Genomic DNA, 288358 nt, shown 5'->3' with positions numbered 1-288358 from the left:
AGTAGTTGAAGAGGCTATGTTTATTCCATTGTATGTCTTTAGCTCCTTTGTCAAATATCAGCTGACTGTAAGAGTGCGGTTTTATTTCTGGATCTTCAATTCTAATCCATTGGTCTTCTGGTCTGTTTTTAAACCAATACCTATAGTAGAGCTTGAAGTCTGGTATTGTGATACCTCCTGCACTGCTTTTTTTTGCCTAGAATTGCTTTGGATATTCTAGGTTTTTTGCTGTTCCATATGAATTTATGGATTGCTTTCTCTATTTCAGTGAAGAATGTGACTGGGATTTTGATAGGGATTGCATTGACTTTGTATAAAAATTTGGGCAATATGGCCATTTTCACTATATTGATTCTGCCTACCCATGAGCATGGGAGGTCTTTCCATCTCCTTGTGTCTTCTTTGATTTCCCTTATTAGATTTTTATAGTTCTCATTAAATAGGTCCATCATTTCCTTGGTTAAGTTGATCCCTAGGTACTTTTATTTATTTATTTATTTATTTATTTATTGGCTACTGTAAATGGAATTCTTTCCATAATTTTCTTTTCTGCTTGTACATTGTTGGTGTACAGAAAAGTTGCTGACTTTTGTGGATTTATTTTGTATCCTGCTACTTTGCCAAATGGTTTATTAGGTGTAGGAGTTTGGGGACTGAGTTTTTTTGGTCCTTCAGGTATAAGATCATGTCGTCTGCGAATAGGGATAGCTTGATTTCTTCCTTGCCTATGTGGATCCCTTTGATGTCCTCCTCTTGCCTATTGCTATGGCTAGGGATTTCAGCACTATGTTGAAAAGAAGTGGGGAGAGTGGGCATCCTTGTCGTGTTCCTGAGTTTAGGGGGAATGATTTAAGTTTCTCTCCATTTAATATGATGTTAGCAGTTGGTCTGTTGTATATGGCTTTTATTGTTTTGAGGAATGTTCCATCTATTCCTGTTCTCTCCAAAGCTTTTAATAAGTATGGATGTTGTATTTTGTCAAAGGCTTTTTGGGCATTGACTGAGATAACAATGTGATTCTTGATTTTAGTTCTGTTTATGTGGTGAATTACGTTGATTGATTTACGGATGTTGAACCATGACTGTGGGATGAAGCCTACTTGGTCATGATGTATAATTTTCTTGATCAGTTTCTGGATCCTGTTAGCTAATATTTTATTGAGGAGCTTTGCGTCTGTGTTCATTAGTGATATTGGTCTGTAGTTCTCTTTTTTTGTTGGGTCTTTGCCTGGTTTGGGAATGAGTATGATATTAGCTTCATAGAATGAGTTTGGGATTTCTCCCTCTGTTTCTATTTTGCGGAAGAGTTTGAGGAGTACTGGTATTAGCTCCTCACTAAAGGTTTTATAGAATTCGTTGGTGAATCCATCTGGGCCTGGGCTTTTCTTTGTTGGGAGGTTCTTGATTACCCCCTGTATCTCACTGTAAGTTATTGGTTTATTTAGTTGATTTATTTCTTCTTGGTTCAGTTTGGCAGTTTATACTTCTCTAAGAATTGATCCATTTCTGTAAAATTATTGTTTTTTAGTGAATATAGATTCTGGAAATAGTTCCTTATGATTGTTTGAATATCCTGTGTACTTGTTGTTATTTTTCTGGTGGAGTCCCTGATTTTATGTATATGAGTCTCTTCTCTTCTTTTTTTTGTAAGTCTTGCCGAGGGGTCTATCAATTTTATTTATTTTCTCAAAGAACCAGCTTTTAGTCTTATTTATTTGTTGAATGGTCTTTCTATTTTCAATCAGATTTATCTCTTCTTTAATCTTTGTGATCTCTCTCCTCCTAGTCATTTTAGATTCGATCATTTCTTGTTTCTCCAGTTGTTTTAGTTTCATCGTGAGATTATTCACCTGCTCTGTTTCCATTCTTTTAATGTAAGTTCTGAGGGCGATGATCTTGCCCCTCAGTACTGCCTTAGCTGTGTCCCATAGGTTTCTTTGTGATGTATTTTCATTGTCATTGTGGCCTATGAATTCGTTAATTTCATCTTTAATTTGGTCTGTGGCCCATGTGTTGGATAACAGTGTGGGGTTTAGCCTCCGAGAATGTGTATAGCCTCTGTGGTAACCGTTGTTATTGAGGGTTACCTTTAATCCACTGTGGTCAGATATAATACATGGGATGACGTCAATACTTTTGTATTTGCTGAGGTTCTTTGTGTGGGCTATGACATGGTCTATTTTGGAGTATGATCCATGGGCTGCTGAGAAGAAGGTGTATTGGGTCTCTGTAGGGTGGAAGATTCTGTATAGGTCTGTCAGATCCATTTGGGATATGGTGTTACTTAGGTCCTCAGCTCCCTTGCTAATCCTCTGGGTGTTGGATCTCTTCTCTTGGAGAGAGTGGGGTGTTAAAGTCACCCACTATGATTGTGTTTGGGTCTATCTTGTTCTGTAGTTCTGTGAGAATTTGCTTGACATATGTAGGGCCTCTTTTGTTCGGTGAGTATACATTTATCACCGTGATGTCTTGATTCTGGCTTTTTCCTTGTATTAAAATGTAGTGACCTTCTTTGTCTTTTTGAGTTGATTTTAATGAGAAGTCCAGCTTGTCTGAGATCAGAATGGCTATTCCTGCCATTTTGGTAGGTGCGTTTGCTTGGAAGATCTTGCTCCATCCTTTCATTCGGAGCCTGTTTTTATCCCTTGCTGTAAGGTGGGTCTCTTGTAGACAACAGATGGCAACTTTTTGTTTGCAGATCCATTCTGCCAATATGCTCAGCTTTATTGGAGAGTTTTTACCATTTATATTCAAAGAGATCAAGGATAAGAGTGTTTTTTCTCCTTCCATTTTCTTGTTGGGCTGTTTTTCCTCTTTTTTTTTTCTTGTCTTTAGTGAGCTACTCTTTCTGTTGGGCTCTGGCTATTGCAGTTTATTTCTGTTTCTGTCTATGTGTCCTGTACAATTTCTGTTGGGTGGGAGTCCCCTCTTAGAATTCACTGTAGGGCTGGTTTTTTATTCACATACTCCTTTAGATGCTCTTTGCTATGACAAGATCTGGTTTTCCCCTCGAATATGAACTCCAGCTTTGCTGGATATTTTATTTTAGGTTGGCAATTGTTGGCCTGTAGTACTTGGATGGTGTTCTTCCATTCTCTTCGCGCGTGGTAGGTTTGTGTGGAGAGGTCTGCTGTTATTCGGATCCTCTTCCCATTGTAATAAATTTCTTTCTTCACTTTGGCTGCATTCACAATTTGCTCTTTATTCTTGAGATCTGAAGTCTTGAATATTATGTGCCTTGGTGTGGCTTTTCTAGGATCTGGTATGCCAGGTGTCCTATAGGTTTCAGTTACCTGGATGGGGTCCCTTGTGAGATTGGGGAAGTTTTCTGCAATCACTTTATTGAGAATATTTTGAAGCCCTCTGCTCTGGTATTTGGCTCCTTCTTCTATTCCAATTATGCACAGATTATATCTCTTCTCTTTGTCCACTAGCTCCTGGATTAGTCTGCCCTGGAGCTTTACCGTTTCTTGGAGTGTGGTAATTTTCTGGTTCTTATCGGCTGCATCATCATCCAAGAGAGAAATTTTGGCTTCCATATGGTCAATTCTTTGTGCTGTGGATTCAAGTGCGGAGTTTATGGATGTCAGAGAGCTATTTATGGTTGCCAGATCAGCTCTGATTGTGGAAATTTCTTCCTTTAAATAGTTGTATTTTAAACCTATTTTTTCATGCATTTCACTTCTCAGGATGTTAAGGTCTTCTTTGACGGAGGTTTGCACTGTATCCATTTTTGCTTCCATTTCTTTCTTGGCTCCCTGGATGTCCTTCAAGACTTCCACTCTAAACTCCTGGAATTGTTTTCTGATTTCATTTCTGAGGCTTTCCATCATTTCTGCTAACATATCCTCAGTTGTTTTTTTATTCTCCATCTCCTCTTCAGTCATGCTGCTTTTTGGAGTTGGCGAGTTGGCTTGCCCTTTGATGAAATTTGTTATATTTCTTTGTGATTTGCGCATCTGGAGATCTGTGGGTGGCTTCCCTGGTTTGGCTTTGTGCTGGTTCCTGCTGGTCTGTCAGTGGGAGACTTGTTTGTGTCCTGGCTCTGGGTTTAAGTTTGGCTATTGAACCTTACTGCCCAATGGGTGAGCATGACCGTCTCAGTTGTTGCCGAGGTGGTCACCCTCACTGCACTTTGGGGTGAGTAGGTTCTGTGTCTTTCTCTGCAGGAATAGTGTCCTGCCGCTGTGTTGTGCTGACCTAGCCCCTGGTGGGGGTTTGCTGGTCGCTGATTCAGTGTGGCGTGGAGGCTTTTCTGTTCTTTGGTTCTTTTTTCCACTCAGTATCTTGGTCAGGGGAGCTCACCTCTCAGGCAGTTCACCCTCCTGTGTGGATTGCTCTGGGGCCAGTGTTGTTGATGGGCAGCCTACCCACTTGTGTGAAATTTGCCAATCTGAGTGGGCGCTGTCGCTGTGGGGCTCTGCCCTCCTGTGCAGGTGCACCTATCAGAGTGGGCAGTGCCGCTGGGGGGGCCCTGCCCACCTGTGTGGGGTATGCCTACCAGAGCAAACCTCGGGTTGTTGGGGTGTGCTTGTGCCCTCCTGCAAGTTTGCTGTGGGGGGGCGGTAAGTGTGGGCCCCAGTGGGATCAAGTGCCCAGGCACCTGTTGGCGCCCACAGACTGCACCTCCACTGCGAGGGGGACGTGTGATCGGGCCCAGGTGTCCCTGCTGGGCTGGTATTGCCCACCAGCACCTGTGATTGTTGATCAAAAAGCCCGAGAGGCCTAGGTGCCTCAGGTGGGGCTTCCAATGCCTGCTGTCCCCGGGCCCCTGTTGGGAAGGGGGAGGGGCCGGTGCAGCCGGTTCAGGCTCCTCTGCTGCCTTGGCACTGCTCCACCCCTGCAAGCTCCTGAGTCCTCCCAGAGTCTGAAGGGACCTTTTGCCGCCTCATTTGGGGGTTCTTTGTTCCCTCGGGGTGGGGAGAGAGGGAGCTCTAGCTTCTTTGTAGGGTTTGGGTCTCTGATAGCTGGTCTCCCATTGGGGGAGGGGATAATGGGGAACTTACTGGTCCTGGATTGTGTGTGTGTCCCGCGCTGCTGTTGGCCCTTCGGGGGTGGTGTGCTGGGGTGTGGCAATCGATCGTTTGGTGGTGTCAGCCTGGGCTCTCCCCTCCTGCACCGCCTGGTTCCCCCACCACTCATGTCCGATCCTGGCCATGTGGTCCCATGCCTCCCGTCACCGCCGTGTGTCTCGATCGGTCCGTGCTCCCCCTGGGGTCCGTGGAGTTCTTGTTGTCTGGACTCTGTGCTCCTGGCGTGACTTTTCGGTAGTCGGTTTGCCGGCGCCGGGTCCCCTTTCCCAGCCTGGTTCTGTTTGGGCCAGGGTCGGCGAGTGGGGGAGGGTACCCCAGAGATTTTTCGGCTCCGTGCCGGTTATAGGCTCTTCTTTTTTTGTTCTTTTTCATTTCCTGTGTTTCTCTATTGCTTCTGGCTGCTGGTTTTGCTGGTTTCTTGATGGGGTATTGGGTGCTGGAGTTCCCAGCTCGCTATTCATTTGGAGCGACTTGGGGTGCCTCCCTACTGTGGTGGCGCAATCTTCCTCTCCCAAGCGTGTCCTTTCTGAAACCACAATTAGTCTCTTGAGCTTCCTGGACAAAATGGGAGGGGGTGGGAAGCTCTGATGGGCTCTTGGGCCCCCTGAAACCACAAAACTGATGACCGAACAAAGCCTCAAAGCATCTGAGCACAAGCACGCGTGCCTTCTTCGGTGCTCATCCCAGGACGTGCACCCAGCTCTTGAGATAGGAGCTCAGGGGCCTCCATTCATGGGGCTCCAGGGACGGCTCACAGCCTTTGCAAGCACAGTCAGAGGGACACTTGCATTGGGAATCAAATCAAATGAAGAAAAACATAGAAACAAACACTAGCATGGCTTTGATGGTTATTTCATATAAATTTAGGTTTTGTTCGTTTTGATCATCCTCGCTTTGAAAACTACCAGTACATTTACACAAAACATGTTTTCACTCCAAAAAATGAAGTGTCGAGAATCTTGGGTTCCTTGACACCTTGCAGTACCTCAATAGTCCCCCAGAGGTCTCCCCAGAGGCCAGGATGGTGGGGTGGCCATCAGCATTGCTCTATGGGTGCAGAGTTTCTAGGACAAATGCCCCAAGCTGGCGTCTCTGAAGGTCTTACTTCCTCACTTCAGGTGATACAAACAGCATGTCTTGGTGTTTCCAGTGTTTCCCCTTAGCTACGAGGAAATTTAGAGCTAAATTCAATGCCAGAGTGACTAGTGTTTTGTTTTGCTAGACGTCAGTGCTGGAACTTGAACTCATGGCCTCTTACTCTCGTTTGGATTTTTTTTCGTTTTGTTTTTTGTTTTTTGTTTTTTCCAACTCGAGGCTGGTACTCTACCACTCAAGCCACCACTCCACTTCCAGCTCTTTTCCTGGTTCATTGAAGGCAAGAGTCTCATGGACTTTTCTGCCCAGCCTGACTTCAAATCACAATCTTCAGATGTCAGCCTCCTCAGCAGCTGGAATCACAGGTGAGAAAGAGGCGCTAGTGTGCGGGCACTGCGGCGTCCCGGCTCCTCTGCCGAGACTGCGTCTAGCCTTCCTTCTTTTTGCAAATGACTCTTTCAATGTGCTATTCACTGTAGACTCTCTTGCCTTATTGGAATTGGACGATCATATGTAACATATATGCAAAATGTAATATATAAATATGTGCACGTGCACTTGTGCACGCATGTGTAACAAGGTCCTTTTGCCTCAGAGTCTCCACAGGAGTTGCAAGGGGCAAAATTTCCAATAGGGTACTTTCCTCTGGGCCATTCCAGTGTCTGACAACATTGCTGCCAAGGGCATGCTGTGGACACGGTGCCATACAACTTCATACCATTTCTCAGAGACGCAGTAGTGGCTGATAATGTAACACAGGGGTGACACAGCGATCCTGGTGTCTACAGAGAGTCACCGAGGAAAGCAGAGCATAACTTCCTCCCAATGAAGAAATTCAAGTGAGCTGGCCAACACAGAGGAGCAGCAAAAGCCATTTTACCGGTTCCAGGGGCTCTCAGTATGCCCCCTGACTGCTGTTCCTGCTCCCTGACTGCTGTTCCTGCAACCAAAGAGTCCTTCTGCTCTATCTGGTCTTCATTTGCAGCGTGACCTCTGGCCTCCTTGGGCTTGTTTCTCCGAAAGGATGGGTGTAAAGCCATTTGGCCACCAGGGGGCGGTGCAGGCAAAGAAACTACTGCTACAGGCACAAACCACCCTTGTGCAATCAAACGTGTAGTTCTCCATTTTGTGCTCTTTCTTTAAACTCCTATCCCAATGATACGCTCACTGTATTCATGTAATCTACATTCATGTCCATCTTTCTATAAGCAGGCTGTCTTGTATTTTTCTAACATCTTCTCTGTAATAAGATTTCACTTAACACGTGGTTTGTGGTCCACAGAGCAAGACAGGTAGCCAGAGGTCACTACGGAGGCATTGGGGGCTCCGCTGAGTGCTTTTCAAGTTATAAAATAACTATGGTGGTGCTACAGTGTTTTGAGAGGAGGGCAGGATAAATACATCTTGGAATGTAAGAGGGAGCTATTCACTCAACAAACATCGAGTCTGTCTATTCTTTACCATGCATAAAGACCCGTGAGATCTGAGGAGGTTGTTGTGAGTTTGGGTGTTGTGAGCTGGGCCTCCTGAGCCTGAAAAGTGCTGAAACACGGAAAGTGCTGGAACGGGCCGCAGCTTCTATGGCATGTGCGGTGATTCCAGTAAACCCTATGCTTCTATCATCCCTACATGTATACACTGACAATATGGATAAAGAACTTATTGGCTTTTTGTTTTAATTTAAAGTTTGTTACTACACACAAAAGATCTGGCAGAAAATATATTCTATGACCACTACTACTCCATCATCAGTGCCAACTGACATCTGCATAGCCCTTAACAAGAAGTAGCATTTCCTTTAAAAAATATATTTAATTTAAAAAATAGACAAGAAAAGACTCCTCAACAATCTTGCCTCTGTGGCGTAGAAAGAAGCCTGACTCGACTGGGTGGCTCAGAGTCCACCAGTAAAACACAGAAAACAATTTGAAAACAGGAAACAAGGAGTCGGAGGCATGGCACAGGTGGTAGAGCGCTGGATACAGAGCAGAAAGCATCGAAAGGAGTTCCCGTCTTGGTCCAGAGAAAAAATAAAAAAAGAAGAAAGAAAGCAAGAAGGATCATCTTGGGGTGTCGAGCCTCTCCAGGAGCCTTACACTGACGCATGGTGATTCATTAAGACTGGAGAGGTGGGGCTGCCAGGAGGTAGAGCACAGCAAAGGAGGCGCGGAGTGTGGGGCAGGCTGCACTCAACAAGGAGCGTGCTCGGCTGTGGAAGGAAGGAAGGAAGGAAGGAAGGAAGGAAGGAAGGAAGGAAGGAAGGGAGGGAGGGAGGAAGGAAGGAAGGTTGGTTCCAAGGACGCCTTGATGCTAGACACCCCGAGTGGAAGAAGCAGGATTCCCGCCCAGCCCGGGCCTGGACTGTGGCAGAGCAGGGACCCCTCCCCCCACCCCAGGGTGGAAGCACAGCTTGTTTCAGATGCTCTGGTGACCCACCGTGCCCCGAATTCATCCAGCAGATCCGCCGAGTTTTACCTCCATATCTTGGGAGTAATGAATTGTACACAGTTTGGTGGCAAGTTCACCTCTGAGAACCTTTATTAGTTCAGTTATGTAAACAATGCTACAAACAATGTAAACAATGCCATATTGTGCCATATATATATATATATCATAATGTGTATACATACACACTATCGATATGTGATTTATATAGATATATTATGTGTAATTTGTACAACATGTAGTTTATTTATGTATATTTATATATAATAATGGGCATAGACTATAATTGTGTGTTATTATTTGTGTTATGTATTATACATGAAAATACATATCTTGTTTACATATATTAATATAGTCTATATACTTCTGTATGATATAAACACATGCTTATATAGTATATAAACATACAATATGTATATTATATACGTATACTAAGTACTTATACATAATATATTATAGAAGTCAACATACTCTTTGGCGAGAATGAAATGTGTGTGGAAAGAATTCATAATGAAAACAATTGTATTCTGGGGCTGGGGATATGGCCTAGTGGCAAGAGTGCCTGCCTCGGATACACGAGGCCCTAGGTTCGATTCCCCAGCACCACATATACAGAAAACGGCCAGAAGCGGCGCTGTGGCTCAAGTGGCAGAGTGCTAGCCTTGAGCGGGAAGAAGCCAGGGACAGTGCTCAGGCCCTGAGTCCAAGGCCCAGGACTGGCCAAAAAAAAAACAAGAAAAAAAAAACAATTGTATTCTGAAATGAGGAAAATTACTGGAGGTCCGCAAATGAGAGACTCCAGCCCTGAAGGCAGAATGGGGGGGGGGCGCAGGTGCCGTCAGGACAGCCATTGGGAGAGTCAAGGGGAGTCAAGGTCAACCGCACTGCCCAGAGCAGCCGGCTAGCCTGAGGGGAAGCCCTGGTGTGTGTGGGGGAGGGGCGGGGAGGCAATGGTCTGGTTCTTGCTAGACACTCACAGTTTCACGGGTCGCCCTGCGGGCTGGCTGCCTGTGGCAGTCTTAGTGTGTGTGTGTGTGTGTGTGCGCGCGCGCGCGCGCGCGCGCGCGCGCTGGGCCTGGGCGCTGTCCCTGAGCTTTGGGGCTCAAGGCTTAGGACTCTACCACTTGAGCTACAGCTCCACTTCCAGCCTCTTGATGTCTCACCACGTTTCCTGTCGGGCTGGCTTTGAACCGTGATCCTCCCATCTCAGCCTCCGGAGAAGCTGGGATTGCACCCATCCTTGTGTCCATTCTTATGAGGTAGCAAAAAGGCAAGCAAGAAAAAAACAACAAAATCCCCCGAGCAAAACCATAGCCAGTGGACACAAATGAGGAGACATTCACACGCTGGGTGCCACTGACAGATCCCTTAGATACCTGGCCACTCCATGGGAAGTGGGGTCAGGGGCTTGGCTACAGGCCAGCTGTGTGGGTTTTCACCAGGGACCAGAGTCAGTGGGGTTTCCCCAAGAGGTCATCAGGTGTGGGAATGGCCCAGGAACTGGCTCAAGTGGGAATTCACCAGTGTTTGTGTGAAACAACAGCCTGACTTCTTCCCTTCCCCCCCCCCTCCCAGTACTGGGACTTGAACTTGGGGCCTTATACTTGCTAGGCAGCTGCTTTACCACTTGATCTACAATCCGGCCCCTAGTCCCTCTGGTCTTGGGGCTGGCTTAGCGCCACAGATTCATGGCTTTCACTTGTAAGCTGACTGGCAGGATAAGGGATAAGATTTAAGACAAAATACTAAAATTTTGACATAGGCCATCAGGGGCGTACACTTACACTGGTGCCTACTTAGGAGGCTGAGCTCTGAGGATTGCAGTGTCAAGCCAGCTGGGCAGAAAAGTCTACGAGACTCCTAGCTCCAGCTAACTAGCAAAACACTGAAAGTGAGGTTATAGGTCAAGTGGGAGTTCCAGCCTCGAGAGAAAAAGCCAAGAGAGAGAGCGTACTGGCCCTGAGTTCTAGCTTCAAAGCCTGGTGCATGTGTGTGCACGCACATGCACACACGTGCAAACATGCACACAAAAAAGATTTAAATTTTGACAGTGGGTTATTACCTTTGATTTTGACCATACTGGGACTTAAAGTTGGAGCCTCAAACTTACTAGGGGTGCCTTTCCCCCACCTTGTTTTTGTATTTGTTAGATTCATCAAGAAGTAACCAACAATTTACACACGCAAGGCTCTATTCTCTTCAAAAAACAGTACCTGCCCCGGGGTGGGTGGTGCATTCCTGTGATCCTAGCTACTCAGAGGGCTGAGATTTAAGGATCCTTAGTTATATTTCAGCCCAGATAGGAAAATCAGTGAGATTATTATCTCCAAAAATCCCCAAACAGAGGTGTGGCTCAAGTGGTAGAACACCAGCCTTGAGTAAAAAGCTAAAGAGCAGCACCTAGGCCCTGAGTTCAAGCCTCAGGACTGGTACATACATGCACACAGTAAACTAAGTCTCCTTGTCAGAAAGGAGGCAAAGCCAGTGACTGGAGGCGCAGTTTGCAACAGCTTCCTATTTTGTACCACTCCGTATTTTCTACTCTCTGTTTTTAATGGGATCGTTGGAGTACGTCTCATGTTCTTGTGGGCAGAGCAAGAATCAATGGCAGTGCTTCATAAAAAGTCTATTAATGCACATTAGAAGCTGCCCTTTGACCCTGAAACGTTATGCTCTTCTAAGAACAAAGTGTTTTCTTCTTTTACAGGGGGTCTGGTGCTGAGGGTAGAACTCGGGGTCTCATGAACACTAAGAAAGTACCCAACCACTGAGTTACATCCTAGGTTCTCATTTCTTCTTTTCTCCCTTCCTTTTATTTCCTCTTTTGTTTTCTTTTTTCTCATTTCTTTTCCTTTCCCTTTTCTTTTCTGTTGTTCTTTCTTAAAAAACAAACAAACAAAAACACCCAGAACTCGATGTGCAAAGAAGCTAAGAAGGGAACAGCAATACTTTCTGAGTGAGGAAGGTGAATCTCAACGTGTTTGGGGAAGATAACACAGAATGGTGGGACAAAGGATGAGCTAATACTCACCGGATGCTGTGTTGGAAATGAACTGTACAACCTGGGGGGGGGGGGGAAGGGTTGGGAGGGCAAAACTGGGAGAAAATGAAGGAGGGGGGTAACAAAGAATGGTACTCCTTACCTGACTTATATAACTGAACCTCTCAGTTTACAATAACAGTTTTTAAATCTTGATATGTGTGGGGAAGAGAAAGGGCATAAAGACATCTTCTCCTTGTCAGAGAAGCTGCTCTGGTGGGCAGGTCCTGAGGCCGGCGGGGGCTTTGGTGACCATTCCGCGTGAGCCTGTCCTGAGCAGCTGGCAGCTCAGAGCCCAGGCTCTGGCGAGGCCCCAGTTCAGGCACTGCGGGTACCAATGAATCCCCCTGGCCTTGAACTTGGAACACTGGCTACATAATCGAGCTCTCTACATTGTCTCCATCACCACCACAAACCTACCTTCTTTTTTTTTTTTTGGCCAGTCCTGGGCCTTGGACTCAGGGCCTGAGCACTGTCCCTGGCTTCTTCCAGCTCAAGGCTAGCACTCTACCACATGAGCCACAGCGCCCCTCCTGGCCGTTTTCCATATATGTGGTGCTGGGGAATCGAACCGAGAGCTTCATGTGTAGGAGGCAAGCGCTCTTGCCACTAAGCCATATTCCCAGCCCCAAACCTACCTTCTTTAAAAAAATATATTTTTATTATGTTTAAGTAGTTATCCAAAGGAGTTGCCATTCAACAAAGCAGTTTATGAACTCAGTGTGTTTTGGTCAATGTTGCCCCTTTCAACCATCTCCCCCTCCCTCCCTTTCCTAAGTTAGCAGGATAGGCATTGCATCCCCTGCACCCCTTCTTCTCTGCCTTTGTCTACCCTCCCTAGCCCACCTCACCTTCTCCAGCACCGCAGCCCTGGTGTCTGTTTTGTTGAACTCTGATTTCTAAAATGACACTGAGTTTTCCCCTAAACCTACTGTCTTGCAGTCACTAAGTCATGGACACTTGCAAACCACCAATTCCAGCTTCCACACAGGAGACATGTGACTTCTGTCTCTATGGGCCTGATGTACTTCACTTAATAATTTTTTTCCAGGTCCTTCCATTTCTTTATAATGGATGAGAAAAATTCCATTGTGTATATATACATTTTCTTACGCTATTCGTCCCCAGAGGTCAAACCTACCTTCTTTCAAGTCTTTCACTGTGTGACCACTCCAAAGCTCTGGGCTTCTCTGGTCTTGTTAACCTGTTCTAACCTCCCGCCCCACCCCACCCCCAATCCGTGCCTTGGCAGAGACGATGCCACTAGGAAGGAAAAGGGCTGAAGAGCTGGAGAACAGGCTCCATTTCCTACACCTCAACCTACGACCAGAAGAAAGCTTTCCATGGGCTTCCCAAAGCCAGCACCAGGCTCATGACATCACGCATCAGCTGCCGCAGGCCAGGGAGAGCCTGGCATGAAGGTTCTTCCCATCTCACACCTGTAACCCTGGCTACTCAGGGGGCTGCAACCTGTGGGTCATGGTTCAAAGCCAACCCAGGCAGGAAAGTTCGTGAGATTCTCATCTCCAGTTAACTACCATAAAAAAATGCTGGAAGTGGAACTGCAGCTCCAGAACCTTAGCCTTGAGCAAAACAGCTCAGGCACAGTGCCTGGGCCCTGAGTTCAAGACCCAGGACTGGGAAAGAAGAAGTCCACTTAGGGTTTTTTTTCCCCTTAAATTTGCCCAACCTTTTTTATGTTCCACTTCTACAAATAAAATTAAGAATTAAATAATTAAATTCAAAGTTTTTGTTTTTTAAAGCAATACAATTCTAGTCTTCTAGGAGAAAAGAAACCCAAGAAGTCACAAGCCAAGAGGCAAGAACTTGCTTGTCTTTCATTCCTTGAGCTGCTTTTGATTAATTCCCCCTTCCCTAAAATGGACCTCTGTTCTGCGCATGCTAGGAAGCTCTCTGACAGTAGAATTCCCTTATTTTTATAACCCACTAGGAATGTCGTACAATACAGCTGTCCACACAGGAGCTCCTGAAAGCCGGAGCAGGCGGACGATAGTATTCCTTGGCTCTAATCTGAGTACCTTTCAAAGTGATTTATGCCACATACTCAGTAGCAACTTTTTTAAGGGGATGGAAAACTCCTGCTACTTTATGGTTTATGGGGCAACAAGAAATTAGATGGTAGGTGGTTTCTGTTTGGTTCCTGTAGGTAGACAACTTTTCCTTATGAGGTGCTTGCTTTTTACAGTAATTAGCACTCCTGTGTTTTTTATTTAGAGTCTGAATGAGTCATGGGAGCCTCAGGTCACGACTGAGACAGGTTCTAAAACCACATGGGAAAAACATTTTACCCAGGGAAATTGAAGCACACAATGCTCTATCCTGACACCATTAGCCATCAATTCTTGTGGTCATTAGACACTTCATTGAACACCAGATAGATGCTAAGTCCATTTGCTGGACACTGGGGTAGCGAGATGGGAAGACTTGCATTTCTAGCATAGTGTCTTACAGTGGACACAGATAAGTAAAAAGGATTTGTCTGTATTTGTCAAGTAGGAATTTCAATAAAGTACAATTGTAACAATAGGCAATTATATGTACAGTATGGTCAAATAAAATCCCAAGGATCTCTGTATTGAGAGAGAGAGAGAGAGAGAGAGAGAGAGAGAGAGAGAGAGAGAGAGAGAGAGAGAGAGAGAGAGAGAGAGAGAGAGAGAGAGAGAGGTGGGCGCTGGTGGCTCCTGCCTGTAATCCTAGCTACTCAGGGGGCTGAGATCTGAAGACTAGAGTGGGAAGCCAGCTTCGGCAGACAAGTCCAAGAGACTTTCATCTCCAGTTAACAGCACAAAGCTAGCTGTGGAGCTGTGGCTCAAGTGGCAGAGTGCCAGCTTTGAGCAAAAAAGCTAAGGGAGAGCTAAAAGCCCTGAGTTCAAATCTCAATACCAGCAAAAAAAAAAAAAAAGGGATGTCGAGCACCACACAATTATCAGAAGAGGCTGGTGAGGAGTTCTGCCTTTCATCCACCAACTCAGTGCAGCAACAACAACCACATTCCTCAGATTTACAAACTGCACGAGTTCTAAACCCTGGAAACAAATATTATCTCATTAAATCCACGTAACTGCCATTCTGGAAGACACAATACTGTCACCCTGTACAGAGAGGAAACCGTGGCGGAGGGAAACTAGCTTACTCCAAAGAACCACAAATCCCAATGACAGCCCCTCCATGCATTCCGAAGGAGCACCCTCAGGTGAATGTCACTGGATAACTATGACCTCTGTGCTAAGTCAACCCCTGTGTACTCACACATACTGTAAATAAATTTCTCCTTATGTCAACAGGAACACAACTGAGCAAAGGTAAAAGCATCTTATGAGAAAGGACTTGGGGAAGGTGACTAAGACTCCCAAAACTACCTACCAATTTCAGGTCTCACTTTCTGTTATCTGGGAATTCTTTTTAAGTATCTTAAATAAAATATGTTCCACCCTCTCCTACAGGGAAAGGAAGTAAAACTTGTCTTTCTATTTTAAGTCTGTAAAAACATGTAATGATCTTTTGCAATGTTCTCAGGCCCCAGGATTGGTAAACAGCAGCCATATTGGCATTTCACTATCTAGTAGACATTAAGAAAGTAGTTATGAGCTGAGCTCTGGTGGCTCGCTCCTGTAATCCTAATTATTCAAGAGGGTAAGGTCTGAGGATCACAGTTTGAAGCCAGCCCAGGCAGTAAAGTCTCTGAGACTCTTATCTCCAATGAACTACCAACAAGCCAAATGTGAAGCTGTGGCTCAACGTTGAGCACAGAAGCTCAGGGACAGTGCCCAGGCCCTGGACACAAGGCCTAGGAGCAGTATGAGAGCTAGTGCAAGTGTGCATGCTCATACACATACACACACACAGACAGAAAGTAGATATGTAGGACACTGTCCTCAGGACACAAGAACAATCAATGCATCTTCACAATTCACTTTTCCTTCAAAGCATGAAGACTAGTAAATTAGATTTCCAGTGTCACTCTTTTTTTCTCTTTCCTTCCTTTCTCTCTCCCTCCCCTCCTTTTCTTCTTCCTCCTTCTTCCTCTCTCTCTCTCTCTCTCTCTCTCTCTCTCTCTCTCTCTCTCTCTCTCTCTCTCTCTGCTTCCCTGGGTGGGGCTTGAACTCAGGGGCTGGGCACTGTCCATAAGCTTTTTTTGTTTTTGTTTTTGTTCAAGGCTAGTGCACTTCTATTTGAGCCACAGCCCCACTTTTGGCCTTTTGGTGGTTCTTTGGAAATCTGAGTCACAGACGCCTGCTAACTGGCTTTGAATGGCAATGATCTTCAGATCTCAGCCTCCTGAGGAGCTAGGATTGTATATGTGAGCCACTGGCGCCCAGCTCCAGCATTCTCCTCTTAAATTCAAGGAGAGGCAGAAGCAGTGAAATATCATTCCTACCCCGATACTTACATTAATGCTCAGTTTTCTGGGGAGCGGCTATTACACCATCACCCCATTTTCCTCCTTCTGTGATCCAGACCATGGAATAATCCTTCTCTGCTCAAAAGTCTCCTGCATTTCCAATGGCTACAAGAAGTACTACCGAAGGCTGGGAGGGAGATCTGTGCTCATTAATCACTCACCCTATTTGTAGTTCAAGTACCAAAGAACATTTACTTGATCCTCCATCAATAAACGGTGTCCCAGAACATCTTAAGACCGTGTTCTGAAACCCGGGATTACATACCACTTTCCCACAGTCCAAACTCAACTTCACTGAAATCCTTGTGTATGCTGGGGAATTCTGATAGACTGTTTCTAACTGGTTCTATTGCCATTTGTATTAAAAAAAAACAACAACAAAAGCTATGTTTTTCACAGGTCTATATAATTCCACCTTGGAGATTCGGTAGCCTATCTAGCTTCACAGATTTTTTTTCTTTCTTTTTTTTTTTTTTTTGGCCAGTCCTGGGCCTTGGACTCAGGGCCCGAGCACTGTCCCTGGCTTCTTCCCGCTCAAGGCTAGCACTCTGCCACTTGAGCCACAGCGCCGCTTCTGGCCGTTTTCTGTATATGTGGTGCTGGGGAATCGAACCTAGGGCCTCGTGTATCCGAGGCAGGCACTCTTGCCACTAGGCTATATCCCCAGCCCACAGATTTTTTTTCTTGACCCAGGTCTTCATCGTGTTGCCCAGGTTGGCTTGAAACTTGATCTTCTTGTCTCTTTGGGTTGCTGGAATTCCAAGTGTGTACCACACACCACCTCTTCCACTCAGCGCTTTACAGTCCAACCTGTCAGACCTCCTACTTAGGTCTGGTCAGCAACTTGTCCCATAATTAGGCCCCCCAAGGAAGGCTGAAAGAACAATGAGAAGATGACACCAGAAGTTTCTATGAGGACAGCTTCTGAGTAGTGAGAACAAGATCTCCCATGATCTCCTAAGTTGTTTAGAGATTTTGAATGTAGGAAACAACAAGGAACCCCTCTCTCTATCTGGTTGCTTTCTACCTGGCTTTTTAAGTCAACTGAGCATGTTTATTTCCTACTATGTCCATATATATGCCATTTGCGTTTCTCAAGGATGAGGGAGAAAACAAAAAGGGAATGTAGGTGAGAAGCACGTAAAGGAAATAAAGGGAAAAAAAGGTGCTGTGTTAAGTGTGATAAAGAAAGAGGAAGTGAGAAAACGAATAAGAAAAACTATCCTAATTTAATCAGAGAGAGGAAATTTACACTAGCTATGCTGACTCAGGCACTTGTGGACTATATTATGTGTGCTTGTGTGTGCATGCTAGTCCTGGGGCTTGAACTCCAGGCCTGGCCACTGTCCCACTACTTTTTTGCTCAAGGCTAGCACTCTACCACTTGAGCTACAGCTCCTCTTCCAGCTTCTTGGATGGTTACATAGAGATAAGAGTCTCAGGGAGGGCTGGGAATATGCCCTAGTGGCAAGAGGGCTTGCCTCGTATACATGAAGCCCTGGGTTCGATTCCCCAGCACCACATATATAGAAAATGGCCAGAAGTGGCACTGTGGCTCAAGTGTCAGAGTGCTAGCCTTAAGCAAAAAGAAACCAGGGACAGTGCTCAGGCCCTGAGTCCAAGTCCTAGCACTGGAAAAAAAAAAAAGAGTCTCAGACTTTCCTATCCAGGCTAGCTTTGAACTACGATCCTCAGTCTCTCCCTTCTGAGTAGCAAGGATTACAGAAGTGAGCCACCATCACTGGTCATGGAAACTAAAGCTGAGGGCCTTGTTCCAATGATAAGGCTTCTCTTTTTTGCCAGACATGATACTAAGAGAAAGCAAAAAACTCTACCCATTATCCCAAGCCATCCTACGACTAGATTTATAGTCTTTTATCCAGTGGTCTTCTTTACATACAATCTCAAATATAGAAATGGTCACTGAAAATATTCATTAGAAATGCATAATCCTTTTAGTAGTGGCTAGCACTTGGGAGGTGTTTCTCTTAGTTTGGTCCTTGTGTTCTTGGAATGCAATCATGTGAATGATGTATAATAGAACTATGAGACTTGAAATTGGCTATGGTCCAAGAAGTAGTTTACTGGGCACTTCTTTATGAAAGAAAGTTGGTAAGTTGTAGTAATCACCCACTCACAGATCTCTGGGGCTGAAAATGAATCACCAAGTTACAAATACTGTAGTTTATAAACTAATCATTTCCTTTTCTGTGTCATCTACTCAAGGGGTGAATAGGTGAGTGCATTTTAGAGTTAAAAACAGGAGAGAATGTTGAGATCTTGAGAATGGCTAGTGGGGAAGTCAAGCCTCAACAGTATGAACTCTGAAAAGGGTCATTCATGATGTGGATTAGAAAGTGACAACTGTCACTGTCTAACTATACAATTGATGGTATAAAACTAGAAAATCCTTACTGTGAGTTCTAGCCATGGTCAGACACAGGGCTACATGTGGTCTCGATTTCTCCAAACGATGCTAACATCCTTGTTGCCGAGTATCTAGCAGTGTGTCCATCGAGCCATCCCTTTCAGTGCTGGAGATGGAATTCAGGACCTGGCTCATACTAGGCAAGGGCTCTACCACTGAGGAACACAAACATCCCAGTATGCATCGCAGTAGAGATGAAAAACGTTATATCTGTAGTTGGAAGCATCTATGGTTCCACTGTCTTACTACAACTTGAGATCTCCTGGGTATCTGTTTTTTTCCAAGGTGCAGTGGGATCGCATGGCTCAGGAGCAAAGGAGCCAAGTCCTTGTCTGCATGTGCAGTGGGCCCATGCCTTAGTTCTGTCTGCAGCAATTCGCAAATGGAAAGTGTTGTTGCTTCTCTCTCCAAATGGAGACATCAGTGAGGACTCGCTTGCTGCACCCTGGCAGCCATGAGAAATACTGGTCTCCTGGCAGCCCCACCTGGTGCTGGAAAGAGTTTTCTCTTAGTGCAGAGAGCAATGCTTTCGGCGGGGGTGGGGAGGTGACGGGGGGGGGGTTGCAATCTGCTGTTGGTCTGTGACATGCTGTAAGGCTGGTGTGACGTGTTTGCCTTTGCTTGAACCAATGATGGTTGTGAGCTCTGATTTGGATACATTGCCCCACCCCGCCGCCCCCGCCGCCACCACCAGCAGTCAAGGACGCTACTTTCCTAATTTTGATTTTTTAATTTGCTTTCCAATTTTTTCATATTTTAAAAAAAAATTCTTTTCTTTCTTGCCCCTCTCCTCCCCCCTGCCTCCATTTTGTTTATTTGGTTTTTGGTCTGTTTTGGTGTTTTGTTTTGCTTTTGCTTTTCTTTATTTTTAAATTTTCTTCCATTCCAACCTTATCCCTAGAGACACAGACCAGTCTTTCCCCAGCCTCCTCCTCACTGCGCACACGAGAGATCCAGACTCATCAGCAAAACCTCAGCACCCTCACATTCTGCATCACTCTTTTATTCCCTTTTTTTCTCCTTAAAGTTTTATATTTCCTTTACTTTTTTCCATTCTTTGTATTTTTTCTTCTGTTTTCTTTCTTTGAACTCAATCACCATCCTTCTGTTCCTTTCACTCCCCTCACTCCCCCTACACTTACTTTCTCCTCCTACTTTTCCTTCTGTCTCTTCATTTCTGGTCCTTCTTCACTCCACCTTGGATCTGCATAGTCCATCGACCCTAGTTATTGGTTGTCTAGCTAGACTGCATCTACATTCCACTGATTGTGTCAAAGGGGTTCATGAGTAAGTGTTTCAGTACAGATTGATTTAATTGAAAGGACAGAGTTGTTCACTGGTTATCACTATATATAATACAACTCCTGAATCACAATATCCCTTCCCCAACATAGAAAAGCAGACATAGAAAGGGGAATAACTACCTAAAATTTTGAACCTCTAATATCAGTGCAATGATAGGATCTGGAGTTGGTTTTTGTCTTAAAACTGATCTGTGGAGGCATTTGGTCTGTTTTTAAATCCGGAAAAGGAGATAGTGAAATTACCTTTCTGTGACTGTGAACCTCTAAGGTCTGTGCAACTACAGGGCTTGGGGCAGGTTAGGTTTGGGTCTTAAAATTGTGTTCTGGTGTGCTTTTGGATTTGCTTTCTTGTCCAAATGTTTTGGGTCTTAAAATTGTGTTCTGGTGTGCTTTTGGATTTGCTTTCTTGTCCAAATAGGCAGAAGAAACAGAAGAAAAATGGCAAGTCAGGGAATCTCAACTCCCATGCAAAGTAAACAGGAAATAGAGCACTCAATCAAAGACCTTGAGGATAGTCCTCAAAATGCTCTACAAACTCTGCTGGTAAAAATGATGAGTGAAAAGTTTGAAACTCTTCAGACAGCTATTCTTGATGATGAGGAGGCTAACCAAAGATTAATACATGAACATGATGAAGCTAAACAAAGAGTAATAGAGGAATTTATGGCTTCCATAAACAGAAAGCTCAATGAACTCCAACGGAAGGAAAATGAGTTCAATGAGAGGATAGCCACTCAGCTAAACAAATTGAGAAAGAGCACTTGGAACCAAATTAATGAAGTAAAGAAGTACATACAGGACCTACAAGAAAATTATAGCAGACAGATGGAAGACATAAAGAATGACCAATCAGAAGGAAGGGAGATAAAAAACAAAGTAGACAGTCTAGAAAGCAGATTAGATGATGTAGAAGAGCAAATCTCTGGAATTGAAGATAGACTAGACTTTATTATGGAGAAAAAAACAAAAAATACTTCAAAATCAATCAAAAAAAAGCAAACAGATCACTTCAGGAGCTCCAAGATACAATCAGGAGGCCCAATTTAAGGTTAATGGGTATTGAGGAGACCCTAAAGAAGAAAGTTAATGGAATGGGAGATATATTTAACCGAATGCTAGCAGAGAACTACACAATTATCTGGAAGGATAACATCCAGACACAAGAAGCTTTTAGAACTCCAAACAGACCAGACCAGAATAAAACATCCCACTGACACATTGTAATCTGTACAAGATCAATAGAGATCAAGGAAAGAATCCTTAAAGCTGCCAGGGAGAAGAGAACAATAATATAAAAAGGAAAACCAATCAGAATTACTCCAGATTTCTCAGCAGAGACCATGAAAACAAGGAGAGCCTGGAAAGAGGTATGGCACACTAAAGAAACTACCAACTGAGAATATTGTACCCAACTAAGCTCTCATTCATAGTCAAAGGTCAAATAAAAACATTCCACAACAAGGAAAAACTGAAATAATATATCTCCACCAAACCAGTGTTGCAGAAAATTCTCAGAGATGTTCTACACATTGAAAATGAACAAGATCATGATACTGGCAGAGAAATAAACACTAAATAGAAAATCAGGTTATTAGAGCAAGAATTGGAAAAAACACAACCCTTAAAAAGATAGATATAATGAAAGGAACAAACACCTCTCAATCCTAACTCTCAATATTAATGGACTTAACTCTCCAGTTAAACAACCTAGACTGACAAATTGGATAAAAAAGCAAGATCCATCTTTCTGCTGTCTTCAAGAGACACATCTTACCCACAAAAGAAAACATATTCTGAAAGTGAAAGGCTGGAATAAAAATCTATCAAGCAAATGGCTGCCATAGACAGGCTGGAGTTGCAATCCTAGTATCAGATAAAATTGACTTCAAATTAAAATCAGTAAGAAGAGATAAAGACGGTTATTACATACTGATAAAAGGAGCTCTCCTACAGGAGGATATAACCATCCTAAATATCTATACACCAAATGCTGGAGCACCCAACTTCATCAAACAAACACTACTGACTCTACAAACACACACAGATCCCAAACGCATTGATTGTTTGAGACTTTAACATACCACTGTCGCCTCTGGATAGAACAACATGTCAAAAACTCAAGAAAGAAACCTCAGAACTAAACAATTGCATAGATCAACTAGACTTAACCACCATCTAAACATATTTCATTCAGCAACACCGGAATATATGTTCTTCTCGGTAGCACATGGAACATTCTCCAAAATAGATCACATTTTAGGGAAAAAAAGCAAAACTGTACAAATTCTGAAATATTGAAAGAATTCCCTGAATTCTCTCAGACCACAGTGGAATAAAATTAGAGCTCAACACTAAAAGCCACCACAGAAAATCCTGTAACTCATGGAAATGGAATAACACATTGTTTTTTTGTTTTTGTTTTTTTTTGGCCAGTCCTGGGCCTTGGACTCAGGGCCTGAGCACCATCCCTGGCTTCTTCCTGCTCAAGGCTAGCACTCTGCCACCTGAGCCACAGTGCCCCTTCTGGCCATTTTCCATATATGTGGTGCTGGGGAATCGAACCAAGAGCTTCATGTGTAGGAGGCAAGCACTCTTGCCACTAGGCCATATTCCCAGCCCCGAACAACACATTGTTGAACCTCCAGTGGGTCATTGAAGAAATCAGAATGGAATTTCAAATGTTTATGGTATTTAACCAAAATTAGCACACAAAATACCAGCTCCTTTGGGAAATAGCAAAGGCAGTACTCAGAGGAAAATTTATAGCTATGAGCGCCTACATCAACAATTAGAGAAATCTCAGTCCAACAATTTAATGATGCACCTGAAGTTCCTTGAAAAAGAACCACATGCCAAATCCCAACCCAATAGATAGAAGCAAATAATTAAAATTAAATCAGAATTAAATGAACTAAAGTCTAAAAAAATACAATCAACAAAACAAAGAGTTGGTTCTTTGAAAAAATTAACAAAATTGACACTCAGCAAATCTTACCAAAAAATGAAATTAACAAAATTGACAGACTCTTAGCAAATCTTACCAAAAAATGAAGAACACACCCAAATACACAAAATCAAAGACAAGAATGGAAACACCACAACAGAAACAACCAAGATTAAGAATATTATAAGGGATTATTTTGCAAACCTATATGCTGACAAATGTGAGAATCTGGAAGAAATGGATGAATTTCTAGCAAATAATGATATGCCCACACTTAACCAAGAAGATTTAAACCAACTAAAAGACCAATATCAATAACAAAATAGAAACAGCAATAAGAGATTTCCCATCCAAGAAAAGCCCAGGTCCAGATAGATTCACAGCAGAATTCTATAAGGCCTTCAAAGCAGAACTCACACCAGTAATCCTCAAATTCTTCAATGAAATTGAAAATGAAAGATCACTACCAAACACATTCTATGAAGCCAGTATATCCCTTATCCCCAAACCAGACAGGGACTCATCAAAGAAAGAGAACTATAGACCCATTTCTTTGATGAACATCAATGCAAAACTGCTCAACAAAATTCTGGTCAATTGACTTCAACAAGTCATCAAAAAAAAATTACCTACACTGATTCATTCCAGGGATGCAAATCTGGTTTAATATATGCAAGTCAATTAACTTGAGGTAAAAGCAGATACCCTGAAAACATTGCAGGAAGGAATAGGAGAAACACTCGGGTTCCTTGGCACAAGTCATAACTTTCTTAATAAAGGTCCAGAAACACAGCAAATCAAAGAAAGTTTGGACAAATGGGACTGCATAAAACTGCAGAGCTTCTGCACAGCAAAGGACATAGATTGAAAGATAAATAGAAAGCCTTCAGACTGGGAGAAGATCTTCACTGGCCATACATCAGACAAGGGCCTCATATCTAAAATGTACACAGACTTCAAAAAATTAAGTTCTCCCAAAACAAATCCTCAAAGAAAAACCTGCCTCTTTAATAGATGGGCTAAAGACATAAAGAGAGACTTCTCTGAAAAGGAAATGAGAATGGCCAAGAGACACATGAAGAAGTGCTCAACATCACTGGCAATAAAAGAAATGCAAATCAAAACAACATTGAGATTCCATGTCACCACAGTAAGAATATGCATTATCAAGAAAACTAATACCGGGCTGGGGATATAGCCTAGTGGCAAGAGTGCCTGCCTCGGATACACGAGGCCCTAGGTTCGATTCCCCAGCACCACATATACAGAAAACGGCCAGAAGCGGCACTGTGGCTCAAGTGGCAGAGTGCTAGCCTTGAGCGGGAAGAAGCCAGGGACAGTGCTCGGGCCCTGAGTCCAAGGCCCAGGACTGGCCAAAAAAAAAAAAAAAACAACTAATACCAACAGATACTGGCAGGGATGTGGCCAGAAGAGAACCCTACTACACTGTTGGTGGGAGTGTAAATTTGTTCAGCCACTCTGGAAAGCAGTGTGGAGGTTCCTCAAAAAGCTAAACATAAAGTTCCCCTATGACCCAGCAACACCACTTTTGGGCATTTACGCAAAGGACCACAAGCAAGACCACACTAAAGCTACCAGCACAAGCATATTCATTGCGGCACAATTTACCATAGCTAAAATATGGAACCCAGATGCCCCTCAGTAGATGAATGGATCAAGAAAATGTGGTACATATACTCAGTGGAATTCTATGCCTCTATCAGAAAGAATGACACTGCCCCCTTCATAAGGAAATGGAAAGACTTGGAAAAAAATATACTAACTGAAGTGAGTCAGACCCAAAGAAACATAGTCTCTGTGGTTTCCCTCATTAGTAATAATTAGTACAGGTCTAGGATAGTCCTAGCCAAAGATCACAATAGCTCAATAGCAATGTACATAGGAATGCATAAGAGGATGCTGAGTGAAATGAACTCCAAGTTACATAAATAAGGGGTTTATCTTTGTTGTTGTTATTTTCAACATACCATGTGAAATTCTTCCTTTTTCTTTTGTCTTTGTTCCCCATGGTTTTACCCCTGATGTTACTGTAACTGATTTTGATACCCTGAATATTGTATATATGTTTATCAGAACTAGAGAAGGCAAGGGGAACCTCAAAATGGAGAGATAAAGGGTAAAAGTGGAACCAGTGCAACAGCAATGCAAGTCAATATGCTGTAAACCAACTGTACAATTGGGGGTGGGGGGAAGGAACTGGGAAGGGGGAATATGGGAGAAAAATGAGGGAGGAGGTAACAAGTTTGATAAGAAATGTACTCACTGCCTCACATATATATGCAACTGCAACCTCTCTGTACATCACCTTGACAATAAATTAATTTAAAAAAACCCAGGTGCTGATGGCTCATGCACATAATCTGAGCTATTCAGAAGTCTGAGATCTGACGATCATGGTTCCAAGACAGCCGGGGCAGGAAAGTTCATCTCCAATTAACCAGCCAAACAGCCAGAAAGTAGAGCTGTGGCTCAAGTGGTAGCATACTAGTCTTGAGCACAAAAGCTCAGGAACAGCCCCCAGACCCTGAGCATAAGTCCTATAACCAGCACTCTCTCTCAAAGATAATAAAAATACTATTGTAAAAAAATGGAACAAGCCAGGTGCCAATGGCTTATGCCTATAACTCTAGCTACTTAAGAGGCTGAGATCTGAGGGTCACAGTTTGAATCAGTCCAGGAAGGAAAGTCCTTGAGACTGAATCTCCAATAAATCACTCAGAAAAAGCCAAAAGTGGTGCTGTGGCTTAAGTAGTAGAGCATTAACCTTGAGCAAAAGAAGCTCAAGGGAAGAGGCTAGGCCCTTGAATTTAAGCCACCCCCCAATATATTCTGCCATGTTCATTTATTAGTTGAATATTAAGGACTTGAAGCTTAAAGGGTTAAGCAGGCACTTTTTCACTTTCTTATGTTATGGCAAGTCTCCACTAACTTAGACAATGTCTATTTATGTAATTATTCCTTGTGCCATCGTCTAGAGGCAGGAAACCCCAAATTACCTCATTGTGCATGGTAGTTCTGGGCTGTGACTCACAGGTGTGATTAGAATCATAGAATTTCACTCGTGAAGGGAATAGAGGCCTCCTCTCTGATTTATCATGGGAATTACCGTGCTGTTTGCTTTGTTTGGTTTTCTAAGCACCGATTCCTTTCTCGTCCCCACTGTCACAGGGGCTGGTTTTCTAGGTCTGTCTAAAGTCTGTATTTTTAGGTTTCCTTAGTGGTTTTAGGGCATTAGCTCACTCGTAACAGTTCCCTTTCCATTCAGAAGGAGGAACACTTTCTTTTTTTTTTTTCAAATTTTTATTATCAAACTGATGTACAGAGAGGTTACAGTTTCATACGTTAGGCATTGGATACATTTATTGTACTGTTTGTTACCTTGTCCCTCATACCCCCTCTCCCCTCCCCCTTACTCTTTCCCCCCCTGAGGTGTTCAGTTCATTTACACCAAACAGTTTTGCAAGTATTGCTTTTGTAGTTGTTTGTCTTTTTTTACCCTGTGTCTCTCAATTTTGGTATTCCCTTTCAATTTCCTAGTTCCAATACCAGTATACACGGTTTCCAACATACTCAGATAAGATTACAGAGATACTGCTTTTGTAGTTGTTTGTCTTTTTTTACCCTGTGTCTCTCAAATTTGGTATTCCCTTTCAATTTCCTACTTCCAATACCAGTATACACGGTTTCCAATATACTCAGATAACATTACAGAGATAGTGTAGGTACAACCACAGGAAGGTGATACAAGAACATCATCAATAATAGAAGCTACAGATACCCATGGGATGTTGAAAGTAGTTACAACTGTGATATAACAATTGTTTCCATAACATGGAGTTCATTTCACTTAGCATCATCTTATGTGTTCATAAGGGTATAGCTATTGGGCCTTGTGATGCTCTGCTATGACTTGCCTAAACCTGTACTAATTATTCCCAATAAGGGAGACCATAGAGTCCATGTTTCTTTGGGTCTGGCTCACTGCACTTAGTATAATTTTTTCCAAGTCCTTCCATTTCCTTACAAATGGGACAATGTCATTCTTTCTGATAGAGGCATAAAATTCCATTGTGTATATGTACCACATTTTCCTGATCCATTCATCTACTGAGGGGCATCTGCGTTGGTTCCAGATTCTCGCTATGACAAATTGTGCTGCGATGAACATTGTTGTGCTGGTGGGCATCACTGTGATTTTGTTTGTGGTCTTTTGGATAGATACCCAAAAGTGGGGCTGCTGGGTCATAGGGGAGTTCTATATTTAGCTTTCTGAGGAATCTCCATACTGCTTGCCAGAGTGGCTGAACCAGTTTACATTCCCACCAACAATGAAGTAGGGTTCCCTTTTGGCCACATCCCCTCCAACAATTGTTATTATTAGTTTTCTTGATATATGACATTCTTACTGGGGTGAGATGGAATCTCAATGTTGTTTTGATTTGCATTTCTTTTATGGCCAGTGATGTAGAAGGAGGAACACTTTCACACTCTTAATACTCAATGTATATAGATATATATCCATACACATATGACAATGGAACTAGGAAAGTTGAAGATATGGGTGAGATTGGAAGAAATGGGGAAGAATGATGGAAGGCGTGGAGTTGAATCCTCTGTGTACATTTAAAGATAATGAAATTATAATAAAAATAAATTACAAACATCCAGCTTCTGTAAGAACAGTGAGAAATGAAGTCTTCCTTGTCTGTGGACCTGTGCGTGTCACAGATTGACCCTGTAGTTTTTCACATGTGGTCCTGCATTCCACTCACCTGTGCTAATGTATATGCTGAGTGTGAGCCCTGGTTTCAGGAACCACTTGTGGAAGGCCCGCAAGGGACGCACACTGTGCAAAGCTTTGCTTTGCAGTTTACACTGGGCACCTTGTGTTTGCTAGGCAAGGGCTCTTCCTCTGAGCCACGCCTTCCGCCCTTTTTTTGCAGATAAGATCACACTTCCTGACTTAGCTTGTGCTTCGGTGCTGCTTTTGTGTTCTGTCCTGAGGTAGCTACAATGACAAGTTCACACCTCTGTGTTCAGTACTTCTCCTTTGTGGACCCTCTCAGGCTTTTCTGCTCAGGCTGCAGATCTCTGCCTCCCATCAGCCAAGATGACAGGGAAAGAGCACCACACAAAGCCGTGGTTGAGATGAGAGACTCACAATGTTTTTGCCCAGGCTGTCCTTGAACCATGATCCTCCTGGTCTCAGCCTTTCAAGTTGATAGGATTATAGGTCCATGCCAGTAGCACCAACTTGTAGAAAATATTGTGAAAATGAGCTGTTTAATCTCTACAGTAGCCTTTCAAGATTGGTTTATGTAATTGTACTCATTATGTAATTGTACTCATTTTAAAAGTGCAATCTGAGAGACAGGATTTAATCCCGTATCTCCTAAGGTCTGTATTACTCACGTACTCTCCAGCGTAACAAGTGTCCTACCCAGTTACACAGCAGTTGTGCAGGTAAGTAGATAGTTTTTTAAAATTTTAATTAAAAGAAGCTACACACACACACACACACACACACACACACACACACTTTAAAGACTCCTTTCAGGACTGGAGGCATGGCTCAGTAGAGCACTAGCCAACTGGCAAAAACTCCAGGTACTAAGTTCAAGTTCCAGTCTTGGGGGAAAAAAAATAAAAAGACTCCCTTCTTTCTCTTAGCAAAGCATTCAGACGAAAAGAGAATGCTTGGGGTGGGGTAGTGAAAAAAATAGAATGCTTATTTTTTCCTGATCATCTTAGTTATGCAAATTATAAGTTTATTTAACTGATTAATCACTATAGAAATATATACTATGTAGCCCAGGCTGGCTTTAAACTTGCAATCTTCTCATCTCAGCTTCCAGAATGCTGAGTTGGAAGGTGTGTGCCAGTCTGTGCACCTGCAAGTTATAATTACTATGAATAATTATCGCCTATTCACACTGCTGTTTTGTAATGTTGGAGACTGAACCCAGCTTTTTGTTTATAGTAGGTACACCCTCTACCACCATGCTATATCCCTAGCCCGCAGGCACAATTCTATGCTATTTGCCTGTATACATTATTTTAATTCCTAAACAAATACAATGAAATACATATGATTCCATATTTCTGATGAAACAATTAAGGTTCATATGGACTACATAATCTGCCCAATACTTTTGCTGATAAGTGGCCGAGGTGCACCTTTGCTATCACCCGCTGTACTACACTGTCTCTCAACCACAGTGCTAATTTATACCAGTTGTTACGGATTGCAGCATGAGGCATTGTTATTTTTATGATGACTATTACTGCTTCCTGAGGCGTGTAAACATTCCCTTAGATCCTTGTTACTGGAAGGGAGATAGACCAAGTTTGTTTCCTTGAATTACTAACATTTATTTATGTCAAACTCTCAATTTCTTATAAAATTATAACATATAATCATGGGAATATATTCAATATTTAATATATTGCAGCTCACTGAAATATATCTCTGCAAGATTCTATTGTTGGCAATAACAATAATAATAATGGTACTGTGAATCAAGATTCCTGATTACATTTCTGGTGGCTCTTGGAGGTTTGAACTCAGTACCTTGTACTTGTTAGGCAAGAGCTCTACCAGCTGAGTCACACACCCCTCTAGGCCTTTTGCTTTAGCTGTTTTTCAGCAGGGTCTTGCAGCTATTGCCCATGCTGACCTCAGACCTTGATCTGGCTCCCTGCACTTCTTGTGTATGTAGGATTACAGGTGTGATTCACACAGAATGCCAATAGGAATTTTGGGAAATTGCTTATGAAAAACCCACAGGTAAGCTCTCCATCATATTCTATATAATGATAATGTACCAAGTTCTACCTCATCATGGCAAGCCAAAATCACCTCTAAAACAAGGGGTTGGCGGTTGGTGAAGAGGTGGCTTTATTTAGACACAACTCTTTAAGGTGATTTTTTTATCTTCACAGGTTTATGTTTAGATGAATTGTAGTACTAATTATCCCTATGGGAGATAGACTATATCTACATGATACTTTATGATTTAAATTTTCCCGTTTTCATAGGCCTCTTTAAAATGGGATAAAGTCTTACAGGCTGACAACTACTTTTATACTTCTAGAAGATTTGAAGAGCAGATAAATGGATAGCCCCAAACCCTTCTAGCTTTTCTGCTCTGCACATAGATTATAATTAGCTCTCAGAGATCCTCTACTGAAAGTTTCTATTTCCTGTCAAAATTCAAAAATGTTTCCAGTGTATTCATGGATTGAACACTGCCTCTGATCACCATGGCTCACTTTCCCCATGAGTTCAATAGGTTCTATTTTTAGCATTTGTCTGCAGCCCAGAGAGTCACCCAAAAATCCCAGCAACACCAAAGTGCTACTTTTCAAAAGGGAGTTTTAGGCCAATATCAGTGGACTACTTGTTACGTGATTATTTGGAGTTAAACTAAGTTCAAGTTAAATTTATTATCTTTTGTTCCCCTTTATTCAGGAAAAATCCAGACCTTTTAGAATGACTAGAAATGCTTTTCAAATTACAGTACTACTCATTTAAATGTGAACATTTGAGGGGCTGGGGATATAGCCTAGTGGCAAGAGTGCCTGCCTCGGATGCACGAGGCCCTAGGTTCGATTCCCCAGCACCACATATACAGAAAACGGCCAGAAGCGGCGCTGTGGCTCAAGTGGCAGAGTGCTAGCCTTGAGCGGGAAGAAGCCAGGGACAGTGCTCAGGCCCTGAGTCCAAGGCCCAGGACTGGCCAAAAAAAAAAAAAAAAAAAAAGTGAACATTTGAAAATAATTCTTAAAAATATGGTAAAGTCATGTGTAAGAACAAAATCTAAGATAAAAGAAATGCAGGAAATGCTCTATAAAGTTTTTACTTTGTATCTTTTTATTATACAAATGGTTCATTCATTAATTAAAATATACTAGCCACTGGGTAAACTGAAATGAATGAGACACAGATTGCTCTTGAGACATTTCAAGTATACTTATTCTTTTATATTATGGGCTAAAACTGAATCATCTTCTACCACTTAACCATTTTTTTGACTTACAAAAGGGCAACTTCATATGCTTCAACATGGTAGCTAGTGTAACGTGTCACATTCATTTATCTTCAGAGACAGAAGCAGCGTGCTTATGAAAGAAACTGCGGTGAAAGGTGACTTACTGGGGCCATGCTACTGAAATTTGACCATTCTGCAGGCTAAGAAAACACATGGAGGGTGCTTCCATAATCAGAAGAAGGGGTGCGATGGAAAAGCAGTATCCACCTGAAAACACTATCCATCTGAAAAGTAAGGTAAGCCAGGTGCCAGCGGCTTAGAACCTATCATCCTAGCTACTGTGGAGGCTGAGATCTGAGAAGAGCAGATCCAAGTTAGTCTGAGAATACAAATCCTTTAATATTCTTACCTCCAGTTAGGCAGCAAAAAGCTGGAACTGGAGGTGTGCCTCAAGTGGTACAGCAATAAAACCAAGTAGAAGTGTGAGGCCCTACATTCAACCCTCAGTACCCAGAACACACAACACACATGCACACAACACACACACACACACACACACACACACACACACACACAGAAAAGTAATGTAATTTTTGTAGTAGCTGGAAATGAAAACAAGGAAAGCAAGGTAGAGATCATAAGTTAATTTGTAATATTATTCCATTCATTTAGGCAAGAAATGATAAGGTCTGAATTGAATCCTTTATTTGTTTGGTGCTTGGGATTGAACTCAGAGCCTTGTGCATACCAGCTAAGTGCTATCTCATTGAGCTACATGCCTGGTCCAATTAAATCTATTGTATAAATATTAAAAAATATGGCAATAACAAGATAGCTGCAATAGTTAATTTTATGCATCAACTTGACAGGATACTTTGTCAAACATTATTTTCTGTGAGGGTGTTTTGGGGTGAGATTAGCATGTTAATCAGTAGATTGAGCTATCCAAATTGGTCTCCAAATATGAGTTGGTCCCACCAAGCCAACTGAAGACCTAGATGGAAGAAAAAGCCTCAGTAAGAAGCTCCTTCACCTCCTGCCGATCTGGGCTGGAACTTGGTCCTTTCTGGCCTGTGAACTCAGACGTGGAATTGGTACTTCTTGGGTCTCAAGCCTGATGACTTTTGGACAGGAGATTACTCTTCTGGCTCTCGTGAGTTTCCAGCTTGCTGACTTACACACCTTGTGTATATGTGTAAAATTAGAATATAAAACTACAGTAGTGCTTCAGAAGACCATCACCTTTATTTTCTTTAAGATCATCTTTTATTCAATCCAAATTTTATGTAAGAGTAAAAACAAGTTGAAGAACTGCTGTTTCATTTCCAGTGATAAAGTTGGCAGTCTTTCCACTACCAAAGAACAAAATATGATGGTAGAAATATATCATTTCTATTGTTTAACAGAACTCGGGCAAAAATAAAGAAAATTTCCTGGGAATAAATGATAAAGACAGTGTTTTGCTATCTCGGGTAAGCATGAGTTTAATCCTTTAACTGCTTGGTGACTTGTCTGCAGTTAACCTAATACATAATAAATGACTATAAACCAACTTAGTGGCTTACACAACACAGATAATTTCTCACTGTGCTCCACGTCAGAAGCCTAGACTCAACATGACTGTGATCTCTGCTGTCTTACAAGACTGTAATAATAATCCAATGGTTAGCCTGTCAGGGGTCTTATCAGCTCACCTTACAAGCTCACTGGAAAATCAACTGAGTAGAAACCTAATCATACTGGGCACAGGAGGCTCACACCTGTAATCCTAGCTACCCAGGTGACTGAGATCTGAGGATCGAGATTTGAAGTCATCCTAGGCAGGCAAGTCCATGAAACTCTGGTCTCCAATGAACTTGAAAAGAAGCTGGAAGGGGAGCTGTAGCTCAAGTGATAGAGCACTATCCTTGAGCACAAAAGCTTAGGGATAGTGCCCAGGCCCTGAGTTCAAGCTCATACATCAGCACGCACGCACACACACAGACACAGACAAGAAAGATACCTAATCATCTCTCAATAGGAGTGATACTTATTTATATTTATATGTCTGCCCACACTTCAAAGGAGATTATATAAGGTGTGAGGTAGAGGTGGGGAATCTTGGGAGTACCTAATGATTTTTTTCTATTGTATCAATTAAGAGTCTGGGTGGTAATTAATAAGTACTCAGGGATTAATCAGCATTTTTCTAGGAGAACTAGAATTAGCTTGAGATCACCAAAGTGAGTTTGGTATGAAGGAACAAACTATTTCAAGCCTGCTTTCACATTAATTTAGGATGTAGTAAGTACCTTTTTGTTCAAAAGCCCCCAAGTGAAAAATTAATATGGATAGAAACTGGTAATATAGCTGGCACACCTAGCAGAGGTAAATCCAAACTGTTCTACATACTTAAGGTACAGAGAATCTTACAGAATTCTGCTAAAAGGCAGTCCTTCTCATGGGTATGGTGGAATGCGTCTGTAATCTCCCAATACTCAGGATGCTAAGGCAGAAAGAGAGTGTGAGTTCGGGATACACAGCAAGAGCCTAGCTCAGAGAAGCAAAGGCAGCCAATACTAAACAACAAAACAATAAAACAGAAACCAAAGTTGGGTGCTGGCAGCTCATTCTCAGGAGGCACAATCTGAGGATTGTGGTTCAACAGAAGCCTGAGCAGACACATGGGAGAATCTCCTCTTTCTAATTAACCAGCCAAAACTCAGACCTGGAGTTGGAGCTCACATGATACAATGCCAGCTAAGCTGAGCAAGAGTGCAAGGCCCCGAGTTCAAGCCCCACTCCATGAATGTATGATTTATTTACCTTAATCTTTAAAAAATATACAAGGGACAAAACTGTTTGGTGTAGGTGAACTGAACACCTCATGGGGGGAAAGAGAAAGGGGGAGGAGTGGGGGGGTATGAGGGACGAGGTAACAAACAGTACAAGTAATGTATCCAATGCCTAACATATGAAACTGTAACCTCTCTGTACATCAGTTTGATAATAAAAATTTGAAAAAAAAATATACACGGTAACTCCCCTGTGAGGAAATTTCAGTAGACATAATAGCAATATTCCATTAGATATTTTTCTAGATTTTAATATAATAAAATTCAGGCCAATATTTATGAAATATGTTTAAAACAGACAAAGGAAGGAAGCATAGTAACAAGATGTTAATTTAAAAAGGAAAGAAGGGAAAAGAGAGTAGAGCTACAGAAAATGTAAATTTAAAAATAAATTAAATAGAACTTAAAAAAAATCTAGATTGTATCTAAAAATAGAGGTAGTGGACAGGAAAGTAAATCTGGGGAGAAATTACCAAAACTGCAGCCAAAACGAAAAAAATAATAGATGGAAAATAGGATTTCTTCTACTACTCCAGTAAAGCTGGAGCTGAAATGCTGTTTGTCCTAATTCTTTTTTTTCCCTCCTGCAGGTTCCTGGACTGAAACTCAGCCTGGCACCGTCTCCGAGCTTTTGTGCTTGAGTCTAGCAGTCTACCATTTGAACCTCCCCCCCCCCGCCCCCAACTCCACTTCTGGCTTTTTGTGTTTAATTGGAGACAAAGCCTCACAGACTTTCCTGCCTGGGCTGGCTTCAAACCACAACCCTCAGATCTCAGCTTCCTGAGTAGCTGGGATTCTAATCAGGGGCCACCGGTTCCCATCTAGCTGAATTCTTTCCTCTGCCTTCCCACCACATCCCCAGAAACCATCAAAGCTCAGTTAAAAATCAACTGGACCAGGGCTAGGAATATGGCCTAGTGGTAGAGTGCTCGCCTCATACACATGAAGCCCTGGGTTCGATTCCTCAGCACCACATACATAGAAAAAAGCCAGAAGTGGCGCTGTAGCTCAAGTGGTAGAGTGCTAGCCTTGAGCAAAAAGAAGCCAGGGACAGTGCTCAGGCCCAGAGTTCAAGCCCCAGGACTGGCAAAAAAAACAAAACAAAAATCACCTGGACCAGCCAAATACTGTACTCACAGTTACTTAGGAGGCTGAGATACGAGGATTTTGGTTCGAAGCCAGGAGGAGAAGATAAATCTGAGGGATTGTATTTCCAGTTAACCATCAAAAACTTGGAACTGGCTCAAGTGGCTCAAGTGGTAGAACACCAATATCAAGTAAGAAAGCCAAAAAAGAGGGAGCACAATACCCTGAGTTTGAGCCCCAATACTGGAATTCCTCCCCCCCAAGAATCCCCAACTGGATTAAGTGGTCTCTAAAGCATATTCTAGCTCCTGAACTTAGTGTCTTCAATATTTCCAGAGATAATAGTAAAAAATGACACATGAGGGTACTTCTTACTGCCTTATGGATAGCAAATATCAAGTGTGCTCTATTAATACAAATGAATGACCACCAGCTTTGTACATTTTGGTTAAATATAGATAACATCCTTTTCAAGATTTCACATGCTAATGCCTTTTTTAGTATAGTATGATAACATGTGTGTACACATATATATATTCATATATATAAATAGATAATAATCAATATCCTTTCCCCAAATTATTGATCTTGTAATGAAAAGAAGACATAAACTAAGCAAGCAAACCAAAACAAAGGGGCCAGTTTTTCATATAGTGCATTTGTCTATTCTTGACCAAAAGAATAAAGGATTCAAATCAAGTTGACTGTTACCAGCCAGGGGTCCAGGTAGGAAACAATGTCACACACCTGTGCACTAGAAGGATGTAGCAACAAGGATGTGGGCAGGGAGAGAGGCAAGTGCAAGGCTCTGGGATACGACAGAAGGCTCCATTTCCCCTGCATACCTAAGGGAAAGGCAGGGACCTGTAACCAAAATCTGGAACAAGAACTGTTACCTGAGTTCTTGGAGGGATTCACCCAGCTTTCTTGTGGAGAGAAACCTGAGAAATAACTACTCAGTAATTTGGTCCCCTCTATTCGATTTTCTCCCAGCCCCATTGATAGAACCGAAGTAGAGGTCAAACAGCAAAGAAGTATCAAGATGTGACCAATAGAAGTCATTTCCCAGAATAAGCTGAGAAGAAAGGGTCCAGTGGATCTGGAGGTAAATTGAGAACGTTTGGATAAGGACAAATCAATGACAAGTAAGAGCTTGATTAGTCAACATTTAAAAACAGGAATGTATGCCAAAGAGATCAAAGTTTCCTGAAATAGGTAAGTATCTAGAGCTGAACACAGGAATGTGTTTCTATCTTCTCAACTATTTGTCCTGCAGAGGGAAACGGAACACTAGGCCCAGCTTCAAGGCTTCGTGGTCTTCTGCTTCAGAATTGTTGCTATTGTTCTGCGTTCTGCATTTTTTTTTTTTGCTGGTCCTGGGACTTGAACTCATGGCCTGGGGGCTGTCTCTTGAGTTTCTTTGTGCTCAAGGCTAGTGCTCTACTATTTGAGTCACAGCTCCACTCTGGCTATTTACTGGGGCTAAGTTTATTGGAGATGAGTAGTTTATTGGAGATAAGCATTGCATGGACTTTCTGCCAGGTCTGGCTTCAAACCTGATTCTCGGCTCTCAGCCTCCTCCTGACTAGTTAGGATTACAGGTGTGAGCCACAGGCAGTAGGCTTCCGCTAATTTGTTTGTTTAACCTCACTCATTCCCAGTCACTCTGTGAAGCAGGAACTCACATTAGCCTCAAGATGGGTGTTATCATTTCCATTTTACACTTCTGGAAGATGAAACAATGAGGACTGTACTTTGTTCTAGATCCTTCAGCTGATTTGGAAGCCAAATAATCTAATACCCAGGTCTGTCTTCAACGATCATGCCACCGCACACCGGAATTCTACAGAACCAATGTTTGAAGTCTTTAGCTCTGAAGTCATTTTACGTAAATTGTCATTTCTGCTCCCTGAAAAGAGATGAGTATTCAAGGAAGGGTGGTACAATGAATTGACTTGTATATCTACAAGATATTTCAGTTACATGGGAGTTAATAAAGTTAAATTATTTTAAAAATTAATAATTCTAGAGACAGTGAGGGGAATCATTCCTCTTACAGATATGGAGCTTGTTAGAAAGAATTAGGCTCATATCAATCTTAAATCTGTCATCTTTTATTTTAAACAGGGTTCACTGCACATGCTCAAGTCTCCCTCTTTTGTACACTAATTTTTCTAATCTCTCAACTCCAAAATTTAAAATACTTAGTCATCTGAAAACAGCATTCATATAGCCTCAAGGTTATAAAACATCAGTTCCTCAAATAAAAAGAAAGTAAGCTTTTTCCACTTTATTTTCAAAGAACTGTGTTATCTGTTATCAGAAAAGTCCAAGTTATCAGAAGGCCAATTTGGTGGACTTTCCTCAGATACACCAATGAATGAATCTACTGGTTTTCATTTGGAAAACATCACTCACTAGTAAAAACAGAAGGGAAAAAAAGAGCAGAAATTAAATGAGTATAAAATGGATTAACTATAGATAAAATCAATGAATCCAAAAGATGATTCTAGCTATGATTCAGACAAAAGGAAAAGTAAAATCCAAATTATCAATATTGACAATGTAAAAGGAGGCATTGATACAGATCATATAGATACTAGAAGGGAAATGAAAAAATGTTATAAAAATTTATATAAAATATTGGCAATCATATGAAATGTGAAAATTCTTTAAAAGACAATCTGCTAAATAAACTCATAAACTATCAGAAATAAAATTCCATGCCTAATTGATTCACTGGATAATTTCACCACCTTTTTAAATAAAGCATCTCTCAGAACCTCTGAGGAAGAGGCAATGTTTCCAAACTGTAGAGCAAAATATGACAAGTATAAGACAATGTTGCTGTTTATTGAAAATACACACAAAGTTGCTTTCTGAGTTTCCTTATATACTACCTATGGTAGAATTTATCTGAATACCAACTGACTGAGACAGAAATTAGATTTTTTTTCTTTCTGAGAAAAATGATGTTCTGAGTCAAAATAAATACTTATCTAAAGTGGGTACTGAAACTCTCATTGTAACCTTCTCTTTCTGATCCTCTCTCCTACTGAAGGGAATGTCTATTAAGAATGTTATATAGGGGAAATATTAACACACACACACACACACACACACACATCAAGCAGTGATTACTAGTACTGTATGAGTAAAGCATGATATTTTAGCATTTAGGCTCTGGATTTCTAAACAATCCAGCTTCTGTCAGTTTTTAACCTTGGATAAATAAATACTTTCAACTCTATCCAGGCTGGATCCCCAGATTTCAGCTTCCTGAAGAGCTAGGATTATAGGCGTGAGTCACCGGTGCCTGGTTTATTTTCTCATAGATAAACCATAGGTAATGATGTCCACCAAATTTGGTTGTATGACAAAGGAAAGAATTCATCTCCCCTTTTCAAGTTTTTTTTTCTGAGAGAACTAACATTTATTTATTGTTTACTTGCCGATGAGAAACATAAGTTGTGAATCCAGTCATGTTTTAGACACCATGACTAAAGGTGACTAGGACATTGCTCCGGGCTTCCAGGAGCCTAGACTCCTACCATAATAGGAATTCGGGGTCAGAAGGGTAGAAATCAACTGACAAAGAGAACTCTGGGAATCCCAAAGGTTTGGTCGTAGAAAGAGGAAGAAATAAGTTGGAAGTAATACAGACACACAGGAAAGTGGGTAGAGTACCCATGAATTTCTGTACCTTAAATTCTCTGTTCTAAAGAGCATGTACAGAGGGGTGAAGTTACCTAAGTCAGGTAAAGAGTACATTTCTATTTGGACATGTTTTCTGTTAATGACCTACCATTGATCATGTAGGTGTTGTTTCATGCTATTATTAGCTTTAAATTCTTAGACTTCCATGTGAGTGCTCATAATTACCAATTACTGATCAGCTCTTATTACCAAACTTGGTCCTGTCATAGGCTCATGTACCTCTCCCTCCAAGGTCCAGCCCACAGTGGTGGCCACAATAGTAATTCTATATTGAATCTAGCATGTCTGCTGCAGCCTCTCTCCATAGTTTTTTTCTTTTTCTTTTTCTTTTTTTTGCCAGTCCTGGGGCTTAGACTCAGGGCCTGAGCACTGTCCCTGGCTTCCTTTTGCTCAAGGCTAGCACTCTGCCACTTGAGCCACAGCGCCACTTCTGGCCATTTTCTGTATATGTGGTGCTGGGGATTGAACCCGGGGCCTCATGTATACGAGGCAAGCGCTCTTGCCACTAGGCCATATAGCCAGCCCCTCTCTCCATAGTTCTTAGCCACATCGCTTCCTGTCTGTCTCAGACTTGTGTCCCCACCCCACCTGTAGTGGAGCAAAAATCATTCCTGGAATCTCTGTCTTTGTTTCTATTGTTTCCCAGCCTGAAATATCCTTTTCTTGGCACAAGCTGATCATATTCATTTTTTAAAAGACTTAACCAAGACTCGATCTTGTCTATATTAATGCTATACTTGCGAACATCATTGTTTATGTGTCTTTTGTTCTCTGAAAGAAGCTTTCCAACTAAGTTTGGAGGTTTCATCAAAGCAAACACTGTATCTCCCACTGAGTCCATCAGTAAATCACTTACAGACTGAGAACTCATGGACATAATACTTGACTTGGACAGGATCTCCAATGAGATTTCTGAAACAGCTTCTATTATTACATTTGTGCCCCAAAAGGGGCTGCGGAGTGGTAGGGATCACATACATAATTTCCCCAAGCTTCTCGTAGTAACCATCATTGAATCCCTTGCCTCACATACCACACCCCATGAAAGTCTACACACATTGTGTCCCCAAACCTACTCTTATTTCTGTTTTGCAAATGAGCAAACTGAGGGAGAAGGTAACTTTCCTCAGGAGAAAGAGCCTGAAAATCATTATTTTCAAGCAGGTAGTTGTACAGCTTTTCCAGAGCTTAATCACATACTGTCTGTGTTCCTTCTATTCACCAGCAATATAACAGGAGCAGTCTGGTCTTGTTTAATTTCTTATGTAGTAATTCTTAAAATCTTCTACAGTGGTAGAATTTGGCCAGTCAATCTATTTTATTTGGCTCATATTTTAAAAACACACCCACACACATCTTAAAACAGATAATTTCCTATGTAAGCCTAGAAATTTTGTTTCTTTTGAATTAATTCAAGTTGGTCAAACATTTGCATGTGAAAAAGGTCATTATACTACTAAAAGAGAGTATGAATTGATATTTGCATCTCTGGGGACCACGAAATGCCTTTCTAATCTATAAAATCTAAAAGCAATAAAATATTTTAAAATAAAACTTAAAATATCTGTAAAACAGGAGAAAAAAGATAAGTTAGAAAAAATGTTGATACGTACTTGACAAAGTCTCAATTATCTCTAATATATTAAAAATTCATCAAAACCAGTAGTAATTGATCAAAACATTTCTGAGGGAATTAAGAATTCACAGAAAAATACACAAGTTCCAGATAAGCCTATAAAACAAGGCTTTAACTCACTAACAAGGAACAAAATTAAAATCATAATAATAACCAAGTTTTTATCCATCATATTGACAAAGGCTGAAAAGATCAATCATATCTAACATCACAGAAAGAGGTTGAGTGGGCAGTACTGCTTCATATAATGCTTCATGTAATAATATCACAACTCTTTTGAAAGGGCTTGACAATAGCCATTACAATTTTTTAGTGCCTGGGGTTTGAACTCAGGGCCTGGGGGCTATCCCTGAGCTTTACTGCTCAATGCTAGCATTCTACCACTTGAGCCACAGCTCTACTTCTGGCTTTTTTGATGATTAACTGGAGAAAAGTTTCACAGACTTTCCTTCCTAGGCTGGCCTCAAACCATGGTCCTCAGATCTCAGCCTTCTGAGTAGCTAGGAAGCATGAGCCACCAGTGCCCAGCTTCATTACATTTTCACTATGCCTTTCCTTTATCCTGAGAATTCTTCCTCAAGGGATTTATATCACACATGTTGCAATATGCATGAAATATTATCGACTATTTGTAACAATGGGTCTAAAAATAAATTTAAATGTTTGAGTCAATAAAAATATTAAGTAAATTTTGGGATAGCTATATACTGAAATGGTAAGTTATGGCAAAAATGCAGTACTGATATATTATTAGATAAGATAATATGGATATTATTATATAATTATTAGATATTAGATATGATAAATGTACATATTATTAGATAAAATACATATTAGATAATCTATGTATCATGATCCTATATTAAGATAATTATACATTAATAAATGGGCAAAATCTAGAAAAATTATAAGCCATTAGCTGTCTTCTCTGTTGAGATTATTTTATATGTTTCTGTATTGTTTGAATTTTTAGTTAAGGATAAATTTCTATGCCTCTTCTAAGAAACTCAATTCAACTACACAGTTATTATACAGCCTTGTTATATCCACTTCTCCCTTCTCTCACTCCAGGTAATCATTCCAGAAGACAAACACTTGAAGCCGTCTGGAGAGCAGGTGCTGTCTTTGGTTTTATTTCCTCCTCATTCCAGGGAGCCTTGGATAGCTAAAATCCAGCAGAGAGATGGGAAGAGTGGCTGCAGTCCTGTACATTCAGTCTTGCCCTAATCTCTTGGGGAAAAGTGCTCAATGTTTCTTAAACTCAGTTCTTTTCTCTGAATTAAGACTTAATAAGAATTAAACCTGCTACCTGAGAGTAGTTGTGGTTATAACTATTGTCTATCAGTGGTGCCTCTGAGGGTCAGGACTGCGTCAGTGTTCCTCACTGTGATTTTTCTTAGAGCGGTTTCCTATGTCACTGGGTACCTAATAAACATTGATAATTATGACCATATCACTTCCAATGATTCCGGTTCCTGTCTGTTTGAATGAATGGGCAGTGCTGCCATCTTTTTTTAGCATGGAGGCTGCTTTTACATGTTGAACCTAAGAAACACGGACTACTTTCTTCAGTCTAAGCCAGTCTGCAGTGAAGTGCTTCACACTGCCCAGGGCTGGATTAGCAGTGTTCTGAGAATAAAGAAATGGCAGACAAAAATGGAAAGCGAAGTATCTTTGCCAAAAGGACATGATGGACGGGTAGAAAGGAAGAAACCACATTTGCATAATCCCCAACCCAATCTTTCTTTCAGTTTAGTTACTGAGAGATTTCACCAAAGATAAAAAGGAGATCTGTCTTCATTCACCGACTCACCAAAAATACGTACACAAGTAAATCTTTCGAAGTTTCAAGTCAGAATGCTTTTGTAATTCAGCAAGTCTTGACAAAAGAGTCTCTAAGCAAGAAGCCATGAGCGGCACGAACTTAAACTTCTTAAGATTTGTATTTAAAAAAATCTCTTCATGATTGTGTGCATGAATGACTTTTTGCCTACTCCAAAAGTTATGTTACAGGGAAATGAGATTCTTTTTCTTAAGTATGGCAGGGGATTCCTGATGTGATTGAATCACTGGGCTGTTTTCTTGGGTCTATGATTAAAGAAGGAATTTCTTTCCTCCACGGTAAATTTCCTTGCCTTTGTTGATTGCTTTCGATCTTAATGGCATTAAAAGTTGAGCTGCTTTTTTTTTTTTTTTTAGTGAGTTCTGAATGTGGAAAAACAAGTTGCTCGATCATTCTCATTTTCAGCGATGGAAGGTATGACTACAGCACAGATGTACATACCTCCTCTACTTTCAATCTTTCCCTTGCTAACACATGGAAAGTAATAGATGGTAATTTGAATAAAGGTGGGAAGACCAAGTCTCGGGCAAATTTCTCCATTGCTTGATTGCTTTTGCTTTATCAAGTTGATGTGAATAAAAACTCCAACCTTTTAAGGGAAAATTAATGCCAGGATTTCAGTGTTTCTTTCCATTATATCAACTCTCATTTAGCTTCATCTTTCCCTCTTTGGAAGGGGAAATACATATAAATATTTGACACAATAATGTGTAACTCATTAAAGTTTTCCAGTTTTTTTTTCAAGTGTCTAACCTTTTAAGAAGTTTACACCCTCATGGGCCTGTCAACAATGAAGACATTTGATATGCTATGAATACAAGATAAAAATTCACATTTGATTTGAAAGAAACTTCATTTTATTTATTTTTTAAAATCAGTTGTAGTGCCTGGGCGCTGTCTCTGAGCTCTTTTACTCAGGGGTAGCCCTCTACCACTTGAAGCCACAGCTCCACTTCTGGTTTTCTGGTGGTTAATTAGAGATAAGAGTTTCACAGACTTTTCTGCCCAGGCTGGTTTTGAGCCGCAATCCTTATATCTCAGCCTCCCGAGGAGCTAGGATTACAGGAGTGAGCCACCAGCACCAGGCTTTGAAAGAAACCTTTTTTAGGTGTATTTAAAAATTACAAATATTACCAGCACAAAAATTATCTTTCTTTCCTTCCTTCTTTCTCTTCCTTTCTTCCTCCCACCTTTTCTTCTTTCCCTCCCTCCCTTCCTTTTTTCCTTTCCTTTCTTTTCCTCATTCTCATCTTCCCTCCCTCCGCCTTTCTTTCCTCCCTCTCTCCTTCCAGTTTTTTCTTGAGCCAGGGCTCTTACTATGTAGTTAGGCTGGCCTTAAATTTGATCCCACTTCCTCTACCTCCCAAGAATTAGGATTACAGGAGGTCTTAACTTTTTAAAGCGCTGTCTATGTTAATTTTTTCTCTTTTTACTAAATAAACTTTTAGAACATTCTATAGTTTTATGCCTCTTTTATCTTTCACTTATAAGTGAATAGGGAAAAAATAGAAGAGTATCAGACATGAAGACAGCCCATGGGCCCTAAAGTGAAGGCCAAAACTTTTCACCCAGGAAGAACATAGTCCACATTATTTTGTTGTTGTTGTTTGTTTTGTTTTTTGCCAGTCCTGGGGCTTGGACTCAGGGCCTGAGCACTGTCCCTGGCTTCTTTTTTGCTCAAGGCTAGCACTCTACCTCTTGAGCCAGAGTGCCACTTCCAGCTCTTTCTGTATATGTGGTGCTGAGGAATCGAACCCAGGGCTTCATGTGTGGTAGGCAAGCACTCTACCACTAGGCCACATTCCCAGCCCCACATTATTGTTTTAAAAAAAATAAAATAATACGAATTATATTTAAAAACTAAGGTAAAGACAGAGGATAGAATAGAAAAGTAAAAAAAAAAGTGTTTCCTCTTGGTGTGAAAAAATATGTATGAATGTATGTATACATGATATGTATGTACACATGATGTACATATGTGTGCGCACATACTGTGCATAGACAATATGCACATGCATATATGCACATATCATGTAGATGTGTATGCATGTATACATGCCATGTGTACATACATATTGAAAAAGAGAAATAGTGATAGGAAGGTGAGATAAATAGATAATGATAGATAGATAGACAGATAGACTTACAGTCATAAAGACAGATAGAAGTAGGAAGATAAGCAGAACCTTTCTAGGTCCTCAAGCAAAGCCTGGAAGCACCCCTTGGTCCAGCACTTAAACACTGTCACCTAGGCAGTCAGATAAATATACCTCGTGTTTCAAAATTACCCATCCACAGCAGCTCTGCAGATAAGATTAACCACAGAGGACAGCCTTAAAGATTGCTCAGGAAAACTGTGAGAACCACATTTTTATCTTGTTTCCAGAGCAATTCATATCATCTATGAGGAAACTTGTAAGCTATAAAGCATTGTCTTTGACGTACACAGTCATCTGATAGGGCCACAGCTCCTGAGTGGCCCCAAATACCACAGAAGTGGGGGGGAGGATCTCTACCCAGGGAGTGTCTTTCAACTCACTTTCCTGCATCTGAGGCAGGAGAAAGCCTACACAGTTTCAGTTTACCTATATACCTCTGCAGGTTAGGCATCCTAGGACAAACTCCAGCAAAGCTTCTGGAATGATGGGCCACTAGCTCAAAGATCTACCAGGCACACTGCCCCTCAAGTTTTCAACTATGTGGGAATCCTTGGGAAATACTTGCTTGTAAGTCAGAATAAACTGACTTATTTGCTATTAAAGCAAGAATTTAGAAAAAAACAGCTACACAAAACAAAATGAAAAAGAAAAGTTTTGTTTTGGTATTATCCCCAAATGGACTTTCAGAAGAGATTTGGTGCTTTCTTCTAATAGTGAAGCAGAAAGTTCAGCTTTGAGGTTATTCTACTCCAAGGTCTGGGTTTTACAGATCAAAGACAGAGCCATGGTAACCAGTGGCAATGCCATTATATTGATAGACATTGGGACCGATGATCATAAACCACAATCTATGTCATTGTCATCACTGCCTCATTAGAACTAAACTAGGAGGCTACCCACCTGCAGAGGAAAAGACCATGGCTGCCATGCTCGGGAAGAAGAAGTCCCTTACACCCATGCTCTCTCACCTCAAATGTCTATAATTCAAAGGAGAGACAGTGCTCAGAACCACTTTGGAGCGCTTTCTGGACACATTTGTTAGCCTCAGGCCACACAGACCCAGGCCACAGTACCAGGATGAAACTTGGTGCTCTAGATATTCTGATACAGGACACCAAATAAAAGGAGAAAACCAATGATCATCGACTAGAAATAAATGAAATCAGACAAAAGTCAAGCTGCTTTGAGAAAAAAATGACTCCTTAATGTGACTTATAATGTTGGAAGAAAAGATTTATTATGCTATGACATAAAATAGGGGCTGTTGGGTAAAGAAGCCAAAATACAAAATGATGTATGGCTAGCGCCTCAGCTTTGTAAGGGACTTGAACACACCTAAGTGGAGAGGAGTGAGAACGAGAATGAGAAGCTGTGCCAACGGGACTGGCGATGACTTGTGGGTTTTTTTTTTTTGTCTTCTTTGCACTTGCTTTCCAATTTTCCAGGGTAAAACTCACATTCCATTAAGACGAGTCAAAGCCGTGGCCGCCTGTTTACCAAATTCAGCCAGAGGCACATGAATGTATAAGAATCTGGCCTGGGGCTTGGTGAAAAGAGTGAGATGGGCTGCTTTTCAGGGGTCCCTTCTCTTCCCCCCTCTGGAGTCTCCTAAGATTTACTGCTGAGCAGCTGGCACAGTCCAGGAGCCAAGGCTGTGTTTTAAAATCAACATTGCCATTCCCCAACTGTGCTGAGAGACTTAGGACTGCCGAAGGACCTAGAAAACACAGGATGGGTCTACATACAGCAAATATCAATACAAATAAAAAGTATTTGCATGAGATAGCATTTAGTTCTCCAAATAATCCATAGCTCTGTGTGTGTGTGTGTGTGTGTGTGTGTGTGTGTGTGTATACACATGCCAGTTCTAGGCCTTGAACTCAGGGCCTGGGCACTGTCCCTGAGCTTTTGTCTTTCTTTCTCAAGGCTAGCCCTCTATCACTTGAGCCATAGATTTACTTCTGGCTTTTTGGTGTTTAATTGGAGCTAAGAGTCTCGCAGACTGCTGCCTGGGGTGGCTGTGAACCTCAAGCCTCAGATCTCCTCCAGAGCCAGGATGACAGGCTGCCGCCCCAACTCGGGCCTCCTGCCTAACCTGAAATGCTCCGGCTTTGCCTGGGGGGGCCCAGGGCGTCCTGTCCCTTGGCCTAGAGAGTCCCCATGGGAGGATGTGGACACGAGTCCTCGAGGGCTTCATCTGTGCCTCCTGAAGGGCCCCTAGCATTGACTGTGCCACCTGCACATCACATCTCATTTCAGAATGGGAAGTGTCACTTTCCTCCAGGGTACTCAGAAACCCGGAGGGATTTTCTTTTTCATTTCTCTTTGCTGTGTCTAATGTGGGGTGAGTGGCTTTTCATGGCAACTTCTAGAAGAAAGCTCAGAAGGGTATTCCTACGGAGAAAAGCCATGTTGCTCCCCAGAGGAAAGAAAGCAGCGGAAGGTAACAGAAGGCAACCTCCTGCTTGCCGTGTGGTTCTCAGTGGCATTGCAGTCCCGAAGGTGAGACTATTTTTGTGCAGAAGTAGGAGGGCTTTTCTTTTTTCTGGTTAGAGCAGGGATAGCCTGAGACTTGTTGAAGTATGGGAAGCAGGTCCTTGCTCTTGGTTTGCCTTACTTGGCATCCTGATTCTAGAGGCTACTAGAACAAAGCAGGCCATAAACCAAACTGAAGTCCCCTTAGGAATCTTTCCTCTGCCTGCTGCCATGATCTCCTTCCTCACGCCCCACCCACTGAGCTGTCCAGATAACAAGAGGCAGGGAAACCCTGGAGGTCGAGGCAGGAAAAGTCCTTTTCACAGATGACCGAGCTCGCCTAGCCTAAGAGAACACAGGACCTGAGTCCTTACACTGGATGCTGAAAGCAAAAGCTGTTTGTGGGATAACAGGAAACCAAGTCATATGGCTTCCTTCAGCCTCTATGTGACTCACTCTTAATTGGACTTACTTAGAAAGTTCAGCTGAAAACTACAGCGTAGCCACCAATGTGGAGAGCACTGCTTATTAAGTCCATGGGAGCTACCATAGGAGACTGCCAGCCTGCAGTATTCATATCTGTATTAGGAGCCAGGTGCCAGTAGCTACCACCTGTAATCATAGCTACTCAGGAAGCTGTAATCTGAGGATCACAGTTTGAAGCTAGCCCAGGCATGTATATATTTGTGTGTGTGTGTGTGTGTGTGTGTGTGTGTGTGTGTGTGTGTGTGTGTGTAGGATTATTTTTCCTCCTTCTTTCTGTCTAAAATATAAAGGACAGTTGGAACACAGACACACACACAGACACAAAGACTGAGAATCACAAACATAAACTATGGTGTTATTATGCTTCTGAGTCAACATAACCAAACACATATGACCAGATGTTTTAGGTGACAAACAAAACCCTATTTGTTTAAGCCACTATATGGGACCTGTGTCACTTTAAGCTTGAAACATTTCCTAAATGATAAAGGGAGTCCAACCAGCTTTATTGCATTATTTGTTGGTTGTTTCACTTTCTGATGTTTGAGATAACCATAGCCAACTGTAGTATGAAAATATTTCATGGAAAATTCTAGAAATAAATAATCCAAAGCAGTGTTTCTGTTACTTATGGCCAGGGATTATCCAATCTGACACTGAATTTGGTACCTGAAACTAGAGTGCTCAGTTTAATTTCAGAGCTTAAATGTGAAGTGTTTTTTGTTGTTGTTGAGTGGAAAAGATGAGGCTGATGGCAGTGAGACTCCTGCTATTATTTCTGGCTGAAAGGCACTAGAAGCAGGGTTGGGAAACAGTAGTAAAACTCTGTGTATTAAAAGAGAGATTTCCACACGCCTACTGAAACTATAATATACGGGGGAATGATCTGAAGAATTTGTAATGTTAGAAGTGGTCTGCTGCTTCTTTTTGGTCTTGTAAACCCCTACAAGAAAGAGAGAAGTTGGGAGTAGGGGTAACCTATTGTTAGCAGAGAAAGAAGAAAATACAGCCTTTTCCCCTAAGGCACCTTCTATGATCTATAATATGTTTGCTGCAAGTCCAATGTTGAGGAAAATCATCACCATCATCATCACCGTCACCTTAAAGAAAAAGAAAATGAAAATAAGAAAAGAGCAGGAAAATGGGAAGTTGAGCAGGAGATAATTGTGAAATTAAAATCAAACGAGCAGGAAAGTCCATGGGATTCTTATCACCATTTACTTAGCAAAAAGCCAGCAGTGGAGCTGTGGCTAAACTGGTAGAGTGCTAGCCTTGAGCAAAACAGCATAAGGGACAGCACCCAGGTCCTGAGTTTCAGCCGCAAGACACATACTCATGCAGACACACAGACACAGACCAGACAGACAGACAGACAGACAGACAGACAGACACACACACACACACACACACACACACACACACACACACACAGAGCAGAGAAGCCCTGACCGTTTTGTCTCTTCCCAGTACCTACTACTAGTAACTTCCTTTCACTGCCAGGAAATGTGATTTGGCTCCAGGAAATAGATTTTGGGTGGCGCCTCCCTTCCAATGCTGTTGCTCCAAAATGCTACATGAATAAAGCTTGTGAAGTGAAGTACAAGAGGATTGTCTGTAACAGAAGAATTATGGCAAAACACAAGCTCAAGGATGGCCTAGGAAATATTCCAAAGTATGAAATGGGCCAGAAGCAAAGGTTTTTAAAAAGTGTTTTATACAGTAATATAGAAGCATCAATAGCTATGAGTTCTACATTCATGAATTAAAGCAAGCATGGTTAGAAAATAGTAAAAAAAAAGTTGCATATGTGTTGAACAGCACTTTTCTTGTCACTATTTTCTAAATAATATAGTATAATAACTATTTATATAGCACTTGCATTATATTTGGTATATTTGATTAATGGGAATACTGGGCATAATTGTGGCCCCTGTAGCTCCAGATACTGGGGGGTCTGAGGCAGGATGATTACAAATTTGAGGCCAACCTGAGCAACCGAGCTGGGCTCTGTCTTAAAAATACATAAACAAGCAAATAAATAAAGTATATGTGTAGCTATTCATAAGCTATGTGCGTGTATCACATCATCTGCAGATCTGGGTATCTGAGAAGGAGGCAGTTTAGGATACTGGGTCTTAGAAGCAATCCCACGCCAGTATTCAGAGAAGACTGTGTTGCCTAAGACAAATCTTCAACTCTGCCAGCAGAGATGACAAAGGAAGGATATTGCCCTTCTAGCAGCAAGGAGATATCTTAGCATAAAGACAGTTAAGTAGGCAGCAGAGTGGAAAGACAGAGTTACCAAATTAACCAGTGTGGACTTCCAGCTTTTCAGAGGCATATTTCCTTACTTTTTGAACCATTCTTATTTCTCTTACAATCAAAATTATCCAACGAGCAGATCTCTGGTGGCTCATGTCTATAATCCTAGCTACCAAAGAAGCTGAGATCTGAGGATCAAAGCTCAGCCTGTGCAGACAAATCTGTGAGACTCTAATCTCCAATTAAGCAGCAACAAGTGGGAATCAGAGGTCTAGCCCAAGTGGACCATCTGTGAGTTGAAAAGCTTATTGGGAAGCAAATGAATGTATGACGAGTGCTGCTAAGGAGTATTTTAGGAAGGTTTGTATAGAAATGCCTCTGGTGCTGTCTTGAGGAAGAAAAGGATCCAGAGTTGTCTTCAGTGGTTAACTTCATTCCTTCCTGGTAGACAGCAAGAAGAATACTTTTACAAATTTATGCCTTGATTTTAGGAGCATGGGGGAGAGCAGAGAATGTTCTGTTATCTGCTTCCGCTCAATTTGGGTTCAGTTCAAAATAAACAATATGCCATATTGATGTGTTTTAGGGTGGCAAACTGTTACTTTGCCACCTTGCAGCCTATGTCCATGGCATTGTCTTTTATCGGGAAGCTACTCATCCTGGAAACATTTGCATTCTTAGAAATGAGGTTCGAATATGCCAAACAGTGTTTCCAATTTTTAAAAATGAGCTGACATTTGCCCAAGACAAAAAAAAAATCACTCCAGTTATGTAAGAGGGCTTCTCCTGGGCCGGCCTGGCTCCTGCCTCCCTCTTCCCTTTGCCTCTGGCCGCCTCTGTCCTTCTAGCCTCGGCATGAGGGCCAGGCACACTGCAAGGCTCCCTCAGAGAAGGGACAGACAGACAGACGCACCACAGGACAAAGACCTCACCAGAGAGTGGCAAGCAAACAGCCTCGCGTATAAAGCACCCACACTTGGGCATTTCACCACAGCAACTCAAAATGGAGTATTCAGAGTACACGGGACATTCTCCAGAATAAATTTCAGATCATAAAACAACTCTTAGCAAACTTAGATGGAAACCATTCGAGCTCTAGAAGAAAAGGAAATTCGAGAATTCACAAATAAGGAAATGAAACAGCACACTCTTGAATCAATGTAATAAAAGTTAGGGTAGCTGAAGAAATATCTTATGGGATACAGCAAAAGTAAAAATAAAAGGAGAATGTACAGAGACAATGTCCATGTTAAAGAAGATCTCAGGTAAATACCCAACTTTCCAATCCAGAGAAGTAGAAAAAGAAGAACAAACAAGCCCCAAATTATCAGACAGGAGGAATTAAAGATAAGAATGTTAATAAATGATATGGAAAATCAATAGAAAAAATTATATGCTCCCAAATGGACAACCTAGAAGAAATAGATAAATTTATATGAATACACGAACTGTGATGGAGACAAGAAACAGAAATCCTGTCAGAGTGACAGATGGTATGTGTCTTTTCATATGTGGAAGTCAGATCCAAAATGTAAACATATATGAAAACATATAAACATATATCCATAATCAAACAGGGTATGGCATATGCAAGGGTAGAGTCACAAGGAACAACTAATCAGCAGATGGACAAAATGAATACCAGGGAGCTGAAACCTGTCGTTCCTGTTGTGAATGGGGCTTTAGAGAAGGTGTGGCTGATGAATGGAGAGGGGAAAGATGGGCAAACGCAGTCATAATACTCAATGTATGCATGGGAAAGCGGAACAGGTAATTTGGGGGATGGGTAGGGTAGGGGTCGAAAAGGGGGAGAATGATTAAAAAAAAAAGACACCGATCAAGACGTATTATACTCATACTTTGACATGCTGAATTAAAACTCCTTGGTACAGCTACTTAAAGATTAAAAAGGAGAAACAGAAAGCTGGAGCAGACCAATAAAAGCTATGGAGATTGAATCAGTAACCAAAAATGGAAAATCCGCTAGGGATATCGCCTAGTGGCAAGAGTGCTTGTCTCGTATACATGAAGCCCTGGGTTCGATTCCCCAGCACCACATATATAGAAAATGGCCAGGAGTGGTGCTGTGGCTCAAGTGGTTGAGTGCTAGCCTAGAGCAAAAAGAAGCCAGGGACAGTGCTCAGGCCCTGAGTCCAAGCCCCAGGACTGGCAAAAAAAGCAACTCAAAAATGGAAAATCCCAGTAACAGAAGGCTTTACATACAATACTACTAACCACTTAAAAAATAATACCAGTTATTCTCCTTTGGACAACTATTTAAAGATAATAAAAAACTAAATAAAGATAATACCAGTTCTTAAACTTCCAGAAATATAAAGAAGGCAGGATTCCAAACTCATGAGGTTAGTATTGTGCTACAAACGTCAAAGAAAACAACATAGAAAACTACAGGTTAATACCACTGATGAACACGGATGCAAAAGTTCTTTTAAAATATACTATTAAACTGAATTTAACAACACATTAAAAATGTTCCCATGCCAGAACTGAGGGGGATCTGTCCTTGAGCTGCAGGGGTGGCTCAATATATGCATATAAATCTATGAAATACAGTGCATTACCCAAAGGATGAAAACCACACAATCACCTGAACTGAGAAAAACATTTAAAGTACTCAATATCCTTTTATGATTAAAAAAACTCAATGAATTAGGTATAAAGGGAATTTATTTGAGAAGCTTGTAGGCTTTGATTAATGGGGCCGGGCATAAGAGGACATTCCGTGGCAAAGCATTTTCCTCGCATGTGCAAGCTCTGACTCTAATCCCCAGCTCTGGAAAATTAAAAACAAAAGCTTTATCAATGGAGAAAAGCAAAAAGCTTTTTCTTCCGGGATACAGAACAAGAGGAGTATGTCCATTTTCTCCTTTTCCATTCAAGTTAGGGAGGCTGAATGTGAGAGTAGGCCAGCCCTGTCCGCCTGGTGTCTGATAAGGGTGGCTTTGCAGATGACATAATAAATGAAGGCATAGAAAGATTACAGTGCAAGACAGGAGAAGCCAGAGTCAGCGGTCGAGCTTGTTCTTTTCATAATAACTCATTCTCATGAGAACTAGCCAGTCTCTCATGAACTACATGAATCCAATGATCTAATTGCCTTCCATTAGGCCCCACCTTTTTAGTAGCTCACCACTTCAACATGGACACATTGAGGTTCAAGGTTCCAGCATGTGCACCTTTGTGGCACACACTCAAATTATACAATCACAAAATGACACCCAGAACATGAACCAAGTGACCACATGGTAAGGACAGGTAAATACTTTGTAGCGCATGTAAGGGAAGCAGCAACATCATTATCCAATGATGATCATTACTACTACATCTTTAAAAAGTAGGTGCAGGGCTGGGAAGGTGGCCTAGCGGTAGAGTGCTTACCTAGCATGCACGAAACTCTGGGTTCAATTCCACAGTACCACATAAACAGAAAAGGCTGGAAGTGGTGCTGTGGCTCAAGTGGTAGAGAGCTAGCCTTGAACAAAAAGAAGCCGGGGGCAGTGCTCAGGCCCTGAGTCCAAGACCCAGGACTGGCAAAAAAAGAAAAGGAAAGAAAGACAAGGGAAAAAAAGTAGGTTCAGTACAGCTTTCTAGGTTACATGTCACAATTTGAAAATGTTGTCTTAATTAAAATATAAAACAAATACCGATAAGCTAGCCACATCTAGGTCATGATGTATATCCCAAGTGACTAACAATTTCCTACAGTATTCTTAGTAGTAGTACAGTATTCTTAGTATTCTTAAAATACATTTTCAATTATTTTATTCATTTATATGTGCATATATTTCCAGTACACTTATACATTAGAGAATGTAATTTTAATTTTCTATCATTTTAGCTCTTACATTTATTCTGAATGAATGTTTTTATGTGGCGTGAAGTTGGGGGTACAACTTCAACCTTTCACATGTAGATACCTATTTTAACCAGGACCACCTACTTTACCATTGAATGGTCTTGCACCCTTGTCGAAAATCAATTGATCCTAAAGGTAAAGGTTTATTCTTGAGTTCCACTCTGTTGATTGAATATGTCACCAGTTGTTCTTATGCCAGTAAAACTAGCTAGAAAACTTGACACTTGGGAATGAATTGCTTACCCGTTATGGTTCTAATATGCTATGTCTTTCTCTCTCACAGGCTCATGTGTTGAATTGAATGCTTGATCCCCGGGCGGTGGTTCTGTTTGGAAGGTCCTGGAAACATTAGGTGGCAGGGCTTAGTTGGACATAGGCCTTTGTGGGTGACACCTGATCCTCAGGCCCCTCTTTTCTCTCTTCCTGCTACCATAAAGTAATCAGCCTCCCCCACGTGCTCCCATCAAATTGATGCTCTGCTTCACAACGGGCCCAGTAGCATGGAGTCAAGTTATCACAGGCTGAACGCTCTGAAAGAAACCTTTCCCTCATTCTTTATGTAACATTTGGTTACAGAAATGCAAAATTAACAGATACATTATATACTCCACCGGTCACTGCCTAATATGGGAGTGATTTTGTATATACCTGTTTTCCCTATTAGAATGTAAACTATTGTAGGCCAAAAACAGGCTCCCCAAACCAAGGACAACATTTAATAATGTTGCTTAAATATTTTGCACTCACAGGATAAACAGGATTTCTAAAAAGAAAAAGACATAATGCCACTAAGTACACAAGGGCTACTGTCTGCATAAATGGCATCCAAAGGATCATACATGATAGCACTTTTGGGAAGTGGTAGAACCTTCTAGAGGTTGGATTTTATAGGAGGTGGTATCAGGCCATGAGGGGGCATGTCTTCAGAGGATACTGCAGAGCTTCCAGTTCACGAAATGAATGGTTTGCTCTGCCATTAGTCCTTCTATGATATGTTGCTCTGGGTTCGATTCCTCAACACCACATATATGGGGCCGGGGCGGGGGTGGGGGGAGCCAGAAGTGGTGCTGTGGCTCAAGTGTGCTAGCCTTGAGAAGAAAAAAAAAAAGCAGGGTCAGTGCTCAGGCGCTGAGTTCAAGCCCCAGGACTGGTTAAAAAAAAGTGCAGAAGTGGAGCTGTGGCTCAAATGGTAGAGTGGCTAGCCTTGTGCAAATGGAGCTCAGGACAGCATCCAAAAGCTGGAGTTCAAGCCCCAGGACCAGCACAAAAATAAAACAAAGCAAAAACATCCTGTAGTTACAATAATCCTCATTGAGGTTTTCTGTCATATAATCTAAGCAAACTCTATTCTATTAGCCCAAATTGTAGTAACTTGAAGACCTGCCCCTGTGAGGGAGAGAAAGTCTTGCAGGGTAATTTGTAAATAACCCTAGTTCAAGGTGTGAAATGGACTCTGCAGGAATCCTGGCGTCCTCTGGTGAGAAGTCCACTGCTCTTTCCCCACAATTGTGGGACTGGCCTGATCCCAGAGACGAACAATGAGGTATTCCTTCCCTGACTTTTTATGAGTGTATAAGAGGAAAACATGACTCTAAAATTAGCCACCTACATGACTACTGCTGAAGTGCTACTGGTATAAAAACAAAGAAACCATGCAAGGAATGGAAAACATTCCCAGCAGCAGCCTAAGGGGCCCAAACTGCACCTTATTTCACAGTCTGGCTCCTCTTACCTTACTTCAGGAGTGCATCCTGATGGAGTTGCTGGTCCACCAAACCTCCTCTCTGCCTACTGTCTTCTCTAATGAAATTTTGCCTTCACTTGCAGCAGTGTGGAAGGAGATATGTTAGCAACCTATGTTATCTCTAGCTGCCAAGATCATAGTTGCTTTTGACGTTTTAGAGTTTCTGTGCATTCCCCAAATTTCCTATACTTAATGTGTTATTTTATAATTAGATAATAAAGTTATAAATTTTTGAACAATCAGGCTAGAAATAATGGAACAATGGCTTCTGTCAGGATGGTATATTTAAAGCCACTGTAGGAAAAGAGGAAATTCTTTCTGTTGAGAACTTAGAAACAAGGTTAGATAGGAAAAGTAATTATGTATAACAATTACATAACTGCAAATAATAGCTTAATTTTCACACAATTTCAATGACAACTACAGACAAGAAACTCATGTTATCATGTTATAATATATACAGAGACATATACATCATATATATATATAACATGCATATATATCTGTAATTCTCAATGTATATAAAGTTCATCTGCCTATAAGAAACACAGCCAGAAAACTTGTTTTACCCATTTCTGAGTGAGGTGAGATTAAAAGACACAAAATGGGACAGGCAGTGTCAAAGATCTTTACGAACCACACTGCAAATTCCTGTTGAAAGATGATGCCATTCTGTCTCCTGGAACTGCTCTGTGGAACTGCTCTGTCTCCTGGAACTGCATCTTCTATTAACTGAGAAGTGACCGTTTCAAATCCGATTCTCATCACAGTCATGCAGGGAGGTGTCTCTCGGGTGCCAATGCGGACAGTCCTAGAGCACCATTTCCATGTTAGCCTTAGGACAACTGCGACCATGACAGATGTGCAGAGGAGTTCAGACATCACGGCAGACCATAGGGCTGAGAAAGGAAATGTCTGAGCACCAAGATAAATCAGTGTCATTCAGATTTTCCCAAGAACCTTTCAGGATTGCATTTGGAGATGGTCAAATTGTACGTCCTAACTTCAAAGAAAGTCAACTAAATCTGAGATGAAAAGCCAAAAGGCCTTTGGGAAAACTGACATAAGATGCACTAATATAAGCCTCTAGTTCCCAACTAAATTAAGGTTTCATAATAAAACTATGAAAGAGGGCTGGGAATATGGCCTAGTGGTAAAGTGCTCGTCTTGTATACGTGAAGCCCTGGGTTCGATTCCTCAGCACCACATATATAGAAAAGGCCAGAAGTGGCACTGTGGCTCAAGTGGCAGAGTGCTAGCCTTGAGCAAAAAGAAGCCAGTGACAGTGCTCAGGCCCTGAGTCCAAGCCCCAGGACTGGCAAAAAACAAACAAAACAAAAAAAACTATGAAAGAAGGTCAGAAAGAAGAAATTCTTGTGGGAAGTCGTGACATGATATTCTTTTGTGTTTATTTTTGTCAGTCCTGGGGCTTGGGATTCAGGGCCTGAAGCAGTCTACCACTAAGCCACATTCCCAGCACACATGTGCTATTTTTGAAAGTCAGATGTGTGTGTGTGTGTGTGTGTGTGTGTGTGTGTGTGTGTGTGCCTGTCCTGGAGCTTGAACTCAGGGCCCAGGCACTGTTCTTGAGGTTTTATGCTCAAAGGTAGTGCTCTCCTAAAGCCACATCTCCAGGAGAGGGAAGAAGGGAGGAAGAGGGAGGGAGGGAGAAAGAGAGAGAGGGAGAGAGACAGAGAGAGTGAAAGAGAGAGAGAGAGAGAGAGAGAGAGAGAGAGAGAGAGAGAGAGGAGTCTCATGGACTTTCCTGCCTGGGCTGGCTTCAAACTGAGACCTCAGCCTCCTGAGTAGCTAAGATTATAGCTGGAAGCCCCCAGCATGGGATAAGTCAGTTTTGAAACCCGGGCTGTATGGGCAGCTGGCTGCTTTCTTTGGTAAACAACTTCAGGGCTGACCTTTGTAAAGGACTTGCGCTACTCGACTGCAAGAATTAAGTCATCAACAATACTGGGCAAAACTGAAAACTCTCTTGTGGAGTAGTGAAACTTTGCATGGCAAAACCAGAAGTGAGTGTGTGCCACATGTGGTAGTGAGTCTACTACTGATCATATCACCGGGACATCCAGAAAAGCCAGCAATGTGTCACACATAGTAAAAATTGAAAGTCTAGTGCCATGCGCGGTAGCTTTCTTGATGAGCATTTCAAGAAAGGTGTTACAGGAGCAACTCTGTAACAGCACCGGTTATGTAATTACAAACTGGGGGCCCAGGAACTGAAGGTCTGAAGGGGTGGCCGTGTGTCACCCACTCTTGAGTGGAACTAGTTGGAGAAATGCAGATCTGAGGACTGTGAATGCATCAAAGGCCTGATTGGAAAAGTCCACACACAGGAAACAGTGTGGGCCGCGCCCTCCCACTGTAGAGGGAAGCGGGGAGCTGCTGCTGGTGGTGGCAGACACTGAAGGCTGAGGGAGGGAAGCACGTGGAACACGGCTCACTCTGTGGGTGCTGGTGGCTCACACCCGTGAGACCGGTCACCCAGGAGGCTGAGATGAAGAATTGGGGTTCAAAGCCAACTCAGGCAACTCCAATTCACCACCTGAAAACCAGAAGGGGCGCTGGGACTGCAAGCGGTAGAGCGCCAGCCTTGAGCTGAAGAGCTCAGGGGCGGCGCCCAGGCCCCATGTTCAAGCCCCTGGAGGACCCCGGGGACCACACGGGACATCAAATAAATAACCTCCCCCTCCACAATGCTGGTGCTTTGATGTGAACAGCATAGAAAGAAATTCTGAACTTCGCAGTCCTTTGCAGTCATTAAGAAAAGATCACGAGCTCTGTCCCTAGTTTTGATTTGCCTGGTTTTGTGTTTTTTTCTACTTGAGGAACTGTAATGCTTATTTTAAAATTTGCGAAAGCGCTTTTGATCCTCTAGAATATTGTCTAATGCACAGAGCAGCAGCACTGGATCATTTTGTCTTTGCTAAGAGACTGCAGTTAAGTGGTCTTCATGACGCTGATTATTTTCTACCTTCCCACCAGTTTCCGAAAGTCATTTTTATTTATTTGTAAAATATAATTTTATTGTTATTATGGTGTTTTATAGAGGGGTTTCCATTTCATAAGTCAAGTAATGAGCACATGGGGGGGGAGACAATGTCCTAAAAGTCATTTTTAAATAATTGTTTGCTCTCTACGGTTTCTCTTAGCCCGATCTCCAGGACTATTGACATGACACCCTCCCTCTTGCAACTACACTCGTTCTACTCTTTTCTTCTCATGTCAAATACTTACCTGTTAAAAGATTAGAACAGAAATGAGTAAATCAGTAGAAATGAAGATGTTACAGGCTATCCCACTGGGATAGATTGTGTGTGCACACGTGTGCACACGAGCATGCTAGTCCTGGGGCTTGAATTTAGGGTCTGGGCACTCCCCCTGAGCTTTTTTGCCTAAAGCTACATTCTACTACCAGAGCCACAGTTTCAGTTCCAGTTTTTTCTTTTCTGCTGGTTAATTGGAGATTAAGAGTCTCATGGACTTTTCTGCCTGGGCTGGCTTTGAACTGCGATCCTCAGATCTCAGCCTCCGTAGTAGCTGGTACTATAAGCATGAGCCACTTACTTGGGTGGAAAGACATTCTTATTTCATCCTAGATTAAATGAGAAGTATATACCTGTACCATCATAGCCAATTAGGACATTATAATGAATACATGTCCTAAGTGTAATACAACTCTGTACCAAATAAAAGATAATTACCTGGTCTTACTTGGCAACTATTATTATTGTACTCAGAGTTCCTCAGGTGCTTTGGAGAACAAGTCCAAATATCTTGAAGAAGTGAAAACAAGTAGATGGACTGGGTTTTTTGTAGCATACAAAGTCTACTATAAAGCTGGGCTTGGTATCTTTGGATGCTAACATTTTTTTCTCAATATTTGTTAAACATTATACTATGGACTTTAAGATATTTAAACAGATGCAGAAGCATGTTCACTTTAAAACCTAGTATCTCAAATATTAAGTTCTAATCTTAACATTTCTACATCTGACTGTTTAAGGAGCAATCTATCATATTGTATGCAATTACCTCATTTTGTAGATAAGAAGGTAAAACCATCCTGAAACAGGAAACCAATATTCTTCCTGTCTAATCAACAAATCTAAACATTTATTCTTTTCATCTATTTGCCCTTGCCCTTGTCCACCACAAGCTGCTGCTTAGATGCTCAAGTTTTATGATAACGAGAAAATTTTCCTGAGTTACTTCTGTATCTCCACCCCCTGAAGGAAAGGAGGAAAAATTGTTTCACACAAAAGGCTTTTAGTTGTATGAATTAAAACTGCCACCTAAGTGTGGGTTCACGTAACCAAGAGGGATTTCACCTACATCCATTCAGTCAGTTCTTGGGGGTTTCAAGAAATTCCAAAGAGTCATCAGAAGAGGAAAAACAAAGGTAATGCTTTCTGCCACACAGGTAGAGCCTTTGAAACTATGTGTAATATGTAAAACATTCTGACACCCCCATATTATTTTTCCAGAATTAACAGTATAAATTGGTTCTCTTGTTCAAGAGCTTCCTATTGCTCTCTCTAATCACTACTCACAGTAACCTCAATCCTGCCACAATGTACAACACACAGCTCCTGTTCTGCATTGCGCTGAGTCTTGCACTTGTCATAAGCAGTGTGCCTACTTCAACCCCTGCAGAGGAAGCACGGGAACAACTGCAGCAGGTACTGCTGGACCTACAGGTGCTTTTGAGAGGAGTCAATGTAAGTACACTGCTTGTCTTCCTACAATGACTTCGTTTTTGCCTTAGTTCATTTTTTAAATTACAATGTATTATGTCTTCTCAGAGTAACAAGAATCCCAAACTGTCAAGGATGCTCACATTTAAATTTTACACACCCAAGAGGGTAAGTACAACATTCTATGGACAATTTATGCTTTCATAAAACTCAAGGTAATTTGAATGTCTGCATGCTGTTTGGATTAATCATCTGAGGAAAAATTTAGTAATTTTGTTATCTTTAAAAATCTTTTAAAATGCATTTAATGGTGGGACTTTTATTACTACGATTTTGCCTGTGTTTTTAGATGTATGTGTGTGCTGGCAGAGAGGGAATAAGAAGGAAAATAATATTCCCACTTTGTTCCTGGCAGAATTTTAAGAGACAATGAGGTTAACTTGGTTTATTTTAAAAAGTAAAATGCTGGAGATATTTGATCACACCATTTTAGGATGTAAGGAATTGAAATCCATTTCAGAGGAAATTAAGAAAAATTTAAAATTCTGTATTAGCTGGGGGCTGGTGGTTCACATCTGTAATCCCAGATACTCAGGAGGCTGAGATCTGAGGATTGAGGTTCAAAGCCAGCCCGGGCAGCAAAGTCTGTGAGACTCTTATCTTCAACTAACCACCATAAAATAAAACCAGAAGTGGTGCTGTTCACTCATTTCTGTTAAGTCAAGATAAGTCAGCGTTCCTCAATTGCAGGTACTTCTCTTAGATCATTAGAGCAACGTAAGTCTTACCTTCCATCAATTAATTGAGCATGTCACAGTCAAATCCTCAACTGGCAGAACTTTTTGAAAGGGCAGGAGATGGAAATATGTGCTCTTTGGCCCTACTTATCTCTAAAAATGCTGTTAGACAATACAAGACTATATGTGTGGAATTCTTTGAGATCTAAGTTTCTAGATGACACCTCAAACTATGTGATAATCTATTTACTTGTTCACCATTCCACATATACAAGAGATTTTAGAAATAAATGAAAACATTAAAGCTTATTAATACTGTAATAAAAGAGAATTACTACTTCACCCTAGCTTCACCTATACATGTGGCCTTCAAGAAAATAGAAATTCTGAGCTTTAGTTTCCTTATCTGTAAAATGGAGAGAATGTTTCTGCATTGGTTATCTCAAAAGGACCATGCAAACTTGTTTAGAAGAAAATACCATATGGCTATAGTAATGTCGTAATTGCAGAAAAGTAAAAAAATATTAAGATGTAGTTAACTATATTGACATTTATTACTACATGGTTGTAATAATGTAATATTTAAAATTTTAGAGCTATGCTAAATGGTATAAAATGCTCTGTCCTCCCTTGTGTTCTCAACTCTTAAATGATAAAATATTAGAATAATAGTATATGGTTTATTTCCACATTCTGATTGCTGTGATTCTAAATGATGTCTCTGCCTACGTCTACGGGTCTGCATTTGCATTTGGAAATGTTGACTTTTTCAAAATAAAGGTTCATTAAGCTGAAGCAACTCATATCATAATTTGAGCCCTTGTTTAATCTAGTTTATAATATAATATAATATAAACTATATTGGTCCATCTGTACAGCAATTCTGCAAGGACACTTTTCTTTTTCTTTTTTTTTTTTTGCCAGTCCTAGGCCTTGAACTCGGGGCCTGAGCACTGCCCCTGGCTTCTTTTTGCTCAAGGCTAGCACTCTGCCACTTGAACCACAGCGCCACTTCTGGCCGTTTTCTATATATGTGGTGCTGGGGAATCGAACCCAGGGCTTCATGTATTCAAGGCAAGCACTCTCGCCGCTAGGCCATATTCCCAGCCCCTGTACAGCAATTCTGAGAACAGGGAGAATGATAAAAAGCACATAGCGCTACTTTTAACAAAATGGAGATTAATATCTGATTCTGACCTGTAGTACAGGGTAAACTAGCTGAGAAATTTTATTATTATTACTGTAGGCTACAGATTTGAGACATCTTCAGTGCCTGGAAGAAGAACTCAAACCTCTGGAGGGAGTACTAAATTTAGGTCAAAGCAAAACCTTCCACTTGAGAGACAGCAGAGATTTAATCAGCAATATCAATGTTACAGTTCTGAAACTAAAGGTAAGACATTACTCTATTTGCTCTTCTGTGAAAAGGTGCTGCATTTTAAAGTAGCATAACATTTGGTATTGGTGAAGTATCCATGCATTTGATTAAACAACATTTCAATGCTGGATGATACATTAATCCATTATGATGCTAGGACAGAGGGGTTTTCATGTCCCCCTCTTTGGGGACATGTCTCAATACCAATACTCTATCACTTCATACATTAACATGAAATTCAAAGTGGAACAAAGTATTACATGAATGTTATTATATATTTTCCAATTCCTTGAGATTACTTATCGGAATTGCCAATCCTGATTACTGGAAAAACTTTTCAAAACTTTTCTATATCTTCGGCCCAAAGGCCAACCACAGGATATTTGTCTCAACAAATGGCTGCCACTAAAATGAACAAAGGGCTAGGTGACTAACTCAGCTCCCCTTCCAGGGCCTCGAGTATTTTTAATTGCATAGGAAGCCTGACAGGATGCAGGTGGGAAAGAGATTTGGAGATCTTTTCTCATCCCAAGTACAAAATTCAGAAATTAACAGGCATCATAAACAGCATAATTTCAGTTACACTAGGAGAGGAAGTTTCTATAGCTACCTCAAGAGGCTTTCAAATAAGAATCACCTTATTAGTGCCATTTTTCAGTTTTAATGTCAAGTAGACACAGTAAGCTCAGCTCCTTATCTATGTCAAGCAGTTTGCTCTAAAATCACTGCCCACCACCCAAAACTCAGGGTATACATGTAAGACAAAATGATGTGAAAATTAGGACATATCGTTAAAATAAATGAAGTTTACATGTTTAAACAGGTATATGTGAAAGGGTGTATAACATTACAATTTTTTTGAATGGTCCTGAGACTTGAACTCAGGGCCCAGAGCTTTTTTTGTTTTTGCTCACTGCTGGCGCTTTACTACTTGAGCCACAGCTGATTCTCCAGTGTTTTTTGTAGTTTACTAGTGTTAAGATACTTATGGCCTTTAGTGCCCTAGCTAGCTTAAAACCTCAATTCTCAGGTCTCTGCCTCCTAAGTAGATAGACCTGGTACAACTGCTTATTTAAAAGTAGTACTTGAATTAAAGAAAATACAAGGAATTACAGTTTAGATTTAATAAGTCCTCTCATTGATCTTATAGGTCAAAATATTTCCTTCAAGGTTAGCTAGATGTAGAGTTGAATTATCTTCTTTCAGCAGAAAAGATAAACTTCTTTAGTCAATCTACCAAACAAACTTCTAATGTTCACATTAAAAAAAATTAGGAACTCAACTCCATTGATGCCAGTGTGGCTATATGGACTTAGGATGACATTCTTTAAATTCAACCAAACAGAAACTTGTTCTAATGTACTCTGTACTGGTTTTGTCCTGACCTGGAGAAAATATGAGATTCTCTTCAGTAGAGTAATAAAATATTCTTTTTGTATGTGATGGTCCTGGGACTTGAAATCAGGGCCTGGGCTCTGTCCCTGAGGTTTTTTTTTCCCCTCAAAACTAGTAACTCGGCCATTTGGACCACAGATCCACTTTCGGCCTCTTCTGACTAGCATATTGGAGGTAAGAATTTCACAGACTTTTCCACCCAAGCTGGCTTCGAGCCGTGATCCTCAGATCTCAGCCTCCTGAGTAGCTAGGATTATAGGTGTTATCCACTTGCGCCCTGTTTAATAGAAGATTCTTATGCAAAGTTTAAAAAGAACAAAATAGACATCATATCATATATAAGACCTAGGTCAATATCAACATGGATGTAGACGCATATCCAGAGGAAAGAGGTGAAGAAACTTCAGCTGCAGTATTCAAAACTTGTCTAGACCTCTAGTTAAACATTTATTTAAAACCAAATGACAAAAACACCTCGATTATTTTGGCAGAACTGGCAAACTGATAGGGGGATTAATATAGGAGTTATAATCATCAGCCTGAATGTTATCATCACTTGGTGTACAATATTTTTATATTGGCATATCATTTTTGTCATTTCAAGAAAATGTGAATGACTGATGTCTAAGCTGCTTGAGAAGAAATGCATAAGCCTTTAAGACTCCAGCTGAGAATATCCACACAAGGCAAACTGTTCTCAATTTACTTTTTTTCTTTCATAGGGATCGGAAACATTCCTCTGTGACTATGAAGATAAGGCAGCAACCATTGTAGAATTTCTGAGCAGATGGATTACCTTTTGCCAAGGCATCATCTCAACACTTATTTGATCATGCTGTTCCTCTCATTGAAAAGTGTCCTATTTATTTAAATATTTAAATTTTATATTTATTTTTGAATATATGATTTACTACCTTTTACAACTAGTTTTTCTTAGTCTTCATGATAAATATGGATCTTTTAAGATTCTTTTTGTAAGCCCTACGGGCTCTCACACAGCTTAGTTTATTTATCTGAAGTTATTTATTATATTGAATTATGTCTATGTAAATTACCAAAGTATTTAATAAAATTGGTGAATACAAACAAGAGGTAGCAGTAAAATATTTCTGAATGCGAACTTTGTGATGGCTGATATACTCACAAAAATCTCTCTACCCTTGGGAAAAGTAGCTAGCATTAAGGCATGGGACTGTCAGAGCCTCTCAACTCTCCTTTTAAGATGTTTTTGGAACTTAAGCTTAGAAAAATCTTACTAGGGTATGACATTCTCCTTAAGTTTAACCAGAATGACAAAAACATTCTTGAAACTCTTTTGTTTGTACCACTGCAACAAAATATGGATTACTGGGTAGTTTACAGAGAGAAGCTTATTTAACCAAGTTACGCTCAAGTTCACACTGTCAAGTGTTAGGCTCTGGTGATGTCTTCTTGGTAGATGGTGTCACAATGGTGGCAGTGTGTGCAGGAGAGGGATTCAGAAGTGCCTGGCTCAGTTATAATGAATTCTTGTGAGGCACAATAATATCTGACCCACTTAGCCACTTTTTTTTTGTCGTCAGGTTCCTACTATATGCCTTGTTGGTTTAAACGCCTGTTTCCTAGGCTGGCTTTGAACTCATGATCCTCCCTCCTTTCTTAAGTCTTCTTCGTGTTGGGTAACAGATGGTCATCACCACATCAAACATTTGACTCATTCTTTTGTGACAGTGGAAGTTGATTCATAAGGAAGGAGCCCCCAGGACTTAACAAATGCCTCATCTTGTAATACCACCCCTGGGGACTAAGCTTCTAGTACACAAACCTTTGGATGACAAACTTTCTCCAAACTCCAACACTTTTCATAGACCCAGTGTGCTTCCCTTCCACTCTCAAACATCTTGAGGAGGCTCACTTGCATGGCCAATATCAAAAGTCTCTTCTGTCTTTGGGATTGCCACTGGATCCTACCTAAGGGAGGTCTATGGACAGAATACATGCCCTGACTCTCTCCCTATGGAGTAGCCTGAGTCTTTACCAAAGAGCACACTCTGGGTTTTGATAAATATTTGTTTAACCTTCTCCTTTTAAGCTCAGGGGTGCTCATGCTGGTACCTATACCAGTTCTCTGAGGTTTCTGCCATCCTTTGCAGATTTCTTATACTAGAACCAGCATTTTGTGAACTATTTATTAAATCTTCCTTCTACCTCAGCATGCTTTCTGCTGACATTAAGATTTAGTAGTTGTACTAGAAATAACCCCAGTAAATAGATCCTTAAGTCAGAATTCTGGATCTGGGCTTTTCAGATGATGAAAGAATAGAACGAATCTAGAACATGAAAAATCGATGGGAACTTCTGAGTATCAGCGGTGGCAATGAATGGAATGCAGCTGGAAGGAAAATTACTGTGTGATCAAATGGGTTGTAATACTGAATTGTAGCAGCAACAATAGCTACAAGAACTGTGATTATCACCTAGATTCTTCTGAGACCCCAGATAGAAAACAAAGGGGGGAAAAAACACACCTTGAAATGAAGGAGGACTCTGGCAGTTTTGAAGAAGTCTTTAATTTCACAGAACAAGATATGGCAGAGAAAAAAGCTGGAACTCTTGGTGACAGGTCCCACCAAATTCAGTATGGAGTAAATGTTTGTGCTTTTCAGATCTCTTATGCTGATGAGGAAAGAATAGATCTCTGAGATATGACATATATATGTATAATACTAAAATATATTTACTTAAAACATTTAGACAGGGAAAGTAGGAATGTCCAGGGATGAGAGGGCACATTTTGGATATTAAATATGTATTACTTTGTGCTGATTTCATGGGTGTGCATGGATAAGCCAACAGCAGAGAACACTTTCAGCCTATACAATTTATTCTAAGTCTATTAAAACAATGATTCCATTGGCAAAGACTTCAGGGTGTTTGGATTCTCTGATGAAAGCAGGGATTTATGGAAAGGGTCACTGGACAGATGGGAGGAGACCCACTCCAAGGAATGGGTTGCCACCAGTATATACTGAGCAAAATGCAACAAGTGCCTGCCTGGTGATGATGCAAAAGGCCTTGGACTTGCAGTAGTAACTAAGGCAACAGGGCTGTTTTATGGCCAATTGGTGAGCTAGTTCCCAAACCTAGTAAGGATGGGATGAGCCACCTGTTGGCTTCTCTGGGCCAAATGTCCCCAAACAGCCTGCTTATCTGCTTCTTAGAGTTGCAGGAGGACAAGAGGGGTTGTCAGGATGCTTTCCAGGGTGTCCAGCTGGTAAGCCACAGAGGACTTCCCACTCTCCAGCTTTGGGCTTTGTGGATGCTTTGGGTGAGCAGGAGGAAAGGAAGGATGTCCTGACTCTTGTGGTGTTTCTGTAGACACAGACACTTTAAGGAGAGCTGCCACAGGAGGCTCAACCGAGCTAGAGTAGGGTACCATGTCAGCTGGTTCTTTGTCCCGGACTCAGGCCTATGGGAACTGCAGGCTCTTCCACCAGCAACTAGCAGCAGCAAACGTTTCAGGGTGGTCAAGATATGAGGGGAAGATACTAGGAACAGATTATTTCTGCCAAGCAGAGTAGCTTAATCTGGAGAGACAGGACCGTGAGTGCTGGTGCTTAGTTCTTGTTTATACAGCTACTGTGTTTCTCTGTGCTTTGCTCTGTGCTCTGTTACTAGTGCTCTTGCCTCAAATGCCCATCTTTCCCCTCTGTTTTGGTCCTTTGCTGTGGGCATGTCATGCATCTCTAGTTATCCATCTTGCTGATGTCATTCCTAGGTGTTATTTTACTTTTGGTACCTGGAATTGAATCCAAGCCTATGTATATTGAACACAGGCATATTTGTTAATGATTTCAAACCTCGTTTTTAAATACTAAAAGTGAAATTAAGTTAAAAAAATACTATGTTTTGAGAGACAGTAATCTCTCACTTATTACAGGAGTTACATTCCAGAGACCCCCGAGATAGCTGAAAATCCACAAAGTAGCAGCGTTATAGTAGCCATCCCTCACTATATTGTGGTTTATTTTCTACTGCTTCGCAGATGTTTACTTAGCGCAGGGCCTCTGGGACAAAACTCCTGTGATACATGAGGGATGATTATTTATGAATCTTAAAAACCCATGATACAGTGAAGCCACAAGAAACAAACCACAAGCTAGCAAGAGACCACTGTGTATAGCTAAACGGAAGCTATTTTAAGTTGCTTTAAAATGCACTTTAAAATGGAACTAGGGAATTTGAGGGGATGTTGGGGTTAGGAGAGATGAGGGGAATATCAGAAATATCAACCCTAAGGAAAACACTGAAGAATGTTCACAAAGGTTCCTACAATCCAAGGACAGGTCAATTTGATTATCAATATGAGAACTAATTGTAATGGATTGAAACACAAGTACATTTACATTCATGAGTTCAAAATAACTAGATAGGAAACTAGATGATAGAAAAAGGCAAGGCAAGGCAAACAATCCAGCTTTCTCCCTACCTATTGTCTAGGTAATCAAATAGTAAGGATACATTTCAGTAGATGAGAATTTGAGTATCATCTGCACTCCCTAATGATGTAAGGAATGTAGGCAAAGGTAATCAATGACTGTTAACATCACAAAACAACAATCCAGACACAGTACTGTCCGTAAGGTATTCTTGCTAAAACTTCAATACTGACTTTGAAAGCCTTTGTATTTAACACTAGTGTCTTGAAAAAGAACAACCTATTAAAATGACATCATGGAGAGGTAAAAAGCAAAACTAAGGTTGTAAGAAGCTCAACATGTGATGGGTATTTGGGGATCCATTTTCTATTCTCTTACTTTTTATATTACAAAATTAAAGAAAATGCTGCAGAAGAGAATGTTAGGTATGAACTTAACATGAATTTCTTACTTCCCAACAAACTATCTGGTAGACTTAACTCTTAATTTTTCCATCACTGTGTTCCACATTCTAGTCTCAAATTACATTATTTCTCCTCTAATTTTTGCTTCTTTTAAAATGGAATGTAGTCTCTCTCTCATCTCAGCCTTAAATTTAACCCAACCTTCAGTGCTTGCCTAACAGAACCTTGGAACCAAAAGATGACTCAAGTATCTACATTCGTAGTTTTGAAAATAAGTTTAGTGAAAGTTAGAATTCTGAATTTCAAGTTTTTCTGAAGTAAATCATCTTATGGAAACCTCAATGTGTAATTCATGAAAGAAGCAAAAAAGTTCAGCTACTTCTGAGGAAGTGCAGCCAGGTGTCTTTCCATAGAGTCCCTGGACTAAAGAAAGAGACCCACTAATACGTAAATGCACACCCATCTCCTGACACAGGCAGCCATTACATTACTGCCTTCTCTTTGATGCCATCTCCTCTACCCCTTTCAAGTCTTTCTCGGTATTTCTGCATAGGTGTGCCTCCTGGATCTAGGCCAAAACACCAAATATAACTGAGTGCATCCAGTACCTAGACAGACTTGCTAAAGAATAACCTAGACAGACTCACTGACCACATGTTGAAGAATAGTAATATTTACAGCACTGTGTTTACAAAATAGCATATTTATCTTCTCAAAAGTATACATTTCTTGAGGAAAGAAACTGTCTTTTATTGATTTTCCTTGCAGGGCCTTCTCCTAACTAGACAGACTTGCAGAAGCAAATATGGACATGTTTGTTAAATAAAATGTAAGCTAAGTGCAAAATATCCATGAATATGAAGGACCAAGAAAAGGTGAAGAAAGGTTTTGTATTTTCAGAGGCAATTTTACTATCAAGGAAAAGTAAACAATAGAAATACAAACTGTAGAACTGTGATGAAAGGAAACTGCTTAGAGTAAAATGATTTTCAAAAAATAGCTAACAAGGAAATTCCAGTTGGAGAACTAAACAGATATCATGTAGTTGACTGAAATGGAATTTAATATATTTGTCAACACATATGAAACTGCCTGTATTTGTCCTTTTTAATCTATAAAAGGCAGCTTCACAGTGTTCATGCTGATATTAATAAGTAAAATGCAGACCACTGAAGGAAATCAGTGTGTCTTTCCAGAATGACTTCACTGTTGCTCAGCTAAATCCTACCATACTTTAAAAATAGAATACAAAATCACCTACACATCAAATGTATCTGAGATTATAGTTCATATAGATAAGGTGGGGTGTGATATAAATTCAGCACAACTCCAAGGTAAGAAGACTAATTTAGCATCAATAATGGTGTAGAAAAGCAAAAAATAGGGAAAAGAAACTAAACTATGAAAATAAATTTACAATTTCACTAAAAATTTAACTCATTATATATTCCTTTAGCATCTAATTGCTATATAAACATAAATACAAAATATTTTGCTATAAATTATAAATCCCAATCAATCTATATTCTAAAAGTTTACATAAAATGTTGTTTAAAAAGGATCCTATGAGATACTTAAAAATGGGCAATCTAATTTAAAACATTTGTGAAGATGCTGCTAAAACATGGTAATTTATCACAAAATTTCCTAACTTAATATTTTTCTGACTTTATATGTGCAATTTACCTTTCAAAAGTTTTTTGTTTTTTTTTTGGCCAGTCCTGGGCCTTGGACTCAGGGCCTGAGCACTGTCCCTGGCTTCTTCCCGCTCAAGGCTAGCACTCTGCCACTTGAGCCACAGCGCCGCTTCTGGCCGTTTTCTGTATATGTGGTGCTGGGGAATCGAACCTAGGGCCTCGTATATCCGAGGCAGGCACTCTTGCCACTAGGCTATATCCCCAGCCCCCTTTGAAAAGTTTTTTAGACTACAATGTTTACTGTCATCTGGCCTTGTGACTGTCTAATATGAGACACTCAATGCCTGATGAATAAATCAAGAAATAAGAATTGTTATTTTTATTCTTGGATTTAATTTTTAATTTGAAAAAACTTGAGCAAGACAGCAAACACAAAGTTGAGTAGTGTAACTGTGGAGAGATAAACAAAAACTGAAAATGAACTACAAAAATTAGAAAAAATACAAAATATCTACATAGCAAATCAAGTTATTTTTACCAAAAAGTAAAAAAAGGTGTTTAAATATAAGTTGACATGAATATCTACAAAATTTTTGGCAATATCTAAATGTGTCTATTGCAAGACTCTAATTGCAAAAGATGAAAACCTCAGTATTTAAAAAATCACTTTAACCAGTCAAAACACACCAAAAAATAAAAGATATTTAATATGACAATGCATTGTCTATTTCACATACTAAATTTCTCTATACAGGAAGATTTCACAATCCAGGAGCCATAGCCATGTTGCTGTAAGTAGGATTTCAATAAAATTTTAGCTTCTTGATAGGATGCAGACATACACTAGAGAGAAAAAAAAAATCAAGTTGTATCATACTGGTAGAATTTGACCTATGTAAAATTAACTGCCCTACTTTGCATTAACAAAAGTAAATGAAATTCAGTGTCTACTTTCTCAGCTATCTTTTTTTCAGTACTGTGATTTGAGACTCAGGGTTTATGCTTGCTAAACAGGCATACTACCACCACTTCAGCCACATCCCCAACCCTTTATGCTTCTGGTTATTTCTCAGCTAGGTCTATGTTTCAGGCTGTGATTATCTTATACCTCCTCATCACCACCAACATACTGGTTGAGAATGAGGTTTTGCTAACATTTTTCCTGGACCAGCCTCAAACCATAACCCTCTCAATTTCTTCCTCCTTAGTATCCAGAATTACAGGCACGTCCCTCCCATTCCAACCCCTCAATATTATTATCATTTTGCCTGTACAGGGATTGGAACTTAGGGCCTCATGCTTGCTATGCAGATAAGCTAGTCACTTAAGCTATGCCCCAGACCTAACAAACATTTAGAAAGCTACCTTTATGGTTGATGATTGCACATCATCAAATAGTCACCAATATTAACTGTAGAGTTTGGCGATCTGTATTACTGAGGTATACAGCCATCACCACAATCTGGTTATAAAACAAATCCACTGGGTGATATTAATCAAGATGTATTTGTACTTACGTACTTGTGTTGGGTTTCTTTAGGTTAGCATAATGTTTTCCAATTTACTCAGTTTCGTTTACTAGTTTCTTTTTACTATTGATGAATATTCCATTGTATGGCTATATCACCTCTTATTCATGCATCCAGAAGCTCATGAGCATATACATAGTTACCAGTTGTTGACTATTACAATGCTGCTATGAACATTCACATTAAGATCTTTATGTGAACATAAATTCTGCTTCTCACAGGTACCAGCAACAATGCATTTTTAGAAAGGCAAAACAGCAAACTGGTTTCTTAAGTTGTTTGTACTGTTTTTCATTCCCTTTGGAAATGCAGAAACAGTATGATGCTGAACCCAGTATGATGAGTCTTTTGGACTTCAATAGCAGTTGAGCCTCCTTAGCGATGAATAAGCCTGTGGTTCATTAATCACTTATAAATATGCTGTGGCTTTTAAAAAACAACTGGACTGTTGGTCCTAGTACTGAGTTTTAAGAGTTGTTTAAATATTGTAGACATATATTTAAATATTGTTTAAATAGTATATCAAGTATTTTGCTAGATGCATAACTTGCCATTACGTTCTCAGTCTCTGGCCTGTCTTTTCTCTCTTAATAACTTGTGAAAAATTAAACAATAGTTTGTTTTCTTTAGGGATCATGGTTTTGGGTTATAAGAATTCTTTGAGAATATAAATATTTTCTCACATTTAGAAATTATACAGTGCAACTTTTATTTATGGTCTGGATGTGGTTTAGATGTTGTCTTTTTGACAGATTGAAGGTCTGTGGCAGTCTGCATTGAGCAAGTATGTTACCACCATTTTCCTCAAGCAGGTGTAAACTCCATGTCTGTGTTAAAATAGGTCAATTCTCACAAAATTTCAAACGTTTTGTCTATTGTGATAGTGTTACAAATGTAATTTTCTCAAGTGCTATGAACTATACCCATATAATAAGACAATAAAGGCTGGCTGTGTTCTGATACTCCACTGAGTATTTCCCTATCACTCTCTACTCCCCCAGGCCTCCTTATTCTATGAGACACAATACCATAATTAGGCCAATTAAGTTCTAAGTGGGCTCTAAGTCTCAAGTGAGGAAGGCATATGTATGTCTCTTACTTTACATCAATGGCCAGAGATAAATAAGCCTAGAGAAGATGGCATGTAAAAAACGGAGACAGGCCAAAGTGACTTGATCAGTAGGCCATGTCATGAATGCAAAGAAAATGTTCTTTAAGGAGCACTCCAATGAAAACACGAGTGATAGGTAAGTGAGCCAATGCTGATGTGGAAAAGGTTTGGGTGTCTGGAGAGAATACATTCTCTTAAGCCAAAGCCTAATGAAGGCTGAGATAAGAGTAGACGCCACTAGCAAAGTGGATTACCAAGATCAAAGGAAAGATGCCAACTCTATAACATGCAAGTGGCAAGGTGAAACAGCAAACACAATTGCAGAAACTTTAGTAAACACCCTAGAATTTCTAGTTACGGTGATTCATCAATATGACTAAACACTTTTAAATTAGAAGAAGATGCCACCTGGAACTTTAAGAAGTCAATGCTTAAAGCTTTAAGACATAGGCTGAATGTTTTAACTTTAAGGTGAAGCCAATGTTTATTTACCACTCTGAAAACCTCAAAATCTTAAGCTGGGTGTAGTGACCCACCTCTCTAATCCCAGATATTCAGGAGCTAGGGATTAGCAGGATCATATTGTGAGGTCAGCCCAGACAGACAGAAAGACTTCCATCTCAACAAAGAAAGCCAGGATTGGGGTTCCTCCCCAGGTAGGATGATTGTGATCTGAGGCCAATACTGGGCAAAAAGGAAGAGCCTATCTGAAAAAAAATAACTAAAGAAAGGGGCTGGAAGTACATCTCAAGTGGCAGAGTGATGGCCTGGAAAACTCAATGTCCTGAGTACAACCAAATACCACCAAAACCAAGTTATACCAAATCACTTGTTATGATTTATAAAGGGAACAATACCTATATAAGTGAAGATACATTTACAATACAGTTTAATGAGTACTTTAAGCTCACAGTTGCCAATTTTTACTTAGAGAAAAGATTACTTAAAAGATATCACTATTCATTCTCAGTTATCTGGTCAAAGAATTCTGATAGAGATGCAACATATTCATCATCACATGCATCCTTCCCATGGACCAGAAGTCACTCTGGCTTTAAGAAACAAGGTCTTACTATGTAGCCGAGCCTAGCCTTGAACTCCTGATTCTTCTGCTTCTGCCTTCTGAATGCTGAGGATTGTAGGCATTGACCACGTGGATTATTCTTGAGAAGCTCAAGACTTAAAGGGTATAAGAAGATGTGGTAGGGACAGTAAGAGGACTAGAGTTAGAAGTGGAGGCCTGAGATGAGGTGACTTGCTGCAATCTCATCAGAATGCTAATAATAAATAGAGGAGCAAGGAAGGACAGTTCTTGAGATGAATACTTTCCTAATGAAGAATCTATAAATGCTGCTGAAATGGCAGGGACTTAGACTACTTATACTTAGTTGATAAAGGAGAAACCCTATACCTAGTTGATAAAGCAGAAACAGGGTTTAGAGGATTAATTCCAATTTTGAAAGAAGTTTACTTTGAATAAAATGCTACAAAACAGCATTGCATGCTACAGAGAAATATTTATAAAAAGGAAGAGTCAGTGGCTCTTTGTTTTAAAAAAAAACTGCCAGAGCCACCTACCCTCCAGCAATCACTTGTAAGCTGCAAGGTGGGCTAGCCCTGCCTCCAATCACAACTACAACCTAAGATCAGCAAAGCTACCAATTTTCCTACTCATTTTCTACTGTTTGTCACTTAAGCTTTAAAACTTTAAGCCAGGGGCTGTGGTGGCTTATACCTGCACTCCAGACACTTGGGGAAAGGGATCAGGAAGACTGTGGTTTGAGGACAGCTCGGGAGAAGTTAGTGAGATCTCATCTCAACAAACTAGCTGGTTGCCGCAACAGGTCTTGTGGTCCCAGTTACACAGAAAGAGAGGAAGATCATGGGTCAAGGCCCAATTCAGCACCCTATCCTGAAAAGTGTACTAAGTAAAAACTCAAAGAGGAGACAATGGTACATTGCCTTCCTAGCAAAAACAAACATGAGTTCAAACTCACAAAACCCCACAGAAAATAAGGCCCTTCATTAATCTTCTTTCTTCAGAGTTGCAAAAGCATGCTTGAACATTCTTTTCAAGTTTTTTTTTTTGGCCAGTCCTGGGCCTTGGACTCAGGGCCTGAGCACTGTCCCTGGCTTCTTCCCGCTCAAGGCTAGCACTTCGCCACTTGAGCCACAGCGCCGCTTCTGGCCGTTTTCTGTATATGTGGTGCTGGGGAATCGAACCTAGGGCCTACGGATATCCGAGGCAGGCACTCTTGCCACTAGGCTATATCCCCAGCCCTCTTTTCAAGTTTTAACTTGTCTTTACAGAGAAAATCTGTATAACACCAACTGTATGTCTTTTCATGTTACTAACTCAGAAAATAATTGGATAAGCTTTAACACTATAAATATGAGGGTAGATATATGCATATATCTGTAGTTCCTATAACTGCTTTACCAGTTGGAATTAGTTTAGCAATATAAGTATTGGTGAAATTAAGAAATATTCACACAATATTAGATTATTAAAAAGTAGTTATCAGTGAGCGGCTCACACCTATATATAATTCTAGCTACACAGGAGACTTGAGATTTGAGGATCTTGGTTCCAAGCCAGTGGGCAGGAAAGCTCATGAGATTTTTATCTCCAATAAACTACTAAAAAAGCTCGAAATGGGCTGGGAATATGGCCTAGTGGCAAGAGTGCTTGCCTCCAACACATGAAGCTCTCGGTTCGATTCCCCAGCACCACATATATGGAAAACGGCCAGAAGGGGCACTGTGGCACAGGTGGCAGAGTGCTAGCCTTGAGCGGGAAGAAGCCAGGGATGGTGCTCAGGCCCTGAGTCCAAGGCCCAGGACTGGCCAAAAAAAAAAAAAAAAAGCTCGAAGTGGAGCTGTGGCTCAAGTGGCAGAACAAAAGCATCTCAGGGACAGCACCCAGGCCCTGAGTTCAAGATCCAGAATTGGCACAAAAAAGTAGATAAAAAACAATTTCTATTTAATATATGGTAATGATAACCTGGAAGGTTATGTCATATTGAATAAAAGTACACTAAAATGTAAACAGTATAAACTTAGATTATACATATATACATATACCTATATATGAAAGGAAGCTGAAATATGTTTACAAGATTAAGTACATAGCTTTTAAACAGTACACATAGGAATTAAAGTAATACATATACGCATACTTATATGTAATGTATATGTATAAATATATGCATAAGTATACATATGAATATGTATAGAAAGATACACAGTTATTGTGTGTGATGGATATTAAACCTGGCCAAGGGCTTTAGCCTATCTTCTGTATTTTAAAAATGAGGGAGGAGGTAACAAGTTGGATAAGAAATGTACTCACTGCCTTACGTATGAAACTGTAACCCCTCTGTACTTCACTTTGACAGTAAAAAGAACAAAAGACATTAAAAAAAAAGAATTTCCAAAATTTCTGCTTTAAGCATGTGATTGTTTCTATGAAAAACTCAAATATTTTCTAGAGAGAAAAAGTTATCTCTACACCACCTGCCAACTAAGGTCCAAATTGGATAATGGGATTATATCTTTTCCATGACTTAATAAGAAAATTAATTTATATGAATCTCTTAAATTCTGTTATCTTAGATACCATTTTATAGTTAGCAGAATGTTATACCCAGAAAAAAAATGTGGTATCATTGTTTCTCTGGCCATGACATAAAAAGTTCTGGTCAATATTGTATGTGTAAATGTATACCACACTGAGCTGGTAAGTGATAATATCTATGTATGTAATTTCTGGCATATCCAACTTAATGATTCTACCATTGTAGGGTAATACAAACACTAACAAATTTTGCTATGTTAATGTCTATGACCACCTTTATCCTTTTAACAATATTACCTTAGCTTCATGGTATGTACTAGCTTCAAGTAAACCATCCTTCTTAGCTTCCTTGGCTAGTAGATTGAATCGACTTAACATTGCAGCCTTACAAAGCCGACTTGCCATTGACACACCACTTTTAAATGGGGAACTAAAGCAAAAAAAAAAAAAAAGAAACAGAAACCCAGTTTTTACTGATGCTATTAACTAAAATAACAGTCTACAAATACTGATTCATGTGCAATGAAATCAGTGAAACTTTTTACATTTAAAGAATTCTAAATATTTACTTTCTGAGGTTAACTTATTACAAATTACAGTTTACCTTGTTATAGTATTATATCAAAAATTAACACAGATTGATGTAGTAATTTGAACACTGCTGTTCTTTGAAGCAGTTATGTATTTATATATATATTTTAGTGATTCTGCTAGGACTGGAAAGGAATATGAAAAAATGTTCTCTGAATTAGTGAAAATATTTGGCTTAGGTGTTGTTACATGGGTATGTGTATATAATCGCACAGAATTGTACAGTGTATTTCTCTACAAATTTGAATCTAACAAAAAGAACAGGTGGTACTGTGGCTCATGCTTGTAATAATACTCAGAAGGCTGATATCTGAGGATTGTGGCTTGAAGACAGCCTGGGCTAGAAAGTCTGTGAGACTCCTCTCTCCAATTAACCACCAAAAGACAGAAGTAGAGCTGTGGTTCAAGTCACAGAGCATTAGCCGTGAGCAAAAATTCTCAAGGACGGTGCCTAGGCCTTGAGTTCAAGCCTTGGGATCAGTACAAAATAAACAAAAATATACATATCTATTTCACCACCCTCTCTATCTACATATATGCATTTATATGTATGTATAATATTTTATTTCCAGGAACAGAGGGTCCAATGATCATAAATCTTTGGGTATATTATGGTAGAATATAACAGGTTTAGGCTAGTCATAGCAGAGGAGCACAAGAGCCCAATAGCTATACCCTTATGAACACATAAGATGATGCTAAGGGAAATGAACTCCATGTTATGGAAATGACTGTTATATCACTGTTGTAATTACTTTCAACATGTGATGTGAAACCGTAGCTTCTATTATTGATGACCCTCTTGTATCCCCTTCCTGTGGTTGTACCTGCACTATCTCTGTATCTTATCTGAGTGCATTGGAAACCGTGTATACTGGTATTAGAACTAGGAAACTGAAAGGGAATACCAAAATTGAGAGACACAGGGTAAAAAGACAAACGACTACAAAAGCAATACTTGCAAAACTGTTTGGTGTAAATGAACTGAACAACTCATGGGGGGAAAGGGAAAGGGGGTATGAGGAATGAGGGAGGAGGTAACAAACAGTACAAGAAATGTATCCACTGCCTAATGTATGAAGCTGTAACCTCTCTGTACATCAGTTTGACAATAAAAATTTAAAAAAAATTACAAAAACCCTTCATTTGTCCTGTTCGCCAGATTCTTTAAAGTGTAACTTCTAAGACCAACCTATCGATAGGGCTTGGTTTCCCTTTCCTTGAATTTGTGCCAGCCCTGTGATTTGGTTCGGTGAACAGAAGGATGATAAGCAAGTTCTGAATCTAGCCCTTAAGGGACCTTGTGCTCTTTTTAAATTCCTGTATGTCTCGTGTAAGCTTCTGGGACTAGTCTTTTGCGGGGTAAGAGAACAGTGCCAGGTCAGGTTGTCTATAATCTGACACGGAGGAGTCCAAACAAATCCTGAAGGAACAACTGGCTACCTCAAGAACTTGTGAGTTCTAAGGTAACTGAGAAGTAGTTGTTGCTTTAATCCATAAAGTTTTGAGACTGTTTACATGTAGGAAGAGTTATTATACATTCATGCACGTGAAATCCATCAATTTCTGTATATTACATCTTTATTTGATAGATTTTTAGGTAGATTTCTTAAACTTTTTGGATATAAATGATACCATCTTGATAGATTTGTAAGGCCCTGGGTTCAAGTTCAGGACTGAATAAAAAGTGATAGTTTTGTTTTCTTTTTCCTCCTCAGCATTTTAATCTCATTTCTCTCCAGTGTATAAAATATATTACTTATATAATAGCAATAATAGTAAACAAATCATTCCCTGAATATTAGTGGGATGTAAATGCCTCTGACATTTGATCAAAAATCACAAAACCTTTTGGCTAACAAAGCTATATTACCCTACAACAATCTTTATCTAAGAAGAGATACAAAGCTTTATATTTTTTGGACTATTGATGAATATATAGCATTTTTCCTAGGCCAAGTAATGTTACAATATTAAAAATTTCCAATATAATATTTCTATTATTATTCTTTCATTTCTATAAAAATGCCAATTGACATATTATGAATGCACTGCTAAGTACAGTTTTCTAATTTTTTACTTAATGATTAATGATGCACATAAGCATTATCTGTAATTTTCATGTGCAAGTTAGCAGGTGGCAGTTATTTATCAGGATCATAAAACTATCTGGATATTTACTGAAGAAGAGCTCTCGCAAAGCAGAAGCAGGAAGATTCAAGGTCAAGGCTAACCTAGGCTAGACAGCAAGACGCCATCTAGAAAGACCAAAACATTTTCAACAATTAAAAAAATACAGAAAACTAAATACTGTTCATGTTTTTGTTTTCCATATTTTAATTTTTAACTTTTAAATTTCATCTTATTATGCCATCATTTTGTTTTCACTGAAGCTTTTAAATGTGCTGCACAGAAAACCTGTTTCATTTAGGTGTAGTTGAAGTCTGTCATATAACTCAAAACAGAAATAGTGAATTCATCTTAATCAATATTATGCTTCACTGAATTAATACAATTAATACCAAAAACACTTTCATGTGGCCTTAACACAATTCTCACCTTCTGAAAGGACATTACTTTTTGTCTCATTATAAAATCAGGTTTACACTAAAGGAAGGGTTTTAGTTTTACTTGATAAGAACAGGGAAGTTATCTAGAAATATCTAGAAGGCTTATGAGCAAGGTCTTTGGAAATAAAATATTAAGATCAAAATCCTAATTGTGCCTACTACTACTTAGGTGACACTAGGAACTTGAGCCTCAGTTTCTTTAGCTGTAAAATAATAATAATGCCACTCAAACAACATGGCTGTTATAAGGAGGCACGAGAGTCCTTACATTTAAGTGTACATAATATTTGGGAGTATGTGTAAAAAATGCAGAGACTTAGGCTCCACATCCAGAAATTCAGTTGTGTAAGAGAAAACATTTTTAAAAACCACTCTATGACTCCAATGTTCATGGTCACAGGAGATGTGTAAGTTCTGGAGTCAGAAAACACTACTCGAGTTTGAATGCTGACTTCACCACTAATTGTGTATATTCGGTATATGATACAATTTTTCTAGGCCTGTTTTCTCACCAGAAAACATGTTTTTAATTACAATGATGCTTGCAACATATTACACTCTTACTATTCAGAATGCCTTCTTTTCATTACTCTATGATTTTGAAGAAATTAATACTTCTAACCTTTCAGTGATCTTCCCACTCAAGCCATCCACAATTTCCAGAGAAATGTCTCCTTGTGCCCAATTCATGCTCAGGGATTTATAGTCCAGGTTCATTTGAAGTGGATATGCAGAGGGTACTAAGCTGATATGAGGTCTGTTAACCAAGTAAAACATTGGAAGTTTCGAAGTAAGTGCATCATCAACACGCTGGTTAATTGCAATTTCTAAACCTCGAGTATCACTACAATTCCCATCACCTATTGAGACAAAGACAAAACAAAACTTCAGAAATTCAGTATCAAAGAAGAGATTCCATCATCAAAAGAAGAAAGATTGATTTGTAAATTTCTGAAGCCCATCTCTACTGTTTAACCTTTTCTTTCCTACATCAATGTTTGATTTTACCAAAACCAGAATGCTGACACAATTTCCATTTAAAAAAGACTCTCATACAGAAAAAATGATGCTACTTAGTAAATAAACATGTGCTGACATGAAAGAAAATGGTACTTTTATAGGGTTCTGCAAGAGAATTGGCTCGTTCTGTCCTGATTTCTTCTGACTATAGCATGGTATCAACGTAGAATGTAGCATATAAACATGCACCGAGTGTAAGCATAATTTTCTCACATCTTTGGGCCATAAATTTCAACTGGGGCAGTATTACTGTGCTCCAATTTCACACTAATTGAAAAAATGAGCATTTTTGGCAAAAATAATGGCTAATACTAAAAACCTTTCTGGTGGGAGGGTAGTACCATAGCTTATACTCAGGCTCTCACATTTGATAGGAAGTGCTCTACCACTTGAGACAAGCCCAAAGACTCCCTTTTTGTGTCAATCCTGGGGCTTGAATTCAGGACCTGGGTACTGTCCCCCTGAGCTTTTCCTGCTCAAGGCTAGGGCTCAATCACTTGAGCCATAACCTCATTTCTTTCGTGTGTGTGTGTGTGTGTGTGTGTGTGTGTGTGTGTGTGTGTGTGATTAATTGGAGATAAGAGTCTCATGGATTTTTCTCCTGGGGCTGGCTTCAAACCACAGTATTCAGATCTCAGCCTCCTGAGTTGATAGGATTATAGGCATGAGCCACCAAAAAGCCTATTTTGCTCTATTATCAAGTAGTACCTTCAACCTTTCTCTTGAGCTAGCTTGATTCATTATTCTCCTTTGTATGTAATAACAGTTCAAGAGATCTCAAAAAGATGCCATGCTTTAAAATAATATACATTACATGTTAATATACATAATACAGCATATCATATATTTAAAATAATGCTATAAAATACGTGGCACAAAAATAGTTATGAAGCCCTTTTCTTTATTTAGAAAACAGTCTTAAAGCATTTTCTTTTTCCTTATATATAATCAAACACATTTTACAAACAGTCTTATTTCAGCATTGGAATTATTGTGATGGATATTAGGACTTATAATCATCATGACTATCTAGAGGCATCAGAAAATGATCCTAAAGGCAAACCAAGTGCTTTTAACCTCCTTTTGAGGGTTCAACCAAGAGGAAATGATAAAGACTAGCAGTATATTTTACTGGAAATTTTGCTCTTTTCTTTATTTTGTTGGTCATGGGGGCTTGAACTCTGGGCCTGGATGCTGACCCTGGGCTCTTCAGCTGAAGGCTAGTGCTCTACCACTTGAGCCACTTCTGGTTTTCTGGTAGTTAATGGGAGCTAAGAGTCCCTGGACTTTCCTGGCCCAAATGGCTTTAAACCATGATCCTCAGATCTAGGCCTCCTGATTACCGAGAATCTCAGGTGTGAGGCACCAGCACCTGGATGCTCTTTTCCTTTATATATCAATGTTTTAATGATTTGCTCTATGTGGTATTTTTTATTATATTTCAAGGCTAAATCTTGGACCTAGAAAAACATACTTCTAAAATTATGTCATGTAATTAAAAAATTTTGAGTCATTCAATATGATCTTAAATAACATGAAACTCAAAAGACTAAAGTCAAAGGTTAAACCTGATGTAACAGCAGTTTATTCAAAACAGATCTACCAACAATGTAAGAAGTTATGAACCAGGATTGAGGCCAAACTCTGCCAATAAGCAAGTTAAAGCTTTGGGTAGAATAATAGTCTAAAACTTGATTTACTGATCAGACAATGAAGAAAGGATTTTTACTTCTACTTCTTAGATCAATGAACTCATTGTAGCGTCTAAATCTAATTTGTAAAATTTACCTTTTAAAAGCCTGAAAACAAATATAAATCCTGCAATTTTCTATATTTATGCAATCTGGATCCATTTTCTATTCATATAATAGTAAATGCTCTGATAAGAGGATGTCATATCACATGAGTTGTAATTACAAGTTACAATAAAACAAAGAGCTCAGCAAAAGCGTGTTTCAACCTTAAGATAAGTTTCACGTGTGAAAAAGCTGATTTTACACTGGTGTCTTGAGAGAAGATACTTAGTGAAAGAAGCCAGGAATTACTTCCACCCCACTCACCAACAAGTATACTGCTGATATAAACTGGCTGTATGAAATGGCTCAGCAACGCTCCCTGTACCCCAAGCACTTCCCATCTTGTCAGCTTGTCACTGGAGGACATACTGTTTACTCTATTAACAACATCTGCAGAACAGTAAACAGTCAAAAAAATTTTGCCTTCGACAGCCACATGGAGACTCAATTCTTCATTGGCTTCAAATGCAGAAATTGAATGTGGATTAAGACGTCTAAAGAAAGAAAAAGTTTCTTTAACAGAGTTGTAAAGGTAAAACATACACATACCTGAAAATTGCTCTCCATTTAATTTTCCAGCATACATTTAATTCAAGTAGCTCAAACAGATGCAAACAAAAAATAGGAATGGACTGACCATTCCAAAGACTAATAGAGCTTCAGCGTGGTTAATTTTTCACGACTACTTTTGTGTTTCTTAAAATCAAATTTTAAAAATCCCTATCATAATTTGTGAGTTATTTCTTACCTCTGCATGAAAAAAAATTGAACTACAGAATGACCAAACAATGACATAAAGAAAATCTTGTCAATCAAGAGTCACCAAACTAAAGTGAAACGTTTAAAAAAATGTAAGAATATTTTTCTTAAAATCTCTCTCTAGGGAACATTGGCCCTTAGTTCCAAAGCTGCTATTAAAGTAATTTTTATCAGGATATTATCCCAGGTTATCTTTATATGGTCAGACTTGAAATAAATTTTACTTTGTTCTTTTTGTTATTATTAAAACAACAGGCAGTACTGGGGTTTTAACTCAGAGCCTTATCCTTTTGCTTGCTAAGCTTTGCTAAGCTGGTGTTCTTCACCTTAAACCGTACTTCCAGACTCATATTTTTATTTTTGAAGTATGAATTGTTGTTGTCTTTTCTGCCTACAATGGCTTCAAACCATATTCTCTTACTCTGAGCTACCTGAGTGGTTAGGATTGCAGGCATGGGCCACCCACACCCAGCTCGAGTATTCTAATTATACAGTATCTGACACTTCCAATCAAGGACTGCAGTTAGATTTGTCTAAACTCATCTACTTTATATAAATACTGCAGAAAGCCATACCCTAATAAAGTTAGTGACATATTAAAAATAGAAAAAAGTCAGTGTCATAATAAAACAAAATAGCAAATTATATGAAAATTTAAAGTATCTGTCACAGATTAAGGCTTAACCAACAAATTTACTTTTTCTATTTGCTATAAGGATTCAGAACATACATAACAGCCAACCTCTGGTTTTTCAAAAACAACTTCCATCATGCTTACAATTGGGACTTAATTTGGGCTGATCCTTTAGGCAACTGGTTCATATAGAGATAAATGTTGATGTTTTGTTTCAAAGTAAGTAGACTAGAAGCTGGTTCTGTACAAAATATTGACTTTTCCATCATAGCAGGATTTTTGCTGTAGAAGAGTAGAAGCTGTCTATAAAAGTACCTAAAAAAGTCATAGTTTTGTTAAATAATATTTATTAAAGGTGTATTTTAGCAAGTATTATATCAACGTATATTATGGGCATTGCTCCTGTCAAAGTTTCTGATATTGATTAAAATGAACACTTAAAATATTCTTAGTTTTAGCTAAGGAAAACTTAAGTTTCCCATGACCTTTTCAATTAGAGTCCCATTTTCCCTATCTAATCTACTTAAAACACCATTCCTTGACTACTATTTCACATTCTGCAGAAGATTTTCTCTACTGATTCTCTATTTGTCCTAAGGTAGTCCAGGTAGTCCGCTCCCCTACTTCAATATGAATGCCCATCAATTTTTTCCACTTATTTCTATTTCCCTTCCCCAAACAAATCACAGCCACTATTTCATTAACTATATAACCAGCAGAAGCAGTAGATACTGCTTCATAGTTGTATTAAAGAAAAATACAGAGCATAGACAGAGCAATATGAGTACTGGAAATCATTTAAACAGTCATCTAGAAGACCGCAACTAAGCAAATCAATGGTAAATATTATACTTTATTCTAAAAAAAAAGATTACTAAGATTACTCCACTTACTCCCTTTAGAAATATTTAGTAAAAAGATAATTGCCAGCATATAACAATACCAAACATACTAAAAACAAAAATAAAAGAGGTAACTCTACAGAGGCCAAGTGTTGTGCCCCAGAGACTCAAGCCTGTTATCGTAGCTACTCAGGAGGCTGAGATCTGAGGATCAAAGCCAGCCTGGGCAGGAAAGTCCACAAAACCCTTATCTCCAATTAACCACCAAAAGACTGTAAGTGGAACTGTGGATCAAGTGGTAGAGCTCTATCTTTGAGCAAAAGAAGTCAGTGACAGTGCCAGGCCCTGAGCTCAAGCATCAGGACCAGCACAAACACCAAAAAGGCATCAGAGGGATTCAGAGGACAGAATGGCAATATCATTATTAATTTCTACAATAAATTTTATTTTAAGATTATAAGGTTTATTTTCTTATATAAAGATAACATTCTGGCACTTTTCAGTTAAAATGTTTGTTTAAAAACCCTACAAAACTATTAACAAAATGAGAATAGAGAGGTTAAAGGAAAACAGATTAATGTGTTAACTGTTCAAGGCAGATGATGGCATTTATTATCTTCTTACTTGTATTTGCAAATTTCCTTAAAAAAACTTGGATAAAAGGAATGCTTAATGGGTTAAGGGACCCCAAAGCTGACAAGATCATTGTTCCACTGTTTATATTTTATTTATTTTGAACTGTGGGCCTGGACACAGTCCCTGAGCTCTTCAGCTCAAGGCTAGTACCCTACCACTTTAAGACAAAGTGCCACTTTCAGTTTTCTGGGTGGTTAATTGAAGAAAAGAGTCTCACGGACTTTCTTGCTCAGGATAGCTTTGTACCACGATCCTCAGATCTCAGCCTCTTGAGTAGCTAGGATTACAAATGTGAGCCACCAGCTCTGGCTCCCACTGTCTATATTTTACATAAAGAAACTTCCAAGGAATAACATTCCTAGCCTCCCTCTCCTATCTGCTATTCATTTTCTCTGTGAGCAGTAAAACCTCGGCAAGTAAATAGACATGGCTCTCCTTAGCCCTTTCTCTCTCATACTGTCAGCCTGGAGGATACCTATGCATTTTCCTTTATGGAAACAATCCACAAACCTCCTTAATGAAAACAATACATGGATCTCATTAATACAACCCTTGGAAAAGCAAGACTAAGTTAGATACAAGTGACATCAAGCTTACTTGGGGAAAATATAAAACTATACTAAAACTTTATATCTACAACTACATCTAAAACTTCAGTCAGTTTAAAAAAAAAGAAGGCATTTTTATCTTTAAATAAACCCGGCAGGTCTTAAATTTTAATTCATAAGACTTAATGGAAGCCACTAAAATCCACATACTGGACATTACAATTGCCATGACAGTGTCTCCACAGGTAATATGAAAATAATCAGATGACTAAATTAAGCTACCTGAATTTATATGCCCTTACTTGTAAGAGACTTCGTGTGCCATTCTACTTATGTTAAACATATATGTCCACATATAATGTCTCCATTTTTTTGTCATTTCCCTGGCTCATCGGTCAGAAAAATACCATTTTAAATAAAGGCCTTTACATGTGCCAACTATGAGCTAAGAGCATCAAGAGTTAAAGGCATTATTAAGTGTTTCTGTCACTTTACCTAAGGAGAGACCTTCTTGCTGTAACAATTGCATGTGTGTCATGTAACACTCTTCCATTTGGCTTAAGGCTCTGGCTGTAATTGTATTCACCTGTGCCGATTGCTACAACCTCATGATGTCCAGCTGTGAAAGAAAAAGGTAACAAGTAACAAGTTATTCTAAACTCCTATGTTCCATCTCTTGACCTCATTTTCAGTTGGGTAAAATTTATTGGCACAAAAATGGAAATGGAAATATAATTCCAGTTTATGCAGGCACAGAAAAAAAAACCTAAATAAATTTCAAGCTGCAGTAGATGCTTTAAAGGAAACATGAATGAAGCTACTAAGAGAAAAATTTGCTTCGTGCAGAACAAGCACTGAATCCTTTTCTAAATAGCTGAAATTTGAGCTACATGTAAGATGAGGTAGAACAGTTCCAGTCAAAAGAAATAACACAATTTTACCATGCAGAAGAAAGACCAATATAACTAACTGCTCCATTGAGTAGTAAGCAAGGAGTGGTGTAGTTGAAGCTACAGAAAGGCAGTGCATATGCTGAAGAGTTTGTTGATTTTAACCAAGAGCTATGAGGAAGCTATGGAAGATAATAAAGTAAAAACCCATGTGAGGTTACATTTCAAGATCGTTCCTTTCCTCAAGTCAAATAAAACAAAAAATATTCTCAAATCATATTCTCTAATGAATGTTTTGTCCAATAATGCAGTAGCAAAAAAAAAGATGTACAGGGGCTGGGAATATGGCCTAGTGGCAAGAGTGCTTGCCTCCTACACATGAAGATCTCGGTTCGATTCCCCAGCACCACATATATGGAAAACGACCAGAAGGGGCGCTGTGGCTCAGGTGGCAGAGTGCTAGCCTTGAGCGGGAAGAAGCCAGGGAGGGTGCTCAGGCCCTGAGTCCAAGGCCCAGGAATGGCCAAAAAAAAAAAAAAGATGTACAATCAGACATAGAAATGAAAGTTCTATGAGATGTCCTCAAACCTATGATTAGGATGTTGTTATTAAAAATGTTTTGGCAAGGATGTGGCTAAAGGGAAGTATGAGACACTACTGGGGAAAAGACAGTACTATTGGTACCCCTGTAGAAAACAGTGTAGTGAAAGTAAAAACCAAACTGCTACATCTAGTAACCCCACTTCTGGGTACCATAAACAAAAGACAAAAAATGAAATTCTTCAAGATGTGAGAATAAACTTCACCGTAAATGGAAGAATCAGGCTGTAGGAAGATAATCTTTCATTATCACAGCAAAGATGATGGATTCAAATATAGGAAATACACAGAGCTAGTGGTGAAGGAGAAAAGAACAGTTGAATTTGAAAGCTTCTTACAGATACAATTAAAAGTTTAGAATACATTTAAAATACATAGATGATCATGTGAGTTGCTCTTGGAATGTTGACTTGATTTCACTCAGGTCTCCCAACCCACATTATAAGTTTGACTGTGCTTCTACTAAAAGATTATTATCATTATGTTCTTTCCAACTAACTTTCAAAAATCACTGTTAATACAGAAATGCTCTTCTCCTAGACAAACTTGAAATAATGCTACTATTCTTATTCATCTCACTTTATCCTCCATTGTTACCTCTACATTATTGTACTTATTTTTTGTCCTTACGTTTGCATATGGGGTCTCGTGCTTATTAAGCAGGCGCGGGCTCAGGCTTTTTTCCCAGTTGTTCTGGACCACATTCTTCCTATTTACATATCCTGCAATGTTGGAACATTAAGGCAAACCACCTAACTCAGCTTATTGAGAAAAATGTTTACTAATATTTTGCAAGAGCCGGCTGTGGCCTGTGGACCCTCCAAATCTATGTACTTTTCAAGGAGCTGGAATTACAAACATAAGCTACCACATCCCAGTGCATCATACAACTTTGTAAAAGTGTTTTCTCCTTTCAGCTCATGTCTGTCTGAACTCCAATGTAGGTAACTCCATCACAACCTCTAAAATTATGATTCTCCAACTCAGTTAATTCCTATAATCTTTTCTAACATTTTTGGATATCAATTATTGCTTAAACACTTATCAACTTACAGAATTTCAACCAGTATGTATCTTATCTTCTCACCTAGGTGATAAAAACTTAAATCAAATATAAAATTATTTTAGTATCATCTATAACTTGTAATTAAGAGATTATTATGAAGCACAATTATCAACCCAGAACATAAAGGATGAAAAGAAATTAAAACAGAATCACAAAGTCCTAAAATGCAGAAGTACATTTACTTGAACATTCTGATTGTTTTGTCTTTGAAAATGCCCCAAATAGGGTAATTTTTATAGCTTTCTTTTCAGTGTGAGAAGGATTAGCTTTGGGGACAGTAGTAGTTCTCACATACCATTAAGATCATTTTTAGAAACATATCTCAAGCATCTGGACTTACCTCTCTCAATTACAAAAGCAGCCAATGAACTGCAACATTTCAAATACTGTGACTGGCTAGAAATTAACTGATTAAATGTTTCTTTAACAATCTGTGAAATCTTTGCATACTGGACATGCCTCCCTTCTAGAAAAGAGAATCAAAAGCAGTATGAATGTGTAAGAACATTGCACTTTTTCTTAAGATTCCTTAGTTTTACAGAAAGCTAGGTAAGTAAAGGACTACATACTACAGGACTAATGATTTATATTTTATTGATCTTACTATAAAAAGATATTCAAAACTCATGAGACAAGGTAATTCTTCGTTGTATAGGACTGTCCCACACATCACAAAATTACCTACATCTCACTGAGTGGCAGTTATACTCCTCAATAATTCTAAAAATCAAAATACCTTGTATCTACTCCAATGAGAATCACACTCAAAGCACTTAAGATTCAATATAGTTCCAATATTTCAATGAAAAACCTTCTTAACCTTGATGGTTAAAAGTAATTCTAAGTAATTAAGATTACTATGCAGTAGTTTGTAAGGAAGAAAACACATCAAGCTACCCAAGAAGATGTGTTATTTTGACTTGAACATGACAAGAGCTTGAGATTCTAGGATAGAGCCCTGGGATGCATATACAGTGGTGTATTCACGGTGAAGATCACTGCTCAAGAGAACAAGAAGATGCAGAATCATACAGTGTTTCTCAGTGTTGCTGTCCATCAGCAGATGGTTCTTGACATTTCACAGTAGATACTAACAGTCTATTAATTTGGTCCACAGTTCAATAGACATTTTCTGAGGTAGAAAGCAATAGTGCTTGCTGTGTAATTAATATCCATTACACATTTTGTTTTGTTTTGGTTTTTGGAGACAAGGTCTTGCTAGGTAGCCCAGACTGGCTGGGAACTTGTTCTGTACCTTAGGTTTCTTTCAACTCCTGGATGCACATTCTGAATTCTGGGATTACAAGCATGTACTACCATGGCTGGCTACTGATTTTAATTTTACAGAAATTATTTTCACCTGCCCAGTAGTTACCTTCTAAAGGCACACAAATACTGAAAGTACAACATTAGCAGTCTTGAGCAACGTTCTGTTAACTGAACATCATTAGCCATTTACATGTCTTGTTTAAACTTGGATTTTTCTTTATTACTATTAGCACTCTGTAGTAAAAAAGTGAGTCATATTATAAAAAAATTGACGAACAGTCACAAAATTAGTCATGAAGTGAAGCCATGATACAAAGTAGAATTAATTGGCTGTTTATCCTAAAAACTCACAGTAATCAACTTCCTTTTCTTTCCTTTATTTTTTTTCAGTACAGGTTTTAAGCTCAAGGTCTCATGCTTGCTAGGTAGGCACTTGACCTATGCCCCCAGTCAATTATATCCTTAAAAAAAAACCAAAAACTGAAATACACTCACAAAATTTCTTCTTTAGATATAAAATCACAATTGCTTAGTTCCATACAGGCATTCTGAGAAATAATCTATAAATATATACATATATCACTAAAAAATAAAATCTGATGCATGCTAAATAAAGCCCACTCTTTGCATTTAGTTGGTGTTAGCAAACGCAGATGCAGATGGGACAAAGGCAACAGTAGACGGGACATGGTTGGGTGGTGAAGTGCTTTCCTAGCACGCACAAGGCCTTGTGTTTGATCCTCAGAACACAAAACAAAGCTCTACAAAAATACACCAACAATTCCCTTAATCTTAAAAGATTACATCAAACAAAATGTTCGGTAAATATCTCTCTTCTTCTCAACATATATATATATATAGAGAGAGAGAGAAAGAATATATATATATAGAATATATATTCAAACAGGTATTCAAACAATCATTATATATATTCAATATATATACTCAATATATATTCAAATAGGTATTCAAACAATCATTATGGATCTCAAATATTTTTCCTCCAAAAGAATAACATTCAGAGCTGGGAACATGGCCTAGTAGCAAGAATGCTTGCCTCAAATACATGAAGCCTTGGGTTCAATTCCTCAGCACCACACACATAGAAGTGGTGCTGTGGCTCAAGTGGCAGAGTGCTAGCCTTGAGCAAAAAGAAGCCAGGGACAGTGAGTGCTCAGGCCCTGAATTCAAGCCTCAGGACCAGCAAACAAAAACAAAAACAAATAAAAAAAGTAGCATTCAGTTCTGATGTTTTCAACATCAGAAAAAAAAGAGTAACGTTCAGCTCTGATGTTTTCTCTTCTGACAAGACTCCTGACCTGAACCTTCCAAACTGGTCTTGACTTTTATGTTTTTAAACTACATATTTTCTCTTCCTCACAAACTCAAGGTAATAGTAAGCTATATTATTTATCAGTCCTTGAGATTCTGCTCCTTTAGCCATTAAAAATGTCCACAGAACTTGAAAGGGAAGACAAGAGCCTCTTCCCATAGTAAGAGATGACTACTGTATAATGATCCCTGATAGCTCTTCTGTTCATCCACTCTTTTGTCAAGTGATGATACCTGTTGGATTTTGACTTCTGAATGTGTTTGTTTTCCCTGGTCTAATCCTTTCATTCCATCCAAATACACAAATGTGCACACACTTTGTCTCAGACAAACCCAGAAGACCAAGGCTGAATGAGCATCAAACTTTTCAAATCTTGGAAAATGAAAGCTCTCTTCCATTTAAAAATATTCTATACAAGTTCAAAATTTGACATGTTTAAATATGTCACAATGTAGAAATTAAACCAAATGCCCTGTTTTTCAGGAGATAATAGGTAAGAGACAATTATCTCCTGAAAAATGAATGTGGTAAGGTGTTACAATATAACGATGCAAGTATGATTTAGTGAGAAGCTACTGAGAGCCAGGAAGGGATCCAAGTATTTCACATGTTTGCATTCCTTTTATCCTCACATAGGTCAATGCAGTAATTACCATGATGGAAATTTTACAAAGGAGCAAGTTAAGGGAAATGAAGCAACTGGCTGTAGATCACAAAACTAGCAACTTAAAGCTGCAGTTTTCTTGAGCTTAAGAATCTAATAATTGCCATTAAAAGAAAGTGAATAGACTATGCAAAGTTTAAGTGTCAAGTGACCATCAAACATTTGTTTTTGTTGTTTTAAGACAAGGTTTCTTATGTACCCCAGGCTGATCTTGAACTTGAAATCCTCCTGGCCTCAGCCTTCCCAGAACTGGGTTAACATGTATGTGCCACTGTAATAAAACCATTGGTTTTCATTAATGATAAAAACCACCACAGCAAAGAATTCCCAAAATAGCATTTATATGAAATTCATGAACTACCTCCTTGTAAGAAAAAAAACTGCTTAATCCATGCTCTCCAATTTTTACTCCCTACTTCTCTCATTACTATAAAATTATGAAACTTTCCTCTTTGTAGACGTTATAAAGGGTTTCAATAAAATGTGCATTTACATTTTTGTGAATATTCCTATTTAGTTATAATTTTAGATGGATTAATCTACAAAAACACTATAAAAGATTTTCCTACCATAATGTACTTTTGAAACATAGGCTGGTTCAGGTGCAACAACAGGTTCTACAGGGATAGGAGGAGGACCTGATAAAGAAAGCAAAAACACAACAAAACATGACACTTCAACGTTCCAAATGGATGGTACTTTAGTACTGTGTAATAATAGTAATCCAAAGTGACTTTTTTTTATTTCTGCCATCCCTGGGTCATCAGCTCAGTTCTAATAAACTTACTGCTATTTTGTTATGTTATGCAAATTAATTCCTGAATTTCTGAAACTTATATTGCTTTACAGCTTGCAGTAGAAATTATGCAATATTCTGAAAAGCACCCAAAACAAAATTCTATTTTACATACTTGGGAATTTTTTCTATTTATAATAATATTGTAAACATTTAGAATATTCTATTAAAAGTAATAAGTTAACAAGATTTTAAGCTAGCACTGGTGGCTCATATTTGCAGTCCAAGACACCAAGAAAAATCTAAGGTCTGAAGATCATGGTTCAAAGCTAGTCAAGGCAAAGAAATCTGTGATGAGACTCTCATCTCCAATTTAACAGCAAAAAGCTTGAAGTGGAGGTGTAACTCTTGTGGTAACATGCCAGCATTGAGCAAAAAGCCAAACGACAGAGTAAGGACCCCCGAGTCCAAGCCCCATTTAATCCTTCATACACTTTAGTACCTACAACAGTGCCTGCAACACAGCCCATCTTCAAAACAGAAGTTTACTCTTTTGCCGCATATTATGATTGAAAGAAAACTAGGGAAAAGCCCAGGCTGTTTTCAAGAATACTACATCCAAAGTTTTCTATGCTTTTAGTCCCATTTCCTGAAACATCTAACACAATCTCCAAAGGTAAGCAATACAGGAAAAATAAGAACATGACATTAAACCAAAGGAACAAAATTTTTAAAAATCAAGGAAGTTTAAGTGGAAAGGCTCTCAAAAGTAAGTTACTAACTAAAGGGTTTTCACTAAATAGTGGTTGTCAGGCATAAAAAGAAGAGGGAAATGGAGAGCTGTTTGATAGAAAGCTACAGATCTACAATGTGAACAAGTTCTAAAAATGGGTTGCACAACAGCGTAAATAAACACCATTGAACTGTACAGTTAAAAATAAGAAAGTTTTATCACTTTTTAAACCACAGCTAGGATTTTTTGAAAAGTGTTAATTCATGCTGAGTGCTGGTGGTTCAGCATGCATGAGACTTGCAGAAATCTCCACAATACTCCCTAATCAATTAAGCAGCAAAAAAAAAAAAAAAAAAAAAAAAGCTGGGCTTGAGCCATGCACAAGAAAGCACAAGGCTCTGTGTTCAAACACTAGTACTAGCACAAAATAAATTTTAGAGTTAGAGGCATGAGCCATCAATAAACTAAAGTTAAAACTAGATTTTTTTATTGTTTTACCAAAATACTAAATATTAGAGTATTTCAAAACAACATATCATTAATCACATTCTAGCTAAATTTTTTTGTAGTTAATAAAAACTATACTTAAAGCTGGGCACGGGTGGATCATGCCTGTAACCCTAGCCATTCAGGAAGCTGAGATCTGAGGATCAGAGTTCAAAGCCAAACTGGATAGGAAAGCCCATGAGACTCATCTCCAATTAAGCCGCAAAAATCTTGAAGTGAAGCTATGGATCAAGTGGTAAAGTGCTAGCCTTGAGCACAAAAGCTCAAAGACAGTGCCTAATATCTGAGTGCAAGCTCCAGGACCAGCACTGAAAAAATAACCCCAAATACCAAAAAACAAACACAGCTGACTGAAAAACTATCTGTGGTAAAGCACTTACATAGCATAAGCAAGGCCATAGGCTTGATTCACAAGTACTCCAAAGAAAGCAGTGAATTTAGTAGTCTGAAAAGATAGTTATTTTTTATTTCCATACATGCATATAATGTACTTTGATCAAATTCATCCCATTAAGTTTTTAAAGTTTATCTAATGACAGTAGTGGGGCTTGAACTGAGAACCAGGGCACAGTCCTCCCCTCAGCTTTTTTGTTCAAACTGTTGGCACTTTCACTTGAGCTATATATCCACTTCTAGCTTTTTGCTGATTAACTGGAAGGAAGAGTCACAAAGACTTTTCTTCCTGTGCTGGCTTTAAACATGATCCTTAGATCTCAGCCTCCTGAGTAGCTAGGATTACAGATAAGAGCCACTAATGCTCAGCTCAATTTCTGCATTGTAAACAAGAATAGAAAAATACTAGAAAAACAGAAAAGGCTAATTGATAGCAAAGAGAAGAAATACTCAACTTTTTTGTGTCCTTTCTCAAAAATAATTGTTTAACTTAGCTGAAACAAAGAAGAAACTGTATCACATATAGGTTAAAAGATTATCTCACTATATTATTTCCAGGCCTTGGACCAAACAATATTATATTAAACTTTTGTGTGTGTGTGTGCGCACACGCGTGCCAATCCTGAGGCCCTAACTCCCAGCCTGGTAGTACAGTATGGCATTTTGCTTATGTGTGGCACTCTACCACTTGAGCTACATTTCCAGTCTAGCTTTTTTTGGCTGGTTAATTGGAGAAAGGAGCTCACCAACTTTTCTGCCATGGCTGGCTTTGAATCTCTCTTATAAGATCTCAGTCTCTTGAGTAGCTAAGATTACAGGTATGGGCCAACAGCACCCGTCTTATTCACAAATTTTTACGTGTGCTTAAAACACTATTGGTAATTTTTGAGAAAATAATAAACATAAAGGAGTTAGCATCAAAGAAGAGTAAATGTGACCTTATCTTTCACAATGAAAGGAAACTATAGATGGTTACAGAAAGTAAAAACTACAGAACATTAAGCAAAATATGTACTAGCTATATTTACATAAACATTTTTACAGCTTTAGAATAAAAGCAGTTGTTATAAGAAGCCAATCATTTTTAGGAAAGGAACAAAAAGGCACAATACCTATGTGCCTCTCATCACACAGAATAACATCTATTGAAATGAACTCCAGGTAATGGAAACAAGAGGTACTTTCTTGCTTGCTGTTTTCTTTTTGCTTTGTCTAAATGTCTTTGGGAGTGTATGGAGAGGCACAGAAATGGGAGGGACAAAGGGTAAATAAATGCAGCAATGGTACTCACTGGACACCATCTTGAAAATGAACTATAGAACTTGTGGGTGGGATGGGAGGGAAAAACAGAGCAAGGGAAAGGATAACATTGTCCAAAATGAAGTGTTTCTGTTTAATAATGTTTTTTTAAATAAAAAAGAAACCAATTGAAAATATGCTCTTCTCATAATTTTTAGGAGATTCTGTAGATATTTTAAAATTTGATTTCAATCAAGTATTTTAGTTCTTAAAGAGTAGAGAGAATGTCATTTAATCCTAGATACACTTTAGTAGCTACAACAGCTCCTGGAACATAGCCCATCTTCAAAACAGAAGTTTACTTTTTTGCCACATATTATGATTGGAAGGAAACTGGGAAAATATTAGTGAAGGCAAAGTATATTCAGGTGGGTTGTAAGCAGACATGGTAATCACATACAAAGTATTCCTTATTAACAAACTTAAAGGACTATCACTATTATTTATCATAGGTCCTACATTTAACATTAACTTGTTAAATTCTGTGGACAGAATAAAAAGTATTATTAATAAAAATCCAAGTCTTTAGTCATTAAGCTGTAGGTGAGCAATATTTATCTGCAATATAATACAATGCTGAATAAGAAAAATCTAAAAGGTGGCAAATATAGCTAAATTATTAGATGATAAAGTCAGGACTCCAAATTGTGAAAATTAATTTCAAATTAGAAAGTTGAGTTTTTTATGGTTATAATAATTACTTTTTAAATATTTTGAAAAGAAAACAAAAATCTGTATGACACTAAATAAGCAAAGAAATTATGTAATCTGACATATATCAGATGATTATAATACAAACATTAAATTCTAATTAAAATATTCTTTATATGAAAATGTAACCTTGTCTTATACCTAACAGAAGATTTTTGAAAAAATGGGATAAACACAAAAAGTAACTAGGAGTAACATTGTTAAGTATTAAAAATAAAGATAGAAAACACATACAAATACATGAATAAAACAAGTAATTTTATGTTAAGATTTTTTTTAGTTAAAAAGGTACATAACAAAAGTAAAATGTTTGTACCAATGTACAATGTAGAAAATCAATCAATCTTCCTGATGTTCTTATAAGAATTTATCAAAATCATATATGGCCTAAAATGTTAATAAATCAAAAATATAGTGTGCAGGAAATGTTATAAAAACAATACTTATCAAAATATGACACATTGAAAAAAGAAGAAAGACTACATATGTCAAAGCTTATGCAACTTTGAACTGCTTTAAGCAGAATTCAACTCAGCAAAAAATCCCGACCTTAAATATTATCAAACAAAAAAGCAGCTACTAGATTAAAAAAGGCAAAAATTCACAGTAATGTGATCTTAAGAAGAATGAGTTTATAGTCACCACTTACTATCAAATCTAAACATTTTTCTTTCTTTCTTTTTTGCCAGTCCTGGGGCTTGAACTCAAGGCCTGAGCACTGTCCCTGGCTTCTTTTGGCTCAAGGCTAACACTCTACCACTTGAGCTATAGCACCACTTCTGGCTATTACCTATATATGTTGTACCGAGGAATCGAACCCAGGGCTTCATGTATACTAGGCAAGCACTCTTGCCACTAGGCCATATTTCCAGCCCACATTTTTCTTTTTAACTGCCTCATTTGGTAGAAAACCAAAACATAATCTAACATCGATAGTGGCAAAAACATGTTAACATAATCTTCAAATTAAATGACATTTAATAATCAAATGAAAGCCATAGAATGTAATTGCTATCACTGTTGCAACCATGCAAGTGAAAAAGTTCTAGAGGGCAAAATCGTCTTCCCAGGTTTGTGTTAAATTCAGCAGTCTAATTCTTTTTTTTGGGCCAGTCCTGGGGCTTGGACTCAGGGCCTGAGCACTGTCCCTTGCTTCTTTTTGCTCAAGGCTAGCACTCTGCCACTTGAGCCACAGCGCCACTTCTGGCCGTTTTCTGTATATGTGGTGCTGGGGAATTGAACCCAGGGCCTCATGTGTAGGAGGCAAGCACTCTTGCCACTAGGCCATATCCCCAGCCCCTCAGCAGTCTAATTCTTAAGGTTTCATCCTTAATCTACTTGCTGTAACCTTTCTCTGACCATTTTCTCAAGCAACTGCTATTTACTAAAGCCAGCTCAGACAAACTGCACAAATATTACATTAAAATCTATTACTATATGAAAGGGTTACACACACAGTATGAATTCAATAAGCTACAATAAAAAAACAACACCCAAATTAACAGGACGTGGCCCCATTAATAGGTTATAAGTCAATGTAGCAGTATGATTGTATCTTTTGGTGTTGAAATATGCAACAGCATTTTAACTACCATTAAATATGCCAGCAAACAGAAACTTATTCAAATCCTGTAACTTATCTTGTAGGTGCTAAGTAAAGTGATTATCATAAATCTATGATTCTTTCTGGAAAAATGACAGTTTTTTCAGATACTTTATAATCAAGAATATTTTACCTGATGGTTCTACTACTCTTGGCTCAGGTTCATCCAACTGTAGAAGCTCATCAAGAGCTAATTTTGCTGCATTGGATCTCGACTCCTTCTTATTTTGTCCCAGTCCAGTCTTGTATTGAATACCATCCACCACAGCACAAAAAGCAAAATACGGTCCCATAACATTACCTTGAAAAAGAACTTAGAATGACTGATGCAATAATTCTCTCTCTCCCTCCCTCCCCCCACCTCCCTCTGTGTGTGTAATATATTGTTTTCAATTTTTTTGTGTGTGCCAGTTCTGGGGCTTGAACTCTGGTTCTGTCCCTGAGCTCTTTTGCTCAAGATTAGTGTGGCTCTACCATTTATACCACAGCCCTACTTCAGGCTTTTGGGCAGTTAATTGGAGATAAGAGTCTCATAGATTTTCCTGCCCAGGCTGGCTTCAAACTGCCCTCCTGAATTCTCAGCCTCTGGAGTAGCTAGGATTACAAGTGTGAGCCAGAGTATATTCCTAGAAATCACGTCTGTATCTGGAAAAACATTTCAGTATAAAGCCTGGAAAATTGTTTAGCCTAAAATACCAACCAAAGAGAAGCTATCTTGTCAATCTGAGTGATACACAAGGACTGAAATAAAAGTATAATCATAAGAAAAACAAACTAAATCATCAGTCTTTCTGTAGGGCTAGTAAAGATTAAAACTACACCCAAATGATCCCTTGAACTAGTTCTGAGCATTTCAACAGCTAGACTGTCTATAGAATCAATTGAGATAAAAACCTAACTTCAATAAACAGGTCACATGTGGGCAAGTTATGTTCAACAATAGCATCAACTATCTACTAAACGAACAATGAGAGTAAAATGTAGACTTCTGGGAACATCTCTCTCCTCTTCAAAAGCCTCACTGCAAGAGAGTGTAATTCTAGCTTCTCAGGAGGCTGAAGCTTATTGGGTCAAAGTTTCAAGCCAGAGCAGACAAGTCTTTGAGACTCTGTCTCCAATTAATGCGCAAAAATGTTGGGCTGAAGGCATGTCTCAAGTGGTAGTGCACTAGCTATGAACCAGAAAGCCAAGCAAGAGCACCCCAAAGTTCAAACCCCAGTACCAAGTCAGAAAAAGGAAAAAACTTAAAAGATATACTTCATTACAAATAAGTGGAACTTCTTGCATCCTTAGATGACCATAATACTCTTACCAGCTCCAGAACATAAGCACCACCAAAGTAAGCAAGTCGGACAAAGGAGCCCACAAGAAAAACTAAAATACAAAAGGCTATCCTAAAGAATTAAAGAGAATGTTCAGTCCAAATGTCCAGGAGATTTACTTTTATAGTTACTTATTTACTAGATGAGACCTGAAATCATCTCCTAAATTCATAGTTCCCAGACATTTTCAAGCTTTACTCGGTGCTATTTAGCTTAATCTGTTTGGTTATGGATGGTTAGTTACAACATCTCGGCACTTAAGCCCCAGTACCTTAGCTCTTCAGATTCATAATCACATTGTACCTGTCAGGAATTCCTGACAGCATCCTCCCATTCCCAATTCCCCAATTCCTTCCTTCATAATCACCTGTGTCCCAATACAAATTTACTGAGCCAAAGAACAATGCGTACTCAACAAGTAACCCAAATGATTCTCATGTAGAGGGGACTACACATGGATTTGTTAATAAATGTCCTGTTGAGCTGAGCTTTAAGCTTCCTAACCCACACATTAATGTGGATGGAGATCACTGCCAGCACTTCTCTAAAATACTGTCAACATAGTGGTCTCAATAGTGTAGTTAATACTTTGAAATACTTTGAATATAAAATGAACACCATTAACAATGAATGGGATTATGCTTTTGAGTAGTTTTCCTGACAGTTTTTTTCTAGTCATTTTCCCTCTGTCCCTAACCCTACCCCTCACTCTCCCTCTCTTTTCCTGTGACCAAGAACTCACATTTTTCAGTGGTGATCTAAATATAATGCAGGAAAACTACTGACTTAAACAGAGATTAAGCCACTGTTTGCATTACATTATAAAAAGACCACTTTCTATGCTTCCAGATAGATTAAAATTTTATGCCATTGTGACAATCTTCACTAAAATTTCAATAGCTTTAAATTCTTTCACAAAGATACCAGATTTGAGATTCATAATGGCTAGTGACATGAAAATTTTAAAAAGCTAGTTTACCTGTGTGGTGTATACAGGTAAGTAACTACAAGGTAGGATTCTTCAGGTGGGAAGTTTAAAGGAGAATAACAGTTTGCAGACAAAGTAAATTTGCTTTACCAATAAAATGCTTGAGTTTCAGTGGCTAAATTTGGCCATATTTTTTTTTCCTTTTGATAGAATTATTTTCATTAGTACAAATCCTTATCATTATTAGGAAAGTTTTTTGTTGTTGTTGTTTTTGCCAGTCCTGGGGCTTGAATTCAGGGTCTAGGCACTGTCCCTGAGCCTCTTTATACTCAAGGCTAGTTCTATTTTATACCACTTGAGCTACACTGCCACTTCCAGCCTTTTGGGTACTTTATTAGATATAAGAGTCTCTCCCACTTTTCTGCCTGGGCTGGCCTCAAACTACTATCCTCAGATCTCAGTCTCCTAAGTAACTAGTATTATATGCGTGAGCCACCCATGCAAAGAAGAATATACACCACAAAATAATCCTTGGGTCTGACTTAAGTTCATCTAGTCACACACAAAAAAATTACAACTATTTTTGTATATTTGAATTATGCACATGTTATCTTTTATGCTAAAGCACAAAACAAAGTTTCTTATGTATATTTGTCAAAGTATACTAGGAGTTATTTAGCACAGTATGTAGTGAGCATGTATACCACCACCAAATATTCTGTTTGTGATGGAAAAAGGTTTTCCTATACTGGGATGACCAAACATAACTGAGACTTGCCTGTAGTTACAGTTTCCTTAAGGTCAAGCTGAACTCGCTGCATTTGGGCAAACTGGTGCAAGGCTGACACAGGGTTTATCTCTCCACGTTTGTATTTCACTATAAATTCTTTAGGTATTTTTTTTGGAGGAAGGACAGGACTTGAAACAGATGAAAGACCTTTGGAAAGCAATGGCTCTGGAAAATTGCCTAAAAACAAATGTTCACATTGGTCAGTTAGGTTTATTTTTATTTTATTTTTGGCCAGTCCTGGGGCTTTGACTCAGGGCCTGAGCACTGTCCCTGGCTTCTGCCACTTGAGCCACAGTGCTACTTCTGGGCATTTTCTGTATATGTGGTGCTGGGGAATTGAACCCAGGGCCTCATGTATATGAGGCAAGCACTCTTGCTACTAGGCCATATCCCCAGCCCGGTCAGTTATGTTTAAAAAATTAGTGAAAGCACTAAATCCTCTTTGAAAATTAAAGATATGCTTAGTGATATATTTTTCATTAGGTTTTGTTTCTACTAAAGAGTTTTGGTACATGTGACAAGTGCAATCTGTTACTTCATCATATCGTTTGGAATACTAAGTTTCTACTAATGAATTCTGGTACATGTGACAAGCACAATCTGATATTTTTTGTGTCCTTTAGAATGCTAAGACTGGCTTTACAGAGAAGTGATATTACTATGGTATCCTAAATGGTATCTAAGAACCATGGAATCTTAGCTATGTCAAGGTCATCAGAGGGTGTGTCATTTTTTGCAAATGATGTCACTGAGGCCGCAAGTGGAGAAAACCAAGACACAAATGTCTGTTGGACCTACACCTCAGTTTCTTCCTCCCCAAACCACTGTTTTACACTGCCTACTGATCTCGTGAAACACACATTACTTCGTTTCAATTCAATTCAGTTCAGTTTTCTCAAAGTATATGTCTGTCCCTACTTGCTAGTGCTTATTAAGAAGAATCCAAACCGGCCTCCAAGTCTCATCCTTTCCCCTGCAGCCTCAATCTCACAGAAGGCAAAGCCGCCTCTCACAGGGGAAGGTGTGACAATCAAGCCTGTAACATGAAAATAAAGGGGGTGGGGGAAGAAGAAACTCCCCAGGCTTCCGCTGCCCGCCCCCCTCTCCAGGAGGTGAGAAGTTTGGAACCAAGGGTTCTCAGGAGGAAACTGAGGGACTTCAGACGAGGCCCAGGGGAGTCATACCCGTCACTTGCGTGACCTTGGACGCCATGCTCGACAGGCTGCTGCTTTCGGAGGGACATCCGGCGGGCGGGGGGGCCGTCGGGGCTGCTGGCTGGACTGGCAGATTCTTCTTCAGCATCTGGGCAAAGCTGGGGACCCTGGGGCGCTGGAACCAGTCCCCGTCGCCCGACATTTTCTCGTCTACACATCCATCACGGTGCAGTTGGCAGGAAACGGACATAAAAGGCCAGATGAAGAAGAATCGGGGAGGGCGGGGGACTCCAACACGCCTTCCACACAGCGGCCGCCCCCCCGCGTCCCCACCAACGCCTCTCCCGCTCACTCAGGTAACCTCAGTCCCGGCCGTCCACGCAACGCAAGGTGGGGGGGGGGCGGGAGGAGGGCGCGGAAGCAAAGTCCGGAAGATTCGAGAAAACGCCAAAGCCATGGCCGTCCCGCCGCCCCTTCCCCCTCCCCCTCCCCCCGCGACCCTCACCCCCGAGGTTGTCCTCGTCGTCGTCCTCCCGGCTGGACACCACTGCCGACAAGGGGGTGGCCAGGGGCAGGCCGAGCCGCAGGCCCGGCGCGGGAGCGCGCCGGCTGCCGCCTGCCGCCGCCATGGCTTACTCCGCCGGGCTTCGCCCTCTGGCCTCGGGCTGCCGCGTGCCCGGCCTGCCACGCGCCGGCTCTGACGACCACGCCCTACACCGCACACCGCGAGCCGGAGGGCCCCGCCCACCGCCCAGACACGTGACCCGGCCTCGGCCAATCATCAGTGGCATCCTACGTTGGGCGGTGAGGGGGCGGGGCGCGCACGCACGTGCGTCTCTCCTCCCCTTCCCCGCGCTGACGTCACTCCCCGCGCTCCGGCGCCTGGTTCCGGTTGGGCCTCCTGCCACCACCGCCATGTTCATGCTCACCATCGTGGCCGTCATGGCCGTCGTGGCCGTCGTCGTGGTCGCCTCGCGCATCCCGCCGGCCTCACGCACCTCGCTCCGCAGGCGGGGATGCCCACACAGCTCTCGTCTGTCACCAGGGCGTCCTTGGCCCCGGGCGCCAGGGGCGAGGACTCGAACCCAGGGCCTCACCGGGAGAGTAAGTACAATACTTCAAGGAGCAACCTCGGTAGTGTTCCCTCCCTCTCACACAAAAGCTCGAGGCACGTGGACGTTGTTTGCTAAAGGTCTCATAGGGTTCAGCGGTGATCCATGTGGGCCTGAGTCTTCATCCTGTCATCCTAGCTACTCGGGAGGCTGAGATCTGAGGATCGCGGTTCGAAGCCAGCCTGGGCGGGAAAGTCGGTGAGACTCTCATCTCCAATCAACCACCAGAAAACTGGGAGTGCCAGTGTGGCTCAAGCGGTGGAGGGCTAGCTATGAGCTGAGGTGCCCAGCAACAGCACCCGGGTGCCCAGTTCCAGCCCCACAACCAACAAGAAGAAATCATATTTACCTTTTCAAAAGATCCATCTTTTGCTTCATTACTGCTCTCTTACTTCTTTGCATTTGTTAGTTTGGAGTTTGACCTGTGCTTCTTTACCCTCCTCCAGGAAATGGAAGTACATTAAGCTTTCAGTGCAGAGATCTGCTTCGCTTTTTTTATATAGGCTCATAGCTTGATGTTTTTCTCTTAGCACTTCCCTTTTCTGTCTCCTAAAGGTTGTGGTAGGCTTTGCCTTCATTTTCATTAATTCCACTGATTTATTTACCCTCTTTACTTCTTTAATGATTGTCATTCAATGACGTATCTGTTCAATCTGTTCAATCTCCATGTGTGGGAATAATTTCTATAGGTCCTTTTTTTTTTCCTTTGAATTCTACTCTAGCTCCATTATAGTTTGACAGAATATAAGAGTATTTTTGATTTTCTTATGCTGCCAAGATTTATTTTAAGTCCTAAAATACCTGTTTGGAAAAAGTTCCATAGGCTGTTTAGAAAACTTTGTATTATGGTAGCTACTAGATGATATGCTCAGCGGATGTTAAATCCATTTGGTCTATGTTGTCATTTAGTTTTGAGGGTTTTTGTTTGGATGATCTATTGGTGAGTGTAGAACTGAAGTCTTTTACTGTTTTTACTGATGTCTTTCAGCATTTTGTAAATGTAGAAGCATTTGTTTGATGTGGTGTACACTGGTATTTGGTGCCTATGTTAACAACTGTTATTTCTTCTTGATGGATTGTTCCTTTTATTAATATGAAATGACTTTCTTCGTATCTTCTAAGTGTAACGTTTGTTTCATGTAATAGAAATATAGTTAATCCTACCTTCTTTGGTTGTACCCTTTGCTTGGAAAACTTTTCCATCCATCTACCCTCATCCTGTATGTGAACGAGATGTGTTTCTTACGGGCAACAAATGGTTGGGTCTTGCTTTTTAATCATACTTGCTATTTTATTTTTGATTAGCGATAGATGACTTTGCTCATAGCTGTAGTTTAAATGTAATAACTCGCATTACTGATCGGCATGATTTGTCAGGCAAATTTTGAAAATTTTGTTGTTTTTTTGTTTTCCTTCTTGTTCTTTCTTTCAACCCGTTTCCCATCGTGAGGGAACTCTGAATGTCTTTACAGCTCCTAGCAACGTCATCACACTCTTCTATCTCACTAACCACTGGAGTACAGGAACATTCATCACACCTAAGTGTAGAACTCTGGACAGTGATCCTCAACACTGGGAAACAAATGGGCCAAGGTCATCATTTTTTCAAAAGTCATTCTTCAAACACATATATCTGGAAGCCCAAGTTCCTTAGCTTTTCTTTCAAAACAGCAACAATAATGGTCTGCCCAGCACTTGGTAGTGGACCTTTTTTTTTTTTCTTAAAACACCATTATGTATAGCACTCATTTTGTATAGCAAAATTTTTTTTTGCAACCTGGTTCTTATTATTTTTGAATTGGCATTGAGTTCAGGAGACCAGATTTTTGGTATAAAGACTACTCAGATTCAGTGTTAATAATGATAGGCTATATTTTATTTTGTTTTTATGATGCTTCTTTCCTATTCCTCTTCTGCCAATCCATTCATTTAGGTTTTTGTTTGGTTTTGTGTTTTTTTTTAATATGGACTAAGACAAGAGCCCTGAATAGCAAAAACAATCCTTAGCAGAACAGTGCTAGAAGAATAACAATGCCAAACTTCAAACTCTTTTAAAGCCATAGTTATAAAAACAGCTTGGTAGTGGCACATGAACAGGCCCAAGAACCAATGGAATAGGATTGAAGACCTAGAAATGAGCCCATATACCTGTGGCCACCTAGTCTTTGATAAAGAAACCAAAAAAATAGGATTGAAGAAAGACAGCCTCTTCAGCAAATGGTACTGGCAGAATTTGCTATACATGTGTAGAAAATTGAAGTTGCACTCTTATACATCAACCTGCATCAGAATCAACCCCAAATGGATCCAAGACTTCAGGCATCCTGAACATTTTACAGTAAAGAATAGGGGAAACACTAGGGCTTCTTGGCACAGGTTGAAACTTTCTAAATAAAGATCCAGAAACACAACAAACCAAAGAAAGGTTGGATAAATGAGATTGCATTAAACTGCAGAAGGACAAGAATGGGAAAGGATGGCAAAGGAGATAGAGAAAGCCCACAGATCGGGAGAAGATCTTCACAAGTTATACAACAGACAAGGACCTCATATCTGAAATACAGAGCTAAAAAGTTAACATCCCTCCCCAATCAGAAATTCTCAAACAACACCCCATTAGTAAGTGGACTTCTCTCAAGAGGAAATAAGAATGGCCAATAGACAAATGTTTAACATCTCTAGCCATTAAAGAAGTGCAAATGAAAATAACTGAGATTCCACCTCACCCCAGTCAGAATGTCCATTATCAAGAAAAATAATAATAGCAGATGCTGGCAGGGATGTGACTAAAAGGGAACACTATATAAAATACTGTTGGTGGGAATGGAAACTTATTCAACCACTCTGGAAAACAGTATGGAGGTTCCTCAAAAGACTAAACAGTGACCCAGCAATCCCACTCCTTGGCATTTACCCAAGTGATGACAAGGCCACATCAAAGCTAGCAGCACAACCATGTTCATTGCAGCAATATTTACCACAGCCAAGAGGTGGAAGAGATGCCCCTCAGCAGATGAATGGATCAAGAAAATGTGGTACACAATGGAATTCCATGATTCCAACAGAAAGAATGACATTGTCCCATTCATAAGGAAATGGAGAGCCTTGGAACAAATCATATTAGGTAAGCCAGACCCAAAGAAACATAGGATGCCTGTTTTCCCTTATTTGCAATAATTAGCATATGTCTAGGATAGTTCTAGCCAGAGAATTACCATAGCTCAATAGTTATGTATATATGACCTTATAAAATGATGCTAATTGAAATGAACCACAAGATATGGAAAGAAGAGGGTGTTTTGTTTTTCTTACTGTACTGCATGCAGTTCTTTTTTCTGTCATTTCCCCCTCCCCTTTGATTTACTCCTGTTAACACTTATTTCAGTACCCTTTGTAATTCACATGTTTATCTGATTTGGGGATGGGAAGGGAAATCACAAAAATGGTGAGACAAAGGATAAAGGGTGAACCAATGCAATAGAGATACAAGACAATATCTTGGAAATGAACTTTACAGTTTGGGGAGTCCCAGGAGAGGAATAGCGGGAGAAGGTAACACTGTTCAAAAAGAAATGTACTCATTACCTTACGTAACTGTAACCTCTGCACATCATCTTTACAATAAAAAAGTATCTAATGAAAATGGAACCAAACAGCCAAATGAAACATGGAAAAACAATGAAAAGTTTATTTAAAATTAAAGTATATAAAATTACTCCATAGATAAGAAACTAATAAGGCAGCAAAATCAAGCTAGGAGGAAAGGGGGGAGTTCAGTTCTCAGCAGTTACATTGATTTTGTTCAGTCCAGCAGGTGGCAGCAGAATGACACACTCCACTCAGTGTCAGCTCCTCAGTGCAGGAGGGGAGCTTAGAGATCTGTTCATGTCTCCAGTGAGGACTTCTAACTTGTGGGTTCTTCCCCCATCCTTTCCTCACTCCACTAACCTGTAGCTTCGTGTTTTTCCACTTCCTGAAGTCCCAGGCTGAATCGTCTGCTGTGATCAGCTTCCTTTCTGCACTTCATCCTTCATTCTACTGCTTAGGTCTGGGTTGCCACTGGGCATCTCACATGGAGCCTGAGCACAGTGCTCAGCTATACCCCAGTGTTCCCTGTCTTTGCTTCTTGGGGGCAGTTCGGGATGCGGTGAGAGTAATGCATGGCCTGAGGTCTCCATCATTCCAGTGTCATCCTCAAGACACACGGGTTGGTGCCATGCTGGCTGGCAGGGGAGGTACTGCTGTGGATTGGGGATGTGTTCACGTCCTGCCACTCGTCGGAGGGTGGACTTCAGTCACCTGCTCTGCATTCCCTGGTAGCTCTTGCTCAGAAGCGGTTCTACAGTTTATTCAAGTCTGTACGGCTGAATATCTGGGAAGAGCAGCTAGTTTCTAATCTTCATCTTCTGTGATGTTTTATGTGCATTTCTCTAATTATAAATTATGCAGATCATCAGTTCATGTATCTTTCCCATCTATAACTTGGTGTCAGATGAATGTTCTTCATAATTTTCTGGTTACTTTTGTATGTTTACATTCAAGAGGAAATTCTCTGTATAAATTGTTTATTAGACATGTAATTTACTAACTCCCAGCCTGGGGATTTATTATTTCTTTATTGTGGTATTGGGGTTTGTGCTTAGAGCCCTGAGCTTGTTGGGCAACTTGAGCCATGTGTCCGTTCCTTTTTGCTTTAGTTATTGTTCAGGCAGAGTCTTGTCTTTTTGCCCAAGACAGGTCTCAGACTGTGATCTTGCTCTTGGTGGCCTCCCTGTTGCTGGATCCCAGGCACATAGCATCATGATTGATTCTTTTTGCCTGGCTTGGAACTATAATCCTGAGAATTACTGCCCCTGAGTAGCTGGGATTACAATCATGATCCACCATGTCCACCCCGCCCTGTATTTATTTAAAATATCTTTGTACACCTTTTATATTTTGGTAAAGTCCAATTATTTGCCTTTATGGATCAAATGTTTGCTATTGTACCTAAAAAGTCATCACTAAACATGGGATCAACTGTTTTATTGTTGACATCTTATAATTATAGTTTTCACATTTAAATATTTAAACTTTTTTGAATGAGATGTGAGGGTACATTTAGTTTGGGGCTTTTTTCCTTTATGAAAATCTCATTGAATTTCCTTTGTGCCTTTGTGAAAATTCAATTGGCAGTTTTTATGTGCAACCTATTTTGCCTTGATACACTGGCAAAAGCTTATATGTCATAAAAGAATGATAAGACAGAACTAACCTTATCCCATAATTCATAAAGAATTCATTATATTCCTATTAAGTATTAAGATGTAAGAAAACAATAGATTTCTGATAGATACCCCTTACTAAACTAAGGAAGTTCTCTTCTGTTCCTGATTTGGTGAATGATGACACCACTAGCATAGAACAATGCCTAATGTTTGTGAAGCCTCACATTTTCATCTTTCCTCTTTCTGCTGCTTCTCTCTTACACTCTCAATTAGTCCTTGAGCTATTATGAGTGCTATAAATGTTTTTATATGTTGAAATTTTAGTAAGTATTATTTATGAAAATAAACAATCATGAAACAGGATAGGAACTACCAAAGGAAAAAAGGCCCGAAAACAGCTATAACTGAAACCATTACTGTGACTTTATTACAATAGTTACAAACAATATTTAGTGGTATACAACCATATCACAATTGCTCAAACTATATACAAATAGGTATTTATACAAGTCTACATTAACAAAAAGCAACTAACACACTTTCTTTTCTAAAAGTCATGGCCAATAACAAAAAATTCACAGTTACTCTGCAAAAATTTTAAAGATGCAGGATTCATATTGCACATAATACAATTATAAACCTTCATGAGCACATTTACATATTTTAATCTAGTTTTCACAACATTTGCATTATCATGCAATACTTCACTGCTCACCAGGATGGTAGAACTAAAATAAACAGGTTAACTCTTAATACAGTGGCCACAATATTAGAATTATTTTAAAGTTATTTAAATTTTTACTTAAAAATACTTCTCCCTTGTAATATGACTTAACGGACAGAATTTGCTCACAGATCAAGTTACTTTTTAGTGTTCTTCCTTGTCCTTTCCTTTCTTTTCCTTTTCATCCTGTAGTGCAGCACCCAGCTTTTTGATGAGGACAGACAAAACCTTGTCTAGCGGGTCCATGACGCCTCTCTGGAGCCATTTAGGAATCGTAGTCCTGGCATGATGAAAGCCCAGCTTTTGAAGAATGTAATCCACACCTACTGGATCAATCTTTCTTCCAGTCCAAGAAATCAACCTACAACATAATTATAAATGGTAGTTGTTGAGAATACTCCTGAGGGTGAGGTAACATCATTGAGCCTCCTGAAGGCATAACCATTCCGTGATAACATTTCAGTGCATTTGAACAATTGGGCCTGTAGTTCCTGTGTTCATTAAGTAGCAACTGTAAAGTATGTGTGACTCTAAGTATCCTTGAGGTCCTTCATGTAGCAGAACTGTAGATGAACTTCCATTCTGCTCCATTTCCTTTAGGCCCGTTATATGGGCATTGTGAGAATGTACTAGGATGTCTTATTACAAGATTTTACAAGTGTGCAGCAAAATAGAGGGACAAAGACTAAAATTCAGTGTTGTATATACTATTTGAAGGCAACACCATTTTTTCCCTTTTGCTTATATTTCCTTGCACATGGAGGGTATGTTAGTGAAACACCCTTGGTCTCTCTCTCTTCCTGTACACCAGGGATTTATCTAAGGAACTTAGTTTCTCTTAGGAGTCACTCATTTTTGTCAGTTCTTCCATACCACAGGGTATTTAAAGAGCAGGCTCCTAATCAGGTTAGCTCAAGGCACTGAGTACTCTCTGTGGGTAGGTGAGTGGCAGAGCTACTGATTGCACAACTCCAGTGAACCCTGCCCCTGTGTTCTGCACTGTCACTCTCTATAGCTGAGTCCAGATCCACGGCCAGACATCCAAGCCACGTCAGTGCTAAAACAGCCCTTTTTCATTGCCCGCTGCTGCTTCCCCACACTTGCAGTTGGTCCTGAATTCAAGGAGGAGGTTTTAAGCACCAATATCTGGGCATTCAGTTGTGATAAGCATTTTTAACATTAATGAACTTCTCCAGCCAGTTTAACCTTAAAAGGTAAATAGCATCTTCAGAGTTTTTCAGGAGGCATGTGAGGCAGATGGGATAGGCAGTCTGTTGGCCTAGATCGTCTTAACTCTTACACAATAAAGCTGAGTTTAGAACCAGAGCTATTCATCACTTCTCTACCACTGTACAATATTCCTTACCTGTTAGTGCTTGTCAAAAAAGTCATATGCTAAGGCAACTTGTAGCCAAGCTAAATATGCTCTCAAAGATAGTTATTTTCTCACAATTATTTCATTTATTTACAAATATAAAAATGTATTTCCCAAGGAGTTCTCTGTATTAGGACTTTTCCAAAACTTTAATACTGAAGTAATAACTCTTTAAATAACTACCTAATTCTGTTGATTTAGTTACATAATTTTATTGAGCACAAACTACTAACACAAAAAGTCAGTACACTCTCTGCTTATAAAAAAATCCATTGTATAATGGTGATTTTTTGTTTTTACTTTAGCAGTACAAATGTCTGAATAATAATATCTGTGACATTTTGTACAATTTTATGTTTAGGTATCATGGATTTTTCTGGATAAGAGTCCAGGATCCATACAGCCTTAATTTAATTAACAAGGCAATGAGGGAGAGGAAAGGGAAAAAATACAGTGTGAATACACAAAGCACGCACCACTAAGAGTGGCATCCATTCTAATTACAGCTAGAAAATACTTTTGAAACTTTGATAAGAAAAATATAATTGGGGGCTGGGGATATGGCCTAGTGGCAAGAGTGCCTGCCTCATATACATGAGGTCCTGGGTTCGATTCCCCAGCACCACATATACAGAAAATGGCCAGAAGTGGTGCTGTGGCTCAAGTGGCAGAGTGCTAGCCTTGAGCAAAAAGAAGCCAGGGACAGTGCTCAGGCCCTGAGTCCAAGCCCCAGGACTGGCAAAAAAAAAGAAAAATATAATTGGGATTGTGACTGTAAAAGAACGTGACTCAGTAAAGGAATCTGTACCCCAAAGCATTAAATTCAACATTTTAGCATGGTTTAATATTGTGTAGTATGTACACAGAATGACACAGTGATAGTGTGGATTCTGTCACATTGTCAAAACATATCCAGTAAGGAATTTTAATGGCTCGTTAAGAATGACATATGGCTACATTTCTTACTGTAGTTATCAGTAACATCTGAAAATAAGTGCCAAAATGAAAGATAATAGCAGTAGTAAAAGAAGAATTATATTTTGGTGACTAAGTGACAGAATGTCATTTAGTAGACAATTAACCAGTGCTGAGCTATTATTCTGTTATTTGTACTTTTTCCACAAAACGTACGAAACAGGTGCAGAAATAGCAGTGGCTGAAGAGGTTACAAGTAACTACATTCTAAATTTAACCAAATATAGCCAAATTCAATATGCATTATTTATAACTTTTCAGATATGGGTACAATATGTCTGTCTATACTTACCGAAGAGTAGGTTCTAGATGCCATGTGTTGCACATAAAATCTCTCCAGTCCACAGTGGTATAGGTGATGCTGTCTTCTCTGTCTCTATCAGAGGAGTTATCATCATGTAGAATAATTGGACTTTTCTGTCCTGGTCGAGTAGATAGGATCCGAGGTGGAAAAATGGCTATAATGAAAAAGACTAATATTAAAAATCCATATCATAAGTCTATTTTAAACCACTATAGGAACTGAATGTTTGGCTACATCTCTCATTCTATTACTTCATCAAAGCAAAAAAAAAAATTCAAAACCATTTTACAACAGTAGAGATTTATGTTTTAGAAATACAGTCTTTAGAAGATTAAGAACTTTACTTATTATAAATGTCAAAGATTGAGGCTGGGAATGTGGCTTAGTGGTACAGTGCTTGCTTAGTGTGCATGAGGCCCTGAGTTTGATTTCTCAGTACCATATAAACAAAAACAAAACAACAAAAGTTTCACATTTAATCTGAGAGACGGTTTCAAATCTAGGTAGAATAGAAAAGAAACTAGAATCCTCAGGTCTATATAGTATTTGTTTTTCTGTATATTAAATGCTATGACAGAGGGAAAAACAAAGGATTACGGGCAGTACAGGTTGATGCTGTACATGAAGCCTGGATCTATTCTTAAGGAGCAATCTATAATATGTACGTAGTGCTGCCTGTGACATGATTTAAGTTTTTTTTTTTAATGAAGTCTTAACGATCTGATATATCTTTTCAGCATTGTCATTTTATTATTTCTAAAGTTTTGGCAACACTCTTCTGAATAGTAACAAAAAGGCAATTCAGTCTGTATAATATACTAACTCTTATTTCAAGAAAGTCTTTTGATAACTTTTATTCAAGTATTTGCAAGATAAATCTTACATTTTTCATCACAGGAAATGAAACAGTATTACAGCATTGTTGGACAAATTACACTTTTCCCAGCTACTTTGTGTGTGTGTGTGTGTGTGTGTGTGTGTGTGTGTGTGTGTATGTGTGTATGCACGCACGCACGTTAGTTCTAGGGCTTGAACTCAGGGCCTGGGTGCTGCCCCTGAGCTTTTTGGTTAAGGCTAGTGCTCTACCATTTGAGCCACAGTTCTACCTCTGGCTTTTTGGCTGCTTAACTGGAGACTAAGAAAGTCTCATGGACCTTCTTATCTAAGCTTGCTTTCAACCACGATCTTCAGATCTCAGCTTCCTGAGTAATTAGGCTTACAGGTGTGAGCCACTTAGTGCCTAGCTTCCAAGGTACTTTTCAAGAATTCCATCTGGGCTGGGATGTAGCTCAGTGGCAAAGCACTTGCCTAGCAAGTACAACAACCTGGGTTAAATCCCCAGTACTAAAAAAACAAAACAATCCTCCCCCCCAAATGAATTCCATCTGGCCCATGCCTGTAATCCTAGCTACTCAGGAGGCTGAGCTCTGAGGATCGCCATTCGAAGCTAGGCCGGGCAGGGAAATCCATGAGTTATCTCTAACTAGCCACCAGAAAACGAAGTGGTGTACTGGCTCAAAATGGTAGGGTACTAGCCTTGAGCTAAAGAGCTCAGGGACAGCACCCAGGCCCAGAGTCCAAGCCTCATGACCAACCAAGAAAAAAAAAAAGGAATCTGAATATATATGTAACAATTATAAAATAAACATTGAATAAATGACTATATATTTTTGAAAGCAGCCTATATAATTACATTCCAAAATGGTTCATTCTTTGAAACAGCTACAGCATATCATATCTGATCAGGTTAGTATATGTTCTTAGCTCATCACACAAAACACTTACTGGTCTAAATAATTCATTTATGAAAACAAAATGTTCTCTATTTGCATTCCAAATAGATTGATCTGATTCAGTTCAGTTTTTCCAATTATGTAACTCATGCAACTATTACATAGTTGCTTCTATTGTCATTTTACTGTTTGCAATATTTTCTCACAATTTCCAACTTGACAAACAAAAAAAAAACCTACACACTCTAACTGAAGATGTAACGTACTATATGTGGAATATTTTGTAAAGTTTAAGTCATGGCTGGGAATATGGCCTAGTGCTCATATATATGAAAAGCCTGGGTTCGATTCCTCAGCACCACATATACAGAAAAAAGCCAGAAGGGGCTCTGTGGCCCAAGTGGTAGAGTGCTATCCTTGGGCAAAAAAGAAGCCAGGGACAGTGCTCAAGCCCTGAGTTCAAGCCCCAGGACTGGTGCAAGAAAAAAGTATAAGTCAACAATCACCATCAGGTATGGTTAGAAAGAGTATCTAGCAGATACTCAAAGTCTAGTCACACTGTTTACTGGATGGTGATTGCCAATAGAGCATAAGGTTCATGGGAACAGTACTAACAACCACTTTTTCTGCAGCTTGAAACATTACTAACATGCAACCCACCTTTTTCTTTTTCTTTAAGATAAGCCGACACTAAATCATGGAGGAACATGATGAGTTCAGCATCCATGGTCACACAGATATGGTCAGTGAACTCTGTTACCACACTACATTCTACCTTTGGCTTCAGGTTGGCATCTGAAACAGCAATTAATAAAGACATAAGCCCACATAAATGCTTTCACTTGCAAGTACAAGGAAATAATTTCCATATGCTATTTATAGAATGACTAAGCCCATCTTACTGGATGCCATTTGTTCCTCCTTTACCCAGTAAATGAATTGATTCTTCTTCTTTGAATTTGGGAAGAGAATGTACCAACAGTCTTAACTTTATGGAGGACATACACCTTGTAAGAAAATCTGCCAAGATGACTTACAAAATCAATGTGATTAACTATACCAAAATAACCCGTAGGGGAACACAGCAGTAGTTTGAAGTTTCTGTAGAATCTTCTATATTTTTTCACGTACCCTGTAATGAAGGTTCTTGTGGTTCTTGAACGTGAATGGACTTAAAATCCAGCTGCATCCTTGGTAAAGCAAAGATAGTCTCTGTTTCATGGTTGTAGCTAGATCCTCCTCTGAATCCGCTCAGTAGACTAGAATTCTTCACAGTAGTGCTGTTCTCCGTGTTGTTGGCATCAACATTACGAAGTAAATTGAGCTCTACACATAAAAAGAGAACCAAGCCAGGCGTCATGGATACACTGGTGGCTCTCAGAGCAGTCTAGTACACTGAGCTTTCATTGTTTCCAAAGGTAGAGCATCCTTTTGTGTTTTGTGTGTGTGTGTTTGAACTTCAGGGCCTGAGTGCTATTGCTCAGCTTTTTTGATCAAGGCTAGTGCTCTACCACTTGAGCCACAATTCCACTTCTTGTTATTTTTTGTGTGATTAACTAGAGATAAGAGTCGCATGGACTTTTTCTTCCCCAGACTCTTTGAACTGTGATCCTCAGATCCTAGTAGCTGGGATTATAAGCATGAGCTACCAGCACCCAACTAGAATCACATTTTTAGAAAATAAAGCTACATATACACAAGTGTGTATCATGTTGTCAAGACTACCACATTATAATGTGATTTTGGATACACCCAACAGTACTGGTTTTTTTCCTCCAATTTTAGAAATGACACTATTCTTAACTAAATTTATGTCTGAACTTGAATTTCATTAAATCTGAAGGTCTCCATAGCCTAACACTTTCCTCTTAGAGAACTTGGGTTTACATATGATGCTAGCCCCTGAAATTAAATATAATTTTTCCAAAATTTGTGCTGTAACATTTTAAGTGTCTTCTAAAAACAATGGACGTTTTTCCTAGATACACAAATAGCAATTATGAATTAGAATATTCCAGTCAAAACTCTTAACTCTAAAATCCCTATTTTAGTAGACTCTGAAAAACAAGCAAAACCTTCCAATTTATCCTCCTTTTTTTTTCCTTAGGGATTTTCCTAAGTTTCTAATTCCTTAGGATAGAGGATTCCATGGTAGCTACTCTCCATGGGTTCAAATCACCTCCTTTTTTCATTTTGAAAGGAAATCATTTTTCAGTAATAAATACATTCAAGTCTTAATCTAGCCAGTAGATGATGAAGAAAAATAATACTATAAACACAGACCTGACCCCAAAACAACCACAAGAGTTATCTGGCCACATTATCATAAGCTAATGCAACTAGTAAAACAACAATAAAACTCATCAGCACTCCTTGATTTTATAACCTGATAGGGGGACTATTTAGTTTATGGTTTATGACTTGATATATTATTTTTCTCCCAACTGTTCAGAATTTAAAAAGCCTTTGGTAACAGTGTATAATTTCCCAAACCTCCAATTATTTACATTAAAAAATGTCTTTCTAAAAGGAGCCCATTCACTCTTTCATTTATGCAGCGATTTACTGGTCCCTACTGATTTCCAAATTGGATCACTGTAGTAAATTATCCATGCTGGTACCTGTGAAAGTAAGCCCTGGGATCCATATTTGTTTTGTGTTCTGTTTAAATCAGCAAGAATGATAAATTTGATGGTGTGAAATTGGAAGTGTCAAGGGCTTTCTTTGGTGATTGACCAAAGTAATTTCTCCACTTGTAATTTATTGTGACCCTTTTTCATTGTACGTGCTTTGTGTGCCTAATATCTATTTCAATACAAATTAAATTGTTCCTTTATACTGTTTCATCTGAGATTTTATTGATGTAAAAATCAAATTGTATAATAAAAGTACTAGTACTAGTACTTTCCAAAAATTACAAAATATTTCTAAATATTTTCTAGTATAACTCATATTTAAAAATAATTGTACTTATATTTAAAATATTTAAAATTGTTTGAGTCTATGAAATGATGTACTACAAAGATAATGAATCCTGTAGTAAATAATCATTACTGTGTCAATATGAGATTAATAAACTAAAAACAATAATGGGAAATGAAAACCATCTAATGACTCAGGAAAATTATCTCCACTTAAATTATAAGCACATCAGCTAATTCAAAATAGAAAAATGCAACAAAGATCAAATTTTAACCTTCATTCCTGGTGGCAGTAACATAATTGAACCATTCTTTCACACTTGCTACTCCATGGGGTGGATTTTCATGGCGACGCCTTGTTATCTTGGTTATCGTTGCCATGGGGCTTTCCAGAGCGCCACATGGTTTGGTAACCATGGTATTATGACCCAGATGAAAATCCAGTGTTTGGACAATATATGTAGAATGATCATTAGAACCTGGAACAAAAAAAACCCATATTTTTTTAAAGTGGGAAACTAGATCCACATAGTTGTAGCCTCAAAGCAACGCCTTTAGCTAAGTCCTATACAAGATAAAGCCATACAAATTAAATGGGAAAAATACAAATAATTGTTTGTAGTTGTAATTAATTGGCTTTTATCACCAGTAGCATGAAATGAAATGCATCAACTATTTTTTTCTTCAACCTTCACTATGGACCACTGAGCCCTGCCAAACACAGCGGCTCATGCCTCTAATCCTAGCACTCAGGAGGCTCAAGGCAGGAATTATGAATTCAAGGCCAGGCTAGACTATATAGAGTTCCAGCCATGTTGATCTAGGATCACAAAACAACCAAAACCAAAAAGGAACCACCAAGTAAGAAATTAAAGCTTAAAGTTTTAATTGTTGTCCATAAAGGAAAGCCTTATCAACAAAGAATTTCCTAACACTACCACTACCTTCATGCTTTTATAAGAAGTGTTTATTACACCTATTACCATGATGTTGCCAGCCATAGCAGCACAAGATTTAATTAAGAAATAGGCCATAAAATGGCAAGTTTAGAAATATATTTGAACATGTTTTTCTTTTTTCATCATGTTCCAGACAATAGATATTGCCTCACTGAAAGTGAACTCCTTGATATGTCTGAAGTTCTCCAGTAAAACATGAAAAAAATCTGGGAAAAGAAAATTACTGTATCATTTATAATCCCTAATCAGAAGACAGGAAAATTAAAGCTGAAAATATGTGAGTTTACCATCTTCCCAGATTTTCTGCGCTTCAGTCCAAAAGGCAATATTTGGTTCTTCTAAGTGAAAAAGGGCCCAGGATTTGGAACGGAAATTTGGGCCATGAAAACAAGCCAGTGTCATATGATTTCCATGTAAGCTCATTGATCCTCCAAATTGCATTCCGTCTTCCGGTAGTGGGATCTGAAATAAGGATATGTGGCATCCAGACACCACTTTCAACACTCCAGGCCAGTGTCGGTGATGAGCTGCATCAAGCACTGCAAGAGGCCAGAAAACACGGATCTTCAGTTGCCCCAGAGCATTATGGGGGACTGCCTATATAAATACTTTCTACAAGTGAAGGTGACTCAGGTAATGGATGAAAATAACATGCAGTATACAGCTAACATTAAGAAACAACAGAGACAAGGTAGGGTTTAGAAAGGCTGGGAATGTGGCTTAGTGGTACACTGCTTGCCTAGCATGCATGAAGCCCTGGGTTTGATTCTTCAGCACCACATAAACAAAAAGCTGAAAGTGGGCCCTGTGGCTCAAGAGGTAGAGCAAAAAGAAGCCAGGAATGGTGCTCAAGCCCTGAGTTCAAGCCCCAGGACTGGCAAAAAATAAATAAATAGAAACCCTGTAATAACCTTCTAGTAGTTAGAACTATTAACCTTTATTCTGATTTATAAAGTGCTTGCATGACATTTTATATTTTCATATAGCAATAACTATTAGACAGGCATCTCATCTGGATTCTTTGCAAGTGAGAAGCAGAAAAACCTCAGTGATTTTTTCATACACATTTTACTCTTCTGTGCTCTTGCTGCTCAAACTGAGGGGAGAGGACCAGCAACATTAGCAACCTGGGATCTTGTTAGAAATGCAGATTAAAAAAAAACTGTAACCACTATCTACTGTATCAGATCTGCATTTAAAAAGGATTTTCTAGGTGTGTCAAATGCACATTCAAGTTTGAGATGCACTAAAAGTGAAGCTGGGTTCAGAAGTCTCACACCCATAATCTCCGCTATGCAGGAGTCTGAGAACTGGAGGACTGGTTTTTGGCCATCTCAAGAAGAAATAGTCTGTGAGATTCCATTTCCCAAATAACCAGTTTTTGGTGTTTCTTTTTTAAAGGCAGGTAGTATGGCTCAAGTAGTAGAGTGTAAACTAAGCAAGCAAGCTCAATGAGATCAAGGAAGCCCTGAGTTCAAGCCCAATACCACGAAAGAAAAATAGACACATTTCTACTTGTTCTATGTCTTTTTTGGCTGTTTCTCATACTTCTCATCTGATACCCAACTAATGATCTACTAAAACCATTTCCATTTTCCTAATACTTTTGATTATTTCACATGACAAAAACATTTTTAAGGAAACTAAGCCAAGCATTTTGCAAAATATCCCTCAATTTGTATAACCCTGATATCAACACCATTGGTAGTAAATATAGGAACTAAAGCAACAAAATTAATACCATAAGGAATCTATGGAAAAACAACTAGGAAACAGGACAACTAGCTATGTTTCTTCCCCCATTCTAGTCATACAAAAAACTCTATGCAAATTAAGAGAAAGGAAAGGAAAGTAAGATTTGAACAGTGATCTTGGATTGGATATACTAGGCCGAATAAGCCAGTTGTAAAGGGCATTTTTAGGACAGTTATAAAAATTTATATTTTGAGAGCCAGAGAAGGTAATTGGTAAAATGGGAAGTTAACTTGTTGACTATTAATGTTTCAAAATAGTAATTTTGATTAAAAGTACATCGGGATGCAGATAGATACTAGAAAACTATCTGGAAGTAAATTGATTACAGTGATTTTGAGTAGGAAGACAACTTTCCTTTGTCCCTCCCCTTTTCTTCCTCACCTCCTCTTCTCTCCTACCCTCTCTGTCCCCCTGCCCTGTTCCACCTGCCTTTTTGTGTTTTTAATTGTTGTGCTATACAGCATGTAGCCCAGGCTGCCTCAGGCTCCTGAGTGCTAAAATTTAGAGGCATGTGCCACCACACTCAACTGGAATGGGGTGTTCTTATTTGTATTTTCTAGTTTGTTTTCAATTATTTCTATGGTCAAAAATTATGAAAAAGATACTGACTACTCCTTGCCACTTTTACTACTGTCATCCAGTGAAAAGTACCATTATGTCTTGCTTACACTCATTCAGTCGCCTCCTTATGGGTGGAAACTGGGTAATGTTACCAGGGAAATGCAACTCCTGCAGTGTTTTCCTTCTCTTCTTAGGAGCCTAGAGTCTGCCTCTCCACACAGTAACTAGAGATGCTTTAAAGACAGGTAAATCAAAATGATACTAACCCTGTTGAAAACGATAATTGTTTCTTGTGATATTAACAATCTGACCTTTGAATTCATGTTCTGTCTTTTCCTCATTGCTCATTCTGCTGTGGCCACAGTGGTTACTTTAATGAGGCTTACATAAGCTAAGTTTGTTCCTACCTGAGAAGCTCTAGACCCTCTACGGCTCCTTATTTCTCTTTCCCCAGATTTTGCATTCATTCTTTCACTCACATTTCTATTGTCACTTCATGATCATTCTTTCTAACCTAGCTCTCCTTCCCCATAACCATGTCTGTATCTCTCCTTTGCTTTGTTGCTTAATTAGAACTTCATTCTACCCTCAATTATCTTATATACTGAATTACAAAATTAACTATGGTATTTCACTTCCATTAGAATGTATACTTCCTGAGAGCAGAGACTGACTACGAGAACTCTTATGACTATCATAATACCTAAACACATTGTTATTTCTTAATAAATATTTGCCAATCCTGAGTGAAAATAAAATCTGTCTAGTGTCATATTGCTAAACAAACCCATGCTCAGTTGTTCTGGCTCTATAGTATGTGCCGTGCCATAATCTGTACTGAAGAACATGGGATAGATATGGCAGTAGATGGATTATCATACGAGGAGGGAACATAAATGACAACTTCCCAGATGGCCTCTAATAGCAGGGAAGAAAGCACCCTCTGCTGAGTAACGGGAAGAGGAGTTGACATCGTGAAGAACGTGACACATGCGCTGAAAGCTGAGGCACATATAAAGCTTCATTCTATTCTTACGTTGCTCTTGTGAACTTTTCTCTAGGTTGTTTGTCACTGTCTTTGGTGGAAGGTAAGGAACTGGTCCCCAGGTAGACAGAGCTCGTTTGCTTGTGTCAAACTGTTGTGTGAAGAACTCCTGGAGCTTCATTCCTATTTTGATTAGGTCAGGTGTTGTTGATCTTGATATCATTACTTGGAAAATATCCCATTTGAGATCTCCATGGACAAAAATCTCACTAGAACATAGAACAGAAGCTTTTATTACATCACTCACCACATATATGCTTAAAAAAGAAAAGGAAAACTTTCTTCCCCACCCAGCCTTTTCATTTGTATTTGCTATATAATGTACTCTTTCTTGTCTTTTTCTCACTGAATGTTAAATGATGGTAGTGGCTTAAAAATACCTTTTATCAGTCATGCTTGATTCCAATGTATTATACAAGTTTACTTTCCACTCATCCTGAAGCTTCAGGTCAGCGTTACTGAAGATGCCCATGAGGATGCTTGATCCCATGTAATCAACACGAGCTTCAGTAGAACCCATAGTAATCTGAATTTTGTGGCTGGGTTGCTGATTTGGATGTTCAGAAATATGAGCTAAAGTAGAAACGATAATCACTCTCCTTAGAAACGATAATCACTCTCCATAGAAATGCCTATAGGAAGGACTCATCACAATCAATTATCAAAATCATTGTGATGTCATTTTTGAGGATCTGCTATATATGAGTTGTAAAAATAAGTTCAACATACCAACCATCTCCAAAGCATTGACATCTATGGTCCCTCCAACTACTCCTCCTTTGGAATCTAGCTGTGATCTTCCCAGACCAACAGACATGCTGATCTCTCGATCGCGGTTACTTCCTACTGACAGCCGGCCCTGGCTTTTCAAACCACTAGTTGTCCAACTAAAAAAAAAAGGAAAAGCAGTTGTTAGATATATTATTTCCCATGCTGTGAATTTAAAAAGACCTACATTATTTCAATAAAAGGTCACATTTTTATATTCTGTCACTGAAACTCTTGTGCTCAAGTGGTCCTACCACCGTTTTCAGTACCACAAGTGCTGAGACAATATACATGCATGTGCCCAGCTCCATATTTCTTATTTTTTAAATGTCTGAATATTAACACTGGTGGTGAAGCTTTCTTCTGAAGTTGAAAATTACCCGTTTTCCTTATGATTTTTCTTTTTTTAGAACAGATTTTTATGCTGTTTTGTATGAAAGTAGTATCTTTGCAATTAAGCCATTTTCAGAATTAAAAACATTATCTTTTACCTATACTCTTGACTGTCTCAAATATTTTTATCCTTAGTATTAAAAATATTAAATATAATTTCTTTTTGCTGGAATAACTTACGTTGTATTTCCCATTACATTACTCATATTCATTTGAACATTTAGTTGCTTCAAGTTGATAGCAAACACGACCAGTGTTTCCCAGGGGGCTCCTTGTTGACTTGCTGCTTTGTTTGACTTGTTAACAGGAGTTGAAGTTTTTGAAATTGAATCTAAAGACCGAAAAACCAAATAAGCATTTATTTCCATAAATGCCAAGTGCATTACAAACCAAAAATCACCCTATTTCTCTAATCTGATAGGTAAAAATATAGAAGAATCTAATGTGTAAGAACCCAGTGTTTCATATAGTTGTCATACAGCTTCTAAAATAATAGTTACTATTACTTCTTGAGAAACTTGGAAAATTCTGTGAAGCCTCACTTTCTGTGAGGAAGTTTTGGTGTGCATGGGTGTGTAACAGTAACACAGGTAGTTCCTCACCTTAGGTCTCTCTAGTCACACAGTGTCAAGTGAACAAGCCAAAGCCCCATTCTGCAATTCAATGCTACTGGGGTGTCTGCACTCCAATGCACTCAGTATGCAAACTGAACCCTATTTGCACATTATACTTCATTAACTCTGCCTTGTGGCAAAAGCCATAGGTTCATTCTCACACATTTCAGAGACAGGGTGAAACCCTTCACCTAAGTGTTCAAAACATATACTGACTGAAGAAATGAGGATGACTGAATAAAAGGGCTAAATTTTAAGATACCAAGTTTATAACACAGTAGGTTTATTTCTAAAAATAACTAATGCACAAAGTACAATGACAATATCATAATTCTTTTCTTTCCATCTCTTTGCAAAGCTACTAGCCATCCTATAATTTCTTCTGCTGGCACTACTTTCAAGCATTTGGTATTTGTTTTGTTTCTGTCATTCCCCTTAATTTATCATAAAACTCTGGGCGTGCATGTCCCTACAACTGAGGCAGAGATTGTGGATGGGGACACTGGAGAGTTCCTAAAAACTCAGTGCTGTTACCTCTTCGAGGAACGGAAGAATCAGACACACTCCTTGATCTTACAGAAGCTGGGGACTTCAGGCTCTGGGCTGCTGTCCCTGGGGACATGGTGCTGTTTGTCACGTGCTCATTAAATACATTAGGTGACTGAGGCATGTGAGTGAAGGAGGCTGACTGACTTGGCTGCTCCCAGGTCCTGCAGTAAGCTTTCCTTGATGACTCAGGGGAAAGGTGCTGGCTAACCCCTTCAATGGAGTCAGGTGTCCCTGGACCAGATGCTAGTGCCATAGTAAGAGAAACAAGGCAAAATCATTGTATGATAAAACAGTTCACATAGACAACATTTCTAATCATACTGCATAGTGCCTCTAGTTCTCTACCTGGCAACTGTATGGCAGTTTACAGTTGTTTGCAGACATTCCAGTATTTTATTTATTTCTTACAGAAACTTCATGAGAAGGGCAAATTTATTCTGGGCTCATTGTAGAGGTGAAGGACCAGACCCAATCTTAGACCCAGTTCAGGGTGTAACCTAAGAGCCTGTGTTCTTGCTCAAGCTTCGCTGAATTGCTCAACCACCGTTGGTGCTCTCCCCCTTGAGCCATGCCTTCAGGCTCAGCCTTCTGATGGTTAACTGGAGATAAGAGTGTCCAGGACTTTTCTGCCCAGGCTGGCTTTCAACCATGATCCTCTAGGTCTCAGCCTCTTGAGTAATTAGAATTATAGGCGTGAGCCACTGGTGCCCAGCCTAGGATCTCTAATACTTTACCATTATCAGGATGACCTGTACTCTTCCTTCCACAACTCTACTGTGAGCACAACAATATATAAAACCATAATCTTTTATGAAATGAAGGCAAATATGGTAGCATTTGTCCACACTATTTTTTGTGTGCTTAAATCATGGTTAACTTGGATAGTTAAATTATATATCTGCACTTCCAGATTTTACAAAGATTACAGAGTAATCATCATAGAGTAAGATGTCAGCTAGACTATAATTTCCAAGAGGACATTTGTGTGTTTTTGTGATATATGCCCAGTGGTTGGCATACTAGGGAAACTGCAGACATTTTTGGAATGAGTGAATGAATTACACAGTATACTTATAAGCCAAAGTTTGTGTTCTCCATCATAGATCTGAAACTATTACAACAAAAATTAGAAGCAACCCAATCATAATTACGTAACAAGCTTACTTGGCAAATTTATAGTTTGGTCTCCAAGGAACAGACGTCTTGCGATACTTCTCCTGTACCAAGCTCTTGGAAATGCCAGAATTTCACTCAGTCGGCGCATATCATACTTAAAGGAGGCAGATCCTATATCACAAACAGCTGATACAAAAATTAAAATTTGTTAGAATTTAGAAAAGATTTTTAAAACTTAGGATTTTTATATGGTGGGTATAAGACAAATTATACAGCTGAATTACTGTTAAAATTCATGAAGTATAAAAATAAGTTACATTTTATGCTTAAATAATTATGTAGACTTCTGTAAATGACAGAGTCTGCACCTGAAGACTGTGAGCTTCATTTCTTTGTTCAAGGCGAGGGCTTGGGGTTCTAGTATCCCCCTTTTACGAAGCTGTCAGGGAGCTTCTAAACATCAGTGCTGTGGCATTCTAGCTCAACTTAGGGTTACTCTCAAGTAAGAACAAGGAACCATGGCCTTGAACTGGGATACAAACTTCCTCCAAGAGAACTGCCTATCTTTTGGATAGAAAGTACTCTGACACCAAGCACAGGCGGCTCACGCATGTCATCCTAGCTACTCCGGAGGCTGAGACCTGAGAGTGGAGGTTCACAGCCAAGCTCTGGCAGCAAAGTCTGTGAGATTCTTATCTCTAATTAACCAGAAAACCAAAATAGGTGCTGTGGCTTAAAGTGGTAGAGTGCTAGCACTGAGCGAAAGTGCTCAGGCCCTGAGTTCAAATCCCATGACCAACAACAACAAAAAAGAAAAAGCACCTGACAGCTCCTCCTCTGGCTTTCTTTGCTCCTGCCGTATGTATCCCTCTGTCTCCCTCATAGCTCTAGAAGATTTGGATGCCAATAACCCAAAGCAAAGAGCCTGCTGCAGCCTGAGCCCACCGCTCTACCCATCAGTCAATTGCTTCCCAGGCTGTTCCACCAACATGGCTTGCAGGTATTCTTTACTCCACTTTTATCTAAGTTCACAGCTCTAATTGTCCTTTAATTATCTAAGCTAATTTTTTAGGAACTTTGCCTCCTCTACTGCTCCTTAGCTAAGCTGAAACTTGTGCAGATTGCCTCTTTTCCCTTAAAAGTCATTCTCTTTCTCCTTATTGTTGCAGTTCAAATCTCACTCACTGTGGCTTGGTCTATTTAAACCATTCCCCCCGCATCCTTCTATTCTCACAGTCATGTTGCCACCAGCTCTTTCTAAAACACCAATCTGAAGCATCATCCCAATTCTTTAAAAACAAATAACCTCAGGGCTCCTCACTGCTTGAAAGATCAGACTTGAATTCCCTGCTTAGTTTGTCATCTTTTCCTCTAGACAGTTTTCTCTCCCTCTCGCCTCACCTACTATTATAAAACAGATTAAATGGTTAGTTATACCTATCCATCAACCATAGCAAACTAAAGTAAGTTCTAAAGGAACCACTTTTTGATACTTTGATCACACAGAGTACTGGGTTGCTACCATCAAGATATTTCAAGAAAAGATTTTTGGTATTTACTGTTGTTTTGTTGGGGCCCAAGTATAATTTCCTTGGTGAAGTCTCCCAAGATTTTCCATTAACGAAAAAATTTATTATTTATTCCTCTTTATATTCACCTCAGTTATACCATTTTATCTTCCTGCCCTGTCACTGTCTACAGAGAGGACTTTGCCTTATCCATGCCTGCTCCCCCAAGTAACCTAGCAGAGGGTCTGGCACCACAAAGTTTGGTATAAAACATACTTAACATGTTTGGTAAATGAATGTCAGGTTAGGTAAACATACCATTCTTGTTAAGATTAGTAATTATATTTTTCACTAAGTACTCCCAGTTCTTCAATATGTTCCATATACATTTAACATATATTTAAGTCATAGAGTAAACAAATGACTTGCCCATCGTTATACAACTTGTTATTAAAGCTTGCAGTATCCATCCACAAATCAGTGTCAAGTAAACATTAAATGTTATCTCTCTTTGGAGTTGTAGCACTCACAATTAGAAGAATTAAACAAAAAGTTAGAAGGTTTACTAATTCATGATAGAGAAGAAGTGAAGAAAAACACCTTTTAGTTATTGACCATGGTATATTTTGCCCCTTGGATCATATTTCTGGCATTAGATGCTCAAGTTGAGATTGTATTACAAGCTGGACTATCATTTTTCTCCTTGAAATCAGTTAATTAACAAAGCTTAATATTAAGTACTCCATATACTGCTAAAACAAAGGCCCTTAATTATTCTGAAAAATAAAGTCTTAGTTTAAAAAGCTATAAAATTGAATACCAGATATATTTATTAATGTAGTATCCATTTTGCTTGTAGACTTGCTTGCAGATTGACTTTCAAAAAATGAGGCACCTCCTGAACGTCTAATTCGAGAAAGACTCACTTTTACAAATTCAAGGTTTATGCTGAGTGAGTCTTTTCGACCAGTGACTGAAGTAGGTTCCTCATCCACATTCCCTAAAGCAAACAAAGAAGAAACCAGAACGCCTGATATTTCTATGTGTCCATTTGTATATATAGACACAGCTATTGATTTCAATGAAAACTGTCCAATATATTGTAATGAGCTATCAATCAAAAACCACTTAAGTTAGGAAAAAATTTAAATAGGAAACTCTAGTAAGTTCAAATCTATAAACATATTTGGTGGTTTTTACAACTGTTTGCCAACAACACAACCTAGAATCCACATGGAACGATTGGCTTCATTATTTGCCTAAATAAAAGCAAAGAACTATTCACTAGCAAGACCTTATGCACTTTTTGTGCTTCATCTGTACTTCAAAATGTCAGTGAAGGGGCTGGGAATATGGCCTAGTGGCAAGAGTGCTTGCCTCGTATACATGAAGCCCTGGGCTCAATTCCTCAGCACAACATATATAGAAAACGGCCAGAAGTGGAGCTGCGGCTCAAGTGGTAGAGTGCTAGCCTTGAGCAAAAAGAAGCCAGGGACAGTGCTCAGGCCCCGAGTCCAAGCCCCAGGACTGGCAAAAAAAAGAAAAAGTCAGTGAAATTTAATTTCACTGAATTCTCATTTAAAAGTAACAATCAGCTGACAGCTTTTAAAATTTAATGTTTTGTAGAACACAATTTCTTTCACAAGCAGGGACATTTAGACATGCAAATAACATACCAGAGCTCTACTATTTTAAATGATTATTGTGTATATCACTTAGAAATCATTCTGAATTTTTAAATTACTGTATATGAATTCCTTCATATTTTTACTTAATATACAGGAACAGTCTTCAAAAAGAAAAAAATGTAAAATGCTTCTGATCTAGGTTTATACCCATTACTAAAGGTAGAGTGATTATGACAAAGGACCAAGAGACACAATCATAAAGAATACCTAATCCTCCAGATCCAGGCGTGAGGGCAGAAACAGCAGTTTTTTGTTTCCCTGCTCCATACGGATGAAATACATACAGGGAGAAGTCGGACATGCATGCAGTGAAGCTCAAGCCAGAGGAGCTGCTGCTGGAGCTGGTCAGATCCGACTGACTGCTACTGTGCCGACTTCTGCCCAAGGGGCTTCCTAGTCCTGATGAACCTATATTGAATATGAGAAACCCAAAATGTTCATAAGCCATAAAAAAAGTAAAGAAGACAGCCACTAACAGGTTCTTAAAAGCCAAATGCATCTTCAAAATATAATGGAGAAACAAACATTAATAGACCAACATGTTTAGAACCTTAGTATCAAAACGAGAATCTAATTTATACTGCAAATCAAGGTAGGGTGCTTTATTTATCTTTAAAACAGCTGTTAATACATGTTTGGCCTAATAAATACAGGATTTCCTACTTTTCTCCTTTGCTTACTGGAGGCAAGTAGTCGAGATCTCCCCCAGGGTTGGGTTTAAGCACAGTCTAGGAGAACCAGCTGGAAAAGGCATATTGTAGTTTTTAAATACACATTTCAGTAGGTAATGGTGAACACAAAACATGTTATGCAAATGTAGACGTAAAAGATGTTTTTCTCCTACACAGAAAATGGTTCCTATTAACATTCATCAAGGATGGAGATAAACTAATTCCAAATATACTTTAAAAAACATGAGGCCCTCTGAATAAGGTGTTGTACAACATATATCTCCAGACCAGACTTTGTACAGAACTGCCTACTTCACCTCCAATCACACTGACAAAACTGTGTTTAAAAATGAGGGGGAAGGTAACATGTTGAATAAGAAATGTACTCACTGCCTTAATGAAACTGAAACCCCTCTGTACTTCACTTTGACAATAAAGGAAAAAAAAAGTGCTGGTGTTGGGAGCTGATAGCTCATGTCTGCCATGATGCTGTGAACTTAAGTTTGTGGTTCAAAGCCAGCCCAGGCAGGAAATTCCATGAGACACTTATCTTCAGGTAACTATCAAAAAGTTGGAAGTGGAAATGTGGCTCAAGTGGTAGAGTGCCAGACTTGAGCTTGAAAAACCCAAAGCCAGGGCACAAAGCCCTCAGTTCAAGCCCCTTTATTGGTACACAAAAGGTTATTCACACTGTCTGACTCCGAAATTGTCGTCTTACGAATTTATAAGCATCATATACAGAGTTATTTAATTTTTTTCTTTAAAGGCTGGGTGCTGTGCTTACACATATAAAGATCAGTGTCATGACAGATTGAGGCCAGTCCAGACAGGAGTTCATGACCGTTCTCACCCCTAGCTGGGCACCTGTCATGCCCAGCCACATAGGAGGTTGAGATTGGAAGGGGTCATCATGCCAGCCCTGCCTAGGAAGAAAAAAGTCCTAAGGGAATCCCAAATGCATCATCAAAATGATAGGATATAGTACGGCTACTCAAGATATTTTAGAGAAATTACTTCATAATGTGGGAAATTATGAAATTTTATATTTTAAGAAGCTACATAATGGAAAGGACTGCATTTTCAGTGCCAGAGATTAAGACCTGTTATCTATGATAAAGGGATATTCTTTCTTAGTCTTATTACATTGTAATATTTACCATTTTTAAATAATAATAACAATTACTGTGATGGTACCCTCTATCAATCTGTTGACTATCATACACCTACAGCAATATTTTGGCACAAAGTACAAGAGTATAGCTGGCCACATTAGCATAAACTTCATTTCTAAGAAATTAACCTTTTAGTTTTCCTATTTTTTGTTACAATTTTCAAAGACTTATACTGCAAAACAAATGTTTGTAACTGATGATTCTTAAATGTAAACTCTAGCAACCTCTTCTAAATTATTTGAGTGTATAGATTATTAAGCACCATTTCTGCTAACAGTGCTTTTAGTGTACACATGCAAACTCAACCCAAAATTTTATCCTTTGTTGAGCTGAAGCTATGAACTAATAAACGAGTTCAAGTTCGGATAACACAGAATCAGGATGTACTCCAGGCTGTGGGCTTGGTGTCTTGCTATCATCAATTCCAGGTCTCACAGTGCAGCCATGTCTGTACCTGGCATTCCGGCTTTGCTTGTTGCACTCTTTGCTCCGCTCTGGGCAGCACTGCCTCCGGGAGACATAGTCTCTGCGGGACATGTAGTCCCCAGCGTCTCCAGCTCTCCTCGGTTTGAAGAGAACACCAAATCCAAGGATGGCAGTTTTAGCATGCATTCCACTCTTGACACTGGTAAACAGCTAAATTTGATCTGTGATGGCTAAAAAGAAGAGGAATGAAAAAATAAGCTTTCTAGGAGCTGTATGATTTCAAAGTTTCCTATGGGATTCCAAAAGTTTGTCTTCAGCCCACATGTGTCAAATCCATCATGTCTGCTCATAAGAGACTCAGAGAACTGTCTACTGCCATGGCTTTTGCTAACAGAAGCATATGATACACAAACCAAGTGTATTTACAAAATGGTACTATTTTTAAAAAGCTAAATATTTGGACATGTGGGTATTTCTGAAACTTACAAACATACTTATTCTAACATTATATTTATTCACAACCAAATCATTGTTTTTTAAGTCCTGGAGTTTGAACTCGGGATAACACACTAAATAGACAAGTGCTCTACCACCTAAGCAATACTTCCAACTTTCTTTAGTTTACATTTTGAGACAGGCACCATGCCTGAATTGTTGGTTAAGAGGAGAGCATCACAAACTTTGCTCAGGCTGGCCTCAAACTGTGATTCTCCCAATCTCCTCAGAAGCTGTAATTACAGCTATGAGCCACTGTGCCAGCTTTTAAGTGATCTCATATTAAAATTTTGAAACACTTATTAAGTTTTATAAACACTTCAGTTGTCACATATTATGTCTTTCATCAGACTTTCAAAAGTTACTGCAAAACTTCAGAGTATCAGACTAAAGATCTTTTGGTCAAATTGCTATTACAAAAACTATGTCCAACTATGTTGTATATGTCCAACTATGTTGAAATCAACTATACAACTTGTAGGTGAGGACAAGAGGGAAAAACTGGGAGAGAACAATGGAAGGGCTGACATTATCCAAAAAGAAATGTACTCTTTATCTGACTTACTGACATACGTAACTGTAACCCCTTATACATCACCTTTACAATAACAATAAATAAAAAAAGAGAAAAAAAGAACCATGCCCATCTGTATTTTGTAACATTCTTGAGAATAGAAATGAAATCTTAACTGAGGATAAACTAAACTTTGAAGTCTGGACTTTTCAAATACTCCAATAAACAAATTCAATCACATACTAATATATAATCTGAAAGGCCTACTGGTAAGACAGCATTTTAGAATAAAATATTAAGTAAAAATTACTAACCACTGACATAAAATCAATTAAACGTACTATTGTGACTTATCTTAACTATACTTTCTACTTGCCCACAAAGGATTATAATAATAAGAATTAGAGCTGCATAAAATACTTTAAAAATTCTTAATTTTAACATACCAGTTTTGGCCATAAAAGTATAAGATCTAGATTTTTTTAAAGCCCAAATCTGTGCAACTTCTTTGAAGAGAAATATGTATCTAAAATTTTATTGATATTTTCCATAGTTCAGGCTCTAAGCTACTGTGGACAGACTAATCAACCATGAAACAAGAAAATAAAAGAGAAATAATGCTAACATAGTTCAACAAATTTAACAAAAAGTTTTCTTTAAAGAAGAATTAAGTGTATCACCTGAACTCGTACATAAACCACAACATCTACAGGGAAAGAAGAATAAGCAGACGTAGAAGACGACACTAATGATGTTGTTGACTCTTCCAGGGGATCTGGTATTTCAAAATGCCCCATATCTTCATCCTGGGAGCTGACACCTGTTAAAATACGTACTTGTATTGAGATCATAGGTATGAACACACAGCATGCTTCAAACATCTTGGCTATTTTCCCAAGGTCAAACAATGATTACCATGTAATCTCACCAGGATTTAATCTTTTCTTTTGTAAATGGGGATTAGATGATTGCTCAATTCTTTTCCAGTTATACTGAATATATAAGCAATGCAGTCACAAGTCATGTGACATGGAAGTACACAAGGAGGATGCTTACCTGTGTAATTCCTCTCAATGGGTGTAATTGGGATAGTTTCCAGAGCCTTTTCCAGAAAGTCTAATAGGCAAGGACTGATAACCATTTCTTCTGGCAGTGATTGAAGTGCCACCCAGGCATACAGCTTGGCTGTTTTCACTCCTCCACTTCCTTTTCCTTTGGCTAGAACATTAATAAATGTCAGGTCCATTTAATAGGATTTAAGTTTTTAAAAGTACCACTAAAACACTAAATTTTATGAGAAGCTAGAATTATATGACCAGCTTCATCAGGTGAAGTATCTAAGAACAATAAAAATAAGTTGACTGCCAGATGCCAGTAGCGCATGACTAATTCTAGCTACTCAGGAAGCTGAGATCTGAGGATAGCAATTCAGAACCAGCCTGGGTAAGAAAGTCTATGAGAGTCTTATCTCAATTAACTACTAAACAAGAAAATCTAGAAGTGAAGCTCTGTCGTAAGCGGTAGAGTCTTGAGCACAAAGTTCAGACAGTGCCCAGATCCCCAGACCAGCACACACACACAAAGACTGATAGAAATGATATAGCAGAGTTAGAGAACAAAGGTCATTAGTGATGTGTAACAGTTGTTTTACTTACTTGCCCTATCTAGGACAATTTTAGTTCAGTTTTCAACTTTATACTTGCTTAAGTCTCTCATCAGCATTAGTCCTATTGTCATTTTAAGAAGGGAGAGGGGCTGGGGATATAGCCTAGTGGCAAGAGTGCCTGCCTCGGATACACGAGGCCCTAGGTTCGATTCCCCAGCACCACATATACAGAAAACGGCCAGAAGCGGCGCTGTGGCTCAAGTGGCAGAGTGCTAGCCTTGAGCGGGAAGAAGCCAGGGACAGTGCTCAGGCCCTGAGTCCAAGGCCCAGGACTGGCCAAAAAAAAAAAAAAAAAAAAAAGAAGGGAGAGAACCTTGGCTAATAATGTTGAGTGCACTGTTTTTAGCTGGTCCTGTACTTAGCCTGTAGATACAGTGCTTCTCGATACAGGATTCCACGACATGTTCTAACTAAATACCTGTACTCAGTCAAAATGAACAGAAACAGCTAACATAGTATTAGCTAACTTGGGCTTAGGTTTCCAACTTGGAACGTTTCTTAGTTGTGTAAATGTAAAAAAAAAACCATGTTTGCATTCAATGATCCTTACTATTCCTCAATTACAAAATGGGATATGGATATCTACCATGTACTCATTGAAAAGTGATGTATAAAATGTTAAGTTATAACACCATGAGTCTTCACTGTGTGTGTGTGTTCATTCTGTCTCCCAAGTGCAACTTCTCAAATAATTCTCACCCAGCCTTCTCTTACTCTTTTTGCTTTGGAAATTCTGCCACACTATATGTGAGGTAAACTGGGATGTGGTAGCCAGATTCCCAAGAAGGCTTCCAAGGAGCCTTGCTCCTGGCCTACTCCCAGTTCCTTCCTCCTATTGAGCCATATGATCAGAAGGATTTTGTCAAAGTGATGGCATGTGACTTTGTTAGGCTGAGCCATTCACAGGTAACATGGTTTGGCTATGTTCTCTTCGGGATACCTCCTTTCAAAAGATGTCAGCTGCAATGTCATGAAACAACATTCAAGTGGTCCTGTGAATTATTCACATGGTACAGAAACAAAGCACAGTGCACTGGTCATGTGGATGGATACAGGGAAGGCTTCTCCAGATTGCTAATCAAGTATTTAAGTGACTGCAGCTTTACAGAAGACCTTGAGTTAGATAAACCAAGCCAAACTGCCCTTGCATTTCTGATCAACAGAGACTGATGTTATAAGCCACAAAAAGGTTTGGGTAACATGTTATCATAATAGGTACAAATGCAGCTAGCCCTAATCAATATACTTGGTCTTATATGTATAAATTTGGTATTTCTATCTGATAATAGCTGCCAAATTTGAAATACATAAAATCACCCTTTTCTAAACATACACTGACCTAAACATCTAGTTAAGAAAACTGTTAATAACTGATATTCCAAAGTAATACACTGATATACAGCCATACATGAATTTTGAATGGTCACAATATATTAGCAAGTCAATGTACTTAAACAATAGAGCAAGTAAAATGATGAAAAGCTATGAAACAATGGCAAGCAATAGAAATATAGTCTCCTTAAATACCTGAGGGAATAGGTGGGGGTTGGGGAGGAAGTAAGGTGTGAGTCTTGCTCTGGACAGTGCAAGGTAAAGGAGGAGAAGGAGGAGACGTGCCACAGTCTTTCATACCATACAGCTTGGACTCTTTGGAGAGTGTTCTTGGCAAGGACGATCCTCGGGAGGCATTAGGTGATTCAGTCTTTAGTGTCTTGGAATTGTAATGCAACTGTGATAAAAACAAACTTTTTGAAATTAAAAATTTGCAGATGAAATTCAGCAAATGTGGTAGAACCCTAGCTCAAGAGAAAATCAGCTTTATGATCCTGGCAAGACACTGCTTTTTTCATTTTTAAGACTGAAAATGTCTTTCTAGCTTACTAAAGAGTCTATAACTTAGAACTTTAGTCTCTTAAAAAAAGTCATTTCGGGGGCTGGGGATATGGCCTAGTGGCAAGAGTGCTTGCCTTGTACACATGAGGCCCTGGGTTCGATTCCCCAGTACCACATATACAGAAAATGGCCAGAGGTGGCGCTGTGGCTCAAGTGGCAGAGTGCTAGCCTTGAGCAAGAAGAAGCCAGGGACAGTGCTCAGGCCCTGAGTCCAAGCCCCAGGACTGGCCAAAAACAAAAACAGTCATTTCGGGCTGGAAATGTGGCTTAGCAGTAGAGTGCTTGCCTAGCATGCACAAAGTCCTGGGTTCGATTCCTCAGCACCACATAAACCGGAAAGGCTGGAAGTGGCGCTGTGGCTCAAGAGGTAGAGTGCTAGCCTTGAGTAAAAAGAAGCCAGGGACAGTGCTCAGGCTTTGAGTCCAAGCCCCAGGATTGGCAAAAAACAAACAAACAAAAAATTTAATGAAATTGCCCTAGGTAAAGTTGTATGTTCTTTAAAGCATGCTACGCATATTGGTATAACTTCTTTTTCCTAGACTTTCATGGAAAAAAAAAAACTGTATAAAAGAAATGGCAATGTGCAGTTAATATATTCTTATATCCAGGATATGTCTAGATAAGCCAGAAAGTCTCATTTTAATGTAACGAGCAAAAGAAGACCATAAATGACAGAAAAAAAAACACCACTTGGAAAAATCTGTTATCCTAGACAATGAGGTCTTTACCTTTACATCGACTCCAGGAATGTAGAAGACTGTTGTTTCCGAGTCACTAGGCTTTGTCTGCAGTGATGATGGCACTTTCTTGCCAGTCATTAAATGGGTGGTAGAAGCATAATTCGTTTGAAATTTCTTCTTTTTGGAAGGAGAATCTTGATCTAAGCTTCTGGAACTTCTATCATAACTCCTATAAGAGAAAAAGAAAAAGACAGCTCCGCAGTTTTTATTTAGACTGCTTAATGAATGGTGTTAACACTGTGTATTCCTAAATGATACAGGGTAGCTATGTTTATTTGTTTCTTTTTTTGCAACAGTGGCTCATTATGTACCCCAGGCTGGGTCTGAATTCAGGATCCTCTCTGTTTCCACTTCTTGAGTGGCTTACAGATGTGCACATCTGGCTATGTTATTTTTTTCTAAGGTAATGGCTGTTTTACTCCACAGAATTGTTTTTGTTGGTCCTCAGGCTTGAACTGGGGGCCTGGGTGCTGTCTTTGAGCTCTTTTGCTCAAGGCTAGTGCTCTACTACTTTGAGCCATAATGCCACTTACTACTGCACAGATTTATGATGGATCAAATGAAATTGCTCTTTTTATAGGTAGAAGGCTAGCTCTCTCTGTTAGCAGTTTATTGTGGATTATTATGGTTCAATTAAAATGACTTAACTTCTTATCATTGTAAGACATGATACCTATTGTGTTTTCTTTCTCATTTTATAAAAGCTTCATTAGACAAACTTGACCATTGAAACTCTTTACTTATGAAAAATTTCAAAACAACTGTCAACATTCTGCCATTCTTGTTACTTTAAGTACTATTTTATTTTTGTATTTCATCAGGAAAAGAAGGAAAGTTTAAAGAAAAAATTCTGATGTAAATTGTTTATATCACTGTTTCATTAATAATGGGAAGAAATGGTAAAACCACAAATCATATCTCAGTCTAACCAAGCCTATTTGTACAACTGTTTCTTTTTTTCTTTTTTTTTTTTTTTGCCAGTCCTGGGCCTTGGACTCAGGGCCTGAACACTGTCCCTGGCTTCCTTTTTGCTCAAGGCTAGCACTCTGCCACTTGAGCCACAGCGCCGCTTCTGGCCGTTTTCTGTATATGTGGTGCTGGGGAATCGAACCTAGGGCCTCGTGTATCCGAGGCAGGCACTCTTGCCGCTAGGCTATATCCCCAGCCCCAACAACTGTTTCTTGATCTTTCTTTTTTCCTTTTGAACTCATCAAACTCTCCAAACCCAAGATACCACAACTGTCTTTAAAACAGAATTCCAAACACATAACTACTTTAATTAACAATGACTCTAAATTTGACATCCATTTCTAGTTCCCAGAAAATACTATGCACTTGTTTTCTAAAAACCCTACATACAAAAAATCATTACAGTTATGCTTATCTACTTTTTAAATGTACATACATTTTGAGAATGGGAACAAACATCTGTGATAAAAAAAATTCAGTGATAAGGGATTAGTATTTCTACCAGATGGGGTCATATGTGTATTCTTTTTTTTTTTTTTTTTTGGCCAGTCCTGGGCCTTGGACTCAGGGCCTGAGCACTGTCCCTGGCTTCTTCCCGCTCAAGGCTAGCACTCTGCCACTTGAGCCACAGCGCCGCTTCTGGCCGTTTTCTGTATATGTGGTGCTGGGGAATCGAACCTAGGGCCTCGTGTATCTGAGGCAGGCACTCTTGCCACTAGGCTATATCCCCAGCCCCATATGTGTATTCTTTACTATCCAATTTCTTACCTTCTCAAACTTATATCATCATGTTCTTGTAGAAGGGTGGTTGGGTGGAGTACGCATTTCCCACTATCAATTTCAACCCGTATATCAAGTTCAAAGTCTATATTCCTCTCAGTAGCAGTGCCACTGAGACTTCGGTTGACTGGTGTTGTTGGCCAGCGTTCTGTGAATAGTTGATGCACAGCAGCAAAGCCTGTTGCTTTCTTACGAGAGGTATGTCTAGAGAAAGAACACGTGGTAAGTACTTATAGTAACATGGAAAGTCTTTCTAATAAACCATTTCCAATATGTGAGAAAGAGCTCATAAACCTGCACAGATGGCTCAACTAGATAGAAAACATTAATTGCAGTTTTTCCTAAGTTTAATGGGTTGCAGTTTACTGAGCTAAGGGAGGCACAGTTACTATTGTCAATGAACTGTTATGCAGTATATGATATGTAATGGAAAATTTATTTTTACAAATTATAAAACTTGGTTAAAAGACAGAATAGGAAAAGAAAGAAAAATAATGTCAACAGTCCTCAACAGCAGTAGGATATCTACATGCATAATCATGAATTGGACACTTGCATTACAAAATAAAAAATTAAAAAACTCATATAAATGCTCAAGTAAATTTTTAAATGATCAAAATGTATGCCTGAAAAGGATGGCTACCTTAATGTAAGTTATATCTGGATAAACATGACATGAAATGTTTGTAAAGAGAGGAATGAATATAAAATAAAAGAGACAGATAAGCAAGCTGTCCAGGGGAACAGCTGTGAGTTGTAAGATTACTATTAAAAGAAACTTATATAACTATGAAATAGTTAAAAATCTGTTTAAGAAATACCAAAATACCCCAGTGCTGGTGGCTCATACCTATAATCCTCACTGCTCAGGAGGCTGAGATCTGAGGATTGTGTTTCAAGCAGACCTGGCAGAAAAGCCTGTGAAACTCCCATCCCCAAAATAGCCAGTAAAAAGCAGTGCTAAAGGCATGGCTCAAGCATCTGAGTGCTAGTTGAGCAAATAAGCTAAGTTCCAGGGCCTGAGTTCAAATCCTTGCCCTCTCTCCCCACCCCCTAAAAGAGAAGAACCCAAAATACATAGAAAAACTGTTAAGAGCATAAAGTTCATGAAAAAAAAAAAGTTAGAATGTCCATGTAAAAACAGACACTAAGCCAGACATAGGTGAGTGCTTACAATCCCAGCACATGGGCAGTATAGGCAGCAGAATTTAGAGTTCAAAGCTAGCCTCAGCTACCAGTGAGACCCTGGCATGAGAAAACAATCCCAGACATTAAAAAAAAAGTGTATCTACTTATTATACGTATATATATATATATTTTTTTTTTACATATATATAAAACAAGTTGCATTTATAGAATTGAAAAATATTTCTAAATTTTAATGCTAGACAGTACTAAAATCGTTTTACTTAGAAGAAACAATTTAAGTATGAGAACAGCATGGTTGTTTTAGAGACTTAGAAAAATGAAAAAAGGCTTTGTTACAACTTTTCTTAGATTATTTGAATATGTATTCTAGAAAAATGAGGAAATAAAACAAAAATATGCCCATATCAAAAGAGATTCAGGAATTAGGAACTTGAGATTAATTTAGAAAAGAATCCCTAAAGCTCAGACTAGAGAAGACTGAAGATGGCATGAGTTCCTTTTATACTAACTTAAATTTAGTCAATTTCTCACTATTGTCATTACCAGAAACCCTTCTTATTATTGTCATGACCTCATTTGAGGTGTGCTGCTAAGTAGATCCTTCCAGCTTTTCTTGAGGGTATATTCTGAGCTTTTTTTGCCAATCCTAAGGGGCTTGGACTCAGGGCCTGGGCACTGATCCTGGCTTCCTTTTTTTTTGCTCAAGGCTAGCACTCCACCTCTTGAGCCACAGCGCCACTTCTGGCTTTTTATTTTTATGTGGTGCTGAGGAATTGAACCCAGGGCTTTGTGCATGCTAGGCAAGCACCCTACATCTGAGCCACATTCCCAGCCCTTCCGATAAAAGTTTTTATGTAACATTAGCTCACCTTACTTCTTTCTCTCAAGAATTTGTTAAAATTTTCATTTATTGTCTCCTTTAATATTTTTCTTAACTACATGTTACAACTAAGTATTCCCTTGTAATTTGTTATTTTTTAAGCTGAGGAAAAATGTAACTTTCTCCTTTATTTGACTCGTAACCACATCTTGATTTCCATTTTCTTGCCAGGAAATATATTGGAGAAATAATTAAAGTTATTTAAATAAACATGTTTACATTAGAAAAGGAAAATAACATGCTTTAAGAAGCTAAATAACATTATAAAAGTAGGGCTATGACTCTGAGTCTCACTCAAACTAGTTATATGTATCAAGAGATTAATGTAGATACAATGCTTTAGGCTCCATTCTGGCCTCTGAAATACCACCCAAAGATCTTGAGAGAAAATTTAAATAAAACAAACAAACAAACAAATAAATAAATGCATGCTACTCACGAGGGCTTCCTGTAAATATAAAACTTTTCCCTTTCACGGTCTTCATCCTTTTCATCCTTGTCAGAGTCCTCACTGGTAGAAGACAGACTGTCATCCCGTCGACCCTCCTCAGGTTGGAAATGAATGCTTGGGGAAAAGCTGCCCGGAGTTTTGGGAGAACTGAACACAGAACATGACCCTTCACTGTTGGATGAGTAATGAGATGGACCTTCGAGAGTGACAGATAAAAGGTCCAGTTCTGTCTCCTCTGGAAACTGGTTGTAAAATGAGAAAACAGCTCAATCAGATTCACATTTCAAGGCCCCAAGTCACTAAAATATATGTAAGTCTTAACAGAAAATTTTGTCGGAGTTGAATTTCCTCATTTTGAATTGAAAGGTCAGGTCATACTAGAGAAAACATGAAATGGCACACCCCGGAAGGAAACAGGTCAAACCACACAGTCATACCACTGACATTTAGAAAATCACAGTGAATTTTTACTTTATAGGAACATTATCATCATGTTAATTAAGGGAACCACTTAGTAGATAACAAATATTTGGAACAAGTAGTACAGTATGAACCAGAAGGGGAGAGCAGGTAGTGGCAGTTAGCATGCAGTGTTTGTAAACTGTCAAGTACTACAACAAGCAATAGCTAAACTAAGAATGTGTTATATTTTACAGTAAATAACCAGAGGCCACTGCTTTTGGGTAACTGAAAAATTCCTATGACTTGACTGAATTGGGGTTACTCACTTCCCACTGTCCTTGCAGAATCATTTGAGAATTGGCTTTTATAAAGTACAATGTGTACGGCCAAATAATTTATTTTAAACTATTGAGGGCTACTATAAAATTCATAGTGAAATCCTATCATCAAAACTGCAAACATTTACAGAATTTGGGTATTCTTCATTTTATGAACTAAATATACTCTTTTCCTTTTTGAATTTTTGCTAGCACTGGGGCTTGAACTGAGAGCCTTGCACTCTTGCTTTTTCACTTAGGGGTAGTTGGCTCTACCATTTGAGCCACACCATTTGAGTTCCTGCTTGCTTGGAGCCAAACTTAAGAATTCAGCTTCCTGAATAGCTAGTATTTTAAGTATGAGTCACTGGCACTTGAGCAAAATAAAACATGTCAATAAGTTAATAAAATCAGCTTGCTGGCTTCTTTTTGCTCAAGGCTAGCACTCTACCAGTTGAGCCACAGTGCCTCTTCTGGATTTTTCTATATATGTGGTGCTGAGGGATCAAATCTAGGGCTTCTTGTATACGAAGCAAGCACTCTACTACTAGGTCATATTCCCAGCCTTCTCACAACTTTTTCTCAATAAAAAAAACTGGTAGATTTATGTGGAAATTTTTCTTTGTTTTGTACATATTTTGTACAACTATATCTCAGGTCTATTTTCTAACTTACCATTAGCAAGTCGAAATTTCATATGTATTATCTACTTTGTGATTTTTATATACCACTTATTTTTTACAAGCACAGTATATTGTTATTTAGAAACAGGACTTTAGTCACTTCAAATATTAATGCCTCTAAGAATCACCTAATTAAATTCAGGCTGCAGATGGAGCTCAGTAGAGCACCTGATTGCTTAGCATGCTGGAGTCCTGAGACCCATCCTCAGAACCTCAGATGAACAAAATAAGCAAACAAAACAAAACAAAATACAAAGAGGGCCATCTAGTTAGTAGGAACCATCAATTAACATACATGATTTGTTTCTAAGTTTTTTGTTTTTCAGAAAATTAGAAATATTTGAGCTTGCTATCCACAGATTCATAGTTCTAAAATGAAATCTAGTTTCACTAAATTCAGTATAACTATGAAATACATGTTGGGCCTCTAGTTTGAGAGAGTAGGACAAAGAAAATGCATTTGGAACAAAGTACCAACTTTTAAATGTAATTTTAAAAATCCTGGACAAAAATTATCTGCATTTTATATCTTAAGACCCATTTTTACTTTTATAAGATATTTAGGGAAAACATTTGGCTTATAAATGTTAATCATAGTTATAGGCGGTTAGTAACAATCATGTTCTGACATAAGAATAATTTAAATGGATCATTTAATAAATATTATTTTATACCAATGGCCCCAAAGAAATACCATTCAATTGTTAATTTGTTGTTTTGAGTTGAGTTATATTTGTTTCTAGCTTAAGCTAATTAATGGGTATTATTTATAAAAAATATTGTAGCTAAATGTAAAAATTAATTTTAGAGATATTAAATTGCAGTTTTTAGTGTATGATTTGGTTGAGTTGATTAGAAAAGCTGATTAAGATCTCTTAATTTTGAAAATCAAAATAATCTCAAACGACATGCAAATATAAAGCTTAAAGTTAATGCATGCAAGAGTTCATGAAACATACATGATGAAAAAGAACCTAAATCTTAAATCTTTGGAGATATAGAAATATATCACTTCATGTTGAAATGGAAAGAAGATATTTTGAAAGCAAAGTTTCAGGGTGGTTAATTAGTTCAAAAGCGAGGTTGTTTTTTTGAATATGTACCTGAAAATACCCTTCCCTGGGGGTGCTGGACTGTGGTGTGCTTCCGCATACCGTATGTTTCAACTTAAAATTGAGGTAATAAGAAAGGAAAACTCATGAAAAACAAAAAACAATGTAAAACAAACACATAAAACAAAACACATTTCAACAGTAAGTTTTAGCATGCTCTGAATTTAGATTGTAACTTTGAAACTGAACTTCCTTCTGGTTTCTGACAATACCTGTATACATTCGGAACTAAAATACACAAATAAGAACAAATACATTCAACTATAATAGTCTAATGTATACTATCACCTGCAAGAAACATTCAATAAAGACCTTTCTAGCTAAGACCAAGCAGTTACAAGCCTTTACCACGTGTGTGAGGCACTAACACCATTATCACAGGTAGCCAGTGGCCCACGGTGGGGTGAAGGTATGCTCCACTGTTGGGCCTGTGCAAACAGTCTGATCATTACAACTTCTACTGTAGGTTGGAATCAGTGTTTCAAAATAGTAGAAAACAATTTAGCAATTGGTATTTCTAACAAATGCCATTTCTCTTACTGTGTCCTGGATGTTGAAAGTTACTCTGGGTCCAGGCGATGCTGCGTCCACGCGGATTTCTGGGAGCTCATCTGCTTCTCCTACTCGAGAACTGTAAGTAAAATATAAAGTCACATTTAAACATTTGTAGGATTTACAGAAGTCTGATTAATGATATTAACATTCTATTACAAGTATTTTCTTTATCAAAAAAGCCTGAAGTTTTCTGGCATTTCACTTAACAGCATTCCATGAAAAAGACTCAATGTTTGGTTAACTCAACGTTTTCTAAAATGAAATTACAAAAAGAATTTACACTCCTCCTTTCTGTAGTGCTAACTTAGTACTAAAATCCTATTTTAATCCTATTTTAATGCGACATGAGAATCTCCAATCTTTATTTGCTATATTGGCATACTTAAAGCCACAGATAGTATGTGTGCACATTTTCATTTCCTTAGTCTATAAATGCATGCATAAACTGATCCAACACACAGTGTACTTCATTAAATCCTCTCAACAGGGGTCTAAATGTGACAGGGAAATTCCTTACATAAAGTTCGGTCAGCCCTGCCCTGGTTGCTCACACCTGTAATCTTAGCTACTAGGGAGATTGAGACCTGAGGACTGTGGTTCAAAGCCAGCCTGGGAAGGAAAGTCCATGAAACTCTAATCTCCAATAAACTACTAAAGAAAAAAAAGAAAAGGCTGGAAGTGGTGCTGTGGCTCAAGTAGTAGAGCACTAGCCTTGAGCAAAAGAAGCTCAGGGATAGCACCCAGGTCCAGAAAAAACAACAACAAAACAACAAAGTTCAATACTATATAGATTGATTGCTATTTTACCCATGCCATTTTTTACTACCAATTAGAACACAGTAAACAAAATGAGTTGATCTTGGTAAAAGTCAGCAATTTTAATGTTTCTTTCATTTAATTTTGGTTGAAATATGCTATACCTTGCTCTCTCCATTCGCTTGAGAGGTGGTCTTCCAGAAGCAGAAATGCTTTTTGATCGGTTATAACTTGGTTTGTAACCCAAACCCCATTTATCCTTTAGGGAAGCAGCCTAATGAAATGGGAGAGAAAAGAAGGAACTATAGGCATCTGTACATTGCTCTAATATTTCACTTCAGATAATCTAAAGCACTCTACTATTAAGCTAGTTAGCTTCCCCAACCCCAGGAGACTTTAAAAACGATTCATCAATATAAATGAGTCAAAGCTATTCTAGGGTCAGCCACTGGCTGACCTGAAAGAAATGGAGAAAAAGATTAGGAGCAGAGTAGAAACAAGGTATGAGAATGAAGGAAATGATTCATAAGAACGGGTTCTAATAAAAAGCCAAGTGTGCTGGGTGTATGGCCTAGTGGTAGAGTGCTTGTCTCACATACATGAAGCCCTGGGTTCAATTCTCCAGCACCACATATATAGAAAATGGCCAGAAGTGGCTCTGTGGCTCAAGTGGCAGAGTAAAAAGAAGCCAGGGACAGTGCCCAGGCCCTGAGTTCAAGCCCCAGGACTGGCAAAAAACAAACAAACAAAAGCCAAATGTGTGGGAGGAGGGGGAGAAAGAGACAGTTGTCTCATGTACCATTTTTTTTAATTAAAAAAAATAGTTAAATGAAATCCTTTTAAAATCTTTACTCACTCTCATACTGGACCTCCGCAGTTTTTTACGAACATCCCTTCGAATGTCATTGACAGCTACAGACTCTAACTGTTGGTAACGCTGAATTTCCTGGTTGATGGTTCCTTCGCTTGCACCTAATTTCCTAGATACAAAAACAAAAACAAAAAAAAAAAAGAAAGAAACAAGTAAGTATAACTGATTTTTTCAATTGATCCTTTGTAACTCTTTTACCTGTCAGAATACCAGGGATTATGTATGAATAGGCCAAAACAAGTTTTAACAGTCATATCTGGCAAGTGATATTTAAAAAATGTCCAGTACCTTATTAACATTAGAAGAAATGCTTAACTTTTGCTGTATCTGACACTGGTCTGACATGAGGCCCTGAGTTCAAACTCTGTAGTACCAAGAAAGATTTTTTAAAGTCTGAACATTTCATGAAACTACGGGCTGTAGGAAACATGTCTATGTAAAAATTCTACCTATGAGCTATAGGTTAGATTTTGGAAGAACATATTTTGCTTCAAGTCAGTTTTTACCCCCATGACAACCAAACTCAAACTGTAAATCAACATCATAAAAATGTGACTCGTACATGATAATTTAGTTTTTAGGTCACACCTTTCCTTTCACAAAACTTTTCCTATGTTTGTGGAAGCCTTTGATGGGACGGACACACACACATACACATACACATACACACACACACGGGTATATTAGGCTTATGAGGCATGACCATCAATTTCTGAGAAAACAAATGTTTCATAGTTTAGCAAGAATTTTTGTACAGAAGCAGTTATACAAACCCCAAAACAAGATGTAACACCTCCTATCTCCTACCGTTACTGTAGTTCCAGAGAACTGTTAATCCATATATGCAGGAAGAGTGGGGGTAAGGGCAATTTCAATTTTCAATGTTCATTTCACTTAGCGTTGTCATCAGTGAATTGGACTAATGTCATGTAACCTTACAAAGATGTGAGGGTTAAACTGAGATGACATATATCATACTTCAAAGTTCTCTTTTCTCCTCTATAAAATTCCATTTCAGAAATACTGTTATCAAGGTACAAATGCATACTTTATATATGCATGTGAGGATATGTATAAATACATGCGCATATATGGATGCACGTGTTTGTGATTTAGAGTCAGCCACAAATAGCTCAGAAATGAACGGTCATGAAGGGCACCAAAGTAGGATTTCTTTTCCAACTAGTAATGAATTAAAGATTTCAGGTCAATTACTAAACTACTTTGGACACTGATGATCTCATTGATAAACTAAAGGGTTCTGTATTAGCCCAAATGAGTTTCTTCAATAGTTGGCATCCTGTAAGACTCTATGATCTATGATTATTAGAGGACAGTGTATTAAGTTTAAAATCATTACATACTTAAGATCATCTATCACTTTGGCTTGTTCATTCAGTTCTCTGATATCCACTAAACGCTTCATAATTTTTCTTCCTCGAAGTTCTCCTGGCTGGATGGAAGATGGTCCTTGTCTTCGATAATCTACAGCTTCCTGAAAAATCAAAAGCATAGCTGATATGTCACTATCAATCTCAGTTCACATGGCAAACCTATGCTACAATATTAACACCTTAAATCAAAGGAAGCATGCAAGAATCAAAGCCATCTATGCATTAAAGTGGATGATTAGATTCTCCAGTGATTCAAGTCCCTTTAATTAGGTAGGGAATCTAGGTACTAGATGCAATTAGTTTCTACCTACGTTTCCCCATGAGTGTGCTCTGCATGCTTGCAAATGGGACTGGCTAGACTGAGGGGAACCCCACTTCTCTGTGTCACACAGATACTCTGCAGGAACAGAATAGCGCTGATTTGGGGGTGTCAGGCCTAGGAGGTGATTTACAAGTCGCTGCCCAAAGGTGAGTTTGTGGCCATCTCCACTTACTGAACTTCCATCTGAACTCTAAACAATAAACAGTAATATTAATTTTAATTTCAAGAATAAAACTATTTCATGGCACAATATTTAAATTTTCAAAAAACCAGTGTCAGAATGAAAGCAGAACAATTATGACTATCAAATAATTCGATAGATACTAGAGAATAGACAGTATAGATGAAAGAACACATTTTCTACTTTCATTTTGCATATGCACAATGCTTTTTAATGTGTGTGTGTGTGTGTGTGCGTGCATGTGTGCACGCGTGCGCTAGTCCTGGGGCTTGAACCTAGGGCCTGGGCACTGTCCCTGAGCTTTTGTGCTTAAAGCTAGGGCTTTAAATTCAATGGTTTTTAGCATATTCACAAAGTTGTACAATCATCACGCTCAGAAATATTGTCAGCCACAGTGTCGGTACGTATTCGTCCCTCTCGCGCCCCTTCAGCCCCCAGGGCCCCACCACTCTACTTCCGGTCTCTATCGGCTTTCCTGCACGACGCTTTCAGCATCGCTGCACTACCCACACATGAAGGCACTCCACTAAATGCAGCATCATGACATGCAGATGGGGGACCACCACTCTCCTTCTCCTCTGCAGACGGGATAGCATTCAATGAATCATCCCCCTGTCCCAGGCTAAAGGTACCGTGTGGATGGTGGGAGACATTGTATCAACCTCATCCTCGTCTGACAGGTCAGCTATGTTCACTGAGTTGAGGTCGGCAATGTCATCCATGTCCTCCTCTCCCGTCAGAGTGGTAAGGGTGTTGCCCAGAGCATTAAGTCGTTTCCCGATGTTGGGGTCCATGTGGACGTCAATCCCACACATTTTCCACAGCACATTCAGTGTCCAGGTCCCTGCACTACTGCTTTCTGTGAAAAATTTAAAAGCGGCAACTGTTTTAGATAGTCGTGATCATAGAAATTTAACTAATCCTATTTTTACATAATAAAATGTATGATGGCTATTTCCAGTAACTCCTGTTTTCCACAGCAAGGAAAGAGGCTATCAGCCCCATTTCCCTCTGTGCATCTGCCCTTACCTCTGAGTAGCTAGCTCCCTTCTTTTCCTGAGAACTGCAGATTATTTCTCCTACAGGAATTGCCACGAGTATATAGTTCATTAGCCAGAAATGATTATGTAAATGAAGAATCCACAAAGAAACAAAACAAGAGCCACAAGTCCTACTAACAGTTGGATCTTGGTCCAGTAGTTCCTTTTCTTCTCAAAAACAGCATTGCTAAGTTTAGTGATGATCTGCAAATATGTTCAGATATATTCCTGCTTCTGGTTAAGATTGAGGGTACTGGGCTGTTGTCACTAACAAAGGCCCTTTCTAATACATGTTTGTGTAATTCACCCCCATTTTCTTCTAGCAATGTTGCTGGAAATGACTTAATTTTTCCAGTTCCTTTTCAATGAGGACATAAGGTGTTGGTGCTGCCTGTGATCATTTGCTCAGGTCAGCACAGAGGCTCAGGTTGGGGAGGATAGCAGGGAACAGTAAGAAGGGAAAGGAAATCCACTAATTACAGTTTCCACACCTCTCAACATTTTAAGAGCCCTTAAATAAATGCCTGCATTTAGTTCAACCTGCCTAATGTTGTAACACGAGAAACTGTATTTCCCTAGTTATATCTTCAATGGTTTTCTAGACTTACTGCCCTGCCCTCTAATCTTTCAAATTCACTACTTGCTTTCTTGCTCCTAAACAGTCAATGGCCTCCTACTCCACATTGAGTCAGGTCAAAACGTCCTCATTTGGCCTTTAAGAGTTTTCCCAACTTATCTTTCACCTACTTTGGTTTCAGTCAAATGGAACAACTCTAAGCAGAAGTGATGCATAAACATCAGAATGGATGTTAGTCTCTGGATGAGTTTTCTGAGGCCACATCTTGGTTTATGCTTAAGGAATACCTTTTCCATCTTTTGGGAGCATTTAAGTGCTTGTTCTTTCATAAAGCTTTCTCTGATCTTAATGTCCTCCCAATATTTGGAAGTATTATTTCTCTTTCAAATTTCAATAGCAATTAGGATCTTTACTATTTGATTGAACACATCATTCACTCCAATGCAATTCTGCTACATTTGTCTTAATTACATCATCAGGTCAAATGCATAAAGGATAACAAACCATTTTCTAATGTATCTTGTATACTGTAGGTGTCTAATAAATAATTAAATACATGCAAATATGCTAATACTAATACAAAAAGTTTTGAAAAGATTACTAAATACCAGAATTGCTTTAGGCAGAAGATCTTCCTGAAGTTCAAACAATGGCAGAATGCTACCTGACATTGTGAGAGCAATAGTGACTGCACACCTACCAGCTGCTGCTTGTCCAGTAGTCCTTGAACACACTTCATAGGTGCCATCTGGGACCACACCTACACAGAAATGATCCCAAATAGCAATAAAAATACACACAATTAAACACTGTCCTTGAAAATTTCACCCAAAGGTAATAATATCTAGACACAAATAGGGTACCAGCTTCTCTAGGTTTCAGTCCCTAGTCTATAGACGGTGATGCTAAGCCTCCTTAGATCTAGTCCTTATTTTACAGCTTCTTATTCTGCTTTTCACATCTGCCTACAGCTTTGGCCTCACTCTCCATTTGGTTCCTTATGAGAGTGACAACATCTGTTTCCTCTGAATCTCTGAAGGATGCTATCACAACATGTGCCATCAGGAATGGATGGTGTTTTGAAAATGCAAACTACTTTAAGTGACTTTTTTACAACTAGGAATTCCCATCTTATGTTAGAGATATGATCTATCTTTTTCTTCCCTTGACAAGGAGTGTTTTATGGGCAAAAATGGCTACCTTCCATTACTGTCACTATCAAGATTATGGATCTAGGGGCTGGGGATATAGCCTAGTGGCAAGAGTGCCTGCCTCGGATACACGAGGCCCTAGGTTCGATTCCCCAGCACCACATATACAGAAAACGGCCAGAAGCGGCGCTGTGGCTCAAGTGGCAGAGTGCTAGCCTTGAGCGGGAAGAAGCCAGGGACAGCGCTTAGGCCCTGAGTCCAAGGCCCAGGACTGGCCAAAAAAAAAAAAAAAGATTATGGATCTAGTCCCTTGAATGTATCTGATTTCAAGAACAAGCATTTTAACACAGTATAGCTTTAATCTGATAGTTTAAGCTTTAAAAAAAAAGAGGTCAGTTAGCTTCAACAACTTTAAATATTAAAGGATATACCATCCTTGAAACGACTTTTTTTTTTTTTTTTTGCCAGTCCTAGGCCATGAACCCAGGGCCTGAGCACTGTCCCTGACTTATTTTTTGCTCAAGGCTAGCTACTCTGCCACTTGAGCCACAGCGCCCCTTCTGGCCATTTTCTGTATATGTGGTGCTGAGGAATCGAACCCAGGGCCTCATGTATACAAGGCAAGCACTCTTGCCACTAGGCCATATCCCCAGCCCCTGAAACGACTTTTAAACAAATAAAAATCTAAAGATAGAATTAGAGCCTTCCCCAGTAATCCTTCAAGGGAACAATCAATCTAAGCTTGACAGGTATAGTGTTCAACAGAATGTCGTTTTAATAACTCCTCTGAGTTCTAAATTAGTGTCTAAATACTACTTAAAGTTAGGCATGCCATTCCTTTTCTGGGTACCTGTATTCCTCTCTTGAAAATTTCCCAACTTAGACATACTATGACTTAGTTTGTAAGACAGGATGTATGTTACTAAGTGACCATTTCTTTTTATGTATATTTAGAAAGAAATTGCCAATAACTCTAAAACTAATTCATATTTTTGAACTGTATAATACCAGTGTCTAAGAAAAAAATGAGATCTAGTTTTAGAGATTTACTCAATTTAAGTTTAAAACAGGTACAATCAAGAAAAAAGCCTATATAGTTAGCCTCTCAAATTGAAGAATGCATGAATGAAATCCCTTGAAATTTGACTATTATGTCTTTTCCCCCAAATACTAAATGAATATTACAGGCAAGCATAAATAATAAATAGTATAAATAATGTGTAGCACCTATTAGAAAGAATTATTCAACTTACAAGATTGGCTGAGGAATTTCACTTCACAATCTCTTAAATACTCAAGTGTAATTTCTCTTCATGTTGGATGTTTAATTGTGATACTTAAACTAATAAATTTATACAAATAAACCTTCCCACAAACCCAGCTACATTTAAACCCAAACCTGAGCACTATGAATTTGGAGAAATTTGAAGCAATTTGTACCTTATACTACAAATTTGTACTACAGACTTTCATATATCAATATTAAAGCTGGAGTTTTAAGTCTGTTTTATTTTAATATATTGTTATTTGGGAAATACTAGAGTTTGAACTCAAGGCTCACTTGAATCATTCTTCCAACTCTTTTTGCTTTAGCCTTTTTTCAGATAGGGTCTCACGTTATTGTCTAGGGTCAACTTCAGTCTGTAATCTTCCCACCTAATCCTCTCATACTCTATCATGCCTGGCTTCTTTGTTGAAATAGGGTCTCATTAAGTTTTTGAACAGGCTGGCCTCAAACCATCATCTTCCCAAATTTTTGCCTCTGAAGTAGTTTGCATCACCACAGCCCTTATTCTGTGTTTTCTGAGTTTTGTTTTCTTTATTTAGTACTTTCTATCCAGATCCCTCAGGAGGAAAAATGATTTATGTGCCCATTCACAGATCAATTTCAAAAAAGAAAAAAAAAAGTCAGGGGCTGGGAATATGGCCTAGTGGCAAGAGTGCTTTGCCTCATATACATGAAGCCCTGGGTTCAATTCCTCAGCACCACATATATAGAAAAGGCCAGAGGTGGCGCTGTGGCTCAAGTGGTAGAATGCTAGCCTTGAGCAAAAAGAAGCCAGGGACAGTGCTCAGGCCCTGAGTCCAAGCCCCAGAACTGGCCAAAAAAAAAAAAAGTCAGGAAGTAAGCAAAGCTTCAGATGTTACAGAGCACTAAAAAGAATATCAGGTTTGTTTACTTATCCAAATTATTGAAAGCTGAAGTTTTGCACAAATAAGGTTCATTACCAACTACAAATAGCCTTTATTTCAAAAAGTCTAAGGACACTGCTTTATCTGAGCACCCTTCCATGGTGAAGATAGGGATTCTCTTAAGTTTCTAAACCTCACATAGAAAATAAAAGACACTCACAAGCATTCATTACCAAATCCCCACGAATCTCTGGTTTCCAATCATCCCACGATGTCTCAAAACCATCTGCGAAACGGATGCAGAAGTTTTTGAAATGCCCTTTGCTGACTAGAGACTCGGAGGAACAAGCAGTGATGAGAGTGCTCTCAATGGTCAGCACCAGGGCGGAGCCAGTGTCCAGGTCTCCAGTGTGATTGGACTGTAAGACACACAAGGGGTGCAGAGTGACTGTCGTGTACCTTTAGAAATTTCCACAGATTTATAGGAAGGACACACTAGAAAGGATTGAGCCTAGAAAGTCTCATTACAAAGCAGCTAAGAAAGATAGCTTTTGAAAGTGAAACTGAGCAAATGAAATGCCTTTGTCATGTGCATTTTTTTCCTCTTACTTAGCTTGCCAAGGGCTACTATCTATTTTTCTATAACTATCCCCACGATGGGCATGGCCTTTACTAAGCCAGGTCTATTTTGCCATTAAAAAGCCTACATAGTTGATCTCCTGAGATGCAAATACACCAATGCAGGACCTCCTGCTCCTATCCTCAACTCAAAGGAGGTTTTTAATTCTGTCTTGTCAAACAGAATCCTAAAATATAAAGTGATTCAATAATCGGCCACTGTTTAAGGAAAATTATAACAGGAAAATATAAATCTCTATATTTGATTGTTATATCGGTCATTTCTTAGGCAGTTAGGTATTGGTAGCATTTTCTTGCTCTTACACATGTGGTTTCATATGTGTGTTTGTATTCCTGAAAAGTGTTCCTAAATTATGAAGAAAACATTCTTTTTTTTTTTTTGGCCAGTCCTGGGCTTAGACTCAGGGCCTGAGCACCGTCCCTGGCTTCTTTTTGCTCAAGGCTAGCACTCTGCCACTTGAGCCACAGCACACTTCTGGCCGTTTTCTGTATATTGTGGTGCTGGGGAATCGAACCCAGGGCTTCATGTATACAAGGCAAGCACTCTTGCCACTAGGCCATGTTCCTAGCCCAAAAAGAACATTCTTGTTTATGTGGGTATATTAAAAAAAAAGTTGGAGGGCTGAGAGTATGGCTTAATGATAGAGTGCTTGCCTCATATACATCAAGCCCTGGGTTCGATTCCTCAACACCACATATACAGAAAAAAGCCAGAAGTGGCACTGTGGCTCAAGTGGTAGAGTGCTAGCCTTGAGCAAAAGGAAGCCAGGGACAGTGCTCAGGCTCTGAGTTCAAGCCCCAGGCTGGCAAAAGAAAAACAAAAGTTGATTTCATTACTACTAGTTAATATTAAGAGTTAAAAGCATTTTATAATTCCTTGCTATATTACAGATGAGGTCATTGTAAGGCTCGTCAGAAAAGAAACCTGCCACATGTTTTAGGCAGAATGGAGTTTATTGGGGGGAAAGCAAACTGCCAGCCTACACAAGATGGAGGCGTGGGAAACAGAGGGGAAGGAAGAAAGGAAAAAGAGAGAAAAGAGCAAGAGAGAGTAAGAGAGAAAATGAAAGAACAAGGACCATGTTGAGTCAGATTATAAAGGAAAAGGTGGGAGATCTGGCCAGGTAGATTGGATCTGACCTCAGTGAAGGGGGAGGTAACTGCCTCCAGGTGTGCCAGTTACCTAGTAACTCAGGGACTGGGTGCAGACTTAAACAGGTGGGGGGCATCTGCATGGAGACCTCTTTTGGGTGGACCTTAGAGTCATTAACTAGCACTCTTAGATGTCTTTTTATTTTCATTTTGTAGTTCAAAGATTTCTTTAACAACAAAAAGAAAACTGATGCTGAAAACTAAGCTTCTTAATAAAGGTAAAAATTAGGAGTCATCAAATGTGTCAATCTTTTTTTTTAAATGCAGGTACTCATCCTCACACTGCTGTTCAGCTTTTTTGCTTAGCTAGTTCCAGCTTTTTGGTGGTAAACGGGAGATAAGAAGGTTCTGTATTTATCTGCCGGAGGCAAGCAGAACCTACCTTGTCAGGTTCTGGCCTGAACATGATTTGCAGTTCTCAGCCATCTGAGTAGGTAGGATTAAAGGCGTGGCCACTGGCAGCTTGCTGGTATGAACCTCACCATTACTCTGAAGCATTCCGAATGCTTCAAGAAGTCTTAGGCAGTTCAAATTACGAGTGAATAATAGCTGAATGAGTTCAATCCTCCGTATAAACCCAAATTATAAACTGTTAAAAATTCATTATTTTATCCATTGAAATGGGTATTACTTTCCTCACAGAAATGGTTTGTGAACATTTCTTTTTTAATCCTGAATAAAAGGAATATGGCTTGATTTTTTTTGTACCTGTGCAGCATTGGTGATGGGTAGACAAATTCCCAAGTCGTTCACAGTCAGCTGGAGGAAGAGAGTCCCAAAAGCCTGTGCTGATGTTTGCTGGAGACCAGGTAGCATATCTACCACCTCCTTCGTAGCCATATGAATGTCCTTATGCAAAGCCATTCGCTGTTCATTCCAATTGTCATACGCAGCCTTATAATTCAGCCAGAATAGCACAGCTTTTGAGAATTAAGGGAGAGCAGAAGTTAAAACTAACACTGTAACATGTTTATGAGGCGAATAAATCTTATAGCTGCAATATCACACTGACTGGTAAAAATTACTCTCCCAAACAGTAGTATTAACAAAATTAAGGAGAAAGAAGGCTTAGGTCCTGTGATTTGTATTTGTATTTACATAATAGGCATGGGGATGGCATAGAGGAAAAAGGCATGGCCCCTGTCTGTAGAGTTTACTGTTGGTGCTTCTTAAAGTTACCGTAAAACAGGTATATGATGCAAAGAATATACACTTAGAAAGGTCAAGTTTGAGCTTGTTGAAGGAACAAACTCTAAGGAAATTCTTCATTTCATATAGGTATGCAGTAGAATATTAAAAAGAAGGTGAAGATAGGGGAGTGAGAAGCAGGAGGGAAATGTGAGGAACTACCAGTGAGCTAGCGGAAGCTGAGGAAAGCCTGGGGAACTCAGAGATGAAAAGCACACATGCAGGATGAAGCAAAGGAAAAATGTAATCTGTACACATGCGGGACTGTCACCGTTGAAATCTTAAATGCCTTACCTCTAAAATAAAAGTTGAACACATTTACACAGTCAATATTCCCTAGACTATGTGTTCGGCCTTCTTTTCTCTTACTATCTTTCCTGGAAGCTGCTGCTGTTTTTTCTTAGATCTCTGTGCTCATACACTATCCTCACTTATTTGGCAAATGTTTGCTTAGTTCTCATTATATTCAGGATTCTCCTAGGCGCTAGGATGCAACAGGAAATAACAGAAGTTCTAGTTCCTTGTAACCCTGTAAAACACTGAACTCGGAGCTAAATCTGAAGGGTTTGTTTTTTCTCTCAGAAGCATAAGAAGTTACAGACTCCCTTGGATTCTAGAACTCCCATCTTGTACCAGACCACTTTTGTACTGGACTAGGTTCTTTGAGAGCAGGAAGCCTGTAGTCCATTTTGTATTTCACTTCTGGTCAGTACCAGTAAAACTTCATAAAATGAATAAATCTGTGTCAAAACACCAAGGGGTAGATTATGCAAAACAAAATTCTTAGTATTTACATTAAAATATAAAGTCAGACATTATCTATTTTTCCAGGTAGAGAGAAGAAAGTTAACATGTAAAATGCCTTTAAAACTAGTGAGATAGACTGGGAGAAGATCTTTACCGGCCATTCAACGGACAAAGGCCTCATATCTAAAATATATGCAGAACTAAAAAAATTACCTTCCTTCAAAACAAAACCGCAAAGAACCAATAGCCCCCTCATCAAGTGGGCTAAAGACTTACAAAGAGACTTCTCTGATGAGGAAATGAGAATGGCCAAAAGACATGAAAAAGTGCTCTACATCACTGGCCATAAAAGAAATGCAAATCAAAACAACATTGAGATTCCATCTTACCGCAGTAAGAATGTCATATATCAAGAAAACTAACAATAACAATTGTGGGAGGGGATGTGGCAAAAGGGAACCCTACTTCATTGTTGGTGGGAATGTAAACTGGTTCAGCCACTCTGGCAAGCAGTATGGAGATTCCTCAGAAGGCTAAATATAGAACTCCCCTATGACCCAGCAGCCCCACTTTTGGGTATCTATCCAAAAGACCACAAACAAATTCACAGTAAAGCCACCAGCACAACAATGTTCATTGCAGCGCAATTTGTCATAGCTAGAATCTGGAACCAACCCAGATGCCCCTCAGTAGATGAATGGATCAGGAAAATGTGGTACATATACACAATGGAATTTTATGCCTCTATAAGAAAGAATGACATTGCCCCATTTGTAAGGAAATGGAAGGACTTGGAAAAAATTATACTAAGTGAAGTGAGCCAGACCCAAAGAAACATGGACTCTATGGTCTCCCTTATTGGGAATAATTAGTACAGGTTTAGGCAAGTTACAGCAGAGGATCACATGAACCCATTAGCTGTACCCTTATGAACACATAAGATGATGCTAAGTGAAATGAACTCCATGTTATGGAAACGATTGTTATATCACAGTTGTAATTACTTTCAACGTACCATGTATATCTGTAGCATCTATTATAGATGATGTTCTTGTATCACCTTCCTGTGATTGTACCTACACTATCTCTGTAACATTATCTGAGTATATTGGAAACCACGTATACTGGTATTAAAACTAGGAAATTGAAAGGGAATACCAAAATTGAGAGACTCAGGGTAAAAAAAGAAAAACAACTACAAAAGCAATACTTGCAAAACTGTTTGATCTAAGTGAATGGAACACCTCATGGGGGGAAAGGGAAAGGGGGGTGGGGGCAGGGGGGTATGAGGGACGAGGTAACAAACAGTACAAGTAATGTATCCAATGCCTAATGTATGAAACTGTAACCTCTCTGTACATCAGTTTGATAATAAAAATTTGAAAAAAAATAAAACTAGTGAGAATATAGCTTTCCCTTGTGGAAGACATTTAGCAGTCAAGCATTTATGCTGATAAAACACAGCTGACTTTGTAAGGCATTTCTCAGTCCTATAATCTTACCTCTGTCAAAGGCCACGGGCTGTGCATAAACAATTGGTCTATTCAAAGTAATAAGCACAGCTTCCCTATCTGAAGAGCCACTGATTTCTTCTCGAAGGGCATTCCTTAAGCCAATTCTAGTTTTAAAATAGGCAACTTGATGGAAATCAGAACCAGCTTCCTCATACACCTAAAATAAAATGCAAAGTGCAGTAATAATCAAAATAGGAAAAATGTCTTACTGAAAATTAAGCATCATTAATGGCACCATTCACCAAAAGAACTATGGTACATTTTCCTCAACTTCATATTTTGTGCCATAATTCTTGAGATTAAAAGAAAACACTTAAGCCATGTCAGAGGTGACTGTGGGGCTAGGGATAGGGCTCAGCAGCAGAGTGCTGTTCAAGCCGGTGAGCCCCGGGCTTCGTTCCAAGCAGCAGTAGTAAGTAGGATAATACATTACAAGTTTCAAAATAACCAGGCCTTCCCTCCTAGTAAAACATGCTTTCAGTTTGAAAAGAAAAAGTTCTTCTAGAGATGACAAGAAATTCTTGTGAATTTTTTTCTCAGCATAATCTCTAATGTAGCTGCCACTCTGTTTTAAAACCATGATTAACATTTTAAAATTTGTTCTTTAGAGAGGGAAAGAAGGATTAAGTCTACATAATAATTCTCAGCAAATGACCTGGAGCCCCATGAGCAGCAAAAGTTAATTATATAAAAGAGCCTAATTAACGTTTATCTTTAAAAACTTTGCATGCATATATATATAATAAAACTTTACGTATGTACATACTTTAAAATAAGTTAGTATATATGTATATATATATAATTTGCAACATATATATCTTGCAAATATGCCTTATATTAACAACATTTTAGATAATGTTTGTAAAAGACATTGAAATAAAAACTTCTAACACACTAAAAATCACTAACAAGTATTTATGAAGATATTGTAGTTTCATGTGATTTTAGCACTAGAATACAATATTTGTCACAGTAATGAAACATAGTAAAATGGGAAAGGTCTTACATCATTTTTCATTAGAATTTAAAATCTAATTTTAGGAACTTGCACTGCTTTTGTCAATAGAGTAATTAATAAGTGAAGTAGTTCAAAATGATATGCAAAATTCAAAAGCAGGAGTTTTAGCATGAGGACATTCTATACATACCTGATGTTTGACAATTTGTCCTAAGGCCAGGTTTAAGTCCACTTGGCATTTTCCAAACAGTTTCAAGTAGCTGCTACTTCCTGGTGAGGCTTTGGTTTGAAGACGGTTAGAAAGTTCCAGTTCAATCAATCCAGTTTCAAATCTCACAGCTCTCATGGAAGGGGTTGTGGCTGTGACCTGAATACCCTACAGATTATGTCACAAAGGGAAGAAAAGAAACAAAATTGATAATGCACATGCATTTGCTCAAATGCAATCATTCAGTATAAGATAAATAAAATAGCCATGTTTAAAACATGTCTAAGGGGCTGGGAATATGGCCTAGTGGCAAAGAGTGCTTGCCTCGTATACATGAGACCCAGGGTTTGATTCCTCAGCACCACATATATAGAAAAAGCCAGAAGTGGTGCTGTGGCTTAAGTGGTAGAGTGCTAGCCTTGAGCAAAAAGAAGCCAGGGACAGTGCTCAGGCCCTGACTTCAAGCCCCAGGACTGGCAAATAAATAAATAAGATAAAATAAAACATGTCTAAGATAAACCAAAGAGCTGATGAAAGTGCAGCAGCATTGGAAAACATTAGGAAAGTATCATTACTCTGTTACCTTAAACTGTAAGTTCAGGGAGTAGAGGAGAATCTTGGGCTTATCGCCATCTGTTGTTCCGTCGTGCTCGTTCCAGAGTGGAATGGGCTGCTCTCCCCCTGAAGAGGTTAAACAACCAAGAGTTGGTATCTTCATGACAAGTATTATGATTTTGCTCTGTGTACTTAAAAATCTCTATTAAGAGGTCTTTTTTTCTTTTTTGCTTTTGGGTCCAGGTCTCCCTACATAGCCCAAGTTGGCCCTAACTTGAAATTCCCCTACCTCAGCTGTACACATTGTTGGCTTGATGGCTTAAAGGCATGCGGCTACCACACCTGACCGAACAGGCATTCTTCAGTTGCAATCTTTAATCAAGTTATATTTCCCTGAGGCAGGCATATATAAGGTAAGGATAATTCTGCATAGATGAACATTTACTAAGAGTATTTTATAGAGACTTTAATTGAAATACACACACAATTGAACCAAATAGGTGATTATACAACTCAGAAAATATATTTGAGACAAAAAGATGCAAAACTGTTAATCTCTTCAATGATGTGAACATTTTTGTTTATATTTAGATGTGCTGCAAGCAAGAAAGATTTTTAAAAAAGATAATGGTTTGCCTCGGATACACGAGGCCCTAGGTTCGATTCCCCAGCACCACATATACAGAAAACGGCCAGAAGCGGCGCTGTGGCTCAAGTGGCAGAGTGCTAGCCTTGAGCGGGAAGAAGCCAGGGACAGTGCTCAGGCCCGGAGTCCAAGGCCCACGATTGGCCAAAAAAAAAAAAAAAAAAAAGATAATGGTGGAAAAATGTAAAAAATAAGGTTAATGTATGTTAATAATAACAAGTGTGAAAGCACATATTTGGTAAGTTGAAAAACAGTGGTGGGCAGGGCACCCTGGCAGGAAAGTTGCTATTCAAAAGAGTGATTTTGCCCATGCATGTGTTATACGAAAAGTAGTGCACTAACTAAAACACACCTTCTATTGCTACCTTTTCCCTAGATTTGAAAACCTTTCTGCATACTTTCAAATATCCCATCTTAAAATTATTCATCTTTTTGTATGTATGTTAAACTTGCCATCAAGGTGAGAATTAGTACTACAAAAGAACTAGGGTTACAGAAAACGAATTTAGCTTTTCTTCTCTTCTGCGTATAATAGGAAGTTCTTCTCCCCCCCACCTCAGTTCGCTTCATTTCTTCCCCCCCCCCCCCCCATATCTTGGAGTTCATTTCAATTAGCATCATTTTATATGGTCATGTGTGCATGGCTATTTAGCTATTGTGATCCACTGCTAGGATCATCCTAGACATATACTAATTCCATTCCCAAATTTCATTCAAATACAACCTCCTTTCTTGCAACATCACTTGGAAATCTTATACTCCTTCCAGTAGTGTCTACCTTAGTCAATTCCATTTCTAAAACATTAGCTTATGCTCAGTTTGTCACTATTTGTCACTGACTGATGAGCCTATCTATGTACCACTGCTACTTTGTGTCAATCAAGTTTTATTTCAGATTGTAGGACATCTTGAAGCAAATGAGAAAAACCTAGACTGAAAGGCAGCAGATCATTTTAGATCATCTTACCAGAAACTTTTTGTATTACTTCATTAACTTCCTTCATGAACACTTTCTGTACAAACACCAAGTGGTTTAAAAGATCTGTGGTAAGATTGTGCTCAAAGGAACCAACCTGCCAAACAAAACCAAAGTATTATATTAACACTAAGGAATGTATTATCAGCTTTACACTTTTTTCTTTAAAAGTTCACCCAAACCTCTGAGGAAAGAGATAACTGTCTACCTAATATTTGTGAAGAAGAGTTTAAAAATCCAGACTCTCTACTACTTTAATAGTCTGGCATTGATAAGGGCCATTCACAAAGTATGTACATTTCTTAAAGGTACATAAAGGTGGGATAAAGGTACTTAATAAGGTGGCGTCTTTTGAAAACAAGTAAAATATTATACTTCAACTTACAGCCTGCTAATTTCACAATTAAAATGTTGCATAAAGTGAAATTCATTTTGATAATTGCTTTTGTGCTCTTAGACAACAGACAAGCATAATTATGAGTGAAAGCAAATTTATTTAACCATTTCACTATTTACTGATCATTTTACTATGCACACTATGCACCATGTTAGAGTCTAAGAATACAGGTATAAAGAAAAAAAATTGTCGATCTCAAGACTATAGTTGAGCAAATTAGCAAATCAGATATAAACTAAGTTGCATATAATATGTACTCTATTATTAGCAAGGTATTAATTTTCTGCAAAATTAGTAAAAAAAACATAAAATAGACAGCAGTTCATAAAGCTGATTATAGGAGAAATACATTTAACTACTCTATGATTAAGGCAAATAGCTCATACCTGACATTGTGGTAGGGTTCATATTTTGATAAAAAAAAAATTGAAAGAACAAAAGCTTGGAAGCCATAGCAAGCTCATGGTAAGCCTGACCTACATAGTAAGAACCTATCTCAAAATCTAATTATCCAATGGGTGGTGGTGGCTCACACCTATAATCTTAGCTACTCAGAAGGCTAAGCTCTGAAAATCACAGTTGGAAGCCAGCCTGAGCAGGAAGGTCTATGATAATCTTAACTCCAATTAACCACTAAAAAGCCAGAACACTTTTATGTTGTACAGTAGTATATATAGGGTAGAAATGCCTATTTTGGGAGATAGTAAAATCTAAGCTGAACACAACTTTAGATCTCTTTGCAGTGTCTGACATTAATTTTGTACTAAATTTGGGTTTGTGTTCTTCCTGAATCACAAACTTTATTCCTTTTTTAACATCCAGTATCCATAAGAAAATATGTAACATATTGCATTAGATTTATTTCACTTTAAATGAAACAATAGTATTTCTTAACTGAAGTATGGGACACTTATTTTTCAAAGCATGAAGCACAAGTAAAAAAATACTTTAAAAACTTTTAAGTAAATCACTGACTTCTTGGAAATTCCAACTCTCAAATCTAAAGTAGGATCTAAAGAAATTAAGTCAGACTGTATGTCTTCTGCAACAGTAATATTTTTATAAAACATCTCATGTATCTTATTGATGCTTCAGATTTCAGTGAAAGTTTAAAAACCAGTAGAAAATTGTTTTTTTGCAGGGTTGTAAGTGTTCTGACACACTGATGAGGTGAGGTGAGCACGCAGTGTGCTATGGGAAAAGGAACACTACTGGAGAGAGGCCTGTCTGCTTCATTTAATGAAATTGTTTTTTCTCAGCTTCTGGTTTCTACTGTATAAATTGGAAGAGGAACACAAGGAACTGTATATTTCTCTCAAAAAACTCAAAACAACGTCCTTACAGGTGTTCAAATCAAATTAATATGTGTCCATATGCTTCTTATATTTGATCATTGTACAATTATGACATTAAAAAATATGTAATCAGGTCTGTCAACTTTCAACCTACCTTGCATAGAAATTAGTCTGTGAATCCACTTTATTTTTCTGTATGATCTTTAAATGATTGCTAAAAATTCTGTATGTCTATGAGCCATATTGCTTCATAAGGACTAATTTCTCTACTTACAAAATGTAATCACATCTATTTGCCACACAGAGCTGATTTAAGAACTACAGAAATCAATGCATATAAGTTTTTGAATGTCAGCTACTATTTGCTTCATAATCTGTCTCTGTGTGTGTGCACACGCGAGTATGCGTGCACCAGCCCTGGGGCTTCAATTTCGGGCCTGGGCACTGTCCCAGAGCTTTTAGACTCAGACTAGTGCTCTACCACTTGAGCCACAGCTCCATTTCCAGCTTTTTGGGGGGCAAGAGTCATGGACTTCCTGAACAGGCTGGCTATGAACTTCATTTCTCAGATCTTGGCCTTCTGAGTAGCTAGTATTACAGGCATGAGCCACCAAAACCCAGCACATAATCAGTTTTTAAAAGTGTTTAGCCCAATGTAAGAAATACGCATTTAATGATGACTTACATTATTAACAAGTATATTTCAATTAAACCTCAGAGAAGAGAGAGATAGACACTGAAAGGCAGGGAAAGAGGAACATTTTTGTTGCTGATTCAGTAGAGATGGCTTTTAAAGTGATATAAAAGTTTGAATCACTACGTAAGTTGGTACAGCTAAAATATGAAGACTCTTAATTAATTACAAAGACTAAGAAAATGTCAAAGTAAACTTACTTCTGCCACACAACGCAGATAATTTCCCTGTAAATAGTACCCTTGTTTTGAAGGCAGCTCATCTATACTCCATACTTGGTCTGAGTAACTATCATGTTCCTCCATTATGTATTTCCCTGACATAGTAACAGGAGGAAGGTTAAGACTGGCTGAAGGAGGAATGGTTGACATATCTGTGGCAGAAACTTTTGAAGTAAAACGCAGCCTGTGATTTGGCAATTCAAATGTAAACCTTGTCTGTGCACCTGTAAGAGAAAAGAAAAGGTTTTGTTTGTTCAGGTACTTATCCATGCATTAATTTCTTGCTTTTGTATCTTTTAAAACACATGAAAGTATACTTCAAATTTCCTCATAATATATTCCCTCTTTTTAAATCTAATGTGTGATTACTATAAATAGTAAGTATTAACTAAGCTCATATTTATTAGAAATAATAGGTGCCCAGCATTGTATCAGATGCTAGACAATCACCTACAAATATTCACCTACAATATAGGAGGTAAAACAGAAAGAAGAGCTGTAACAAGAGAAATCATTTCAAGTTTTTTAAAATCTCAAATACATACTAGGAAAGTTTAATCAGAAAATTATACAAACATATATTTGACCTTAATTTTTTTTTTTTTTTTTGCCAGTCCTGGGCCTTGGACTCAGGGCCTGAGCACTGTCCCTGGCTTCTTCTCGCTCAAGGCTCGCACTCTGCCGCTTGAGCCACAGCACCGCTTCTGGCGGTTTTCTGTATATGTGGTGCTGGGGAATCGAACCTAGGGCCTCGTGTATCCGAGGCAGGCACTCTTGCCACTAGGCCATATCCCCAGCCCCCTGACCTTAATTTTTAATGGGACAGTTACCCATTTGTATGCCAAATAAGGATGTGTTACCCAAATCAGGATGTTATGAATTCTAGTTTACTCTTTACAGTAAACGAAACTAAACAGTACACACACACACACACACACACACACACACACACACACACACACACACACACACCATTGCTCAGCCCAGTTCTCCAACTGTCTATACAGACAAGGTATAATGGAAACCTTGCCACAACCAAAAGCTATTATTTCCCATCATATTTGTAATGAACAACCACATGTACAGAAAAATCTCATTTTCTTTAACTGTCTCCACTCAAACATCATTAGGTACCATATTTTACTCATATACATAATTTATTCCTAGTGCTGTCACTTGAGGAGAAATAACTCTCTTTTTTCAAAATACTAATCAAGGATTACTTGCTATAGGTCATATTCACTACCTTTATTCTTAGAATTAGTCATTCCATGTCTGTAGCCTCTACAAAATGGTTAAAAAGGCCCTGACCACCCCAATCTCCTTTTACTCCCTAGTCCATCTAGAGACCTGTCCTCACCCAAAAGGGTAAGAGGTCGGAACTGGGTCCCACTACTTCTCCTGCCTGCACTGCTAAGTAAAGACATCCATACAGAATCAATCCTTGGCCTCAGTTACAGTCCACCCATTATCACTAATATAGGCATTCTACTCTTTTTTCTCCTTCATTTCAACAATTATACTTCTTATACTCTCAGGAATATTTGACAATATGTTTATTCTGCTCTTAGATATTTCTATCTGCTTTTTAACTTGCTGCTTCTGTTGACCACTATTTTTCACGGCAACCACAATAAAAGACCAAATGAGTCTAACTCATTGTTAGATTGGGCTCCAATACTTGAGCATCTAGGACTTCTGACTGCCAAATGCGGAAACTGTGTTTTACTGGTATAAATATTCAAAAACAAACAACAGAAACTAGAACAGTGAGAACACACAGGTAGTACTGGTAGAAGAGTAACTAACTAGTACATTCTCTGCGGAGAATAGCTGTGTCCCCTAGTTAAACTGAAGGTTCACTTGCCCTACAGTAACTGTCCTGCTTAAGTAACCTTAAACTCTCAAAATGGATACCAGGAAATGTGCCAAAGACCATGAATAGTACAAATAATTAAGTTCTGATATTATCACTTTAATTTCAATGAAAAATGTAAATAAACAAGATAGAGAAATGAAAATGAATGAATCTTAAAACCAAAAGAACAGCAAGAAAAAGACTAGTAAAAAAGCAAACTTTAAAATTATTCATATGGTAAAAGTATACACTCATGTGGTAAAAGTATAAAGAAAGCAATGAATGAAAACAAAATCCCTAACAGTGACTCTTTCACAAGTAGTCATGAAGACTGCCTTTGAAGGATGCTACAAAGTATCCACAATGGTCTAATTGTTGGGTTAGGTTAGGTAGGGCCACAAAACTCAATTACTCCTTAAATTTTATGTTTGTACTTTACACACTAGTGGTAAAGTGCTCATCTCGTATACAGGAAGCCCTGGGTTCGATTCCTCAGCACCACATATATAGAAAAAGCCAGAAGTGGCGCAGTGGCTCAAGAGGTAGAGTGCTAGCCTTGAGCAAAAAGAAGCCAAGAGAGTGCTCAGGCCCTGAGTTCAAGCCCCAGGACTGGCAAAAAAAAAAACCCCAAAACCAAACCGAGTGTGATCCATCATAACCATTCAAAAAGGCACATTCATAATTTTGACTTGATTGACGATCATCGTAAATGAAATTGTTTTCTTCAAAATTATTCAGATTTATATTTACCTTCTCATCAAATATAGCTATGTCCTCAGAAATACCATGAAGTTGGAAGGGCTGAATTTGAAACTCAAATGTTACCTGTCATTCCATGGCTTCTCATTCTTCCCATCTTGTATTCTGCTTTCAGGGATGGCAGAAGTGCTGCCCCAATGGCGATTCCATCCAGCATGGCACTGAACTTAAGAACAATAGGCTTCTTCTCTAAGCCTTCAGGTAACTGAGGAAATTCATTGGTTTCAATGGGAGTTTGATTAACACTTGTTGGGGTTTTCTCAGACGGCAGTGGGGTGGCAATATCTTCTTTCATAGGCTGTGGACTACAACCAAAGAGAGTTAAAAAATAATAGCTACTACTCTACTGAAAAAAAATTACTAGATTTCACACTGCAAAATAGCTATCTGGATGACAATGATTCAGAAAAGTAAACCAGAGTAACAGTATAGATTCTGGTATAGACTTTCAAGGGGTTTTATACCATTGATGCAAAGCTGGGATTTCAACTCAAGATCTGTCTAATTACAAATTCTATGACATTACCATTATGCACTACTTTGTTGGTGGCAATACTATTATTACTACCATTTAATAATACATAACATTAGCACCAGCCATCCAATGATCACTGTAATGTCAAATCCTGTTCTATTTTGTGTTTTATCTCATTAATCTCACAAAATTCATGAGTATGTGCCCCACTTTGCAAATGTGAAAAGCCATGGCTAGAATGTAGTAAAACTGGGACTAAACCAATCAATCTAACTCTTGATGATTTTTACTATTAACCCTCCTAGCAATATATAATAATAAAGAAAAATTACTTAACAGTATTTTTAAACTAGAATGTACATAGTCAGGACTCCATAGTTTACTCATGGAATAAATGTATTTAAAATTTTGAATTGTCAGCCAATTTCAGCCATCATTTATTAGCATATCTAAAGATCTGGTTAAAATGATTGGGGGGAAAGTCTCTGATTTAGGACACTATCAAAAAATACAATAACATTTTCTCACTTCATAATATAAGCACAAAGAAATGTAACAGATGTTTACATTTTATATCTTTTTTATTAGTCATAGGTAAGGAAGAGGACTAAGCATGTAGATGCAATGAACAATGGCTATAAACACACTAAATTATTACCCTTTAAAACATTTACAAAGAATTATATCCAGTTATGAATCAAATTCAGTAATTTCAGAATAAAGGAATGCACAAAAGTACGTATGAGACACAAATGACAGCTGCAATTTCTGAAACTTAGACAGTCACAAATCTTAATGAACTCAAGGGAAGAATTAACAGCTCTAGAGTTCACCCGTTTTCTTTTTATCAGGACTTCTTATGATGCCCTTCAATCTCCAGGGTATTTTACACAGCATTTATGTAGTATGGAGCACTAACGACTGCTTTTCTGACATAGTACTTGAATGCTTGTCCGTGTAACCCAGGATTGATGAATGCCCCTCTCCCACGGCCATCCCTGAGTCAGCTGTACCTCCCCCACTGTCCCGATGCCCTTCATCCTGTGTTAGCACCACAACAAATATCCTAAGCTGATACAAAAAAAAAAAAAAATCACAGAATGTGACCAACATAAGTAGCTTACGCTGTCGAAGGCTGCCGAATGAGGTCCGAGATTTGTTTGGACAGCTGGTGAGAACTTCGAACCATCATGCTGTGCAAGGTGGCGGGATGCTGAGGAATGTTGATGCTGATGGCCCCCACTTTGAACACAGCGGCATTGCTTGTCTTCAGCCCTCTCTGGGCACTGTAGAGGGCTTGGGACTTGGCAATGCTGCACTTCACGACAGTTCTACCAGCAGAGAAAGAGGATCATTAAAATATACCAAATAAAGGGACAACAAAAAACTACTAAGAGCACGAGAAATACTCTTAAATCATTAAAGGAGCTAAAACAAGGCCTCTGATGTGCTCAATCATGTACCAAAGAAATTTCTAAAACTATGAAAGTATTATTTGATACTGCACCCAATAGCATACCATTTCTTTAATAGGAACAATTTATAGACAAAATAACTAGGTGATTCTATGTGCAGCTTGTTTATGAAGGAACAAACACTAATACATATATAGATGTACATACATAAATACACAAAAATAGACTTTGCTATATTTTTCACATTCACAACTTCCCTTTTCTTCTCCAACTTATTTTAGAAATCCCTAAAACTTCTGAGAGAGACAGACATTGAATACTAAAAGAATATATACTTACTATACTTCTTAAACTCTAATCAAATGGTACAACAAATCACTCTATTATCTGTGACACAAAAGGAAATGGATGCAGGCAGGCCTGCTTTAAAAACCCTGCTGCTTGAGCTCAGCCCCTGGCTGATCAGGCCTTGTGGCTGTCGTTGTAGCAAGGAAGGACCCCAGTGGATTTACGTGCACCTTATGAAACAGACCACACTGTCTATCAATCTTTTACCCAGTCCTGGACATGGCCATGAACTTCCCATGTTTATGACATGTATATCTAGCAAGTTAAATATTTTAGTTATTATTTTACAGAAATTTTTAATACTTATCACTTGCATAAAGCTCATATATAGCCTACAATGACCTAGACTTGGTGATAACTGTCTTTAAGAATTATGATAAAATTATGAAGAGGTCACTCCTATAGGTAGCTAGTAAGCTACTGAATTTATCATCGGTCCAGGTCCCAGTGCATCTTCTCCACGTGCTATCTGATTGTCTCTACACTGCATGATGAACTGGACTTCTGTTGGTTAGTTAATATTCAGTTAAAGTATGAACTGGAAATAAACGCTATACTTCCTTACTTTGCACATATCTCACTGTTTACTTTTATAAGTGGTATTTTAAAGTGTATCTAAATATTAGTTTTTAGTAGATATGCACATATTCAACACTGGATTCTTCATTTAAACCAATCTGAACTCTGATTGCTGACATACTAGAGATCCTATTGAAGTATGTTCAGTGGAAATTTGATTAAAAACTTCAGGACTCATAGTGCCCAACACTAGAGGGCCCCACTCACACTACAATTTATATAAACGACCCCCCAATTTAGCAGAGTTTCTTGAGGTTCTATATCAATCATTATCTCTACCTCCAGCTCCACTGAATCCATCTAGTTAAGCAGGCAGGTCCCAAAGAGGCAGAGAGAGAGAGTAGACTAGGTAGACAAACTGACCTATGTTGCTTACATCAATTCAATGAGGATGCACAATATAATTATTGCATGCAATTTAGTCATTAAAAACCAATTCCTAGGCTGGGGATGTGGCCTAGTGGCTAGAGTGCCTGCCTCGTAATCATGAGGCCCTGGGTTCAATTCCCCAGTACCACATATACAGAAAATGGCCAGAAGTGGCGCTGTGGCTCAAGTGGCAGAGTGCTAGCCTTGAGCAAAAAGAAGCCAGGGACAGTGCTCAGGCCCTGAGTCCAAGCCCCAGGACTGGCAAAAAACAACAACAACAACAGCAACAACAAAGAACAATTCCTCTCTGATCCTAATACTCTAAAAAGGTATGGTAGATTGTGAGTGATGATATGACAGGGATTACCTCTCATTTTCTTACTGCTACATGCCTGCAGCCCAATGAGAGTCTAGCACATAATATGTAGGCTAATAAATAATCAGAGTAGATACAGCCACTAAAAAAGCATTCCAAAACAATATATGGTTTTTTTATATATCCAGAAAACTCAGTGAATAAAAATAAAAAACACATGTTTAGGTACTATAAATTTTTAAGTGGAATAGGGGATTTTTGTACATGTTAAGATGACACTAATGTCAAGGAGTAGTTTTTCAGAAAAGCAATGCTATAATAGTTTTTTTTTAGTACTTTCTATTGGCCGATAAAGTGAGATAATCACAATAATCCCCCAAAGAACTTTTAATTAACAATATTTTTTCTATAGCTTGTTAATCAATATACAATGAAACAAATCTCATTAAACAGATTATCAGGTTACCAGTAGAGAACATAATATACACATTTATCCATTGTCTCAACATATTCAAATCTTATAGAAATTGTCCCAATAACTAGTTTTAAATCACATGCTAATTTATAATGGTGACAGACTTAAATAACTACCACTACAAGACATGCAATGATCCAAATTATGCCACAGATAAAATTCATCAGAATAGGCATAAACCCTTTTTTAAAAACAGTAAAAGTAAAATATACAGATACTTTCTCGCTAGTGTTTTAAAATTCTTTTCATGATTAATGTAAATTTTGTAGTGAATTTTTTGGCTTGTCATATCAAACATTAAAAAATATTTGATAATGCAAATTTTAATAGAAACAAAGCCCAAACAACATACTACAATGTTATAAACCTGTCAGCAACAACAAAACAAAGCATCAGTTGTCAAAAAGACAGTCCCTCACTTACTTTATCTTTGCATGTCAGTAAGCTTAAATCTTTCGAAGTGTTTGTATTAAGGCTACAAAACAATAATTACATATATTCCCAGCTATAAAATGAATTGTTATCATAAATACTCTACTATACTACGTTAATGACAAGCCATGAAAAAGAACGTGACATACAGAAACTCTTGTTTGGCTGTACTTGTAGGAGATGTGGGGAAATCCTCCAGTCTAAGATGCGATGCAGGAAAAAAGCAGGAAACAGAAAGGAAGCAAATGAGCATCTGTACATAAACCAGTTACACAAGAACAAGCAGCTGGAAAGTTTCTCTAAGTTCCCCACTTTAAAGTTTGTTTTTTTCCTTCAGAGTACTGTTAAGACTGTTTTTATGCCATTTCCGTAAAGTTGCAATTTGAAATTAGATGTCAAAGAATAAATTAAAACGGTAGTAGTACTGTGAGGTTGGCGGTGACATGCGCATAACTTTTCTTTTTCAAATAAAGAACTTTACCTGGGGGCGGGGAGGCAAGAAATATAAACTATATAACACTTAAAAAAACAAAACACCACACTTTGGGGGCTGGGAACGTGGCTCGGCGGTAGACTGCTTGCCTAGCACGCACGAAGCCCTGGGTTCAATTCCTCAGCACCACATACACGGGAAAAAGCCAGAAGTGGCGCTGTGGCTCAAGTGGTAGAGTGCTGGCCTTGAGCAAAGAAGCCAGGGACAGTGCTCAGGCCCTGAGTCCAAGCCAAAACAAACCACCACCCCCAAAAAAACTCCACTTTTTTTAGATGTCTATAATAGCTCATACCTATAATTCTATATATAGGGGAGACAGAGATGGGAAGATCATGGTTTGAGGGCCAGCCTGTGCAGAAGAAGACTACCACAAAACAAAACAACAGCTAAAAACAACAACAACAGCCCAGGCCAGGCATAGTGGTGTATGTCTGTAACCCTAAATAGGCAAGGAGGAGGAAATAGCTAGACTTCAGTCTCAGGCCCTATCTGAAAAATGAACTAAAGCAATAAGGGCTTGAGGTCTGGATCAAGTGGTAGGGCACTTGCCCTACATTCAAACCCCAGTATCAGCTACAAAAGAAAAACTTAAAACAAACAAAAAACCCAACCTTGTTTTATAAATACTGAGTTTTGCAATTCAAAAGACTATCTGAAGCAGTTCTCTTGTCAGAAATAGACCCAAACAGATAAGAGTAAATAAAACTCTACAGGAATTTGATCTACTTTCTGAATCATTCCAAATTTAAAGTCCATCCATAAAGAAATCATGTCTCTGCGTCACTGAGAGGACATTAGGAATAGGGAGAATACCACAAAATGATCAAATGTGTTGATAATGAATTAGGGATTTGGCTTACCACATATACAGGTAGTCATTATTAGAGCAATTAAGAATAGATCCAAGGGCTGGGGATATAGCCTAGTGGCAAGAGTGCCTGCCTCGGATACACGAGGCCCTAGGTTCGATTCCCCAGCACCACATATACAGAAAACGGCCAGAAGCGGCGCTGTGGCTCAAGTGGCAGAGTGCTAGCCTTGAGCGGGAACAAGCCAGGGATGGTGCTCGGGCCCTGAGTCCAAGGCCCAGGACTGGCCAAAAAAAAAAAAAAAAAAAGAATAGATCCAAGACCAAAAGGTAAGACCAAGGAGTGAAATAAAAGTTTATGATAGGGCTGGGAATATGGCCTAGTGGCAAGAGTGCTTGCCTTGTATACATGAAGCCCAGGGTTCGATTCCCCAGCGCCACATACACAGAAAATGGCCAGAAGTGGCGCTGTGGCTAAAGTGGCAGAGTGCTAGCCTTGAGCAAAAAGAAGTCAGGGACAGTGCTCAGGCCCTGAGTCCAAGGCCCAGGACTGGCCAAAAAAAAGTTTATGATATATACTTGTTTAAAAAAAGTATACCCTATTCCACAACAAACATTTCAAGAGCTTCAAATTCAGTGCACAAATGACAAGGAGAAATTTTTAAAATCCACTGTGAAAATGAGTAATCAGAGAAAGCTCATAAACTTGGCCTGTAATTTTGCTTTAATTAACTACATGAATTACACAAATATTTCCTTTTATGTGCTGAACAGAAATTTGTACTATGACCAATTTTCCTGTTAGGTAATCTTACAGTGTATTGAGAGTTAGCCTATATTGGAAGGTAAAAGGGGAAGGAACAGGTAGTAAAATAAATTTCAGGAAGAAAAACAATTATCTTTCTAAAACCATTTCATTTGTTGATATTCTTAATGACAGTCAGAATCTCCATATCTGGAAATATTGTACATAAACTACAAAAATCAATGAGTTCATCCAAAGAATTTCAAGTTATCTATTAAAAAAATGAGTATAAGAAAGTAAGAAAACCAGGACTGGAGGCATAGCTCAAGTGGTAGGACACCTGCCTAGCAAGCATGAGGCACAGGGTTTAAGCTCTACTACATGCAAGAAAAAGAAAAAAAGTGAAAATAAACACACTCACTGTATATTTGGTGTAATTCCTTCAAGCAGCACAATATTCACCCCACCTATATGAGCAGTGGCACATGTCTCAGTCATCTTTTGATGTAAAACATCTTAAAGGCAAGAAAAAACAATCATTTGATTTCTGGAAAAAAGATAATTGTACTTTGTATTAAAGTCACTTACTGTTTATAATATTCAGACACAAGAGAAAATTTTAAAGTCACAAAACTATTCAACTGTTTTCAGATTACTCTAAAAACGTTCTTGTTACTGTTTACTTTTCTGCAATCACATATACATATTACATATGAAACTTGGGATAATGCAAAATACCCAATATTATTAAATATTACACATTCATCAAATAGCTTAATAGTATTTTTTCCTACTGCCACTGGTCTTGAATTCAGGATCTGTACTCTTGCTTGGCTTTTTTACTCAGGTTGGTGTTCCACCTTTTGAGCCTGTCACAGCCCCATTGCCTACGTGTTATTAGTTAAGTGGAGATAAGAGTCTCATGGACTTTCCTGTCTTCAACCACAGATCTCTGATCTCAGCATTCTGAGTAGCCAGAATTACAGGTATGAGCCACCAGTGCTTGGCAAATTTGTGTGTGTGTGCATGTGGGCACATGCATGTGTAAGCATGTGTTCACACGGGGCTCAAACTCAGAGCCTCATACTCTCACTTGGCTTTTCTGCTTAAGATAAATCACACTTCTACTTCATAATATATATATATACATATATATATATATATATATATTTTTTTTTTTTTGCCAGTCCTGGGGCTTGGACTCAGGGCCTGAGTACACTGTCCCTGGCTTCTTTTTGCTCAAGGCTAGCACTCTGCCACTTGAGCCACAGCGCCACTTCTGGCCATTTTCTGTATATGTGGTGCTGGGGATTGAACCCAGGGCCTCATGTATACGAGGCAAGCACTCTTGCCACTAGGCCATATCCCCAGCCCTACTTGCAGTATTTTTAATCTCAGAAATAATAGTGCAAAGAAAACTTGGAAAATAAAAATTTGTAAAAAAGAAAGCCACGTAAACTTGTCTCTGTCATTCATGTAATTCCTGTTGTCTTCATGGAGGAAGATGTATTAAGAGAGAATAGAGAAGGTAAATCTCACTGAAGATATAAGCATGCACGAAATGCCATGGTAGAACCACTGTGTACAATTACTATACACTAAAGAAAATGACCAGAATGCATGGCAAGTTCTGTTGGTACCCACCAGTACCAGTGAGAGTAGGAAGAGTGAGCAGAAATGGTGAAGAATGGTCAATATGGTATAAATAATTTATATGCATGCATGAACATAATGGAACCTGCTGAGCCTGTTGGAAGGATACAGTGAGGAAGAATGAGGGAGAGTGATAGTGAGGGTGAATTTGATCATGAGATAGTATACATACTCTATGTATCACCAAAGTATGCTATTACAAATAAATTATGAGTAAGTAATGTTTAAAAAACAAATGATTCACAAGTATCATTTTCCACTTTCTTGTCATTTGGCATTTTTCCATATTAATATATTTTCTATATAACTTTTTATGGGTACACTGTAAACTGTCATATAGCTACAAAAGGAACAACAAATATTTAGCACCAGATGTTTGCCTGCTTCTTTGTATAGACACCTTCCCACACAAGTAGGACTTGTATTTCTACTTAAGATTATAAAACTAGAATGTCTGAGAGAAAGGATCAATGCAGTTTACAAACTATAAATAAAAACTATTACGTTAATGTTTGCAGGAGTTTAATTTATATTCGTTTAGAAGTTAATGAAATGTCCATTTCCTTGGTTCTCTCCCAGACTGGGCAATATATTACTAATTTTTGTCAAACTAAACTTTTTTTAACCAGTGAATTTGAAGAAACATATGTCAGCTTAGTGACATGAACTTATGTGTATACTTTATGCTCTCTGCCTATAATTCTAAGGAGGAGCTGATGTGTTCATAGTTGTCTTAGCAATTGATAATATGTCTAATTACCTCAGAGAATTTTCTTTAATATATAATTTTTAATGTAAAATTAGTTTTTGAGAAAATTTTACTTAGGTTATAAAATACAACAGAGGAGGGTATATAGTGAAAACTATGTTCAAGATAACTTTTATCTGGGCTGGGGATATAGCCTAGTGGCAAGAGTGCCTGCCTCGGATACACGAGGCCCTAGGTTCGATTCCCCAGCACCACATATACAGAAAATGGCCAGAAGCGGCGCTGTGGCTCAAGTGGCAGAGTGCTAGCCTTGAGCGGGAAGAAGCCAGGGACAGTGCTCAGGCCCTGAGTCCAAGGCCCAGGACTGGCCAAAAAAAAAAAGATAACTTTTATCTAGACAGTAAATATTTGACATTCACAGAGTTTCCTCTTGTAATGCAACTTAACCAGGCTATTTTTACAACCAGAAAGCAGAGACCCTGATCTTGGAGCCCCTGCTACAAAGGAGTTCTGCAAGCTCAGTTTTATACTGTACTTTCCACTGATTCTAAGCCTTTGACTTTACTTTAGCATATCTGAAATGTGAACGTGTTTGACAATCGAAGGCATCGGACTAAATCTGACATTATCTTCTTTCTCTGTGATAAAAAAAAATGGAGCATTTTTGGTTTCCTAACTTGAAATACCAGCATGTTTGATCATTCTTGAAATAAATAGAACATTTCCAACCACTCAAAAATTTTGTGTCAGTCGACAGAACTTCCTATGGAGAGATTAAAGATGTTTATAATAATACTGAAGAAAAATAGTACAAAAATTTCATTATTTTCTTGAAGTTTTCAGGCACTAGAGACATCTTACCAGACAATACTAAAAGAAGGCTGAGATTAAGTCTCTCCAGAAGCTAGTTGCTCACACTTAGAATCCTATCTTCTTAGAAGGCAAAGATAGGGAGGTATGCAGTTCAAGACAAGCCCTGGCAAAAAGTTAGCAATACCATATCTCAACGAGTAGTTGGGTTCAGTGGTGAGTGTCTGTCATTCCAGCAATCCAGGGCCTAGGATTGGAAGGATCATCATTCTGGGCCAGCTCAGGCAAAAAGTAGCCATGAGACTCCCTCTTAACACAAAAGGAACGGGGGTGGTGATGTACACCTGTTATCCCCACTCAGGGAGGAAGTATGGATAAGAGGATCATAAGAGATCAGGCTGGCCTGAGTGAGAACTCAAAATAACCAGAACATAAATGGCTGGAGGTATGGCTTCAGCGGTTAGGGTACCTACCTACCACGTCTTAAAGCCTGGAGTTCAAATTCCAACACCATCTCAAAAAGAGGACTGTTCCTGGGCTTTTGCGAATTAAGTACATTAGATCTGAATTTACGTGTGTCCCAAATACTTCCCTTGGGTACCAAAAGTTGCCTCAATTCACTGAGTTTCAGTTATATTTAAAGTCCTTGCTACTTTACCTCAGAATTTTGTTGTTTCACTTTCCAAACAAGTACTGGCAAGTAGGAATTTCAGAAACACAGCACTGGTTTCTCTCAGAAAAGTAGCACTGTGATACTAGAAAATCCTTCTACCTTTCATCTTTTCCTTAAGGGTGAAACTTCCATGGATCCTTTTCAGTTCTGACTCCATCGTGAGCCCCCCGATATCAGCCTCGAGGTGGGTGCGGTTCACCATCCCAATCCCAAACACAATTAGAGTAACATGTTGGGGCTCAGCTGTCACCAGGCTGCGTTTCCTCTGTGTCTTAGTCAAACTGTTGTTGTCTTGTTCATTCTCAAACACAACTTTACATGTTGGCTCTGTAGGGCTTCGGACACCTTTATCAGCAAATGGAAATAGTTTAAGAAATAAAAACTGCAAAATAGACAAACATTCCAAATATCACATTACTGTTCTTTCCTTAACATTTCCAACCTGTCCCTTTCTCCTTTGCCTTACAAAAATGATCTCATTGCTTTTCCATATTTTCCCAACTACTGAGTAAAAAATATTTGTGCCAGATATTTAATTGCTTCTAGAGCATGCTGTGTAAGAATCGAGTGGACAGGAAGTAGGACAGCAGTGTATTTGAATATTGTCACTACTTCTCCAATTGACTGCCAATTTCTCTGTATTTCATCTACTTATAACATTAAGAAAATATGACAAGCAACTTGCTCCTTCTTTTAGTACTACTGCTAAAGAGAAACATTAATATGCTAAAAATGTCTGTTACCTGCTGGTCCAAATGTCTCAGAAGATTTTTCCAATATGCCAGTTGGGTCTGAGATGAGTGAGTAGAAGTTGAGCAATTTATACATGTTTTGCCAGCACTCCGCAGAGGGCTCGCTTTGCTCAGACACTGTAATGGAATCAGAGTCATCCATATGGATGGTCATGTGATCCACCACATCCTTAGAACCTTTTCTAGACACTTTTGAAGTTCGTCTTTCAGATCTTCCCAGTGAGTTTTTGTTTCGGGATTCCTTCTTGTTATTGTCATTATTGGTCCGTTTGTTCTTGGCATTATTGACTCTATTGGTACCATTGAGACTTCCTCTAGAGCTGCGGCTGAAGTCAGATGAGCGAAAATCCCGATGCTTTCTGGTTTTGAAGGTGGGTGTTGGAGAAGCTGACCCAGCTGTGTATCTACTAAGTTTAATGTCAGTCTGAGTGGCTTTGATGTCATCTATCATTGTACTAAACTGATGAATAAGACGAACCAAAGCCATGTCTACATGCTGGCTTATTGACTGACAGGAGATGGTGAAGTTGCAGTGGAAGGTGTTGTAATAGCGCTTGTTGAGGTCATGAAAGGAAAGTGCACTGGTTGGGTTCTGAGGTGTGCACACTGACTTCTCCATCACCACTGCGCTGATACTGAAGGTCTCCAGCATTAATGCTGGCTTAAATTCAAGTGGAGGAAGGTTCACATGGCCTTGCCTAAAAGGTTCCAAACAGAACGTTACTTCCTCTTTCTTGAACTGCACCATTTTACTAATGTACAAAACAAAACAAAAACCAAACCATCGTTCTTCAAATGAAATGCACTGCAAACCCTGGAAATGATTTTAGCAAGAGATCCAGCAAGGGCATTCTTATAAAGCCAGGATTTCTGTCAGCTAGAAGCTTTTCTCCTTTGCCTTACCAACATGACTTCATTTTTTTCTAAGATTTTCCCAATTGCCTACTAAAAAATTCTTGTGCCAGACATTTTAATTGAGTGAAACTGTTACAAAAGTGTCATCATAAAAGCTGCCATATCCACTATTCACATCAAAATACACACCCAGCTAAGCACCAGTAGTTTACGCCTGTAATCCTAGCTGCTCAGTAGGCTGAGATCTGAGGATAAGAGTTCAAAGCCAGCTTGGGCAGAAGAGTCCACGAGACTCTTATCTCCAATAAACTACTCAGAAAAGGCTGGAAATAGTGCTGTGGCTCAAGTGATAGAGTCCTAGCCTTGAGCAAAAAAAAAAAGCTCAAGGACAGTATTCAGGCCCCGAGTTCAAGCCCCAGGTCCTGAAAAAAAAATACCCCCAAGGTAAAAACTCAAGTTCCCAAAAGCTTAGTTAAATCTTATTATAAGGTATATTATTTCTTATGTAAACAGTGAAGAAACTGAAGAAATATTCATGGAATTACAGAACAGCAGATAGAATACATTTCATATTCTTGCATATTTGATCTGATGACTAGATTCACATTATGACTTTCTATTTCTAATAAAAATAGAACTTGCTAAGAAAAAAGTGAAGAAATATATTATGAATACAAAAAATTAACATAATTATGACCATAAAAATTTCTCTATTGCAAGGGGAGTATATAAATGCTTAACAGCTATCTATATATCAACATACTTTAAAAGACTTGTATATGTGCCAACATGCTACAAAAATATGCTCAAATCCAAGGATCGCAGTTCAAAGCCAGCCTGGGCAGGAAAGTTCATGAGATACCTAATTCTAATAAAACACAAAAAGCCAGAAGCAAAGTTAGAGCTCTAGTGGTAGAGTGTTAGTCTTGAGCAAAAAAGCTCACAGCGACAGCACACATGCCCTGAGTTCAAGCCCCCAAACTGGCATCCGCTTGCACACATGTACATGCACACACATGCATACGCATACGCACACACACACACACACACACACACACTCAAAAGTAGGCTTGTGGGCTGGGAATATAGCCTAGTGGCAAGAGTGGTTGCCTGGAATACATGAAGCTCTGGGTTTGATTCCCCAGCACCACATATATAGAAAATGGCCAGAAGTGGTGCTGTGGCTCAAGTGGCAGAGTGCTAGCCTTGAGCAAAAAGAAGCCAGGGACAGTGCTCAGGCCCTGAGTCCAAGCCCCAGGACTGGCAAAATAAATAAATAAAAATACATAAATAAATTTTAAAAAGTAGGTTTGTCCCATCAGATCAATAACCAGTTATTATTACAAAAACTTATGACTAACTTTATCAAATAGAAGTTATCTCCTCCTAAGATACTTGTAATTGGTTTCTCATTAGGATGAGAAGACAGCAATGTTTTTAAAAGTTACTGTAATTCATGTGTAAAATTTATATAAAATGCAAATGATACCTTCTTGCTCTTTTTCCTTTTCTCTCTTTAGCCGTGTCTGAATCTACAATGTCTGCTCGAAGACAATCCAAAGTTCCTGAGAATGAAAGGTGCTCTCCAAAGTACATCCGGTAGCAGAGTGGCATGGAGTCCTGCGACTGGATTCCCGTATGGCTCAGGAGGGGCTTAAAAACAACCTGGAAGACATTAACACCTTCAGGACCCAACTGCACCCGGCGCTCTATTGATTGCAGTACATTACTACTAGTGTGAGCTGATGAAAAATCATTTTCCTTAAAAGAAAAATAATTCTTTGTGCTGCCTGAGCATATGAAAGTATTTAAGTTTAACTTATACAATATCTTGCTTTAAAAAAGGCATACTGTTTCCATTCTTTATTTTAAAAACATCTGATATATTCGCTTCTAAAAGCAGTCCATCTGTAACTCGACTTCATAAAATAGACCAAGTATTGAGCGTCTGAAAAACTGTGATCAATCATTGTTACTATTCAATCTTTACCATGCTTTCCTTTTCATGTTCCCTTGCCCAAATCTGAGTGCTGTCCTGCACTTTTCTGCCTAAGTCCTCTACTATCCATTCTTCCCCAGTGAGACTTTCCTGAAGCTTAAAATGACCTATCCAAATAGACAAGAACCATCTATACAGTGAGACTCACATACACTTTCACTTGTCCCTTTATCTACCTTTCTGTCTGGACTGTCTGTCGGCCTGTCTCTGTCTCTCTGTCTCTCTCATGCTTGAGAAGACAGGCCCTTTTTGGTGGCAAATGAGGACTAGAATATGAATTCCAGCAATTCTCCTCTTGTCTAGAAGGCGAGGGAGACACTTCCCCCTTTTACTCTCGATTAGGAGGCTCTTTCACACCCAGGTGGCACACTCTCCTTTCACACTCTTGCTTAGGTTTGTTCTTTCATCCCAATGGAAAATTGCTTTAATTCATCTTTCTGGATTTTTTTCATCTGCTTTTACCCTTTGGCTAACCCTCCATATATATTAAGACTTTGGCTTTAAACTACTTTTCTTCTCTTTCTTTTCCATGCCAATTTATTAATCACAATAACTTCACTAGCTATGTGATCAACATTTCATTTCCTAAGTTATGGGACTTCTTTGTTCCTACAACCTGGACATAAACTCCAATGGAGCCACTCCCACTACACACTACAACTCTTCACCATACCTTTCCTGCTATACCTATGAAGGATCATTCCTCTTCTCCTATAACTGAGAGATTATATAATTATAATAGTAAGTATTTTAATAGTGACCTAAATCCTCAACTAGATAGATCCTTAACACTATGTGTCATTCCTGCCAGGGGCTGAGCTCAGCAATCCTCTCATTAACTTCAACCTTTACATCTTTCTAACTACCATACACAGTTCTTCATTTTTTGAGTTACACATAAAAATTATATGTATTACATATATATACCACATTGTCTTTATTAACTGATGGAAAGTGAGACTGTTTCTACTGATTGGCTATTGTGAAAAGTGCTGCAACAAACATGAGAAGGATGTCTCTGACACACTGAACCTATTTATTTGGAACACATAGTCAACCATGGGGTTAATACGTTTTTGGTATGGATAGTAGTGGTGCTGATAGCATCATATGAGACATCTATATCTAATTTTTTAAGGAACTAATTATGTTTTCTATAAAGGCAGTACTGATTTACTTTATATAAATTTTATTATATAATTTAGTAGTCAATGTTCCTGGTAAATTTAAGAATATACCTATAACCCAGAATGGTTCTCTAAAATGCTTACTAAATGTTAATAAATACAGTGGCCTTGACAGATAAGCAAAAACAAAACAAAAATTTTCTCTTATCACTTTCTCATTTAGAAAAACAGACCCAGAAGACTACTTTAAAAACTACTCCAATGTATTAAGAGAACTAAAATTCATGAAAAAATTTAAAAGTGCCTGGTATATTTCTCAATATAAATTATCTCTTTGTAAGATAAAACCTGAAGTAAATAATGTGCAAACTTTCCTCTATAATCATGAGCTGTCCGTACTGCCTTCCCACACCTCTTAGAGAAAAAATACCTACTTTTCTAAATAGTCTATGTGATTCATTGTAAACTCCAATAGATACCATTTCTCCACAAAGCTTGTTCCAACTCCTAACCCTTCCTTCCTCTTTCCTTCTTACATTATGTCGTCCTACTTCCTGACATATATGAAAAAGTGTCCTGATAAACTAGCGCTTCTCAATCCTCAACTCTCACTCCCCTATGACTATAATGTTTGAGACTTCATTCTTCACTTACCATGTTTCACCAGTATGGCTTTCACCATACTTTCCATTTCCCTGTTCCAGGTTGAGACCATTTTAGGGAATGAGCCTAAAGCCTCCTCCCTACTGCTATCAACTATTTCAATCACTCACTGTTCATGTATTTTTTCTCTACTTCAATCCATTTAACCCACTGTAACTCACATAATGTTTCTTTTAGTTTTAGTTACTTCTGGGTTCTGACATCGTCACTACCTCCTAATTTTTCACTTATTGAAATCTTAACATCACACTAAAGGCTAGAGAAAATCTTTGAATTTAACCTTCAGGTCCTGTGATTTTTGTCAATTTGTCACAAATAACAACAACTGTTTCCATAGGAGGCTTTGCACTTACCATTAATTCATGTACTTATTAATTAAAGCTATTTCTGTTCTGCACATGAAGGCTCATAGCAGGCAGATCAGAGTAAACTTCTGTAGTTACCTGACAGCTCCAGGTGCTAAGTGCTGCTAAAGGAGTAGTACTTGGGCTAGCCTACCTGTGCATCAGCAAGCTGAACAGCAGGGAAGCCTTGGTTCGCCTCTTCTACTCCTGCCACATCATCCTGACTCGTGCTGTGCTGAGAGTGCGTCCCATCCAAAGTGTTCTGATCACTCGACAGGACAGTATTGAAATCAGAGGCTGAAGGTATTGTAGGCAGGTTGGGTGCAACACCTACCATAGTACATTTTCAAGAATAAAATTTAAGTTACTAGAAGTAGAAACAACATTCAAAGTAAACTTCTGAAGCTTATATTGTAGTGCCATTCATTGCCAGGCCATTTAAAGTAGAAAGAAGTATTAATATTTCAAGGTTATTTTACAGAACTTACTAATGCAAAAGAAAGTATACTCTCAGAAAATACCAAGTCATCTTTATATATGTAGCAAGAGCCAGTCCGTCCAAAATGCACACTATTTATGGTTGGAAGGTCTGTGAAAGCAATTTCTGTCTGGCATCACAGGGATAAAGCAAAGCACAAGCAGAATAGCAGGGTAAAGGCCACACGCATCTCATGCATACACATGCTTTCTGGGGCAGAGGGAAGCTAGGAAGGCACTACTTCTTTCTTTTGTACTCCCCTTTGTACTTAAATCCCCATGCAAAGAACCAACAACAGGGAGTCATTACACTTTGGCCCTCTTGAAATTTATGTTCCATCTGTCAGTAATGAAACGAATACCAGAAGTGTCATCATCCTGTCTCCTTCAGCTGAGGGCCCACACTAAAACTGGCACACATTTCTGGATTGCAGGCGGTCCACAGCAGCAATAGTGCTAAGTAAGTACATGCCCAGAAACCACTTTTCCTATTTTCTGTCTGAAAAGCATTTGTGGCTCAAGTACTGAATTAATTTCAGCTGTTTTTAGTAATTAGCATCAAAGGCTCTTTGATATTCTTTTAGTATGTAAGAAAAGTATACATTATAAGAAATAATATATACTTCCTAAACTTGGACAATTTTTTAAAATAGAGTGTGGGAATATAGTTATTATGTCTCCCAAGAGTCTGAATAAACTAAAAATACTTTCTATGCTGTAAATAACATGTTGTGAGATTTTGTATACTGTCTTTTGTCACCTTTCAGTGTTGTAAAAATGAAATCAGCTATATTAAATGTTAGTTGCAAACTCCTTAAATTATATGGTATCTCATATCTGGCCTATCTCTTTCCATAAGAACACTCAAATGACTGCATTTATAAATAGGTCAGTTTGAACCAAAATAGTACTTAAGTGCCTGAGGCTTTGGAATTAGCTTCCAAAACTTTTTTAAAAAATAAATGCATGTGCTGCTTAGGCAACTAAAACCAAATAAAATAACTCAATACCTGTTGGAAGACTATTGTGGCCCGATTTTGTAACAGGAGATTCTTGTACCACACTTCCTCGATTACCCACAGCATGTGACATCCAATTGTAGAAACTCACAGATGATGGCTCAGATAGCAAAGGATGCTCAGAAAGCATATCAGTGGCCACTGTATTTCCTGAAAAGAATAGAATTACCAATGTACTCAGGAACATAAAGTGGGATTTACATTATTTTCAAAGGCTAGGTAAACTGTCCTCCTTTGTGAATTCTTTCAAATGTTCACAGCCTGATGTTGGTATTGGGACACTAATGCATTCATAGTTAATTTTTTAAAACCTTAACAGGGCACAGATTCTATGTTAGTTAGTCTAGCCATAGACCTCAACAAATACCCAGGTTAACATCAGGCCAGTAGTACAATGTCAAAATGCAAATGAAGATATGAAAAGGTTACAAATAGAATGGTTGTCTTCTATAATATTTTCTGAAAAATGAAATAGAATATAATAGATTACTTATAACACTAACGCATACATTTAATTTTATCCTGTCTGCTTTCATTTTCTCATAAAAGTTCATAGTTATCAGGCCGGGGGATGTACCTGTCCTTGTTAAGGAGCTACTTTTTACAGCTGCACTACTTCTCTGAGGAGTTCCTTCCAGAAGGTTGTGCAGGCTTGGGAAGCTTCCAGTCAGGTAGCTGAGCAGGCTCTCCTTCCTTGGGCTCTCCTTTACTGGCATCCCAGAACGTCCAACATGGACCGGAGAGTCTGTGGCAGTGTCTCCGCTGGTGTAGCTCAGGGAGTGATAGGGGTGGATGCCCTGCAAAAAGAACCATACATGGGCTCATGCTTCTGCATGTGGCCGAGCCACTTATAATTATCAGGACTGTCACTCTTACTGCAAGCTACTCTATGCATGGACACGAGAACCGATTCTGTACACTAGAACTGCGGTATGTCTCAAACATATGCAAGCATGTTCTGTAGCTCTACAGAAGGCCTACTTTTATTATCATTACTATATTGACATACAATCCTTTATTTTGACAACATTATTTCCCTCCTAAATCTGAAAACGGAGTCTATGGCAAACATACAGGCACAACACAACATGTCAATACATTGTAGGAAAAAAAGCTACTAGTAAATAACTTAAGGAGCAGTAGCTAGAATATCAGAACTTCAGAAAGTCATAGGCAGAATGTTTAAAGAACATCCCAACTGGTAAAGAAAAAAATGCCACCTGAAATAATTCATGCCATTGCTGGTTGTTTACTGAATCAGAAAACCAATACCCAGACATAATATCCTTTACATAAAGTCTTTCCTTAGAAAGGTAACTATACACACTGAAAAATAGTCCTTATATACTGAAAGTAACCTGTAACATACTATCAAAACTACAGTCTATGTCCTCACAGAAAGTGGAGAAAGTTTTCTGCCTTCAGCAGCTTTCCTGCCGTTTCTTAGTGAAGGTGAGAACAGACATCTACCTGAAAGGAAATCAGGGGCTGATGGTGGGAACAAAGGCTGGTGGAGAGCAGACAGAGCTAAACAGGTGCAGAACGGAGAGGAAGGATGGTGAGAATGGCTACACAGTGTGCACTTTCATATAATCTTATGTAATCTCTAACAAGATTACTGCTACCTCACAAAAGAGGAAAAGTGACTTGTATAACCAAGTAAGTAGAAAGTCAGATTTTTTAACCTATATGCCCAAACTTCTACTAGAACTTCCAGTAACTTAATTTCAAAAACCTTACTAAAATCTTATTCTCTAGAGAGCACTGAAACAAAAATTCTAGCCATTTTAATAAAAAAAAGATAGCATTCTGTAATCTCCATGTGCTGTCACATCTAAGATTAAAATTGCCTATCAATTTAAAATACACTATAAAAAGACACTAAAAAAGGTAAATATGCTATAAAAAGATAATTATTTTATATGATCAGAAGTATACAGGCATTATGTCTTTGAAAACAACACTTATGTGCATATTTTTTTCTGTGAACTAATTTTTTTTTGTTTCTGGACTTTTTCTCAGTGATTAGAACATTGTCATTGCCATTTAACTTGTATATATTTGTATTATAATTTTTTCTGTGCAGAAAACTTATACTTTAATATGGTCAAAATTCTAAACTTATAATAGTTGCTGTTAGATTATCACCAGCATTATTATTTTGGTAGTAATAGCTTTTGAACTCTGGGCCTCACACTTACCAGGCCCTTGAGCAATAGTGTCTTACCCATTTTGCTTTGGACCACAATTCTCCAACCTATACCTCCTTTGTAGCTGGGATTACATGTGGACCACAGTCAGCTTGTTTGTTGAGATAGTCTTGCTAACGTTTTTTGGTTTATTCCCTTTTGTCACTGTTTTTTATTTCTGTACCCTTTGACTTATATGTACGTTTATCTGATTTGGGGAGGGGAAGGGGCACAGAAAGGATGAAACAATTCTGCAGTAACACTCACTAGACACTATGTTGGAAATGCACTATACAACTTGTGGGGAGGTAAGGGTCAGGAGAGGAAAAAAATGCGAGAAAATGAGGGAGAGGGTAAAGTCACTGTTCAAAAAGAAATGTACTCATTATTTGACTTATATAACTGTAATCCCTCTGTACATCACCTTTATGATAAAATTTTTAAAAATTAAAAAAATACACGCATTGTAAGTCACTTATCCAGTTGGTTTCAACATGAAAAACAGTTACTGAGTACATAGGGTAAATACACAACACATAAATTTGATGCATCAACATTTTAGATCTTCATTCTAAGTAAAAATTATCTGCTCTCTAAGCAAAACCAGCAATCATATTACCTTTATTTTTAATGCGGAGTCACTGTGGGTATGAGTTTTAGAAAGTTTCCTCATGATCTCAGCTCCAGTGACTGGCCCAGAGCTACCAGGTGGTGGCCGGTTGGCTGTTCCTTCCAGGAGCATTGTGTGTTCACTGACAGTGGCTGAAGTATTGAAAAGAAGGAGGAAGCAATGTATTATCACAACTTCTCTTGAAACTTAGCCCCAGTGTTCTGGGTTGAATAATACAATCAATTCTCATAATGTGAAAAAACTATAAATGTTGCTATAATATGTGCTTTTATTTTCCTTTTATATCCCAGTCTTAACCTCTCATTCTGTCACCAATAAAGGAACGTTTCCATTAAATTTCTCACCTATCATGCAAAAGATACAGAGATTAAAAATTAAACAAGGATTTGTCTTGAGGGAACTTAATATTTTGAGTTCTGAGTATATTTTAGATACGAGGCCCTTGTCAGTTGTATGGCCAGTGAAGATATTCCAATCTGAGGGCTTTCTATTTATGTTGCAGGCTATGTTTTTTGCCGTGCAGAAGCCCTGCAGTTTGATGCAATCTCGTTTGTCCTAACTTTCTTTGATTTGCTTTTATTAAGAAATTTTCGACCTGTGCCACAGAGCCCAAATGTTTCTCCTATTCCTTCCTGCAATGTTTTCAGGGTATCTGCTTTTACCTTGAGGTCTTTGATCCATTTGTAAATGATTGTGGTGCATGGTGATACATAACGACCTAGCTTTAGTTTATTACAAGCGTTTAACCAATTTTGCCAGCACCATTTGTTAAAGAGGCTATCTTTCTTCCATCCTATTTTTTTAGCTCCTTTATCAAAGATTAAGTAACCATAGGTCTGTGGGTTCATTTCTGGGTCTTCAGTTCTATTTCATTGATCCTCAGGCCTGTTCTTGTGCCAATACCAAGTTGTTTAAGTAGAGTTTTGTAATAGCTTTATAATAGAGTTTGAAGTTTGGTACTGATATTCCTCCAGCACTGTTCTTTCTGATTAGGATTGCTTTTGCTATTCGAGATCTTTTATTGTTCCAGACGAATTTTTGGATTGCTTCCTCTATTTCACTAAAGAATGGTGTTGGGATATTGATGGGTATTGCATTATATTTGTAGATAGCTTTTGGCAGTATTAAGATTTTCACGATGTTAATTCTCCCAATCCAGGCACATGGGAGGTTTTCCATTTCCTTAGTTCTGCTTTAATTTCCTTTTTCAAGTTTCTAAAATTTTCATCGTAGAGGTCTTTCACTTCTTGGGTTAAGGTTATTTCTTTTTTTTTGGCCAGTCCTGGGCCTTGGACTCAGGGCCTGAGCACTGTCCCTGGCTTCTTCCTGCTCAAGGCTAGCACTCTGCCACTTGAGCCACAGCGCCGCTTCTGGCCGTTTTCTGTATATGTGGTGCTGGGGAATCGAACCTAGGGCCTCTTGTATCCGAGGCAGGCACTCTTGCCACTAGGCTATATCCCCAGCCCATGTTAAGGTTATTTCTAAGTATTTTATTTTCTTGAGAGGCTATTGCAAAAGGAGTTGCTTTCCTGATTTTAGCCTCACTCTTCACATTGATGGCATACAGAAAAACAAACAACAACAAAAATCCTAAAAGAAGCAATGGCCCCATTAATAAATGGGCTAAAGACCTAAAGAGAGACTTCTCTAAAGAGGAAATGAGAATGGCCAAGAGGCACATGAAGAAGTGCTCAACATCACTGGCCAAAAAAGAAATGTATATCAAAACAACATTGAGATTCCATCTCACCCCAGAAAGAATGGCATTATCAAGAAAACTAATAACAACAGATACTGGCAGGGATGTGGCCAAAAGGGAACCCCACTACACTGTTGGTGGGAGTGTAAACTTGTTCAACCACTCTGGAAAAGTGTGGAAGCTTCTCAAAAGGTTCAACATAGAGCTCCCCTATGACGCAGTAGCCCCACTTTGGGGCATCTACCCAAAGGACTATAAGCAAGTCCACATTAAAGCCACTAGCACAACTCTGTTCACTGCAGTACAATTTACCATCATTAAAATATGGAACCAACCCAGGTGCACCTCAGTAGATGAATGGATCAAGAAAATATGATACATGTACACAATGGAATTCTATGCTTCTATAAGAAAGAATGACATTGCCCCATTCATAAGGAAATGGAAAAATTTGGAAAAAATCATACTAAGTGAAATGAGCCAAACACAAAGGACCCCAAGTTATGAAAATAAGTGTTTTATCATTATTATTGTTATTTTCAATGTACCATGTGAAATTCTGCCTTTTTCTTTTGTCTTTCTTTCCCAGGGTTTTACCCCTGATATCACTGTTACTGATTTTAGTACCCTGGGTATTGTATATATGTTTATTGCAACTAAGGAAGGGAAGGGGAACATCAAAGTAGAAAGACAAAGGGTAAAAGGTGAACCAATGCAACAGCAAAACTCACAAGACAATATGCTGTAAACCAACTGTACAACTATGGGGGGGGGAGAATTGGAGGTAGGCAAAAGGGGAAAAACGAGGGAGAAGGTAACAAGTTTGATAAGAAACGTACTCTCTGCCTTATGTATCAAACTGTAAGCCCACTGTACATCACTTTGACAATAAATTAATAAAAAAATTAAATTCAAGAATTAAATTTTAAGAGTACCCACAATGACATAGACTAACAAAGGCATCTACAGATATTAAAGGGGATATTTGCCATACTGTTCTTTTGACCTTCACGTACACTTGAAATTTTATTTTTAAAAAAGTAACAAAATCTAGCCTAATCCTTAAAATACATTTTTATAGTTATTAAAAAACTAAGCTGGATAAAGCATATCAACATTCTCAAAGCCCTACTTTGGGATTACTATTATTTCCTACAGTAGTGTCTGTACTTTTTTCATAGTATCTTAAAACGTAATTTTCCTTGCCATACACCAATAATAAAAATTAACTTTTGCAAATAAGTGAATATGTCCATTTCAGATATACATATTCACTTTATTCAGGTAGAAGTATCTTAGTACAAAACTACAAACTCAGAACAGAATCCATATTTACTTTAATCTACTCAAATACTAGGTAATAAAATAAAGGCTTCTGTAATAAATTTATAAACAAATACTATTTTTAAAAGGAGATGCAAGAGCTTCATTCAGAACATTTTTGTTAAAGATGTCTTTCTATACAGCATAGATAATGAGAGATTTTGGAAAGAGATAATATATTTTAACCAAGCACATGGCATCCAGTTTTCTTTCCTTTACACTACTGCATTGAGCAGCCAAACTTACACTCTGAACACTTTTGTGTGATCTCACTGTACTGGGTGAGATGGTATTAATTATGATGCTATTCCAACTTGGGTTGATATCTTGATCTTTTTTATATTTAGAAAGATCAAATGAAAATAAAAACAGGTTGGGAATGTGACCTAGCGATAGAGTGCTTGCCTCGCATGCACGAAGCCCTGCTTCCTCAGCACCACATAAACAGAAAAAGCCAGAAGTGGCGCTGTGGATCAAGTGGTAGAGTGCTAGACTTGATCAAAAAGAAACCAGGGACAGTGCTCAGGCCCTGAGTCCAAGCCCCAGGACTGGCAAAAACAAAAAAGAAAATAAAAACAACTAGAATGAGAAGTCTATGGTATATCACAAAATCAAACTCATGAAATCTACTCATAAGGATGCCAATGCATTTTGGTTACAATGTGCTTGGAGTAATAAAAACTGTCTCTGAATAATTAAACAAGGACACTTTCAACTTTGGGACATAAACACAATTACCATCTTACCAGCTGTGTTAGTAATTTCTTTTTGTTGTCATTTAAGGAGATAAAGCATAAATAGTACTAAATAGTGCCGAAGCATACATGGTACCTTGAGGACCCTATACTAAAATTACCTGCATCAAACTCAAACTCTGCCCCATCGGCACTGGTATCACTCTGAAGACCACCACCATTGTCTAGCCCAAGGCCATCTTCACGATCATGGTCCACAGTGGCAGGGGGCTTCAGAGGCTGAGCTGGTCTATGCAAGCTGACTCCTTTAAAGGCCGGTGTCACCACAATGAACTTCATCCACTGCCTGGCCAGGGCAACCAGACCTTTCTTTAAAGTTACCAGAGCAGGAAGCCCATCACTCTGTAAGAACAATGGGAAGTTTCAGTCTCCTCTGATGGGTTTGTATATACTATTCACTTAAATTCCAAACTCTCCTTTTAGAAATAAAGAAAGCAAAACTTAGAGATTAGATAGTTTGCTCAAAGTTCCCTCCTGGGCACTCTACATTCCTCTAGTCAATCCACTATTTTCCTTCAACTTGAGTATTGCTCAGGATTCCTCCTTGACCAGTTTTTCACTCAACACACCACACTGAGAAATCTCATCTGTACCCACAGCTTCAAAGAACATATGCTACTCTAGCAACTCCTAAGTCTTTAATCAGAGAACACTTGTTGGGGATTCAGCTTGGCATTGAGGGGAAGAGGGTTCCTAGAGACACTGCATTTCCTCCTGTCCTGGGGCTGTGTGTCTGCTAGCCACGCCTACCCCCTTCCCGGGTCTGGAACTGGGAGAGGGAGTTAAGCCAGCCCCACCTCTCCTCTGCGAGCACCTGTGTCCTAATGGCATGGTCGGGCGCCCAGAAGGCTGTTCTGTGGGAAGTGACGTTATCCCGTGGGGGAGGTCCTAGGGCGTTGCTCTTGGATGGATATGCTCACCAGCCTGTTGTTAGCTCCTGGTCAGTTCCTCCCCTTCCCTCATCATTACTGCTATAAGTCTGATTGCCCCCTCCCTTGAATAAACAGAAAGCTCTTGAAGCTTCTCCGAGAGCCCACTCGTACCTGTCTTCCTTGGCGAGTATAGGGAGGGGGAGGGCATTCTCACGACCACGCATAACCGAGGCTACCCTTATCCTCTATTCCACCTTGGCCTGTCCGCAGGTCAGGCAGCCAAGGAAGAGAGTGGAAAGGGAACACATATAAGGGGATAATAAGATTGGCGTCTCCACATAAGGGGATGTATAAATTTAGCCCGGCAAACACTGTTTTCTATTATCTTACATTTCTCATCACATTTATCCTTTGGACTCACCCAACACATCCAGAACCAGAGGTCAGCATTCCTACAACAGAGGAGTCCTGGAGTTTGAACTCAGTGCCCTGGCATTGTCTCTGAGATTTTCTCCTCAAAGCTAGCTCTCTACCACAGCTCAGCTTCTGGCTCTTTGGGTAGTCAATTGAAGACAAGAGTCTCATGGACTTTCCTATGCAGACTGGGTCCAAACTGCAAACCTCAGATCTCAGCCTTCAAAGTAGCTAGAATTACAAGCAAGAGCCACTGGACACCCACCAGGCACAGCTGCCTTCTATGGCTTCAGTAACTTACCATTGTAGCATCCTCAATGATGGAGTAATTTGCCTGGTGCAAGTAGTGGTGCAGTATATTACACAGCAAACAGGAAGGATTTTCTTGGAGAAAGCGGGCAACTTTTGTAAGTCTATTGTATTTACTTCTGAGGGGGAAATGTACACTTTTGTTCTGAAACCAAGCAACAACATATTGAGAATGCCATGCATGAGTGATCCTACAATAAAAGATGGCTTCCAATTAAGAACCTGCTGGTTTGATATTCTCCAACAATGATTACCAACAAGGAAACACTTTCAGTAATAAAGTATGTGTGATTCTTTATACAGCTAAAGACCTACCTCCAATGCTTCTGTCATTATGCATCCCATGACAGCACATATTCTCAAAGTTCCCTCAGTTTCTAACTTGTTTAAGGATGACTTGAGCTGGTCGATGGGAACAAGCCAAGCTCCAACAGCTGGAGTCGCAGTGCTTAACAGGTTCAGCTGCCTTTAAAAGAAAATTTCAGATGAATGTCAAGGTTTGTATTTCAATCAATCTCCCACATCTATGGTTCTTACTGGCTTGTTATTGTTCTTTTGAGACAAGGTCTTCCTACGTAGCTTACGCTAGCCTCAAACTTGCCATCTTCTTGCTACAGCCTCCCAAGTGCTATGATGTCAGGCTGTGTCATCACGACTAGCCCTACTTGCTGTTTTATAATGGTAATTTTACTTCCATTTCCTTTGACTTCATAACATACAAAAACCTAACTATAAAGTATAAAAAATGGCTAATAGGAAAGGGGAAAAATATCACAGTTTCAAAGAGTAAACAAAAGTAAGACAGTAAGTTGATCAACTGAGACAGTGATACCGGCATAAGTAAAACAAAAGTACTAACAGAAAAAAAATGAGCCAAATAAGGTGAGAAAAATGTATACATAAAGTATGAAGTAGGAAAGACTGAAAAAAGTTAATACTTACAGAGAACTAGATACATCAGAATGGCTATTTGAAAAATGAAGAACTGTATGCTATTTGAAATGAAGAAATATCAATGATGTACTACAATTAAGACTTTTTACCGAGAAAATGCATGCGTGGGAGATCTCACATTGGTGGGAGCTGCAAAACTAAACCAAATTTCCTTAATGGTCAACTTCATGCTACATGAATCCGGAGGTGGAGGCATTAGAGGGAGATCTTTTTTCAAGTCATCAGATTCAACTCCTTCATCCTGTATAAAATAAATGCCAGAAACTTATTAATGCATAGCTTGCTTAAAACTACAAACAGAGGTATACTAGTGATTTAAGTAACAACCCTTTATTAATGAGATTTTTTTCACTTTTTTTAAAATTGTCAATTAAAAATTCTAAAATCCATAAGGTTCCAAAAGAACAACTTTTTTAAAAAAATGTAATTTTGTTATTGTTAGTTTTCTTGATAATGGCCATTCTAACTGGGGTGAGGTAGAATCCCAATGTTGTTTTGATTTGTATTTCTTTTATGGCCAGAGATGTTGAACATATCTCATGTATCTATTTGTTGATTTCTTACTTCTCCTGAGAAGTCTCTCTTTAAGTCTTTAGCCTACTTATTAATTGTTGTTTCTTTGAGAATTTAACAATAACAAATGCTGGAGGGGATGTGGCCAAAAGGGAACTCTATCACACTGTTGATGAGAATGTAAACTTGTTCAACCACTCTGGAAAGCAGTAAGGAGGTTCCTCAGAAGACTAAACCCAGAAATTCCACTCCTGGGCATTTATCCAATAGAAAACAAACAAGGCCACACTACAGCTACTAGCACAATCATGTTCATTGCAGCACTGTTTATCGGACCCAAGATATAGAATCAACCCAGACACCTCTTAGAGGACAAATGGATCAAGAAAATGTGGTATATATACACAATGGAATTCTACTCATTCATCAGAACAATGACATTGTACCATTTGTGGGACATGGAAAGACTTGGAAAAAAATTATACTAAGCAACATAAACCAGACCCAAAGAAACACAGGTTGCACATTTTTTTCCTTATTTGTGGTAACTAGAATGTGCCTATAAATATACAAGTAAACACACCGAATGATAAAAGAAAAACAAATACACTGGAACATGATAAATTATGCAGGTCTGTAGGCATTCACACAGTGAAACCAAAGAAGGATATTTTTAGGAGGATCACATAGGCACAAGAGTTATGTGCATCTGACCATATAAAATAATATATATGAAAATGAACTCTAGGAAATGCAACCAAGAGTTTTCTTTTCTTCTTTGTTGCTGTTTTTGTTTTCATTTCCTTTTGTCATTGATCTGTCTTTGGGAGAGTAAAGGAAAGTCACAGAAAAAGTAGGCCAAAGGGTGAACAAATATAGTAATGGTACTCACTAGATACTATGGCGAAAATGAACTTGTGGGGCTAATAAGAGGGAAAAATGGGAGAGAACAAAGGAAGAAGTGACGTTGTTCAAAAATTAATTACTCTTCACCTGGTACATATAACCATAATCCCTCTGTATATCACTTTTACAGCCACAATACATTTTTAAGTACTTTAAAATTTTTTCATATTATTCATTGATTAGTTGTGGCAGCAAAATATGGTCTGAACTGATAAGGGACTATTTATCTATCTCACTTGGAGCCTGTACTAATGTTGATAAGAATTATTTAAATATTTCAAGATGAAGTGTTGCCTTAGATTCCATTATGAGTTTATGCAACATAAAGTTAACACAACATACTACCTTCCTTTAAAAAAAATATCTGATCTGGGTATACTTAGAGATGTGGGAACTAGGGCAGGATGAATACTTGATCCCAAGAGTTTGCAGCTAAACTGTGCAACAAAACAGGATCCCATCTCTTTAAAAAAGTCTAAAGCTGGGGAGGTAGTTCTGTGTGTGTGTGTGTGTGTGTGTGTGTGTGCATGCGCACATACAAAACCAATAAATTAATAAATAAAACATCTAGTTTCACAAATACCTTTAGACAAGAGGCTATTAGCCAAGCACTGGATAAAGACATAGAAGAAATAATATTTGGTTGTAGACTGTCTACATTTGCGGTGCCTATGGAATATCTAAATGCAGACATACAAAATGCCACTGGATCCAATGCTAGAGCTCCATTGAAAGGATGGGGCAAAGACATGGATGAGCAAGAGAAGTGTCACTAAATCACAGAGTCAAGGAATAAACAAGTAGCAAGAAACAGGAACCAAGAATAGACCTTCCAAGGAATAACCTGAAGAGGAGGGAAAACTCCATAAGGAAACAGACCAAGACAAGACAGTGAACCTTAAGAAAGAATTTAAGAGAATTAAAGGACTTTAAGCAAGAATCTCTAAGTTCACGTCAAGTAGTTTAGTAAACAAAAAGGAAGGAATACTGAAGTCACTCTTTTGTTTTGTGAGCAGTATTATACTTTTTTATTTCCATAATTAAAACTTTATTCCATCTCCAAACAGTTCCAAAGAACTACAAGAAAACCGATTAAGCTCTTAAGCTATACACCAAAATTAAGAAAAAAAAACAAAACTCAGGAACTGGAGGTTCAGAGAGTTGAGAATAACTGTGAGCAATAGATAACTGTGACACATTTCTTGGTTAAAAGATGTTTTATTTGGAGCTTTTGTGTCTATACTTCATCGAGGTTTTACAATGACCAGAAGCTCATGAATATATATGTTTTCATTCACTAAATTCTTATTGTGTGAAAGATACTGCAAGAAGCCCTTCACATGTATTGTCTCCTTCCATCTTGACTGCTCTGTAAAGTCTACAGTATTACTATACTCCTGTTACATCTGAAATACCTAGAAGAAGCTGAGTAACTTGCTTACCCATGGCACCAGTTAGTGGCCCAACTCTTCTACAATATGGAATTTTGTTGTTGCTATTGCTATATCCATCACCATGGAATTAAAGCACAATAGAAGTAATGAACTGAATTTAAGGTCTTATTCAGAAATTCTACCTGAAATAAGCAGATATTAATGAATATATCTAGAACTTATATGAGGCATGAATAATAAAGCAAATTATTAAAAATGACTTCCGCTAAAATTCATCAAAATAACCAAGGCTCATTTTTCTTAAGTCCAACAATTCACTGTCTCAGCAAATACTAAGTGCATTTTAAAAATTAACTCTAGTCATCGTATATTCACCAGTGTGCTATGCATTTAAGCAGATATAAATCTAAAACAGGAAATGCCATTTCAAAAGCAATAGTATTATTATCATTATAGATTCACTCACTTGTTCATCTGAAACAGAATTTCCATTTAAGTCTGAGGAGGGGCTTGTCCGGTCACATGGAAGATTGTCATCAGAGACATCTGTATTATAGCCACTGCCAGTGGGAGAATCAGAAGAATTATTGGACGTCAGCACTCCACCTCTTTCTGTGATACTAGTTTTACCCATAATTCCAAAGCTGTTATACAAAACAGCACCAGACTGTCTTCCTCCTATGAAAATGAAAACATTAATTTATTAAAACCAATGAATACGCATCTCAATTCTGTACTGTATAGTATCTGCATAAAATTGCATAAAGATCATGTTTTCCTCACCAAAACTTTGTCCTTATCTATAAAGTGCCATGATTGATTTATCAGGAAAATAAGTGTAGGCATACACAACTAATATTACAGTAGTTACTACATTGTATAGGACTAAATCTACCTACAAGTCTTATGCACAATTCAACCTTCCTCCTTTCGTGTGTAATATGTAAGAGACAAATATCAGTACTTTTCACTGTTTATATCCTAACGCTGTAAAGTTCAAACAATGAAAGATGCAATCTTGCAAAACCTAGATGGCTCTATATGACTTTTAGCGTTTTTTCTGAATCAGACAGTATATGTTATTGGAGCACTGAGGATGGGTATGTCTAGACATAGCCTACATTTGAATCACCCAGTGGAGAGAAAGACCTACTATGCAGTTAGGATACCTATGCAGAGGTGGCTGCTTCTTATTAATGAATTCCAGGAATCATACTTTCTGTTTACTACGCTCATTCAGGTTTCAGAGAGCCACATCCTTCAAAACATTAAAGAAATGTAAGCTAAATTATCCCCAGCCCTTATGCAGAATTCAGCAAGAAAGAAACAAAGAAAGAGAGAAAGGAAGAGAGGAAGGAAGGAAGGAAGGAAGAGAGGAAGGAAGGAAGGAAGGAAGGAAGGAAGGAAGGAAGGGAGGGAGGGAGGGAGGGAGGGAGGGAGGGAGGGAGGGAGGGCAGGCTTGCCTTTTATGGTTAAATTTTCAAGTCCACATTCAAACATTATCCAACCCCATTTTTCTTGGCTGGGCCCTATTCGAGTAACATCTGGGACAGCCTGCTGATCTGTTTCATCTACAAAAGTAAATTCATCCAGTTCTTCAAGAGTAAACAAAACTTTGGACTTCTCAAAAGGAATAGCAGTGATGGCACAGGTCCCGATGTCTGTTATCAAGAGAACAAGATGAATGTTTTTAAAGACAGGTATTACCAAAAAGCCAAAAACACAAAGTGGGCTTTAAAAAGATACCTTAGTATTCTGTCAAAAGAAAAAACATAGAAACAAGTCAGCTAATTTTGTAAACAATTTGTTTTCACAAATAATGATGCTTTGAACAAAGGAAATATCAATCTTTTTCTGAAAAATTGCATGATACCTTAAAAAACAAAGCTAATAAACTCTTAAGTCCTCTACAAGCTAAAGTAGTTTAAGAAACTTATTTTACAAAAGAAAAACTGTTTTGATTACTCAGTAATAGCAGTAACTTTATTTTTCTAAGAAAATTATATATAGCTTTTACAGAAGGATTGCTACCTGGTAACACATGTTACGTAACTATAATTCATCACAGACATTGTTGGCTCCACTGCTTATAGATGCAATGTGGAAACTAATATCCTGTGTGCCTGCAAGGAGTTTGTATTTTACAATTTTCCATTTCTTTCTCTGATTACAGCTAATGAATATAGAAAAGAGAAGAATACAGAAATCATTTACCAATCCAAGGTAACTTGCTTAAAGTTTTGCTAAACTGCCTTTTAACCTTCTAGAGATCATTTTGCAAATTCTACTTTCCAGAAAACAGGAATAATGATCATTTCCTCAGGTCAATAAATTTTTTTAGGTATCACTGTAATATATATGCATATGTATATTATATATATTACTTCATCTTGTGGGAAATAGCACTCTTTGCATTGAGAAGAGTTTCCCTTTCCTTTTTAAAGAATAAGTATTTGCCTACATTTTCCTTAAATATTCTCATTATTTAATTATCTCTATTAGTCTTTTTTTTTCAAATTTTTATTATCAAACTGATGTACAGAGAGGTTACAGTTTCATACGTTAGGCATTGGATACATTACTTGTACTGTTTGTTACCTTGTCCCTCATACCCCCCCTTCCACCTCCCCCTTTCCCTTTCCCCCCATGAGGTATTCAGTTCACTTACACCAAATCTCTATTATAGTCTTTAATCCCATGAACTTAACTCTGAAGTATGGTGAGAACATAATCTGAATTATTATTTACATTTCTTGACCAGGGAATCTACTCACATAAATTAAAAGTTTCAAGATTTATAGAGGACTCCACAATGAAGAGTCTGTAACACTGTACTCAGCTACCTACTTCACCTGCTATGACTAACACACCTGAGATTATTACATATATTTTGCAAGATATATCATATATTTACAAACAAAGACATTTATACTTTTTTCGTACATTTTTACACTAACACAGACTTGCATTAGGAGTTTGGTGTTGGGAGTTTTGCTTCAGAATGAAGGATTTCACAATTACAATGGGTATTGCTTATGGCATGCCCAACAACCAAACACAAATTGGTTACTGGTGCAACCAAAAGTCGTATTTTATGCCAGTTTACAACTACAGGTCTCCATGGTTACAAAAAGTCCCCCAACATCCTCAGGTAAGTGCTTTGGCCTCCAACACAAGTGTGATGAAATAAGCCTTAAGAAGAAAGATGACAGCCATTACACAAATGCAGGATGTAGATAGGCACCATAACACCTGACAAATATACAGGAACATGAATAAATTAAGGAACTTCATCCGTTCATTCAGTATGTCCCACATTGCAGACTTAAGCATTCATACTCATCTCAAGAACAGTGGAGTGATATGTAATACAGCATATATAATATGTTATCAATGACTTTAAGAGCAATATCTAAGCAGGTGCCTGGCTCACACTTATAATCCTAGCTTCTCAAGAGGCTGAGATCTGAGGATTGAGGTTTGAAGCCAGCCTGAGCAGACAAATCCTTAAGATGTCTTATCTCCTATTAGTTAGCAGAAAACCAAAACTGGAGGTATGGCTCAAGTGGTAGAGCTCAAGCTGTGAATGAAAAAGCCAAGTGAGAGATAGATAACCCAAGTTCAAGCCCCAGTACTGGCAAAGAAATATGCAAAGAAGGCTGGGAATGTGGCGTAGAGGTAGAGTGCTTGCCTAGCATGCACAAAGCCCTGGGTTCGATTCCTCAGTACCTACCACATAAATGGAAAAGGCCAGAAGTGTTGCTGTGGCTCAAGTGGTAGAGTGCTAGGCTTGAGCAAAAGAAGCTCAGGGACAGTACCCAGGCCCTGAGTTCAAAGCCCCAGGACTGTCCAAAAAGAAAAAAAAAAAGATGCAAAGAAAAAAGATTATGTATCATTCTTATTGCTACTAACAGTAAGACTAGGCTATCAGGACTTAACAAGTTAATTCTTTAAACTGAATTTTAAAAATAATTATAAATATCATGTTTTTTCTGTTCCATGAACAAGATGGTCATATGAAGAAAACACATATGAGAAGAACAATTTCTAATTTGGAGTAATATTTATTTTCTTAAAGTTTACTTTCCATTTGTACCAAATCTGAGTAAATACCATGTATTTAACAATACATGTTAGAAATCTCCTTCTTCTATACAACATTCAAACTGCAGCAAAATTTATAGGAAATAGTTATGTTTCCTTTTGCAAATATATATCAAAGATAAGCCTATTTGATATAAAACCCTACCTGTTGTATCCAAGCCCCTAAGCTGCCCGTGCACTCGGTGAATGTTTAACTTGGCAGCAATTTCTTTGCCCTTCTCTGCTCCAGCATTTGATCTGAGGGATCCAGATGACTGCGGCTGCATCTTGGTGGCATGGACATATCTATCAAAATTGGATGCTTTGGTAGGATCTGCATTATTTGAAGTCTCTTCAACCACACCTCTTTATGAAAAACAAAGTACATAATGGTTGAATTTCAATAGTATAGTTCAGTGAAGACATTTTAAGGAAATGGTTTACTTAAAAAATTATACCAACTTAATATTAGTGACAATTATTTAATGTTTATTAAAAACACAAGTAAAAACAACACAAACTTTTAAAAATCGTACTTTACTAATATATAAAGTGAGATGTGAAATTCCAAAAGCAGTTTTGAGTTGTAACATTACAACTCTCAGAAACACATTTTAAAAATCACTAAAGCTTGTTTATACAACTAGGGAAATAATCATGACTCAAATTAGTAAAATCATTTTCACCTGTTCATTCGAACTTGCGTAACAATTCTGTCAAAGCATAACGCCACCAACGAAACATGAGTCACGCTTCTACTAGGAGCTGTAGTTGGAGATTCTTCTACTGAGGCTTGTAACAAACACAGGTTTACCTAAACCACAAAATGTCACTAACTTTAGAGTTGAGAAGGAAAAGGTATTTTAAACTTAAATGTACATGAAAAATTTTAAAATACTAGTAAAAAGCCAAGATGTATAAATACAGGTTCTATACAACAGCAAACATTTTTACTGGATGGACAAGAACATTTTAACTAGATATTGTCCAACATTCTGCTTAGGTTAAACTATTCACAATATACTAAACTTATATTAACTGTTTTATAAATTATACAACATATAACTATTATATATATGGTATATGTAATAAATAATTATAGTAAATTTTATATTTATATATATGTACTTACAACATACTAAACCTATATTAGATCAAATGACTAATATAAGCTGAGCATGATGGTACTTACAGCCTGTAATCCTAGCTACTTGGGAGGTAGAGGTAGAACTGCATGAGCTGGAAGCTACTTAGGGTTAAGTTAGCAAGACCCTATCTCAAAAACAAAACCAAAAAAAAAGAAAAAAAGGCTAGGGGCATGGTTGAGGTGATAGACAGCTTGCCTTGCAATTCTGAGTTCTATCCCCAGAAATTATAAACACACACACATATACATTTGTTAATTAGCAGGTATTCGCGCGTGCAGGTGTGCATATGTATATGTAATATTACAAACTATTCAATAACATTATCACTTTAGTAAATGCAAAGGATAAATAGCATTGAAAATGTTCTCTTTTCACAGGAAAACTTGTAAAATACTAAACAGTTACCTTTGGTATGCTAACATTCGCCTGCAGACCTTTTATTGTTACATTATCTTGCTTCGCAGTCAGACTGGTCTGTGCTTGTCCTTGATTAGTTGTTCCAATTGTGGGGTGCTCAGTTTTTGTTCCCCGAACATCTTGCTTGGAAGATACCTAAGAAGAGCGAAAGGGACATTACTTCACAGCTCTTTTGTAATTTCTACATCATCCACAAGCTGTTCCTTCAATATGCCCCCCATTCCCCTGTATATGCCAGCTGCTACCTGCTTTAACACCATCTTAAAACCCCTGCCATAGAAAAGCTAGGAAATAGGGCAGCTGCAGGGCTAAAAGTACACATATTAAATGTAAATCAGCTGTAGGAAAAAGACAGAAAAGATGGCAAGAGGAATTATAAGTTATTCTCTTTTAATGTTTTAAAGGCACACTTGGTTTCTAATACTGACTCCTTATTGGCTGGGAACAATCCAAAATTTCTTCTTTAACTCTTTAATCAAAATACAATACAGATCAATTTAAAAATCTAATGAAGCCCTAGGAGAGCATGGGACTTAACTGTTATGCAACTGGCTTCATGTCCAGAACAGCATTGTACAACTAGAGACAATTACTTGACTGAGGTGATCAAGAGTAACCTTGCAACAACATTAAAGATAAAAGTCACTCGACACAGAGGGAAGTAAAAATGAGCATCTTTGTGTCTCAACAAATAAGATACTAATCCAAAAGCACATTCACTAATTCAGAAAACATTCTGACCATTCATTGCAAAGAGCCACTACTCTTTAGAAAAGACTCTGGAGCTAAACTACTTTCAAAATAAAAAGGAAAGCCATACTTTCTAAAGTAGTTTTTTACTACAGGCTTATATCTACTGTCTTCTTTGGACCCACTGTCATATAAAGGGTTTTGGAACAGGCCTATAAATTCCAATTTAGCTTTTAAACTGCAAGTTTAATACATTCACATATTTGTAAATTCTGTATACATGGTGAATACTCTATCTGCTATGACCACTGTAAAAACCTTACATTTTCTGAGAAGGTGGTCTTGCTATTTTGGACAGCTTCCCTCAGGACTTTAGCATGAAGATCATCTACAATTGCAGCTGGGTGTCGGGTACTAGCACAATGAACCATTGCTTCGATGTATCTGAGGGAAGAGAAAAAGTAAATCGCAGTTTGTGATTTCACTTAATACCATGGACTGACTTTACTGAGATTCATTAGTGAAAACCAGCACTGTTTAAGTATTTACAACAATCTCAATATTCAAGTAAGAATATTTAAACCACACTTTCAGAACTCACACATACACAGACCACACCCCCCAACATGAAGTACTTCAGATAGGCATAGTCATTTTCCCCTCCACTCCAAGGTAAACAAACATCCAGTTTTCTACAGACTTCCACCTTAGCACTGCCATTCCCTTTGTACTGTTTTAACTGGTGAGTAAAAATATAAGACTGTACACATTAATAGAGTACCATGATTGTATTATGCAGTTTTAAAGCCAGGTTAAATCTATTTATCTCAAACATTTATCATTTATTATTATTTCCACTGATTCTATGCCAAGTCCTTCATCACTGCCTACAGTAAACTTGTGGAGTTAGAGCACAGAAGAGCTTCTGGCTCTTATCTGAGTATAACACAGTAGCCACCAACCAACCTTCCCATCCCGCCTACCTCCTATTCTCTCTACCACCATTCTGTTGTCAAATTCTATGTGATCACTGGGTTTAGATTCCACACGAGTGAGATCATGTGGTATTTGTCTTCCAATGCCAAACTTATTTCATGAATATAGTGACCTCCAGTTCTGTCTGTTACAAATGGCAGGATTTCATTCTTTTGTTTGTACATTTTTTGTGTGTGCTGTTGCTAGAGCTTGAATTCAGGGAGGCATGCTTTCACTTAGCATTTCTGCTCAAGGCTAATGCCCTACCACTTGAACCACCCCTTCATTCTGTTCTTGCTTGTTACTTAGAGCTAAGAGTCTTTCAAATTTGTCTGCCAAGGCTATCTTTGAACCTTGATCTTTAGATCTCAGCATCCTGGGCAATTAAGATGTCAGGCTTATAAACCACCAGTGCCTAGCAATAGTTTATTCTTTTTATGGCTAAATAGTATTCCACTGTACATAGACACCACGTTTTCATGATGTATTCATCAACTGATGGACACAAATTATTTCTATTTCTTAGCTACTGTGGATAGTACTAAAATGAACGAGAGGCATATCTATTCAACATACAGTCTTCATTATCTTTGAACATATATGCAACAGTGGATTGATAGACCATAAGATTAATTCAATTATTTTACTTGTTGAGGAACCTCCATTCATGACTATACTTACTTATATTCCTACTTACAGTGTGTCCCTTCCTCTTTTGAAACAGTCATGTTTATTGAGGTGAAGTGGTAATTTATTGTGGCATTATTTGCACCTCTGTGATTGGTGGTGATGAGCATTTTTTTCCATATGCTTATTGACCAGCCATCATTTGTCTAACTTCTGAGAATGTCTATTTAGGCCTATGTGCCCATTTTATCTTTTTTTCCTACAGAGTTTCTTGAGTTCCTTATTCGTTCTGGATAACAACCTTTTGTCAGGTGAATTGCTTACATTCAGTAGGTTGTTTTCTTCTTCTATTAAATGTTTTCTTTCACATGCATAAGCTTTTTTTTTTCAAATTTTTATTATCAAACTGATGTACAGAGAGGTTACAGTTTCATACGTTAGGCATTGGATACATTACTTGTACTGTTTGTTACCTTGTCCCTCATACTCCCCTACCCCCTCCCCCTTTCCTTCCCCCCCCCCCCCCCGAGGTGTTCAGTTCACTTACACCAAACAGTTTTGCAAGTATTGCTTTCGTAGTTGTTTTTTTTACCCTGTGTCTCTCAATTTTGGTATTCCCTTTCAATTTCCTAATTCCAATACCAGTATACACGGTTTCCAATATACTCAGATAAGATTACAGAGATAGTGTAGGTAAAACCACAGGAAGGTGATACAAGAACATCATCAATAATAGAAGCTACAGATACACATGGGATGTTGAAAGTAGTTACAACTGTGATATAACAATTGTCTCCATAACATGGAGTTCATTTCACTTAGCATCATCTTAGGTGTTCATAAGGGTATAGCTATTGGGCCTTGTGATGCTCTGCTATGACTTGCCTAAACCTGTACTAATTATTCCCAATAAGGGAGACCATAGAGTCCATGTTTCTTTGGGTCTGGCTCACTTCACTTAGTATAATTTTTTCCAAGTCTTTCCATTTCCTTACAAATGGGACAATGTCATTCTTTCTTATTGAGGCATAAAATTCCATTGTGTATATGTACCACATTTTCCTGATCCATTCGTCTACTGAGGGGCATCTGGTATGGTTCCAGATTCTCGCTATGACAAATTGTGCTGCGATGAACATTGTTGTGCTGGTGGCATTACTGTGATTTTGTTTGTGGTCTTTTGGATAGATACCCAAAAGTGGGGCTGCTGGGTCATAGGGGAGTTCTACATTTAGCCTTCTGAGGAATCTCCATACTGCTTGCCAGAGTGGCTGAACCAGTTTACATTCCCACCAACAGTGAAATAGGGTTCCCTTTTGGCCACATCCCCTCCAACAATTGTTACTGTTACGTTTTCTTGATATATGACATTCTTACTGGGGTGAGATGGAATCTCAGTGTTGTTTTGATTTGCATTTCTTTTATGGCCAGTGATGTAGAACATTTTTTCATATGTCTCTTGGCCATTCTCAATTCCTCATCAGAGAAGTCTCTTTGTAAGTCTTTAGCCCACTTGATGAGGGGGCTATTGGTTCTTTGCGGTTTTGTTTTGGAAGAAGGTAATTTTTTTAGTTCTGCATATATTTTAGATATGAGGCCTTTGTCTGTTGAATGGCCGGAAAAGATCTTCTCCCAGTCTATGGGTTTTCTGTTTATCTTGCAAGCTATGTCCTTTGCCGTGCAGAAGCTCTGAAGTTTGATGCAGTCCCATTTGTCCCACGTTTCTTTGATTTGTAGCCTTTCTGGGTCTTTGTTAAGGAAGTTCCGTCCTGCGCCAAGGAGCCCAAGTGTTTCTCCTACTCCTTCCTTTAGTGTTTTCAGGGTATCTGTTTTGATTTCGAGGTCTTTAATCCACTTGGAATTGATTTTGGTGCAGGGTGATATATAAGGATCTAGTTTTAGTTTGTTGCATGTGTTGAGCCAGTTTTTCCAGCACAATTTGTTAAACAGGCTATCTTTCTTCCAAACTATTGTTTTAGCTCCTTTATCAAAGATTAAGTAGGCGTAGTTCTGAGGGATCATTTCTGGGTCTTCAATTCTGTTCCATTGGTCTTCAGGCCTGTTCCGGTGCCAATACCAAGCTGTTTTTATTATTATAGCTTTATAATACAACTTGAAGTTGGGTATTGTAATTCCTCCAGCACTGTTCTTTCTGCTTAGGATTGTTTTTGCTATTCTAGGTCTTTTATTGTTCCATATGAATTTCTGGATTGCTTCCTCTATTTCATCAAAAAATGGTGTTGGGATATTAATGGGTATTGCATTGAATTTGTAGATAGCCTTTGGCAATATTGCCATTTTGATTATATTAATCCTCCCAATCCAGGAGCATGGGAGGTTTTTCCATTTCCTTAGTTCTGACTTAATTTCATTTTTCAAGGTTTTAAAATTCTCCTCAAAGAGGTCTTTCACTTCTTTGGTTAAGGTTATTTCTAGGTATTTTATGTTTTGGGGGGCTATTGCAAAGGGAGTTGCTTTCCTGATTTCAGCCTCGGTCTTTGGGTCGTTAGCATAGAGAAAGATGCATAAGTTTTTTTATTTAGTGCAACCCCATTTGTCAAGTCTTGCCTTGTTTCGTATGTTTTAGCAGGTCTTGTCCATTCAACTTTAGAGTTTCCTCTAATATTTTTCCTATTTGATACATAGTTGCTGGCCTTACATTTAAGTCTTTAACCCATTGGGCTGATTTTCCTACTACTAAGCCATACTTTCAGTCCTTTCTATTTTACTGGTTATTTTGAGCTATACTGGAAAACAATCTTCCTTTTTTATTTTGCACTTTCCGCCATAGCAGAGATGACAGGCACATGCCACTGCACTTCAGCTTTTTCCATTTACATCGATCTCCACTTCCCACTTAGTGGGATGACAGATGTGTAGCACCATGCCCAGCTATTGTTTGAGAAGGTGTCTTGGGAACGTATTTCCTAGGCTAGTCTCAAACTTCAATTCTTCCCATCATAGCCTCCCAAGTAGTTAGTATTACAAAAATGAACCATCCTACCCAGCAAGATAGCATATAAAACTATGAACCTTTGCAGTTAAAGAAGACTCATGAAAACTGGTCCCCACTGAAGCCCTTCTCAACTCTTTCATCAGAGTTCAATGTTTTCCACAAAACTTTTTATTCCATTCTGGATTTTATTCATAGGAGTTTTACCTCCAGGGGCAGACTATAGTTCCCTGGTAAGACAGTATCTGCTATTTCCCTTTTATCCATTCATTAATTAGATAATATAGTGAGACTATGAAACAATAAGTAGTTCCTGGGTGTTTGATCATTTTATGCTTATTAGTCCAAATGGAAAGGGATGAGGGTGAGGATATGTGTGGTCGTGTGTGTGTGTGTGTGTGTGTGTGTGTTTGTGTTTCTAAATAAGAAGTAAATAAACAAATACATGAATACATAAAATACATTGCAATGTAATTTTGGTTGAGAAAGTAGCAGATGATTAACTGAAACAGATCTTTAAAGGCATTTACATTTTCATACAGTTAAAACAAGCACTCAAATTTCAACATTAGGGGGCTGGGAATATGGCCTAGTGGTAAAGTGCTCGCTTCGTATACATGAAGCCCTGGGTTCGATTCCTCAGCACCACATATATAGGAAAAAGCCGGAAGTGGAGCTGTGGTTCAAGAGGTATGGTGCTAGCCTTGAGCAAAAAAGAAGCCAGGGACAGTGCTCAGGCCCTGAGTCCACGCCCCAGTACTGGCAACAAAAACAAAACAAAAAAAATTCAACATTAGCATATACAATATAATATATCCATGTGTCATCCAGTAAAGGAATACCTTTATTTGTACACAGCATAAATACCTGTCCAAAGCCTCAGCTACCAGTGGAGTCAGAACAACACCAACAGCTCCTTTTACTTCCACTATGGCTGTTGTCTTGGTTTGAGAGACTGGCTGATCCAGGGTCCACTCTTCTGTCAACGTCTCATCGTCTGTATGATCCACGATTTTTTTTTCCAGTGGGGTATATGGTGTGCTATCCAATTTAAAAAGCAAAGCATGCATTAAAAAGACTGAATAACAGTAGAAGTTGGTGTTCCTTAAGGTGAGTAAACATTTTAACAACATCTACTTCAACACAATATTTTAGGGAGTTGAACATATTAATATATCATGCCCTCAATACTTTTCAAACATAAGCCAAACCAGGTCTAAAATGCAAAATGACAAAGAAACTAATATATCAAACAGAAAAAGTATATTTTTGATGTATTTATTTGATCTAAAATAAGAAAAACACATTACTGAATTCTTATTAGTCAATTTTTCTTTTTTTTTTTTTTTTGCCAGTCCTGGGCTTTGGACTCAGGGCCTGAGCACTGTCCCTGGCTTCTTCCCGCTCAAGGCTAGCACCCTGCCACTTGAGCCACAGCGCCGCTTCTGGCCGTTTTCTGTATATGTGGTGCTGGGGAATCGAACCTAGGGCCTCGTGTATCCGAGGCAGGCACTCTTGCCACTAGGCTATATCCCCAGCCCTTATTAGTCAATTTTTATATGCTCAGTTCTGATTTTCACAGTATACTTAATAGAACCTGTACTAGCTCTCAGTAAATGCAGCCAAAGTTATAAAAAGCAAAAGTGCTACATGATTTGAGGTAATTGGTTGTTTTTTGTCATTACTGGGGTTTGAACTCAGGGTCTCACACTTGTCAGGCAGGCTCTCTAACCCTAGAGCATAGCTCTTAGCCCTTTCTGCTTACTTGTTGAATAGGGTCTTATCTTTTTGTCCAGACCAACCTACACTGTGACCCCAACATCTCCTGTGTAGCTAGGATCACAAGCATGCGCCACTATATCCAGCTTTTTATCGGTTGAGATGGGAATCTTATTATCGTTTTATTCAGAATAGACTTCAAAAGCAATCCTCCCAACATCTGGCTTCTGAGTAACTGGGACCCTAGGGTGGGAACCACTGCATCTAGACTATAGTAACTTATTGTCAAAATAAGACCCAAATTCAAGTCAATAAAGACCTTCTTTAGACTTAAAACAAAACTACTGAATTTTAGGTGAGCATCATAGTGTAGTCCCAGCAACAGAGCACAAGGATCCCTTGAGTCCAGAATTTCGTGGGTAGGCCGGAAAACACAGCAAGACCTTATCACTAAAATAAATACAACCTTGTAACTACTTTCAACGTCCTATGTGTATGTGTAGTTTCTATTACTGATAATGTTTTGTATCACCTTCCTATGTTTGTACCTACACTATCTCTGTAATCTTATCTGAGTATATTGGAAACCGTGTTTACTGGTATTGGAAGTAGGAAATTCAAAGGGAATACTAAATTCGAGAGACACAGGGTAAAAAAAGAGAAATAACTACAAAAGCAATACTTGCAAAACTGTTTGGTGTAAGTGAACTGAACACCCGGGGGGGGGAGGGAAAGGGGGGAAGGGAGGGGGCATGAGGGACAAGGCAACAAACAGTACAAGAAATGTATCCAATGCCCAACGTATGATACTGTAACCTCTCTGTACGTCAGTTTGATAATAAAAATTTGAGAAAAAAATAAATAAATACAACCAACCAAATAAAACTATGTAATTCTTACTTACTTTGAACTTGATCCTGAAAACTGCATGCCTCTATCTAGCAAGGAGTTAGCTGTGAGCCCTTGTTTGATAACCTAGGAAAAAATATTTATTAATTATTATTAACCCAATTAATTATCAAAAAGTCAGAAGTGGAGGTGTGGCTCAAGTGGTAGAACATCAGCTTTATGTGAAAAAAGCAAAGGGAGAGCCCAAGACCCTGAGTTCAAACCCAGTATATATATATATATATATATATATATATATATATATATATATATACATATACACACACACACACACACACACACACACACACACACACACACAATCCAAATGAATTCCTTGACCTACCTTCCCTAGAGATTCAACTAGTCTAATTAGCAATATTTTTAAGTGCAGAAATAATTACATCCTCTCAAGATGCTGTTCAGAATTTGCACTGCAAACACAATTCAGTCTAACAGAGGAAAATTTGTGCATCAATGTATTTCTACATGGAATAAAGAGAACATCAAAATCTTAGCATGAGAAATTTATCCTGGACAAGATAAGAGGTGAGCAGAATCTTAAAATCATAACTGTGTAAATGTCAGTTACTGACAATAAATTCCCTTAAATGCCTACAAATCTCTGCAAGGACATTCATGATCACATTTCTATCATTACTAGTGCATCTGAATCTCTTGTAGACTCCTACAATGACTGTCTAAGTCATCACTCACCTCCTTCTTAGTGGTGGCCAAAGTGTCTCAAGTCCTATCACATTTCCTTAAAGACCTCAAGAGTTTCCCGATAAAATTAAAATAAAATTCCAACTCCAAATGCCACGGAATGTGTTGAATGATCTTGTAGGTCTCCAGCCTCATCATGAGCAAGTCTCCCAACTCACTATTTCTCAGGCATGCTGATTCCTTTCCTACTGTATGGCTTTAGGAAGATCACTGTCTGCCTGGAATGCTGTATGTCCATCCTCAACTGTTAACCACCCTTTAAGTTCCACTAAAACTTTACATACTTAATTTTAGGCTTTAACATCATAAAAATTTTCCTTATAATTCATTATTTTAAAAATACAAGTTTTCATGGTGGCTATTATCACTAAATTGATTTAGAGGTAGTTTTTAACCTTTCTAAACCATTGATTTACATAAATACTACCACAACCACATTAAATTGTAAGAGGTCAAATACAAGTGGGAAGAACTGGATGAGTTCACAAAGAAAGATTTAAATGAAAATGGGCTTTATATGAATTTACTATATTAACATAAATCAAATTCCCCAGGTTAACTAGCTTAAATTTATGGAAATCAACAATAACCTTGAGATTTAACTGATTTACATGGAGCCATGACTTCAGAAACTCTACCTTTCAGAAAGTTACCTAAAATTTCTGAGAGCAATTTTTGAAAACCTACTTTTCTAAATAATTATGCCAGTGGAAATGATTGGTTTGATTTATACCTTAAATGTTGGAATGGACAGCTGTTCAAATGATGATGAACTTTCTTCACTAGTTGGTGTGTCCAGATCAAGGGGACGATGCAATGAGGACTTGGAGGTTCTCTTGTTGGCTGGGTGTTTAACTGACCAATTAATGACCTGAAACTGAGTAAGGTAAGTCTGATAACAATTCATCACAGGTTGTTGAGAAGTGATCTGTTCATTCTCTACCGTTTTTTCACCTTCTACAACATATAGATGCTCTATAACTTCGTCTTCACCACCTAAGGCAGAAACAAAGGAAGCCTGGGATGGATGGGCTTTGAATGGCAGAGTTCGGGGATCTGGAACACTTTCTCCATGGCCAGTTAGTGGCCCTTCGACACTGTGGTAGATGGAACCTCTACTGTAGTCAACCTGCTGTGTTTGCTTCTTCTTCTTTTTTCTTCCAGGATAGGTTCCAGGGCCTTCATCACTACTGATGGGCTCAAATTCTTCAGCAGCAGAGAAGTAGGCTTCACTCTCAGCCATGGACATGCTAGAATCCATTGATCGATACTGATGAAATGAATTGGAGTCTGCTGATGGTGTGTATGGAAATGAACCAAAACTTCTCCTCTGTTTTGGTGAGTCTAGTACATTCTCATCACTACGAGAGACATCACTACTAAACTGGACTCCAACGGTAACGGGCTGTTTGTCCCCATAAAATGCAGCCGTAAGACTCTTTGTGCTTCCCAGTCGGGTGGAACACACAGAGGCTTGGCGCTTCAAGGGAGATCTAAGAGGAGACTGGCCCACTGATTGATCCTGAGCATTAGGAGACACGGGGCTGCTTGCTGAAACTTCCGCAGGAATACTAAAACAGAAAGCAGAGACATTTCTATTTCATGGCATATGCATAAAAGAAGCATGAACTGATGTATCTATAAAATCCTTTCAATAATTTTCATCATTCTGGAAATAAAGAAAATCCAAAAATGTATCATATTCATTCAAAGTAGCAAAACTGCTTTATATGTTCACAATCCCTTGCAGTTCCAAAAGTGTAAGAGAGCTTAAGTGCAGTAAAATATTTAAACAAAACTAGAGTATAGTCTTCAACCCATAGGTACTAGTGCATGTTTAAGATTACTTTTCTTTCCATATTCTCTGAAATTTGCTCAATAAACTACCTACGAGCTTTTTGTTAAAGAAGAGGAGTTAAGTCACAGAAACTCCTGTGTTTCTCATTTCAAAAACTGATTTAGTAATGCCACTTACTGAGGCAGAAACAGCTAAGAAAGCAGGAGATCCTGGACTGTGCTATCAAGCCAGGAGGCCAGTGGGCTTCCAAAGAAGGAAGTGGCTAGCTGCTAAAGAGCCACAAACAATTCTTAACACTAGAAGGCCAGGATGTGAATATCAACAATAATTCATTCTGAATGATGGCATGTCAAGAATTAATTTTCTGTATTTTCCTAATATTTGCAATGAATGTGTGTATGTATGCATGTAACTTACTCAGAAAGGAAAAAGTCATTTCACAATACATTTAGTTACAAGGGAAAAAAAACTTTGTAACATGAGGGAGTAAAGGAGGAGTCTTTTCACAGCTATTTTAAATAACTATTACGATCAAGTTTCTAATTCTAATTGACCACTGACCTTATTTGGCCATCATCCCTTTTGGTACCATGCAAGAATTCCTTTTGAACCAAATGGTCATCGGCAACAGAAGAGGGGCTTTCCTTTTCCCCAGCCAACAAAGGCTGTACAGCACTGGAGCTACTATTCTCCTCTGAGGAGGAGGAGGAACTATGAGATCGCAATGGAACTTGGAGGCTAAGGTGCTGGGTTTTCCTCTCTCCTTCCATTCCTGCTGACTTGTTTTCCCACTCTTTCCTTTTCATGCCACTCATACTACCTAAACAAACCAAATGGGCATTAAGCAAACATAAACATTTCCAAAGCAGTATCATTTCATAAAAAATGACAATTGCAGTTTTAAAAGAATCATTTCTTAAAGTGCAAGTATGTTAAGACCTTAAAAAGATACCTACATAAGTCTAGATCCAGAACCTATAGACTGCACTTTTTGTCCTTTTGATTCTTCTATTAAAAAATTTTCAGAGCACAGAGATAACTTGGTGGTAGAGAATGAGGTACATATACAAACTATACAATCCCATCCCTAACATAAAAATGTAAGAATAAACTGCAAAAAAAAATTTAATATCAAGATCATATATCTTTAATTCAGATTTACTTAAAATATTTTGACATCTAAAAGTTCAATGAGTACATCAGTTTGATAATAAAAATTTGAAAAAAAAAAAGTTCAATGAGACAAGATTGTATCATTTTCCACTCTAGATATTTCCAGTGCCTAGGACTACCTCAAACACAAAAGGCACTCAATAAATGATTTGGTCAATGAATAAAAATTACTTCAGAACCAGAGTAGAATACCACCATTTCAAAGTTTCATGAAGAGCCTATGATGTGTGTTATATAACTGGTGATGGGGCACACTAGGAGGTAAACGAAGAGTTCTGCAACTGCCTAGAACTCCTACACCACCAGTAGGAATTGTTGCACTTTCCCCTCCTCTGCCTTCTCTGCATTACCCAAGAAAAAAGAACTTGTTAATGGGACAAGATACTCCTTGAATACAATTCTATATGGAATTCGGGGGGTGGGGGGGGGAGACTTAGGAACTATAGGTAATGCTACTTACTTCAACTATCACAAATGCAAGATGCAAAATGAACAAAAAAAAATGAAAAGGAGGGGCTGGGGATATGGCCTAGTGGCAAGAGTGCCTGCCTCATATACATGAGGCCCTGGGTTCGATTCCCCAGCACCACATATACAGAAAATGGCCAGAAGTGGTGCTGTGGCTCAAGAGGCCTTGAGCCTTGAGCAAAAAGAAGCCAGGGACAGTGCTCAGGCCCTGATTCCAAGGCCCAGGACTGGCAAAAAAAAAAAAAAAAAAAATGAAAAGGAAAATTGTCTGATTTACTTCTATATCACAGGAACTAATGAATCCTTAAATCTACCAATCTGAACTTCTTCACTAAATCCTGATAGGTCACGCTCATAAAACTCAGCAATGAGAAACACATACACATGAACAGGGACTAATTTCAATCTTCAGAAGGAGAAGCTCGTAGGGCAACTTAGCATCTATAACTCACTACTGAGAATCACACCGAGAAGAATGGACATTCTGCATTCACCATTGTAAGAATAATTAGTTTTGCTTTGTTCATTGTTAGGGGCAGTTGTTGTTTTCCCTTTTGTACCATCTGTAAATTATACTATCTCTCCCTGTAGATACTCCTGAGTTTGTGATAGTTAAATTTCAGATTACAAAATCAAGCACTATTAAGAATTAGTGCCAGCTTTAGCATAGCAACAAATACAGCAGTGGTATTCACTAGACACTATGTGGAAAATAAACTGCACATCTTGTGAGTGGGGGCAGGAGGGAAAAACTGAAAGACAGCAAGGGAAGGAGACATGACTCAAAAAGAATTGTATTCATTACCTGACTCATATAACTGTAGCCCTGCTGTATATCACCTCAACAATAACAATAAAAAGGGGGCGGGGCTAGGACGGTGGCTTAATGGCAGAGTGCTTGCCTAGCTTGCATGAAGCCCTGGGTTCAATTCCTCAGTATTACATAAACAGAAAAGGCTGGAAGTGGTGCTGTGGCTCAAGTGATGAAGTGCTAGCCTTGAGCAAAAGAAGCCCAGGCCCTGAATTCAAGCCCCCTGACTGGTGCAAAAAAGAAAAGAGAGGGGCTGGGGATATAGCCTAGTGGCAAGATTGCTTGCCTTGTATACATGAAGCCCTGGGTTCAATTCGCCAGCACCACATATATAGAAAACGGCCAGAAGTGGCACTGTGGCTCAAGTGGCAGAGTGCTAGCCTTGAGCAAAAGGAAGCCAGGGACAGTGCTCAGGCCCTGAGTCCAAGGCCCAGGACTGGCAAAAAAAAAAAGAAAAACGAAAAAAGAGAGTGTCAATAGCTAAAATTGAATAAATACTGCAAATTTCTTTTTTTGGGGGGGAGGGGTTGGTCGTGGTGCTTGAACTCTGGGTCTGGGTGCTTTCTCTGAGCTCTTCAGCTCAAGGCTAGCCCTCTACCACTTGAGCCACAGAACCACTTCTGGTTTTCTGGTGGTTAATTGGAGATAAGAGTCTCATGGCCTTTCCTGCCCAGGCTGGCTTTGAACCACAATTCTCAGATCTCAGCCTCCTGAATAATTAGGATTACAGGCATGAGCCACCTGTGCCCAGCTCTTGAAAAAAGAAAAGAAATATTGGTTCAGCTCTTCTGTACAATACTGAGTTTTGTTTTCTCATCTTATTCTTTGTTGTCTTATCCCTTTGTGATGCTGATTCCTTTATTAGATATAAGACATGCAATGCATTCCAATAATCTTGTTCATTTTCCAAACATTTCTAATGTCTTTTTAAGAGTAAAGGTTGATAACTGTGATTAAAAAAATAAAAAAGAATTACAAAGTGGCTTCAGTGACCCTGGTTCTCATTTCTACTGGGACATACACTTGGCTATAGGACTTTGTACAACTTAGCCTCAGCAAGAAGCCCACCCCCTCCCTATTAAACAAGGATACTATCTATCACCCATGACAACCTGGGGATTAAATGAGAAAATGCCAGTGTAAACCTTTAAAGATGAACATTATTCAAAAGTAACCAAATAAAGTTATAAGAAGATAGTTAAACAACATGCATTTTCTTCTTGAAACGTCAGAGATTTTGGATATTCACTAACTTCATAAGATCATCTGCTGAAAGAAAATTGCCCTAACATGTACATGCTTACACACCACTACTTAATCAGAAAACATTTAAACAAGACTTATACATTTAAGATGAGATCTTTTCTCAAAGCACTCTTATACATGAGAAATAAATATGATAAACTCTTAAAACTATTTTTCTATTATTTTTGTCTACAGATAAAAGGCAAAACTTTTAAAATAGATTAAAGGAAAAAGACTAAATATTGGTAGAGTATTAGGACTTTCACGTATTTCATAGTAAATATTACCTTCACATGCAGGGATGCATAAGTAAGAAACTCAAGGAAAAATTCATTTCTGAGTCATTGGAGAGGACACTAATTAATAAAACTATTCACTTAAAACCAATCATGCATTACTCATGCACAACTACTGCATTTGGAAAGTTATCCTAAAGACTTTACAGAAAGATCAGATTTCTCTGCTTGAAATGTTCAATTTTAGTCAAAAGAAAAAGGTCTTGCAAAAGTAATTGGTAATTTGGGGCAAACAATATAAACATTATTACTGCTATGTTTTCTGATAAAAATAAGCTGGTAAAACATAGAAGCACAACTTCTAAGTATATCTCTGGAAGCTGAGGTACAGGGAAATGATGACATGTAAGAAAATATTTAGGATCAGCTTTTCAAGGCAAGTCACCCATTGTCAACAACATGAAATTTGCCCCTCCAAGACTCCAAAAGAGATTACTAGTCTTATCTGACTTTAGTTATTACCTGCAAAGTGTGGCTTATACTAAACCCTACCTAAAACATTACTCAAAAGCTAATTAAAGAGGACAAAACAATACTGAACTTCTCTCAGAATGGCACAGAGATAAAAACAATTGAAGACTAACATAAAAGGTAAACAACATAACTATTACCATCTACTACTTTGGGGATTTCTTTAGTAATAATCCACTCTCCAGGCTGTAGCAAAGACTGTCCATAATACATATCAGACTCTGCACTTGTGCTTGAAAATGCCGAGCTACTAGAAGGTGTCAACTCTTCAAGTTTGAAGAAATCTAGGCCAGTTACTGTGCCACCAAAGAACCTACAGCCGCCCAGACAACCACATTTGTTTCTGCATCTCTTATTCTTCAGGGTGTCATCTGGCCACAAAAACCACAACCTATACAAAATTAAAAACAAAGCAGAAAACAACAGGAAAGGAAACTCATTGAGAAATAAAAAAAAACTTTCAGCAGATAAGTACATACAAGTTTATTGTTAAGTTATTTTAAAATAAAAATGAACATAAAGGCTTATTTATAGTGTGGTTTATCTTTTTCATCATGTTACTTTCTAAGAAAGCCTTTATAACAGTCAAGTCTTATAGAAGTTAAGTAGGTATAATAATAACAGAGAGATAGTACACATAAAAACCAAAGCATGACAAAAGAAGCAGATACGAAAATCAAGCCAAGAGTGTGGTAAACACCTGTAAACCCAACACAATGGAGGCAAAAGCGGGATGATAGGGAAAGAAACTCAAGCTTTTTAAAAGGTTTTTTTCTCCACTGGATCAAACCCAGTATTTTAAGCCATGTGCTAGTGGCTCAAGTCTGCAATCTAGTTTATCAGGAAACCTGGAGGATCACAGGTCGAAGCCAACCTGGTCAGAAAAGTCTCTAAGTATCCATCTCCAATCAACCAGCAGAATGTCAGGCTGGAAGCATAACTGAAGTAGTTGGGCACCAATTATGAGCAAACAACCAGTATCTTGTAAAAGTTCTCATAAAAACATTTACCATACATGTATTTCCATACTCAGATTTTAGTAAGATGTCTACTTATAACAATTTAAAAAGTTCAATGCAAAGTCAATAAAAATGAATGTTAACAGACTATTTGTTTTAAAACTAAAAAAGAAGTCCTCAAATTCTTTGGAGAAATTAATAGACGAAAACAACTAAACATTTTGTAAAACGGAGAATACACAAAAATATATTAGAAGTGAATGGTTTTTTTTTTTTCAGAAAAATCTGTAAATCTCTTTAGATTGCTACAAAAAAATAAAAACATAAAATTGAGACAGAGGGCTGGGAATGTGGCCTAGTGGCAAGAGTGCTCGCCTCATATACATGAAGCCCTGGGTTCGATTACTCAGCACCACATATATAGAAAAGGCCAAAAGTGGCACTGTGGCTCACGTGGCAGAGTGCTAGCCTTGAGCAGAAAGAAGCCAGGGACAGTGCTCAGGCCCTGAGTCCAAGCCCCAGGACTGGAAAAAAAAAAAATTGAGACAGAGTCAGCTTTATATTAGCAAGTAAAAGAAAAAGAAAACATCCAAAAACAATGTTATTTCCAAGAACTATACAATCAGTAGAGATGACATATGAGGTATTTAAATTTAATTAAGAATCAGATCCTTCATGTTCTTACTGCATTCCTACAAGCAGAATTTCTTCCACATATGTAGGAATTTTTCATCTGAGCCTGAGTCTACTGCGATTGTTAAATAGGTCACGCACCTCTTAGTCCTGGAATCGTGGGTTTCCAGGAAGTGTCTCTGGGCTTCATGTGTAGAGTGATGGGCAGCAGCTAGCGCAATATCAACAGTCACAAGTCCTAAGTTGGCTGACCCCGCTTCGAGCCAGTATGCCCTCCGCAGCACGGCCGGCTGGAGTCCCACTCGGGAGCTATTTAATTGTTCAATGAACTGTCTCACTTGGAAGTCCTGAATGGCAGCGCTTATTCCTTCCCCAACGGTCTGATTGTGGAGATTACAGTTTGCAATCCGAACTGCACCCATCTGAAGTAGAAGGAAGAAAATAAAAGCTCTTCCGTAATTTTAAGTAATGTGGCAGAAACTGCAAAATAGGTGATGGTTTCAAACAGAGTGGAAGACAGGTAGAAGGACAATAGAAAAGAAAGAAATAAGAAATGGGTTAAGAAAAAAGGAAAACATTAGAAAAGGGTAACGGAAAAATCCAAAAAGTAAATGCAATAATAGAAGAAATATGGAATTTTTCTTTTCTTCCTTTCTTTTTTCCCCCAGTCCTAGGGCTTGAACTCTGTCCCTGAGTCTCTCTGTGCTCAAGCCTAGCACTCTACCATTTGGGCCACAGCGCCACTTCCAGGCTTTTCTGTTTGCCTTTTCTGTTTATGTGGTACTGAGGAATCGAACCCAGGGCTTCATGCATGCTAGGCAAGCACTCTACCACTAAGCCATCTTCACAGTTCTTTTTTTTTTTAAAGAAGTATAAGTTCAAAGAAATACAATAGAAGCAGAAAAATTAGCTGGATATTAAATAATAAAATCAATAAGAATTAACAAAGCCTAATTTGAACCAGAACTCACAAAGCAGAAGTGCTAAACAAATGTTTATATTTCCAATTAGGAAATGTAAGTGTATAAAACCTAAAGATAGAAGTCAGGCACGTCATATTCCTGTAATCCCAGCCCTTAGGAGGCTGAGACGTGGTTTGAAGCCAACCCAACCAAAAGGTTGTTAGGACTTTATCTGAAAAACAAGTGGGAGGGTGACGCCTGTCAATGAATCCCAGCGACTTTAGAGGACTATGGGACATGGACTGCAGGCAAAAGCCTATCTGAAAAACAGACTATAAGAAAAAAGACTGCTGATGTGGCTCAAGTAGAGCATTGGCCTAGCAACCATGAAGCCCTAAATTCAATTCCTAGTACCAGCAAAATGAAAATAAAAACAAACAAAAATCCCACAAGATATTCAAAACAAAACCCTTTTAAAACACCACTGCCAGAAAGACAGTCTGCTACTTTGTACCCCTGTCATAAGGCAATGTCACAATAATCCAGTCATAATAAAGATGCTAGGAAAATGTAATGCTATAAGAGGGCATGTCTGGTAAAATACTGGAAGCTTTATCTTCTGAGACCTCATGGCAGTCTAAGAAATGACACACTATAAACACATGCTATATGTCAAGATAGGAGGTTTGGTTTAGTAAAATGAAAAAGAGTTACATTGACCAGGAAGTTGACAAATGTTCACCTTTATATTTGTAGCACAACCATGCTCCACAATGTAAACATCAGCTCCATCCACTGCTAAACGAGTCATCGTATATTTCAAATCATCTGAAGTTGGACAAGGCCCAGGAATACAGCTCAACTAAAATGAGAAGTGGGCAATTAATTTACCACCATCAACTTACTATAGGGATATCAAGTAAACTGCCTTATTTAAATAAACACATAAAAACTGTTTACATGTACATATTTTTAAAAATCAGTCAAGCCAGGCATCGATACATGATTGTAATCCTAGATACTCAATACTCAGGAGGCAAAGATCTGAGGATCTCGGTTCAAAGCCAGCTCAGGTTGTAAATTCCATGAGACTCTTATCTCCACCTACAAAGGTGGGAAGTAGAGCTGTGATTCAAGTGGTAGAACACTTGCCTTGAGCACAAAGGCTCAAGGCACCCAGGCCCTGAGTTCCAGCCCCAGGATTGGCACAAAAAAAATAAATCAGGGGCTGGGAATATGGCCTAGTGGCAAGAGTGCTTGCCTCCTACACATGAGGCTCTTGGTTTGATTCCCCAGCACCACATATATGGAAAACGGCCAGAAGGGGCGCTGTGGCTCAGGTGGCAGAGTGCTAGCCTTGAGCGGGAAGAAGCCAGGGATGGTGCTCAGGCCCTGAGTGCAAGGCCCAGGACTGGCCAAAAAAAAAAAAAATCAAAGTTCATTCTTTTATAATGATAAATGAAACTATCAGTAATCAAAGCATTACCAGTTAGAAAACTAGTCCAACATAACAATTTACCAACTTTATTAAAAAGGGACAATGGCAAATCTAATAGATATAATACACATGACTTATTAGCTAAAAAAGAACAGAGTAAACTGATAAACTGTTACAAATTTAACAAGAATTATATAAGCTTTTAGAGGCATAAGATTTCCTTACAAAAACCACACATGTGCATATTATGTCAAATTCACCTACATATGTATCAATTGTAAATATTATAATGACATATAGGTTAATACACAAAAATTGAATTGTACTTTCCTTCTAAAGTATTTGCTAATACATGTTAATATTCTGATTGGAAGAAAATATACACATCGCCCACTTCAATGAATTTCTGAGTAAACTAGTTGGCTTAGTAGCATGGAAAGAAAGGCTCACTGACTATAAACAGCCCTTCAAGTACAGTTAGTGTTCTATACTGGCAAATTCTCTTTGGGGGAAAAAGGGGGAGGACAGAAGTAAAACTAATTTGAGTGACAAAAGCCAGGTCAGTGATTGTGGGGGGATAAGAGCTGACTTTAAAAATGAAAAAAAAAAAAAAGAAACATAAAGAAATCTTTCTCGATTCCCCAGCACCACATATACAGAAAACGGCCAGAAGTGGCGCTGTGGCTCAAGTGGCAGAGTGCTAGCCTTGAGCAAAAAGAAGCCAGGGACAGTGCTCAGGCCCTGAGTTCAAGGCCCAGGACTGGCAAAAAAAAAAAAAATCTTTCAATTTATACGAAGATGCTAAATCTTCAACAATAATGGCTACACACATGAATAAAACATTTGTTAAACATAAAACTGTACAATTTTAAGCATCTATATAAATGTTTAAATCAACTTATTAAAAATTTTAATAATGCAACATGAAAGCTTTGAGGATTTCTTTTAAGAGTGGAAAAGGCACCTTAAAGGTAGGTGTGAGTACTCATAAGAAACTAATTGCCTGACATGTGAGAAAGCAATCAATTCTCTGGAGGGTGGCAATGTAGTTATAATAATAAAAAATAATTCTGTCAACAATTTGAATTTTTTCTTTTATTGTCAGGAAATAAGTGTTAGCTATACATTTTTGACACAACAAAACAGAATAAATTATTTTTAATTCACAATAACATAACAGAAATAAGAAAAGATATCCATTAGGAAGAACTAGAAAGGAAAATGATGTTAATAATGTTATGTCTGCTATACAATAAGGTACGTTACATTCCTTTTTTGAAACCACCATGTTTCCTAGATTTTCTGAAATGAGTATAATTCCAAATTCAGGGGAAAACTGCCCCCTCCTCTAAATTCCTAAAAAAGAATTCTGTGCTAGGGGCTGGGAATATGGCCTAGTGGCAAGAGTGCTTGCCTCGTATACATGAGGCCCTGGGTTCAATTCCTCAGCACCACATATACAGAAAATGGCCAGAAGTGGCGCTGTGGCTCAAGTGGCAGAGTGCTAGCCTTGAGCAAAAAAAAAAAAAAAAGCCAGGGACAGTGCTCAGGCCCTGAGTTGACGGCCCAGGACTGGCCAAAAACAAAACAAAAAAAACAAAACAACCAAAAAAAAGAATTCTGTGCAATAACACCACACATTTCACTGTCACCATGCATGGTTTTTAGGGACTGTGGCCTAAAGCTTCTGATCCTACTCCTAAGTGAAGGCAGCTCAGTGTTCTCCAAAGCACTGATGCAGCAGACTTGGCAAATGCTCAACAGCAAAAATTCCACCAGAGGAAACTAACAGTCTCAGGATGGGTTGCAAAGCGTAGCTTGTAAATTATGTAGCCTTCCACTGGCTTACACTCGAAATCTTTCTATAGTCATATTTCAAAAAGTTAATAATGTAATCTTAACAGCCAAAAACATGAGCGATGAGACATAATTTTATGTCTTTCACTGTGAATATGTATGCTTTAATAATTAACTTATTTTTAGAGACAATTAGCTAAGAATTTACAGATTAATTGAAAAGCACTGAATGTGCTGTGTATTTCATAGCTATGTAAACCTTTTCATGTTTTAAAAGTCACCAATCTTTGTAGTACTGCTAATCTATCTGCTAATATACCTTGGATTCACAGAATCGGCGATCAATGCCATGCTGACACATTATTACCGACTTTGGTCTTTCCAGTTCATACTCGCGACATACCACATGAGAAGCAAATGTCTGCCCCCACTCTAAAAGACATGCCAGCTGCAGATAAACCAGGACAGAATGACAACATGTTAGCACTTAAACAAGAGTCAGCATTCAGAACCTCATCATCAATATTCACATGAAAGAAACCAAAAGCTATCTTACACCTGCTACTTCATAATCAATATTTTTCTACCTTAACATTTATAGGCTTGGGATACTCTTCATTTGTGAATGGCAAAGAGTCAGCAAAATGAAAACCTATTTCAACTAAAAGAATTCCACTTCAGCAACTTGTAAAGAAAATACTCATCCCCTCTCTCCTCCACCAAGTAATACCATCTTTATTATATAGCTAACTGGAACTCCAGTATAGAAAGGAACCCATTATCCTCTGAAATTTCAATTTAAAGACATTGGGAGATGTGTATACATGACATTATCCTCTCAAGGAGGCATGTAATTTCACCTATTAGACAATGTGAATTTTGCATTTAAAACATATGAAGAAGAAGCTAAGGTATCTGTCAGTACATAATGTATGTGGGTAAGAGTGATGGCAAGATTGTAGTGCAGAAAGGAAATATGTCATTTTAAGAATACATCAATTTGTAAATATCAGACTCTTTCAGTCCTCAGAACAAAAGGTTGTGTCCAGTCTGTAGGTTAATCTATTAGAAAACATTGCTTTGTATATTCTTGTTTTTATCTGTTTACTTCAGGATGAGAAGTGAGGATAGTACGGAGAAGGCAATTATAAGATATATTCAGGAGGCACTGAATATTTATTTTCACTAATTTTAATACATTCCATCACACGTAATAATACTGAGATGTCATTCAACTCCAAAATAGCCCTTCCTAAATCAATGTACTTAGAATATTCCTAGAATACATTTGCTGCCTTCTGACAATTTTTGTCCAATATAAGATGGTACCGGGATCCTTTATGTACCTTCTTGGTGCTGCTACCTACCCGTAAGAACACAGTATGTTTCAGACACATTCCATGTACATTCTCAATTGTAGTTAAAATTGACTATATACATTCCTGTGACATGCATTCATATTATCAAAATACATGACTTGACAGGTGAACTATGACAGTACTACGGCTATTCAACTAAATTGCATTTGTCTATATCTAGGACTATGAAATCTTTAAGGCCTCCGATCCTTCAGTTAGATGGATGGAATATATTTAGCTATAAGGATCACACCTAACATTCAGATGTACTTACTGGAATATTTATTTTTATGTTTTAAAGAGCTAGTATCCATTGTCATCACTACTAATAGATATAAATTATTACCTATGCTGCCTATTCATTTAACATCATAAGGACAATTTTCAAATCTTACTTAAAAGAAAGCAAAGCCCTTAGAAAATTACTCCATATACTAAGAAAAAGATAGTTCTAATAGTTTTTCCACAATTGTCTTCAGACAACTATAATATTTTATATTTGTATGTATTCATATATATCCTCATATACATATATCTTAATATATTTTAACAATAAAGTTCTAGAGTAATTTTAATCCTGAGTCTTTCCCAAAGGAAGACTCATATTCTTGTACTATATGGAACTACATAATTCATCTACTGCTAAGTATGAATGGCAAGAATGGCCTTCATCAGAGAGTCCTTAGTGAACACTGAACTTGTCATACAAGTGATTCTGGGGATGGTGATAAGGAAGGGAAAAAGAGAATACATCTGAAGATGGTATAGAGAGTCTCACCTGTGGTGCTGTGATCTTAGCTGTAAGGCTGCCAGCCTGCACATCAATTAGCCATGCATATTCTAAGGAATCACTTCCCAAAGGAAGACCTTCTGCTGAAAACATAGCATGTGCTCTCAGCTGCAGCCCCGACAAGGTGATGTGACCTTCCCTGAGTACTTCATCCACAGGGGGGCGCTGCTGGGAACAATAGAAGGAAGTGTAAGAAAACATCGTCATTCCTAAATGCTTTAGCCCTGCAGAGATGAATGACCAAATGTACTATCTGGAAAATAAGACTTCTCCTACTGTAACACCTCATTATGACAGCCCACCTACAGAGAATGACTGCTGAGTCCAAAGTATACAGATTATTGGCTAGTAGCTGCTTCTATCAATAAAGAGGAACTAGTACTTGGCCAGGATATATAAGAGGTCAGTGGAAAGGCACAATCATATGATGAAAATATTGAAAAGATAAAGAAAAGAAGAAAAACCATTATGAGCACAAGATAAAGAACTAGGAAGAGGAGGACAATATCCATATAGATTATGATGTCTATACCAAAAAAATACCAAAAAGCAGCATATATTTCAGAGTGAAAATTCCCAAGACATATTCAGAAAGGTACCAGAAATGTCCTTTTAAAAAAACCTATTTCATGGAACACTGGTTCCATAGAAAACTGTGAAGACTACAGAGGCCAGAAAGTATGGTGTATGCCTGGAATTCCAGCTACCTGGGAAACAGAGATAGGAGGATCCCATTTCCGGATCAGCCTGGGATAAACAGTTAGCAAGACCCTATCTCACAATGGAATTCTGTGCTTCCTTCAGGAAGAATGTTTGCCCCATTTGTAAGGAAATGGAAAGATTTGGACAAAGTTATATTAAGTCAAGTGAGCCAGACCAAAGAAACATATTCCATGGTTCTCCTCATGGGTAATAATTAGTATATGCCTAGGATAGTCCTAGCAGAGGTTCACAATAGCCCAATAGCTATGTACATATGACCACATAAAATGATGCTAATCGAAATGATCTCCACCATATGGAAACAAAAGGGTTTGTTTTATGTGTGTGGCTGTTTTGTTCTCCCCCCCCCCCCCCCCCGTGTACTGTTTGCAGTTATTTCTTTTGTTTTTCTTCTCCTCTGGTTTATTCCCCATGATCAATGTTTCTGATTCCAGTATCCTTGGTCTTATATATAAGTTTATTTGATTTGGGGAAGGGAAAGGGAATCAGAAATGGTGGGATGCAACAGTGATACTCACTAGGCATTATGTTGGAAGTGAACTTTATAACTTGTGGGGGAGGAGAGTCAGAGATTGGTGGAGAAAGCAGAGAAAATGAGAGGGGATAAAACACTGCTTGAAAAGAAATGTACTCATTATCTTACTTATGTAACTGTAACCCCTCTATACATCACTTCTACAATAATTTCTTTTTTAAAAAGACAATAAAGGTAAGTATAATTTAGGATCATATAAACATGGAGCAACAGAGAAAAACAATGGGACTCTTGAAATAACATTCATAGATATGCATAGACACAAACCTGAATTAAGTCACTAATTTTAAAAGAAGCCGTATATTCCACACAGAGGAAAAACATCGTTTGAACATGTCTTCACCAAATCTCAGTTTCATTACCTGATAGTTATCACTGACAAACACATTCAGGGGTGACAGGACAAGCTGCAGCATAGTCTCTCTGAACCCCTTTTTCATCTCAAAACACAGCCTTTCCAAGAAGGCTGTGGGGCACTCAGGACCATCAGCAGTTCCATGCTAGTCACACAAAACACAAGGAAAAAAGCCACTGGTGAGAAGTTATAGAAAAATAAAAACTATACTTAGTGATTAGGAGAATTTGATTTTCAAAAGAAGTAACAACGCATACTGACAAAAGTAATTACTTGGCACCTTAGGAAGGACACTGAGTGCCAGAGGGGACCTCGTCTATGCAGTGCAGGTTCCTATCGTCCCTGCTGGACAGTGTAAGTAATGCTCCAGCGCCTATCACCTCTCCCTCACAACTCCTGATCCAAAGTCCTGAAAGCATAATAACTGAAAGCATAATAACTGCAGTCCCGGTCAGCCTCAACACGGCCAAGGCTCATCTTTAGAGTAAAAAAGGAATCCGCGCTGGATCCAAACCTGAAGCACAATTCAACGTCTAGGACAAGCCTGAAATATGATTTTACAATAGGCTCATCATAATGGTCCAAACCAGTCTAGGGCCTCAAAATGCAAAGTGCTAGAATATCATCAGGTTAACAATAAACACAACTCTGTATCATGACTAAGTGTGCTAGTTACACAGAATAGCAAAGAAGGAGCTGGTGTAAAAGAAGATATATAGAAAGAAAATAATCATGAGATATAAAAAAGAAGCTAACTTTCTACAGCTAGAGGTAAATTCGAAAGATTTTTTTTAATCTAATAGCCTTGAGTATGTGTGTACTATTCTAAATAAATGTCATTATATACTACAGACCATTCTGATACGTAAACACTTACAACAGGAAGACGCCCATGAACTTTGTACAAATTAACAAGGACGGTGATATCCCAAGGACGCAAAGTGAGAGGATGAATTGACTTGGCTGAACTTTCATTTTCCTTCTTGTCATTTTCCATCCCAACAGCAGTCCACCCAGAGCTGGAGGAGGTTGACAGGGAGAGCACGGGGCTGGAAACAACCTCCTCAAAGTCCATGTACATGTCATCTTCCCCAAAGTAGTTCTCCTAGAAATAGTAACAAAACCAAGAGAATTACACCACAGTTCCCCCATGAGCCCTACATTTATATGTAATACTGTACTTTATATGTAAGTACTGTACTTACTCTACTGTATTTAATTAAAAGTACCAGACCTATTTCCACAATATATCAAAATATGTATTTACCTTAGTGAATATCTTGTATTAGCAAAAAGGCAAATGATCACAAAAGTTTATAGTAAAGCTTTGTGACACCATCCCAACTCTAGCAAAAACTTGTCATTTAGTTAATCAAAGATTACTCTGAATATCTGCATGGTTCAATAGTTTTCAATTTTTGCTTCTGAGTTCTCAAGCACTCCCCACAGTCACTCACCCTTTAAGGAAAGAAGATTGATTTGCAAAAATCAATTTGCCTAAGTCCAATTAGTTACATGTTATAACTGATATATTACAGTTGGAATATTTAAAAGAATGTTGCAACAGCTTTAATAAAATTATCCAATTTTGATCAGACAACGAACTGCATGTGTTATCAACAGCTATCAAATATTCTTTGACATATTTCACTCACTTTTTATTGTCAAAGTGTTTCAACTATTAATATTCTGAATTGTTTTGCACCTGAAATTATAACATAGTAACAAAATAGCCTGGCATTGACACAAAAGCAGACATAAAGATCAACGGAGCAAAGCAGAAGACTAAGAAATAAAAATCACACTGCCAAAGCCATCTAATCTTTGACAAAGGAGCCTGAACATGCACCAGAGCAAAGGCAGACTCTTCACCAAGTGGTGCTAGAAAATTGGCTCTGTTCACACATGTATGCATATGGCATAAAAGAACATAATATGAAAAACAAATTAGGCAAATACAAATGGTGCATGACAGTGGTCTCAGAGCTCAGAAGGCAAAGAACAAGATACTATCTGAAACACAAACAAAAAGCAAAAGGACTAGGAATGTGGCCTAATAGAGTGCTTGCCTAACAATTGAGAGGCTCTGCATTCAACCCATTAGCACTGCAAAAATAGTAATTATTACTGAATAAGTAAATAGGAATAAAGTAAGATGCTAAGGGGAAAAAAGGTAACCAATAGCAATTTGGGGTTTTACAAATAGTAATTATTTCCTTTACATCTTAAGATAAATTAATGCTTACAACACTTTTTAGCAAATATGATACAGCAACCCAAATCCTGAGACTTTTATGTACTTTCAAAACCCTATTAAGCCAGTCCTTCCTCCAAAAAGCCTTCACTAAAGATCTTGACTGGCTCTCCCTACGAACTCTGATCATCCTAGTGCCTCTCCAGAATTAATCACTCCTACTACTGTGGATTTCAGAATTCCCTGTTACCTAAGGTGTTTGGTTTTTTTTTAGTGGTTGTGGGACTTGATCTCTGGGCTTGGGCTCTGTCCCTGAGCTCTTCAGCTCAAGGCTAGCACTCTACCACTAGAGCCACAGCGCTACTTTCTGGTCTTTTGGTGGTTAGTTGGAGATAAGAGTCTCACTGACTTTTCCTGCCCAGGCTGGCTTTCAACTGCGATCATCAGATCTCAGCTTCCTGAGTAGCTAGGATTACAGGCGTGACCCATGGAAACCAGGCTTAAGTTTTTAATATCCAAATCTCTGCAGCTATGTAAGTAAGTGCAAAAGAAAGCAAGTAAGTACGCTATGTAAAGTTAAAACCACCCAAGCATCACTCCTACAACAAACTCTCCTGTTGATGATGAGAAAAAATTCTTTCATCAGCAGACATACTTCATATCCAACATTAAATTGAAAACAAAAGGTAAAGCAAACTTTTAAAATCCTGGGGAAAATGCAAAACCTCATGAAAATAATGTTAATTGATCCTGGAACACTATTATCATCACAGGCTGAGCTATCAAGCTATAAGCAAGGTTTAAAACATCAGAGTAGTAATCAGAAAGAAGTAGTAAATTAGTAAAATGATGATTACTGGTAAGAATCTTCTTTGAAAGTATAATCAGAATATAAAAAAAATAATCATCAACTCTAAAAACTGAAGAAATCCTCAAATATTTGCCCCCAAACAGTCTGTCTTTGTAATCATGCTTCAGATATCAACTCTCAAGTGTCAAGATACTGTGCAATCACATAAATTCAGTGGAAAAATTGTGTCAGGAGAAATCAGCATCAATCCACTCTTTGTTCTAGGATACACTGCACATTTATTCAGAACTGAAATTTTGCATATTCTGCTCTAAACTTAATATATTTACTTTTCCTTTAAAATAAAGCCCCAATCAAATCTTGGCTCATTTTTTACTTTCATTTTCATGAAGTGTTATCATCTGTTTTCAGTGGAGACACTTGAAATAACAAGCAATGCTTCTGTGGTTGTATTATGTGTCAAATTTAGTCCATAAATCTGTTGATACTTTAGCTATCACTCTAACTTATTGGAAAACAGACCTGTATCATCTTTATCCATAACTAGCACCATTCCTAGAACACTCAGAGTTAAAGTTGTTGACTGCCTTTTACTAAGTGATAAGCAATGCTGTAACTGATTCTGTGGTCCAAGTTCAGTAAACATCATTTAATGAGTATCCTCAAAAATTTAAATCATACAACATAATATTTCAAAAGGTCTTAATTATCATGTTTCAGCTGCCTACATGGAAAAATGTATGCTCTTTTAAAAATCCTACCTTTATACAGAGAAAGGCATTTAGCAGAGGTCCATAGAGAGTTATCTGAGAATCTGGGGAAAGTTCCATTTCGACATGTAGTTTATCTGGTGGCAGTTCTGAAGGATCCACAGGAGGGCGTGAAGAGGTCAAGGGGGAAGAAACAATTCTGTCTGATGTTTTCTGTCCTGGCCTTAGGACAGACAACATTGTTTCTTCCATTTCAGACACTACAGGAAATTGAGGGGGAAGAAAGATGAATATTGGGGAAGGAAGGAGGAAATGATCTCCTAAAAGTACTTCAAGAAAATACTAAGGAATTTTACTTTTTTACTAAGAAATTTTTACTTTTTGAGTATAAAATCAAATGATCTTGCTTCACCAATAGTATGTAATTTTTAAAAAGACTGGAAAAAATGATCTCCTAAAAGTTCTTCAAGGAAATACTAAGAAATTTTACTTTCTGAGTATAAAATCAAATGATCTTGGTATGCCTATAATATGTAATTTTAAAAAAGACTTGAAAGACCAATAATTAAGAAGGCAAATAAAAAAACAACTTCATGGATACATGGAGAAAATGCATAAACCAGACAGTACAGAAAAAATGAAAAGTTGCTGTCAGCATAATTAACATCCTTAATAAGTCCCTGTGATACAAATGTGGTCATCACTTCAGTGTAATATTATTACCCACTAGACTATAGGAACAACTATGAAAACTATTCTTTGAAACTTTACACACTGGAAAAATACGAACAAAACAATTATGACTTTTTTGGACACAAGAGTAGGGCAAACTACCTTCAGGAAGTTATGGACTATATGACAGTAGCCAAAATGCATTAAAGAAACATTTTTTTAATCAAGCAAATTAAATATACAAATTAACCCACCTATGACTTCATATTCTAGCTCTATTGCTCCTAGTTTGAGAAAGTTACTTTTTCTGAGCCTATTTTTCCAACTCCAAAATAATTATCTCCTTCAGAGTTATAAAGATTCTACAACCATCATTTAATCTATTCAGTAAATGCTCAAAACTTGGCTATAATCATTCCAGAATATTTAAAAGATTGTAAATTTAAATAATTATCTTAGAACAAATGCATTTCCATTTTTTTATTCTTTGATATCTAATGAGTATGAATCAACAGCAGCTATTTCAAAGTACAAATTCTATAAAAACTCTTACATGATTGCTTTAGCTGTTCATCTGCCTTTTGTGGATAAATTGGATGCCATGTGTAATCAATTGTAAGCAGGACACTTGGGACAGTCCAGCATTCAACCCAGCCAGCCCTATGAAAAGAAATAAACAGTTTCCAGTCAGATATTTTTTTCTCCACATATAAGCACAAAATGCCTGTTCACTAACTTTTTGTACTCACTTTTCCTGAGTAACGTTGCGCCATTTTGGTTTAACTGTTTTCTGACCACTCTGGCACTCACCAGGAATGCCAGCATCATGAATCGTCTTATTTGGGTGGCAATTCTTTACCAGCATAAATAATGAATATTTACTAGGGTGGCAATCTGGCAGAAACAAATGAAGATCAACATCTTCTCCCTAAAAAATAATTTATAAAAATTCAAGCAATAAAATCAGTACATCAATATGTTACACCACTATTTGCAAGCAAACCAATACATACTGTAACAATCTTGAAAATGAATTCAATGTAAGATACTAAAACTTAAATCATGTATTTTTACTAAATAGTCAAGTAAGATTTTGTTAGGTTTTGTTAAATTCTGACCAGAAAAAAATTTTTTACACACATTAAGAAATAGTATGGGGCTGGGGATATAGCCTAGTGGCAAGAGTGCCTGCCTCGGATACACGAGGCCCTAGGTTCGATTCCCCAGCACCACATATACAGAAAATGGCCAGAAGCGGCGCTGTGGCTCAAGTGGCAGAGTGCTAGCCTTGAGCGGGAAGAAGCCAGGGACAGTGCTCAGGCCCTGAGTCCAAGGCCCAGGACTGGCCAAAAAAAAAAAAAAAAAAGAAAGAAATAGTACAATGAGGGCTGGGGATATGGCCTAGTGGCAAGAGTGCCTGCCTCATATACATGAGGCCCTGGGTTCGATTCCCCAGCACCACATATACGGAAAATGGCCAGAAGTGGCGCTGTGGCTCAAGTGGCAGAGTGCTAGCCTTGAGCAAAAAGAAGCCAGGGACAGTGCTCAGGCCCAGAGTCCAAGCCCCAGGACTGGCCAAAAAAAAAAAAAAAAAGAAATAGTACAATGAAACTGTAACCTCTCTGTACATCAGTTTGACAATACAAATTTTAAAAAAGAAATAGTACATATTTGACATGATAGTGTAACACTGTCTTCTATGGTTCCATGGATAGTTAGTGTAAAATTCAATTTAAAAAGAGAAAAGATTCGGCCAGATGGCACATGCTTTTAATTCCAGCTACTGGGCTGGCCCAGACAAAAGCAAGACTACCAACACCAAACACACACACACACACACACACACACACGCGCGCGCGGTAAGTATGGCTCAAGGCGCAAGTGAAAAAGCACTTGCTTACACAAGAAATCCCTCATTAAAAAAAAGAAAAGAAAAAACTCTACTATAAGCTCAGATGAAAAACGTTCTCTTTTTTGTAATTTTAAAACAATATTATCTCTTGAATTTTAATAAAATTGGATTTCATATTTTTTTCTTTTAGGGCCTCTATTCTTTGTTCATTGGGATGTCTAGTATATTTTCTTTCTTTTGGGTATTTCTAATGTTCAAAATTGCATTATACACTTAGCTTAACTGTACAATGGGGTTTCACTCTATCTCCATACACACATACAATGTACTTGGCTTTTCCCTTCTCTGTTCATCCTTAACCACTATCCTCTTCCTCTCCCCTACATGGTTTAAATAATTTTACTGAGTTTCACTATGCTATTTTCATATATACATATACATACATACATACACACACACAGACATTATGCACTTCTATTATATTTATCCCTATAATACACAAGAAAGAAACTACAAAATGCAGAATATAATCAATTAGGGAATTTTTTTTTTTTTTTTTGCTGGCCAACTTCTTAGGGGGAACATGTTAACTACAAAAAAGGAAGCACTGAGGGAAACCAGAGAGTCTATGTTTCTTTAAGTCTGGTTCACTTCATTTAGAGTGATTTTTTTCCAAGTCTTTCCATTTCCTTATGTATGGGGCAATACCATTCTTTCTGATAGAAGCATAGGATTCCATCTTGATCTATTCATCTACTGAGGGGCATCTGGCTATGGTAAATATTGCTTCAATGAACATGTTTGTGCTGGTAGTCTTGTTTGTGATCCTTTGGTAAATACCCAAAAGTGGGGTTGTTGGGTCATAGGGAGCTCTATTTTTAACCTTTTGAGCAATCTCTATACTGCCTTCCAGAGTGGTTGAGCAAGTTTACATTCCCACCAACTACAGTGTAGTAGGGCTCCCTTTTGGCCACATCCCCACATTTGTTGTTATTAGTTTTCTTTATAATGGCCAATACTACTGGGGTGAGGTGGAATCTCAATGTTGTTTTGATATGCATTTCTTTTATGGCCAGGAATGTTGAGCACTTCTTCATGTGCTTCTTGGCCATTCTTCAGAGAAGTCTCTCATCTCTCTTTAAGTCTAGGATAGTCCTAGCAGATGGTCACAATAGCTCAATAGCTATGTACATATGATCACATAAGATGAGCAAAATGAACTCCAAGTTATGGAAACAAGCAGTTTATCATTGTTATTCTTATTTCTAATGCATTATGTAAAATTATTTCTTTTTTCTTTTGTTTAGATAAACAATGGTTTACCCTCTGTTGTATTTGCTTATGGTACCCTGGATATTGTAAATATGTTTGTCAGAATCAGGGAAGGGAAGGAGAACATCAAAATGGTGAGAAAAAGACTAAAAGTTGAACCAATGCAACAGCAATACTTATAAGACAATATGTAATAAACCAACTGTACAACCGAAGATGGGGGGGGGGCGGAACTCTGGGGGAGGAAAGGTAGGAGAAAAATGAAGGAGAAGGTAACAAGTTTGACAAGAAATGTACTCACTACTTTACATATATAACCCCTCTGTAGATCACTTTGACAAAATTTTTTTTAAAAAAACTTAAAAGAAAAAGGAAGCAACAGGAACTCTGGGATACTGAAGTCAATCAAATTTACTAACAAGCCTTCTGAAATAAACAATGCATCCATTTATACATACTTTTAAGGAGAATTTAGTATTACATGTAGCTGGAACAAAATCCGTAAATGGCAAAGAAAAATCAATGTTTAATGTTTCTCCACAGGCTGCCAGGTACACTATAATAAAAAGAGGAAAAATACTTACTTTTACTGTCAATAAAATCTAAATCTAAAACTGCCTTAAATGCACATCTAAACAAAATTAAATGTAATGTGATGGGTAAAAATCCAATACAGATTCAGAAAAAGTCCTCAAAGAGTTTCACACGATAATGGAGAAAAAGCAATCATAGCAGCTACAAAAATGCTGCAATCAGTACTAATTTTCTTTGTTGGCACATTCCTTAATGAGCAAAATAATACACCTAATTTTTAAAAATTGCTTACCATTTTCCTGTTGTTTAGTAGAACAGTCAATCCAATTGTGCTGATTAGCAGCCCAAATCATTTCAAATTGATGAAACATGACCTTAAAATTCCATGTGTATGGAACAAATGAAAAGATGTCTGGAGCACTATCACTAGACCAGTCTTGAATTAAATCTAAAATTATCAGGGCACAGAACATAAAGTTAACTGAAACTTAGAAAACAAAGGCTTCTAACCAGAAAAAAAAATGTTTTTAACATGTCTTAGATATTTAAGTCTTGGCAGTAAAGTGTATCTCTTTACTAGTCATAGTTCCAAGTATAAAAATTATATACATATGCTATTTTTCAAGAAATTCTAGCAAATAGAAATCACTTAATATTCTACTACCCAAACAATCCAACATTATGAACACATTAACCCTCATTATTTTTCTATGTAGATTTTTGTAATTCTATATTCATGTGTTTTACATTGCTTTTTCATTGAAAAATATTTTTCCTGGTATACCCACATGCATTAATTACAAATTTTGCACTAATAGTTAAAAAGCTAAAACTCTTAGCAGTAAAACTATAATGGAAATTTTCATTCTTATTTCACAAATAAGAAAATGGAAGTTTAAACAATGAAGTAACTTAGTCAACATTACAGTGACAGTAAATAATGTCAGTATAGGATTGTCTATTATGAGTGTTCTATTATCTATTATCCATAATTGTTTCTTGACTACTATTTTTTTTTTGCCAGTCCTGGGGCTTGAACTCAGAGCCTGAGCACTGTCCTTGGCTTCTTTTTGCTCAAGGCTAGCACTCTGCCACTTGAGCCACACAGCTACTTCTGGCCTTTTCTATTTATGTGGTGCTGAAGAATTGAACCCAGGGCTTCACGTATAGGAGACAAGCACTTTACCACTAAGCCATATTCCCAGCCCTATAATTGTTTCTTAATCACCACTATTCCCCAAATATATAGTAGTACTCAGAACAAACTGGATATTTGTAAAGAAGGGATGGAGGGAGGGTTAGGTGAGTAGATGGATGGAGTAAACCAGCAAGCAGTCAGACAATGTTAAGTTGTTGTGGGTAGTCTTTGACCCTAATATAGCAATTCTCTGGGACTATATTTCAGAAAACAATGACATAAATGTGATGATTTGTATGTAGTTACTTTTCTATTACTGATAACTAAGAACACGTTTTTATAGCCATGAAATATGAATAGCTATCAAAACTTGCTCCAAGAAATAACGGCTTATTTTTAACCACTAATAACATCAATTATACAAATGGACATGAGTAAACAGGGACTCTGAATATAAAGCCAATGCTTTTGGGTTTTGATTACAATAATTAATTATTGATTAAAATAATTCAAACAAATAAATTATGAAGTCAAGCTGATACCTAAGTCAAGAACAGAGAGAAATTGATCCATCAAGATCATCTTACCCTCCCCTACACTGATACAAAACACTGGCCTAAGGTATCTGGTTTAGAAGAGAACACAAAACATCTGGATAAAAATGTCCTCTTTGATATTCTCAGCCTGAAAAAAAATTGTAAAAATAAAGCAGGGATGTTTTCAAATCTCTATAGTTAATTTAGAAGAAAAATTTACTAACTCCAAATTCATTTGGAAAAATTATTTACATACCTGTAAAGAAGTTCTTCTGTGCAAAAATGAAGTGGTAGGTGGCTTTGTAAACCTCTAGCTCACACCGCCATGTCTGGGGCATGTTCCAAAGTCGGGGGTAGCTGGCGTTGATGTGGAACTGCAAAACAAATAAACATTAGTGCTTAAAATGAGACACTGTGTCAATGGCACTGGATCAATTCACACGCAGTGGGGAGGAATTAAAACTTCTATTCCTACTGAGCTGAACAGAGATAGCTTTGAGATTTTAGTGTAACTGTGGTGGAAGGAGAGTATCTCAGTAATACCCAGCTCCCTGAAATATTAAGCCATGATGTATGTGGTCAGAACTCTTTGAAAGCAGTGAATTAGTCTGTAGTTTTGAAACTATACTCCAGCTAAACCAGTAGTCTTTATTTCACCTCTGCCTCATTAGAGGCACAGAGTACAGTATGCATAACATATTATTATACAGTGACACCGTCATGGCTATAAAGCTTGGAGTTTCTGCCAAGGAAATGGCTGTCTGACATGGAACCACATTCCCACACAGCCTCAGGTATTAACAAAAGATCAAGAAGTCTAATGAATGATGACACTTAACAAACACTAAATATGCCAATTTAAAATGTATTTATGGTGTTTGATAAATCCTTGGTAGGTGAGAAATTCTCTCCTAATTTACATGTATGAAATTAAGACACTTATGACAACATGTTAAACCAATTCTATGAGTACTAAACATTCTACATACTGGCTTTTGTAGTTACTATCCTCATAAAAAAAAGAAAGAAAGAAAAAAATGTTCCTAATCAATGCATTTCCAATCTGCAATTTGAATCATGGCATTTTCACACTGCTTCTGTTTCTAATGGGAGGAACTCAAGGACTTTCTTCTTCTAACCGTATTCACTCAGTTAAAAAGCAAAATGAACAACCTTATTTAAGCCCTGAGGAAGAGCCCAATAGGGCTAAGAAATCATATTATAAAAAATATCTTACTTGGAATTTTGGATAAATTTACTCCAAAAGTATGGGGTCTAAAAGTAATATTCTACCAAAGTCTTCACACTTTTCATTGCCTTCTGCTCACTTGCCGAAGCAAAGCAGGAGATGCCAAGGCAGTCTATGACACTAGGAAGAGAAGAGAGTGCACTTTTCTTCCCCCAAATGGGGTCAAGAACCCTGATGCTTTATGAATAAAAACCCTGTATGGCTCTGTAACTGATTTTGGTACCCTGGTTATTATATATGCATAATCAGAACTAGGGAAGAGAAGGGGAACATCAAAGTGGAGAGACAAAGGGTAAAAGGTGAACCAATGCAACAGCAATACTTACAATATGCTGTAAAACAAATGCACAACTTGGGGGGGGAGGGGTTCCAGGAGGAGGAAGGTGGGAGAAAAATAAGAGGGAGAAGTAACAAATTGGATAAGAAATGTACTCACTGCCTTACATATAAAACTGCAACCCCTCTGTACATCACTTTGACAATAAATAAATAAAAATTTCCAAATAACATTTTATTTAAATTTTATAGCAGAAAAGTCAAACCAAATTTGTACTGCATCCAAGTATGTGTATCATCGTATATGCTAGACTTACTGCCACCATTTCTGCTTCCAGAAGGGTCCGGTATTGCATGCTGGTAGTGGCATCAACATGTAATAGCTGTCCTTTAATTGCAGGGGTATAACCTAATAAAAACAGAAAATAAGGACAAGAAAACAAGCACACAATTAGAAATCTTGGACTAGAACTTCTACCATCACCTAAAAGGCAAACTGCTGAAAAATGGTGGTAAGTCACTGTCCAAATATGCCTCAAGTTGCTAAGATGACGGGATCCTTCTTATCTTGAACAACTCTCATTCAGGAAAGATCTCCACCATGTACTACCTATGTAGATTTTGCTTTTGAGTCCCAAACTAAAGCATTCTCTCAGTATTTATGGGGGGTTGCTTCCACAAACCTCTTTCAATAACAAAATATGTACATGCTCAAATCCTTTATATAAAAAGCCACAGGAGGGGCTAGGAATATGGCCTAGAGGTAAAATGTTCACCTCGTATACATGAAGCCCTGGGCTCAATTCCTCAGCACCACATATATAGAAAAAGCTGGAAGTGGCGCTGTGGATCAAGTAGTAGAGTGCTAGCCTTGAGGAAAAAGAACCCAGGGACAGTGCACAGGCCCTGAGTTCAAGCCCCAGAACTGGCAAAAAACAAAACAAAACAAAAAAAAAAAAAGCCACAGGATTTTCCTATTACATATAGACATGGCCCACATGTTTCAAATTACCTCTAGGACAGTTATAATATCAAAGGCAACATAAATTCCATGTAAATTCCATGTAAATAGTTGTTATACTATATTGTTTTAGGAATAAGAAAAACTAAACATATTCAATACAAACAAAATGTTTAAAATATTTTTAAAATGTTTTCAACTCAGTTGAATCCATGGATATGGAGGGCTGATTATATGTGCCTATTTCTACACATCAGTTTTGAACCCTTTTATGCAACTCACATTTTCTTATTTATCAGCAGACTCAAGAATACATATTTGCTCCATTTTCAACCATTCCTTATATAATGAGTTTTGAATTAACCTCTATTCCTCATGGAATGACCATTTTCCAACAATGCAGTCCATTTTCCACAAAGGTAGGAAAGCAGAGAATCACAATTCCTTTCTGGATGGGATTCCTCTCTATGAACACTCATCTAGGGTCAGTATTATATTGCTAGTTACATGTATCCTCTTATCAAGGTTGGTTTTTTTTTCCCTTTCCAAATACCTGAATCTGGCTTACAATTACATTATTCTGCCTAAGACCTAAGTCTACTTTATACTTTATTAATGTTCATGTAAAAGAACTATTATCACTTATACAGTAATCTTTTCACTAATCATTTCAGATTAAAAAAAGAACTATTACCACTCACCATTTTCTTCAACTGTCATTGGAATATTAATTTCTAAATATGAGCCAGCTCCTACATTCACATGTACAGCATTTGTTTCCTACCAAAAGAATAAAATTCATTTATATAAAAAAATTTAGTCCCATCATCTTTATTTTTCTTATCAAAGGAATTATGAATGTTGTGAAACAAGCACTAAAAATCTGTAAGAACAAGAGTTCAAATTTATAACTAAATTAAAGTAAAACAATGTAGCCAAACGCCAAAGGGAAACCAAACCACAGTATAACATTAAGGTCTATAATTACTCAACATTAGTGTCTCTTTCTTAATTGTAGTTAATAAAAGTATGAAAGTAAGATACATAAAATCATTTGTGGGGAGTGAAGCAAAGCTCATAGAAATGAGTTTAAGGACAAGAATGGGTACCAGAAAAGTTGTCTAGACAATACTGTTCAAATTTTAAACACAATTTCTACTACACTATTACAATAATTACCCTGTTTTTAGTAAATAGTAAGTCAATGGTAGCATCTGCTATAATATTCATTCGTAGTTCAAAAGCAAGGATCTGTCTTGGTCTTCCAGGCTGTGCAATTTCAGAAACTTTCAGAACTTGATAATCGGGTGGAAAGAAAAACTTCCATAAACAATCTCTATAGAAGAAGGTAGATAGAAAAAAAAAGACATGTTATGCAAACAAAGACTACCTCTGATAAGGGGCCAAATTAATTTTATAAGGATAAATAACAATTGCTCTCATTTGACAATTACTGTTTCTCCAACATCGTGACACTTTATAAACTATTACCAAGTAAGACATAGGTAAGACCACATTTGATTATACAAGTGCACTGTACATAATTAAAAACATTTTACATTCTGTATCTAAAGAAAGAATGACAGAAGATAGCTTAATTAGAACTCCACTCCCACACTAAACAACTGACTTAAGCTTTCTGAGAAAACGTGACTTGCTTCCTTGTCTATGATGCAGGCCCGACATAACTTGTCTTTAAGGATGCTTCTAAGGATTAAATGACAACATATGTGAAAAACTGAGCAGGTCACAGAGCATGGAAAATTTGTTATTCTTTTCATAATCATTTTTAATCAATAAGGTACCAATAAAAGGCTAAAGACTGACTTATTTCTAAAAAGTACATAGGTGTTTAGATGCTCAGACTCCCAATGTATTAGTGTCTATCAAATAATAAAGAGAAACTTAATAAGCCTCCAATTCAATGTGAGCAGATCTTAACAGAATGCTGCTCATACATTCAGGGAAGGGACAAGTTTGTGGTTTTTAAAGATAAAGTTTGAAGAAGCAGTCAGCAGTGACAGAAAATACTACTTGGAATGAAAGACTTTATATACTACAAATTGTGAGACTACTAGTCTAGCATGTGCTTAGTGAAAAGGAAGAGAGAAAAACGAGTTGAGAGAAAAACAGAAATAGACAGAAACAGAGACAGAGACCAAAGAAAGAAGGGAGGAGACAAGGAAAGAAGGAGATTGGCAGAGAAAGACAGATTATATTATTTTTGTTATTATAAAGGTGATGTCAGAAGGATTATAGTTGAGATCATATTATTTGATAAAGAATATTTCTAATAATAGGTAGTACTTTCAAAACTAAAAAGTATCAAAAGTCCCATTACCTCAAGAGTCAGTGACATCCCAGTGACATCTGATTCAGAGAATGACTTGACTGACATCTATTCAAGAAAACTAGCTTTTTAGGCACAGTGTCTAACACCTATAATCCCAGCTATGTGAGATGCAGAGATAAGAGGATTGTGTGTGGTTCAAGGTCAACCCAAGCACTACCAAATGAAAAAGAAGAGACACATCTTCCAAGAAAAAAGATGTGGTGAGGCATGCCTGTAAACCCAGCAGGAGACCTAAGGAAAGGCGAAGGACAGAGGACTGAGGCAAGCCAAAATAAACATGAGATCCTAACTAAAAAGAGAGAGAGAGAGAGACAGAGAGACAGAGAGACAGAGAGAGAGAGAACTAAAGTAAAAAGGGCTGGAGATGTAGCTGAAATGATTGAGTACTTACTTAGAAAATATGAAGCCCTGAGTTCAAACCCTAGTACATCCAAAAACTGAGGGAGTTTAGATGTTTCTTTACAATTAATTAACAAATGTTTTCTCCTTTTATATTCTACAGTAAGTAGAAAAATGCTCATAGTATAATAAAAATAAAATGGATACAGTGACTAGTAAGAAGCCAGACAGGTACAGTAATTCAAGAATATAGTTTCAGTTACTTAAAAGACTGAGACTGGAGAACCACTTGAGTTCAAGATAGCCTGAACTTTGTTAGGGGGAGAGAGAGAGAGAGAGAGAGAGAGAGAGAGAGAGAGAGAGAGAGAGAGAGAGAGAGAGAGACACACACACGCACACGCACGTATGTTTTAGATCTCCTGTATAAAATCTATTCTTTCTTTTTTGGCAGTGCTGAAATCAAACATGGTACATGCCAGGCATTGTTGGCCCTTGATTTAAATTTTTGAGACAGGGTCTCAATATGTAGCTCCACCTAGCCTCAAGCTCCATCCCCCTGCCTTCTTCTGCCTCCTGTCTGCTGAAATCCATGCCCAGTCACAGTTCTTTTTCTGGTGCCACTACTGAATAACTCAGGCCTTACTCATTTGGCCTCCTTGCTCAGTGCTGGCACTCTACCATCTAAGCTATACCCTCACTTCTAGCTTTATTCTTTCTTTTCTGCTTATTACTTGTAGATAAGCTTTATGGACTTTTCTACCCAAGCGGGCTTCAAACCGTGATGCTCAGATCTCAGCCTCCTGAGTAGCTAGGATTATAGGTGTGAGACACCAGCATCCAGCTTCACAGTTCTTTATTATTACAGAACTTTGAACTACCTTCAGGACCTACAAGACAATCCTCCATTGTCTCATGCATCTGTTTTGATTATTCATAACCCTCCCTTTCCCTAGGAAACTTTTACTCATCTTTTAGAACTAAAGTAACATGTTACCTCCACCAAAGCCTTCCCTTGTTCTTTCTCCCCTACTCTGGAATAAGTTATATACTTGTTATGAACTGAATTGTGTCCTAAAAATTCTTGTTTCACACCAGGAGCTAGTGGCTCACACCTGTAATCCTAACTACTCAGGACGCTGAGATCTGAGGATTGCAGTTTGAAGCCAGCCCAGGAAGGAAAGTCTATAAGACTCTTCTCTCCAATTAAGTCACCAAAAAGCCTGAAGTTACACTGTGCCTCAAGTGGTTGAATACTAGCTTTGAGGGCAGGGGGGAAAAAAGGGTCAGTAACAATGCTTTAGCCTTGAGTTCAAGCCCCAGGATTGACACACACATACCAAAAACAAAAACACCCTCATGTTTCACTCCTAACAGGGATGAGAATACGTTTGTTGAGGTAATTAAGTTAAAGTGAGGTATACATAATTCTCCTTGTAAGCGATCTTGTAACAGTGTGCATTTACAGAGAAACATGGAAAGAATAGGAGAAATGACCTAGAAGCTACCAAGAGACACATGGCCATATCCTACGGTTCTCCAAAGGAACCAACCTTGCCAACACTACAGTCGGATTTCTGTCCTCCAGCACTAGGAGGAAACAACCTTCCATTGTTTCAGCTCCATCTTCTGGGCTGAATTGGTAAGGCAACCCTCCGAAACAAAGTGTAATTTTCTAAATTTGCCACCTGTATTTACCTCTTAACTTACTAGCTTGACAACGTTCACAAAAATATTAAGCTAGAGAGAGAGAAGGAATGAGTGATACTATCCAGAAAGGAAATGACCTCATTATCTGACTTAGGTAACTGTAACCTCTCTATATATCATTTTTATAATGACAATTTTCAAAAAGTCTATGGGCAGCTAAAATAAATATATATATAAAGCTAAGTATATCTTAATATTCTCAAGAGGCTTTATTAAAATAATAATTTACTCAAGTACCTCTGCCTGTCAGCCCATGGTCCATAATTAAAATCTGTTCCTTTCCCACAAACAATATCCAGTCCCCAACAGGGTGGTAAATCTTGTAATTTGCAGTCTTCACTGCTTATTTCTCCTTCAATATTTTCTTCAGTTTCTTCTGGAACAAGTCCTATATTTCAAACATAAAATATAAAGACAGTTATCTACAATGACACTTAAAAAGTTTCCTTGGGTCAGCAGTTTTAAAACATTTTGGTATCAGGAATCCTTTATACTCTTGAAATTTTTAAGGGAGCCAGGAACTGGTAGCTCATGCCTATAATCCTAACTAATCTTAAAGGAGGCTGAGATCTGAGGAATGAGGTTCAAAGCCAGCCTGGGCAGAAAGGCTGAGGAGACTCTTATCTCCAATTAAGCACCAAAAAGCCAGAAGTGGGGGTGTGGCTCCAGTAGTAGAGCACTAGGCTTAAGCAAAAAAGCTCAAGGACAGCACCCAGGCCCTGAGTTGTTCAAATACCAGGACCAGCAAAAAACAAACAAACAGAAAAACAATACTTACTAGGTTTTTCAAATGAAAGGCACCTATCAAACACTGTAACTACTTGGATTTCAATCTTAAGCTTTAAACCTCCAATCTAACAGAATGTGATTTTATTCTTCCTAAGGTGAATTATATCACGTTCTCTAAAAGTTTCCATTCATGGCCAATATTCCCATTCAGAGTCAATATTGCTTGCTTAGGATTTGCAATCCTCCTGCCCCAGCTTCCCAAGTTGCGGGAATTACAAGTGAGCACCACCATACCTTCTGTGGCTCAAGTTTTCAGATGTATTTGTGAAAATGTGATTATTTTGTGTGTGTGTCAGCTGATACTGCAGTTTGAACTCAGTGCCTGGGAGGTGACCGTTAGCATTTTGCTCAAGGATGACACGCTATCACTTTCAACTTTTTGCTAGTTAACTAAAGATAAAAGTCTCATGAACTATTCTGCCTGGACTGACTTCAAACCATGAGCCTCTCAGATCTTAGCCTGAGTTGTCAGGATTACAGGTATAAACCACTGGTGGCCAGCTCTATTTGTGCAAATGGATTTTATGATCACCTATATTATAGTCTAAAAATATTGCTATCTTTTTGTCTCAAAGGCCAAGTAATACTTGACTTTTGAGGACTGTCATAAAGTTAGATTTCACGTATTCTTAGATACCAGCATTTCTAAACCGCGAGTATGAACATACTTGAAGAAAGCAATACCTGGCTCATCCATGTAGTAGTAGATGTCAACGTCATTTGACTGCATCACCACAAAGCCCTCCCCCATCAGTCTAGGTGGTCTGCAAGAAGACAAAGTGAGGGCAAATGAAATACACCTCTCGAGTGCCAAGTACTCTGCACTCTAAATAACCACGGGACAAAAGGTAAGCAAAGAAAGGAATAAATTACAAAGCACATACATCATGAGTGCTATCTCAAAAAGAAAAAAGCAACTTTAAAAAAAATCATCATAACAAGTTGTTCCACAGTTGTGTTTGATATGACACTAAATAATAAAATGGTACCGAAATTTTATTAGCAAATTAAATTCAAGAAGAAAACACTGTGAGTTCTATTGTTCTCATTTTACATTTTGAATGAGAGAAATCTACTCTGAATGCAAGAAATCAATGTAAAACAAACTTTAAATACAACATAATAACGATTACTGAAACAGTGACATCTTCGTTTATGACAAAATTAAAATTAAGTCATTTCTATTAATATTACAAACCTAAATAATATCTAATGAATCAGTGTAATAAAGTGTAATCATTCATAAACATTAATAGTTTTTATCTAGCCAGGTGTCGGTAACTCATGCCTGTAATCCTAGCTACTCAGGAGGCTGAGATCTGAGGATTACAGTTCGAAGCCAGTCTAGGCAGAAAAGTCCATGAGAGTCTTATCTCCAATAAACTACACAGAAAAAAACAGAAGTAGTGCTGTGGCTCAACTGTAGAGCACTAGCCTTGAACACAAAGAGTCTCAAGGACACACCCAGTCCCTGAGTTTAAGCCCTAGGACCAGCACAAAAAAAAAATTACCTATAACTTTTTTTATTTATAACAATGTAACATCTATTTCTTTGGAGGCTTGCTGGTATTATTGTTTTGTTTTGAGACAGAGTCTGGATATATAGCCCAGGCTGGTCTCAAACTCTCTATGTATCCCTTAGTTCTTAGGTAATCAACTTAAATTTAAAGCAAACATATTGAAGCTAATTCTGGTATAAATAATTCTGTCATCATCTTCTCAAAAAGTACTAATCGTTGGTTTAACAATTTTTAACAATCACGGGCTGGGGATGTGGCCTAGTGGCAAGAGCGCTTGCCTCATATACATGAAGCCCTCGGTTCGATTCCCCAGCACCACATATACAGAAAATGGCCAGAAGTGGCGCTGCGGCTCAAGTGGCAGAGTGCTAGCCTTGAGCAAAAAGAAGCCAGGGACAATGCTCAGGCCCTGAGTCCAAGTGCCAGGACTGGCCTAAAAAAAAAAAAAAAAAGACTTGTTGCAAGCTTCAATTTAGAAAATATCATAGTATGTGATTGTTAAAAATTGTTTTTTTGTTTTTTTTTTTTTTTTTTTGGCAGTCCTGGGCCTTGGACTCAGGGCCTGAGCACTGTCCCTGGCTTCTTTTTGCTCAAGGCTAGCACTCTGCCACTTGAGCCGCAGCGCCACTTCTGTCCTTTTCTATATATGTGGTGCTGAGGAATCGATCCCAGGGCTTCATACGAAGCAAGTGCTCTTGCCACTAGGCCATATTCCTAGCCCCAAAATTGAAACTTAAGATTCCAAAAGATGCTTGACCCAGTCCATAATCTCAACAAGACCAGGAATACCCACAGATACCTGAATCTCAAAAGGTGAAAAATCCTGTCTTACTAGCCAGTCTTGAAAAATCCAATGGTAACTCAGTCAATGACTATAACTAAAAAAACAATAATCATGTTTCTCATAAACCCAGACTTTACATTGCCTATGCAACAAAGACAGATATAAGCAAGATATTATAGTGGGAACTCTGCATGTAACAATTAAGTTACATACGTTCAACAACAAAGTTCCCTTAATGAAAAAACAAAAGAGACTGAAAAGAACATTATTAGGTCCCATCAACCAACCCATGAATTTATGTCCAGAAGTCAAATGAAGTTATGAATCTGTCCCCTCGGGTCCTGGTCCATTCCTGTATCTCACCAAATTGAGGTGAATCTGATGTGTGGCACTCATATAACATGTCTCCTAAAGAAAAGTAACTACTTCACTAAAAAAACAAGACCTAGGTAGCTAAATGGGAAACTAAGAGTTTAGCTTTCAAGGAAACAAATGGGTCTCAAAACTAGACCATCCTAACTTTACAAGTTTTCCCAAAAGCAGTTTCAATTCTATTTTCACTAATTCACTATTTCACTAATTCACTAATTCACTATTTCACTAATTCAAAATGGTACTCCATGTCATATAACTCTTTAGTTTACTACTTATCCATGTTTTAGAAAAAAAAAAATCCACAGAAACCATCCCAACTATGTTTCTAAAACATAGTGAGAAGAAAAAAAAACAAGTTATAACCATATGGAAACATACTGAAACTCACAGTTGATCACCACATAGCATACTGATCCTATAAAGCAAGAATAACTGTTAATAACTTCAGTAGACTGAGAAAGGCAGATCCTTTAGCAAAGAAATTTAAAGAACGCTAAAGTTTCTAATTGATACCTACAATAGCTAAAAAGAAATTATTTTAGAAGTTTTTCTTACTCATCATTTTGAAGACCAACATATCTTGGACTAGGAACAAGCATAACTCGAACATTTTCAAGTTTTCCTTTCACAATATGCATGAATTGGTCAAGATGACTTGAAGGTGGTTTTGTAGTATAAGTTAAGAAAGCATCATCAAAATTAATGCACAGAGTCTGAGGTTGGTAATGATTCCCAAAGGCCAATCGTCCCTTAAAAAAAAAAAATCAATAAAAAAGTTATCGTGTGTGACTCTAGGCAATATTTTTCTTAGCTGATCTAATAGCACACATTTTCAATCAAAAATGACATAAATCAAATTTAACATTATATACTAAGTTATTCTATGGATCTAAAAAACAATACTTAAACAAATTTAAAGAGACAGTTAAAGCAATGACAAAGCCTTCCAGGTTAATAAACTTACTCTGAAACAGTATTGGTATTAAGATGTTTCGCACTTTACAGAAATAGGAACTAAAAACTCCGCTAAATTGCCTCTTTTTACTAAAATGAAAAATGGCTTGAAAAAAAACACAAAAAGCTCTCCATTGTAACTCACCAATCATTGTAAGAAAATGTACTTACAGTGCTAACATTGACCTTTATTACTGGAATAAGTGATCTCCAGGAAGATGTGGGGTCTTGAGATTCTGTTTTCACTTTAACTCTGACAAGAAAAAATGAAATTGACATGCAGAAGAAAATCTTAAATACATAGAATACAATTAATTTCCTCAAATCATACTTTTTTTTTGTGATACTAGGGTTTGAACTTATGGCCTTGGGCTTGTTTGGCCTAGTAACAAGATACTGTTGAACTGCTGAGTCACAATTGCAGTTCTGTTTTTCACTCACTTTTAGGCTAAGGTCAGGTTTCCCACCTAGGGAAACCATGGTCTACCTACCTTAGGCTTCCTGTTGCTGGAATCATAGGCATGTGCCACCTCATCCAGCTCCCTTGACCCACATAGATTGAAATCTCACACATTTTTCTGCCAGGGATAGCCTGGAACCAAGATCTTCCCAATTTCAGCCTCTCACATACCATGGTTCCCGGACAGTGTAATCACTGTTTCAGTTAGAAACCTGGATTCTCTTTTTCCTTTTCCTTTTTTTTTGTTTTTTGGATGAATACCTAAAGATACCCAATACCTTACTTCTTAGCATTTTTTTGTGGTGACAATATTTAAAATCTACTAGCAGAAATTGTCAAAAGTACATTATTTTTAACGAATTGATTCCTTTTGAACATCTGAACATCTTCCTAAACCCTCCACACCTGTGATTCCTGTTAACCATCATTCTACTTTCTACTCCTAGTTTACTTTTTTAGATTCTATGATGTAAGAGAGATGATGTGGCATTTAACTTTCTGTGCCAAGCTAATTTCATTTTGCCCATTTTGTTGCAAATGTTGCTTGCTCTTTTAAGGCTACACAGTATTTCACAATGCCTATATCCTACATTTTCTTCACTCACTCGTCTATTCATGGACATGTAGGCCGATTCTACATCTTACCTATTAGGTTTAAGGCTGCAATGAGAACGGAAGTGCAGATGCCTCTTCAACATACTGATGTGGTTTGAAGACCAGCCATAAACCATTTCTTAAATTCCAAACTATTCCAAATTTTTATTTGAGTTTCTTTATAAAACTATTGTATTTAGAAATAAAAAATCATTTTAACTTATTCTTAGATTTTTAACTCAATTCTTTTCATTTAGTTTCCCTCCACTCTATCTAAAAATTGTTAAAGAAGTTTCTATTTTCTGGAAAAGTTATGTAATGAGTTATAGATGGCTAATTTTCTACAATTTACTCCAAAAACACTATTTTCAGACTATTATACCTACTCTATACTATTTAATCTTTTCTTATTAGTTCATCACTATATCAGAAAGCTGTTCTTCACGTTATCTCTGATATGGTCATCCACAGAAACCAGTCTCGTGGGGCACTGGTTCCAGGACTTTCAAGGAATCCAAAATTTATGATGCTTAAGCTCCTCACTGAAAAATGTCATGTTATCTGCATAAAACCTGTGCATATGACAGTTGTTATACTGTATTATCTAGAGAATGTCAAGAAAAAAGTCTAACTGTTTGGTAGGAACAATTTGCTTTTTCTGGCTATTTTTGATCTGCAGCTGAATGAATCTGTGAAAGCCTCCTCCTCACCTCCCTGGGCTACTTGTCCACTAGCCTTGAATCTACACTTCAACTCTTCCTCATCTATTCTACACCAGACCTCAGCAAACATTTTCTGTCATGGATTAGACAGCAACTACTTTAGGCTTTGCGGTCCTTCCTGTATAGCCTCTGTCTCAACTATTCAGCTCAGCCACAAAAACACACATGCAGCCAGAGCTAATATATTAACAAACAGGTAGAGCTATATCCCAATAAAACTTTATTTGGAAAACAATCAGTGGGCTAGATTTGGTCTGTAGGTCCAAGTTTGCTGGCCTACTATAGAATACTTTTTAATGTAATCTAAGTCTACATACACAGATACTCGAAGACTTTGAAGACATATTAGCTGTATAAAAAGCAAGTTACAGATTTGGGGGTGTGGCTCAGTGACAAGCCTTGTCTACCATATATAAAGCCCTGGCTTCAATCTATATTCCCAGAAAATAAGCAACAGAACAAATTAACAATATACTATACAAGATCACAAAGATTTTTTTTAAAACATATAACAAAATCAAACATTTACATTTATGTATTACATAAGTATTACTAAAAACTGCACTGGATATATAAAAAAAAGACTAGGCTCTGTTTAGGTTCCACTGTCAATGAAATTCTAGGATATATTTAAACATTGGAAATTAATAAAATTCAAGTTTAATATTGAACCTTTCAATTTTCGACTGGGTTCTTGTTCTTCCATTTCGGCTCTTATCATCATCTTTCTTGGGTGGAATGATTGTTGGCTCCAAACCAAACAACTCTTGAAGACGTCCATAAAGATCCGAACGATTATAGACATGAAATTCGAAGTCATTAACTGTGATATATAACCTTGTTTCTGCCTTTGGATCTAAAGATACCAAGTACCAAAAATAAATAAATAAATAAATAAAACAAAAAACCTCTTAGTCAACTTTTTAAGAATGTTAATCAAAGACACAGAAGATGAGTATGACTTATCTGCAATCTTTGGACTAGAAATATTTTGAATTAGGGATTTTTTTCAAATTTTTTGAATATTTCTACATATATCTTGTGAGATTTCTTAGGGATTAGACCAAAGCATAAACACAAAATTCACTTAGATTTCATATGTACCGTAATAATATTTCCAGTACAACTTTATTTTTCCCAGGAGCATCACATAGGTTTAAGTGTATAAATTTCCACTTGTGCTCTTGTATCAACCAACATATATTAGAAGGAATGTGCTATAAACAATACCTTTGTTCTGAAATAAAAATCATACATGTTTTCTGAGCCTCAGTATGTTTTAATCTTAAATCTATTTTCACTTCTATCTAATTGAAATTGACAAAAACAGATGACAAGATATAAAAATGAAATTAATTTAATGAGTGTAAGGAATTGTTATTATTGATCTTACTAGCTGGAGGCATAATTTAAACAAAAAGTATAATGCCTTCAGTAAAATACCAAATTTTTACAACACTATTACTTCAAATTATTTGTTCTTTCTGCAAACAAATGCATGAAATGTCAAATACTAAAACCAAATGTAAATTTTACCTAATAAACTCAAAGTACATTGCCACTGGCATTGTTTATAACTGAACTGAGGAAAATCAATCAGCAAAATTTTGTACATGGGGGGCTGGGGATATGGCCTAGTGGCAAGAATGCCTGCCTCATAGACATGAGGCCCTGGGTTCGATTCCCCAGCACCACATATACAGAAAATGGCCAGAAGTGGCGCTGTGGCTCAAGTGGCAGAGTGCTAGCCTTGAGCAAAAAGAAGCCAGGGACAGTGCTCAGGCCCAGAGTCCAAGCCCCAGGACTGGCCAAAAAAAAAAAAAAAAAATTGTACATGGTAATCCTGTTACTTGTGCTCTAATCTTGGATTATTTTCTTATAACGTCCTACAATAACTAAGAAAAAAATGATAGCCTAAACTCTTCAAAAAATTGTTAGGCCCTGTAATTTTCCTAGTATTTAAGTTGTTTTTTTTTTGTTTTTTTTTTGCCAGTCCTGGGGCTTGGTCTCAGGGTCTGAGCACTGTCCCTGGCTTCTTTTTGCTCAAGGCTAGCATTCTGCCACTTGAGCCACAGCGCCACTTCTGGCCATTTTCTGTATATGTGGTGCTGGGGAATCGAACCCAGGGCTTCATATATACGAGGTGAGCACTCTTGCCACTAGGCCATATCCCCAGCCCTTAAGTCGTTCTTTGACGATTTGCCACCTAACTAAAGCTTAAAAATCCCTGAATTATACTATATTGAACATTTAATTCTTCTTTCTTACTACATGTCAAATCCCTAAAGATAAAAGACTAGTAAACACATAGCTTTATAGTATGTGTGAGCTATGAATAATTATTAGTATCTATTTTTGAGTAAAATTCTATCACTGACTGGGTCTAACCCTTTCCTCCGCAATCCAAGGCCCCTAGACTGGTGGGGTCCGGCGTTCAGCAGTATTCATTATCTCCAATTCTATGGCCAACAGCTTCCTGGAACTTGGCATATCTAACCAAACATCTGGTTTACTCACCCAAATCTAATTCACAATTTTCCTCAGCTTAGTGATACCGAGCCTACCTTTTCTATTTTTCCAGTCTAAAAACTCACAGCTCTTATACTTTTGTGACCCAGAGATTATCAGCCAAACTTGTCAGCTTTTCTTTCAACAAGTATCTAGAATTCAACCACTTCTCACCAGCATGGCCCAATTCACAATTAACTTCTAACAATCTCCTAACTAATCTCCCTGCTTCAACCCTGTACTCCTCATACCTGTACTTAACACATCTGTCAGGCATTTAAAAACCTAAAATCAGTTGATCACTGCTGATCACTGTTCCTCAACTTTCAATTGTCTTCCCATTTCACTCACTAATACTAAGGTCTTTAAAATGATGTTGAAATTCTACAGGATCCTCCCCAAGTAATTAGCTTTGTGGTAATGGTAATGAAACAGGACCAGAACAACCATATGAGTTCTCCCCCAAATAGCCACAGTAGCTCATCTTCTTTCTGTTATTAGCTCCACACTTCCTTCTGCCATTAAACATTTCCCTAACTCCCTAGCATAAACTCCCCTGAAAACCAGCACTCCCTATTCCACTCACCCTAATGCTGTATTTTCTCATTACTTCCTTATTATTTGAATCCTCCCAACTTGAACAAAGTAAGGACTATAATGGACAGGACTTCATTTTATATTTTATCCACTACTAAATTCCTGGCACCAAGAAAAAAGTATAATACATAGAAAAGCTTGCTTGTATGAAAGAACAGCAGAGCATCTTCCTAGGTGTCATAATCCTAAATAAAACAAGGCAATCTTAGAACATTTGAAACCCCAACATGTGTAGCATAATAAATGCAAGAATATTTTTAATTGACAAATAGACCTATACAAGTAGAAATTATTGCATAGTTCTTCGAGGTTATAAACAACTTGACTCAAATTTACTTCAAAACTCATTTAAGACATCTCTTATTAAAGCATTAAAGATCCCTTCCATATTTCTCACTGTTTTCCCAGTTTTTAAAGCATTGGTTTTTTCTTCATGATCATTTCTTCTACTTGAACATAAAGTTCAACAGAGAAAATAGTTTTCCTGTTAAGTTCACTATTGTATCCCTTGTGCCTAAAACAGTCCCTAGTATGCTCATCAAATACTCTTTGAACCATTAAAAATACGAAAATAATAAATAGGCTTATAGAATTTAAATACGAAAGAAAAATGTACTAAACCATTTTGAGTAGTGTTGAGAACTGCTTTGAAGAGTACCTTGTAGGCTGGGCATGAGGGATCATACCTGTAATCCTAACTATCTGAACCACAATCGGGAAAATCATGGTTCAAGATTGGTATAGGCAAAAAAAGTTAATAGAGACCCATTCCAACTAATAAGTTGTGTGTGTGTGTGTCTACCCGCATGCACCTGTCACCCCAGCTATGCAAGAAGCATAAATAGGATTGTTGCCCAGAGTAATCTGGGCAAAAACAAAAGACCTTATTAAAAACAAACAAACAACTAAAGCAAAAAGGACTGGTGTATGGCTCAAGTGGTATAGCAAGTGCCTGGCAAAAAAGCTAAGCCTGAGTTTAAGTCTTCATATTGGTATATACACACACAAACAAACACACCACACTGAAAGTGGCAGTATATTATGTAAGCATATAGTTACAATATGCTGTTAAACATGATTACTTCATTATTAAAAAAAAAATTAAAGCCAGATGCCAGTGGCTCACACCTATACTGTAATTGGGAAGCTGAGGTCTGAGGACCGTGCTTCAAAGCCAGCCAAGGGAGCCAAGCCCATGAGACTCCTATTTCCCATGAACTACCCAAGAAAGCCGGAAGTGGTAGAGCACTAGGTGTAAGTAAAAGAAGCGCAAGGAAAAAGATCCCAGGCTCTGAGTTCAAGCTCCAGGACCAACACTAAAAGGAAAGAAAAGACAAGGCACAGAAATGCTGCCAAAAATACTCAACACAAAACAGCCTGCTAAGCTTTAGAAATTGGTTCAGGATTTTTTTATTTATTTAACAAATAAGATTTAAATGCAATAAACTTTTAAAAGCCCTATAATGTTAGGCATAAACAATACAGTAACAAAAAGGGCCATGCTTCATAGTGAACAAATTCCTTTCAGGTAGGAAAGTTAAGTGACTGCTTATCCAGATCCCATATGCATCTCAACACTGAGATACCATCACATGTCCTATTTAATTATTTTCCAAAGTAATACATTAAAATCCACCATCCCAAAAACAAAATAAGATTTTGACAGATACCTAATTGGCCTTTAACCAACATCTGGTATACCCTACTCACCAACATTACCATGCATGATGCTTAAGGAATGAGAGAATCTCACAAACCATCTACCATTCTGCCTGCTGACATCCGGGCAGAATTCTTAAACAACCTCAAACCATGACCCTGTGGTCACTACACCAGTGGCTCATATTAACGTCAGAAATTTGGGGGCTGGTTCTCAGTATTTTCCTCATGCCTTACTCAGAGATAAAGATCATTTTTATTTCATCAAAAACTACCTCACATGAAGGATTTGTGGTGGAAAACTATTTAATTTCATGTATTGGTTTAAAAAAAAAATCTAAGGAACTGAGATATTTGATGACAAAATGACAAAATGATTTACTTTCAAAAATTATACATGGGGGCTGGGAATATGGCCTAGTGGTAAAGTGTTCGTCTCATATACATGAAGCCCTAGGTTCGATTCCTCAGCACCACATATATAGAAAAAGCCAAAAGTGGTGCTGTGGTTCAAGTGGTAGAATGCTAGCCTTGAGCAAAAAGAAGCCAGGGACAGTTGCTAGGCCCTGAGTTCAAGCCCCAGAACTGGCAAAAAACAAAACAAAACCAAACAAAAATTATACATGATTTAAGATTGTAGAAGTAGAATTCAGGAAAAGTAAATTCAAGGGTAGAAGTATGGCTCAATGGGAGAGTGCTTTTGCCTAGCAAGCAGGGGACTCTGGGTTCAATACCCAGTCAAGAAAAAAAAATGTAGTCCTCATGTATATGAATACAATATCACATACTGTCCTCCTCTTGCCTGGTTCTTTGCTGTCATTTCTTTGTTTCTTCTTTCTTTTTTCTTATCTCTCTACTTTCTTCTTTCTATTCTCCTCTCCTCTCCCTCTGCCTGCCTCCTCTCTCCAAATTAAATCCTGTTAGGCTTGGCTTTGAGCTTTTGGTTGCTTCTGCATACTGCACATGTGCGCATACATTCCATATGTTATAATCAGAGTTTAATAAGAATTCCCAAACTTCTTGAGCATCATTTGACATGTTTGTTTCATAATATAAGGATTATTACATTAGAAACAAATCTGTTTTTATTATTGCTACACACATTAAAAACCACATGAATTTCTATTTCTTTATCTGCAAAAATGGAAGGTTTTGAAACTTTATTTCCACATTTTGGGGGGAGAGGGGTGGAGGCAGTGTTGAGATTAAGTGCTTCCAACTGTTCTGTGAATCTCTGAATAGCATAGGGTAGGGAGTATTTGGTCAAAGTAATGACCTCCTTTTCTACTTTCCAAGCAATGCCCTACAGTTTTATCTACTTATATAAATGCCCTTAAACACTAAAAATAATATGGAATGGAAACTTTAATACAAAATGATAATTTACTTTAAAACCAACTATATATAGAGGATTTGTGTTTCATTTCCACTGTCATCTTATTAAGAACAACACTTAGGATACCTAAACATAAAAAATAAAAGACTAAGAGGCCAAAAAGAGACTGCAAGATTGATCGAAGCATGACATACACGAGTAAAATGTGCTCCTGACATAAATTTATCCCTAAACAACAGACTGGACAGACTTTACAAACTAAATCAGTGGCAAAAATATCGCATGTGCTCCAAGTAAAATGAATGTGTGAAACCTCAAAGGGACTGCCCATTAAGGAGTTTTATCCATCTATGCAGTATAAACAAGTAAGTTATCTGTACTTAAGTGACATCTTAACAGTTTATAAAGATTTATAAGCCATAAAGGATTTGTAAAAATACATATTCCTTTAACAAAATTAACAAGAATAATAGTACCAGAAAATAACACCAAATTTAGGATTTATTCATAGCAACAAAAACTAAAAGATATGGGCTGGGGATATAGCCTAGTGGCAAGAGTGCCTGCCTCGGATACTTGAGGCCCTAGGTTCGATTCCCCAGCACCACATATACAGAAAACGGCCAGAAGCGGCGCTGTGGCTCAAGTGGCAGAGTGCTAGCCTTGAGCGGGAAGAAGCCAGGGACAGTGCTCAGGCCCTGAGTCCAAGGCCCAGGACTGGCCAAAAAAAAAAAAAACTAAAAGATTCTCAAATAATGAATTCCCAATACATATTGATGACATTATATTTTTTTCAGGCAAGAATGCTAGTAGTACAGATAAGTGGATCCAAAAAATGTAGTACCTATATACAATGGAATTTTACACAGCCATTAGAAAGGATAAAATAATGGCATTCACAGAGAATGGATGGAACTCTAACAAATCATGTTGAGTGAAGTAAGCCAAGATCAGAGACAAACGGTGCATGGTCTCCCTGATATGCAGATGTTAGATTTAAAATGCAACTAGAAATGACAAAGTAAACAGGATTCAAACTACCCATACGCAGTGAGACCAAAAGAGAAAAGCACCAAATAGTAAGACCCAAGCACCTCTTCATATGTACATAAAATAATATACAGATTGAAAAGAACCCCAAAGAAAAGGAAACAAAGGACCTCTTCTTAATTTGTCCTGTCATTTTTAGATGACTCTTATTTTTTTAACCTCATATATGGTATATACGCATGCAAATCTGAGGGGAGGTAGGAGGAGGGCACACAATCAGTGGAAAGCGGGTGAAAAAGTACAGCAGAGGGGCCCATCAGCTGCACTGTACATATGTTGGGCTCTGGCTATACCTTTAAGGGGCAGTCCCGAGAGGCCTGCCTCTTCTCCTGCCCTGGGGCTGCTTGGCTGTTAGCCCCTTCCGGGTCCAGAACTGGAAGAGGTAGCAAACCAGCCCCGCCTTCCACCTTGGCCACATGTGGATATCATAATGGCGCCCGAGCTGAGCCCAAGAGGGCAGTTCTGTGGGCTGAGATCTCCGCCTCTAGAGGAAGCTCCGTGACATCACTGTGATGGACAGCTCAGATTAGCGACAGGTTAATCTGAGCTAGTGACTCCAGATCCCTCCCCTTCCCACCGTCATTACTGCTATAAATGTATTTGCCCTTCCCTTTATTAAACAGAAGTTCCAGAAGCTTACCCCGAGACAACTCACGTGACTCCCATGTCTTTCTTTAAGTGTGCGAGGGGAGGAGGGGCGACTATGTACTGCCAAGGTTTGCACATTGGGCTGCACTCCAGCTTTCCGCCCGGTGGGACGGGGCGGGATGCCGGATACGCGCGAGGGTGAAAGGGGTCCCAACAGACATAGATGAAAGTGAACTAAGCAACTCCAGGGCAGTGGCAGGAAGGATGGAATGAGAAAGGAGGGCACAGCTGATACTAAGCAAAAGGAAAGAAATGTACATGACACCCCATAAGTGTAAAGGTAACGCCACTGTGTATCACCCTAAAACAACAATTAAAAAAAAAGAATGCTAGTAATAACTACAAAGAAAAAAGGTTAAAATATTGGCATAGTAATTGATATTCCAAAAGTTATTAACATCATAGCCATTCTAAATCACAGATGGGAAACCTCACGAAGCCATTCAAATACTCTCACAATTCTTTATCATATAATGAAATTTGTGTTCTATTCAGTTACCTAGTGAACAACTCAATCTGTTGTCTTTCCAGATATGAAGCCTGCCATTATTCTCATTTCATTTCATTAGTTCTACACATGCCAAATACTAACTCATTCATCCCAGCCTCAATAAAGAAAAGAGTGCACTGTACATAGAGCACATCCATATAGAAGCAAAGGAATAAAAGCAAAAAGAAAGAAGGCTAACAGTAAGATAATACTGAAATTTAAAGTAGTTTAGGCTGGCTCAAACCTGTGATAAGCTGAGCAACTTTTAGAACTTTCAACTTATTTTCTTATAGGAAAAAAGTTATAAATGATAGATATCTAAATAAGCCTATCAAAAAATGAAAACAAATTTAAAAACCCAACATTTAATTGGAAAGTTCCAAAGGCAAATAGTGCCTAAGCATCGTTTCAGAATCTCAATGGGTTATTAAAATCACAAATGATCCAAATAGCTGAAATAAAAACCAAGGTGGAAAAAGCCTCTCCTGACCTTATATGCCCAGGCCCCACCTACAACCTTCTTGAACAGCAGTTTTCAAAATATGGTCTAGGGCTTTAGAAGAGTCCCAAGATCCTTTACAGAGGCCTGAAAAATCAAAACCTAATAAGAGGATTACTGAGACATTTTGACTCTTGCAATCATTCTCCCAGGAACAGGCAATGTTTTCAAAAGGCTACAGTATTTATGGTAGATACCTCAACAAACTGAATACAGAAGCAAAGTGAGACTCCAGTTATCTTCTACTAAGCCACATATTTAAGATAAATGAAAAAAAAAACAACCAATGTCACTCTTTTTTTTTTTTGCTTTGGAAGCTATTTTTAATGTCATGTTTTAAACATATAATGGCTTACTGGTATTAATGAAAGTAAATTATTTTTACAATTATCAGGCTTAATTTCTATATATGAACAGATAGAAGTCAAAGAATAAAAGCTTTTTGGCATACTCAAGAATTTAGAAGAATGTGAAGATTCCCATGATGAACGTTTGAAAAAGTAAGTTCTAGAAAGTAAAGGCAAGGTCTACCCTCAAAGACAGTGGTAGAGTTAGTATAGAATCAAAAAGGTGGTAACAGAGTCGAGAGCACTTATATAATCATAAAAAATTTGAAGGGAGGGCTGGGAATACAGCCTAGGGGTAAAAGTGGTTGCCTCATATATATGAAGTCCTGGGTTTGATTCCTCAGCACCACATATGTAGAAAAAGCCGGAAGTGGTGCCATGGTAAGAGTGCTAGCCTTGAGCAAAAAGAAGCCTGGGACAGTGCTAAGGCCCCAAGTTCAAGCCCCAAGCCTGGCATAAAAACAACAAGAACAAAAAAAAAACATTTTGAGGGGAAAATTGAGATGACAAAAAGTAAGGCTCTGATGATCAACACAAACCTAGGCCAGATGTAATGACATGCACCTATAGTCCCAGCTACTTGGGAAGCTGAAGTAGTAGAATCACTTGAACACAAGTTGAAAACTGGCCTGTACAACACGGCAACAACAGCAAGTATGAATAAAGTCATATAAGCTGAAGAATATGAATGTTTTAGGAAGATCAGAGTATGAGGGAGGACATTTGAGTCACAACATAGTCAGGCCCACAGATCCGACAAGAAGAAAGGCATAAAGATTATATTGAAGATAACTCTGTATGAGTAATATGTTCAAGTATCTCAAGTTAATCAGGCAACAGGAAAACTACCAAAGGATTTTTCAACCTAAATTTGTTTTAAAAGAAACATTTTTGTAAACTACAAAAGTTTAAAAGGTTACCTATTAAAAGATGTGAGCTGAGATATATGGCTCAAGTGGCAAGGCTCTTGAATATGCAAGAATGAGACACAAGTCAATCTCTGGTACTACCAAAACATGACCCAAACTACTTCATTGCTGAGCATGGTATTGCAGGACTCCTAGCACTCAGGAGGCTGAGGCAGGACGATGAGTTTGAGGCTACGGAGTTATTGAGGCTACGTAGTTATTCAAGACAAGCCAACAACAAAAACAACAGAAAGATGTGAAACATTTCACTACCTGTGTGTGAAAAATCAGATTACATGAGTGAGAAATGAGTATTTACCATGTTGCTTCTGCTTTGGGTTGTACATCTTCCACCACCGAAAAATGATAAATCCATCCTGAATTCTAAGCAAGATTATAAAAATGAGAACTTAAGTCATAATTTACTTAAGTGATTGCTTAGTTATTATAAAAGGTGAGCAATTGGTAATGAATAAGAGAAACTTCTCAAAAAGACACTGGCATTTGACAATACACAACTTTTTCAGAACAGTTATAAAACAATGTTTCATAATCTTCTAGTTGAAAAAAAAAGGGATTTGGACAGCTCCAAGTAATAAAGAATTCTTTAAATTTGATAAAAGCTGTATTATCACTGTAATGTACAACATGTTTTGAAATATTGGGTCCTTCTACTTAGGTAAAAAGCAATGGATAACACAACAGAAAAATGAAGTACTTACAGAAATTTTATCCACTTTAAGTAACATTTTTAAAATATAAAAGTTACATAAAAAGTTGAATTTTAAAGGGTAAATATTAAGGTAATAAGGAAAAAGTGCATTTCTATTAAATGATCTAATAAAGGGCACATTCATAACTTTTATTTTTCACTTCTGACTTGTTAATAATTTTAGAAGACCACAAGATTTGTATCCTAAAATTTTAAGTGTGGTACAAGCATTCCCAAATTCTACCACTTGCATCTCTTAATTAATACAAAATTTTCTCTAAATCACAAGTTTTAAGAAAACTACAAAAACAGAATAAGCTTTTCTTCAATGAGAAGGAATGACTAACATGTTCAGATTTGTGTTTCTGTCTAAAATTATAATTGCTAACAAATTAAATACTTCTATATAAACTTATCTCAAAATAGTAGATGAGAACCATTAACATTTCAGGTCTTTGTTAATATAACAAATGCCCACCAATAATTCTACAACTAAAATGGTCAGGTAACTTAATAGTACATCTAGAAATGAACTGAGGTATTTATTTCTATAAATTACTATTTGAGAACCTTTTTTCCAGTCTGTAATTTAGTTAAATCAATCCAGTAATAAAGGTATCTTCATATATATTAATTCACCAAGTATGATATTTATTTAACATTTATGAAGAAAGTACCAGTAATTGAGTGCTTTTATACTATTTTACAGCATTTCATGTTTGTGTCATTTTGTTTTATGTTGTTACCTGATAGACATGTCCTCTGTAATGTAATAGATTTCACGAACCATGACTTTTCCAGAAAGAACAGAGAAAGAGAAGGAACCTATTATAAGAAGAGAAAAACACAATAGCAATCAGTGCAACTAATAACAGATAAAACTTAAAATAATGGTTGCATTCAATTTATTCAATAATTAATCTCTTTCCAATTCCTTTATAATAACCGTAGCAGTTTTACAAATTTCTCATTTTGCATTTCCTCAGTATAATAAATGCTAGCTAGGTACCAGTGATTCACACCTATTATCCTAAATGCTCAGGAGACTGAGATCTGAGGATCAAGATTTGAAGACATCCTGGGCAGAAAATCCATTAAGACTCTTATTTCCAATTATCCAGGAAAAAGCCGTAAGTGGAGGTACAGCTCAAGTGACGAACTCCAGCCTTAAGTGAAAAAACTAAAGAACAGCACCAGGCCCTGAATTCAAGCCCCAATACCACCAGCACACACACAGAAAGAAGAGGAGAGGAAGGGGAGGAGAGGGGAGGGGAACAGAGCAGAACAGAGGGGAACAGAGGGGAGAGGGGAAAAAAGGAGAAAAGAAAGCAAGATGGAGAGGAGGAAAGGAGAAAGCGGGGGGGGGGGGGGGGGTCACCATTTTCCTCAGTAACGCTGAATGACTCCAGGGACCAGTCCTTGGCCCAAATTAATGGAAGACTAGAAAAATGATAGAAAACTTAAAATTCTTCTTTAGAATATAACCAAATTTCTATTTTCATATGATAAATTTCTCAAATACTTTTTTTTTTTTTTTTCCAGTCCTAGGCCTTGGACTCAGGGTCTGCGCACTGTCCCTGGCTTCTTCTTGCTCAAGGCTAACACTCTGCCACTTGCGCCACAGCGCCACTTCTGGCCGTTTTCTATATATGTGGTGCTGGAGAATCGAACCCAGGGCTTCATGTATACGAGGCAAGCACTCTTGCCACTAGGCCATATTCTCAGCCCCTCTCAAATACTTTTAAGGAGCATCTCTTATCAGCAAAGTTAAGTCAAAAGTTATTCTATAAGCACAGTACAAAATAAGGATGGGGTAAAAGACCTAACTAAATGGTAGTTTGTTTCTAGTTATGCAACACTGCATGAGAAAGTCCAGTAAGATTACTTTAAACTTCATGAAATGTAAGTTTCCAAAACTACTATGTGTTTTTATAGACAACCTGTTGATAAAATGAAATTTATAATATACATCTCACAATTGTATGGGAAAAAAATAGTGTTATTCTAACTTACCAATATGGATATAGCCATGCTTGTATAATCTGTTAAGAACCAATGTTAAAATAAGACCAACATTCCTTGAATTATAGTATGTGAGATAAATAATCCATCCACAGGACAAAATAGTAGCTGTTGAAAAGGAAAAAAAATCAGAAATTATAAGGTTGACTTCTAAATAGTATTGTCTATTATAAATTATTAATGAAAGCCAAAAAACAAAGTGCCAAGTATGAGTAATAAATGAAACAGAACTTTATAGAAGCATTGAAGAACTACTTTCATCAAGACCACAGCATTCTTATTTCATATCTGGCCCTTATTTCACCACAGACTACTTATTATATACAAATCCTTTCTCTAAGAAAAAACAATAGCAAGAAGGAGGGAAAAAGGTATTGTTTCTAAATATAACTTTCACAGACAAACCAAAGCACTTGCTATGACCAAACTGTTACCATTAAAAAATGTTGCATTATGACTTAGTGACTGCTTTGTTTTTTGTTATATAATTTTAAGCAAATAACTTAGTGGGGTATTGCTTTTAGCAGCACATGTTTAATTGTTTTATTTCCTAATTTTAAAATGAACTTTTTCAAAAGGAAAAGCTACTTTTTGAAATGGCTTTATGTGGTCTTTTATACAATCATGAGGGGAATATGAATTTAATAGGTGACTACATTTTTCATGACAAAACGAGTTATATGCAAAAACTGAAACACATTCAATGGCATTTGTCAAATGTAGGTTGTCTTATTCACTACCACAAAATATTTACTGTAAGGTGGTCTACCTAATGTGACTTTAGATGAAAATTTCTACTTCTATTTTCATTTCTTTAAATAACAGATTGGTTGATTTCTTTTAATTGACTTTTTTTTCTAATTTAAAAAATCATCAGTTTTCTTTCCAAAGGCTGTAACCTGTTTTTGGGAAATGGCTTGGGAATGAATTTCTTATGTACTTTTGGCCTACTAAAGGTGAACATTTTTCCAAATATCCAGAAACATGGGCTTTCTCTTCCCCGAATGTATTTATTTAGTTAATAAAACAGTATAAAGCAGTGAAAAAAGAAATGAAAAACAAAGAAAACATATATTTGAAACATTTTTAATTGATCTGAGCATAAATCTATGCTTTTCTGCTCATGACCAAAGAAAAAGGAAAACTGGATATAGATCGATCTCTGATTTAAAAATTGTTAGCACTCATGGCATCATGAAAGAAGCATAAATAAGAATTGAGAAAAAATACAACCACGGATGTATAACCTATATTCATGATTCAGTATCTATAAGTCTCAATGTCCAACATATTAGAAGCTATGATGAGCATTGAAACATACACAAAATACCTATCTATGAATACCATAGATATCATATCCTATGTCATATCCATAAATATCATTATCCTCCTTTTCCTTTGTTACCCTTTCTACTTTCCTCTCAGTTTCCAATTCCAGTACCAAATTTCAAATCAGATACCATTCTGTCACAAAAATATGTTGGGTAATAAATGCCCTTGCTAATCTCTCCTCTTTCTGGTATTATTTTTGTATTTCTCCTCCTGCTTCCCAAATACCATCCAATCATTCACTCACTCTAGCTTTCCTTCTTCTTTCCTCTCTACTATTTAATGGTCCACTATTTTAAACTACTTATATATACCTCGAAACTTTCTAGATTAGATAAATAACACAGCTCACTGTCAAGCACATAAATAGTAAACCTATTAAAACATTCCATTCCATTTTACCATAAATATACATTTGCTGTGAGGATTTTTTAGTTTTTTTTTTTTTTTTTTTTTTTTTTTTTTTTGCCAGTCCTGGGCCTTGGACTCAGGGCCCGAGCACCGTCCCTGGCTTCTTCCCGCTCAAGGCTAGCACTCTGCCACTTGAGCCACAGCGCCGCTTCTGGCCGTTTTCTGTATGTTTTCTGTATATGTGGTGCTGGGGAATCGAACCTAGGGCCTCGTGCATCCGAGGCAGGCACTCTTGCCACTAGGCTATATCCCCAGCCCGATTTTTTAGTTTTTCAATAGAAACATGTTTCTGTTGGGGTAGGGCGGAGAGGTGCTCTGACACTAGAGAAATAAGCTCAGTGCACTATCTTTTTTCTCCACCCACTTTCCAGAAGTTAGATAATGAAGGATCCAAGAAAAAGTAAAGAACATTCTAGAGAAGCTTCAAGAAATATATACATTAACATTTTCTTTCCTGAAAATAGGTGAAAATTCAAAATGCATTGTATTCATAAACTGCTTTGTTAAATGGTACCTCCTTTCAATTTTACCCCCCCTTCAACACTGTCACCAACCTTTAATCCACCTATGAGCTTACTTTTCTTAATTTTGTGGTATATGACATGAATTACTCATTGATTGTATTCTCCCTCCCCCCATTCATCTACCCCTCTTCTCTTGGTCCCACCACCCTACTGGCAAGTGCCCATTTCCTAAAAAGTGGTAGGCTCCAGATGAATCAGGGAAGAAGAATGGTGGGTGAATAGTCATAATATTCAATGTACACATGCGATGGAACCATGTAACTTGAGAGGATGGAGAGGATTGGGATAGATGGAGAAGACAATGATGTAAGGGGTGACATTGATCAAGAGGCACTGTACACATAAATTGAATGGAAACTCCTTTGTACAACTACTTAACAATAATAAAATATAATTTAAAAGATAAACAAAAAAGCAAAAGCTGCTGAAAAGTCAAAAATAAGTAAGTGGTATTATAAGTATTCCAAGTTCAATAAACCACTATTTAAAAATCTCATAGTTGTTCATATACATGGAATACACACAACAAAGTACCAGAAAATATATCCGACATACCAACAAGGAGCCAAACAACATTGGAATTGTGTTCTGTTAGAAAGTCTTCCAATTGAGTGATACTGGGGACAATACTGTCATTCTTCCTTTGCTCCATTACTGAAGGTTTTCCATAACAGCATCTAAAGGCCTGAAGAAGTCAAAAGTTAAATTTAGAATTGACGTTTTTTAATTGATAGAGAAATTACAGAAAGAGGGAAAAGGTGAATTGAATAAATAAGGTTTACTAAATCAATTTGTTTCCTTCAATGATGAAAATGCAAAAAATACCAGCAAACAAAATACACCCACATTTCTACCTAAATATAGACAATGGATCCTATTTATGTCTTTATTTCATCATCCTAAATATGATGAAAGACTAGACTTCAGCTATTAAGATATAATGAGTATGAGTGTGTGTGTGTGTGTGTGTGTGTGTGTGTTTGTGTGTGTGAAGACTAGGGCTTTAACTCAGGGTCTCTCACTTATCCTTAGCTGTGTGTGGGTATGGGTGCACCAGTCCGAGAGCTTGAATTCAAGGACTGGGAGGACTGGGTGCTGTTTGTGAGCGTTAGTGCTCAAAGCTAGCATTCTACTACTTGAGCCACAGTTCCACTTCCAGTTTTCTTTATTTGTTTGCTTGTTTATTTTTGGTGCTAATTTGAGGTCAGAGTCTCATGGACTTTTCTGCCCAGACTCTGATCCTGGATCATAGCTCAGCCTCCTGAGGAGTTAAGATACAGGGATGAGTCACCAGCACCTGGCTTTCCCTCAGCATTTTTGGTCATGGCTCTACTACTTGAGCCACATCTCTACTTCCTGCTTTGTGTTGGTTAACTGAAGATAAGAATCTCAAGGATTGGGCTAGCTTCAAACCATGATTCTAAATCTTGGCCTCCTAAATTGCTAGGATTATAGTGTAAGTAACCTGCACCAGGCAGATTATGCTTAAATCTAATAGGAAATATCTATCATAGCCAGGAATGATGGTGCACACTTACAATTTCAGCACTCAGAAGGCTGGGGCAAGAGTATCTCAAGTATGAGGTCAACCTGGACAGCAAAGTGAGTTTAAAGCCATCCTGGATAACAGTAAGATCTTGTCTCAAAAAAGTAAAAATAAATTTTAAAAAGAACCAAAAGACAAAAAGCAAAAATACAGGCACTGTATAATCTTTATGGAGCAAATGATAAAAAGGAAAGAGGGAGAAAAATAAGTTGGTTGTTTCTTCTTCCTCTACTCCTTAACAACCCAACCTAAAACTTTAAGGTAAAGCAAAGAAAGGCAGCCATCGACACGTGAGGAAGAGAGAAACAAGAGTCTCAGTGTCTTAGAGTAGATTCCTAGGAACAATTAAGTATCTACCTCTGTGAGCAGAGGCAGCGCCTCAGAGTGTCAAAGTCTGAGTGTCAGGGTCAGGATGATAAGGAGGGCATACTTGCAGGAAAGAGGCCAGGTGCAATGCACCCACAGCAGCTTGAAGAGCAGCAAGGAGAAGCAAGCTAGATCCAGTCTCAGAGCCTGGGAAAACCAACAGCCTTAGGAGAGTGAGAAGAGCACCTTCACAAGAAGGTTGCCCTATCATACAGTCAGAACCAAGTGGAAAGCATCAAACTTGAAAGAGTTAAATAGGGCTTCAATGCAGGAGAGCAATCTGAGCGGATTTAAGGCAGCATGAGTAGAAACAGGATTAGGAGGGCAGATAAACACCTGGGGATGGGCCCAGACGAAGCAATTAAATAAATATATACAGGAGGATGGAAGCTAAGTTACTGTGGTAGATATAGAGAGAGGAAGAAAGAGAGGAAGAGTCCTGGGTAATATATAAGAACTGGAGATAGAGTTTTCAATATAAATGGAGAAATAAGCAGAGCTACAAATGTGTATTATATGTGTCTACACATTATGTGTACAAGTATGTGTATGTAAATGTATGCATGCCTTCATCAACATGTCCAGGGAGCAGCAACACTACACTAAAAATAAACACAGAACTTTGTTCTTAAAACCCACTTTCTACAGAGAGAAATGATTGATTTCAAAACTAAGGCAGAGAAAGTCAAAATGAGTCTTGTTTTCCAAAAAGACCTGGACAAAGAATGACAGTAATATGTGAAAAAGATACAGAGTTAGCTTCAAGAGATTCCTGAGGGCAAAATCTGGGACAACTTAAAAATAAGTAGTAGTGGGCTGGGAATATGGCCTAGTGGCAAGAGTGCTTGCCTCATATACATGAAGCCCTGGGTTCAATTCCCCAGCACCACATATATAGAAAACGGCCAGAAATGGCGCTGTGGCTCAAGTGGCAGAGTGCTTGCCTTGAGCAAAAAGAAACCAGGGACAGTGCTCAGGCCCTGAGTTCAAGCCCCAGGACTGGCAAATAAATATTAGTAATGGGTTAAAATCCATTAAGTAAATCTGGGTGTCAAGAGGAGGAAGCATTGCAACTAAAGGATAAGATAGAGCAGCTGGGATGGGGCATTTCTTGCCTAAGCAACTATCTCTTGGTTTTTCTTTACAGACAAATAGCTGTCTCACAACCCAAAAATACAAGACCACCCTGGTAATCACCATTCTGCCATCATATCTTTCTTCTTTAGTTTATAAGTATGCTTGAAATTTTTAATGCAAATACTTAACTTGAGCAAAACCAAACTGAGAAGCCTTCATCATATTGCCTCACAAACTTCAGTTAATAGCTTAGCAACAATTACTTGATACGATAGCCTTGAGATAAAAATCAAAGAAGGAATGCCTGTAATGTTCTAGAATGGGGAAAGGATGGGTATATACATGGAAGAAGGCAAGTGCAGACAGTATAAAGGAAAATAATAAAATCAGAAGATCCTAATTCTGACTGTAGTGTTCCAGAAACAGCCCATTATGTAGATTAAAAGCACGGTACTAAGTAGACAGCCCAGGTTCAGTGACAGTTCTGAAATTTCAATTTTGTGGTTGTGGGCAAAATCCCTACTCTATGTTGTTTCTTTGTGTGTAATAGTGCCTACTTCATAAAGTTTACTTTGAGACTTAATGAGAACACATATGTAAACTATTCAAAACAATGTCTGGCACACTGAAGGTATTTTGCTAATGGAGTCTTGTCCTTACTCCAATTAATCAACAAAAAGCTGGAAGTAGAGCTATGGCTCAAGTGGTAAAGTGCTAGCCTTGAGCAAAAAAGCTCAGAGATGGGACCAGGCCCTGAGTTAAAGCCACAGGACCAGAACATACACAAAAACGTTCTACAATAAACAAGAAAATCCTAAGTACTAAGTATAAGAATTGAAATATTTACAACAGTCTTTAGTAGAATTTCTGGCAATAGAGAAAATGATAAACTCTTTTTAAAAAAATAACTTTCTTTGCCCTTACCATACAATGTTACCATTAACAGTTTAGAAGCCCATCTCCTCATTAGGTCCTCTCTAAGGTCAGACTTGTCCTACTCACTTCATGCCAGTAAATGAATAAGTAAATCCTTGTAAAAAAAACAAACACACAAAACAAAGAGCTAGTACCACCGATAAGCAAGTATATTTAATGGGAGCAAGAAATGCTTAAATGATCTCTTTTACGCTCAAGAAAATGTAGTTTTCATATAAGACAAAAGGTATAGAACACAAAAACAGCAACAAAGGAGAAAAAAGCAAAGTAACAACAACAACAAAAAAAAAACCTCAGTTCCATTTCCATTTCTTGGAGTTCATTTCAATAAGCATCATTTTTTTATATGATCGTATGCACATAGTTACTGAGTCTGTGTGATCCTTTCCTTAAAATATCTTCCTTTGGTCTCACTGTGTGAATGTCTAGAGTCCTGTATAATTTTTGGTTTCTGTACCTTTTGTCTTGTATGTAAGTTTATCTGTTTGGGGGAGGGCAAGAGGGAACATAGAAATAGTGTGACAATGGGTAAACAAATGCAGCAGTAATATTCACTAGACACTATATTGAACACAAGCTATATAACTTGGGGAGGAGGAGTCAGTAGGGAAAAACTGGGAGAAAATGAAGGAAGAGATGACACTGTTCAGAAAGAAATGTATGCATTAACCCCTTGGTACATCACCTTTACAATAACAAAATTAAATTAAGCTAGGCACTGGTGGCTCATGCCTGTAATCCTAGCTACTCAGCTGAGGTCTGAGGATGGCTGTTCAAAGCCAGCCCGGGCAGTAAAGTCTATGAGACTTATCTTCGACAAACTACTAAGAAAAAGATGAACATGGTGTTGTGGCTCAAGTGGTAGAATACTAGCCTTTGAGTACAAAGAGGGTTAGGGACAGGGCCCAGGCCCTGAGTTCAAGCCCCAGGACTCGGGGGGAGGGGGGAGTAGATTAAATGAGAAAAAGAAGAAAATGCAGTTTCTTTGCATTTAGGAAGTGTCCTGGAGTGTTAGCTCAGTGGTAGAGTGTCTGCAAGACCCTGGGCACTTTTTAAAAAATCCTCATCATTGAAAAACATACAAGAAAGAGAATACAAATACAACAACAAAAAAAAAAATTCAAATTCTTCACAGAATAGAGTAACTACCTAAGCAATGTCCTCAGACCTTCTTGCTTTTTTTATTTTTGTGCAGTTCTGGGGTTTGAATTTAGAGCCTGGGCACTGTTCCTAAAGTTTTTTGCTCAAGGCTAGCACTCAATCAATTAAGCCATAGCTCTACTTCTGGCTTTGTAGTGGTTATTCAGAAATGAGAGTCTCATGGACTTTCCTGCCTTGAGAGCTTCTAACTGCAATCCTCATATTCAGCCTCCTGAGTACCTAGAATTACAGGCATGACCCACCAGCACCTGGCTGCTTTCAGTCATTATTTTAATAGCATCTAGGCTAAACTACACCATGAACTCCCACAGGTAGTATGAAGATGACTTTAAACTAGTTTAAAGCTAGATGGCCAGAAACTAATGACTTCATAATTCTCCTTCCACTTCTATGTTATGCAATTAAAGAATATAAAATATATATGAGCTTATCATAATGGAATACCTCGTAGGAAAGAATATGTAATCTTTATACATTTAAGATAATACTAAAATGTATTAAAATAGTTATTATCATTGCCCACTGAGTGCATAGTGATTTGAAGGACCCTCTCTACCCAAAAACAATGCCATCAGGGTACAGACCAAAATTTCCATCCTCCATTCCTTTAATAGAATACTAATTTTCTCTTTTAAAAATGTAAGCATATCTTTATTATACAGTCTTGCACCACTTAATGACTAGAAGTACATTTTGAGAAATGTATCATTAGGCAATTTCATCTCTGTGCAATGAAAGAGGACACTTACATTAAACCTAGATGGTATGCATAGCCTTCTACAAATAATATACAGCATGTTATTATAAATAATATAGCACATCTAAAAAATAGTACAAATATAGAAGGTGGCTTAGTGGTAGAATGCTTTGCCTAGCATGCATGAAGTCCTGGGTTAGATTCTGCAATACCACATAAACAGAAAGATTACTAGCCTTGAGCAAAAGCAGCTCAGGGACAGTGCCCAGGCCCTAAGCTCAAGCCCCAGGGATGTCCCCCCGCCCCCGAAAAAAAAAAAAAGAGGGAGAGAGAGAGCTTTGTGAAAGTAGCACATCTGTATAGGACACTTACCATGAATACAGCTTGAGTCCGGGAGGGATAAATAAGAGTAAGTAACTTTTTAAGATTGTTTTAAAAACTACTTTTCTTCCTTAAGTAATGTTAACCTTAGCTTAATGTAACATTTTTACTTTATAGTTTTAACTTTTTGACTATTCTCTAGTAAATTTGGCTTATAATATAAACACACTTGTTCAGCTATGCAAAAATATTTGCTTTATGCTCCTATCCTATAAGTTTTTTTATCCATTTTTCAATTTTGTTTTTACTTTTTAAGCTCTTTGTATTAAAAACTAAGAAAAAAAAACATACCCATTAACCTAGACTTCCATAGGGCTGAGATCATTGCTACCACTGACTTCTACCTCTATATTTTCTCTAGCAGAATGTCTTCAAGGGCCCTAACACACTAGAGCCATCGTCTCTACTACCTCCTCAGACAACAGTGCTGCCCTCTACAATCCATCCAAGCCCTCGAAGCTGGGCCTGAGACTCTTCTTGAGAAATATGCACAATGTCACTGCTGTTTTCCCAACACAGATCTGCGTATAAGCACAGAATAGACCACAACATTTGGTTGTGTTTTTGGTTTTTTTCCAGTGTATGGTCCTAGGCTTGAAATCAGGGGTTGGGTGCTATCCTTGAGCTTTTGTGCTCAAGGCTTCTTTTTTTTTTTTTTTTCCAGTGCAAAGTCTCGTTTATTGAGGTAGATCCTTCTATTAAATAAGGCACAAGAAGATCGGCAGGAAGGGGAGGGGTGTACATGCACCTATCTAGGGACTGTGAGGGGAGGCCTGAGCTGTCCGTCAAGAGTGGAGGGTCGAGGGACCAATCCTAAGAGGCGGCCTTATTTTACGTCACATCAAGGCTTCTTTTTTTATTGGCAATAGTGGGGACTGAACTCCGGATCCATGACTTGTTAGAAAGTACTCTTCCACTTTAGCTACACCTCCAGACCTTGGCCTTCCAAGTAGATGGGATTACATAGTTGAGATTCCCACAGCCAGCCACAACACTCTTCCTAACATAATAAACACCTTTCAGTGTTGGGATCCCCATTTTAAAACCTTTTAAGGTCCTTGTTGAGGTGTGTAAAAACTTCTACTAGAACTTTCTCTGAGCTGAGCTCTTGCCCAGCACAAAAAAATCCCTGGATTTACTCTACTGTGCCACAAACAAAAAGGAAGAAGAGGAGTTAGGTTTAATTTTAAATCCTTCATTGTAACATTTCTTGGGGATTCTTCTTTATCATATTCTATAGTTTCTTTTTTCTTTTCTTGCTAGTCCCAACACCACCTTATTAGTCAACTTCTCAGGAACCACCTGTGGGAGCTTCTAACTGCCATCCTCACTCAATCTACATAGCTGCTTCACAGAACAGCCATAGCCCTGCCTCCCCCAACTGTTGTGAGTCTTTGTCCAGATGCAGATGCTACTCATCCACACATTGGATACATGGTTCAAAGCCTGGCCAAGTTTTCGATGCAGCAGGAATCACTTGAATGTCTTACTCAGTTGCAACAGCGTGGAAAGAAATGCTCAAGCAGGACTTAAAAACTACTCTAATTCCTTGATCCACGAATTGCACTGAGGAGGTGGTTTGGAAGGAGAAACATTGCCCTGATATTTGGAGACCATTTTGATGGAAGGCCATCAAGAAAAGGAGGTATGCTAGAGTATCACCAAAAAACAAGTCACATCATGAAAGGTATGTTACTTTCCAAATATTTCTCCATTTCATTGCCACGCAGTTCAGGAGGGGAAGAGACGCTGACTCATCCCTGAGCACCTACTGCTCCTGTAGGCCACTGGGAGTGTGTGCCAGGTGGTTCCTGGGCCTCCCTGTGCTCCATGTGTAGCCTGAAACACAGCCCCCAGGCAAGACTCTTACCCTAGCCCTAAAAGCCTTAAAACCTGACTTTGACTTGGCCTCTTACTTTCAGGCATCCATTTCCAGAATAGCAAGGTTGCATCCATCTTGAAGATTTGCCGTCAAAATATGGAAACAACCCAGATGCCCTTCCACAGACGAATGGATCCAAAAAATATGGTACTTATACACAATGGAATACTACATAGCGAAGGAATGGTGAAATATTGTTATTCGCAGGGAAATGGTCAGAACTCGAACAAATAATGTTGAGTGAGACAAGCCTAGAACACAGAAAACAAAGGGGCATGATCTCCCTGATATATGACTGTTAACAAAGGGAGACGGAGAGACAGTAGAGACCAAGTCTGTGAACACTGTATATGTGCTTGATACATTGTATATTGCATATGGGTCTACCTGACCTAGACAAGGGATGGAAAAACAGGTTGTAAGGTATCACAAGAAATGTACACACTGCCCTACTATGTAACTTCACCCTCTTTGCACAACACCTTGTAAAAAAATTTATGTTCAATTAATATTAAATATATATATATTAAAAAAAAAAAAAGATTTGCCGTGACAACTAATTTTCCTCCACTCATCTAGAGTTTCCAAAAAAACTCAGTTGCTCATCAGGTCTTACAGGCCAGTGAGGTCTCGGCACTCCCTTTCACATATGTAATGAATGACAATTCTCAAATCACTAAAACCACTCAGAGCTAGCAGTGAATTCAACACTGAGGTTGGGGCCAGACTTGTCTTTAAAAATGGAAAACAGGGGCTGGGGATATGGCCTAGTGGCAAGAGTGCTTGCCTTGTATACATGAAGCTCTGGGTTCGATTCCCCAGCACACATATATAGAAAATGGCCAGAAGTGGCACTGTGGCTCAAGTGGCAGAATGCTAGCCTTGAGCAAACAGAAGCCAGGGACAGTGCTCAGGCCCTGAATCCAAGCCCCAGGACTGGCCAAAAAAAAAAAAAAAAAAAAGGACAACAAAACTCTGGTTTTGGAAACGAGTGTCTCAGTGCTAAAGGGACATGCTTCTGTGCCAGATCATTAGAAAGTTCTCCACAGAGGATCCAGGGCCTTCTCAAAACTGTGTTCAGCTCATTGCCTCCAATGTAGCAGATCCCACAACAGCTCCCATCGCATTGCTCCTGTACCTCAAGATGAGAGCTATGGCAGAATGGGACCTGCCTGACTGGTAAGCGATATTCATCACAAATTTTCTATCTTCGAGATCCAGAGTCCTTTTAATTTCACTTCCATAAGGAATCACTCACTGTGACCTACTACTGCCAACATCAGCAATGGATTTTGATGACAAGTAACGCAATATAAGATTAAGTTAAGCACAAGAGAAAATGATGAAATCAGAAGACAAGCTAAACACAAGACACAAGAGGTTGTTCTGGTACAACATGGTACACTGCTTTATAGTGAACTTTGCTTCAGAAGTAGAAAGAACACACTCTGAAATGACTATAGAAAGTGTTCTATGCATAAGAGATGCATAAACCAGCAACACCGATGTCTGTTACTATTATTTGCTATACATAATTGTATGTGCTTTATTTTTATACTTCCTACAGGCCGAACAGTTTTCTTGGTGCTGCCATCATCACAAACATATGTTATGTTAAAATGTGGTAGTTACTTTAGTCACTATAGTCACTTTAGTCACTCAGTAGTACATGTGGTTCATTGTTGATCAAAACATCACAGAACATACGGCATTATTATCTACCATCAACTATTAGTATGTCATTAGTGTAAATTAACTCATTCAAGTTTTTTTCATTAGCAAGCTGGATCTACAAAACACCACAAAATGTCAAGGGTTCCTGAAGATGGAAAAATATCTTTTAAAAAAAAGTGGAGGGATGATAGGCAAATATTGCCTTCTTTAACAATTTTACCTAGAACTAGCTTTTCTGTGTGTAGAAATCAGAATTATGTAATGCCTTATTCTAGTCATTTAAGTAAGCAAACTAGACAGTTATCCTCTTAAGACAAACAGATTAGTTGTTATAATCCTTACTACCCAGGAAGTCATTCTACATCCTTTTCAGTCCCAAGATTCTATTCACACAAACAATTTTACCTGTTAACTCTAAATCCTAACAGAAATAAGATAACATTCAATCAAAAATAATGGCTCAGGTCCTGTACCAGATGATCACAGACAAATCTAACCCAGGCAGAAAAGTCCACTAGATTCCATCTCTAAAACAGCATCAGAAAGGATGACTTGGCTCAAGTGGAAGAGTACCAACTAAGTATGCAAATACAAAGCCCTTGAAAACAGAGTAGGTTTTAAAGACAGTTTTCAAATGTACAGGGTTCCTTATATTTTCCTCAGTGTTAAAATAGCTCAGGCAAAGTTACTGAATCTCTTTGAACCTATTCCCTAGTCATAAGGAGCCATGCTGGCTCATGCCTATAATCTTAGTTAGACAGTAAGGCAGTTGAGATCTGAGGATCACTGTTCAAAGCCAGCTGGGGCAGGGATGTCCATCAGACTTTCATCTCTAATTAAGTAGCAAAAGGCTGGGAGTGGGGCTGTGGCTCAAGAGGTAGAGTGCCAGCCTTAAGCAAAAAAGCTAAGAGACAGCATCCAGGTACTAAGTTCAAGCCCCAGTACTAAAACACATACATTAAAAGTGTCTGTGTATTCATCTGTCTACAATATTCTACAAAGACCAAACCAAAAAAGTCAAGTGTTATTCACTTCTTCATAAACATGAGCAGATTAAAAAGCAACACAGGCAGAAAATTATACTGATACTTCATAATTACACCAATAATTCCCTTGTCTTTCTCTGGTCAGTAGAGGCTAACAATGACTTGTCAATCAGACATCAATCCAAAAGTGATATAAAATGATTTGTAGGTCACATTACATAACAAACAATATTCAATTTCCATTTGCTGTCCATACCCAGATTAAACTACAAATAAGGCAAAAATCATCTAATTTTTTTCCTATCTTAACTAGAAAATCTTGCCAAAAATACTTGCCTCTTCTTTTAATATGCAATGTTCTTTTTTCTCTTCCTCTTGTTTTTCACAGGCCTCTTCAGTGTTTCATTTTAACAAATCTAAAAAGAACAACATTTTAGCCAATTAGACAAGGAATTCTGGCTTTATTACCAATGTGACTACTCACTCAGGAGGAAAACTTTTATGGTTAGTTCACTATTTCCTTGTTAAAGTTTCAAAACAAGAAATACTTTTTTTTTTTTTTTTTTGGCCAATCCTGGGGCTTGGGACTCAGGGCCTGAGCACTGTCCTTGGCTTCTTTGTGTTCAAGGCTGGCACTCTACCTCTTGAGCCACAGAGCCACTTCCAGCTTTTTCTGTTTATGTGGTGCTGGGAATTAAACCCAGGGCTTCGTGCATGCTAGGCAAGCATTCTCCCACTAAGCCACATTCCCAGAAATACTCTTAAATCTAAAATAAGACTGTAATTTCTAAAGTAAGCTCTTCCAAAATTTCAAAACCACTGTACTTATAGAAAGAACCTACGTTTCTGGGAATCAAATTCTATTATTAAAACATACTCAACAGCTTATGCTTGTGGTTCACATCTGTAATCCTGGCTACTCAGGAGGCTGAGAACTAGAGGACTGGTTCAAAGCCAGTAGGAACAGAACAGTCTGTGAGGCACTATCTCCAATTAACCAGCAAAAAGCCAGAAGCGGAGCTGTGACTGAAGTGGCACAGTGCAAGCTCTAAGAGGAAAAGCTAAGGGACAGCATCTAGGTGCTGACTTCAGGCCCCAATAAGGGGTGAGGTGTGGCCTCGAGAAACATCCTGTCAAACAGCTGCATCTCTAGGCAGACCATCTGGCACACTTCCAAAAATCAACCAATAGTCACTGCAGACTCTTAAGATGCCCTAAAGGAGTCAAGATTACCTGGCGGAAGCACAACTCTAACTTTGGAGCTGAGGGCTTTGGTTCTCTCCTCTATGAAGTGAGAATAGTAACCAACTTTAAGTGAGAGGGATTTTGATGACTGTGAGATAATGTAACATATGAGTCTGTTTTACATAATTCAACCTTACATATATTTACATTTTACTTTTACATATTTGCATGCATATATTTATATATATTTTACACGAAAAGCATGAGATGGATATTTAAAATTTTTTAACATATTACATATAATTAGATACGGTTGTACACAAGCCACTCTATAGTTCCCTAAGATAAGCAGTCTCGTTTTTACTTTGTGTGGTTTTGGTTTTGTACTAGTCCTGGGGACTGAACTCTGCGTCTGGGCACTGTCCCTGAGCTCAAGGTGAATGCCCTACCAGCTGAACTCCACTTCTGGCTTTTTTGGGGGCAGTTAAGTGGGGATCAGAGTCTCAGGAACTTTCTTGCGCAAACTAGCTTCGAACCGCGATCCCCGGACTTCAGCCTCCTGCGTGGGCCGCCGGCGTCAAGTTTAACTCATCGTTTTTCTACCTGGGTCTAACTGAAGTAACTCAGCCTTCTCGTCGTGCACTTGGGCAAGGGAGCGGCAACGTTAAGCGAGCCGAAATTGGAGACTTTTAGACTGCTACGAACCCGAGTTTCCAACCACAATCAGCCCGGCCCGCGGGGGAGGGAGAGGGGGAGGGGAGGAGACGGGGAGGGGAGGAGAGGGGGAGGGGAGGGAGGGGAGGATGTGAGTACCGCCCGGAAGCAAAGAGTCTTTGCATCTTGTCTTAGCCGGGGTGCACTCTGCCGAGGTGGGCACCACGGTACAACGCAAACCCCACGGAGCGACGCAAAGGCGGGGAGGCTCTCGGGTCCAGCCGCCCAGGGGAGCCGCCCATCGTCCTCCTCCCCCGGCTGCCGGCTGACATCCACCCAGCAGGTGCACCGTCCTTCCCGCCGCCACCCGCCCGGGCCCCGCGGGCGCACCACGCCGACCCCGGGCGGCCCAGGCCCGGTCAGGCCTCCCTTCGGACCCCCGAGCGAGGGGGCCCAAGGGACCCGCCCACCTCCGCTCCGCCCGGCCCGGCCCGGCCCACCCTCACCTGGGCCGGCGCCGGGTTCCGCCTCTCCCGGGACTCTGCGGGCCGTGGAGCCCCGCGAGGCCTGCCGAGTTCTGCCGGTGCCCGCGCCCTCCAGCCCCGCCGCCCCGGCGAGCCCACCCGGGTCCCGCTCCGGGCTGCAGCCCCCGGGACGCTCTGAGGAGCCGAGCAGGGGAGGGGCGGGGGTCCCAGCGGAGGCCCGCGGCACTGCGGCTGCGTCAACCGGCGACGTCACACGTCAGAGCGCCGGCGCCTAGAGGGCGCCGCTGGAACCCCGCCCAGAAGCCCGCTAAGCCCCGCCCCCCGGGCTGGGGGCGGAGCCTGGAGCAGGGAGCCAAGGTGAGGAGCTGATTTGAAAACTTACTTGCTAGAATCACCTGTTAGCGTTCTTCCTGACTCAGGAGGAAACAGACAGACGACCCCAGGAGGAGGAGGAGGCCCACGCAGGACAAGACAGACCAGCGTACGGGGCCAGACGAGATTATGCTCAACACTGGCACTCCGCCACTTGAGCCAATTCCTGGTTTTTTTTCTGGTTAATGGGAAACAAGAGGCTCATGGATCTGTCTGCCCAGGTTGGCTTGGAGCCGCGATCCTCAGCTCTCAGCTTCCTGAGTAGTTTGGATAACAGGTGTTGATGTGACGGGGGAATGAGAAAATCCGTGGAGCACTGTTAAAGGTGACAAATCAGTTTTATTAGTCAGTTTGCAACTGCCTTGCCGCACCCCCCCTCCCCCTTACCCCAGAACGAGGAGCAGCTGCAGCCTCCACGGGGCTGGTTTCCTTCCTAGCTTCCTTTCCACAGGCCTCTCCTGTCCGCAGGCCTCTCTACAGGCCGCTGCTCTCCATGGGCCTCCCCTCTCCTCCTCCACTTTCCACATGCCTCTCCCCGGGCCTCCGGCTCTCCCCGGGTCTCCGCTCTCCCCGGGCCTCCGGCTCTCCATGGGCCTCCATTCTCCCCGGGCCTCCACTCTCCCCTGGCCTCCGGCTCTCCTCGGTCTCCGCTCTCCTCAGGCCTCCGGCTCTCCCCGGGCCTCCAGATCTCCATGGGACTCCGCTCTTTCTCATTTATTTCGCATCATCTCGTTTTGGAAACGTGTGCAAATACAGTGACTGAGGACAGAACGGGGAATGGATCACCAGTGAGGAACGAGGGCATGATAATACAAGGTGCCTCAAGCCTAAAACAGCAACCACAAAGCCTGAGGACTCCAACTCAAAGCCAACCCAGACAGAAAATTCTATGAGATTCTTACCTCCAATTAACCAGCAAAATGCCAGACTGGGAGCGTGGCTCAAGGGATAAGAGCCTCAGCCCTGAGTGAACAATGGAATAAAGAGCTCGAGGTAGCCCCGAGATTAATCCCTAGTACGGGTACAAAAGAAAAAAAGGGGGCAAAGGGGAGTGTGGCTTAGGTTGGAGCTAGGCCGTCCTCCAGATTCATCAAGGGGAGGGACAGAAATGTTACCAAAATAGACGATGTGACCAGGTTTCTAGAAGGGAACCACAGACGGATCATAAGGAATCCAAAAGAGATGAAAGTTTCCAATTAGAGCCACGGTCTCTAAGCTGAAGAGAAAGCATGCAAATGTATCTGAAAAAATGACCTTTCCCAATGTATTGGCGAAAAGGGAATGTGGAGGAAGATAGACATGTGTGTATCTGTGCCTGTGTGTCTGTGTGTGTTGGTACTAGGGCTTGAACTCAAAGCCTGGGTGCTATCCCTTAGCTTTTTTATTCAAGGCTTGTGATCTACCACTTGAGCCACACCTCCTCTTCTAGCTTTTTGCTTGTTACTTGGAGATCTCACAGACTTTTCTGGCTCAGCTGGCTCCGAACCACAATTCTCAAGTCTCAGCTTCCTGAGTGGCTAGGATTACAAGCATGAACCACTGGCACCTTGCTAAAGACAGATATTTTAGACAGAATGTAGGAGTCAGCTTATGTAAACATAATTTGTAACATTGATTCTATTTTAATAACATCCAGGCTGAAGCTATAAATTGCCTAGGTTTGACTGACATCTTCCATCATTTCTGCTTATCATAATCAAAATGTTTTCAATAGTATCAAAGGTTCCCAACCTTCTTCACTGTATAAATAGCTGGGGGGGGGGGGCAATATGTATTTCAGCTAGCACAAATTTTATTATTTCTGGAAATCTGATTATTCTGGAAATAATTTTTTCTTCTGCTCCAATCTGATTCAAATGTGCATGTAGTACTATTGAATTAGTAGTAAAACTTTTCAACAATAGAAATCTTTATAGCTATTCCGATGGCACTCACTACGCAAGGTAACAAATCAAATTATATTTTTGCTAAAATGAAATATCATACTCTATTCATTTGTCACTATCCACAAGGACATCATTTTCTAATGCAGTTTTCTTAAATTCTAGTAATATTTTCATTCTCACAAACATCCACTGCAATAACATGTAACTGAATCATAGCCCTATTCATAGAATTATCATAGTAATTCATACAAAAGCCAAAAATTTAGAACATGATTTAGCTTACTTGATGTAAATCAGTCTCTGCTAATATGGGACAAGAGCATTGGTAAGAGAATTGGGTCTGCAAGGGCCTTCTCTTTTGAGTTAAGAAGTATCAGACAAGCCAAGTAATCCTAGTTACTCAGGAGACTGAGATCTGAGGATTGCAGTTCAAAGCCCCCCCAGGCAGGAAAGTCTGTGATACTGTGTTTAACCAGCAAAAAAGGGGAAGTGGAGATGTGGCTCTAGTGGTAGAGTGCCAGCCCTGAGTGAAGTAACACCCAAGCACTGAGTTTAAGCCCCAGTACTGGCACAACAAAACAGAGACTTAAAACAGAGAAGCATATGAGTAAAGAAAGAGAATGAGTAGATGAGTCATTAATTGTACACAATGCCTTCTTTCTTCAAAGATGCCACCTTTCTCTGGTTGTAAACTTCTTGCAAAGATAAATAGCATGTTTTTAGTGGTTTGGTTTTGTTTTGTTTTGTTTTTGGTCTGAGACTAGGACTTAAACTTGGTATCACGGGCTCATTTTTACTTATTAGTAAAAAAAAATAAAGGAAACGAGCAGGAACATATAAACAGGCCACTAAAACAAAATATGTGTGTTGAAACTAGTATGTGAAACACATACCTCAAAACAGTGAAAAAATGAAAGCATCTATTGCCAGAATGTCTAGATAGTGAGTCATTAGAAGTACATGAATAGGTCCCTTCATTATGCCATTAAAAGGGTAGACCAACAAATAAAAGAGCCAGGTAAGGTAAAGCCATTTCCATACTTCCTTTTATGGACAGATAGCATAAAATGAACATATAGTGGGGCAGAAAATAAATTTTAAATTAATGATCATTAATTGTTTTGTCTAAGAGAAGTTCTGATAGAGGAATAGGAGAAAATATAGGATACTATACTTGTTTGGTTGTGCAAATACTTTCTAACTAATACCCTAAAAGCAAACTAGAAGATGGAAGGTGGATGCTGGCTACACCAAAACTGAAACCAAACAAATCATTTCTGCTCAGGAAAAGATAACACAGGTAACATAAGTAGACCATTAGTAGAGAGGTGGCTGACTTAGAAAAGATAATTGTAAAATTTTAAATGAACAAATTAGGAACAGGGATATGGCTCTGTAGCACATAGAGTGCAGTAGAGGGAATCAAAAACAAATAATCAAGCTGGGCATTGGTGGTGGTTCTGCCTGCAATCCTAGCTACTCAGGAGGCTGAGATGTGAAGGGCGAAGTTCAAAACCAGTATAGGGGAAGAAATCCCACAAGAATCTCATCTCCAATTAATCATCAAAAATGTGGAAGTGGAGCTGTGGCTCAAGTGATAGAGCCTTGCTTGAAGACTGAAGGGACAACACCCATCCTCTGAGTTCAAGCCAAGCATGGAGACACATGTGCACAAGCTCCCACATAAACAAATTATATTTATGTGGCATACATGTCATCTATTACATAGATGATATGTATGCTAAATAGTCAAAATATAAAGACAAAATTAAGCAATATAAAAGAAAGTAGAAGTATGACTGAAGTAGAAGAATAACTAAAGAACAAGCATAGGACATGAGGAACTCAAAAATGAGGAAGCCCAGTGTCCCACAAGCATACTGTGAGACTCTCAAAATCACTGGTAACCAAAGAAATAGAAACTTTCAATGAGGTGCCACATGAATTTACTATGGAATAAACATGATAAGGATAAATGGCACCAGAGTTTGGTAAGTAGTGGCACACTGCTGGTGGGAATTCCTTTCTAGGAACTTTCTGTTTTGTTTTGTTTTGTTTTGCCAGTCCTGGGCCTTGACTCAAGGCCTGAGCACTGTCCCTGGCTTCTTTTTGCTCAAGGCCGGCACTCTACCTCTTGAGCCACAGCTCCACTTCCGGCTTTTTTCTATATATGTGGTGCTGAGGAATCGAAACCAGGGCTTCATGTATATGAGGCGAGTACTTTACCACTAGGCCATATTCCCAGCCCCTCTCGGAACTTTTTTTTTTTTTGGCCAGTCCTGGGGCTTTGGACTCGGGCCTGAGCACTGTCCCTGGCTTCTTTTTGCTCAAGGCTAGCACTCTGCCACTTGAGCCACAGCGCCACTTCTGACCATTTTCTGTATATGTGGTGCTGGGGAATTGAACCCAGGGCTTCACGTATACGAGACAAGCACTCTTTGCCACTAGCCCATATCCCCAGCCCCACCTCTCGGAACTTTTTGATCAAGCTCAAAGTAATTCGGTATATGTCTGCTCTGTGATATAGTTAACCTATCCCACAAAAACACTATCACAGCTCCTTAGTGTGCTATTTTTGAAGACAGTCACAATGGCATTGCTGCAATACAGAGAAAAAGATCTATGAGACATAATAGATCATACCATGGATCAGTATGCATCATATACATATACACATATGTAGGCATACATATATACGTATATCCAAATGATAGATAATAGATAGAGGACAAACAGACAGAAACATGGATGGACAGTAAGATGGATGGACAGATAGATAGACAGATAGATGAATATCTCCTACTTGTCCTTTCTATTAGCTGGGGATGATAGGTGCGAGACATTGTGTCTAGCCATTGTGCCTCCCTGTTGCTGGGAAAATGAACACCCACCACCATGCCCAGCCAGTGGTTGAGACCAAGTCTTGAGTAGTTCTTTTTTTCTGGGCTAGCCTCAAGCTATTATCCCCTGATGTCTCCCTTGTAAGTAGCTAGGATTATAGGCTTGGTCACTGACTAGGCTAAAGTAGGGATATTTAATTCTTAGGCATAAGAGTTGCATTGCTCATTTAATTAAAAAATATTTTAATACTGTTTTGGTAACTTTGCGAAGACCTATTGCATTAAGGAGCAAAAATATTTTATTTATAAAATCTAATTTGGCTTCCTAGTAACACTTGTAAATATTACCGTGATTCTTCTCAGATTCAGATTCAAGTTATTCAGAAGAGAATATGAAATTCCTTTCTCAAGACTTCTGAATAGCAAGTAGCTTTAATACTGTTTTTGTTGGGTGAATTTTATTTTATTATCTTTTTTCTTAATTTATTGTTATTATGGAGGTGCTGTAGAGAGGGATTATAATGACATGAGTCAGGTAGTGAGTACATTTCCTTTCATACAGTGTCTTCTGTTCCCTCCCTCTCTCCCAGTCCCTCCCTCCCATCTCCACCAGGAGCTGTATAGTTATTCCCATCACTGTCAGTGAGCTCCACTGTTACACTTTTTAAATTTTTACTGATAGGCAGGAGGAAGGAGGGGGGGAGGAAGAGACAGAAAGAGAGAGGGAATAGAAGAAAGGAGAGAAGAAGGAAAAAAGGAGAGAGAAGGGCAAGAGATACCTTTTTCAGCAGTATTGGGGATTGAACTCAGGGCTTAGCACATACTAGTCAGGTTCTCTAATGCTTGAGCCATGGCAGAACCTGACCAAGTTGATGATGCCCTATGTAGGTTTTGTGAACCAGGTAAACACGGCACTGGATTAACTCCTTGGAAATATCCTGTGATCTTTTTTTCTATTCATTTTCTTCCTCCGAGTAACACCATATAAGATTAGAGAAATCATCTCTTTCAATCCTGAGGAAACTTTATTTTTCAACAATCTACTCCTGCAAACTTGGGTTTATTCTTATTGAAGAAAACACATGAGTTTCATCACTTGTCTTATTTTCATATTGTCACTTTCATTTCACACACCTAAGAGAATTGCAAGACTACTCACACTTGTAATCCTAGCTACTAAGGAGGCTGCGATCTGAGAACCGTGGTTCAAAGCCAGCCTAGGCAGGAAAGTCCATGAGACTCTTATTTCTAACCACCAAAAGCTGAAAGTGAAGCTGTAGTTCAAGGGTTAGAGTGCCAGCCTGGAGTCAAAATGCTGAGGGCTGTCCTCAAGCCCTGAATTCACACTCCAGTGCCAGTACTAAACAGAACAAAAGAGTCTAAAGTCTGCCCTTTCCAGCAGTTAAGTTTGTGATGGCCCCTGGAGCAAGCAGTCAGAGGTTGGCATTGTTAATTTCACCTTGGTTTGTTGAGAAAGAAATCCATAGATAGAAGTATATTAGATGCTGATGACTTCATATGGTCTTTTCCTGTCTGAAAGAAGAGCTACAAGTTTCCAAAACTCAATTCTATACTTCTGGAATGTTCAGCCATGGCAACACTGTTGAGTTTTCAATAACTTGTCTCGTATATCCAATTCATTGACTGATCAAATGTCAGAGCTTCTCTTTGGGAACTTTCTTGCCTACAACTTAAGGAAAAAAAGAACAACCCTAGATTTTCTGTTGGCTCTATGGTTGAAATCATGAATTATGTAAAAAAACAAAAAGGGGGGGGGGAGCACAATTCAGGCTGATGTCCCACACACCACAGAAAGAATCCTTACTCAGCAAGGGATGTACAAAGGTTTTATTTGTTTTTGTTTTTGTGCCAGTCCTGGGGTCTTGACCTCAGGGCCTGGGCACTCTCCCTTTTTGTTTTGTTTTGTTTTTGCTCAAGGTTAGTGCTCTTCTGCTTGAGCCACAGCTCCACTTCTGGCTTTTTTGAGTGCTTGGTGGACTCATGGACTCTCCTGCCTAGGGTGGCTTTGAACCATGATCCTCAGATCTCAGCCTCTGAGTAGCTAGGATTACAGAGATGAGCGGCCAGCACCTGGCAAAGGGGTTTTCCATGTTTGAGTGTGTCTGTATGCCCCTTCCATATCCCAGGAGACCCTGGGATGCTGATTGTGTTAACAACTTCCTATTTCCTGCTTTTCCTTCCCTTCACCCTCTGCAACCCTCACCCTAGGTTTAAAGGGTAGTACTATTTTTGCTTTAATTTTTTAATGATACTAAAAGGTGATATACAGAGGGGTTAGAGTTACATGATCTTCTTGGGCAATGTCACCTCTTCCTTTGCTTTTTCCCAGTTTTTCTCTCCCCATCCCCACCCACGAGTTGTAGCATTCATTTTCAATGTAGTGTCTAGTGAGTACCACTGCTGCATTTGGTTCACCCTTTGTGAATTTTAATCACCTGGATATGACAGTGAACATCAAATCATTCCATTATAAAAACATACATGCTTTTTCACTTCTTTATAATGAGTACATTGTCTTACTCATTATAATATTAGAGGATGATATAGCAACAATCTAAAGATCTTCTTCAATAATACTTCTGACTCAATATTTTACAGAGGTTTTTTTTTTTTTTACTGAGTTGTTAATGAGTCCCATATTAAGTACTGGCTGAAAAACATTCCTGTTTATGGTTTCTAGTCTATATCAGATGATATTTTTTCTTTTTTTGCAATTATTTCTGTGTTATCATCTTTAAGTAGTGGAACAAAGGTATCAAACATGTCCATTTATGGTGCAAGACGTCTTGATCAAGGTCACCCCTCCCATCCTTCTCCCCATCACTCCCCACACATCCCCTCGAGCTACCTGGTCCATGTTCACAACTGTACCTCGAATATTACGGCTTCATTTGTCACTCTTACTCTCCAGCTGATAGTCTTTTGTATGTAAGGATTTTTCTCTACCTTTCTTTAAAAATAACACGATAAGCTAGGTGCTGGTGGTGGTGGCTCATCCTTGTACCCCTAGCTACGTAGGAGGCTAGGATCTAAGGATTTCAGTTTGAAGCCAGCCTGGGCAAGAAAACCCATAAGGTTCTTATCTCCAACGACCCAGCAAAAAGCCAGAAGCAGAGCTGTGGCTCAAGTAGTAGAGCGCTAGCCTTGAGCTAAAAAGCTCAGGGACAGCACCCAAGCTCTGAAGTCAAGCCCTAGTACAGGCAGGCATTACCCACCCCCATACACACCCTCCCCTCCCCCCCAACACCCCCCCACTATAAGTTTATGATTGTTGTCTTATTCAATATATTATAATTATGTGAATCACTATTTGATGCTCCTATTGTCCCAAGTTTAGTGGAAACTCCTCCAAGCTGGCTCCAAAAATCTCTTGAGTACTTTTAGGCTTTTTTCTTTTTTGCTATAAAACCTATGTTTCAGGCCATTTTGTACTTTTCTATCCCACACCAAGAATTAGCCATTTGTTAAGGAGCCCTGCCTCTTTTTAATGGAGGTTGTTACTTTAAAACTCAGGATCCAGGAACTGGATGTGCTCCTTAATGCTCAAATATTACTGTCTTTCTGTCCTCACACTGGATAGTAATAAGAAATAACAATGTTTTCACTTCTAGTATGTTTAACTTTTTTTTTTGTGGCGCTGAGGGTGAAACTCAATTTAGCAAGTGCTAGGCCAGTGCTCTCCCACTGGCTATGGTTGCAGCCCCAGCATTGTTTCCTATTTAAGTTTATACAGATATTTGTCTGTTGTACCAGTACTTCGTCAAGTGGTAAAAAGTGCAGTGGGGCCAGCATAGTGGCTGACATCTGTAATCCTAGCTACTCAGGAGGCTGAGATCTGAAAATCAAGGATCAAAGTCAGCCTGGGCAGGAAAGTCCACAAGACTCTGGTCTCCAGCTAACCAAAAACCCAGAAGTGGAGGAGGTTCCTGAGTGGTAGCCTTGAGCACAAAAGCTCAGGGACAGCATTCAGGTCCCCAGTTTGAGCCCTAGGGCTGACAGAAGTAGAAATAAAAAAGGAAAGAAAAGGCCCGTGGACACCTGCTAGTTAAATTATTTTATCCACACGGTCGCCTTTCTGAGAAAATAAGTTATGAAAGATCTTTCATGCCTTTCTAGCTATTCAGGAGGCTGAGCCCTGAGGATCAAAATTCTAAGCCCTTGGGGAGGTGTAGCTCAAGTGGAAGCACCCGCTTTGAGTGGAAAAGCTAAGAAGATTGTGAGGTCTTCAGTTCAAGCCTCAGGGCTGACATGCAAAATAAACTTTAAATTTGAGATTCTATGGTGCTTATAACCTCTGCCCACTGGAATTTGAGCACTCTATGGGTTGTTTTTTTCTAAGTTGTTTTTCTTAGAAACACTTCTTCCTCTAGTGTTTTTTTTATAGCTGCCCACATGCTGTGACCTTTGTGTATATTACAACAGCCACGGGGGCGTTAATTCCTCACAGTTGGAATCGTTTTCATGTTGTTGGTTCCCTGCAGTGGTTTGTTTCTCATTCCAATGAACATCCCTTGTTGACCTCATCTTTTGAAGCTCTCCCTGTGATCTGCCAAGGATAGAGTGAGACATGTTTGTTCTCATGGAATCATGGGGGGACCAGGACATGTGCCCATCACCCAGGACACAGGACGGTCCTGCCATTCAGTGCTGGTGGTTTTCCTCCAAGGACCCACATGACAGAATCATGGATTTCAGACCTGGAGGGAGTCTGGGTTTTTGTTCTGTGCATGCACAAGCTGGGTGGGACCTCAGAAACAGTGAGATCACACACACACACACACACACACACACACACACACACACACACACACACAGCACATCAACTAAATGTGCACCCCTGTTCAAGGCTAGATCTCCATAATTTAGTAGACCATTTTATTTTCCTTTTCTTTGAATCCTGTTCCCTACATTGGGGAAATGTCTAGACTGAGGCAGAATAAAGAGGCAAGAGCTCCACTAGGAAAACTTAAGACAGGCATGGGTGGCTCATGCCTGTAATCCTAGCTACTTGGGAAGCTGAGATCTGAGGATCACTGTTTGAAGGCAGCCCAGGCAGGAAAGTCCATGAGGCTCTAATCTCCAGTTAGCCCGGGAAGAGCTAGAATTGGAGCTGTGGCTCAAGTGGTAGAGCACTGGCCTTAAGCACAAAAGCTCAGGGACAGTGCCCAAGCCTTGAATTCAAGCCCCAGGACCATCCCCCCCAACCCCCCCCCACTGCCCCCAGGCACAAACACAACACATAGCAAAGTTGTGTCCTGAGACAGTATCAATATTAGGAAGAGGTAGATTTGAATAAGTGTTAATATGGCTTCACTCTAATTTGGAGGACCTAAATATCTACAGTGATTCATAGCCTCATTAGGCCAGGTCCACAAACATTCCCAAGGGGAAGCTAGATCCCCAGGGAGAACATGCAAAAGATAAGCCATACTGCTATAAATACTGGGCTTGGCTTGTTGTCCACACACTCACATTTCATAGATACAAGAAAGTCGCCTATTCATGATCCTGTTTAGCTTCTTTTTTTTTTTTTTTTTTTTGGTCAGGGATTAAACTTGGGGTCTTATGCATGTTAGTCAAGTGCTCAACCATTGAGCTACATCCTTAGAGCATTGGTAAAAGGTAAATAAGATCTGGAGATATCTCCAGGCTTAACTGTATCCCAGTTAAATACCTGATTTGGGCAACTGTATTGTCCTTATGTAAGAGATTACCCTTGGATTTAAGAAATGCATACTGAAATATTGAGTGTTAACAGAATATCATGTGGTACCAAAAAAACCAAACCCATAATTCTTTCCACTCATCTATCTCTGTCTGTGAGAAATGATGAAAAAAAGATATTACCTTTAGGGAATCTTAGTGAAAGATATATGGAAATTTTTCATTTATTGCAAACTAAAATCTTAGAGAAACATAACCTGTAGCAGTGGCAATAAGTTATATATTGCTTACATAGCATTAGATGGGCTCCATAACCTGGTTCAAATTTCAACTAAGGTATGAAGAATATTTTCTGCCTTATTCTTCCTGTGTTCTCTTTCCCTTTCCCTTTCTCCCTCCCTCTTTCTCTCTCTGTCTCTTTCTCTCTCATGCCAATACTAGAGTAGGAGGATTTGAATTCAAGGCCTTACATTTTGCTTTGTCTTTTTCAATCAAAGCTCTACCACTTGAGGCACACTTCTACCTCTGGATTTTTTTGGTGGCTAAGTAGAGATAAGAGGCTCTTAGACTTTCCTGACCAGGCTGGCTTTGAACCTTTAGTGTCAGACCTCAGTCTCCTGAGTAGCTAGGATTACAGGTGTGAACCACTGGCATCTAGGATCATTCCTTGTATTTTTTATTAAACGTGCTAGAGGTTTTCCTGACAGCTTAGTAGAAACTCAAGCCCAGTCTGTTTCCAACAGACTTCCTTTAGTAAGAATGGTGATGCTAAAAGCTGCCATTACAGTTGTATCTCTGAGATTTTATTGTAATTTTTATTGCTTTTTCTGACATGGACATTACCTTTTTCTTTGACAAATTTGTTAGTAACTATAATTGGCATCTTACTAGCTAGTATATAATTGGCATTTGTATCCTGTATAGTTTTGAGAACGATATTATAGATTATATTTTCTGAGATGGAGAATTCTTTAATTCTGGGCTATCACTGGGAAGGGACAATGGGGCATCATTCTGAAATGTAAACAAATTCCTCACATTAGCTGGGTTTTTTTTTTTGCATATGTGCTTATAATTATAATTGGATATGAAGGTGTTCAATTTCCTGGGAATTCACCAAGACAAAAATAAGGGATACCCTCAGCCAACACAGTCATCTTTGACAAATGTCCATTTGCACCACCAAATGCTGTCTTCCTATTGAGAGGAATGGCTATCTTCCAGGGGGTTGTAAGCTCTCGAGTGAATGAAATTCTTTGGAAGTAAAGGCGGTAATGATTGGAGTTGTGCAGGCACTCTGTACACGCAGCAGGTAGGATCAATGTAGAAACGACGACTATCAGGGAGCCATTCTGAAGGCCTGACGTGGAGGTCATCATTCTCTTGTCTATCTGACAATTTACTGTTTTGACCCTCCTCAGTCACAAGAGCGTGGAGGGGCTAATGCTCTTGAAGAGTGTTTAATGGCTGGGCCAGCTAAGAATGAGTCTCATCATGACCCTGTTGGGAGGGAGAAGAGGCTGCAGGTGACCCCCTTCAGCCCTGAGGGTCGCTCGGGAAGGGAAGGCCTGCTGCGTGATGAGTGGTAAGAGGAGGTGCTCCTGTCAGCTGCCCTGAAGAGGCCGAATCTGCTTCCATCATTAAAGTGCTTCACAATTAACATGGGCGCTAGGAAGCTTGACAGTCCTAAAAAAAAAATGAACCGAAAGCATAACACATCCGTTTTTATTTTTGTCTACAAAGCAAAAAACAAAAATAATGACCCAGACATCTAGCCAGGAGCCAGCTCATTGAGCTGCTCAAAGAATCTGAATCTGGGCTGCACAGCTTTGCCCCTGGGGAGCTGTGGGGTTTGCTGGGGCCCGGGGTGGGGGGTGGGCCCTGTGCAGGCTGGGAGTGGCACAGGAAGGACGAGTGGATAATGTGCATGGAGAGGCCTGATGGGAGCGGAAATCTGTTGGCCTGTGCAAGGACAGGATGCGCGTCTGCTCATCTTCCTGGCAGCCTGCTATCCTGTTATGGACCTCGCAGAAGTTGCCCTTTGATCTGCAAACCAGAACCGTCCCCGAGCTAACAAACATGGACGCTGAACTGCTAAACGCTGAGGACTGAGGAAACATCCAAAAAACTCTCTTGCCCATTGTGATGATGCATACACATCTAGGGTAACCCCTCTTTCCATTGGTCTTTCCCAGACTGATTTTCCAGGATTGCGGGGCTAGTGATTTGACCTCTTAGAGCAAGGCTGAATATAAACATTTTCAACACACATTTTCATTAGCAGGTAGTAAGTGCTTTCAGCTTTCTGAGTCTCAGCTGCAGACACTCAATTGTTGCGTTGTAGACAGAACCACGGTGGTGGTTACCTGAACAAGCATGGCGGCCTTCCACTCCCATTTTCATGAAAACTTGGATTTGAACTTCATGTCATTGGCACATCATCCATGGTTACTTTTCTTCTGATTTCCTCATTGCCATTTACAAATGAGCAAAACAATCCCAGGCATTAAAATAAAACAGTACAGAAGCCGGGGTTCCTCCTCAGGGTCACGGAGCTTTGATGTCCTCCTGTGGAAACAGGAATGACAATATCATTTCCCTTCCCCCATGTGACTACCAAATGCCAAAGTACAAGGGAGCGGCGTCCACTGACCTTTCAGCCCTGCCCATGGCTCTGGCACGACTCCGAGACAGTCCCATTGGGGGGGTTCTCATCCTCAAATCACGGCTTCATCTTTGCTTCTGGAAGCGAGGATTCAAACATTGACAGAATTGAGGTCAAAGATTCATCAGCATGGCTTTCAGAAGTTCTATCATGTATCGTTGAGACTTGTGAGCAAATATTTTTAATACTTCTGGTAAAGATTAAGTTAGTCAAAGTGATGAGCAAAGTAGACGGACCTGGGGACAAAAGGTATGTGAAGTGAAGTAAGTCAGCTCAGTGAGACAAGGGATGCCTGCTTTCTCTCATGTGTGGAAGTTAGATCGAAGTACTAGACACATATGAAAACATACACCGGGTCACGTGCATGTACACACAAGCAAACTGACTAAAGATGGTCTATGGATTCCAATGCTGTAACTCCTTTGCACAACTAAATCACAAGCCTAACAGGATGAGTACCAGAAACCTGGAACATATTTTGTCAAAAAGGCTGGAGGTGAATGAAGTGGAGTGGCGGTGGGGGTGGGGTGGCAATGGATGAATGGAGAGAAATATACCCAAAGGCCTTTGAATGTCTTCTGTCAATTCTGCTTTCTCTGTCCACTTCTCAGGTAGCTTTCCAACCATTCGAACATTCCAACCATAGGAACTCTTCTTGCGTTGTTGTTGTTGTTCACAGAGGGTCTTTCTCTGAGGCAACCTCAAGTGCTAATCCTAATACCTATGTCTCCCACAAAACCGAGATGGCAGACAAATGCCACCATGCTCAGCCTATTGCTTGAAATGGGGAAGGGCGGTGTCTCACTAGTTTTTTTTCTTTTGTCCCAGTCCTGGGGCTTGAATGTGCAACTGGGTGCTGTACCTGAGCTTTGTGCTCAAGTCTAGTGCTCCACTACTCCATCCACTCTTGCAGCTTTTTTTGGCGGTTCATTGGAGATTCAAGAATCTCACTGTCTTTCCTGACTGGGCAGGCTTTGAACCAGGATCCTCGGGTCTTAGCCTCCTGTGCAGCTAGGATG

The 288358-nt window shown here is 38.6% G+C and overlaps 3 protein-coding genes and 1 long non-coding RNA gene across 11 annotated transcripts; 1 reads left to right on the top strand and 3 right to left on the bottom strand.

Annotated features, from left to right (window-relative positions):
• Positions 1-59429: 59429 nt before the first annotated feature.
• On the top strand, positions 59430-63892 carry Il2 (interleukin 2). The gene is made up of 4 exons (XM_048333353.1): positions 59430-59576; positions 59661-59720; positions 61536-61682; positions 63785-63892. The coding sequence occupies exons 1-4, from the start codon at positions 59430-59432 to the stop codon at positions 63890-63892; spliced, it is 462 nt and encodes a 153-aa protein (XP_048189310.1).
• Positions 63893-70204: 6312 nt separating this feature from the next.
• Positions 70205-101761, bottom strand: Adad1 (adenosine deaminase domain containing 1). Its single transcript, XM_048333565.1, has 12 exons — positions 101638-101761; positions 101163-101342; positions 99967-100155; positions 97072-97239; positions 91526-91594; positions 88031-88156; positions 85630-85753; positions 83253-83423; positions 81980-82209; positions 79522-79759; positions 76036-76168; positions 70205-70364 (listed from the first exon to the last, which is right to left on the bottom strand). The coding sequence occupies exons 1-12, from the start codon at positions 101759-101761 to the stop codon at positions 70251-70253; spliced, it is 1866 nt and encodes a 621-aa protein (XP_048189522.1). The 3' UTR covers positions 70205-70250.
• Positions 101762-107853: 6092 nt separating this feature from the next.
• On the bottom strand, positions 107854-274123 carry Kiaa1109 (KIAA1109 ortholog). Of its 8 annotated transcripts, none has more exons than XM_048333714.1 (88): positions 273913-274123; positions 271904-271983; positions 261417-261546; positions 258589-258705; positions 257322-257400; positions 256183-256247; positions 246494-246677; positions 244217-244298; positions 243647-243840; positions 241097-241176; positions 239861-240011; positions 236404-236560; positions 235926-236004; positions 234581-234672; positions 232995-233112; positions 231357-231512; positions 230989-231086; positions 228156-228334; positions 227960-228066; positions 226786-226994; positions 223897-224124; positions 223027-223164; positions 221395-221574; positions 219578-219706; positions 216766-216885; positions 215263-215543; positions 213670-213920; positions 209627-209885; positions 208001-208838; positions 206558-206628; positions 204802-204975; positions 199703-199823; positions 198678-198824; positions 197811-197938; positions 197291-197490; positions 194505-194702; positions 193508-193719; positions 190318-190469; positions 189590-189740; positions 189267-189419; positions 187781-188021; positions 183891-184033; positions 181660-181879; positions 181074-181232; positions 179741-179916; positions 176943-177118; positions 174590-175296; positions 173946-174191; positions 170423-170516; positions 168105-168155; positions 165146-165352; positions 163613-163851; positions 160909-161153; positions 158314-158419; positions 156729-156826; positions 156128-156313; positions 154968-155136; positions 152239-152450; positions 149960-150158; positions 147156-147215; positions 145471-145697; positions 144647-144847; positions 144306-144436; positions 142927-143050; positions 142235-142344; positions 141300-141390; positions 140751-140813; positions 138234-138487; positions 135754-135969; positions 134005-134185; positions 133016-133112; positions 130774-130935; positions 130398-130537; positions 128737-128938; positions 126647-126850; positions 125572-125751; positions 123292-123429; positions 122113-122370; positions 121145-121295; positions 120533-120690; positions 120184-120376; positions 119795-120012; positions 116730-116981; positions 115759-115962; positions 113694-113888; positions 113223-113357; positions 110818-110983; positions 107854-108536 (listed from the first exon to the last, which is right to left on the bottom strand). In XM_048333714.1, exons 3-88 carry the CDS (start codon positions 261511-261513, stop codon positions 108320-108322), a joined length of 15177 nt encoding a protein of 5058 aa, XP_048189671.1. In that variant the 5' UTR covers positions 261514-261546; positions 271904-271983; positions 273913-274123; the 3' UTR covers positions 107854-108319. The 8 variants fall into 8 exon arrangements, with proteins under 8 accessions (XP_048189671.1, XP_048189672.1, XP_048189673.1 ...); XM_048333715.1 differs by having other exon boundaries at positions 126647-126847; XM_048333716.1 differs by having other exon boundaries at positions 221395-221571.
• Positions 242656-243544, bottom strand: LOC125341653. Its single transcript, XR_007209036.1, has 2 exons — positions 243310-243544; positions 242656-243276 (listed from the first exon to the last, which is right to left on the bottom strand). It is a non-coding gene; the product is annotated as an uncharacterized LOC125341653 (long non-coding RNA).
• Positions 274124-288358: the final 14235 nt, after the last annotated feature.

The sequence above is a fragment of the Perognathus longimembris genome, chromosome 24, assembly GCF_023159225.1.
Source record: "Perognathus longimembris pacificus isolate PPM17 chromosome 24, ASM2315922v1, whole genome shotgun sequence".
In the NCBI taxonomy this organism is placed as follows: domain Eukaryota; kingdom Metazoa; phylum Chordata; class Mammalia; order Rodentia; family Heteromyidae; genus Perognathus; species Perognathus longimembris.
This window is presented reverse-complemented; position numbering and strand designations above follow the sequence as displayed.

Bases quoted from the DNA above. Each gene is read 5' to 3' on its own strand.
- Il2 (XM_048333353.1), top strand. From the start codon at position 59,430: ATGTACAACACACAGCTCCTGTTCTGCATTGCGCTGAGTCTTGCACTT. The intron at 59,577-59,660 runs GTAAGTACACTG...ATGTCTTCTCAG, and splicing joins TGCTTTTGAGAGGAGTCAAT to AGTAACAAGAATCCCAAACT. The intron at 59,721-61,535 runs GTAAGTACAACA...TTATTACTGTAG, and splicing joins AATTTTACACACCCAAGAGG to GCTACAGATTTGAGACATCT.
- Adad1 (XM_048333565.1), bottom strand. From the start codon at position 101,761: ATGGCGGCGGCAGGCGGCAGCCGGCGCGCTCCCGCGCCGGGCCTGCGG. The intron at 97,240-99,966 runs GCAAGTCTCAGT...TTCTTTTTCAAG, and splicing joins TAAGGAAACTGTAACTACAG to GTAATGTTATGGGACCGTAT. The intron at 91,595-97,071 runs GTAAAATATTCT...TTTCTTTATCAG, and splicing joins AAGAGTAGTAGAACCATCAG to GTCCTCCTCCTATCCCTGTA.
- Kiaa1109 (XM_048333714.1), bottom strand. From the start codon at position 261,513: ATGGAGCAAAGGAAGAATGACAGTATTGTCCCCAGTATCACTCAATTG. The intron at 246,678-256,182 runs GTAAATACTCAT...TGGTATCTTTAG, and splicing joins CCCAAAGCAGAAGCAACATG to ATCCAAAGGCAGAAACAAGG. The intron at 184,034-187,780 runs GTAATTTTAGTA...TCAATACTTCAG, and splicing joins AGAGTTTGAGTTTGATGCAG to CCACTGTCAGTGAACACACA.